Source organism: Oncorhynchus clarkii, chromosome 4, assembly GCF_045791955.1.
Source record: "Oncorhynchus clarkii lewisi isolate Uvic-CL-2024 chromosome 4, UVic_Ocla_1.0, whole genome shotgun sequence".
Lineage (NCBI taxonomy): Eukaryota > Metazoa > Chordata > Actinopteri > Salmoniformes > Salmonidae > Oncorhynchus > Oncorhynchus clarkii.
This window is the reverse complement of record NC_092150.1, coordinates 65,375,043-65,662,769: the sequence shown is the minus strand read 5'-3', so window position 1 is coordinate 65,662,769 and position 287,727 is coordinate 65,375,043. Positions and strand designations below refer to the sequence as shown.

The window sequence follows — 287,727 nt, the reverse complement described above, 5'->3', positions numbered from 1 at the left end:
AACAAGGTTTTTCATCCAATAATCAGAGCAATATTTCCTCCTTAAAATTAATAGTCCTTCAATAATAGTCTTTCTCGAAGTAGCCTACAGAGGAGTGGAATGTGAGGCCCGAAATAGCAAAGATTGGCCTTCTATGGATGAGTTGTTACGGAGAGCTAAAGAAATGCAATTATGTTTCAAGCAGAGAAGAAGGTTAAGGTTACTCTCTGGGTGCGTCAGGATGAATTGATTAAATGGTTTGCTCTTCTTTTCACCCAGCATGAAAAAGGGACTCCACTCCAACAATTTCTAGCCAAACCCATTCAAACATACTGCACCTGAAATACTTCAGCTTGTGATTGAATAGGTCCCCACACAGTCAGAGGTGTTGACATCCGAGCCAGTGGATGGATTGTTGGAGTTTGGGACTGCAGCAATTGACCACATCTCTCTCTCTTTCCCCCTCTTCCCCCCCTCAGACAATGAGCAGTCGCTTTTCCCCCCATGACGTCATCCTCACAGATGCTGTCCTCAGTCTGGACGAGGACTCCGTCTTGTCGACCAATGAGGTAGGAGGATGGCTTATTATTCCCCCTCTGTCTCCTTATTCTACCTGGGGCTTTAACGTTCAAAGACCAGATTCAATCAATCCTCATCTAGCAATGTTATTCAGTATCTTACCCATGCACTCTTCTTATTGTGGGAACTGGAAGGTAACTGTGAGGGGAATCTACCTGGTAGTACAAGTAGAATTTTATAGTACCCAAAAACATTCTCTGATTTCATTTGATAATGGGGAGAAAGCTAGGCGGGATCGAGTCCCAAGCCTGTGTGTGAAAATTAGCCAACAATTAACACTGTGTGATCAGCTTCAGCATTTCCTGTCTCTTATCTGACATTGACACCCACAACAACACCAACTGGTGAGATTGAGCAGCATCTGAAGAAGTAACAGAACTTCCAGACAGTTTCTTGGAAGTAGTCCCTCTCCCAGGGGTGTGGAGATGAACACCAACCGACTTCCTTCATCTTCAAAGGAACTCCTTGTTTTGTTTGTAGTCTGTTGTTATGCAGAGCGCCGTGTCGCTCTGCTTGTTGCTACGCTGTGCTCCGTCTCTGTGCCTGCATTTTGCTCCTGTTAATTCTCATTTCTGCTATTCAATTAGTCCCTGTATAATATTTGCACATTGCAGAATCAGCAAAGCGCTAAATCTCTTTTTAATTGCTTGTTCCCATATAATTTGATCAGGAATTAATATTACTCCGTTAGAGCATGGCCTAATGGAGTATCTCCGACTCAAAGTTGGCTCTTTCGGAGTAACTGCTCTGGCCTGATGTTCAAACTGGCACCGGGGCCTGGGCTGCACTCTACAGAGAAAGTCCACGCTGGTATCATGATACCTAGTGTAGAGGAAACAAGACAGAGGAAGGTGAAACATGGTGACAGGTTATATTAGTAGATCAAGTCTGTGGTCCAGGGTGGATGCCCACCCTTCACACTAACCATTCACGGTAAAGTGTAATTCATCCTCTCTAACTAAGACATCTCAGCCTTTTTGAGCCACGGGGATGTCTGGCCTCATAGGAGGCTGCTGAGGGGAGGACGACTCATAACAATGGCTGGAACTGAGCAAAATGGAATGGGTTCAAACACATGTGTTTGATGTATTTGATGCCGTTCCAGCCCGTCCTCCCCAATTAAGGTGCCAACAACCTGTCTCGCCTCATCTGATAAATTCCACCCTTGTGTTTCTCCGTGGAACAGTATCAGTAAAATGGTCTGGCATCTTGTCTCCGAGTGTCTCTCGCCCTATTGTTTTTTACATTGCATGTTAATATTGAGGAGGTCATTTCAACACACCTTGTCCATGAGAGAAATCCCTGTAAATGGAGTTAATTTCTCAAGCATAGCGTGATAACCAATTCATCTCTCGTGGTTGGGAAGGATTGATTGCCCCTCTAAAGGACGTTTGCTGTATTTAAGACTCCTGTTATTGAGTCACTGACTGGCAACATCTTGAACGAGGGTCTTCTTCTCCTGATGATTTCATTCTCCGGATGTAGTTAGCTAAAGGATCTTCCCATGCTGTGAAATGCAAATTCGGTGACCATGGTGCCAATTCAAAAGAACACGTATCCACCATCTGTCCTGGAATGAGAAACTAATGAAAGCCCAAGTTGTTTCAAGCAATCAGGAGGTTTGTGAAACCTATTACCTCTCCGGCATGCTAGTCTCTGCGATGATCATTAGACTGTCAAACCATGAAGTCACAGTTTGATTAAGCTTCACGTCTCTGAAAAGGAAAAAGGGGCGAGAGTGGCTCATTTTGCTGGCAAATAAAATAAAAAATTAAATCACTAAATGAACCAAAGCAGCAGTTGCCTCTCAGTGTGAAGATTATGTTCTTTTTTCTTTTTTTTATCAAAAGTGTCAAACATTTGCAGAGTTCTTTTGGCTGAGCCCTTGGAAATGTTGACGTTGTTTGTGTGTGACACAATATACAAGTTGGATTTGCGGTGTTTTTTTATTGTGTTCCAAATATTGAACTTGTTAAATCGAGCTCATTAGGAAAGCCATTGTTTTCTGCATCATATTGGAGTCTTGGTGGTTGAGTTGATAATGGTCTCCTGCACCTGCTGCTTTCCATTCTAAGCCTGTGTTGTATTGTTTCGGTGTGTTTCAATACCATTTCTGCTGTGAATCTAATTAAGAAAAGGTTCTGCTTCTGGGAAATGTACAATTTCAAAACTGACCAACATGTCGGTGTAATGATTACGTTCCACATGTATTTCCTATGTTTCTCTTTCTGGTCTATTTCACCCCATCCAATACCTGCATTAAGGAGACCATCTAGGCTTTAATGAAGATGTTTCATGCAGGTGAAAGGGAAGGGTTTTGCCAATAAACACCTTTCAGACCACATCTATCCACATTTGAAGCTCCCATAAGATTTCAGTGAGTTAAGAGCTAATCCTTAGTGAATTGTGAGTCTTATCAGCGTATAAGAGACCTGCAAAATAACATTTATCTATTTGAGATGTTATTAATTGCACCAAGTCAATCTTCACCTTCCAAGAGGATCCACTTAAATTGTATAGCGGTGCAAGATTACAGAACGGATGTTACAAAAGTTTTATGAGGTTGTTTTAGAAAAAATACAAATATTTTTTTCTGTCGAAAAAGCCAAGAACCAGTCAGATGCAAATCCCTCATCTGCTTAATAATCTGTCTCAGTAATTGCCCTTTAAACATTGAAAGCATCTTAATTGAAAATAACTGAAATGTGAGCGAGTAGAGCATTTTTAATGGGACTTTTCATATTACAATAACTACATAGAACAGTGACAGGACAGAATTCATAATTGCATTGCTTCAACTCATTAATCACATGATTATGCTTTAAGAGAGGATATGGTGTGGACTATGAATGTTCCTATCATGACACTGTCTGGCTGCCCATGGGAGAGCAGGGCACAGTTAACAGTAAAACAGTCAGCCTGTCAAATGTTCTCCAGGGATCCAGTGGAATATATCAACTGTGGATATGAATGAATGGAACATAACACAACGACATGATCTTGGTCATTTAACAAAATGTCACAAGTTTACTTTCCTTCAGATCATGAGAACTCAATACTAGTGAAAATGGTGGAAACCAAATGCTGCATGTCTTTCTTTCCTATATGACTATACACTCTTAGAAAAAAAGGTGCTATCAAGAACCTAAGGGTTATTCGGCTGTCCCCATAGGAGAACCCTTTGAAGAAACCTTTTTTTGTTCCAGGTTCCCTTTCCACAGAGGGTTCGCCATGGAACCCAAAGGGGTTCTATGTTGAACCAAAAAGGGTACTCCAATGGGGACAGCCGAAGAACCCTTTTGGAACCCTTTATTCTAAGAGTGTACTTCTCTATTATTTAATAACATATCACATCAAATGCCACAGGGAAATGTATATGCCGGTAGAGATTTGTGATGTAGACTCATAGCAACCCATATTCAGAAACCATTTTATGTATTAAATGGGATTAATGTATGTTGCCCTTGGAAAGCCTTTCTGCAAGGATAGCATTTCCCCTCTGTGTATGTCATTAATCTCCGTCCCTATTTCCAATCCATAATTAACTAAGACACATTGTGAATGTGCCAAACCAGTCTGTCACAAAGGATGCAAGGCATAATCAGGGCATTATAAGAACGTAATTCCAAAAGGCTAAATTATTTGCATGATATCATAAATCCTGCACTGAGGTAATGGCTAACTTGGCGATTAATCAAATGCTACATTAAGAAAGATGTTTCCAACCTTTTTCTCAGGTTTGTGGTCTCATTTCTTCATAATAGCGCACACATGCATCATGACACAGCTAAGAGGTGTGTGATTATTTTAAGGGACCGTCTGTTTTTTGGGCTCTGTTCTCTCTTGCGTTTTGGAAATGAAGTTGGTGCCACTCTGCCAACAGAAGTCAGTAAGTGTATTCTACAATGTGGTGTTCTTCATATTCTCTGGACTTTTGACATTTGGTGTTCCTGAGAATAAGGAATTCTTTGGAATTCAAATCTACTCTTTTGCTACATTGTACTGTAGTTGACATAGCTGATCTAATGCAGAAGTAAATCTGTCTATTAGCGATTTTGAAAGATGTTGTCTTTTCATTTGAACCCCAGGTTGACTTTGCCTTCATTGTCTGGCACAGTTTCCCAGACCGGATCGTGGGCTACCCAGCACGCAGCCATTACTGGGACAGCAGCAAATCAAGATGGGGCTATACCTCCAAGTGGACTAACCAGTACTCCATGGTACTCACAGGGGCTGCGTTCTATCACAGGTACAGTAACATGGTGCTCACAGGGGCTGCGTTCTATCACAGGTACAGTAACATGGTGCTCACAGGGGCTGCGTTCTATCACAGGTACAGTAACATGGTGCTCACAGGGGCAGATTAAATTGCTTTTTTTCCTCATCAATCTACACACAATACCCCAAAATGACAAAGCAAAAACAGGTTTTTAGATTTTTTTGCAAATGTATTACAAATTAAAAACTGAAATATCACATTTACATGTGTTTTCAGACCCAGTACTGTGTTGAAGCACCTCTGGCAGCGATTACAGCCTTGAGTCTTCTTGGGTATGACGCTACAAGCTTGGTAGACCTGTATTTGGGGAGTTTGTCACATTCTTCTCTGCAGATCCTCTCAAGCTCTGTCAGGTTGGATGGGGAGTGTCACTGCACAGCTATTTTCAGGTCTCTTCAGAGATGTTCGATCAGGTTCAATTCCGGGCTCTGGCTAGGCTACTCAAGGACATTCAGAGAGTTGTCCCGAAGCCACTCATGTGTTGTCTTGGCTGTGTTCTTAGGGTCGTTGTCCTGTTGGAAGTTGAACCTTTGCCCCAGTCTGAGGTGCTGTGCTCTCTGGAGCAGGTTTTCATCAAGGATCTCTCTGGACTTTGCTCCGTTCCTCTTTGCCTCAATCCTGACTTGTCTCCCAGCTGCTGAAAGACATCCTCACAGCATGATGCTGCCACCACCATGCATCACCGTAGGCATGGTGCCAGGTTTCCTCCAGATGTGACGCTTCATATTCAGGCCAAAGAGTTCAAACTTGGATTCATCAGACCAGTGAATCTTGTTTCTCATGGTCTGAGAGTCTTTAGGTGCCTTGTGGCAAACTCCAAGAGGGCTGTCATGTGCCTTTTACTGAGGAGTGGCTTCCGCCTGGTCACTACCATAAAGGCCTGATTGGTGGAGTGCTGCAGGTTCTCCCATCGCCACAGAGGAACTCTGGAGCTCTGTCAGTGGCCATTGGGTTCTTGGTCACCTCCATGACCAAGGCCCTTCTCCCCCGAATCCTCAGTTTGGCCCGGTGGCCAGCTCTAGGAAGAGTCTTTGTGGTTCCAAACCTCTTCCATTTAAGAATGATAGAGGCCACTGTCTTCTTGGACCTTATATAGACAGGTGTGTGCCTTTCCAAATCATGTCCAATCAAGTTGTAGAAACATCTCAATGATGATCAATGGTAACAGAATGCACCTGAGCTCAGTTTCAAGTCTCATAGCAAAGGGTCAGATTTTTTTTTTTAAACGTGTTTTCGCTTTGTCATTATGGGGTATTGTGTGTAGATTGCTGAGGATTTTGTTTTATTTGATACATTTTCGAATAAGGCTGTAACACAACAAAATGTTACTTTCCGAAGGCACTGTGCATTCAGAACCCCTGCCTGCTCTCTGTGAGGGGTGTAGGGGCCATGATAACAGCTCAAGGACGGGAATGCGGTAACACATACAGGCAGGCAGGCACGCATGGTGGTTATAAAAATCCCTAATACATATCGTATGTTAACACTGTAGAGCAGAAACTCTCCTGCACTGGTCACTTAGGATGAGCCTGCAGGAAGGGTACCACATGAGGGAGGATGATGTCTTCCCTGTAACGCACAGCGTTGTGATTGCCTGCAATGACAACAAGCTCAGTCCGATGGTGCTGTGACACACCGCCCCAGACCATGATGGACCCTCCACCTCCAAATTGATCCCGCTCTAGAGTACAGGCCTCGGTGTAACGCTCATTCCTTCTACGATGAACGCAAATCCAACCATCACCCCTGGTGAGACAACTTGTCAGTGAAGAGCACTTTTTGCCTGACTGGTCCAGCGAGGGTGGGTTTGTGCCCATAGACGACGTTGTTGCCAGAGATGTCTGAGGACCTGCCTTACAACAGGCCTAAAAGCCCTCAGTCCATCCTCTCTCAGCCTATTGCGGACAGTCTGAGCACTGATGGAGGGATTGTGCGTTCCTGGTGTAACTCGGGCAGTTGTTGCCATCCTGTACCTGTCCCGCAGGTGTGATGTTCAGATGTACCGATCCTGTGCGGGTGTTGTTACACGTGGTCTGCCACTGCGAGGACGATCAGCTGTCCGTCCTGTCTGCCTGTAGTGGCGTCTCACAGTACGGACATTGCAATTTATTGCCCTGGCCACATCTGCAGTCCTCTTGCCTCCTTGCAGCATGCCTAAGGCACGTTCACGTTCATCTTTGAAAGACAGGGTCCTGAAAAAGTGACGTTTCTTTTTTTGCTGAGTTTATATGTTTTACTCAGGAGTAGTCTATGTCTTTCAGTACAGTAAGTGCCATTTAGAAAACTAATCCGAATTCCTCACACCACTGACAGTTTTTGTATATAAGCAGCATAATAGAAAAGGAAATAACGTCTTTGTTTTTTTTCTTTTCTTTTTCCATAAAATATTTGATTGTAAATGCAATGCCTCAACACAATGAATACAAACTATTAAGCCATGCAGCAAATTGAATTGAGAAGTATTTTCCTCTCATGAGAGATTTGAAGTCATGTCTTATCGGGCAGTTGCAGATACACTACTCTCATGGAACATGTCATTGTTGTAATCTATTGTGTGGTTTCAAAATGCCTCTCTTATTCAGCTCTCAAGGGTCTGTCTACTGAGGCATTGTGATAATAGTCAAGTGGCAAGTGTTTCTACCATATTGTCACCAGTAGCAAGTGTAAAAACAATCCTATCAGATCAGCCTAATTAACAAATCTGTGTCATTAATTAGATAGCTATACTGTTAAAAAAAATCAACGCAAAATGCAACAATTTCAAAGATTTGACTGAGTTACAGTTAATAAATGTAAATCAGTCAGACAATCCCGTGGGTCGTGGTCTGTGGTTGTGAAGCCGGTTGGACATACTGCCAAATTTTCTAAAACAACGTTGGAGGCGACTTATGGTAGAAAAATGGACGTTCATTTCTCTGGCCATAGCTCTGGGGGACATTCCTGCAGTCAGCATGCCAATTGCACACTCCCTCAAAACGTGAGACATCTGTGGCATTGTGTTGTTTACAAAACTGTACATTTTAGGTTGGCCATTTATTGTCCCCAGCACAAGGTGTACCTGTGTAATGATCATCCTGTTTAATCAGCTTCTTAATATGCCACACCTGTCAGGTGGATGGATTATCTTGGCAAAGGAGAAATGCTCACTAACAGGGATGTAAACACATTTGTGCACAGAAGTTGAGAGAAATAAGCTATTTGTGCGAATTAAACATTTCTGGGATCTTTTCTTTCGGCTCATGAAACATGGGACCAACATGTTTACATGTTGCATTTATATTTTTGCTCAGTATACATTTCCCATCCAAAGATATCAACATGAACAAAGATATCAACATGAACAAAGATATCAGGCAGAGTGTGATATTCAGATCTGGAAAATGACAATGTTGACAAGATAACTGACAGCACATAGATCAATAGCTTTGCAGAGAGAAAGCCACAGAGTTTGTCTCAAAGGAAAGTCCTTGTGCTCATCTTTCCTGCACGGATGATACCGACATATGGTGCTGATGGCAGACCTTGGCTGTGACACTTCACCTTCACGAGGCTGAAAGTGATAGCTGGGCTGATGCTGTAGAGGCCAGGAGCCCAGCGGAGCTACCAAAGAGGAGGAGGAGCGATAAGGCACGAGTCCGACTGCCTCTGGATCTAAATAGAGTGGCCCACCCCGACTGACTGACGCCCATCCCTCAGCACAGACGTACAGGAAATGATGCGCCTGCCTTTGTCAGCCATACAGCCAGGGCCCTCAACATAATAAACAGACGGGAAATGAGACATGGTACAATCAGGGCTGCCAGAAAGAGAGGGGCGAAGTGTCTCACTCTGAGAAATTAAAACATCCGTCTTTGGGTGTCGTCAGGCGGGTGGATGAGGCCGCAAGGGAGGGTGGCTCTTCTCTGGGCTGGCTCCACTCATTCTGCCGGATGGCTCCACCAGACAGATTACCATCCATATTCTGTGACTCTCAGTGAATAGAAAACAACAAGGGACATTATCCAGAGAAATGGTGAACCTTCGGGAAATGGCACTGAGAATGGAATTAAGGAGATTTGATTTCCTGTGTAGTCACTGCTGTTTCCATTTGCAATATTGCACTATGCAGTATATCAATGTGGTGTCCTTTTATGAATGTATCCATCCCACTTTCTCTCTGTGTTTCTAGGTATTATCACTACTTGTACACTCACTACTTGCCATCCAGCCTTCTCACCATGGTGGACCAGATGGCTAACTGTGAGGATATCTTGATGAACTTCCTGGTATCTGCTGTCACTAAGCTCCCACCAATCAAAGTCACCCAGAAGAAGCAGTACAAGGAGACAATGATGCAGCAGGTACAGTAGATCTTCGTGGTAACAGTGTGTGTTTGCATGCGTTTGTGCGCCTGAGCGCATGCGCGTTTGACCTGACAATCCTAGCTTGTTGAAGATGCCATCCGCCGAAACCCTGTGTTTACCCGGCATAAATCACTAACCAACGGCCAATTTCAATAGACATCAGGTATCTAGTGCTTGGGTCAGGGCAAATTTCAAGCTTTGGCGGCGGTGCCGTTTGAGATTAGGGAGTAAGATTTGCGGTATCGTACCATGAGCATGGACTATTTATATTACATCAGATTGAAAGACTGTCATTCATATTCCATTTATCCAGCTCAATGTAACATCGATAGCTTTAGGCTACGACATGATGCTCGAATTTGCCCTATACACATCATGAGGTAGCCACAGCCAAGCCTACAATTGAAAGTTTAAGGCGTAGGTGCACACAGGTCATGAGACAAATTTGAGTAATCAAGGTGTCAGGCACTGACACATTTAATACCACCTTGCACGCTCTTGACTGCATGAAGTTGAGCTGGAGTGTAATTATTAGTCCAAAAAGTTGTTTTGCAACTAAAACAAGAGTTTCTATTGGACAAATTCAGATAGGTCCCTCCCTATTTTGTTCCCTTTGCTTCCGTTTAAGAAGTGTTTCGCAACATAACCAGGCGGAATGAATATAGCCATGATCACCCGCACACACAGTTCATTTTCATAGCAGCCACCTGTAGTATCATCACTTTGCGAGTTTTATAATTCCTTTTCCCATCTTTTTATTTATTTATTTTTATTTCACCTTTATTTAACCAGGTAGGCAAGTTGAGAACATGTTCTCATTTACAATTGTGACCTGGCCAAGATAAAGCAAAGCAGTTCAACACATACAACAACAAAGAGTTACACATGGAGTAAAATAAACAGACAGTTAATAATACAGTAGAAGGGTACGTCTATATACAATGTGAGCAAATGAGGTGAGATAAGGGAGGTAAAGGCAAAACAAAAAAGGCCATGGTGGAGAAGTAAATACAATATACAGTGGGGCAAAAAAGTATTTAGTCAGCCACCATTTGTGCAAGTTCTCCCACTTAAAAATATGAGAGAGGCCTGTAATTTTCCTCATAGGTACACTTAAACTATGACAGACAAAATGAGGGAAAAAAATCCAGAAAATCACATTGTAGGACTTTTAATGAATTTATTTGCAAATTATGGTGGAAAATAAGTATTTGGTCACCTACAAACAAGCAAGATTTCTGGCTCTCACAGACCTGTAACTTTTTCTTTAAGAGGCTCCTCTGTCCTCCACTCGTTACCTGTATTAATGGCACCTGTTTGAACTTGTTATCAGTATAAAAGACACCTGTCCACAACCTCAAACAGTCACACTCCAAACTCCACTATAGCCAAGACCAAAGAGCTGTCAAAGGACACCAGAAACAAAATTGTAGACCTGCACCAGGCTGGGAAGACTGGATCTGCAATAGGTAAGCAGCTTGGTTTGAAAAAATCAACTGTGGGAGCAATTATTAGGAAATGGAAGACATACAAGACCACTGATAATCTCCCTCGATCTGGGGCTCCACGCAAGATCTCACCCCGTGGGGTCAAAATGATCACAAGAACGGTGAGCAAAAATCCCAGAACCACACGGGGGGACCTAGTGAATGACCTGCAGAGAGCTGGGACCAAAGTAACAAAGCCTACCAACAGTAACACACTACGCCACCAGGGACTCAAATCCTGCAGTGCCAGACGTGTCCAGGCCCGTCTGAAGTTTGCTAGAGAGCATTTGGATGATCCAGAAGAAGATTGGGATAATGTCATATGGTCAGATGAAACCAAAATATAACTTTTTGGTAAAAACTCAACTCGTCGTGTTTGGAGGACAAAGAATGCTGAGTTGCATCCAAAGAACAGCATACCTACTGTGAAGCATGGGGGTAGAAACATCATGCTTTCGGGCTGTTTTTCTGCAAAGGGACCAGGACGACTGATCCGTGTAAAGGAAAGAATGAATGGGGCCATGTATCGTGAGATTTTGAGTGAAAACCTCCTTCCATCAGCAAGGGCATTGAAGATGAAACGTGGCTGGGTCTTTCAGCATGACAATGATCCCAAACACACCGCCCGGGCAACGAAGGAGTGGCTTCGTAAGAAGCATTTCAAGGTCCTGGAGTGGCCTAGCCAGTCTCCAGATCTCAACCCCATAGAAAATCTTTGGAGGGAGTTGAAAGTCCGTGTTGCCCAGCAACTGCCCCAAAACATCACTGCTCTAGAGGAGATCTGCATGGAGGAATGGGCCAAAATACCAGGAACAGTGTGTGAAAACCTTGTGAAGACTTGCACTGAAAACATTTGACCTCTGTCATTGCCAACAAAGGGTATATAACAAAGTATTGAGATAAACTTTTGTTATTGACCAAATACTTATTTTCCACCATAATTTGCAAATATATTCATTAAAAATCCTACAATGTGATTTTCTGGATTTTTTTTCTCATTTTGTCTGTCATAGTTGAAGTGTACCTATGATGAAAATGACAGGCCTCTCATCTTTGTAAGTGGGAGAACTTGCACAATTGGTGGCTGACTAAATACTTTTTTGCCCCACTGTAGCAAGTAAAACACTGGAATGCTTCATTTGCAGTGGAAGAATGTGCAAAGTAGAGATAGAAATAATTGGGTGCAAAGGAGCAAAATAAATAAATACAGTAGGAGAGGTAATTGTTTGGGCTAAATTAGAAATGGGCTATGTACAGGTGTTGTAATCTGTGAGCTGCTCTGACAGCTGGTGCTAAAAGCTAGTGAGAGACATAAGTGTTTCCAGTTTCAGAGATTTTTTTAGTTTGTTCCAGTCATTGGCAGCAGAGAACTGGAAGGAGAGGCGGCCAAAGGAAGAATTGGTTTTGGGGGTGACCAGAGACATATACCTGCTGGAGCGCGTGCTACAGGTGGGTGCTGCTATGGTGACCAGCGAGCTGAGATAAGGGGGGAGTTGAGTTAGCAGGGTCTTGTAGATTACCTGGAGCCAATGAGTTTGGCGACGAGTATGAAGCCAACAAGAGCGTAAAGCCAACGAGAGCGTACAGGTCGCAGTAGTGGGTAGTATATGGGTCTTTGGTGACAAAACGGATGGCACTGTGATAGACTGCATCCAATTTATTGAGTAGGGTATTGGAGGCTATTTTGTAAATTACATCGCCGAAGTCGAGGATTGGTAGGATGGTCAGTTTTACAAGGGTATGTTTGGCAGCATGAGTGAAGGATGCTTTGTTGCTAAATGGGAAAAGGTAAAGCGAAAAGCCAATTCTAGATTTAACTTTGGATTGGAGATGTTTGATGTGAGTCTGGAAGGAGCGTTTACAGTCTAACCAGACACCTAGGTATTTGTAGTTGTCCACATATTCTAAGTCAGAACCGTCCAGAGTAGTGATGTTGGACGGGCGGGCAGGTGCAGCAGCGATCGGTTGAGGAGCATGTATTTAGTTTTACTTGTATTGGAGTTGTATGGCATTGAAGCTCGTCTGGAGGGTTGTTAACACAGTGTCCAAAGAAGGGCCAGAAGTATACAGAATGGTGTCGTCTGCGTAGAGGTGGATCAGAGACTCACCAGCAGCAAGAGCGACATCATTGATGTATACAGAGAAGAGAGTCGGCCCAAGAATTGAACCCTCTGGCACCCCCATAGTGACTGCCAGAGGCCCGGACAACAGGCCCTCCGATTTGACACACTGAACTCTATCAGAGAAGTAGTTGGTGAACCAGGCGAGGCAATCATTTGAGAAACCAAGGCTATCGAGTCTGCCGATGAGGATGTGGTGATTGACAGAGTCGAAAACCTTGGCCAGGTCAATGAATACGGCTGCACAGTATTGTTTCTTATCGATGTCAGTTAAGATATCGTTTACGACCTTGAGCGTGGCTGAGGTACACCCATGACCAGCTCTGAAACCAGATTGCATAGCAGAGAAGGAATGGTGGGATTCGAAATGGTCGGTAATCTGTTTGTTGACTTGGCTTTCGAAGACCTTAGAAAGGCAGGGTAGGATAGATATAGGTCTGTAGCAGTTTGAGTCAAGAGTGTCCCCCCATTTGAAGATAGGGATGACCGCAGCTGCTTTCCAATCTTTGGGAATCTCAGACGACACGAAAGAGAGGTTGAACAGGCTAGTAATAGGGGTTGCAACAGTTTCGGCAGATCATTTTAGAAAGAAAGGGTCCAGATTGCCTAGCCCGGCTGATTTGTAGGGGTCCAGATTTTGCAGCTCTTTCAGAACATCAGCTGACTGGATTTGGGAGAAGGAGAAATGGGGAAGTCTTGGGCGAGTTGCTGTGGGGGTTGCAGTGCTGTTGATCGGGGTAGAGGTAGCCAGGTGGAAAGCATGGCCAGCCGTAGAAAAATGCTTATTGAAATTCTCAATTATAGTGAATTTACCGGTGGTGACAGTGTTTCCTATCCTCAGTGCAGTGGGCAGCTGGGAGGAGGTGTTCTTATTCTCCATGGACTTTACAGTGTCCCAAAACTTTTTTGAGTTTGTGTTGCAGGAAGCAAATTTCTGCTTGAAAAAGCTAGCCTTGGCTTTTCTAACTGCCTGTGTATATTGGTTTCTATCTTCCCTGAAAAGTTGCATATCACGGGGGCTGTTCGATGCTAATGCAGAACGCCATAGGTTGTTTTTGTGTTGGTTAAGGGCAGTCAGGTCTGGAGAGAACCAAGGGCTATATCTGTTCCTGGTTCTAAATTTCTTGAATGGGGCATGCTTATTTAAGATGGTGAGGAAGGCATTTAAAAAAAATAACCAGGCATCCTCTACTGACGGGATGAGACCAATACCGTTCCAGGATACCCCGGCCAGGTTGATTAGAAAGGCCTGCTCACTGAAGCTTCAGGGAGCAGACCGCTGACCCATTACGGATGCAGGCAATGAGGCAGTAATCGCTGAGATCTTGGTTGAAAACAGCAGAGGTGTATTTTGAGGGCAAGTTGGTGAGGATGATATCTATGAGGGTGCCCGTGTTTACGGCTTTGGGGTGGTACCTGGTAGGTTCATTGATAATTTGTGTGAGATTAAGGGCATCAAGCTTAGATTGAAGGAGGGCTGGGGTGTTAAGCATGTTCCAGTTTAGGTCGCCTAGCAGCACGAGCTCTGAAGATAGATGGGGGGCAATTGGTGTCCAGAGCACAGCTGGGGGCAGAGGGTGGTCTATAGCAGGCGGCAACGGTGAGAGACTTGTTTTTAGAGAGGTGGATTTTTAAATGTAGAAGTTCAAATTGTTTGGCTACAGACCTGAATAGTAGGACAGAACTCTGCAGGGTATCTTTGCAGTAGATTGCAACACCGCCCCCTTTGGCCGTTCTATCTTGTCTGAAAACTTGTAGTTAGGGATGGAGATTTCAGAGTTTTTGGTGGTCTTCCTAAGCCAGGATTCAGACACGGTTAGAACATGTGGGTTGGCAGAGTGTGCTAAGGCAGTGAATAAAACAAACTTAGGGAGGAGGCTTCTAATGTTAACATGCATGAAACCAAGGCTATTACGGTTACAGAAGTCCTCAAAAGAGAGCGCCTGGGGAATAGGAGTGGAGCTAGGCACTGCAGGGCCTGAATTCACCTCTACATCACCAGAGGAACAGAGGAGGAGTAGGATAAGGGTACGGCTAAAAGCTATGAGAATTGGTCGTCTAGAACGTCCGGAACAGAGAGTAAAAGGAGGTTTCTGGGGGCGAAAACATAGCTTCAAGGTATAATGTACAGACAAAAGTATGGTAGGATGTGAGTACATTGGAGGTAAACCTAGGTATTGAGTGATGATGAGAGAGATATTGTCTCTAGAAACATAATTGAAACCAGGTGATGTCATCGCATGTGTGGGTGGTGGAACTGAAAGGTTGGATAATGTATAATGAGCAGGGCTAGAGGCTCTACAGTGAAATAAGCCAATAAACACTAACCAGAATAGCAATGGACAAGGCATATTGACATTAAGGAGAGGCATGCTTAGTCGAGTGATCATAAGGGTCCAGTGAGTAGTGAGGTTGGTTGGGGTAATGGCGATTCAGACAGCTAGCCGGGCCATCGGTAGCAAGCTAGCATAGGATGGAGGTCTGTTTTTAGCCACCTCGTGCGTTTCCGTCAGTAGATTAGTGGGGTTATGTGTGGTAGAGGGGACCAGTCCAATTGGCAAAATAGATATCGTTATAGTGACCCAAGAAAAATTGTCCGATAGACCTATTCAGATAGCTAACAATTAGCGGGCCGCAGATGGGCGTTCAGGTAACGTTGCGATGGAGGGGCCAGTTGGATAACTCCCTCGGACAGATAACGTCGGTAGTCCAGTTGTGAAGGCCCGGTGGAGCTCCGCATTATCAGTAAAACGGGTCCGGATAGGTGATTGTAGCCCAGGAGTGGCTGATGGAACACTTCAGCTGGCTAGCTCCAGAATAATTTATGTTTGCTCCGGGATCGACGTAAGCCAATAGTCACACGGATAGAAGCTAGCTAGCTGCGAGATCCAGGTGTAAATGTCCAGAGCTTGCGGTTGAAATCCAGGGATATGGAGAGAAAAATAGGTCCGGTATGTTCTGGTCTGAGTCGCGTTGTACAAAACTGGCGATAGATTTTCGAGCTAAAGGTTAACTGATGACCACAAACCGTGGTTAGTTGAATACTAACGTTAGCCAGTAAACTGGCTAGCTCCTGGCTAGCTTCTGGCTAGCTTCTATTGTGGATTTCAGATTTGAGGTAAATAATACTTTTTTTTAAATTGATGAGGTGGTTTGCATGAGAGTGTTTTGAAGTTGAGTTTTTGGAAAAGAAAATATATTAAAGATACGTGAAGAAAGATGTAAATATATATATACACGGGACACGACAAGACGAGGACAAAGGACGTCTAACTGCTATGCCATCTTGGTATTGAGGAATCTTGGTATCTACACGCTTTCCTCCTCTCACCTTTTCCACCTTAGACTTCAGTGCACAACTCAACAGCTGTCTGTGACCAGGCGAAAAAAACCTCTCCATCCAAACATTCATACCATAACCGCTAACCGCTACATAGCCTACGTCGTTGTCACCATATTAACGGTCTAGTCAATCAACTAGAACTAACGCGTTAGTAAAATCACAATTCAAATCAAGTGTACATTCATGCAGTACAGTGTACAGCAAGCAGTTTAGCAGTTACTCTGGAGAAAAAAAAAACGAAAGCTTACCTTGACTTAAAAGATTTGCGCTGTTGGATAACCTTAGCCAGTTAGCTAACATAAATGGCATTCCTCTGTTTGAGTCAGGTTGTTGAGTAGAACAAATTAGTTGCATTAGCTAAGTGAAAGGTAAACTAAGAAGAATGATCCTTTGATTGGATGGACAACTTGTCAGTTCATAAAGCTCTGATAGGTTGGAGAACGTCCTCTGGAAGTCTTCATTATTACTACGTTTCTCCTAGGTTTTGTATTGTCAGTGTACCTAGATGACTGAAAATAGCTGTCCTGTGGCTACACCATGGTGCTACCCTAGAGGGTGCTGTTGAGGTTACTGTTGACCTGCATTGCAAAACCATGTGTTTTAATCAGCTATTTGGTGAAATTAATATTTTTTGTATGGTTTTATCTAAAAATGTTTAGTTATTTTATGTTTCACTACTTTTATTTTTATGAAATTTACTGAGTAGGATGGTTCTCCCATTACTCCTCTGAGGAGCCTCCACTGATCTCAATGTGCCTGCTAGTCTGAAATGAGCCTGAAATTGCAGCCAGAGGAGCAGCCAGACACAGAGCGAGCCTGTGATGCGTGCTGTGAGGTGGGATATGAGAGAGGAGCGATTGCAGTATTACACTCAGGAGCCTCCAGAGAGACATGGAGGCGGACCGAGGAGGCTGCAGCGCACCAACAGTCTCCCTGTGTGATTCCCCTTCTGGTTGGTGTGCACGGGCTGAGCCGGGGCCGGCCCACGTCAGGCCTGATTGATGGCCCAGCCCGGGGCAGCCCGATGACTCGCCTCTATCGGCTCTGTGATTAATGTCTTAATTGTGTAGGCAGCAGCGTACCAGTGGTGGATTTTCTCCCATCTCTCTCAACACATAGCATCTTCAGACCCTTTCCAGGCATGTTCTTCCACTGCAGTCAACGGTGCTGAAACATTTGTTTCCCTGCTTCAGGATCACACAGGAAAGTTAATCGGAAACAAGGGATGTTTGCTGGAGATTTTGGCCGGCACTTTATCAGTTGAATGGGAGTTAAAAGACAACAAAATATAACCTTTCTTACATGTAGTTTTATTTGTGTGTATGTATACAGTAAATATGAGCTGTTGTCCTAATACCCTGGGTTCCACTCCATTCAGCAACCTTTTTATGTATTTCCAGGCCGTCTTTGGAGGGAAAACAGTTTACGTCAGACGACACAGCTCTAATGTACCATCCTCCACACAGTACATGTGTCTGCTTTTAAACTGATGCAGAGTCAGTTCGTACCGTGACCTGTGTGGGGTTGATGTGCTGAACTGACGTATCTCCTCTGTCTGTGTGTCTGTCCACAGGGTTCTAAGACGTCTCGGTGGGCCGACCCGGACCACTTTGCCCAGAGACAGACGTGTATGAACTCGTTCAGCAGCTGGTTTGGGTTCATGCCCCTGCTGCATTCCCAGATGAGACTGGACCCTGTGCTGTTCAAGGACCAGGTCTCCATCCTGAGGAAGAAGTACAGGGACATCGAGAGGCTGTGAACCCAACACACACTCATACACACAGAAGAAACTTGAGTGGTGTGGGTTTGGGCCAAATCTCCTTCCCAGCTGCAAGTGAAAATAACTGCTTTTTTTGACCAGCCTGTTCAGTCAGTCAGACTGTCCGAACAATAAGTGAAATCTCTACAGAGTAATTTATGATGAAATATGCAACACCAGGACCGTTATCCTGAGGTAATGATCTTGGCTATTGAAGATGATTCATCTTCAATGTCAGTGAGTTGGACTGTGTCGATGTTGTCGTCATTGTTGTCAAAAAAATAATATTGTGACTTTTCACACGCTTCAACACCAGACAGATTGTCGTTGTCAATTCCTTCTCTGACAGAGAAACCAGGAAGTGAGGTCACAAAAGCCTGCAATGTGCACTCCTGTTTGGTTTCAGATATTTTCTGTGGCAGTGTGATCTTAAACAAAAATGAACACAGTGCATTGTGTTTGTCCTCCATGACATCTATAAAGTTTTTCTCTAACATTGTATATGTTGCTTTCCATTATTCATTTCTGGGGCTTATTGGGCTTTCAATTTGGAATTGTTCGATTTTTTTGCGGGGGGGTTGCTTCATTCTCCTATGCGCTTTAAATTGCCAAAAAAGCTAATCTGATAAAAGATGCTGAAATGTATACAGCCTATTGTATTTATTCTCTCTGTTTCAGCGATGATGGAGGTATACAACCTGTTTAGAAGGAATTACTACCATGTTCTTCTGCCTTGGTGAAATGTTAAATATGCAAAAGTTGAACAAACAACTCTTCCCATCAAAGACCACCTCAGGACACCATCCTGATTCTCTACATCTGTTTGCTGTTGTCCTCCAGATTGTCAGTCTAAATGCTGGAGACATGCCACTCACTGTGACCCTGCCTAGCTATAAACAGGGTGTGGGTTTCTGCATCTGCTGGTGGATTTACGAGGTAGACATTGGATACTAGGTAGATAGTGCTTAGCCACGGGGGTAGGCGTGGTGATGCTACTGACAGGCATCTTTGAATTCTGTTCGAGGTTTGAAGCATCTTTCATCATGTCCCTCCAGAGAACCAACCCCCCCCCCCTCCCCCCCACCACCACCACCACCCACAGCTCAGCTGGGTCTGAGAGGAGGAGGAGACTGGCCTCTGCATGGTACTCCCTGTACACCCCTCGTCTCCCTCTCACATCCAATAATGTTTACATGTTTACCTGATTATTGTTGTACTACAATACCTCTGAGCATCAAAGTCTCAATGCCTGCTGGAAGTTTAAAATAAGGTCGTTAATGTATGCGTCGTCGATGTTATTCACTCTTGCCTGTGTACAGCGAAGTATACATTGCCAACGTTATTTAAGTTCAATAATAGGCATTGATATTTTGACCATACCCGTTGTATCTGTGGCTCAGAGGTATTATAGTAAAAAAAACGGTAATGAAGTTAACTTGATTATGAAAAACACTGATATGAGCTTACCTTTGCAACCAGGGATTTCTTTCTGAAGGTAATGGGTTTTACACTTTGGTCTAGACACCATGCTCTGCTCAGCACATAAATAACCAATGATTTAATGAGGGGCCTAATGGCAGGCAGGCAAGAGTGTGTTTGTTTCAGTTTGGCCAAGGGGATATCTCTCTTGCCTTCTCACGATGATGCATGATAATGTCGACGCTCCCCCAGAACGTATTCAATACCGCTTCTGAGGGACCTGTCTCCTGTCTCCTCCTCTCTCTCAAGTGGGACCCAGACAAGGCTATTTTACACCAAGTCGAGTCCATTCTGAATATGAATGAACAGATTTAGAAGAGATGTATTGATCTCTATCACCCCCATAAGGGAGGGTAAGAACATTTGAGAGTATTTTTGGAAAGTGTCTTCTCTCTCCGTCTGCTCTGTTCAGAGGTAACGGCAGGAGAGATGAAGAACGAGAGGAGAGAAGAGGTGGTGGTGTAGGAAGGATACTGATACATATTACCAGTCAGTCTGTCTGTAGTGCCTGGGGGAATAGGAATGAGGACACAGAATGAGACTGCCATTGATCCACATTGATCCAAATGGAGAGCCAGCCTTTATTTGTTTTTAGAGGAAGAGCAGGGCAAAAGTCTGTGTTCATGAATCTATTTCTGTGTCTATGAAAATGTCAATGTTCTGTCGTCGAGGGGCTATTCTGAGGGTATTGGTTATAACGGCCTGAATTAGCTCTGACACATTTAGCACGTTCAACTGTCATGCAGCTTGCTTTTTATTCGATTCCGTTTTCTCATTCATTACTGTGCCAGTCGAGATGGTTTCGTATATGTCACGACATACAAGAACAGCATTTACAATTGCACACTCTTATTTGATGTCTCTGAAATGAACTTGTCCGCCCTGCAAAGCAGTTGATTCACAATGAATACAAATGTGACTGCATACTTCTAATTTAGGTGTTTGTGCAGGCTTGGTGTCATACACGCTCAGTGCTGTACATTCATATTCTACTGGCTTTATATTGAAATAGTAATAACGTTTTCATATATTCTTGTTTTAGCACTTTCTGCCAGTCGAACACCATGTGAGTCGTTCCACCAATTCGATGCCTTTTGAGAAGTGTAACTTGGTCAATTATTTTTAGGTTTCACTTAATTGTTACATTCTGTCATACAGAGCACATGTTCAACTTAATTTTAAAAAAAACACGTTTTCCCCATCTCAAGAGGCGGAATTTAAAAAACAAGTTAAGTGCCTATTAAGTTTAAAATATAGTAACAGTGTTGACTGTACCAGGGTTGAGTTCTTTTTTTAATCAGCCACAAAGTCCCTTGGGACGGAGGAATGGAAGCATGTTGTGTACAACAGGGCGTGGCAATTTTTCAAAAGGGAATCATTTCACCGTGTTCAAATGAGAGCTCAGTTCACGTAACAGGGTTGACCTTAGAATGAGGGACAGATGTAAATGAATCACATGAAATACATAATTATCTTCAGGAATGACTGTCAAAGCAACAAAATTACTAGGCCTTTACAATGATGGTAAAACGTGAAGAAATGTTGGCATTACAAGTTAGTTCATTTTCCTAGAAGTAGCGTGACATTTCCTGTCAGGTGTCTGCTATCTTCAGAGGGCTAGCTACCCTTCACTGGTCTCCCCAAAGTTGATATATAGCTGTTATCTCCAGCTTGGCTGGGTGTGAGGTCAGGGAGCTTCAAATACCACCAGGCTTGGAGCCGAGGAGTTGTCAGGAAAGGAGAAAAAAAGCCAATGACTGTAGACATCAAGCCATCCCATCTCAGGGCGATGTGGCAGCAAAGCCCTCTGTGACATATCTGCTCAGCGCATGCCACACCGAAGCACCCAGACATAAAAAAATAAAGACCCAATTCTCCGCACATCAAATGAGAGGACAAGCAGACAGCAGCTGACATTCCCCCGCCTCATAACGGGCAGTCTAAGCCCTAGATGTGTTTCGGCACATAGGTGTGCATGCAGTGACGTCTCCTTTATGGGCCCTGAAAAACCCTCTCCAGAGTCCCATTACCGTCGCAGATGGGATTTTATCAAGGTCTGTGCCTGGAGACTCATTGTGTGAACCAAAAGCTTTTCTCTCTGTGATGGTCCAAGCTCATGTTGAGGATGGCTCAGCCGTGGACCATTTCTCCAGAGAGTGTTGCATCATCATGGCCGTTGTTATATGCCTGTGCGTGTTTCCCTGGGGCTCAGCCACAGAGTAAAGTAAACTAATTGAATTGGTGTAAATGGAAAATAACTGGAAGTGCTCTGTCTTTCTCTCTCGGTCTCTATTTCTCTTTCTCTCTCCCTCTCTTTTTTTCTCTGTTTATATCTCTCTCATTTCACTTTTTCTCTCTCTGTTTCACACTCTGTCTCTCTCTCTCTCACACACACACGTACATCCATAGACAGTCCAGGAGGTGAGAGAGGAAAGGCTGTGGCATCGTTATGGTGTAAGGTATGTGAGTCTGTGTTCCTGCAGCACTGGCATCAGACAGAGACACGGGTCACAGTTATGACTCTGGACACCTATTACAGCTACACCGGGGAGAGGAGAGAATGCTGATGATCAATCCATCCATCTGTCTATAAATATTTCTATCTACAGTGAGCTCCAAAAGTATTGTTTTGTATCTGTATTCAAGCACTTTGGATTTTAATTATACAATGATTATGGAGTTAAAGTGCAGACTGATAGCTTTGTTTTTAGGGTATTTTCCTCCATATCTGGTGAACCGTTTAGAAATTACAGCACTTTTTGTACGTAGTCCCCACATTTTATGGGACCAAACGTATTGGGACAAATTCACTTACGTTTCGTATTTGGTCCCATATTCCTAGCATGATATGACTATATCAAGCTTGTAACTCTACAAACTTGTTGGATGCATTTGTTTTTTGTTTTTGTTTCTAAACACTTCTACATTAATGTGGACTCTACCATGATTGGACGCTACCTCTCACCATTACAATAACAACAGATTAGCATGTCTTAGAGGAATATCAATCAATCAAATGTATTTATAGAGTGCGCACTTTAACCTCAGTCATTGTATCATTTCTAATCCAAAGCGCTGGAGTGCAGAGCCAAAACAACACATTGGTCACTGTAACAATACTTTTGGAGCTCACTGTATCTTTATGTCAATATGGTTAGCTGGTGGCCTGTTTGTCTAGCTGCACCAAACTGTTAATCTTTACTTGCATGCAGTGCTGTAAAGTACTTAAATAGTACTTTGAAGTATTTTTACTTAAGTCATTTTTGGGGGTATCTGTACTTTACTTCACTATTTATATTTTTGAAAACTTACTTCACTACATTCCTAAAGAAAATGTCCTTCTTACCCAATACATTTTCACTGACACCCAAAAGTACTGATTTCCATTTTGAATGACAAGCAGGACAGGAACATTGTCTAATTCACACACTTTTCAAGAGACCATCCCTGGTCATCTTACTGCCTCTGATCTGGCTGACTCACTAAACACATGCTTCGTTTGTAAATTATGTCTGAGTGTTGTAGTGTGCCCATGGCTTATCCGTAAATAAAAAATAAAGAAAATTGTGCTGTCTATTTTGCCTAATATAAGGAATTTTAAATGATTTTTACTTTTACTTTTGATACTTAAATATATTTAGAACCAAATACTTTTAGACTTTAACTCAAGTAGTATTTTACTGGGTGACTTGAGTCATTTTCTATTAAGGTATCTTTACTTTTACTCAAGTGCTTGCCAGTTGATTATAATTTCAAAAAGTGTAAATATTCATCCTTTTTGAAATGGTCCTCTGGTTGTGAACCAACACTGCAAATAACTGCATAAATAATATTTAGAAAAACTGCTGAGATTCATGGAACTTGAATTATAATTCCATTTTGATAAAACTGTTTGTTTTCTGAAACGTCAACAGTTTCCATGGCGTCAAATTGATCATTTTCTTTCCCTCACTGGAGACTGAGAGGGGCTCACCAAATTGCTGTGGTGACAGGGGGGAAGGACCATGGAAATCCACACAGCCCAAATTGAGTTATGATTGCAAGTAGAGCACAAATACTTCTTCTTCCTCCCCAGATATTAGTTATGGTAAGTTTAGAGCTGATTCTGTAGCGTGGGGAGATGCGATATGGCTCCACTGCTGTAATTGTGTTATAAAAAGCCATTATACCTCTATTTCTTCTTATTGGAGTCCCACAATATTGCTCATCATGGCCTGTCTCTTTACATTTGTCAGATTGGGACTGCAGGGATGGCTGTTCTGTAATGGACATCAGGGATGGAGAGGCCACCAGCCTAATTCTACTCTCTGGTATAGCCCTGTTGTAGGCTGCAGCAGACCGGCTCCGTCCGTAGCCCAGAGAAACACCATCATCCACCAAAGCCAAGACGGATACTCCTCACATTGATTGTGACTGAGACTGAAAATAATTCTCACTTTAAGCACTTTTTCCTCATCAGTAGGTGGGTGGACAGCATCATCACTTTGAGGATTTGATAGCGCCATGTCTCTGTGAGAGATCCTAGGCGCAATCACTTTACCAGGAGGGTATTATGACTGAGAGAGAGAGTGCTGATGTGGTGATAGTCCAGGCTTTGACAGGCGATGCTGTGTCTGAAGTCTATTCCTCTGATAGTTCAGTCTAGGGTGCAGTGTTTTGTCAGCTATTCTTCCTGGTGATATGTGGATGCCCTCCTCCGATGCACCTTATACTCTGTCGGAGCTTGATATGAGTGAATTGGGTGTAGCCAAGGTCTGACATGCCAAAATGGTGATTCATAGGACAGAATTACTTCTCCAGAGATAAGTTGCCATTTGCCATCTCCAGGTCCCTCAATCGCTTAATAAAGCCCTCCTCTGGCTGGCTGTTCCCTGGGACACTGAATCAAACCTGCCTGCTGGGGCTCACAACTTTCAGTGAAAATCATGTATACAGCAATTCAATCTACACTGAACAAAAATATATACGCAATGTAAAGTGTTGGTCCCATGTTTAATGAGTTGAAATAAAAGATCCCACACCATTTTTATACATGCACAAGAAGCTTATTTCTCAACTTTTGTGGACACATTTGTAAACATCCCTGTTAGTGAGCATTTCTCCTTTGCCAAGATAATCCAGACAGATGTGGCATATCAAGAAGCTGATTAAGCAGCATGATCATTACACAGGTGCACCTTGTGCTGGGGACAATAAAAGGCTGCTCTAAAATGTGTGGTTTTGTCACAACACAGTGCCACAAGTTTTGAGGGAGCGTGCAATTGGAATTTACATGTTGCGTTTATAATTTTGTTAATTATACATTAATTGTCAAAAAGGAAAAACCCTGGAAACTTGAAAATAAAGGTTGATTCTGGTCATGTATTTCATTAACATGGGCATCAATACAGTACCATGAAGCTATAATACTAGAATTATGTTTTAAATTCAACTATATCCTCCTGTAAATAAACAACTGAATTCTCTATCCTGATTTTCTGTGATAAAAGTGTAATGTGTAGGATTCAGTCTCAACAAGATGGGTACAACAAACAAAGCACACAGATGAATACATTTCCATTGTCCCCTCTGGCCTGCTACTGCCACAGACTACTCAGTAGCAGTCCTTGCTCACTGGGTGAGCTAAGCGATTCTGCTAAGGTCAGGACTGCCAGTATCCTACCTCCTCCTTGCTTCGTCTCACTGAAATGAAAACAAGTATTCATTACAGAGCAACTGACCATGGGCTTTGTGGCAGCCTTCCTGCTATTCCCCCCAGATCTAACTTGGAGAAAATTAGATCTGGAAAGGAAATAGAATTCTCATATACAAAAAATAAACAAACAACCTGAAACAAATGTGTGTGTGTGCCTTGCGTTGCATGCAGGACCAAGAAGGAGGAGGTGGGAGTAGTGAAATGATCTACACGTTGCAATTTCTTTGCCTCTCAGTGAGGTGTGATTGTGGTAAATGAAAAAAAGACGACAGAATTACCTCTCCACTCTGACACTAATGGTCCTAAGCACACCGCATGTGAGACGAGTGTTTCCAATCAGTGCTTTCGATGGTAATGTGACATTTATTTTGTTAGAGCACACAGATACCATTGAGGAACGTATTCAGACGAACAGTCCACGACATTGTTACATTTCCATTAAGAGCATGAAAAAACAACGTTGTCAATCTATTTTGAATTCCCATTGTCAATTTTGAAATGTTCAGGGCATCTTTGTCATTTTAGCATGTGGTTCAAAAGTAAGCTATAGTTGAATGTTTTTTTTTTAAATACACTGCCATTCTAAAGTTTGGGGTCACTTAGAAATGTCCTTGTTTTTGAAAGAAAAGCACATTTTCTGGTCCATTAAGATAACATCCAATTGATCAGAAATACAGTGTAGATATTGTTAATGTTGTAAATGACTATTGTAGCTGGAAATGGCAGATTTTTTATGGAGTGTCTACATAGGCGTACAGAGGCTCATTATCAGCAACCATCACTCCTGTTTTCCAATGGCACATTGTGTTAGCTAATCCAAGTTTATCATTTTAAAAGGCTAATTGATCGTTAGAAAACCCTTTTGCAATTATGTTAGCACAGCTTAAAACTGTACTGATTAAAGAAGCAATACAACTGGCCTTCTTTAGACTAGTTGAGTATCTGGAGCATCAGCATTTGTGGGTTCGATTACAGGCTCAAAATGGCCAGAAACAAAGGACTTTCTTCTTTAACTCGTCAGTCTATTCTTGTTCTGAGAAATTAATTCTATTCCATGCAAGAAACTGGGGCACCGGGGCTTCCCACTCCTCTTTCTATTCGGATTAGAGCCAATTTGTGCTGTTCTGTGAAGGGAGTAGTACACAGCGTTGTATGAGATCTTCAGTTTCTTGGCAATTTCTCGCATGGATTAGCCTTCATTTCTCAAAACAAGAATAGACTGACGAGTTAAAGAAGAAAGTTCTTTGTTTCTGGACATTTTGAGCCTGTGATCGAATCCACAAATGCTGATGCTCTAGACACTCAACTAGTCTAATATAAACAAGGCTATAAATGCAATGTAAAAACTATTGGTCGCTAAATCTGGAGAAATGAATGACCATGTAAAAAATTGTTGGTCACTAAATCCAGCTAGAAGGACCGTGTAAAAACGGTTGGCAGGTATGCCCTTAGTCGTCTGAGCGGTCAGCTGTGAATACCCTCACCTGCTATATACTTATAACTGATTGGTTGGTCCTGCCCACTATAGTGCTGTCCAGTTAGAACATGATGTTGAGGTCCATCACAAACACACACAGCTGTTTCCATTTGAAGATGTTCATATGACTGTGGTAATCCGAATGACTTGCAATCTTATTGTTGTGGTTATTTCGATTCAACATTCAGACATTCGTGTTACTATCGAAGTTCTCAGAAACATGTCTTCTCCCTCAGACGACAACAACACTGACCTGAGTGGGCGGATTCAGTGTCCAGATGCTCATTTCCAAGCGATCTGATTGGTTGGAATGGCAGGGCTACGATGGGTGAGGGATAACTAAGGTGGTGGGCTGAGCAGCCAAACTAATGGGATTTATGGGAAACTGAAGGGACTGTGAGGGGAAGTTAGGTAGAGAGGAGAGGAGCAGGACAGCCTTTTCTTACGTGCATTGTAGACAACTTTCAACTGTCAAAGACATCAAAAGCATTCCAAGGTCAAAAGTATTAATTACATGTAAAATAGACAAGTCATGGCTTCACATCAAGAAAAATAAATGCCAGTGATTTACTGCAAATGTAATGGGAAAGACAGCCATTCCAGCATTAGCATGTATGCCCTATGTCTGCCTTTCATGCTGTGGGATGAGAATCCTCTGTTGCTCTACCTGAACCTATGAATTGGAATTGAGTCACAGACACTGAGTGCATACCTTTATCGCTCTGCAGAAATCGAAGTGCTGGAGAATATTCCAGCACACTCACTCCAGGGACCACTGTTTTTTTTCGTGCTAAATTCCAGCAAAATCTCTGCTCCCATCTCTCACCCCATACTATCTTGCCAATTTTCTGCATCTGTAGATCTGACATGTTTCATGCGTTTGCCGCCTCACTGCAGGGGCCCGAGCTGGCTGCCACCGGTCCTGTGCCTTGTGTCGGAGACGCACGAGATGCCCTCGGACATTTTCTGCTCGGCGGTGCCCAGTGTCCTCCGAGTGGTCCTGTAATTAGCTCTCCTGTGTTTACCCCCACTTTCTGCTGAGGGAGAGAGAGTGTGCAGGGCCATATTCAAAAATGTACCAGGCAAAAGGTCAACAGAGGAGCTCTCTGGACCGCAAATTAAACAGGAGGGCCGTCCTGTGATCTGAATGAGTGATGAGGGAGGCTGTTGAATTAAAACTTCATATCTTGAAGATTCCAACTAGGTTTATATCAGGCTGTATGGTGTTCTGATGTTCCTATCATTCTGTTCTATATGCTGTACAGCTCTGGCATCATGTTCCTCAGTCGTACATCTCTTAGCAATCATCCAGTCCAATAGCATCAGAGAGGACATGCTCTTCCCTCCATGTGACTGGACTCAAAGTAAAGTGAGATTTATTTATTTTTAGTTATTTTTTCACCTTTATTTAACCAGGTAGGCTAGTTGAGAGCAAGTTCTCATTTGCAACTGCAACCTGGCCAAGATAAAGCGTAGCAATTCGACACATACAACAACACAGAGTTACACATGGAATAAACAAAACATACAGTCAATAATACAGTAGAACAAAATAAAACAAAAAGTCTATATACAGTGAGTGCAAATGAGGTAAGTTAAGGAAATAAATAGGCCATGGTGGCGAAGTAATTACAATATAGCAATTAAACACTGGAATGGTAGATCAGCAGAAGATGAATGTGCAGGTAGAGATACTGGGGAGCAAAATACATAAATACAGTATGGGGATGAGGTAGTTGGATGGGCTATTTACAGATGAGCTATGTACAGGTGCAGTGATCTGTGAGCTGCTCTGACAGCTGGTGCTTAAAGCTAGAGAGGGAGATGTGAGTCTCCAGCTTCAGAGATTTTTGCAATTCGTTCCAGTCATGGGCAGCAGAGACCTGGAAGGAAAGACAACCAAAGGAGGAATTGGCTTTGGGTGTGACCAGTGAGATATACCTGCTGGAGCGCGTGCTATGAGTGGGTGCTGCTATGGTGACCAGTGAGCTGAGATAAGGCGGAGATTTACCTAGCAGAGATTTGTAGATGACCTGTAGCCAGTGGGGGTGACAAGCACCATTTACATTATGAACAAAGAAAGGTATTTAAAACTGAATACTATGTATATTAATTTATTAATTATAGTAGGACTGTTATAATTGTATTTAGTATAATATGTTACATTAAGTTACATTATGAATGGAATAGCAGTCGTATAATATCATACAAATTAGAGGATGTTATCATACGTCTTGGAGCAGAAATGGTACTATTTGTCTTTTTCTGAAACCAGGTTGCTTGTTGCATTCTATCAACAAAGAAGAATTGTGGGAATGGTTAGCAAAAATGCTACAGTTGTCCCCTAAGCGATTTGAACATAGACGATTAGGGATTACGCTGACCCATCCTCCCCAACCAACCACACAACTTTAGTTTCTGCCTAAAGTAACTAGACTATTAGTAGGTATCATACTTCTTGGAAATGCTTAGAAATAAACCCAGGACCTTGTCTTTCAAAGATAATTTGAAAAATCCAAATAACTTCACAGATCTTCATTGTAAAAGGTTTAAACACTGTTTCCCATGCTTGTTCAATGAACCATAAACAATTAATGAACATGCACCTGTGGAACAGTTGTTAACACTAAAAGCTTACAGATGATAGGCAATTAAGGTCACAGTTATGAAAACTTAGGACACTAAAGAGGTCTTTCTGCTGACTCCGAAAAACAACAAAAGAAAGATGCCCAGGGTCCCTGCTCATCTGTGTGAACATGCCTTTAGGCATGCTGCAAGGAGACAAGAGGACTGCAGATGTGGCCAGGGCAATACATTGCAATGTCCGTACTGTGAGACGCCTAAGACAGAGCTACAGGGAGACAGGACAGACAGCTTATCGTCCTCGCAGTGGCAGACCACGTGTAACAACACCTGCACAGGATCGGTACATCCGAACATCACACCTGCGGGACAGGTACAGGATGGTAACAACAACTGCCAGAGTTACAACAGGAACGCACAATCCCTCCATCAGTGCTCAGACTGTCCGCAATAGGCTGAAAGAGGCTTGACTGATGGGCACAAACCCACCGTCGCTGGACCAGACAGGATTGGCAAAAAGTGCTCTTCACTGACGAGTTGCGGTTTTGTCTCACCAGGGGTGATGGTCGGATTTGCGTTTATCATCGAAGGAATGAGTGTACCACGGAGGCCTGTACTCTGGAGCGGGATCGATTTGGAGGTGGAGGGTCTATCATGATCTGGGGCGGCGTGTCACAGCATCATCGGACTAAGCTTGTTGTCATTGCATGCAATCTCAACGCTGTGCGTTACAGGGAAGACATCCTCCTCCGTCATGTGGTACCCTTCCTGCAGGCTCATCCTGACATAACCCTCCAGCATGACAATGCCACCAGCCATACTGCTCGTTCTGTGTGTGATTTCCTGCAAGACCGGAATGTCAGTGTTCTGCCATAGCCAGCGAAGAGCCCGGATCTCAATCCCATTGAGCACGTCTGGGACCTGTTGGATCGGATGGTGAGGGCTAGGGCCAATCCCCCCAGAAATGTCCGGGAACTTGCAGGTGCCTTGGTGGAAGAGTGGGGTAACATCTCACAGGAAGAACTGGCAAATCTGGTGGAGTCCATGAGGAGGAGATGCACTGCAGTACTTAATGCAGCTGGTGGCCACACCAGATACTGACTGTTACTTTTGATTTTGACCCCCCCCCTTTGTTCTTTGACACATTATTCCATTTCTGTTAGTTACATTTCTGCAGAACTTGGTAAGTTTGTCTCAATTGTTGAATCTTGATATATTCATACAAATATTTACACAAGTTACGTTTGCTGAAAATAAACACAGTTGACAGAGAGAGGACGTTTCTTTTTTTGCTGAGTTTACATAAAGTATGTTTTGTATGGCTCTGAGGCCAAGCTAACATTTGATGTTCAGGACGATGTATGCATGTTACATCTTGAATCAAGACGTTAGCATGGGTTTCAATGAATATAGGTTCTTGTGACTCTAGTAGTATTCTTCTTGATGTAAATATTGTACATGCTATTGTTCTTTTTTTATTCAAGAAAAATCCATTGAGACCATGGTCTCAGTCCCAAGGGTGCCCTGATCACAACAATACAACAACCAATACAATGTAAAACAAAACAGTAATCAATACCAAACACAACCTTTATGAAAAACACATTTTTCCAGCAGTGAGGTGGATTTACTTAATTCGGTGGAGACCCGGGAAACCTCGAGTTACCCATTCCCAGGGTTGGTTATGGCAACTTACGTTTTTATACTTCAACAACAAGTTAGGTGATTCGGAAGCTTGTGTAGTAGAGCTTTGTAAACAATAAGGGAATAGTGAAGTGATCTACGGGACTTTAATGAGGACCAGCCAACATTTTGATACAGGATGCAGTGAGGAATATTAAAACTGTCCCCTGTAATCACGGCTGTCTTCGTCCTCCTCATCTGACGAGGAGAAGCGAGAAGGATCGGAGGACCAACACGCAGCGTGGTAAGTGTTCATTATTTTAATTGAAAAAACTGAACACTACAAAACAACAAAATGACAACCGTGAAGCTAATAAACAATAGTGCTGACGCAAAAACTACACATAGACAATCACCCACAATGACAAAACAGGCTACCTAAATATGGTTTCCAATCAGAGACAACGACCTGCCTCTGATTGAGAACCATATCAGGCCAAACACAGAAATAGACAAACTAGACATACAACATAGAATGCCCACTCAGATCACACCCTGACCAAACAAAACCTATAAACATATAAAGCAAACTATGGTCAGGGCGTGACAGTATCCCCCCCCCCCCCCCCCCCCCCCCCCCCCCCCCCCCCCCCCCAAGGTGCAGACTCCGGCCGCAAAACCTGAACCTATAGGGGAGGGTCTGGGTGGGCATCTGTCCGCGGTGGCGGCTCTGGCGCTGGACGTGGACCCCACTCCACCATAGTCTTAGTCTGCTTCTGTGACACTCGCCACCGACCTTGGACTGGCAACCCCACTGGACTGAGGGCCCCACTGGACTGAGGGGCAGCTCGGGACTGAGGGGCAGCTCGGGACTGAGGGGCAGCTCGGGACTGAGGGGCAGCTCGGGACTGAGGGGCAGCTGGGGACCGAGGGGCAGCTGGGGATCGAGGGGCAGCTGGGGACCGAGGGGCATCTGGGGACCGAGGGGCAGCTCGGGACTGAGGGGTAGCTCGGGACTGAGGGGTAGCTCAGGACTGAAAGGTAGCTCAGGGCTGGCTGGCGGCTCTGGCAGCTCCTGGCTGGCTGGCGGCTCTGGCAGCTCCTGGCTGGCTGGCGGCTCTGGCAGCTCCTGGCTGGCTGGCGGCTCTGGCAGCTCCTGGCTGGCTGGCGGCTCTGGCAGCTCCTGGCTGGCTGGCGGCTCTGGCAGCTCCTGGCTGGCTGGCGGCTCTGGCAGCTCCTGGCTGGCTGGCGGCTCTGGCAGCTCCTGGCTGGCTGGCGGCTCTGGCAGCTCCTGGCTGGCTGACGGCTCTGGCAGGTCCTGGCTGGCTGACGGCTCTGGCCGGTCCTGGCTGACTGACGGCTCTGGCAGGTCCTGGCTGACTGACTGACGGCTCTGGCAGGTCCTGGCTGACTGGCGGCTCAGGACAGACTGGCGGCTCTGGACAGACGGGCGGCTCTGGCGGCTCTGGACAGACGGGCGGCTCTGGCGGCTCTGGACAGACGGGCGGCTCTGGCGGCTCTGGACAGACGGGAGACTCTGGCAGCTCTGGACAGACGGGAGACTCTGGCAGCTCTGGACAGACGGGAGACTCTGGCAGCTCTGGACAGACGGGAGACTCGGGTGGCTCAGGACAGGAGGAGGGCTCTGGCAGCACTGGAGAGGAGGAAGGCTCTGGCAGCGCTGGACAGGCGGGAGACTCAGGCGGCTCAGGACAGGAGGAAGGCTCTGGCATCACTGGAGAGGAGGAAGCACCTGTAGGCAGAAGACGGAGAAACAGCCTGGTGCGGGGGGTAGCCACCGGAGGGCTGGTGCGTGGAGGTGGCACTGGATAGACCGGACCGTGCAGGCACACTGGAGCTCTTGAGCACCGAGCCTGCCCAACCTTACCTGGTTGCATGCTCCCGGTAGCCAGGCCTGTGCGGCAAGGTGGAATAGCCCGCACTGGGCTGTGCTGGCGAACCGGGGACACCATGCGTAAGGCTGGTGCCATGTACGCCGGCCCAAGGAGATGCACTGAAGACCAGATGCGTAGAGCCGGCTTCATGGCACCTGGCTCGATGCCCACTCTAGCCCGGCCGATACCAGGAGCTGGAATGTACCGCACCGGGCTATGCACCCACACCGGGGACACCGTGCGCTCCACAGCATAACACGGTGCCTGCCCGGTCCCTCTCGCTCTCCGGTAAGCACGGGGAGTTGTCGCAGGTCTCCTACATGGCTTCGCCACACTCCCCGTGTGCCACCCCTCATTTTGGGGCTGACTCTTGGGCTTCCAACCGCGCCGCCGTGCTGCCTCCTCATACCAGCGCCTCTCTGCCTTCGCTGCCTCCAGCTCTGCTTTGGGGCGGCGATATTCCCCTGGTTGTGCCCAGGGTCCTTTTCCGTCCAACTCATCCTCCCATGTCCATGAGTCTTGTGATGCTGGCCGCTGCTGCTGCTGCTGCTGCCCGTTACCACACCGCTTGGTCCGGTTGGGGTGGGTGATTCTGTCACGGCTGTCTTCGTCCTCCTCATCTGACGAGGAGAAGCGAGAAGGATCGGAGGATCAATACGCAGCATGGTAAGTGTTCGTCATTTTATTTGAAAAAACGGAACACTACAAAACAACAAAATTACAACCGTGAAGCTAATAAACAATAGTGCTGACACAAACACTACACATAGGCAATCACCCACAACCCACAATGACAAAACAGGCTACCTAAATATGGTTCCCAATCAGAGACAACGACTAACACCTGTCTCTGATTGGGAACCATATTTAGGTAGCCTGTTTTGTCATTGTGGGTTGTGGGTGATTGTCTATGTGTAGTGTTTGTGTCAGCACATTTCGTATATAGCGTCACGGTCGTTGTTCATTTATTGTTTTGTTCAGTTTACTTTGTGTTTTCGTCATCCATTAAAATGATGCATTCACACCACGCTGCGCTTTGGTCCGCTTCTTACGACGATCGTGACACCTGTGATAAAGCAAAGGGCTCTATGGGAGACGGTACCCAAAGGTTTAAGTGTAGTGGCTGCTGCATTCCGGTAAATTGTGCCACCATAGTCAAGACCTGGCAGGAAAGGTACAATCTGCTTCTTGCTATTATTTTAGAAGAAGCCCACTTTAAATCTTAGCTTTTTAACTAGCTTATCAGTATGTTTTTATTGGCGGGAACCCGAGCGATGATGTACACTATAACTCTGTTTTATCCCAAACTCCTAGTGATATCCAATTATCCTATTGATATCCTAGGAGTAATACCCCACTGGGCACAAATGGCAGTTCAATGTCTAGTTTTGATTTACATTTGATTTACAACTAATGTGTATTCAACGTGAAATTAACAATCAGTTTTCCACGTTGATTCAGCGTCATCACATAGATTTTGGGGGTTGAAATGACGTGGAAACAACGGGATTCAACCAGTTTTTGCCCTAGTAGGATAATGCTTCAGGGACAGAAAACCACTGACTTACCTTTTCTGTGTATCTGGTTAGGTTGATTCAGCCTCCACAAATGATGTGTAGACTGAGCTGTTACCACTGAATCCCATTCATTCACCTATTTTACAGAGTCATTGTTCCACGTTGCTCTCTCATAGGAAATGATCTCAGGGTCTCAGTCGGTAAGGGTACCTCCCTATTACACACACAACTCAGCAATTTAACAGACACTCTCCCCTGACATAAAGACTCTATCTTACAATATTTTCTCATAAACCTGAGAAAATGGCAGTATCTAGCTGGTAATAATAGCTCCTCCTGCCATCTGTCAATGAGGAGACGAATAAACTGTGTGCAGACCCATAACAGGAAATAACAGGAGGTTGGTGGCACCTTAATTGGGGAGGACGTGCGAGTGGTAATAGCTGCAGCAGAATAAATGGAATGGTTTCAGATACATCAAACGGATGGTTTCCATGTGTTTGATGCCATTCCATTATCTCCGTTCCAGCCATTATTATGAGCCGCCCTCCCCTCAGCAACCTCCACTGCAGGAAATTAATTTGAGAAAAAAACATGTGTGTTTCAATTTTGCCACACTCCTTTTCTTTCTCACCTCACCTAATTTTCTCCAGAAGGAGAACAGAGAGAGAGAAAGGGAGAGAGAGAGAGAGAGAGAGAGAGAGAGAGAGAGAGATGGCAGGGCAGTCGGAGAGGTAGGCTACAGTTAATCTGGGCTGTAAATACCCCCAGAGAAAGGACATTGGCTCTCCAGTTGGGCACAGCAGATTAGCAGAGGTCTTTTAAACAAGCCCAGAAGTATTAGTTTCATCCTAGGTTCCGTCTGATGTCCTGCCATGTTGGAGTCATGCTTGAATGATGAATGAGGAGATTACAATTAGACAGACGTCTGCTTTTACTGTATGAGAACTTTTTCCCACAAGTGGCAGCCAGTGGCGTGTATTCATGGATGCCAACGGAAGCCAGGCTTCCCAAAAAATTGACCAAAAATAATTGAAAAAAACTACATAATTTATCTTTAGTCTCTCTCTGTTTTATAATTTTCCTTCAATTCGCAATAGGCTGAATGTATTTCACAGGAGAAAGCATCCGAGCGAGTGAAACAGTTGGCCTCTGTTCCTCTACATGTAGGCCACCTATCTGATGCTGTCTGGTCCAAATGAGTATTACATCGTTGCCGCCCATAGCATTGAAGGTAAGGGAAGGTAGCAAGCATCTGGCCTCCCTTGATATAAAAATGTGCCAATCAGCATTGAGCTCAACTTTGAATGGTCCTGGCGCACCAACAAAAAAAGTGCCAAGGGAAGCCAGCTTGGATTTGGCGTCACTCCTATCAAATCCCATTGAAAGCATACGTCATTGACAGAAAAACTAGAATTGTTGCATCTCGTTGTGTTGTTGTCCTCTGGTGGCTAGCTAGCTAGCTAAAATTGTCCCTTTCCTAAATTAGCCATGGGATGGAGATGGGGATTTGGACTTGTGGTTTTACTTCATTCTTCATACTAGCCAATGATTATAACAGTGATTCTGATCCAACCATTAATTCATACATTGTTATGCCCCTGGCCTGAGAGTATGGAAGTTCAATATGTAGCTAGATGTAGAAAGCTAATGTTAACTAGTTAACGTTGACCATCAATGGAAGTTAGGCTAGCAAGCAACCATTTTAGCCATGTAGTCTAGGACAACAAAAAATGAAGTGTGTACTGCATGACAGTGATAGACTTTCGTCAACATGAAAGAGAGGATAGCATTGGCGTTTCTCTACAAGTACGGTGAGTCATGTTTTCTTCTTGCACAAATGCGTGCAACACAGACACACACATAGAAATCAGAACCATGGACAGCCACATATTTAGCTTACGTTGATTGGACTAAATCGTTTTTGTTATCTTTTAGTTGTCACTGTATTAGACTAAGAAGTTATTTAATGATGTTGAAGTTGAACTGTTGCTGGAATAATAGTATTTGTGACTTGTGGTTACTCTCTGTGGTTCTGAATCAATAGCTGTTTAGTGGTGTGAAAATGTTAGAAACATTAACTTTCTTGACCATGCTGTAGGTCATGTAAATGTCTGTTACATGCAATATGTTTTGTGGACGTTGCTGGACAGAGGTTATTATCCGTGTTTGTGATAAAACAAAGGTGTGGTTGAATTTATTCTGCCACTGTCTTCTTATTGTCTCTAATTCAGTTAGATACATGCAAGAGTGTGCAAGGCGGTAATGAATGTGTCACTGTCTGTCATTTTGAGTACTCTAATTTGTCTCTCGACCTATGCGCCTACATTATAAACTTTAATTCGTAGGCTGGGTTGTAGCAACCTCAATGACGGGTATAGGGTCAATTTGAGTATCATGTAGTAGCCTAAAACGATCGATGTTACATCGAGCTGGGTGAATGGAATATGAAAAAAGAAACAAGGCCAAAACCTTTTTTTTTTTAATTCGTCCTGACTAGTCTTAAACGGCACTGATTGCCGCTGATATATACAGTGCCAGTCAAAAGTTTGGACACACCAACTCATTCAAGGGTTTTTCTTTATTTTACTATTTTCTACATTGTACAATAATAGTGAAGACATCAAAACTATGAAATAACACATATGGAATCATGTAGTAACCAAAAAAGTGTTAAATTAATCTAAATATATTTTAGATTTCAGACTCTTCAAAGTAGCCACCCTTTGCCTTGATAACAGCTTTGCACACTCTTGGCATTCTCTCAACCAGCTTCATGAGGAATGCTTTTCCAACGGTCTTGAAGGAGGACCCACATATACTGTCCACTTGTTGGCTGCTTTTCCTTCACTCTGCGGTCCAACTCATCCCAAACAAGCTATATTGGGTTGAGGTCGGGTGATTGAGGAGGCCAGGTCATCTGATGCAGCACTCCATCACTCTTTTTCTTGGTCAAATAGCCCTTACACAGCCTGGAGGTGTGTTTTGGGTCATTGTCTTGTTGAAAAACAAATGATAGTCCCAAAAAGCACAAAGCAGATGGGATGGCGTATCGCTGCAGAATCCTGTGGTAGCCATGCTGGCTAAGTGTGCCTTGAATTCTAAATAAATCACTGACAGAGGTCACCAGCAAAGCACCCCCACACCATCACACATCCTCCTCCTTGCTTCATGGTTGGAACCACACACGCAGAGATCATCCGTTCACCTTCTCAGCAGTTAGTGCCCAAAATCTCAAATTTGTACTCTTCAGACCAAAGGACAGATTTCCACTGGTTTAATGTCCATTGCTTGTGTTTCTTGGCCCAAGCAAGTCTTTTCTTCTTATTGGTGTCCTTTAGTAGTGGTTTCTTTCCAGCAATTCGACCATCAAGGCCTGATTCACACAGTCTCCTCTGAACAGTTGATGTTGAGATGTGTCTCATAGGTGAACTCTGTGAAGCATTTATTTGGGCTGCAATCTGAGGCTGGTAACTCTAATGAACCTATCCTCTGCAGCAGAGGTAACTCTGGGTCTTTCCTGTGGCGGTCCTCATGAGAGCTAATTTCATCATAGCGCTTGATGGTTTTTGCAACTGCACTTGAAGAAACTTTCAAAGTTCTTTAAATGCTTCCACACTGACTGACCTTGTCTTTTCTTTGCGTATTTGAGCTGTTTTTGCCATAATATGGACTTGGTCTTTTACCAAATAAGGCTATCTTCTGTATACCACCACTACCTTGTCACAACACAATTGATTGGCTCAAACGCATTAAGAAGGAACAATTAAATTAATTTAAAAAAAACGTTTTATTAAGTTTTCTTGTTTTTCAACCAACACAACACATTCCACATTCACAGATGTGTCAGGCTTTAAAAAAATATATATATATATATATATACATACACACATATATATACACATATACATACATACATACATACATACATACATACATACATACATATTTTACAGTTAGGAGACATGTCTGTTTTCATTCTATGGAGTCTCAACGGAGTGTAATAAAATTTGTACAAAAATGTGTAATTAGATTCTTTCATATTTACATTAGTAGAGGTGCAGTATACCCTGTCGCAAACCTCCGCCCATAACTCATCACTGATAGTCAGAACAAGGTCCTTTTCCCAGATTATTTTCAAAGGAGTAAAGGAGGAGCCTCCTTTCTCAGAAAGGAATCTACATATATAAGATATTTTGCCTTTAATGGATTGTGCTGTAACAAGAAGGGTTTCAACTTCATTCAACTGAGTTCTAAACCTCCTCTTGGAAGTAAATGAGGAAATGACATGTCTAATTTAAAGATATAAATATTTTTAAAAAACATGGGATCTTGGCACATTGGATTCACTGCAGAGCTCTTGAAAGGATTTCAGTGTTGTGGTTTTCTGATGAAATAGGTCTGAAAAGGTCCTGATTCTTAGAGTATGCCAAAGATTAAAGTTGGCATCCCTCGGGGCTTTTGGCAAGTCTGGGTTGCCTACTATAGGCGAGTGAGAACATATTTGGGAGGAAATGCCCAGGTATTTCTTACAGTCCCTCCACGCAAGTAGGGTGCTGTAAATCACAAAGGTTTTGGCTATGTTGCCCACTTCACTGAAGTTATTAATGAATATAATTGAGCTTAGGGGCAATGAACCACAGGATTGGGCTTCTATCTGAATCCACGTTGACTCTTGTCTGTTTGTGATCCATGTTAGCATGTTGCGGATTTGGGCAGACCAGTATTACAGTTGAAGGGAGGGAAGGGCAAGACCACCCTTAGATTCAGGTTTCGATAGAGTGGAGAACTTGATCCTAGGTTTTTTATTGCCCCATATAAATTTGGCGATGCTTTGGTTAGTTGTTTTGAAAAGGGAAACTGGGAGATAGCATAGGAGCATCTGAAATAAATAGTTCAGTCTAGGGAAGATGTTCATACGGATTACATTAATTCTTCCTACTAAGCTAATTGGGAGGCAGATCCAGGTTTGGAGATCGTTCTTGATTCAATCCAGGAGTGGGAGATCATTTTCCTTGAAAAGGCTATTCAGATCTGGTGTTATGAAGATCCCAAGGTATTGAAACCACTGTGTCTTTCATGGGAAAGGACATAGTGTCTTCATAGAGCTGGTGAGTGTAATATTGAGAGGGCAGACAGTGGATTTGTTCAAATTGACCTTATAACCTGAAAACTTGCCCTACTGAGCAATTGTGTCTAAAATGGGAGGGAGGGATTTCTCAGGGTTGGATATGTAAAGCAAGACATCATCAGCATAAAGCGAAATCTTGTGCTGCAGGCCGCCTGCAGAAACACCCATAATACTTGGATTGCTCCTTATCAACTCTGCCAGAGGCTCCGCCCCCCAACAAGTAGAGCAGGGAAAACAGCGAGCACCCTTGTCTTGTGCCCCATTCCAGAGGGAATCTGTCAGAGTTCAGTCCGTTAGTAGTCACCATGGCATTTGGATGAGAGTATAGTGATTTGATCCATTTAATAAAATTTGGGCCCATATTGAACTTTTCTAAGACTGAAAACAAAAAGCTCCACTCCATCCTGTCAAACGCCTTCTCAGCATCCAGTGAAGCCAGCAGGACAGGGGTGTGGAACACCTTCTCAGCATCCAGCAGGACAGGGGTGTGGAACACCTTCTCAGCATCCAGCAGGACAGGGGTGTGGAACACCTTCTCAGCATCCAGCAGGACAGGGGTGTGGAACACCTTCTCAGCATCCAGTGAAGCCAGCAGGACAGGGGTGTGGAACACCTTCTCAGCATCCAGTGAAGCCAGCAGGACAGGGGTCTTCTGTGTGTTTACTTGATCAATAATATCAAAAAGAAGGCGAATGTTATCAGAAGAGTATCTGTCACTAATAAATCCAGTTTGGTCCACTTTTATTATTTTGGGAAGAAGAGTGTTTTGTCTTTTGGCCAGCAATTTGGTAATTATTTTGTAATCGAAATCCAACAAGCTTATGGGCCGGAAGGACGAGCAGGATAGAGGGTCCTTGTCTTTTTTGAGCAACACTGAAATGCGTGCTGTGTGCATTGAGTCTGGGGGAACTCCATTTTTGCAAAAATCCTCCAGCATTGGCATGAAGATAGGGCTGAGCTGGGGCCAAAAAGCTTTGTAGAACTCTCTGGGGAATCCATCTGGGCCTGGGGACTTATTAGGTGGCATGGAGGTAATTGCCTCCAGGATCTCCTCAGGAGTGAAGGGAGAGCTGAGATCTTCTTGGTCGGTCTCTGATAGTTTAGGTAGCGAGATTCCCTCTAGGAAAGAGTGGAGTTCTGCCTCCGTGTGTTTTCTCTCAGAGGTATATAGTTTGCAGTAAAAATCATGAAAAGTTCAATTGATATTTTTTGGGTCATATGTGACCTCGTCCTCTGCTGTTCGGATAGCCATGATTGTACGCTCTGACTGCTCTTTTTTTAATGGGTAAGCAAGCAATCTACTGGGCCTATTGCTATACTCATGGTATTTCTGTTTAGTAAAGAAAACTTTTTTTATCTCCCGAGTGTAGTCCAAATTCAGTTTGGCTTTGGCCGCTTTAAGTTGACTCAAGGAGGTGCTGTCTGGGGATTGTTTATGTACTTTTTCACAGCATTCCAGCTCCCACTCGAGATCTAGCCTGTGTGCTTCCATTGCTTTTTTCTTAGAGGAAGCATATGCAATTAGATGACCTCTTAGTGTGGCTTTAGCAGCGTCCCACATTGTGGCCGGAGAAACAGGAGAATCTTTGTTGTCTTGTGTGTAGTTGTCTATCCATGTAGTTACCAATGTATGGAACGCTTCGTTTGATGACATGGAGTTGTTGAATTTCCAGCTCTTTGACCTCGGGATGTTTCTGCAGAGGTCAAAGAGGAGGTGGACAAAGGCGTGATCTGAAAGTGCTATGGGTCCGATTGTACATGTCTGAATTTATGAAACTCTTTGGGATAAAAATGGAATCTATACGGGAGTGTTATAGACATTAGAGTAGTATGTATAGTCCATAGATGAGCTATTAGTCTCTCTCCAGATATCTATCAGTCCCATCTCTTTAGTAAGAGAGTTCAACATCTTTGCAGATCTAGGATTTGTGGTGGGGACTTGAGATGATTTGTCTAGGGTTGGGTTAAGGGTACAATTAAAATCTCCGGCCACCACGCCAAAGGAAACACAATGCTCATTGAACAGGGTTGTCATTTTTGACATGAAAGCAGGGGTATCCGTGTTAGGGGCGTATATATTTAAGATAGTAATTGTTTGACCATACAGTGACCCAGTTACCAAAATAAATATGTATGGCTGTACCTCTACTGTTTGATTTGAAAGATGAGAAATACACCTGTCCCACCCAAGCTCTGCGGAGTTTGGCATGTTCGGCATCACAGAGGTGTGTCTCTTGTAATAGAGAGATGTCTGTTTTTCCTTTTTTAGAGAACATAGTATCTTTTTCCGTTTTATTGCATGCCCTAGACCATGGCAGTTCCATGTCAATATATTTAAGGTACTAGTCATCGTCATCGAACAGTAATCAAACTTTAGTGCAAGTCATCTCTGGGTAAAGGTGGATAATAGTTACAGCTGCGTTCACATAAAAGGAAAATGAATGGTGTACATAAAATAACAATCTCTGAACACCCCAGCCGAGTTCCCCAACTCGACACAAACAGTTAGTAACGCACAACGTCTCCCCACCAAAGAAATGTCTCATCCTCTCCGCCCCGCATTGAGTAAATGACAACGTAGCCCCCGTCCAGACCACATTAAAAGAGGCAGAAAATAAAATCAATAGCCCAGCCTACATATACCTCCCCGAAGGGACATGGGGAACCCCAAGTAATAATAGATACAAAAAAACAGGGAAATAAAAGTAGGCTGAAACGTTAGTAGGCCTAGGTTAGGCTATAGAGCCTATCCCTCTCAGCTAAAGGAAAATAAATATAGATTGGACGGCTATAATAACATTTAGCGAGGCGGGTGGGTCTTTGGATATCGGCTATATGTTGTCTTACCTCCTTTAGTAATAGCATTAATTGCATTTAGTCATTGGTCCGTTTCTCATTGACCAAGATTGTCTTTCAAAAAACATTTTGCCTCTTTGTGAGTTTTGAAGTGTCGCAGGGCTCCTTGGTGAAGAATCATGAGCTCGTGTGGGTATTTAAATCTCCTGAAGATGCCTCGGTCAACGGAGTATTTCTTCACCTCGTCAAACTCTCGGAGTATCGGCGTATTCCAGCTGACAGGTCCTGGTGTAAAGTGAGTTTGGCGTTTCCCACTGTGATGGTGTTGTTTTTCGCCGCCTGTAGGACTCGTTCCTTGTCGGTGAATCTCAGGAAACGTATGGTGATTGGGCGCGGTGGTTGTCTGGCTGCTGGTGGGGGCCTCAGTGCTCGGTGAGCTCTCTCGAGTTCTATGGGCCTGTCGGTGGGCAGGTGGAGCCACTCGGGAAGTTTGTCTTGCAGGTAGCGGATCAGTGGCATGTTTCCCTCATATTTTTCACCCAGATTTAATAGAACACAATTATTCCTTCGCCCCCTGTTTTCCAGGTCTTCTGTTTTTTCTTCCAGATGCTCTATTATCTTTTTAGCATATGCTATTGTTTCCATGGCATCTGTCAATAAGTTTTCCATGGATAGGATTCGCCCCTCTGCCTCGTCCAGGCGCCCCGCGTTTATGGTTATCTTGTTGTTGATGTCAGGCAAAGCGTTTTCCAGGATTGTCACCTTGCCCCCTATCGTACTGAACTGAGAGTTAATGGTATCTAATTTAATGTTGAGTTCTGTACGTTGGGATCTCAACTCAGAAAGGATGTCTTCGACAGAGTGCGAGGTTGGCATTCTTTGGGCCTCGGGGGGGAACGGGTCCTCTTGCTCCTGGCTCATGGCGCTAGCTTTTTCTGAAGCTAGCTTCTTCTTGGAGGCGTTCTCCGTCGCTAATGCTCGAGTCCGGGTAAAAATGTCACCTGTAGTGTAGCCGCCATTACTTTTTTACTAAAGCTAAAGGAGTTTAAACTTGAAGTGGAGGTAAGAATAGGAATTGGAAACTACTTGTGCGGAGCTCTTAGTTCACGCGGCCATCTCGTTCAAGGGACACGTGATCCCCCCCACAAATGTACTTTTAACAAGGCACACCTGTTATTTGAAATGCATTCCAGGTGACTACCTCATGAAGCTAGTTGAGAGAATGCAAAGAGTGTGCAACGCTGTCATCAAGGCAAAGGGTTGCTACTTTGAAGAATCTCAAATATAAAATATATTTTTTGTTTAACACATAATTCCATATGTGTTATTTCATAGTGTTGATGTCTTCACTATTATTTTTACAATGTAGAAAATAGTCGAAATAAAGAAAAACCCTGGAATGAGTGTGTCCAAACTTTTGACTGGTACTGTATATATGAATTAATGGTTCAATTTCCAGTCAAACACTGCATATATCATGTGTATGCACAAAACACCTGGATTTATTTGCCCAAATGTTAGATCCATTGGACAAATCCATTATATCTTTGTTCCTATCTGCATTATGTTGCTTTCTCATACAGTGCATTCGGAAAGTATTCAGACCTGTCACACAACTCACGCCGAAGTCGGTCCCTCTCCTTATTCGGGCGGCATTCGGCGGTCGACGTCACCGGTCTTCTAGCAATCGCCACTCCACCTTTCATTTTCCATTTGTTTTGTCTTGTTTTCCCGCACACCTGGTTTACATCCCCTCATTACTCTACGTGTATATTATCGTCTGTTCCCCCCCCCCATGTCTGTGTGTGGTATTGTTAATTTGTTACGTGTGTGACGCTACAGGCTGGTTTTGCGCCGGGTATTGTTGTAACCCGTGGTTTTGTTATTTTGTACCTATTTGTGTGATTTGTGCGCTATCGCTTTTTCCTTGGGCCGGAGTGTTGGGGCGCAGTTGCGTCCGGCTGTTTTCCTCTGCCTGATTAAAGTGTGCCTGTTCACTCATCTCAGCTCTCCTGCACCTGACTTCCTTCGACCAGTTGGGCACACTCTGACAAGACCACTTTACTTTTTCCACATTTTGTTACATTACAGCCTTATTCTGAAATGTATTAAATAAATGTTTTTCCTCCTCAATCTACATACAATACCCCATAATGACAAAGCGAAAACAGGTTTTTAGAAATGTTTCCACATTTATTAAAACTACAAAACAGAAATACGTTATTTACATAAGTATTCAGACCCTTTGCTATGAGACTAGAAATTGAGCTCAGGTGCATCTTGTTTCCATTGATCATCGTTGAGATGTTTTTACAACTTGATTGGTAAATTAAATTCATTGGACATTTGGAAAGGCCTGTCTATATAAGGTCCCACAGTTGACAGTGCATGTCAGAGCAAAAACCAAAGAAAGAATTGTCCTTAGAGCTCCGAGACAGGATTGTGTCGAAGCACAGATCTGGGGAGGGGTACCAAAACATTTCTGCAGCACATTGAAGGTCCCCAAGAACACAGTGGCCTCTATCATTCTTAAATGGAAGAAATTTGAAACCACCAAGACTCTTTCTAGAGCTGGCCGCCCGGCCAAACTGAGCAATCAGGGGAGAAGGGCCTTGGTCAGGGAGGTGACCAAGAATCTGATTGTCACTCTGACAGAGCTCCAGAATTCCTTTGTGAAGATTGGAGAAACTTCCAGAAGGACAACAGTCTATGCAGCACTCCCCCAATCAGGCCTTAGTGATAGAGCGGCCAGACGGAACCCACTCCTCAGTAAAAGGCACATGCCATCCCGCTTGGAGTTTGCCAAAAGGCACCTAAAGACTCTATGAGAAACAAGATGCTCTGGTCTGATGAAACCAAGATTGAACTCTTTGGCCTGATTGCCAAGCATCACGTCTGAAGGAAACCTGGCACCATCCTTACGGTGAAGCATGGTGGTGGCAGCATCATGCTGTGGGGATGTTAATGTTATTTGTATAAATTTGCAAAAATGTCTAAAAACTTGTTTTTGCTTTGTCATTATGGGTTATTGTGTGGAGATTTATCAGGGAAAAAACGATTTAATCCATTTTAGAATAACACTGTAATCAGAATGTGGAAAAAGTCAAGGGGTCAGAATACTTTCCGAATGCACTGTATACTTTAAACTAGGTGCTTAATATGTCCACACCTGGAGGAGTCTTCGTGATTCACTGATGATAACCTAGTGTCATCAGACGGTTAGATCAACTGGGACAGTTCTCCCTGAAATGAACATATGATTCAGTCAACCAGGATTACTGTGAATATTAAAGTTAATAAAATGAGGACAAGTTCAGGCTCCTATAAAGTAGAATTACTTCTATACAGTAGATATATGCAGTACCTTCAGAAAGTATTCACACCCCTTGACTTTTTTTTTATGTTACAAAGTGGGATTAAAATTGATTGTATTGTCATTTCTTTGTCAACAATCTACAAAAAAAATATAGTTTTTTATAGTTTACAGTGTATTCGCCGTTAGTCAGCACCTCTACACTAAATAATGTTCTCTGGGTGTGCACCAGCTCATGTTTTGTATTAGCACATGACTCTTTTTTTTTATTCTTCAAGCTCTGTCAAGTTGTTTGTTGATCATTGCTAGACAGACATTCTTAGTCTTGCCGTAGATTTCCAAGCCGATTTAAGTCAAAGCTGTAACCAGGCCACTCAGGAACATTCAATGTCGTCTTGGTAAGTAACTCCAGTGTCTAATTGTCTTTGCGTTTTAGGTTATTGTCCTGCTGAAAGGTGGATTTGTCTCCACATTTTTTGCAGTTTTACTTTAGTGCCCTATTGGAAACAGGATGCATATTTTGGAATATTTTTATTCTCTACAGCACATATGTCAGAGTCAAGGCCCGCGGGCCACATCCGGCCCGCAAGAAGGTTTTTTACGGCCCCTGGGATGATCTTGATTTATTATTAGAACCGGCCCGCAGCAAGCCGGCAGCCCGCAGATCTTTTACACGCACCAATACTACATTTCCCACAATGCAAAGGTGACGCACCGAGCAGTAGGCTGCTTCATTTCAATATTTATTGGCACAGCAGTCGTCAGCATCACAGTAAAATTAACTTTCAGATACCCATCAAAAATGGCAAAACGGAAGGTGGATACTGAGAACCGGGGGTTTCAAACAAGGTGGGAGTCGGAGTATATGTTCACGAAGGTAGCTGGAAAACCTGTGTGTCTTCTGTGTGGAGAAAGTGTGGCGGTACTGAAAGAGTATAATCTGAGACGACATTATGAAACGAAACACGCGGACACACACGCGGACGCAACTGTCAAGGCCAGTTTTATTTTGGCAGAAGAGATCGCTAAATCAGCCCGGCCATTTACGGAGGGGGATTTCATCAAAAACTGCATGATTAAAGTTTGTGACGAAGTTTGCCCAGAAAAAAGGCAACTCTTTTTAAATGTGAGTCTGAGCAGAAACACCATTGCCGAGAGAGTAGACCAGTTGTCCATCAATCTAAAAGAGCAGCTTGTGAAAAAGGGAAAAGATTTTATTGCATATTCCTTGGCTGTGGATGAGAGCACCGACATTTCTGACATTGCCCAGTTGTCAATTTTCATCCGCGGAGTGGACTCCAACCTAAGCGTGACAGAGGAGTTTTTGGCTTTACGTCCTATGCATGGCACAACTACGGGGCATGATTTGTATGAAGAGGTGTCAAGATGTGTAAATGAGATGGAGCTGCCTTGGGAAAAACTCGTGGGTTTGACAACCGACGGAGCACCTGCGATGTGTGGACACAGGAGCGGACTGGTGGCGAAGATACGGGAAAAGATGCAAGAGGAAAACGCGACAGGTGAGCTGACAGCTTATCATTGTATCATACACCAGGAAGCGTTGTGCGGTAAAGCCTTGAAAATGGAGCATGTAATGAGCATCATCACGCGCACAGTTAACTTTATCAGAGCCAAAGGTTTGAATCACCGCCAGTTCAAGGCATTTCTGACGGAGTTAGAAACGGAGCATGGTGATTTGCCTTATCACACAGAGGTGCGATGGCTAAGCCAGGGAAAGGTGCTTCAAAGATGTTTCGAGCTTCGTGAGGAGATTTGTCTGTTCTTGGACAGCAAAGGGAAAGACACAACACAACTCCGAGACGAAATGTTTCTGTGTGAAATGGCTTTTCTGTGTGACATTACGAGTCATCTGAATGCAATAAACTTGCAGCTGCAGGGTCGGGATCGTGTCATCTCTGATATGTACAGTACAGTGAAGGCATTTAAAACCAAACTGACTCTGTGGGAGACGCAGATGCGGAAAGAAAATTTGAGCCACTTTCCCAGCTGCCAGACCATGAAAGAGAAGCTCTCTACCAGTGCGTTCCCGAGCACACAGTTGGCTGATAAAATAGGTATGCTTGCCGCTGACTTTCGACGCCGATTTGCTGACTTTGAAGCACAAAAAAGCAGGTTGGAACTGCTCGGTAACCCATTTGCTGTTGACGTGGAAAGCTCACCACCAAACCTCCAAATGGAGTTGATTGACCTCCAATGCAATGATGCACTGAGGGCAAAATATGCGGCAGTGGGTGCTGCGGAGTTCGCCCGTTTCCTCCCCGGCACAATGCCCCAGCTGCGCATCCAGGCTGCTCAAACGTTGTCTATGTTTGGCAGCACATACCTGTGTGAACAACTGTTTTCTTTGATGAACCTGAACAAAACATCACACAGAAGTCGACTTACTGCTGAACACCTCCACTCAATTCTGAGGATTTCTTCAGCTCAGAGCCTTACCCCGAACATTGATGAACTTGTGGAAAAGATGGGACACCACCAAGTATCACCCTCAACCTCAAACAAGTGAACATTACTGTGCAATCACATATTTAGAGTTTTTACTCAGTTCAAGTTTAAAAGTTAAAATTTAATATTTGTTTTCACTGCATGTTACTTCTCCTTAAACAAAGTGTTGTTTTTGATTAATAGATTTTTGCACTTTATTTTTTTGTATTTCAATCCAATTATATTTTAAAAATATTTCAGTTGAGTGGATGATAGAAAATTGCTATTATTGTTTTTTCTTTGAAGTAAATTTAGCCCACTTTTGCTAAAATAGAAAATATAGTCTACTGATGGTGCCTTGAATACCGGTTTCTTTCATTTAATGTTCATGTTATGGGGATATTTATATAAAGGAAATTTGTCTTTTGTGTCTGTTGAAAATTAAAGATTACTGACAGAGCCATAAGAAAATATTGCTTTATTTATCTGATCATATTGTAATATATTTGTTAGGTTTTCAGTAGGTTCAATTAGGTTCACTAGACTATATGCGTCATTTAAAAATTTTTCAATGAACATTCGAACAGTCCGGCCCTCGTCTTGTAGCTGATTTTTTTATTTGGCCCTCCGTCCATTTGACTTTGACACCCCTGCTCTACAGGCTTCCTACTTTTCACTCTGTCATTTAGGTTATTATTGTGGAGTAACTACAATGTTGTTGATCCATCCTCAGTTTTCTGCTATAACAGCCATTTAACTCGGTAACTGGTTTAAAATCACAATTGGCCTCATGGTGAAACCCCTGAGTGGTTTCCTTCCTCTCTGTCAACTGAGTTAGGAAGGACGCCTGTATCTTTGTAGTGACTGGTTGTATTGATACACCATCCAAAGTGTAATTAATAACATCACCATGCTCAAAGAGATATTCAATGCCTGCTTTTTCTTAACCCATCTACCAATAGGTGCCCTTCTCTGCGAGGCATTAGACAACCTCCTTGATCTTTGTGGTTGAATCTGTGCTTGAAATTCACTGTTCGACTGAGGGACCTTACAGATAATTTTATGTGTGGGGTACAGAGATGAGGTGGTCATTCAAAATAGCATTATTGCACACAGAGTTCGTCCATGCAACTTATTATCTGACTTGTTAAGCAAATGTCTACTCCTGAAGTTATTTAGATTTGCCATAACAAAGGGGTTGAATACTTATCGACTCCATTTCGTATTCATTTGTAAACATTTCAACAAAAAATAACTCCACTTTGGCATTATGGGGTTTTGTTTGTAGATCAGTGACACAAAATCTACATTTAATCCATTTTAGATGTAGTTTGTCACACAACAAAATGTGGAAAAGGTGATGGGGTGAGAATACTTTCTGATGGCACTGTAGCTGTTGCCTATCGGATTGCAAGTATGCCTACATGGGTTCCGTAAATGCAACGATGGTGTCAAAACTAATACAGAAAAAAGAAAAGAACAGCTCTGCCAATAACCAAGAGGTAAGATAAATAAAATCCATTACTCCTTGGCTAACAGGTGTTGCTTTCAGGGTGGGAATGACATGACCATTGGTTTTAGCTATGGAACACTGATGTCAGTGTTAAATGCTCTTTCAACCCACTCACCATCTCTCGGGTGATGAGATATATATTCCCAATCAACCCTCCAGCTTTAATAGCTTTAGTATTAGCAACTCCTTTTCGATTATTTACATTCAACACCAGGCCTTGAGGTTTATCATACACTAAGCAACAGAACATAGAATATCTACCATACTGTTTGTCTATGGCCGTCCACTGAGGAGAGAAGGCAACAGAAAATTAATCAGTATTCAAATTGAAAGAATCAGGTTGTCATCACAGAGAAATTTGTGTGAAGATTGTATCTGATACTATTAAGCCCAAAGGTATATGTGGCTCAGCCGTCCACTGGAGAGGGTTCATTGTTATGCCTCAACATTCCATTTAAGAGTAATTTGTTTGGATTATCTCTTTTTGACAGCCAGGCTGGTGTTGTATCTAATTCTGATTATTTATCTATGTCGCATCGCCTTTCCTCTCCTCCCTGTCCTGATAGAGGCCAAGTCAGTACGGTGCTGTGACTGTTTGTCACGAGAGCCTCACTAAATTAACTAGCCAGGACCGACATGGGACCAAGCCTTTCCATACTGAAAGGTCAAAGTTTAGCTCTACCATTTTTTCAAACTGTAATTGTTCACCACTCAGAAAGACAAAAACAAAATTGACAAACTTGATGTATCCCATTTCTGTCTCCTTTTGAAATTAATCAAGGGCTTGTATATGGGAAATGAAGTGGCATTTCCCAATAATGAGAAAAACTATTTCCTGGCCCCAAAGACCAAGATTGGCATTTTCCATTACAAACTTAAAATGTACATATGTTCGTCCATCAGTGTGTTGGGTGCGGTTGATTTTGGCACACGGTGCTGGTCAGGTCATCAATCTTCAGTATCCAGACGCAGCCTTGCAGTGGAATGGAGAGGTGTTGCGATGATTTATTAAAAGAGTGGCGGTGGAAAACTGTGGTAAGGGAGCCCTGTAAATCCTGATAAAACTTGGATAAATGCAATTTAATGCCATCAATCATGCAATAGTGGGGCTGTAACATAACGGGGGGAGGGTCACACTCACAAAAACCTGAACTGAGAAGTATCCATTTCACCTGAACACTACGCAGCTTCCCATGTAGAGACACACACTCGACTCCTTGTAACAGATTCAACAGATCCATTCACTTTGCAGGTTCCGGTTATTTTCTAGATAAATCACTTGAGTGTATGTATTTCTGTTATTCAATACATGTGGAAGTATTAAACCTTTAAATTAAAAAAGGCATTATCTTGTGATCTCTTGAGGGAATTGTTGGTATTCACATAGGTCCCAGGGTGATTTGTTGGATGACAAGATTCCATCTATCAATGGATTTCTGCTTGGTTATCCTGGAGTTGAAGGGAAAATGTAGTACTTTCCTTCTGACTACAAAGTCCAGAGACTTACATGCCTCATTTCATGCCTTAGTCAGAGCATATTCTCATACCAGGGATGAGCCACCACCTTGGCTTCTGTGTAGAATAGTATATATTCTTCCCGACAAGTTGCTCATCTGCTTCCCAAGCAGGATTTGTTTGGGGAGGACTTGCTTGGACAATGGGTCTTTTTATTGGAGAAGCCAGAGTGAGGAGGTATTGAGAAATGTTTTAATTTACTCTACCAGGCAGTAAATCAAAGTACCTGTGTTGCCTGTGCAGCTGGATCAGTGATGTGAAACATTTAGCACAATGCTACTTTCTCCTGCAATGCAAACAAGACAGATTTATACGAGGATTTAAGCAGCAGGCATTGAACTTCTGAGACCTTTAATCCTAGTGTTTAATAGGGAGGCTCTGGGCCATGCCAGGATAGAGCGGAGCCTGATGGCAATGACACATGAAGTGATTCATCCTAATAAACACACCCTGACATTAACGATACGAGTCAACCTGCTCGCTGCATGGCTGCAGATGTCTGAACCATGTGTGCACCAAATGTGTTCATTCTGCTCCTCATGTGTAGAACAATAGATATTCATATTAAGATGTCTGTCTAGTGGGCCTAGAGAGTATAGATTTCTTTGCAAAACCACTGCAGCCAGAGGGATGACTCTCAATGTGAGTCATGCTTCCCCAACGATTAGCTGATGTTTATCCTCGCCTCTCATCTGGCATCCTTCAATGTAAGGGAAGTCATGCAGAATAAACATAGTACCATCCCCTGCAGTAAGATACACACTTCCTTTGAAATGTGCCTGAACTACCGCCACCTGTTAACATTGTAAATACCGACAACCAGTGATTCACACACCAACAGCTAATCACTCTTACCATCCCCCCAGCCCCTAAAGCACAGGTATTTCTTCCCCTGTAGGGGAGACTGGGGTTGGTTGTCTCAAGGGTTGGTTTTCATAATGCTAATTACTCCCAATCTAAATGGTGCAGTGTCATATATTTAAAGTTAAAATGTGTGAATTTGGGCCTCCCGAGTGGTGCAGCAGTCTAAGGCAGTGCTTGAGGCGTCACTACAGACCCGGGTTCAATCCCAGGCTGTCACAACCGGCCGTGACCGGGAGTCGCATAGGGTGGCACACAATTGCCCCAGAGTAGTCCAGATTAGGAGAAGGTTTGGCCGGGGGGCTTTACTTGGCTAATCCAAACAAATTACTCTCTAGCGACTCCTTGTGGCAGGCCGAGCGCCTGCAGGCTGACCTCGTTGGTCAGTTATACAGTGTTTCCGCCGACACATTGGTGCAACTGGCATCCGGGCTAAGCGGCCGGGTGTTAAGAAGCGCGTTTTGGCGGGTCATGTTTCGGAGGATGCATGACTCTACCTTCAACTCTCCTGAGGCTGTTGGGTAGTTGCAGCGATGAGACAAGTTCGCAATTGGATATCACGAAATTGTGGAGAAAAAGAGTGTAAAATACACACAAAAAAATGTAATGTGTGAATTCTCTGAAAGAACTCATCCACCCGGTCAATTCATGTCAGCATCACAAAACATTGAGGTGAGGGGAATTTATGTATTTTTCATACAGTGCCTCAATACAACACATTACTGAGTACCACTCTCTATGTTTCAAAGCATAGTGGTGGCTGCATCATGTTATGGGTTTGCTTGTAATCGTTAGGGACTGGGTAGTTTTTCAGGATAAAAATTCTAGAATAAACCTGGTTCAGTCTGCTTTCCACCAGACACTGGGAGACAAGTTCACCTTTCAGGAAGACAATAACCCAAAACACAAGGCCAAATATATACCGGAGATGCTTACCAAGAAGACAGTGAATGTTACTAAGTGGCCGAGTTAAAAGTTTTGACTTAAATCTACTGGAAAATCTATACCTGAAAATAGTTGTCTAGCAATGATTAACAACCAATTTGACAGACCTTGAAGAATTTTTAAAAGAATAATGGGAAAATGTTGCACAATCCAGGTGTGGAAAGGTCTTAGAGACATACCCAGAAAGACTCTGTAATCCGATTGCTGCCAAAGGTGCTTCTTAAAAGTATTGACTCAGGGGTGTGAATATTTACAGTGCCTTGCGAAAGTATTCGGCCCCCTTGAACTTTGCGACCTTTTGCCACATTTCAGGCTTCAAACATAAAGATATAAAACTGTATTTTTTGTGAAGAATCAACAACAAGTGGGACACAATCATGAAGTGGAACGACATTTATTGGATATTTCAAACTTTTTTAACAAATCAAAAACTGAAAAATTGGGCGTGCAAAATTATTCATCCCCTTTACTTTCAGTGCAGCAAACTCTCTCCAGAAGTTCAGTGAGGATCTCTGAATGATCCAATGTTGACCTAAATGACTAATGATGATAAATACAATCCACCTGTGTGTAATCAAGTCTCCGTATAAATGCACCTGCACTGTGATAGTCTCAGAGGTCCGTCAAAAGCGCAGAGAGCATCATGAAGAACAAGGAACACACCAGGCAGGTCCGAGATACTGTTGTGAAGAAGTTTAAAGCCGGATTTGGATACAAAAAGATTTCCCAAGCTTTAAACATCCCAAGGAGCACTGTGCAAGCGATAATATTGAAATGGAAGGAGTATCAGACCACTGCAAATCTACCAAGACCTGCCGTCCCTCTAAACTTTCAGCTCATACAAGGAGAAGACTGATCAGAGATGCAGCCAAGAGGCCCATGATCACTCTGGATGAACTGCAGAGATCTACAGCTGAGGTGGGAGACTCTGTCCATAGGACAACAATCAGTCGTACATTGCACAAATCTGGCCTTTATGGAAGAGTGGCAAGAAGAAAGCCATTTCTTAAAGATATCCATAAAAAGTGTTGTTTAAAGTTTGCCACAAGCCACCTGGGAGACACACCAAACATGTGGAAGAAGGTGCTCTGGTCAGATGAAACCAAAATTGAACTTTTTGGCAACAATGCAAAACGTTATGTTTGGCGTAAAAGCAACACAGCTGAACACACCATCCCCACTGTCAAACATGGTGGTGGCAGCATCATGGTTTGGGCCTGCTTTTCTTCAGCAGGGACAGGGAAGATGGTTAAAATTGATGGGAAGATGGATGGAGCCAAATACAGGACCATTCTGGAAGAAAACCTGATGGAGTCTGCAAAAGACCTGAGACTGGGACGGAGATTTGTCTTCCAACAAGACAATGATCCAAAACATAAAGCAAAATCTACAATGGAATGGTTCAAAAATAAACATATCCAGGTGTTAGAATGGCCAAGTCAAAGTCCAGACCTGAATCCAATCGAGAATCTGTGGAAAGAACTGAAAACTGCTGTTCACAAATGCTCTCCATCCAACCTCACTGAGCTCGAGCTGTTTTGCAAGGAGGAATGGGAAAAAAATTCAGTCTCTCAATGTGCAAAACTGATAGAGACATACCCCAAGCGACTTACAGCTGTAATTGCAGCAAAAGGTGGCGCTACAAAGTATTAACTTAAGGGGGCTGAATAATTTTGCACGCCCAATTTTTCAGTTTTTGATTTGTTAAAAAAGTTTGAAATATCCAATAAATGTCGTTCCACTTCATGATTGTGTCCCACTTGTTGTTGATTCTTCACAAAAAAATACAGTTTTATATCTTTATGTTTGAAGCCTGAAATGTGGCAAAAGGTCGCAAAGTTCAAGGGGGCCGAATACTTTCACAAGGCACTGTATGTAGTAAATAAGATATTTCTGTATTTCCTTTGTTATAAATTTGCAAAATGTTTGAAAAACATGCTTTCACTTTGTCGTTATGGGGTATTGTGTGTAGATAGGTGAGAAAGAAATTATATTTAAACAATTTTGAATTCAGGTTGTAAACTAAATGTGGAATAAGCCAAAGGGTATCAATACTTTCTGAAGGCACTGTAGGTGAAATCAATGTTTTTATATATTGGTATTTTCTTTGTAAATGTTAGAATTTTTATCCATGAACAATTATGTTTGTTGATAAAGGAAAGGGAGAGCTATATTTGAAACCTATTTTTGGGTCATGTGGTAACAAAAACATGCAAGCACACACACATTTACTCAAAATGTCACATGTTATTCTCACGGCATAAAATGCTGAATTTTGTAAGGAATATCATTTGATCAAAGAAAGGCTATTTCTAAGACTGTATGCTATATTGCTTCATTTCCTGTTACAAAAGGAATAAGCTACTAGCACACAATCAACCCCACACTGTGTGACATCAAACTCCGCGATGGGGCTGGTTGTCACAAGTGGACAGAATGATTTTGACAGCTTATAATTCCATGTTGGAATAAGATATGAGGATTAAACGGGTGCCCATTTCACCCAAGACCTTGGTCTTTCTACTAATATTGAAAAGCGTCTTTTAAGATATACTGGTGCTGAAAATACACATGAGACTAAAAAGTGTGACAACCAACCCCGGTCTCCCCTATCTCCTGTAAACTACCTCTCAACCCTCCTTTGATTAATATTTCATGGTTCGTCTAACCTGGATGAACAGTGAGGAGACACACCCTGTTGGAGGGACACACTGTCAGACACAAGCCTTTTTAACTGTCACTTCTGAGCTGAGGGCGCTGACAGCGCTGACAGCTGTCGCTTTGCCCTCCCCCGGGAGCACCATTACCTGGGAACCATCACACCGCCAGACGACAGCGTTCAACAAGGCCAAAAACTTTAGTGGAGTGAGACAATGATCTTGTTTGCGTGCTGCTTTTGAGGAATTCCCTGTCGGGTGAAACTCAGAGTTTCATTCTGGGTCAGGGGTACAGATTAGGAAAGATTTTCTAGAGTGGAGAACTTCTCATACTGACAAACTTCCAAACTTGAATATTTCTGAACACCTACAAGTGTCTTTGTATTCATAGATTGATTCAAATGTGTTCTTGTGACATGTTCTTCGGTTCTTGAGTCGCGCAGCGGTCTAAGGCACTCCATCTCAGTGCTATAGGTTCGAATCCAAGCTGTATCACAACTGGCCATGATTGGTAGTCACATAGGGCGGCGCACAATTGGCACGGGTTTGGCCGGTGTAAGCCGTCGTTGTAAATAAGAATTTGTTCTTAACTGACTTTCCTAGTTAAATAAAGGGTAAATAAAATAAATCAATAAAAATGTAGTAACTGTGAATAAGCTAGTGCAAGTGTAACAGATGCCCATCTTCATAGAACCAAGTTGATTGAACTGTCAAGTTGATTGAACTGTCACTTCCTACGACACTGAGTATACATACAGGCTCATGCTGTACTATTAACCATGAAGTCATTAAACTATTGGCCTTGGAGTCATACAATAATAGCATTAATAGCATTAAGTGAAGTTTGAGGACGGGGAACGAGAGCGCAGCTGTGACCCTATAGCCATCTGCTCATGGTTTTACTACATGAGACTGAGCTCGGGGACTCGGCCCCCTCCAGTAGTGTCCCTGTACTCCCCACACCACCTCAGCAGCCTGTCTTTCTACTGCTGCCCCTCACTTCACTGATGACAGAGGCTGACCTCTTGGGGAGGTGAGGCACACAGCGCACTGCTTCCCTGCAGCATTCAGATAACCTTGCCCTGTCATTGCATTTTTAGAACAAATCTCCTCTTATCGGAATCTTGTAGCAGCAGCAAATGCAATTTCCCAAGCTCTCCTGGGTGCATGCTTCAAATCCACCACAGACAATCTGGTGGTTTGATCTGACATCTTCAAGAGGGACCTGAACCGTGCCAGTATTAACCCATTTGACAACGTCTGCTGATGCGCCGGCTCGTTCGTTTTGTTCCAGCCCACAGATCACAGGCGCACATTAGCAACTGCAGAGACCCTGTCACTGTGTGTGATGGGAACACTCTCAAAGGTAGAGGAAGAGTGTATGTGTGTGAATAGGATTTTGAATGGAAATAAATGTTAGGTCCCCACAAGGATAGTAAAAAATATACTGTGTGTGTGCGCCAAGCCTGTGTGCATGTGTCTGTGCGTGGGCAGTAGGTAGGTTGCTGGTTCGAATCCCTGAGCTGACTAGGTGAAAAATGTGTTGATGTTGCGCCTGTAAGTCGCTCTGGATAAGAGTGCCTGCTAAGTGTGTGCACGAGGAACTCTTTGTCACATTGCAGAGCAGCACTTCATCTTCTGGGCGCCCCATCCTTCCATGAGAACAGCAAATCAGTCGTGGAGGAAAGAGTGATGGTTGCATGCCCGGGGTGTTCAAATAAACTACTTGTAAAATTGACTTACTCATCATTTCTGGGTTGTTCCAATTCCTTTTTTTATGATTATTTTTTGTCATTTTTATCCACGTTTCCCTCAGATGAAGCTGATAAAGAATGGAGCCTCCTTTGTCATCAAACTACTATACACATACCCTTGTGGAATAACATTCAAATATTTACTTGTGAACAAAATGTGTGCATTGTAAATTACATTACACTAAAACAAGCATTGAATTTAACAAACATATATAGCTTCATATTCAAATGTGTGTGTAAATGTCTCTTTACATTGCAAATAAGTCATATTTACAGATGGAGATATCCAGTGGGAGCGAAAGCGATATCAATCAGGGACCTACTTTTAGCTGGCTTCCTCTCTCTCCCACATACAGTCCCAGCCATTGTCCCGGGAGGAAGAATAGAGACCGTGTGAGTCACTCCCCATCAGGCCATCTGAACATTGATGATGACAAACTCATATTCCTCAGCATACAGGATGCAACGTCAAGTTGGAATGGGAGAATAGTAGAAGGCGAATTGTCTGCAGTGAGAAGACTTCCTAGCCTAGCCTACCTCCCCTAGCCTACGAATTAAATTTTACAACGTAGGTGCACAGGTGACAGACAGTGACACATTCAATAGCGGCTTGCACATTCCTGCCTGCATCTAGCTGATCAAGGGTGTAATCATTAGTCCAACAGTTGCAAATTAGACTTTCTACTGGACAAATTCAGGGATGTTTATCCCTGTTTCGTTCCATTTGCTTCCGTTTAAGAAACGTTTTCAACAGAATTGGCAGAATAAATACAACCCTGATCACACGCAAACAGTTCAGCAGCCGCATAAAAACAGCATGATCACTTTACTCGTTGCATATATAATTCCTTCTTGCAACTATCTACGTGCTCTCCTCCTCTCACCTTTTCATTTTGCTTGTGAACTTCATTGCACAACATATCAGCTGTCTGTGACCAGTCAAAGAAAACTTTCCAAGCCAAACCCTCATATCATGACCGATAACTTCCACGGGCGCCGAGGACGTGGACGTCGATTAACTAACCCTAACCACTACACACAGCTACATCGTTGTCACGTCATAGTCAACTAGAACTACTAGAACTAACACGTTAGAAAACCCGCTACAATCACACAGTACAGTGTACAGTCAGAAAGCAGTTTAGCAGTTACACCGGTGGGCCCCGGGGACAATAAATTAATAAAGCCAAACGCTTACCTTGACTAGGAATAGTTCCAGTGTTGGATAGCCATAGCCAGCTAGCTAACATAACAACCCTCTCTGTTTGAGCCGGGTGTTTCAGTAGGCTAAACTACCTAGATGCATAGGCAGTTGGCCTACAAACTATTATGGCCCCTCTATGGAAAGATGAGACTCTCACAAACAGGATGGTTCTCTACGACCCCCACAAGCATCTTGGGACTCGTCTGAAGTTCGTACAGCCAATCTGCCAACTTCTGTATAGCCAATCTGCCAACTTAAAGCGTCTGAACAGTTTGGGCAACACACTCATGTTGGTTGTTTTTCTCTAGGACACCCACAGGCCTCACAAGACTCGTCTGAAAGTCCCCTGGTACCAGTTGAAAAAATGGAAATTGTTGATCCTATGTTTCATGGGCTGAAATGAAAGATCCCAGAAATGTTCCACACACACAAAAAGCTTCTTGGCATATCAAGAAGCTGATTTAACAGCATGATCCTTGCACAGATGATCCTTACAACTCTAAAATTTGCAGTTTTGTCACACAACACAATGCCACAGATGTCTCAAGTTTTGAGGGAGCGTACAATTGACATGCAGGAATGTCCACCAGAGCTGTTGCCAGAGAATTTAATGTTCATTTCTCTACCATAAGCCACCTCCAACATCTTTTTAGAGATTGTGGCAGTATGTCCAACAAGCTTCCACACCTAGTCAGCTCAGGGATTCGAACCAGCCACCTTTCAGTTACTGGCCCAACGCTCTTAACAGCAGACCACATGTATGGCATCGTGTGGTTGAGTGGTTTGCTGATGTCGACGTTGTGATCAGAGTGCGCCATAGTGGCGGTGGTGTCATGGTATGGGCAGGCATAAGACTATGACAATGAACACAATTGCATTTTATTGATGGCAATTAGAATACACAGAAATACGTGACGAATTCCTAAGGCCCATTATGAGGCCAAAAAAAGGGGTTAAATACATGTAAAAAAAAAAACACACACACACAAAAAAAAGGTTCCTTATCTTTCTTATTTATTTATTTTATTTTGATGTCACATTTATTTAACTAGGAAAGTCAGTTAAGAACAAAATCTTATTTACAATGACGGCCTACCAAAAGGCAAAAGGCCTCCTGCGGGGACGGGGGCTGGAATTAAAAATGAAAATATAGGACAAAACACACATCACAACAAGAGAGACACCATAACACTACATAAAGAGAGACCTATGACAACAACATAGCATGGCAGCAACACATAACAATGCAGCATGGTAGAAACAACATATGACAACAACATGGTAGCAGCACAAAACATGGTACAAACATTATTGGGCAGACAACAGCACAAAGGTAAGAAGGTAGAGACAACAATACATCAGGTGAAGCAGTCACAACCGTCAGTAATGATTGAGTCTTTGAATGAAGAGATGGAAATAAAACTGTCCAATTTGAGTGTTTTTCGCAGCTCGTTCCAGTCGCTAGCTACAGCAAAATGAAAAGAGGAGCGACCCAGGGATGGGTGTGCTTTGGGGACCTTTAACACAATGTGACTGGCAGAACAGGTGTTGTATGTGGAGGTTGAGGGCTGCAGTAGGTATCTCAGATAGGGGGGAGTGAGGCCTAAGAAGGTTTTATAAATGAGCATCAACCAGTGGGTCTTGCAACGGGTATACAGAGATAACCAGTTTATAGAGGAGTATAGAGTGCAGTGATGTGTCCTACTGTATAAGGAGCATTGGTGGCAAATCTGATGGCCAAATGGTAAAGAACATCTAACCGCTCGAGAGCACCCTTACCTGCTGATCTATAAATTATGTCTCCGTAATCTAGCATGGGTAGGATGGTCATCTGAATCAGGGTTAGTGTGGCAACTGTGGTGAAAGAGGAGCTATTACGAAAGAGGAAACCAATTCTAGATTTAACCTTAGCTTGCAGCTTTGATATGTGCTGAGAGAAGGACAGTGTACCGTCAAACCATACTCCCAAGTAGGAGATCCTGAGTGGTACAGGAGTCTAAGGCACTGCATCGCAGTGCTTGAAACATCACTACAGACCCGGGGTTGATCCTGGGATGTATCACAACCCGCTGTGATCGGGAGTCCCATAGGGCTGCAAAATTGGCCCAGCGTTGTCCGGGTTAGGAGAAAGTTTGGCCGGGGTAGTAAATCATTGTAAATAAGAATAGTTTTTTGACTGACTTGCCTAGTTAAATAAAGGTTAAATAAAAGTACTTGTATGAGGTGACTACCTCAAGCTTTAAACCCTCAAAGGTAGTAATCACACTGGTGGGGAGAGGGGCGTTCTTCTTCCTAAACCACATTACTTTTGATTTGGAGGTGTTCAGAACAAGGTTAAGGGCAGAGAAAGCTTGTTGGACACTAAGAAAGCTTTGTTGTAGAGCGTTTAAACCAAAATCCAGGGAGAGGCCAGCAGAGTATAAGACTGTATCATCTGCATATAAATGGATGAGAGAGCTTCCTACTGCCTGAGCTATGTTGCTGATGTAAATTGAGAAGAGTGTGGGGCCTAGGATCAAGCCTTTGGGTACTCCTTTGGTGACAGACAATGCCTGAGACAGCAGATGTTCTGACTTTATACATTGTACTCTTTGAGAGAGGTAGTTTGTAAACCAGGCCAAAGACCCCAATACTCCTTAGCCGGCCCACAAGAATGGAATGGTCTACCATATCAAAAGATTTGGCCAAGTCAATAAAAATAGCAGCACAACATTGCTTAGAATCAATGGCAATATGTCTCAGATTCAGGACAGACATATTTTAGATTTTATTTTGTTCCATGTAGTGAATATGTTATTCAATGCGTATGTATGGGCTAATAGCAGCAAGGTGTCCCCCCGTCCCCCCCCCCCCCCCCCCCGTCCCCTGTCCTAGAATGTTTCAAATGAGAGTTGAGCAAACCACTCGGAAGGCTTATTTCTATATTTTATATATAATCACTCCACAACTGATATTCTCCTCCTCATATACTCACGCCTCTGGAGACTGAAAAAAAGAGGATCAATGTCAATGTCATTGTAATTATGAAAACTATTTTGGCAGCTGAGTGCACTCGTAAAACGAGAGGGGAAGTTTACCTATCCACTAATTTTAATTAACTAAGGTTTGCTATTCACTTAATGAAAAGGCTCATTGAGACCCAATGGAACTCATTTCGTCATGCTAATTGAAAGGCCACAGCCAGCGAGCCTAATGCTGTGTACCCACTAATTTGAATTGTGCTGATCAACCTGCTGCTTTGTAATTTCATAATTACATTTCCAGAAATGCAGTTCTGTTGCCTGAGGGTACAGCAAGGCAATGCATCATCAACAGACTCTGATTAAATATAGTGCTGGTATACAGGAGGTGGGAGGAGGAAATCTAGCAAAAGTTAACTCCAGGAATGTGCTGCATGTAGCCTACAATCATTGAGCAGGCTAGGAGAGAGGATGTCATATATAACTAAACAATCCAGAGGCGCATTTTTGGTTTTAGAAGTGGGGGGGGGGGATATTTTAATCGGAGGCATCTGCATGGTCCTAAAGCACCCCCGTTGCCTCATTTTGTATCACATTCCAATTATAAAACTGGGGGGGACAAAAATGCTATTTCAGAATGTGGGGGGGACATGTCCCGAGTGAAAGTTGCACCCCTGAAACAATCTGAGCATTACCCACCAAATGACAATCTATGAGATAATTTCACTCTAAGAAATGGCTTCCTCTCCTCCTGAGCCATAGTGAAAAGATCATTAGATGTAATTTCCTCTCTGTGGCTTATGCACTTAACATATACAACTCCCCATTGTGCCCAGCAATCTGCATTTTCCCTTGAATAACCAAAGCAGGAAATAGTTTAATGACGTTTTTCCCCCCCTATACTGGGAGCAAATTACTCCATAGGGTAGAATGAATATAGTGTATTTATTACAATGATGTATGAGTTAAAGAGCAAAATGCAGGTGCCTTTACAATGAATAGATGTCATTCTCTCTACACATGTTGTACCTTCATTGTACCTTCAGAGCTGAACAGACTTCTGTGATCCTCATGTCTCAGTATTGGAAAGGAAATAACTAATTGAGGTGTTAGTTAAATAGTTAACCAAAACTCACCACTTCAGTTAGATTGTATTGAATTTTATTAAATTGTCTCCGGGCTCACTTCATTGCGGTCGCCATCCGAGGATTATTATTTATTTTCCTGTCAAACTGGCATCTCCAGAAATCCCTCATAGCTGAACGCTGCTCTGAGAAGAGAGAGGATTAGAGGACGGTGTAAGAAATGACTGCTAATGGATACACTCCCTGGTGTAATTTAATACAATGTGTTCGACAACGTGGGACATCCTCACTTGGAAGACATCTTGGAGTGGCTCTCTGCCAGGGGTGGACTGGCCGTCGGGAAATGCGGGTCTATTCCCGGTAGGAGGTCTGAGCCGCGTGGGCGGCGCTCCTCGACTGGCCTTTTTATTTTTTTTAACTCTCTCACACACACACGCGTGCACACACACACACAACGGCCTCTCTTGGATGGACCAATATTTAAGGGGTCCATAATTGAACTTGCAGAACGGGATTGGTCAATAGCCTAAGCAAAGTTTATTTTCGTATTCGTTCCGTCTTCCGCATGTTTTGCAAAGAACTATTCTGAGTAGCCGTAAAGTGTTGTCGTCATGGAGAGGGGGAAAAAAGGTGGTGCGGAGAAATTACGAGAGAAAGGCAACGGTCTCGGGAGGCAGATGCTGCCAGGCGCAACAAGATAACGGACCGACCAGACATGTTCCGTAGGCCTAGGCTGGCTGCTGCCAATAGGGATTGCTAGGGAGATGCTTCTTGTTCCCAAATCAGTCAGCCCAAAGAGGAGAACAGATGCAGCAGCATAGATGGGACAATAAATATCACACTTAAATATTCCTCCTCACTCTGTCTGTCTGTCACTCAAGTGGCATGTGAAAGGAGTTTGTCTACTCTGAAGTTTGTAAAGAAACACCATGTCCCAAGACCACTTGGCGGGGCTTCATGTTGATGGCTACAGAGAAAGAGATACTTCTAGCCCTAGACAGTGATGGGGTTATTGGGTTGCAGAGAAAACTGCACTGCTGCGCCGCCTGCTGACCTTGTAAGGTAGGACAGTCTTCCAAGGAATTTGGATGAAAATGCTGACTTTATTTTGAGATATGACTCTGTATAAAAGCCCCTTAGATTTTAATTTAGAATCCTCTGAATTGAATTAGATCCACAAGGACACGTTATTGATCTGCCAGTATTTTCATGTAGAGATTCTGGTAAACTCTTTGACGTTTCCTTTCATGTGACCTACCAATTATTATTGGATTATTCACCATGGCAACCACGTGTTAGTATAAAAATGACATTTTCTCAGTTCGGTTATTTTGTGGAGATTTTCATTTCCAGAGATATGTGTTTGTTTTTGAACAAATGTAAGTCAGACCATATACTTATTTCACTTTTATTATATTCCTGTTGCTATTGTTATATGTACATACAAGAAATTAGTGTGTAGTGGGTAACATTCTTCACCAGTTCTCTTACCATTTTGTACAATTATGTGATTAGCCTACCAGTTGGTGTAACTGTAATATACATTTTCTTGAAAGGAATTATGGTGTGTTATATTTCTCTTATTGTAAATTGTTTACAGATATAGCTGACATTACCGTTTAATGTCATATTGTTTATTGGATTTACATTGTAGTAATTCTCAATTTATTTGATCCTGTTTGCCTCTGTATACAGACCACGTGTATACTCTGTTTCATCATTAAACTCCTAGACTGGGTTTCTGTGCCTATCATCACTCTCTCATGACCAGAGTGAATTTAGAGAGCACCAGACTCAGTTTTAGACTCAATTGAGTGAATGGTTTCTAGCATTGACAAATATGACAGAAATTAGTCTACCTGTGATTAGAATTCAATTTACTGTCTTGTTATTAAGCCTGCTATTGACAGACCTACAGGCTAAACTAAGGGAGTACAACAGCAAACAGTGCCATGCCACTATCCGCTGGGGCTGGTACACTTTAAATTCCCGAGCCTATATCTGTTCCCAGTTTTCCCCTGCTCTCTGCCATATCAAGAACTCTCTCCTAATGCAATGCTGTCACTGACTGTTTCATGCAACAAAATTTGAGTCTTCAAACTACTCCCTGCTGCTACAACCATGGTGTGAGACAGCATAGAAAGGTTGAATCTATTCTTTCTCTCAACCGCAAAGCTTTACATCACTGTCATACATGCTCAGGTGGATATAACGGTGCAAGGTTACCTATGAAAATTTCCAAGGCTTACAGTGTTCATATTTATGCAGGAAGTACTCAAGAAAATGGAATGAAATCAGTCAGGAGACTGGCCAAGGTCAACTACAAGGCAACGACCCCTGGGGAGTGTTTCAGTGAATATCTCACATTAATGATGAGGCCACAACTCCCAGGAGCACACTACCACAAACCCAATACAGACCAAATCAAGAGGTGGGTCAGAAGAGTGGCCTAATAAGAAAAGCAAAGATTGGTGTTTAATACAATAAACACCATAGATGTAGATGGACAACACACCTGGCCTAATCTGTTCTACACAAAGCAGCAGCAACCCAGTTGAACATAATTAATCTGGTTCAAGGTCCTTAAATAAAGTATGTTGTGAGAAAGAAATAAAGTGCTGATATACTGTAGCTGTTAAAAGAGCTCAAGGGACTGGATTGAGATGGTAAAATAGTTTGTTTGAGGAGTGTGGGGACTTTAGAGAACCCAACAGTTTGTCAGAGAGAAATGGATGGAAGCTGGGGGATTGGCTGACAATATTTTCTTACTCAGCAGCATGACCACAAAACAATATGATGAAAAATACTTCCCTGATATGACACGTCCGTCCACATTACTTCCCTGGAAATCGACAACATTATTTCATAGAAAGAGGAACAAGCCTGCCATCTATGGTCAGGTCATAAATACATTTCTGCCTACAGATAACCACAACACTGGGGCAGTGGTCTAAGGCACTGCATCTCAGTGCTTGAGGCGTCACTACAGACACCCTGGTTTGATTCCAGGCTGTATCACAACCGGCCATGCTTGTGAGTCCCATAGGTAGGTGCACATTTGGCCCAGTGTTTGGCCGGGGTAGGCCGTCATTGTAAAGAAGAATTTGTTCTCAACTGACTTGCCTAGTTAAATAAAGGATACATTTTTTTAAATGATATTAAAAAGAAATTGTAAAACATTACATAGAACTGTCAGACCATCTAACATTAGATTTAGAATCTTATTTTCTAAATGTGACATTTTCGGCCTGTAGATCTACTTCAAAAGGCATCATTGATCAAGTTTTTTTTAACAGCATCATTTAGTTAAATGTTACTGTACAGAAACAGCAGTCACTAATGTTAGAACAACATTAATTCCACTTCAAAAACACACATACACATTGCACCATACTGTAACATGTACATATATACTTTGGCAGGAAACCAGGAGTCCATGTATCTGCTGGACTTGGTAACAAAGATCTTTGTAACAGAGACCATGGTAATATTCTTCATGTTTTTGTCAAATCTGCAGTTTAAACACAGTCATATCAAAACAGTTTAGAAACAGGCAGTATAGAATATGGCAAATCCTCAGTGGTCGGGTTACCTGTTTGATCTTAGGTCCTAAATTGTAATTGAGTATTACACAATATTACACAATAGTCGTCATATATCAGAGTAACAATGATGTAACAATGATGCTACAGAACCATAGCAGTTGGATATGTAACAGATGTAAACAACATATGGCTCTCATGGAACATGTTTGGATTATTTCCCCGCAGCATATCTGATGAAATTATCACAAAACTTTTGGCTTTGATCACAAGAGGGGGTGTCACTTATTCCAAATCTGTTTTTATAATATAATAAAATAGTAAATACAATTTCTTATCTAGCCAGTGTTTACTTTATCTTAATAGGCTGGTATCCTCAATTGGGTCCATAAGCAACATGATCCGACCAACTATTGGAACAACGGTTTCCCCGATAAACACATGCAAAGGCAACGATCCCAGTGGAGGAGAAAGGGAGAGGTCCACACCACCCGTAGCCACAGGAAGTAGGGGTTCTGAGGGTTCTGCAGCACCCCCTTAAAAATCATAATAAAACAAATATTTTCCCCCCCAAAAAAAGTAGTGCACTGGGCCTTTACTAGTCCTGTATTAGCGGCCCAATATAACCATCTGTATTGCAGGCAAACATTTTGGTTGGCAATTTGGTTGGCAACCTCCAGAAATTATTCAAGCGTTGTCATATACAAAATTCGAAGAGCTTGTGTGTATGAAAAGTGTCCCAGATGGTAGCCCTGTGAAGTCCCTTTTAAAAAACGATGACAAACAGCCTTTGTAGTTGGCTAAGCTGTGCTCTCCTGGAAAATGTGGCATTATGGTAATGAAGGCAGAGTTTACTCTCCAGAGTTTTCATTGGCCCACGAAGTGAATGAATTACAGTCGAGCATGGACAGCTTTCTGAGTGGGACATTTTCTCCTGAACAGAGAGAGAGAAAAAATCTACCATCAGGACTCATACACTTGTGTTGTGTAATGGAAACCCACTATAGGTTAGCTGTCATGCATGTGCCAGTGCCACATCATCCAAAGTGGGTCATAAAAATGTATGTAACAAAAAGTGTAAGTAGGCCAGCCCTCAGTATTATCATAATGTCTTCTGAGGAGAAACTTATGCAGCCATTTGAAATGAAACAGCACTTAACAAGCCTATGTGACCCAAATAGCATGAAATACTGTATACCATCATCTTATCTAACTTCCTGTCAACCCATCTCTATACATCTCTTCGACTACAGTAATAAGCAGGAGACGTGGACTGATCTGACTCTGATTGATATGACTGATAATTCCACTCTCACCCAGTGTATCTTCTAAAGAGTTCACAGCCATCTTGTTCACTTTGAGAGTGACTTGATCAGCTCTGAAGTTAAAGAACAACTTGTTAAAGAACAACTTATTCAATCAGTAGGGGAGAGTGGGGTAAGTTGAGCCGAAGAGTTAGTTGAGCCACCCCTTTTTCCTAGGGAACCATACACAAAATGAATCATGTGGCCAAATACTTAGGAAGAGGTCATCATTTCATAGAGTCTGTGAAGGAGGAAACCCTATGGAAAAAATGATAAAAGCAAGTGCGGTAAAAAAAGGATTTTCACAAAGTAAAACTAATTTGACTTAGGAGCTACAAAGATTGTTCAGCCTTTAAAACAGCCATCCCTGAGAGACAGAGAGTTACACCCAACCATTGGCATGTTTAGTTACAGAGTTACACCCAACCAATGGCATGTTTAGTTACAGAGTTACATCCAACCAATGGCATGTTTAGTTACAGAGTTACACCCAACCATTGACATGTTTAGTTACAGAGTTACACCCAACCATTGGCATGTTTAGTTACAGAGTTACACCCAACCAATGGCATGTTTAGTTACAGAGTTACACCCAACCAATGGCATGTTTAGTTACAGAGTTACACCCAACCAATGGCATGTTTAGTTACAGAGTTACATCCAACCAATGGCATGTTCCGTTACAGAGTTACATCCTACCAATGGCATGTTTAGTTACAGAGTTACACCCAACCAATGGCATGTTAAGATACAGAGTTACACCCAACCAATGGCATGTTAAGATACAGAGTTACACCCAACCAATGGCATGTTTAGTTACAGAGTTACACTCAACCAATGGCACGTTAAGTTACAGAGTAACACCCATCCAATGACATGTTTAGTTACACATCAGACCATTCCATGACATCAATCACATGTACTGCGTACAGAGTTACACCCAACCAATGGAATGTTTAGTTACAGAGTTACACCCAACCAATGGCACGTTAAGTTACAGAGTTACACCCAACCAATGGCATGTTTAGTTACAGAGTTACATCCAACCAATGGCATGTTCAGTTACAGAGTTATACCCAACCAATGACATGTTAAGTTACAGAGTTACACCCAAACAACGGCACGTTAAGTTACAGAGTTAAATCCAACCAATGGCATGTTTAGTTACAGAGTTACATCCAACCAATATCATGTTCAGTTACAGAGTTACACCCAACCAATGGCATGTTAAGTTACAGAGTTACACCCAACCAACGCCACGTTAAGTTACAGAGTTAAACCCAACCAATGGCATGTTTAGTTACAGAGTTACATCCAACCAATATCATGTTCAGTTACAGAGTTACACCCAACCAATGGCATGTTAAGTTACAGAGTTATACCCAACCAATGGCATGTTTAGTTACAGAGTTACACCCACCCAATGGCACATTAAGTTACAGAGTTAAACCCGGCATGTTTAGTTACAGAGTTACATCCAACCAATGGCATGTTCAGGTACAGAGTTACACCCAACCAATGGCATGTTTAGTTACAGAGTTACACCCAACCAATGGCACGTTAAGTTACAGAGTTACACCCAACCAATGGCATGTTCAGTTACAGATTTACACCCAACTAATGGCATGTTAAGTTACAGAGTTACACCCAACTAATGGAATGTTTAGTTACAGAGTTACACCCAACCAATAGCATGTTTAGTTACAGTGTTACACCCAACCAATGGCATGTTAAGTTGCAGAGTTACACCCAACCATTGGAATGTTTAGTTACAGAGTTACACTCAACCAATGGCATGTACAGGAGGGGACTAAGCACGCACCCCTGAGGGTACCCCGTGTTGCATTTAGGCAGGTTACCTTGGTGTTCTTGAGCACAGGGACTATGGTGGTCAGCGCGTACTCTGGGTACGCGTCCTGATAATCCATTTAGCCCTGCAGCCTTGTGAATGTTAACCTGTTTTACCCACATAAGCTACCGCGTCGTCCGGAACAGCTGGTGCTGTGTTACTTGCCTTGAAGCGAACATAGAAGGATTAACACGTTTGGTTGGCTCGCGTCACTGGGCAGTTTGCGACTGGATATCCCTTTGTAATCAGTGATAGTTTGCAAGCCCTGCCACATCCGACGAGCATCAGAGCCAGTGTAGTAGGATTGGATCTTAGTCCTGTATTGACGCTTTGCCTGTTAGATAGTTAGTCAGAGGGTTTAGCAGGGTTTCTTATAAGCTTTGTATGAGTCTCTGTGTAAAGGTGAACTAGAGATTGTTTTCCTGTAGTTGCACACTTGTAGAAATTAGATAAAATAAATTTCAGTTTTCCTGTATTAAAATCCCCAGCCACTAGGAGCATTTTCTTGTTTGCTTATGGCCCTATACAGTTGAGTGCAGTCTTAGTGCCAGCATCGGTTTGTGGTGGTAAATAGACAGCTACCAAAATGATCAATGAAAACTATCTTGGTAAATAGTGTGGTCTACAGTTTATCATGAGATACTCTATCTCAGGAGAGCAAAACCTCGAGACTTCCTTAATATTAGAGATTGCGCACCAGCTGCTGTTGACAAAGAGACACACCCCACCTCCCCTGATCTTATTATCTGTTATTCTGTCTTGCCGATGCACGGAAAAGCCCAGATAACTATATATTATCCATGTTCTTGTTCAGCCACAATTCAGTGAAACATAGGATATTACAGTTTTTAATGTCCCGTTTATAGGATAGTCTGAAATGGAGCTCATCCAGTATATTCTCCAGTGATTGCACGTTTGCCAGTAGAACGGAGGGTAAAGGCCAGTGATCCATTCGTCAGGTATCCCGCTCACCGCCCTCTTTTAACGAATGACGGGGACTTGGGCCTGGTCCAGGAAGAGCAGTATGTCATTCGCTTCCGACTCATTGAAGAAAAAATGAGTACTCGCTGTTCTAATGTCCAGAAGTATTTTCCAGTCATAGGAAATGATGGCGGAGACATTATGTAAAGGAAAATATCAAATCAATGCAAAAAAAACACTAAATATCACAATTAGTCAGGAGTCCGTAAAACGGCGGCAATCCCCTTCAGCGCCATCCAGTGTTAATATTGTTAGACATACAGTATGTCAATGTTCTAAAAAGAGTGCCCCAAAGGACACTGTTAAGGTCCTAAGTTATTTGCAAGACAACTACTGGTATTATTTAGTCACGGTACACGTGTTTCACTCAAAACCCTCTTCTCTCTCTCACTCCGTATGTCACTCTCACTCTCTCTCTTCTCTCTCTCTCTCTCACTCTGTGTGTCTCTCTCCCTCGCTCTTCTCTCTCTCTGTCTGTCAGTTTGTCTGTCTCTCTCCCTCTCTCAGAGCTCAGGGGACACAGAGAGCTTAGTGACCTGTCAAGCAGCCTGTTGAGAACCAACTGAGCTTCAGTCTCAAGCCTGAAGAGGACACTGGGTAAAAACAACTCTGTTTATACTGTTTACACTGTGCAGGCCTTGGTCAGATGCATTAAGGGAAAATGCCACCACTTACAGGCAAGACTGCCATGACGCTCCAACTTAACAGAAACTGTGCCAACACTTCTAATGCATTTCAGCTATGTAGTATGATTGGAAACATTTAGTAGGTACCCACATCCCATCATTGACCCTCCTCTCCACCACTCCACCATCTAAACCTCTCTCTGTCCCCCATCCTAACCTCTACCTCTCCCTTACTCCACGTTCACCCCCTCTCTTTCTCCTATCCCCCACCCCACTTTCTACCTCGCTCCTCAGGTTCTCTGTGAAAAAAATACTACACAGAATACTCACATCTGAGAGTTGGCAGTGGCAGTGTCATCTACAGCCACTAGACGGCAGTTTTCATTGTGTCATATAAACCAAGAGCAAGAGTGTAGACAAGAGTGTAAGGGTAATAGCTATGGCTACGGTAAGGGTTCAGTTAGGGTGCAGACATGAAGCTAGGATTAGGGTTACGTCTGACCCAGGATGTGGACATGAAGCTAAGGTCAGGGTTAGGGCTAGGGTTAATGGATAGTAAGTTGTTGTTGACAGATGAACATCTACTGAACATCTTCAAACTATTAATTTTAGACTATCCAAACGAAGTGATAACGTTCAGGTTTGTTGTAAACTAGAGTCGTCGTCCAGCTGACTGAGAGGACACACACACACAGGAATTCAACACCACAGTCAACTCACACACAGCCACTGAAAATCACAGAGTGGCACGATACAGAGGAATGTGTAAGTGGAGTGCTGATTTGTCGACACCCAGTAGCAATACTATAATATGACAATGCTCTGGTTACAGAGCTCCCTCTACTGGAGACTGAGCATGAAACAAGTTCATATTTCACAATATAGGCTAGACAGTTTGCCACTGTGAAATGCATATTGAAGCGTTTCGTACCTCTATCAATGTCCACAAAAGTGCTCAATCATCAGGTCACTGCAAGTCTCTTGAGCGCTTTGAGTGAAATGTAAGAAAAAAAAATCATAAAAGTATTAGAAAGCTATCATGAAGTATCATGCTCAGATAGAAACATTACATTAGTGCTAGTCAGAGGGCCAGTGTACCTGGTAGCATTAAAGGAATGGTTCCAGCAAGCCATTGAAGAAGGAAAGTAAGGGCTGACCTCTGTCTGTCATCACTATGCCCTGCTGCAGCATCTGAACAGCACCAGTCTTCACCAGTAGGTAACACGGCACCTCAAAGTCCTACAGGGATATTCCCATAGGCTGTTGACAACATGTAAACTATACTTGAAAAGATAATTACATTTGGGCAATGAACTAGCAAACTAGCTAGCAAATGAGCATAGACATGACATCAGTCAACACACCTCAAAACAAGACATGCGTCAATAATAACAAGATAGAACGAGCTGAAACGAGACACCTGTGATTCCCCACACGGCAGCTTCTTGTCATTGTTGCTAGCTATCTGACTGTTCAGAATCGTAACGCATGCCTTCCAGTCACCATATATTAAACAAAAATCATCACTCTGCATCTAAGTATTTCCCGGACAGTGTCCACAGGACAGAGGATGAAAGAGACCGTTTGAAAAACACACATTCAAAACCTCAGCCATGCACCCTCTTGGGACGACATAAAAGCAGGTATGTTGAGTGGACACAAACAGGGACTATACATTTATTTCGACCCTAATCAAATATTTCTAGTAAGTTTCTTCGGGTCCATGGAAAGCGCTATATAAAACCTGTGTATTATTACAAATGAGAGCAACAGCCAGGCTTTCACCTTTCCTTTTTGAAGGAGGCGTGACTAGCCAGGCCCCCTGAGACACACACCAAGCTCCTATGAAGAGCCAGGCTGGACGACACCACCTTAGTTATGGGAGCATGGTCTGGGGGAGAGAGAGAAAAGACAAAGACAGAGACAACAAGAGACAGATAGACAACAGAAAAGGGAGTCAGACAAAGTAACAAGGTGACATGAGGCCCAGCAGTGAGCTCCGTCTGGACGGGCACGCATAGGGTGTCTAACTGAGACGATCCTACAGACACAACATCTTGTCACAACACCAGTGACTCATTAAGGATGGCAGGTGACATCCCCAAAGCAATGACAAGGGACTCATCTGAGGCCTTGAAGGGCCATGAGAGCACCATCTGGCTCTGGTTAGCAAGCCGAGAGGTTCACACTGAGCTAATTATATATTTTGACATCAAAGGGAACTGGATATCAAACATCATATTGCATCTGGAGCAATGGGTGTAATAAATAATACGAGTCCAATCAAAGTCAATGAGAGAACTGAGATTCTGAACATTCAGATGGCTCCGAGAAAGTCTTCGGCAAGGAAATGAAGATTCATTCCCTGGCTAAATTCCAATACGACCATATTGCAATCAATCCCCTGATTACATATCTTGGGTTTTTGTGGGGCAGTTTAAAAAAAAAAGATAATTACATCGCCTTTGATCACATTCTAAAGCAATGTGTATGACATTCACTTGTTGCCTGGAGTGGCGCCAGATGTGCTGCATTTATATTTAGGCTAAGTTGTGCTGAGGCTACATCAATGACAAAACACTAAGCAACAGCAACAAGGAGCTTACTGTATCATTTGAGGTCAACTGGAGAGTTAAAGCCAGAAGCACAATAAACGTGGACTTCAGAGTGAGTTAGTGTTAAAAGGAAGAGTTACACTGGGATCAATGTGCATTGCCTTTGGCTGGGTGTGGATCCTACCAGGCCAGTCTAGGAAGACACCATAGGACAGGGCCAGGTTCTGCAGGAGAGAGGCCATCAGGACACAGGGCTTCAGCACCATGTTGTCCTCCTGCAGACGCACTATCCTGTAGGCCGTGTCGTTCACAAACTACTGGGTCTCCTCCAAGGGCTTCATAGGGATGTGTCTGTAACAGGATAGGAGGACCAGTGATTACTGAAGACCATGACAAACCAACTCAAATGAAACAGGGTCTCAATTCAACAACAACAAAATACAAAAACTGAGAGAAAAATACACTTAAGTGTTAGTGGAGAGAGTTATCAGTTATCGAAAGTTATGAGTGTAAGGTTTGTCCGACATAACCAGTGATATGGGTCTGCTAATACAGGACTATTAAAGGCCCAGTGCACTACTTTTGTGAAATATATATATTTTTACAAAATATACAGTCGCAGTCAATAGTTTGGACACACCTACTCATTTACAGGATTTTCTTTATTTTTACTATTTTCTACATTGTAGAATAATAATGAAGACATCAAAACTATGAAATAACACATATGGGATCATGTAGTAACCAAAAACGTGTTAAACAAATCAACATTTATTTTATATTAGAGATTCTTCAAAGTAGCCACCATTTGCCTTGATGAAGGCTTTGCACACTCTTAGCATTATCTCAATCAGATTCATGATTCAGATTCATGTCACCTGGAATGCATTTCAATTAACAGGTGTGCCTTGTTAAAAGTTCATTCGTGGAATTTCTTTCCTTCTTAATGTGTTTGAGCCAATCAGTTCTGTTGTGACAAGGTAGTGGTGGTATACAGAAGATAGCCCTATTTGGTAAAAGACTAAGTCCATATTATGACAAAAACAGCTCAAATACGCAAAGAGAAACAAAAGTCATCATTACTTTGAGACAAGAAGGTCAGTCAATAAGAACTTTCAACGTTTTTTTAAGTACAGTCGCAAAAACCATCAGGCACTATGATGAAACTGGCTCTCATGAGGACCACCACAGGAAAGGAAGACCCAGAGTTACCTCTGCTGCAGAAGATAAGTTCATTAGAGTTAACTGCACCTTAGATTGCAGCCCAAATAAATGCTTCACAGAGTTCAAGGAAAAGACACATCTCAACATCAACTCGTCAGAGACTGCGTGAGTCAGGCCTTCATAGTTAAATTGCTGCATTGAAACCACTACTAAAGGTCACCAATAAGAAGAAAAGACTTACTTTGGCCAAGAAACACAAGCAATGGACATTAAACCGGTTGAAATCTGTCCTTTGGTCTGATGAGTACAAATTTGAGATATTTGGTTTCAACCGCCATGTCTTTGTGAGATGTAGAGTAGGTGAGAGGATGATCTCTGCATGTGTGGTTCCCACCGTGAAGCATGGAGGAGGAGGTGTGATGCTGTGGGGGTGACACTGTCAGTGATTTAATTAGAATTTAAGGCACACTTTACCAGCATGGCTACCACAGCATTCTGCAGCGATACGCCATCCCGTCTGGTTTGTGCTTAGTGGGACTATAATTTGTTTTTTGTCAACAGGACAATGACCCAACACACCTCCAGGCTGTGTAAGGGCTATTTGACCAAGAAGGAGAGTGATGGAGTGCTGCATCATATGACCCGGCCTCCACAAACACCTGATCTCAACCCAATTGAGATGGTTTGAGATGAGTTGGACCGCGGAGTGAATGAAAAGCAGCCACCAAGTGCTCAGCATATGTGGGAACTCCTTCAAGACTGTTGGAAAAGCATTCCAGGTGAAGCTGGTTGAGAGAATGCCAACAGTGTGTCATCAAAGCAAAGGATGGCTACTTTGAAGAATCAAAGTTTCTTGGTTACATAGTTTTTTTGTTCTTGGTTACAAACTTTTTGGGTTACATAGTTTTGATGTAGTTTTACATAGTTTTGATTCTACACAATGTGGAAAATAGTTGAAAAAAAATAAGAACAACCCTTGAATGAGTCGGTGTATCCAAACTTTTGACTGGTACAGTAAATATTTATTTTATATTCTGATTTTTCAAGGGGTGCTGCAGCACCCTCAGCACCCATACTTCCCGCACCTATGATGACAGGCAGGGCAAGGTCATAGGTGTACAGAATGTAGGACATCAACGGGAAGTCCATGTAACTACAGTGACTGGGGAGCAGCACCACAGGATGCTCCTGGATGGCCTGTTGGAGCTGAAGAATTGAAGAATGTGTGGATATGAATGAACTTTATTAACAGGGAAAATAGTTAATATCCCACATGCCCCATAATCCTTGATGTACTACTTTGCATTTCATTCATAACAGACCTCAGACTCAGAATAGTTGCATTAATACATGTTAATACAGACATGTTGCAAAAACGTTTTGAAATCCTTGCTGAGAGTGAAGGCAAAAAAGTGGACGGTGCTGATCTGGAGCCGGTAGGCCATCTCCTCCAGAATGACACAGGACTCTTCCTGGCTGATGTCAGGGGTTTCGCCAGACTCTTGTGACACCTGGGCATGATCATCAACCAGAAGACAGAGGTTATGAATAATACATGCATTGCCTAACCCCAAAGACAGTTTCAGAGAAAGTTGTCAAGACATTAGTCATTGGTGGTCAAACTGGTTTAAACACTGAAGGGATGGAATTAACCCTTGAGTGATAAGGTCAAGTATGACCCTGCATGCAAAGCAATATAAAGTTACATTCCTGCACACTTTGATCAACACATTTTGTCATCTACACATGTTGACTAAAATTGTGGATCAGAGGGGTCGAGATGTCACTGTGGTGTGAGGCTCAATAGAAACACTGAGATTTTAACACTTCACAACCTATAACAACCATGACAACCTTTGCAAATGCGGCCGATTGAATTAATTACCTACCTGATTAATCACATAGCGTAGCTGATCAGAATAGACGATATTCTTGAGCATGTTTGCGTTGCAGGGAGTGAGTCCCTTGTAAAGAACCGGTGTGCATATTTCAAGTCGCTGGAGTTCCTCCTCTCTTCCAAAATGTCTTCATAGTCATCTCTCTTTTTTTAGCGTCGTTTCCCTTTGCTGTAACGTTAAAAACACAATGGCAGCTAAATATGTTCTTAAATCCGATCCAAGAGTTGAACGAGCACTAGATGGCGCGCGCGATCAAGATGAAACATCATGGCGCGAGAAAACACAATTCGAGAGAAGAAAATGGGCATGCGAGCAGACCCGTCCAGCGATTGCACAGGTCAGACAAGTGTGCACATTAAACTTAAGAGCTTAATTGTCACAGATCAAAAATAACACTTTCTCAATTGATCAAATGTCTCTCTCAAGTCTTGACACCTTTGGGTTTGGATTTCGGGCTGATGGAGGGTGGGTTTAACGTGGATGGGTGTCTATAAACCTTCGATTGGTCACTTTCACTGGAATGATGGATGAACTAAAAAAATGTCTAATTGTCACAGTACCCGTAAAACACCAGTCTTAACGTCAACAGTGAAGAGGCGACTCCGGGATGCTGGCCTTCTATGCAGAGTTCCTCTGTCCAGTGTCTGTGTTATTTTGCCCATCTTAATCTTTTCTTTTTATTGGCCAGTCTGAGGTATGGCTTTTTCTTTGCAACTCTGCCTAGAAGGTCACCATCCCAGAGTCGCCTCTTCGCTTTTGACGTTGAGACTGGTGTTTTGCTCTGATAGGTTGGATAAATAAAATGTGAAGAATTGAAAACAGTGATGAAGAGTTGCATTTTTGCTGCATTTCTAGGAGTTTTGCAGAGTTCATATGAAGATACAGATTGGACAATTGATGTCCAAGCCTCAATCAACATAACCCCAGGAAGACTACAGAAAAAGATCGAGCCCATTCATATTCCATCACAGTTACTCATTTATTAATTTTAAAAAAGGAAAAAAAATACATTGCTTTTTGCTTTTCTTTTACACTGTATAATATGAAAACAATGCCAAGTACAACGCATTGCATATACAAACCACTTAGAAGTACAAAACGTTTACATTGTAGGAGAGATGAGAACTAAAGAACATACATACACATGAACAGAATTCTAGAAAAAGAAGCACAGCTTTTTGTGGACGCATACTGTGGACATAGATACAGTGTCCTAAAGGACCAGTTGACATTCCCCATGAGGTTTGGTGGTGCACCCAGCCTAGTTCTCTGGTGGTGTGGCAGGGAGGGCAACAGGCACCCCAGGGCATGAGATACGTGCCTGCCTTTAGAAGAGAGATGCCCCACAGACACTGCAACATCTCCTCCCCCCACATGCCATAGTCAGGGTGGGAACAGTAAATATGGGAAAAATAAAAAGATTCAAATGCAAACGTAATCTGACAGTAGTGACTTTCTAGCACTATTTTTTTGTTATTTTTGGGGGGGTTCACATTCAGAAGCAGGCTACCATGTTGGGGAGGGGAAATCCATGCCAAACACACAAATAGACAACACTTAGAGAGGATAAACTACTATCTGCATTTACTACTAAGGTTCTTTTGATATTATGGTCTGCACCTGCAGTGTTTTTTTGTTGTGCCGTTTCCATGATTGCTGAGAGGCTACATGGACACCATTTTGTTTGCCTTTTGTGGTTTCGTTACACCTCACACTTCCCTATACTGTAGTTGCCGTCACAAGCACTAATTCAGTTTTATACGAATGTCTTCATAAAAGGGACGGTTCTGTAATTGACAACATTCACTTGGAGCCACTTAATAACTCAATACATGCTGGAACCTGATGCATTGGCTTGTCTCTATACAAAATGGCTCTAGCCAATTATCAGTCCAGCCTAACAGCTGTCAACTTTTCATGTACATTTCCCATCCATTTTATTTACCCCGGGAATGGTCCTCTCCACGTTTTAGCTTTGGACATACTTTAGTTCCATCAGACAGGCTGCTCTACATCATATCAACATGTTTAATGTACAAGGCAATGGTTATGTTCAGAAAACACCATTAACACAGCTAAATAACCCCCATATTAGATTTAAAGACTATTTAAAAAATGCCAGTACTATATTTGGTGTTTTTACAAAGATACATATTACAAGAGCAGTACAAATCACTTTCACCAATAGTGTACCACAGTGCTTCAACACAGACTCTGAGCAGAATGTTCCTCTAATGGCAATAGCTTTGGTATCCTTAATCGAAAAACATATTACCATTTTGGATTAAGGGCACATTACTTTGAAGCAACACTTTTAGTAGCAGAAAGAGATCAAGATGTTCACAAAATGATAATTAAATAATATAATACAAAACTCCTAACTGCATCGAATGCAGATGAATGATATACCAGTGTGTGAACGCAAACATAATGAAGACATGGTCAAATGTAAATGTGGGATAATAAGCCTGCCTAGTATCTACAATTCCATAAAGATTTCCTCTGACAAATCACAAATGCACTGCTTAACCCTCTTCATTCATTTTGTCATCTGACATGGCATATTAATATGCTTTATCCCCATAAAATGATTTAACTTGTCACATAAAGGTAAAATACATACTGGGGTGAAATGAATGTGACGCTGTAATCCTAACTCAAACTCTAGGGGGCAAACTGTTATTATACTGTAATAGGTCGTTTGAAAGGCTTCCGCATAGCACTGTTGTGCATTGTTTTACTATATACAGATAGAGTTTTAAGTAAACTAGTTAGCTTAGAATACATGCTTGGGAGACAGTCGTATTTACAGTTTCCTTACATATCATGCAAACTTGACCCTCTGGTGGTCTGTCAATACAATACTTTTAACTGATTTAAAATACCTTTAACAATACCTGTTCATTCAAACATCACATGAGCATACACCCTCTTAATAAATATTTCAATAGTGTAGTAAAAGTCAATGCATTAAACAATAAATACTTTGAAAGAAGATACTATCTACTGTATGTAGATAGTTTGACAAAATATACATGGCAATGTTACATCTCAATGTCACAGTGGTTTGGCTTCACTTCGAACCAAGATTTGTCCTCTAGCGACAGAATTTTGTGTTTGATAAGATACAGTTTGTCTTCTGATTTGTCCCTTATACTGATTTGTCCTTTATACTGATCTGACCACCTTTACTCTCTTATTGAAAGCGAGGCTGCGGTGAAATCCATTTCAATTTCATGAAATTGAATTTATAGGATATAAAATCCCCAATACGTAATTTTCAATTGAGCAGAATTGAAACTGAATTTACTCCAACTCTGGCAAGGCTTTGTAAAGTTGAAAAGATAGTACAGTATATCACCAATAATATGTCTGAGGAAAGCTCTATTAATCTCTACTTATGAGTTAGATAGGCAGACGTTCAGTTTCCTCTAAAGAAATAGGAGTATACAAACTCTCTATGAACTAACCTGAGAGAAGAAGATGAATACAGTAGAGACATTGTACTGTAGGGCATCTCATAACTCTACCCTAGTATGGGATTTTGTTTCAGAGATGCACTTCATTAAAGCACCCGGTGGCATTTTGACTGTAAACACAGAATCTGATTGTACGGATTGAGATGAAATTAAGACTTGGAAAATTATTTAAAAAACAATATAATTGATGTACAAAAGTCCCTTGTATATAAGATTCCCTCTAAGGGTGATATTTGATCATAGGCATTGAACAGTAGTAGTACTAAGGGGGGGGGGGGTGGAGCAGGAGGAATCCATGTTGACATTGGTGGGACTGTGCCTAGACACCTTGGGAGGCTACTGCTGCTTAATATTCTTTGGCACCTCCATTCCTGTTAGTAGGGTCACCTGCGAAGGACAAACAATTCCAAATGAGTTCATGACAGATTAAACTGCTGACTCGAGCTCCAGGATTTGAACCACAGTGCTCAATAACTCAGCATGATGTATATTTGCTGGTTAGTAACAATTCAAAAATACAGTGGGGCAAAAAAGTATTTAGTCAGCCACCAATTGTGCAAGTTCTCCCACTTAAAAATATGAGAGAACTGTAATTTTCATCATAGGTACACTTAAACTATGACAGACAAAATGAGAAGAAAAAAATCCAGAAAATCACATTGTAGTATTTTTAATGAATTTATTTGCAAATGATGGTGGAAAATAAATATTTGGACAATAACAAAAGTTTCTCAATACTGTTATATACCCTTTGTTGGCAATGACAGAGGTCAAACGTTTTCTGTAAGTCTTCACAAGGTTTTCACACACTGTTGCTGGTATTTTGGCCCATTCCTCCATGCAGATCTCCTCTAGAGCAGTGATGTTTTGGGGCTGTTGCTAGGCAACACAGACTTTCAACTCCCTCCAAAGATTTTCTATGGGGTTGAGATCTGGAGACTGGCTAGGCCACTCCAGGACCTTGAAATGCTTCTTACGAAGCCACTCCTTCGTTGCCCGGGCGGTGTGTTTGGGGTCATTGTCATGCTGAATGACCCAGCCACGTTTCATCTTCAATGCCCTTGCTGATGGTAGGCTTTGTTACTTTGGTCCCAGCTCTCTGCAGGTCATTGTGTGGTTCTGGGATTTTTGCTCACCGTTCTTGTGATAATTTTGACCCCACGGGGTGAGATCTTGCGTGGAGCCCCAGATCGAGGGAGATTATCAGTGGTCTTGTATGTCTTCAATTTCCTAATAATTGCTCCCACAGTTGATTTTTTCAAACCAAGCTGCTTACCTATTGCAGATTCAGTCTTCCCAGCCTGGTGCAGGTCTACAATTTTGTTTCTGGTGTCCTTTGACAGCTCTTTGGTCTTGGTCATAGTGAAGTTTGGAGTGTGACTGTTTTAGGTTGTGGACAGGTGTCTTTTGTACTGATAACAAGTTCAAACAGGTGCCATTAACACAGGTAACGAGTGGAGGACAGAGGAGCCTCTTAAAGAAGAAGTTACAGGTCTGTGAGAGCCAGAAATCTTGCTTGTTTGTAGGTGACCAAATACTTATTTTCCACCATAAATAGCAAATAAATTCATTAAAAATCCTACAATGTGATTTTCTGGATTTTTTTCTAATTTTGTCTGTCATAGTTGAAGTGTACCTATGAGTGTACCTATGATGAAAATTACAGGCTTCTCACATATTTTTAAGTGGGAGAACTTGCACAATTGGTGGCTGACTAAATACTTTTTTGCCCCACTGTATATATATATGTGTACAGCCTATGCAGTTTAGCACATACTTAATCTGGAGATTCATTTCATTTCTAAATTAATCCGATAATCCTTGAATTTAGAGACAAAACTATCTGAATGAATTTCTGAAACCTAATCAGCTCTGTCTGACTATCAGTGCTCACCTGGACATTTCTGTTGATGCTGACAGCAGGCATGAAGACTCCCTCCAGGTTCTCAAAGGCCACGGGGCCATGCTGCTCTTTGTTGATGAAGAATGTTAGAGTGTACTTGTTCAGGTCTAGCAGGATGCCCACAGTGGCACCCTTGGAGATGCCCCCCTCGGCCCTGCAGAACACACACACAGAGTCTAGGCCTAATGTACTACATCAAAACAGCTCACACAGGCCCTTTGAGAGTGGTCTGGGATCTCTGATGGGTAGAGGGATCCCAATGAGTCCAAAAACAGTATGGAGCAAATGGCTTTCAGCGGAAAATCGTTTTCTCTATTCATGACATTAGATTTGACCTAATTGCTAAATCTTTCATGTTTGTATGTGGGCTATGTGTGATTTGATGTACAGTAAATCCCTAATATATTTGGAATACTTGTTGTCCAACAAATATATGAAAACATTTCCAAGCTTCTCCTTCAGAGTGTATATATTTTCTCCCTTCCAATGGAATAAAGAAAACAACCTGAGACACTAAGTCCATAAACGCATCCGTATCCAAACATCTGAAACACTTTGGCAGTGCAAAGCCACATGTAAATAGTTACACTCAAACCAGTCAACTCATTGGAAACCCCAAAAGCCAGCAGTGTTTTAGTTTTTGAGAGTGAGCAGCTCAAACAACAAAATGTTGGACGTGTGAAAGTGTGCCCCCAGTCAAACAGCTATGTCACAAAGCTAACTGGGCTCTACAAGGGGTTCCAGAGAAATCCGCTAGGCTAAAGAAACAAACAAGCAGGATTGCGGCACGATCAGCCTTTGGTGATTACCTGACATACAGTACATGTATCGTTGGCAGTTTAATGAGGGAAATGAGTGAGTCATTGTGGTTGATAGGCTCCAATGTAACAGCTGACAGGAAGATACATAAATGAGGTTGGTGAAACCAAAAGATGGTGTGCTATGAAAGACAAAAACAGGGAAACTCTTTAATCAGCGACTGAAAATAGTTAACTACTACTGTATTATTGGTTTAACGAGGAAGGAGGATTCTGCTCTGGATATTCATGTCCCTGGGGCTACTGTAGGTTGCTAAGCCAGTGGCCTCTTTGTCTTTGAATCTACGTGTAATATTACTCTGTGTTACCCTGTGTAAAAGTAAATCAAAACGGATATTCACAAAACATAAGAGCACTGCCCGAGAATAATCGCTTCCATTTACAACTAACTGCCTGTCACACCCTGATCTGTTTCACCTGTCTTTGTGCTTGTCTCCACCCCCCTCCAGGTGTCGCCCATTTGCCCCATTATCCCCTGTGTATGTATACCTGTGTTCTCTGTTTGTCTGTTGCCAGTTTGTCTTGTCTCATCAAGCCTAATCAGCGGTTTTTCCTGTACTACTGTTTTCGCTCTAGTCCCTGTTTTCTAGTTTTCCTGGTTTTGACCATTCTGCCTGCCCTGAACCTGCCTGCTGTTCTGTACCTTGTGACACTGCCCTGGATTACTGACCTCTGCCTACCCTGAGCCTGCCTATAGTTCTGTACCTTTCGGACTCTGGATTACTGACCTCTGCCTGTCCTTGACCTGTCATTTGCCTGCCCCCCTGTTTTTGTAATAAACTTTTGTTACTTCAAACTGTCTGCAACTGGGTCTTATCCTGAGGTCTGATACTGCCTGCCAAGTATTGCAAGTGCGTACGTGTTTTAGTCCTAACAGTATGACACACAAAGCATATGATGGCTATTTCTAAACTCTGAAGCTGTGGAGGAGCAGGAGTCAGCCTTCCTCCCCAGAGATGTGTCACCTACCTGTTGGTGTGGGAGTTGTTGTGCATGAACCAGCTGCGGTTGTTGTCCACGTACATGGCCCAGGCCTTATCATCCTTCCCCAGCATCATGTCCTTCATCGTATTGATCCTCGCCACCCCGAACGCAGGGTCCGGGTGGTTGTCATAGCGATCCACCCTGAGCTCCCAGTAATGGACCCCTTTGGAGAAGGCGGCTGTCCCCAGGACCACACGGTCATCGTAGCTGTTGCAGCTCACTGTCCGGTTCTCATTGGTCAACATGATGTCCCTGTGAGCCGAGGTGGGGTCGAATGTGAACCAGGCCACTGCAGGAGAGACAAAGTAGAGCAGTAGGAGGAGTCAGAGAAAGATAAGAGCATTTCCAGGTCTCTAGGGCATGGCTGTCTGAGTGAACCTCATTGGAGGATGGAGCCCCATGAGAGCATGAAACATGATGCCATTATAGAACGGCACGGTCAGCTAGGACCCCATGCTGGGCAGCATACTGTGAGATGACACATGAAATATTCACAAAGCAGCACAATGAAAAATTCTACTTCTCATTTAAAAGTCAAGCACAGGATTCATTTTCATTCAGCAGCTCCTTGCCCATAAGGCACTGCTGTGTCAAACCATTGCAGTGTATTGCCTTAATTAGCCCCATTCCTCAAAGAGGCACTGCTATGTTAGAATAAACAGTTAACTGGCACACGATAGGCACTCACTAAGGCCTCCACATGCAGAGATCCATTGTTATTGCAGCTGGCAGAGCCAGAGCTGGAGCCGCCTGTACTCTGCTCAGTCTAAACTCTCTCCTTGTCCCGCTGCTCTGTCAGCTCAATCAATGGCATCAACAACCTATCCTCTCTCCCTCTCCCTGTCCCTCCCTCCACTCCCCATCCCAGTAATGGGAGGACAGGGAGAGGGAGGAGAGGGAGAGAGGATAGGCAGTTGATGCCATTGATTGAGTGCAAGGCATGGAGGGATGGACGGGGAAAGCACGGCAATGCGCTGACAGCTGGCAGGCTAGAGTAATCACAGTCTGGCACGCTCTCGCTGTGATACTTTGCTAAACTGCGAGACCACTTCCACTGTCTGTCAGCCCTATATCAGGACTGGACACCTCTTTAGTGGAGCTCCTTCAGCTCTGGCTCTGCCATGGTGTTTACTGCTCTAAACCTGGAGGTTTCTGGGGACCCAGAGCTGACTAGTACCACCACACCCAGCCAGGACAGTGACAGATTGCACCAGTCGCCTTCCATTAAAGTGGGATCTGGGATACCATTGCTGTGGATTAGAACTCCGTAGTTGAGGACACAAACAAGAGCGTTGATGGGAGGGCGAGGCTTTGTCGGCAAACAGCAGGCCTGGATGTCCCAGAGGACGAGCTCGGCTCAGGAGCGGTGAATAAAGAGTATCATTCTGTACCCCGCACACTAATTAAGCCTGGTGTCCCCTGGTCCCCAGTTGGGTGGGGCTCTTCCTTCCCTTTCATGTCTACAGTTAGGTCAACACAAAGTGAGAGAACACAGAACACCCACCATCAGATGTCTTCAGCACCACAGTCTTGCTATAGGGCCCCACTCCGGTGGAGTTGTAGGCCTTGACTCTGGCGTTGTAGGAGCTGTTGAAGTGGAGGCCGTCAACAGTGCACACAGTCTCCTTCCCTACATACACCTCCTGGGACACAGAGACATACAGTACAGCACAGGACCATCTGGCGTTAGTTAGAGCTCTGACTGCAGCATGTGCACTATGAATAATAAAATATGTGGCAGAGGCGACAACTGTTATCTATAGGAAACGGGTATGACACCCTACTGCACATAGAATTACAGTGCACCTGCATTACAGAAATGAGCCTGGCTAAATAAAACACAGCTCATGCAAACCTTTCATTGCATAATGAGCATCAAACGTTTACATTCTTTGACTTAATCTACTGTTAAAACACCCGCCCGTGAAGTGCTCCACCCTAGTGCCAGACTACATGGAGCGTCGGACATGATGACACGTTCTCTAATGTGTGAAGTGAAGGATTATCTGACCCTGTATTGACCCCCGTTGCCGTCATCCAGCTCCAGGATGTAGCCTTCGATGGGGTTGCTAGGGTGCACAGTGACCCTCCAGGCCAGGGTGGCACTGTTGTTGCGGGTGCAGCACTTCTCCAGCTGCAGCAGGGGGGCCGGGGGCACCGTGGCAGACTCCACTTGAATAGAAACGGATGGCAGGAACACCACAGAGGAGTTAACATCTATCTCTGCATGGATAGGTTGTGGTTGATAGTTGTTGTTGTCAGGCAGGTAGGAATATTGTCAGGGAAGAGTGCGGTAAAACATGCATGGGAGGAGAGCACTCTATCCCCTTAACGTGGTGGGCTGGTGTGGGCTGGCAGGTCTCAAGGAGGAAAAGGGGATTTGGATGATCATATAGCAACTCTGAAATACCTCCTGCGCTCTCCGTCTCTTTCAATCCACCTGCATGCATTTGTTTCAATAATGGAGTCTCCTGTATATCTGAAACATGATATTGGACATGGGTTGATGTGTGGTGCTTGACTTAGTTTGCAACATAGTGGAACTGATCAACTACTGTGCTTTCTCAGGGGAATGCTGGTTACATTTCCCCTGGTTTCAAATCTCATTTGGTTTTACATGACGTTGTATTTGGAGCAGACTAAGATGGTAACTGTGTACGGGAAAATCTTGTCTGCTTCAGTAGACAGATGTGGAAAAGTGTTGGAGCGAAATGAAATACATCGTATTTATATGACAAATATATCCTGGTATTCTAGGACATTGTCAGGGGATACTACAAATCTTCCTCAGGTTTAGTCAAGCACAATATTTAAATAGACGAATGAAAAAATTGCTCTGGACACGTAGTATGTTTTAATCAGATACTCAGAATATTGAACATGTGTGAAACATGGAGACCTTTTTGGTCAGTTTTGCAAAAGCATTTTTTTCCACTTCACCAAGCTATAAAGCACAGAATGAGTGCAGGTTATGCATAAAGCAAGAGACAAGTGCGTCTACTTAACTGCTGAACAGCCATACAAAAATACATCACAGGCACACTTGAAAGAGGAGTCCACTGCAAGACTATCTAACAATGTAACAATATACTGTATGAAAATGTGTACGAATAGACTCAACACTACGCAAACAGTAGCAAGTATATGAATATGACTTAGAAATGAACACATATAGGTTACCTTTGCTCTGGACAAAGTCCAGCTGTAGTATGGTCTGCAGCAGGGGGTCTGTGTTCAGGGTCAGGTCAAACTCAGGACCCACCTTGGGCTCCAAAGCCCCTTTGACCCACTGGTCCTGAGACGACGTCACACGTTTGATCAGCGCATCTGAGATCTACATAGAGACACACAGCAGGGGAGAACCGCTTCAAACCAGCTACAACTCCACTAAAAGGTTCAGCTACAGTGTAATATACTATTACAAAGTGCAACATGGTTTTAATGGACTTTTTATGGTTTCTCTGAGGCTTTGTGCTTCTGGAAAAATGCCACCTGGAAATGTGCTGCATTAAGGAATAGCCAACCCTGTAGGTTACCAGCTTTTGTCAGGATTTATATAAGCTTTTATGATACAAAGCACAGATTTTGTTCAGGGGTTATAAGAAACTGTACAATCAATATCACCATAAACATTTCAAGGGGGGAGAGAAGCACACATTTACAGAAGAGAGTCTTTCATCTCTATTTCGCCCTATTCAGACTGTTCTTTAAAAAAAAGAGGAGAATCAATGGCTTCCAGCTAATGGTGAGGGGAACTAAATACGACAAGTCAACGTTTAACTCAATGAAGGTGTCACATATCAATGTTAACCATTATCAGGTTAACCTTTATCAGCGCAAGTCAACGAGTATTGGTTTGGGATGACCTATTTATTACCTATTAAGTATCAATATCTTCATTCACATTTGGCCAACAACACATTTTAATCAACATCTTGCTACAAGCTTATCATATGCACTCTGAATCAATATTAATATTTATTAGTATAGTAAAATATATAAGCAGTTCTTTCAAAGGTCTTGATGTTAAGAATTTTTATGGCAAGAGTTTTCTAATGATCTTTAAATTATTTGTTATCAACCCGTTTTAGGAAATATATTTGGGAAAAATAGTTGTTGGCCTTAGCATTTAGCAGTAGGAAACAAGGACATCTGAGGGGAATGTGAGGGAAGTCAAGCAGGCTAGCCTCATCCACAGCCTGTCACGCATTGATCTGTTTCACCTCTCTTTGTGATTGTCTCCACCCTCCTCTAGGTGTCGCCCGTTTTGTTCCTCTAATCTACCAGCGGTTTTCCCCTTGCCCCTGCCCTGTCTATATTCAAGTTTTCCCAGTTTTGTCCTTTCTGCCTAACCTGACCCTGAGCCTGCCTGCCCTCCTGTACCTTTGCCCCACTACTCTGGATTACCGACCTCTGCCTGACCTGACCCTGAACCTGGCTGCCATCCTGTACCTTTGCCCCACTACTCTGGATTACCGACCTCTACCTGACCCCGAGCCTGCCTGCCATCCTGTAACTTTGCCTGCCCGTGTTCGAATTAATAAACTTTTGTTACTTCGACATGCCTTCGACATGATACAGCCTACTAGCAGAGCTCTAGCCCCAGTCACCCATACATCACTACTGTACCTGCAGGAAGCCACTGGGGTCGTTCTCTTTGATCACCTCCAGACAGTACTCCATCATGCCCGTGGTCTGACGCAGCTTCATAGTGCAGTGTGTGATCTGGTCACGCACCACCTGAACACAAGAGAAGCCAGGAGGACACAGACGGGCACCCTTTAATGTAATATTAATACTGGGCAGGCATTTCACACACATACAGACACAGACACACACACATGCACACGTACACACACATACACACACACGCGCGTTTTTCCTTTTGGCTAAACACAAAGCACTGGGGAGAATGGATTTGGGCGGGTGTCAAAGCCATTCATTCACAGCTAATTGAAATTCAGTGGACTGTCAACATTTTATGAGCCTTTGTTTGGGTAGACCACTTATACTAGCTCATGTGTTTAACTTATCTTTGCATTTTTTGTGAAAAAGTATGGATTTTTGTGTTTATAAGATTATAAATTAAAAGGTCAGAAAAGGTTGATTAATTGGAAGGTATTTAATCACTCTATCAAATCAAGCCTTAGAATTCAAAACTAATGTAAGAAATCATTAGATTAAGCCACTGACACATTCAGGCCATTAGCCTATCATTAATTAAATGTTCATAAATTATTCACCTGTCAACCGGTTTCATTATTTAAATAAATCTATTAAAATATTAAAAATTAAATAAGCATATAATGAACATTCTTGAATGGTAGACAGAATAAAATAACCCCAAAACATAAACAAACCAGAGGACAGTCATGTCTATCAAATCATAATTAATATACATTTAGGTAAATCAGATGATATATAAAAACTCAGATTGAATTTACTATATAATCCTTACATCATGCAACATTCAAACAATGCCACTCCAGCGGTCTATGGATTATGCCTGGACTAGTCTGTCACGAGTCACAAAAATGACTCTCTCCCTGGGAATGTGTAGTGTGGCGAAAGAGACCACTGATAAAAATACTGCTGACAGATTAATGGCTCGGATGAATTTAATTAGAGTAGAAAATGACGTTCCCCGGCACACAAACACAACACTCCAGACTATTGAACAGGGGAAACAAATGCCCTCCAGCTGGGATTGCAGGGTAAAAAAAAAACATTGTCCTGTAGATGACATAAAGTAGTTATTCTCAACAGATTACCGTCACAACTGTTCCTAAAAAAGGATTTCATCAAACAAAGCTCACAATCCAGGCTCTCTTGGCTGAGAGTTGAGGAAAGACTGACTGCATCGCTTCTTGTTTTTATAACAAACAATCATGTGTTGGAAATTCCAAATTATTTGCATAGTCAATTTACACACAGCACTGACACACATGCCACCAGACATGCCACCAAATGTCTTTTCACAGTCCCCAGGTCCAGAACAAATTCCAAGGAAACGTACAGTATTATACAGAGCTGTGATCGCATGTAACTCCCTTCTAGTGAACAGCAAACCTGGTTTAAAAAAACAAATATAGCAACACCTCACAACGCCTTTCCCCATGTGACCTACTTGTTGTGCGTACAGTATGTACTGACATGTATGTGTAACTGATAGATACACACACTACATGTTCATGTACTTAAATGTATGTGAGTTGGATTTTGTCTGTAATGTATTTTTCTTTTGTGTGACTATTTTTCTTTTGTGTGACGGTATGACTAGCTGTCGCCATTGGCATTGGCTAATGGTGATCCTAAAGAATGTCATAAATCCAAGTTAATCACCAACCATCTATCTCCACCATACTGTGGGAGAAGAGATGTTATTGATACCGAATGCTGTCAAGACAATTGCTCTTTACTGGCGTTACCATATGGTTGTGTACTAAACTCCATAAAGCTCTTATTTTCCCATTGTAATCTTCTGAAAAGGACACATCAGTTTGACAGCCTTCATCATAGTGAAATGAAGAGACCTTTTTTTCTGCTGTGTGATGCTGCAACAGTCCTAGCTGCTCTTTAGCTTTAGCCCTGCTAAACACAACAGCTGTCCTCTGGAGCCCCAATCCCCCAGCCTGCACATTGAGCCTGGGCTTGGATCCATGTGACCCACTAAGAACTTAACACCAGCCAGCCTGCAGGCCCAGGCCCTCAGCTGAGGCTTCAGGGGGAGAAGAGAGGACAGAAATCTGCATCCAGATGCACCTCGACCTGGGCCAAGACAAGTTCACAACCTTGGATGCCCTTTGTGTCATGAAAGAGCTGCTAGCTGAGGTAAAAGAGGCAGTCTATCACTACTTAGGGTTGTAATATGAATAATATGTAACTATTGATCATCTGTGTTAAGTGTGCAAAGTATGGTTAACATGTCTGATGCAGAGAGAGTACTGTGATTATTGTTATCAATAAACCATGGCCCTGCTGTGTTTGTCCGCCCATCTGAATCCTGCCACCTGTATGTTACAGTCAACATGACCTTGTCCCCAGGATAATGGTGCACATACAATCTGAGCTTGGGAAGAAGTGTCTGGGGCAGTCAACATGACGTTGTTATCCAACAGCCGTCGCAGCGTCCATCCTTCTAACCCACCTTGAGCTTGTACTCCCTCTCCTTGGTGACCTTGGTGAGGAGCTTGGCTTTCTGCCTCGTCAGAGCCTCAATCAGGGCGTCACACTGAGCCACCAAGCAGGCCTCGAACTCCACCCCGTTCTCCTGCGAGGGACACAACACATCACATCGCTCAATAAAAGAACAGGGAGGTACAGGAAGGTACAGGGTGCTAGGGCCAGGCACAGAGGGGACGGGGGGCAAGGACACTAGCGGACTACATATGATAACACCACAGTGATTGCAGCTAAATCTTCCATCATCACCACTGCATATCAATAATTTACCTAAGCGCAGGTGAGATAGTGAATTCTATTCGAGCTACACTCTGCACCTCGGTTCAAGGATGAAGAAAATGGTTAGAGACTAACTCTACTGAGCTGAGCAGAGCTGGGATTTTACTCAAATACAATCCCCTCAACCCCAGAATAAGAGTCTTAATGCACAGACTGATAAGACATGGCAGTGCAGTAAGTCTATAAAAGCTGTGACAGGCTGGGGCAGTCTGTGTGGACAGCAGCCCTTTCCTACTTTAGCTCTTAGCGTGGTCACAAACAGAAACCTTTGTTCCCACCGGGCGAGAAGAAGTGCTTTGGATGTAGTGCCGGTGTTCGTTGCAGAATGAAAAGAGTCCAGAAAGTGACATTGTATGATTCCAGAGCATCCTTCCTCTTTCTTTTTAGTGTTTCGTTAAAGCCGACAGGCACAGGTAAGTAGGTTATGGGGAATGCAGGTTACATTGACATTTCTATACATGTTGACGTTCTCATTTGATCTACCAGACACATAATCAAAAAGAGAATGTTACCTGTATCTGCTGAAGCATGTTCTTCAACTGCATTAGGAATTCCTTGGCATCCTTGGCTTTATCTGACACACCGTTCAAAGCTTGGGAGAGTTGACACTGTGAATGAAAAACGGGCAATTATTAATCCAAAACTAATCAAAACACTCTCCGTGTCACTTCTCTAATATGTTATGATTAAAGCCAATTGTCCCAGAAATATATAGTATGGGCAGTAATTTATACTAATTAACACCATACTTAAGCCCAACCACACAGCAACGACCTCTGAGGTCATAGTAATCAAGGAGATTACAAATTCAAACGAGGGCCTCAAAACCATGTTTAGAGGTCAAACCTTCCAGCAGATCTGCTCTGAGCTGAGGCTCATGGACCATGAGTGAAGGGTAATCATGGTGTACACCAACCCTGCTGTGATCAATCTGGCCCGGATCCACACCTCCCTCCTCCCACCTCCCTCCCGCTCCTCCCACCTGCCCCTATTCCTCTGGGCTTCTCTATCAGTCTCAGTCAGGGCTTCTCTGGGGCTGGGCCTCTGTGGGCTGCGTGCGTCGGGTTCAGGAGGGACACAAATCAAGCCAGCCCTACACGGTTCATTAATGTGCCATCTGGCCCAGCAAGCTGTCTGTCCGCGCCGCTAACAAGGGGATGAGTGATTCCGCTCCCCTGTGTGGTTTCTTTCCACCAGGGCCCCAGCCACAGCTCCTGACAAGACAAGGGGGCAGTGTCAGCCCAGTGTTTATCGGCTCAGACCTTTTTCTCTCTGTGACACTTTGTCAGGGTGACCTCCAGGGGTCAGGGGGAGGGGGCTGGTAACCCTCCTATGGGGAGAGAGCCTGTTACTTGACAACCTCCTGCATATCACCAATTAATGTCCTTTCACTGGGTTGTCCTCGTTTATCCTAACAATGTATAATGTGAGAGTTTGATTCGATATGGACCAGAAGGATGCCACTGCTTCACATGAAAACATTATCAAGGGACCCATATCGTCAAGGTTTTATCAGTCTTGTCATGAGCCCCCCTTGTAAGATGTAGTTATTCTTTATGAGCTAATATTAAACTTCAGTGTAATTAGGATCGGGATGCTGCCCTCGTGTGGCTCAGAACTGGCAGTGACCTCATTAGTGTTGGTGGAATACAGCACCAGCCCCTTCACTGTCACTAAGGATGACAGGTCAGTTATAGCAGGAGAAACCTGTTAGAGTCATTTCCACTAGGCAGAGTCGTCAATTCAACGTCTATTCCACGTTGGTTCAACGCAACTTCGTTGAAATGACGTTAAAAAAAGCGTTGATTCAAACAGTGTGTGATCAGTGGGAAGGGTCATAAGATGAAAGGTGAGGCTCTATTTAAACGCCTCGTTTTAAAAAGTACCCCTCATTTTAAAATGTACCCTTTATTGTAAATGTATTTCCTCCAGACAAATAGGAAGAGGCATCCTTTTTCCTGACAGCAGCATTCTTCCTCTGAAAGAGCCCCAGTAATGTCATCAGAGAGAGAGAACACTTGAGTAATGTGCGTGACATTCAAGAGCAGAAGGTTTCAAGTAGGGGAGAAGGTGTGTTATCAATTTCTAACCCAGTGTTAAGGGATCGGAGTAAGACAATACATACAGTAGCTGCAGTGTTGATCTGCGGTGTTGACCTTGATTCCAAATGGGTCCTCAGGGACATGCCAGGAGGACTGGGTCAGATTCAGGAAGCCCCACCGCCTCCACCCCTTTCTTTTCCCCCTCTTTTTCCTCCATCTCCTCCATCTTCTCCTCCCTCACTCAGCAGCTGTGTCATTAGCGTTCCACATCTGGATGAGAGCAGAACCAATCTCCCTCCCCTGCTCAGCCTCACACAAATCCTCTGGCCGTGTGGCACACTGCTCCACCACTGATATTTTACAACATGGCCACAACAGCCATCACAGCCCAGCATGGCCAGCACAGCCCCCCAGGCAAATTAAGAACAACCCAAATAAAGCATGAAATCAGAGCACACACAATATTTACCAGTTTAGGAAAATCTCCAGAGGATGATTCAATTGAAAACAATTTATCAAATATTTATAGGATTTGCTACAATATATTGTGTGTATGAATATGCATAATATGGACACATTTTATGATATTAAAAACCAGCACAAATGACATTTGCAAGGAATAATTCATTCTTTCTTTTTTCATACTGTGACAGTGTTACAATCATTGACACACGCAAAGTATAACATCTATTTGACATATCGCATATTGTGAAGCTCGTTACATACATTTCAAAAGGTAGAGTCGTGATATCCATTAGGCCTCATTTTCAGCAACAGTCTGGTAACTTGCCTCCATGTATCCATGGTAACCCTTGAGGTATGCGCACACAGCACTACACTAAGGTCTTGTCCAAGCACTCATTCTTGCCTCTAAAAATAGCTCAAAATGATTCTCCTGTTCCTATGCCTTTTGTTACAGTAGTTGCACACATACAGTACACTCATCCTTTATGCCTGGCTACCCCATCACCAAACGCTTATTCAACACAACATGAACCAAGTCTAGTGTACTGGGTACTATGCAGCTAGAGTATGGCACAGCACAGATATTCAATGGGATGGGAGATACCGCACTGTACTTAACCTACATTCTGGAGCCAATGCCGTTGCAGGGTCTGGGAGAGGGGCTCTGTATGCCTGAGGCAGCAGAACAACCTGTCATTAGCTACAGTACCATCTGAATCTAGGCTAGCCGGCCAGCCAGCTGACCCGGCCAGACTCTGTGCTCTTACTTGGCTAGCCCCTTCCCGTACTGTACAAGCTGGGGGCATCCTCTCCTATATGAATCTCTTTCAATGGTCAAAACCACAGACTTCTGTATCTATTCTTATCCACATAACCGCACTGGAATGTAGCCCCATCCTCCATTATCCAATAGTACTCTACAAATGTGTTGATCAGATTCTATCCATGACTATGACATTGGTCCATAAATAGGTTGATGTAGTTCAAATGTAGGCCTTCCCAATATGTCATCCTTTCTCTTAATGACAGGATAACAACCCCATTTAACAAAATGTGGAATTGAAAAGAGAGGAACCATGGTTTCTTTCATCTCCTAAAAGGTTCTTTGTGGTCATGTATAATGTGCGGTATTTGGGAATTCAGGACAAAACTAAAGGACCTGAGTCAGTTGTACTGCTGAGTGGTTAGTGCTTTTTGAGGTCCGTTCGGTTTCGGTTTTATAATAAAAATAATAACGTTTTTTTCAATTTCGGATTCAAAATATTTTTGGGCACATTAAATGCACTATGCATTATGTGGGTTGAATGCTGTAACAACACAGAATAAAACAATTAATCCAATCCCGCGATGGTTGTGACTGCCCATTACTGCTTATCACTTATTAACCATCATTTATTCACATGACTTTATTTCTGTTGTTGTGTACATTACATTTGTTTTATTTGATGACTTTATCATTTCATTCCAAGTCATCATCTCATCTCTATAGAGCTGCTGCCTGTGCCGTCTGACAAAGTCACTATTTTAGTAGTTCTTCAAAGGAAATAAGGCATACTTTTATGACTGCTGAATACCAACTATCAAATCACTTTATGTATTTTCAGGTAGAGATACAGTACGTAGCTCGCGAAGCAACTGCTCTCTATCACTCTCAATCGTCTTCCGTCTCTTTACTGATGTCGGGTCAATAAGTTGTTAACACATATTTTTAAACACTGACATTTCGGTTAATTGCTCAGTACTAGTCGGTTGGGCCCTGCACTGGACTTGGCGGGGCCCAAATGCTCATGCCTGCTGCAGCCTGGTGAGCAATGCCCTGGCCTAGTGTACGCATGTGCAGAGTTTGGTACCAGTGTGTAGTGTGTGTGCGGGGGCATTAAATATACTATACACTGAATCTGGGTGTTTCTGCTTGGCTGCCCATAGGACATCCATAGGAAACTTCACTACCGTGACTTTTCATCCAAACGCTTATCTGAGGCTTATCGGCTAGTAAATACATATTCATGAGGTATTCCCAGCAAGCATTTTTGTCACTCACTCACACTGTCACTGTTAAAGGGGAGACAAATGCCATTGATACCCTAAGGCAGTCCCTTGTTTTCCGTTTGTTCCATTTGACATACTGTAAATAACATCAACACAACTTGACATTACTTTCAAATCATGTTTGTAAAAGCATCCCCCGAGGAGGAATATAAGATTGACTACTGAAGGTCCAGCAAAAAACGAATGGGGGCTCTCATTCACAGTGGACGTGGGTCAGCACACACAGGCGTCTCCATTATCAGTATCTCTGCAGTATGGAGGATGACAATTGCCTCTGAGACACAATCTATCTGTGGACATAAAACAATCCTCGGAGGAGTAGCCGTTCTCTCTCTCTCTCTCTCGCCTTTCAACACTGCAATCTCCAAGCCCTCCTACCCCAACTAACAGACTGGTTGTTGAATCTGTTCAACTGAGTTTTCTGTCAGATCCTAGAAGAGGACAGTCGATAGGAAAGCATGTCAGAGCTCGAGGGCGGATCTGGAGCTGTGGATGGGAAGGATTGTGAGTAATAGGTTTGTATTAGTCCCCAGTGTCACAACAAAATCCCATCCAAGTGACAGTGACATAGATAGCTGCCTGGTGCAGTGGAATCATTCAAGGGGAGGCATGCAGAGTAGACCCAAGCCAATATCTACAGTGAAGAGGGATAGTGTAGCTTCAAGAGGGCTCCGAGATAATTTGCCATAATAGTAGGCCAATACATTCGTGTCCTTTTCATCACCTAATGTCTCCCTCCCTCTCTCCCTCCCTCTCTCTCTCTCTCTCTCTCCCTCTCCCTCCCTCTCTCCCTCTCTCACACACACACACACACACTCCCTCCAACCTGAGCAGAGCTCACTTGACCATCCCATTCTTGCCAATACAGATCGTTGGCCATAAAACACTGCACAAAATGGACAGCATGCTGGAGTGTATTCGATCTCACTCGACCAGGAAATATATTAACGAAGCACTTCTGCATCTTGTATTTATAGGGCTCATCACTTATAAACACCGCTTCACACTTACAGTATGCGATTTTCATGGTCCATTCATGGTCCATTTGTGGGACAGTAGGCTAGTGTGATAAAGGTCAACTGTACTCATAACAACCCTTATCAGTGAGTGGGAAGGAGGCATGCTGTTTGATGGGAAGAATACCCCAGGACTCAACAAACTTCTACAGATGCACAATCGAGAGCATCCTGGCGGGCTGTATCACCGCCTGGTATGGCAACTGCACCGCCCTCAACCGTAAGGCTCTCCAGAGGGTAGTGAGGTCTGCACAACGCATCACCGGGGGCAAACTACCTGCCCTCCAGGACACCTACACCACCCGATGTCACAGGAAGGCCATAAAGATCATCAAGGACATCAACCACCCGAGCCACTGCCTGTTCACCCCGCTATCATCCAGAAGGCGAGGTCAGTACAGGTGCATCAAAGCTGGGACCGAGAGACTGAAAAACAGCTTCTATCTCAAGGCCATCAGACTGTTAAACAGCCACCACTAACACTGAGTGGCTGCTGCCAACACACTGACACTGACTCAACTCCAGCCACTTTAATAATGGGAATTGATGGGAAATGATGTAAATATATCACTAGCCACTTTAAACAATGCTACCTTATATAAATGTTACTTACCCTACATTATTCATCTCATATGCATACGTATATACTGTACTCTATATCATCGACGGTATCCTTATGTAATACATGTATCACTAGCCACTTTATACTATACTATGCCACTTTGTTTACATACTCATCTCATTTGTACATACTGTACCCGATACCATCTACTGTATCTTGCCTATGCTGCTCTGTACCATCACTCATTCATATATCCTTATGTACATATTCTTTATCCCCTTACACTGTGTACAAGACAGTAGTTTTGGAATTGTTAGTTAGATTACTTGTTATTACTGCATTGTCGGAACTAGAAGCACAAGCATTTCGCTACACTCGCATTAACATCTGCTAACCATGTGTATGTGACAAATAAAATTTGATTTGATTTGATTTGATTTGGACTCTCCAAATCACACAACATGTACGATTAGTGGCCCAGTTTGGCTTTTAATTTAATTGGTGAATTTGGGTGTGATAGCTCAATGTGCTTCTCTACTATCTATCAAAGTGTCAGTCTGCTTATAGGCATCCTATGCCTCTTCACCATGTAGTGGGCGCTGAGGAAACCATGGGGCACTGTTACACAGCGCCGGTGACCTATTCGCAAATTCAAATGGCAAACCCAGAGGTGTTGGCAGGAACAATCTGGGATAGAAACAGGAGAACAGTGACCTGACACTGGTGAGTCAGGCTATTGGGTTGCTTTTTTTTCTTTCTCTGTGATTAGGCTATACAGTGTTGCTGCCTGATTACTGTCAGTAAAGGCTACCACTGATGCACTCAGTTGGAGTGATTTAAAGGGCACTGATGACATGTGACGATGTGATGCTGCAGAGCAGCTTATTATGATGCTGGCCAAGGCCATCCCCACCAGCCTTCATCCTTACCTTGTGCTGTTTCCACATGGCAGCTAAAGGTTTTAAATCATGACTCCCGTGCTTGCCACCCTCAAGACACTTCATACACACTGGAGTCTTGCAGTTGACGCAGTACATGCTAAAGTTCTCCATGTCATGGTCTGCACACGTTCCCTGTTTGCGTATGGTGCCGGCGGGCATCTGCTGGCTTCCAGCCGCGGGCGATTGGGTCGGTGGCAGTAATCGATGTTTGGCCAGCGGTCCACGGGAAGGGTGGCATCGCTGCTGGCATGGTGTGCAGTAAAACACGTCGCACTGTTCGCACATCACAGTAGCATCGACAGGGTTGCGGTCACACAGCTGACATTTCACGTTGGCAGAGCGGTTCTGCTGATAACGAGACACGATCGCCTCCAGTAGCCGGTTACGTGGGAAGCCCCTCAGTCCCCGCTCATCCAGAGAGACACTACGGTGACAGAGAGGACACGTTATGGAGCAGTGGCGGTGCACCAGAGTCGGAGGAAACACCCGTATCCCATTTGGAGACTTGAGGCACGGCGTGTATGATCCATAGCCGCTGTCCGTTTCACTATACATGCTCATTTTGTCCATATCCAAATAATCGTAGTCCGAGTTCCCGGAGGCACGGTTTTGCGGAGGTGTTTCGCCTTCTGGGGTCTGTACAATGATATTTCGGGCGCACGCCAAACACACATTGTGTGAGCAGGGTAAAAGAATAGGATCCTTGAAAAGAGAGCCGCAAACGGGGCATTTTAATTCTTCATCCATCGTGTCTTCTATAAAACGCTCCTCACACAGTGCACAAGAGCAGCGATCAATGAAAACAGACCAGCACTATATGACACGAACAGCTCCCTCGACTGGTTTACGCAGGCGCGGGCGAGGGGGGGTTGTAGTCAGAGCGGATGGGTTCTGAAAACGCATCTTCACAATACCAAGTTCACTTTGAACAAAAAACTACAAGACCCGTAATCCAAGTGAGCAGCCGTGAAAAGTATTGTGGAGGCAAGTCACACCTTGGTGATAAAACTGTTATTAACCAGTATCTAACCCAAAGGGTAGCAGCGGGACCTGCCCTGCACATTTCCGAGGCTATTGAATGTGCAAGGCATATGTTGGTGGTGATGTTATTTTATTTAGAGTTTCAACCTAATCTTTTAATGAAATTCAAGATGCATGTTCTGAATTAAACGTTTCCCTTTTCTCACTGACATACATATAGACAGAACTACACTATGTATGCAAAAGTATGAGGACACCACTTCAAATGAGTGGATTCGGCTATTTCAACCACACCCGTTGCTGATAGGTGTATAAAATCGAGCACATATCATGCAATCTCCATAGACAAAATTTGGCAGTAGAATGGAGCTCAGTGACTTTCAATGTGGCACCATCATAAGATGTCACCTTTCCAACAAGACAGTCAAATTTTGGCCCTGCTAGAGTTACCCCGGTCAACTGTAAGTGCTGTTATTGTGAAGTGGAAACATCTAGGAGAGACAACGGCTCAGCCGCAAGGTGGTAGGACACACAAGCTCACAGAATGGGACCACTGAGTGCTGAAGCGCGTAGCACATAAAAATAGTCTGTTCTCCATTGCAACACTCACTCCCGAGTTCCAAACTGCCTCTGGAAGCAACGTCAGCACAAGAACTGGCCGAGCAGCAGCACACAAGCATTGGAAACACGTTCTCTGGTGTGATGAATTAGGCTTCACCATCTGGCAGTCCAATGGACGAATATGGGTTTGGCAGATGCCAGGAGAACGCTACCTGCCCCAATGCATAGTGCCAACTGTAAAGTTTGGTGGATGAGGAATAATGGTCTGGGGCTGTTTTTTATGGTTAAGGTCCCTTAGTTCCAGTGAAGGGAAATCTTAATGCTACAGCATACAATTACATTCTATACTATTCTGTGCAAGTGTTTGGTGAAGGACCCTTTCCTGTTTCAGCATGACAATGCCCCCATGCTCAAAGCAAAGTCCATACAGAAATGGTTTGTCGAGATTGGTGTGGAAGAACTTGACTGGCCTGCACAGAGTCCTGAACTCAACCCCATCGAACACCTTTGGGATGAATTGGAACTCCGACTGCAAGCCAGGCCTAATCGTCCAACATCAGTAGCCGAACTCACTAGTACTCTTGTGTCTGAGTGGAAGCAAGTCCCGGCAACAATGTTCCAACATCTAGTGGAAAGCCTTCCCAGAAGAGTGGAGGCTGTTATGGCAGCAAGGGGTGACCAACTCCATATTAATGTCCATGATATGGGAATGAGATGTTCAACAAGTAGGTGTCCACATACTTCATGTACTGTATATCTATCCATGATTCACATGCTTTGCACACGCACCGGTTGTTCTTGCCAAATTGTTTGGCATTACTGTGTCACTGTCATTGAAATGTGCAACTGTCAGGCATAATTAACCAGTCAGGACAATATAATGTGTCCCCTGGCCCTAACATGTGCATTGGAGCAGTTACATCCATTGTGGCAGTTTATAAATCAATTGGTCTCAGATTACCTGAGATCTAATCAAAGGGGTGTCATATTAGGATTCTAATTGCTTCATGCAATGGGAAAAACATCACAACATGAACAATTCATCATTAATGCTTTGTATGACGCAATCCCAAATTAGACCATCAAAAAAAGACTAGGCTATCTTTAATTTAATGATTTCAAGAGTAATATTTGATTCCAATTATGCAGGAAATATGGTAGCTGTCACAACTCTCCCCCCAAAAATGTCAATCATATCCATAGCAGTTATTTCAAATGGAAAATAATTGTCTCTCGAAAAGCTTCATCACACAGAATATGATTTATCACCTAGCCTACTATGTGAATTTGTTACAATAAGTTTCACTGGTTCATTTGGTTTGCTCTAAATTAACCACTCAGCAAGTGGCTGAAGAGCATCCTTGAAAACTCTGCACTCTTCGTGTCCTTTCCCCAAAACACATGTAAATATTGGACGATAAATTGTGCCTTCCTGTATTATACCTACAGTTGAAGTCGGAAGTTTACATACACTTAGGTTAGAGTCATTAAAACTCATTTTTCAACCACTCCACAAATTCTTGTTAACAAACTATCGTTTTGGCAAGTCAGTTAGGACATCTACTTTGTGCATGACAAGTCATTTTTCCAACAATTGTTTTCAGACAGATTATTTCACTTATAATACACTCTATTACAATTCCAGTGGGTCAGAAGTTTACATACATTAAGTTGACTGTGCCTTTAAACAGCTTGGAAAATTCCAGAAAATTATGTCATGGCTTTAGAAGCTTCTGATTGGCTAATTGACATCATTTGAGTCAATTGGAGGTGTACCTGTGGATGTATTTCAAGGCCTACCTTCAAACTCAGTACCTCTTTGCTTGACATCATGGGAAAACCAAAAGAAATCAGCCAAGACTTCAGAAAATAAATTGTAGACCTCCACAAGTCTGGTTCTTCCTTGGGAGCAATTTTCAAATGCCTGAAGGGACCACGTTCATCTGTACAATGTCTCTTAGAGATGAATGTACTTTGGTGCGAAAAGTGCAAATCAATCCCAGAACAGCAAAGGACCTTGTGAAGATGCTGAAGGAAACAGATACAAAAGTATGTATATCCACAGTAGAACGAGTCCTATATCGACATAACCTGAAAGGGCGCTCAGCAAGGTAGCAGCCACTGCTCCAAAACCGCCATAAAAAAGCCAGACTACGGTTTGCAACTGCAAATGGGGACAAAGATCGCACTTTTTGGAGAAATGTCCTCTGGTCTGATAAAACAAAAATAGAACTGTTTGGCCATAATCACCATCGTTATGTTTGGAGGAAAAAGGGGGATGCTTGCAGGCCCGAAGAACACCATTACATCTGTGAAGCACGGGGGTGGCAGCATCATGTTGTGGGGGTGCTTTGCTGCAGGAGGGTCTGGTGCATTTCACAAAATAGTGTGGATATGTGGATATATTGAAGCAACATCTCAAGACATCAGTTAAAGCTTGGTCGCAAATGGGTCTTCCAAATGGACAATGACCCCAAGCAGACTTCCAAAGTTGTGGCAAAATGGCTTAAGGACAACAAAGTCAAGGTATTGGAGTGGCCATCACAAAGCCCTGACCTCAATCCTACAGAAACTTTGTGGGCGGAACTGAAAAAGCATGTGTGAGCAAGGAGGCTTACAAATCTGACTCTGAATCTGAGTTACACCAGCTGTCAGGAGGAATGGGCCAAAATTCAATCAACTTATTTTGGGAAGCTTGTGGAAGGCTACCAGAAACGTTTGACCCAAGTTAAACAATTTAACGGCAATGCTACCAAATACTAATTGAGTGTATGTAAACTTCTGACCCACTGGGAATGAAATCAATAAAAGCTGAAATAAATCATTCTCTCAACTATTATTCTGACATTTCACATTCTTAAAATAAAGTGGTAGTCCTAACTGACAACTAACTGATAAGACAGATAATTTTTACTAGGATTAAATGTCAGGATTTGTGAAAAACTGAGTTTAAATGTATTTGGCTAAGGTGTATGTCAACTTCTGACTTCAACTGTATATGTTCGTATTCTTATATTTGATTATTTCTTATTGTTGTTGCATTGTCGAGTAGGAACCTGGAAGTAAGCATTTTGTTGGACGATGAATACCATGCGTATCCCATACATACGACTGATAAAACTTGAAACCTTTCTCAGAACTGCAGTTAGAAGATTTTAATGGGTGGGGTGAGGTTATCCCCAAAAGCAAGCTTCACTCCCATAGCCTAATCCCAGCATATAGTTCAAGGCAGGGCACAAATTTCAACCAATTTAAATATTTTAAATATCCAATCCATTACCTATTTGAAAATCATGAGATTTTGCAAAGCCTAGGTCCAAAGCTATATTATAAAGTCTAAATCCTTTTTCACCATTTGGTTCAAAAATCCTTACAATTTCAATTGTTTTGCAGAACTCAAACAGTATATATAAACAAATGTGTTTTTCAATAAACTGGACAAAATTGTTATAATGCATTCCCTTTTTATTTTGTGAGAGAATTTGTGTGATACCAGTGTCAGAGGCGTATTTGTACAAATCAATAACATTGTCAATGCATTAGGATAAAACAATCAGTCATCCTATTGCAGTTAGCCTACTATTCATAATGCTATATCATCAAGCATAGAAAAAATAAGGGAAATTCAAAATTACAAACTATCTCGATGTAATTCTCTTCAACATCATATTAAACAGAAAGAATCATCACTGAATAGCCTATACGACAGAAATAATAGATTTCATAAATTCTGGCCAAAGATTTGAAGTTCAACAGTGTCATCAAAGTGCTGTTCACACCAGGTAATAATCCACCCACTAGACCTGAGACATAGTACTATCAGGATTGACACGAATGGTCCGTGCACTCTTTCTCAAGTCTTGTAACTGCTTAGCAGGTTTCCCCACTCCTTCCTCAAACCTCTTCTCCACCACAGGGAGTACAGTATCGTGTAGGAAGGACGCATTTTGTAGAATGAAAGCTTTCTTCTCTGCCTCCTGTTCACACCGCAGGCTGTAATCGACGTGCTGTACAGCCACAAGAATGATCTCCCTCAGGCTCTCCAGCAGCACCATGTGCAGCTCTGGGAAGTAGAGCTTCAGCCCCTCCTCTAGGAAAGCCATCATCTGTTTGGTGAAGGCCACGAGGGTGTAGCTGAGGTTGACCCAGCAGTCGTCTCCTGTATACTGATTGAAGCTGCTCATGCCGCAGCTGCACATTTCCTCCTTCAGCTTTGTGAGAGCCTCTGGAGTCATCAGGTTCATCTTCCTCCACATCTCCTCAGAGTTGCGGTGCTTGGTGGCCTCAATGATGATCTCCTTGTAGCTTTGCAGTGCTGACTTGATGTCTTTAACCAAGAGGGACTGCAGTGTGAAGGTGAGGTCCAGGCCAATCTCACTGAGCTGCTTGCAGTGCTCCTTGGCCACCTTGACACACTCAGCTGCAGTGGAGAGGCTCTCTTTGCTGTCAAACACCTGCCCACTGAATGCATTCACAAACATCTTCATGGATGACCGGGACCAGACCACAAATGCAGAGTAGCAGCCTGTGTTACCGGCAAAGTCCATCTCAAATTCTTTGGCTGTCTCCAGCAAGCTAGTGAAGAAGATGTTGCAAAGCTTGTGTATGTAGAGCAGAGTAGCCCCCTCAATGCGCAGCTGGCGGATGGCGGTCTGCACAGCAGCGGCTCGGTTCTTAAGGAAGAGCTCACAGGCTTTGGTGGGCTGCCCCAGCCGGATTAACTGAGACACGGCCCGACGGGTCGCTTTGGGCCCTCCGCGGAGGGAACGGTCAGGAGAAAGCTCAAACACCAGCACCTCTGTCAGCTGTCGGACACGCTCATCCACCTTCACCCTGAGGTTTTTCACCCTCAGATTGACAGGCTGGTCCTTCAGGTAGTCATTCAGCTTGTCCAGGAGGTCCACGCCACCTTCAAAGTCCCGCTGGGCAATGCACACGTCCAGGTCCTCGGGAAGCTCCTGGATCCACTCCAAGCTCAGATCCACTGCCTCCTCTGAGTCAAAAGGGTTGGTCTCTTTGTCATCAAAAGGGTTGGTTGAAACCGAGGCTTCTGGTCTCACTGGTGAGTTGGGAACCTCTACCTCTTCCTTCTTGTGTTTTTCTTTTGTCACTTTGTTTTTCTTGGTCTCATCAAGGATCTCCAGCCACTCCTTTTTAATCTTGCTGTTTTCTGCCTGAAATATGCGGCTTTCGGGGAACATCAGGATTTTGAACATGTCCTTCATTGGGGGGTGGTCCTTCACGTTGACAATGGCAAAGCTCTCCAGATCATACAGTGCATTGTATTTGTACTTCACTGTACCACGGCGATTTGCTAACCAGGTGGCAATAAGAAGGCAGTCATTCATCAGGAAGGCATGCACTTTTTGAAGTTGTGCCATGTTGTCCACATCATATTCAACCAGGTCGCCATTGTACACTAAATACCTGCCTGGGGTGTCCATAATGTTTTTGCACCCCTCCACTTTCTCAAGCAGTGTAGTCAGTGTTCTCTGTTTCACTTCCTCTGTGTCTTTAGGGAATGCTGCCAGCATCTCCTTCGCAGTCTCATCCTTATCTGTTGAGAGCAAAGACTGGGTAATGCTCTCCATTATACTTTTCTGCTCTGTCAAAATATGACTTAGTTGGTACATCTCACTCTCCAAGTATGAAATCTCTTTGGCAGTTTCAATGAACTGTCTGTAATTCTTGTATACATTTTTCTTCAGGTTTTGAGCCGTTTCATCTGCCAGGGTCTGTATTTTTTGACGATGTTCCTGCAAATCTCTGTCGCCATCAGATTGTTGTGAGAGATTCTTGACATAATTCTGCGGGTCGAAATTAGCTGATTCTAATTGCTTGCGCAGTCTGTTCGCCTGCTCTGCCATCTCCCAGGTTACTGTGTGTCTTCTTCTGATTAAAAAAAGGTGTCTTCTTCTGATTAATATACATGAATACGTGATGTTTTTTTAGCTGCTGCGATAACAGGAAATATGTTAACACCCAAAACACAGACAGAACAACATCTTTGCCCAAAACGTCACGAGACGGAAATTAGGAGGCCAATAGAACGTCTATGGGTTAAAAATTGAATGTAAAATAAAATAAATAATAAATAAATTGTGCGCATAGTTATTTAAGTTATAGTCATATTGAAAGATCAAAATTACAGTCAACATTTGTATTTTATAAATGTTCTTTCATTTCAACGTATTTATATAAAATCCCGAGTAACTATTTAGTTGGACAACATTTATTCGCGAGTGCCACTGTGGCGGAATAACGTATCCCAGAGTTCCCAACAGTACCATAGAATGAAGGATATCACCGTAAACTAGGAAAGCACGTAAACAGGAAGTATTTTGAAAAAGAGCGAAAACATTTTTTTCTGTAGTATTGCCCGTTAACTATCTAAATAATTACAGAAATGAATCTACATTTAACTTAAGCTGAATATTGAGATACTCTTACGTAGATATAGCTATATGACAATCAAATTGATTAGACCGCGATGACAGTCATCTGATGGTTGCTAAAGTTAGAGCTATCCAGCGCCAAATCATATGATTGGGTTTTGGTGCGTTCATTCGCCTACTGGCTAACGTTAGCTATTTAGCTAGTCAACGTTACATCACAAGCTATCTAATTTAGCTATCTTATATCCATCTAACTTGAATTATATGTTCATCCATCAATAGTTGAACATGGACAACGATTTCCTGCTTGCCATTCAGCTGCAACAGCAATTTAATTCCGAGGCATCCACAAATTCAACAAATGATGACAACAGCTATGGCCAAACCACCAAAAAACGGAAAGTTGAGTCTAGCAGCGATGTCATCCCCTATTCACGTCCATCTATTGCTCCAGAGAAACCAATGTCAATCGTGGATGAGTCGTGGGAGACGCTTGACCCAAGCCCAGATGTGAGGGCGATGTTCCTTGAGTTCAATGACACATTCTTCTGGGGAAAGCTCAGTGGTATTGAAGTCAAATGGAGCCCCCGAATGACACTGTAAGTCATTGTTGTATCCATCATCAGATATGATTCACGTGTTTCTTATTGGAGCTCTTACATTAGAACATGTTGCCTATTCACTATCCATGTATAACTCAAACTGTGATTGTTTTCTTGTGGTTAGAGTATTCCCTTATCTTATATTGTTCAATGCCTGTCCCCTCATACAATCTTAAATTGTAGGTGTGCAGGTGTGTGTTCTTATGAAGGACGAGGTGGACTGTGTTCTATTCGACTCAGTGAACCTTTACTGAAACTCAGACCCCGTCGGGATCTTGTACAGGTACTTTGACTAACCAACCTGAACCTTCTCAGATTTATTACAATTGTATAAGATTTAACACATGCAAAGTGGCTGTGGTGGAATTTCTTCAGTATAGCATGACATGAAAAATACTCTGTTAATTATTCCAGACACTTCTCCATGAGATGATCCATGCACTGCTCTTCGTGACTCTAAACAACAGGGATCGTGATGGGCATGGACCTGAGTTCTGCAAGCACATGGACAGAATCAATCAAGCTACTGGCACTAAAATCACAGTAGGTTCTTCTCTGTGTCCAGTCAAAGTGTACTTTGTGTTGATATGCATCTGACTTCTGAATCAACGGTGTTCCACCAGGTCTATCACACGTTCCACGATGAAGTGGATCTCTACCGTCAGCACTGGTGGCGCTGTGATGGGCCCTGTCGAACTCGCAAGCCTTACTTTGGATACGTGAAGAGGGCAATGAACCGTGCCCCCTCAGCCCAAGACACATGGTGGGGGGACCACCTGCGCTCCTGTGGGGGCACTTATACCAAGGTCAAGGAGCCGGAGGGTTATGGAAAGAAAGGCAAGAAGACAGACACCAGCCAAGGCAAGACAGACACCAGCAAAGACAAGAAGCCTACAGACAAGCCCACAAGCAACAGCAAGCCTTCCAGTACAGCTATTGCAGGTAATACAAGTCTCTTTCTCGTTTGATGAATGCTGAGAGCAGTAATATCATTTATAATTCAAAATATGGCTTAGTGAATGTGTTTTGGTGAATCTACATTTTATTTCCAATGTTTTTGTCTCAGGCTCTGGTTTACAGGACATAAGGAATATCATCCCATTCAGTGGCAAAGGCTTTCTGCTTGGAGGGAGTTCGCAGCCATCGTCATTTCAACTCAAGAAACCTATTGTCAACAGTCCCACAACACCCTTCACTACTTCTGTGTCCCCCAGGCTTGTGCTGTCACCTCCAGCTCAGGCGACGGCAAAAGGAATTGACTTGCCTGGACGGCCAGGTATGAGCTACCCACAGAAGAAGGGGAGCACAAGCACCACAACCTCCATAGCAGGGGGAGCACACGGCCCATTCAGAGGACCGAAACCCCCTGTTAAAAAATCTGTCAGCAACACCAAGGCATTTGTCAACATCGGTGGCTCACCTGTTAGGATTTACAAATCCAACACCACTGTGTCCAAGCCAGATAGTAACTCCTCAGACACTTTCAAGACCAAAACAGAGCAAAGGTCTGTCCAAGACCTCTTTAACGCCAGTGGCTGGAAGTCTGGAAGTGCAGCTAGTTCTAGTACCTCCACTGTCTCAAAACCTCCAGATGAGACTAAAAGTGCATTTTCATCTGTGGGTGGTTTGAACTTTGGACAACCAGCCAAAGCTGGCAGTTCCTCAGACACCAGACAACTGGACAGCCATCATTCTGGTGTTCCGGCCACATCAAAACCTGCCGTGTCCATCGAGCCTCACCCTTCCAAATATTTCAAAGGCCCTAAAAAGCCTAATGGAGTCAACATTCCAGTTTCTAGGAAGAGGCCTTGGGAAGACTGCACCTCTGCTCACATCTTTGACTTCTTTCAGGAGACAATTGATGAGTCACCACCATCAACGTCAAGGAGTACAAGGCAGGACATTGACATGCCGACTACCCCAACAGCCCATCCTGCAGTTCAGAACAACTCTGCCAGCTCTGCAAGCCTTACTGTGAACGTCAGCTGCCCTGTATGCCAAGCCATGGTGCAAGAGTCAAAAATCAATCAACATTTAGATTCCTGTCTCTTGTGAGAGAACTGAAATGTGAGGAGAATGCCCTGCAGCTGTTTTATATTGCACAACCTCTAACAGGTCTAAGCGTAGGTTAAGTTGTATAGAGTTTGTTTCCCTGAAAGGCGGTTTTGCTAATAAGTCTAAATTTAATTTGTATCTCATGTAGTACTGCTGTAATTAGAGATACAGTTTTGAGGTTTTCCAGTTTGCATCTCCTACATCATGTAAAACCCTCTGGAAAAAGCCTGTTGGTTTAAGTCTTAAAGAACAACATCTGGACTGCACCGGGTTGTTACGTTTATGGTAGTTTGCAGAGAGACTTGTGCCTTAGTAGATCCATGTAAATATTTCCAAAAACATTGATCAATTGTGACATGCTGCCTCAGATAACCATGTTTAAGAAAATGTTCCAAATGTTTTAGCATTGGTCTTCACTCATGTATAATTGATTTCATTGGTGCCACTTTGACTTGATGGGTCAAGGAAATGTTGCCATTACATAGGCAATTTGCTGCGGTCTTGAATTTGGAAAGTGTCTTCCTCGTATGCTGATCGGGCAGTATTGAATTTCACACGTGCTTGCTATTCCTCTAGGCCTTAGAATTCGTCACATTCGACAGGGTCAAGTGTTTTACACGGGCATGTGCTGACTCATGTCATCAATAATAGTTAAATGCCTTGTTCAATGGAAAGCACTAATGTGAATTTATCTTAAGCCTCTGTAAATTATCCGTAGTAGAAGTGTGTAGCCAACGAGTAACAAGGCTGTTATTGAATATATTTAGTGTTTTAGTTGTCTTTTTTTATTGTCATTAGTAATACCATCATTGAATAGTATTAATGTATTTGCAGATTATTTTCTGCATGTTTGCTTCTGGTATAAATGTTAAGTTGGATTTGTTTTGTTTCTGATGAAATAAGACCAACATTCATGTTTTAATAGGAATGTTTATAAAGGGAAAATAAAATGTTCTTTCATACCTTTTATGTGTCTTTTGACTGAATGTGACTTCATAGTCCTCCTTCCTCAATGGCAGACTAATACAAATCAATAAGATGGTCTCAAATACCATTTCATCATATAACTATACTAATTCAATTAACTGAAAAATGACATAATTCTCAAACACATACTTCAATACCCTTACATGCTTAGACACATTTGAATAGATTTCCTGCCCTCCCAAGGGCATAGAGCATTATTGAGAATCTTCTTTTGATTCACATTCAAAGAGTATAGGAAGGTTTTATGGGGACGTAACTAGACCGGGCCAAGAGAGCAATGACAGTTTCCGAAAAGAAAAACTGCTTGTGCAATATAATACCAATAGTACTATACACTGCTCAAAAAAATAAAGGGAACACTAAAATAACACATCCTAGATCTGAATTAATGAAATATTCTTATTAAATACTTTTTTCTTTACATAGTTGAATGTGCTGACAACAAAATCACACAAAAATTATCAATGGAAATCAAATTTATCAACCCATGGAGGTCCGGATTTGGAGTCACACTCAAAATTATAGTGGAAAACCACACTACAGGCTGATCCAACTTTGATGTAAAGTCCTTAAAACAAGTCAAAATGAGGCTCAGTAGTGTGTGTGGCCTCCACGTGCCTGTATGACCTCCCTACAACGCCTGGGAATGTTCCTGATGAGGTGGCGGATGGTCTCCTGAGGGATCTCCTCCCAGACCTGGACTAAAGCATCCGCCAACTCCTGGACAGTCTCTGGTGCAACGTGACGTTGGTGGATGGAGCGAGACATGATGTCCCAGATGTGCTCAATTGGATTCAGGTCTGGGGAACGGGCGGGCCAGTCCATAGCATCAATGCCTTCCTCTTGTAGGAACTGCTGACACACTCCAGCCACATGAGGTCTAGCATTGTCTCGCATTAGGAGGAACCCAGGGCCAACCGCACCAGCATATGGTCTCACAAGGGGTCTGGGGATCTCATCTCGGTACCTAATGGCAGTCAGGCTACCTCTAGGGAGCACATGGAGGGCTGTGCGGGCCCCCAAAGAAATGCCACTCCACACCATGACTGACCCACCGCCAAACCGGTCATGCTGGAGGATGTTGCAGGCAGCAGAACGTTCTCCACGGCGTCTCCAGACTCTGTCACGTCTGTCACATGTGCTCAGTGTGAACCTGCTTTCATCTGTGAAGAGCACAGGGCGCCAGTGGCGAATTTGCCAATCTTGGTGTTCTCTGGCAAATGCCAAACGTCCTGCACGGTGTTGGGCTGTAAGCACAACCCCCACCTGTGGACGTCGGGCCCTCATACCACCCTCATGGAGTCTGTTTCTGACCGTTTGAGCAGACACATGCACATTTGTGGCCTGCAGGAGGTCATTTTTCAGGGCTCTGGCAGTGCTCCTCCTGCTCCTCCTTGCACAAAAGCGGAGGTAGCGGTCCTGCTGCTGGGTTGTTGCCCTCCTACGGCCTCCCCCACGTCTCCTGATGTACTGGCCTGTCTCCTAGTAGCGCCTCCATGCTCTGGACACTACGCTGACAGACACAGCAAACCTTCTTGCCACAGCTCTCATTAATGTGCCATCCTGGATGAGCTGCACTACCTGAGCCACTTGTGTGGGTTGTAGACTCAGTCTCATGCTACCACTAGAGTGAAAGCACCGCCAGCATTCAAAAGTGACCTAAACATCAGCCAGGAAGCATAGGAACTGAGAAGTGGTCTGTGGTCACCACCTGCAGAACCACTCCTTTATTGGGGGTGTCTTGCTAATTGCCTAAAATGTCCACCTGTTGTCTATTACATTTGCACAACATCATGTGAAATTTATTGTCAATCAGTGTTGTTTCCTAAGTGGACAGTTTGATTTCACAGAAGTGTGATTGACTTGGAGTTACATTGTGTTGTTTAAGTGTTCCCTTTATTTTTTTGAGCAGTGTATTTGTCTGTGATCTTACATGTACAAAGGAAGGTTTTCCCTGAATGGTTTCTGGTTCATTCTGGAATAAAATCAAGGCATATGTTATTTAGGGAAGGATGATGCAGGGGCAGTGGGGTGAGATATGTCATGGCAGAGGGGCAGAGAGGGAGGGCAGTAGAGTTCAAGGCACAATGAGGCTCATCCTGACCTGCTAGATTCTGAGGACATCCCAGATGATTAGCACAGTGAAAAATAGCATGCAATGCAATTTAGTGAGAAGACACACAAATGAGAAGCTCTAAGATAAGTTACCTGTTTCCTCTAGCCTGTATTTAAAGCACATGTCCACAGGGGTAAATTCATAATCTGTTCATCTTGAGTGCACTGCAGTCAAAAGGCACCAACACTTAGGAAGGCCTAATGGGGTGTCCTTGTCTTAACTGTGCAGTGTATCATCAAAAACACATTGTGAGTACATTTAAACTCGTATTGACGCACTGCCAATTCATAGAGTATAAAATAATGTTTTTTAAGGGAATACATTGATTTATTTCATTTTTCACATTTACAATTACACAATTTGTTGAGACCTTGATTCTTCAATGACATCTGCCCTTGTATAGGCCACATGTGCCTCTTTTGGGTGGGCTTTGTCTCTTTGTTGAGGGGCTGTTAATAAAACAGGACCATGGTTGGAAATCCCACCATCTGTCCTTCATACTGAAAACCTTTGTTCTGCAGACACATGTCATGAAGACCTCAGCCTAAGTAATGCCTTTTGAACTATTCTCAGCCGTATTCATGTAGCATATGTCATGTTTGTTTCTTTGCGAAGTGTGCCATTATACTAAACAACATTATATCATTGCACTTGTATCCCACAATTGGAGAATTGCAAGAAAATAAGCTTGATAACTTTAATTTGATAAAATATTAAATTATGGCTATTTGGATGGTTCCTCATCATTATTGGTTGCGTTTACACATTTTTTCACAAATTGGCCTTTTGCCCAATCACATCAGATATTTTCACAGCAGCTGTTTTTCAGAGCTGATCTGATTGGTCAAAATACCAATTAGTGAAAACAAATATCAGAATTGGACTGTCTGTGTGAATCCAGCCAATTGTCTTAGAAGTAAATCAAATCCTCACACTGTAGAGCTGTGACTCCCTTTAGCAATAAACAGAATGAATTAGATAGGAGCGTCTAACCCCCCCCCCCAACAACAAAAAAATTACTGTCGAAGGTTGTAAATATTCAACCACACTTTCCTGTCCGTCACCGTGGGTGACGCCCAATCCAACTCGAACTGTGTTAAAGGGACAGGAAGTGCGAGCCAGAGTCATAAAGGAGATTACCGCTGTTGGCGTCAACGAATAATTCTACTGTTGCATGGTGCTCGTCGGAGAGGCGAATTTCTTTACCGAATGTGGTTATTCATAACCACTAAAACTTCTTCCCACTAAAGTATTGCATTTAAGGTAAAGGTATAACGATGAACGGTAAATCGGCGAACGGCACAGCGGGTGGAACACTGGCCTTCATTGAGGGGCTACCACCACTGCCGAAGAGCCTAAGCGGCTTGCTGAATTCAAGCGGCGGGTCTTGGAGAGAGATGGAAAGGATGTATGCAAAGAAAACCATGATCCAAGACGACCTTAGTCGTGGGCGAAACAATTCCGACAATCTGCTTGCGAATAAACCGGCCAACCTTGATGCGGCTTTAGCACTCCTCCGAAAAGAAATGGTAAGTGGAGGGGATGTGATTTGTGATGGGTTGTTTTCCTTCTCATTTTACAAGGCAGAATGTCAGAACAGCTGTTCTCATGATTTCACCAATCACGAAATTACTCCAAATGACTTAATTCATTCATGGTCTAATTAGTACCGTAGCTCTTATAGTCAGCTGAAACATGTAAACAGAAATTTGACACTGGCAGTTGCCAATTTCTGTGATAAGATTTGCTACACTGTAGCCAATACTCAACAGTGGCAAGACCACGATGAAACACGATACGTTGTTGCTTGTAGGATTTGATGCCAGTTTTGCTATCTTTGATAGCCTACAGTCTATACTAAATTTGTGACTTTGATTTGTGAACAGAGGTTTCTTTATGAGTAGCTATTTGAAGGTTTACAAATCGAACGTTCAGCCTCACTGTAGGCCTATCTTATGATTAATATTGTATCCCATCAAATATTGATTGAATGGATAGAAACAACTATTTCTAGCTGAAGGCAGGAAGTAGCCCTTGATCATGACTGTTCCATTACACTACACAACTCACTGGATGAAGCAATCTTCTGTAGGGTGGGAGCCGCGACGCTCGGTCTGAACATTAACAGGCATCACTTGCAGTACGGTTTTGGAAGCATAAGGACATTCTCATTTATAATATGAAGGAGCTATTATCGGCGAAACATAATGCAACATGTTTTGTATTGAGATACAACTTTATAGGGGTAGGGTTCCCACACGGCCATATTTTATGCTACAGCACTTGTTTACGAAAACAGATGGAATAGAGTTAACTACCTGTTCTAATTAGCTATCTGCGTCTAATTGGCTGTCTGCAGAAGACAGAAGCCATACACATGTTGTCACTGAAATACTGTCTGCTGCAACTGTTAAAATCGGTTAAGTGAGCAGTAAGTGTTTGTGTTTTGAACTTGGGAAATTATTTAGATGTATTATAGAAGTAGAGGGATTTATGTTTCAAGAACAAATCTACAATTGGCAACTGATTCACCTTTTTGATGGAGTTGTTGGCTTCCTGAGCCAATTCACCCTTTAAACAGAACATTTAGATGCATAGACTGCACTCCTTAGTTGTTGGGTAGAGAAGAGGCAATGTTAGGCTCTTTTTAGTCCAATATTGGGCTAGGCATTAAGCACCATCTGCTCTTTTGTCTAATCTCTAAAGTTTTAGGTATAGTATAAAACACCCTTTTGAGCGCTTAAAATAATTCTGGTTTAATTTTGTATTTTCCAGGTGGGGTTGCGTCAGCAGGATATGTCTTTGCTGTGTCAGCTCTGGTCCCTTCACGAGTCAATCCAGGAGTACAAGGGCAGCTGCCATGACCTCAGCGCCGGGCACGGGATAGAAAATGGCTACTTTGATGAAGATGATGAATACTACCAGGAGACGAGCACAACACCAACTGACCAACCGGAGGGAAGTGAGGCGACATCTCCCAAAAACGGGACTAGCAAGGACTCCTGGTTAGGAGACTCTTTCCACATCACCATCTGAGACTCAAGAGCTGAGCTTGCTTGACTCCACACATTTGAGGCACTATGCTTTTTTTAATAAAGAGCTGTGCCATGCATTGTTTTGCTGGCTTATAGTACTTTTTCAGCAGACCTTTTCATACAAATATATAAACAAAGGTTCATTATTTATTATAAATTATGTTTTTTTTTCCTATAACTATGGACATTTTTAGTTGAGTTTTTAATGATTTGTTGTGAGTACTTCCAAGCTCTGTCAACACAATGTTTACAGGGTTGAAATCTGGAGACTGGGAAGGTCTTAATAAACAAAAGGGATGGGATTCCTGTCCCTGCAATCAGTGAGGGAGGAAATTAAATTTTAGATGGCATGTAGTGGCAATGTTGACTGTTACGGATTTGTGATCTGGGTGGAGTAGGCTGGAGAAAAGTATAGAACTGTGAAAAAGTATTAAAGTGCTGGAAACGCTTACTTCTGGAATGGTTTTATACCAGGGTAAGTAAGCATGTGCTTCTTTGAAGCCCAATGGTATGCTTAATTTCATATTGTGCTGTGGCGCTCCATACCTTTTCAGTTAACAGTTCTTCAATGAAACTAGATTGTTGACTTAAGTACAGTTATAACCATTGTTTTCATTTAACAAATCAATACAGGGTACTCATGAATTCATATAGACCCCACTAGGACATGCATGTATGGCAGTTGTGTCCATTACGGTGTTCCACAGCCAACTGACACCAAGTCTGCACTCTCAACATTTAGCTGCATAGACTGCTCATCAAAATAATATAGGCTAGGAAGTCTAGTCGAGAAGTAAAATTTTGCTTTTGTATCCAGACTTTTTGTTGTGTTAACTGGTCCACAATTCATGTGTTTGTGGTACGCAAACCAAAGAGTATAATTGACACACCTGGGTTGACTTGTAATGGGTTTTAGGAATGATACTGTGCAATGTTCTTCTAGATGCTCCTAGTCGGTTTTATTTTTCTCCGATGTTACACAATATAATGAATGTGTTGTAGTACAGGAGGTTGATCTGTTTAGACATGTGTTTTCTTGACTATGATTCATGCCATTTGACAATATACACACCAGCGGCTGACTGGAGGTCAGCTACAGAAAGCTTTCAAAATGGGGAGCTAAAAGAAAATGTCCTCGGTAACTCCTATGCCTCAATGTGCTATGTACTGAATTTTCTACCTCCAGCTTCACCGTAAAATGTATATATTGCTGCCACCAGCCCCACATTGAAAGTCAGTATTACAGGATAGCAGTCTCTTATTTTTCTGCATCACACTAAACAGAAATCGCCACAATTAGTGCCTTTTGTGCCCCTTAGGTCTCCAACCTAGGCTATTGCTGTTATCTGTCCCTTCATCTCACAGCACTTTTCTCAATCTGGTCATGTCTTTCGGATGGTCTGATGGCACACGTGGTGCATAGTATGCTGTAACTACAGCGGAGTTACTTGTTCAATTCCTACCTTAAAAGGAAAAAATAGGTTTCTTCACCAGCGTCAATAATCCAGAGTAATACAGATGTGAAATGTATACAACTGCATCCCGATGAGATTTGGTTTCATGTGGTGATATTCAGATGAACAATGTCTTTGTGCATCTACATTGCTTGCTGTTTGGGGTTTTAGGCTGGGCTTCTGTATAGCCCTTAGTGACATCTACTGATGTAAAAAGGGCTTTATAAATACATTTGATTGGTCTTGATTTCATCCAATCAGAAAGCTGTTCTTTTACCACAGTCATTTCAAGGAGTTGGTGCTGTATCAGAATCTACAGAGCCAATATAGGCCTCAAGCCAAGGAAATTAAACTTCAATCTTAGCAAACATTTTACGATCAAAGTGTGAAGAACATTGATGTTTTAAGTTTAGATTTGGTTCTCTGCCCAATGATTTCAGTCCATATTTTGAATGAAAAAGGTCAAGATGAATGAATCTGTTATCTATGTAATATGATTTTCATCTATGATGTACATTTGATTGTTCCCTCTGACAGAACTCAAAGACAATATTTGAAGGGTTTGTTTAGTTTCAATCCATTCCTCATATGTGTTATTTTTAGTGAATGACCATACTACTGTTTTTGGAAAATTGGTTTTATGCTCTTTTATGTAATAGTTATACTTATGGATTTAATAAAATTACTTTACTCAAATTTGTCTGTTATTCCTGCATGAAACTGTCATTCACAGGCAACCGAACATAACTGTCTCTACTTTGTAGCTCTAAAATTAGCTTTGGCTCTACAGGTCAGCATGCACCACTTGATAGGGTATTGATCAAATGCAACCTTTAGCACCAACAGAACATTGCATCATTGCACTTTAGAGTGACTTTGGATAATTTATTATAGCTGCCATAGAGACATTCTTCTTTGACTCTGTTTGGAGAATTGTAATGATTGTCTTGTTCAAAATAAGCACCAATTAATGTATATGAAGTGTGACATGTAACTAGACATCTACTGTATATGTACTGCTGAAGATAACATTGTTTCTATCTCATAGTGAAAACTGAGAAGCAAAGATTCTGGAATGTCCCGCTCAGATAAAGTAGCGAGCTAAATGCACAATCTGGCTCTGCAAGTGTTTTCTTCTTAGGTCAAGGCTCCGTAGACAAATCATGTGAACAACACTGGTGGACCCTCGGATAGTTTCCCTGTTACTGTATCTTCTCACAGGCGGTGAGCGTCAACCGTCGTTGTCATATACCAAGCAACCCAGCTGGTCAGTTAAAATCAGGGTAGAACTAATCCCCTCTCCACACACTCAGACTTACGCTTGTTCCTCAGAGTACAGTATGGGCTGCATGTATTCAAATGAGAAGTGACCTTTTGGAATGCAGCCTGTACTGAACACGCCTCTGTGCTGTGCTGGGCTGGGCTGAGCATTTGTTTAGGAGATTGTGGTGGATTAACATAATCTTGATTGAAAGCAAATCCAAGGTACAGTATGCGTGACTCTGCCACACAAGCACTGGGCTATGTACAACCGGGCTGTGCCAACACTCAGACCACAAACACACTACTCACCTCAAAGCTTAATCAATGAATGGGAAAAAAACAATTAAATTCCCGTGGTTTTACTAACGCCATTAAACACTTTGAAGTATAAACCATGTAACTAGTACAGTTTAGGAGTTTTCAGATGAAGTAGTATACACCATTCATTTTTCCCATAGGGTATTTTACAAACACTTCAAATAAGGGCTGTGTTTTGTGTAGGATCACAATAATGGAGCACACAACCTATTGCTTATTTCACATTTCTAGCATTGGGCTTCATTAGATTTAAGAATGGAGTGGCATCAAACACATGGAAGCTATGTGTTTGATATATTTGATACCATTCCACTTAAGCCATTACCACGAGCCGTCCTCCTTTTGTTTCTGCCTTTAGTAACCTTCTGTTTTATGTTACCATATCATACTAATTTGAGTGTCCCGGATTTAGATTTACTATGTTATGTCTAGTCTATGATACCAAGTTGATTAAGCATAGCAATTAGGGTTAAGGGCCTTGCTCAAGGGCACATCGGCAGAGTTTTCACTGAGTCAGCTCAGGCATTTAAACCAGCGACATTTCGGTTACTGGCCCAACACTCTTAATCGCTAGGCTACCTGCCACCCACTCGGCTACCTACCGTCCTTGGTTAACTTGTCTAGAGCTCACAGCTTGGCTTTGGCACAGAACAGTCAGCTCTGCTTCAGTGATCCTGTCTGACCTTTACTCTCTGAGCCCTGGACCTGGCTGGAATTATGATCATGAGCTTACACTGAGCACTTGTTGACATAGAGAATTATAAATCATACATTATCTATTCTTCGTGAAATCTTTTGTCCCTATGAATCAAATGTTATTTCCCTTTAAGGGCACATTTATACACTGGTCTCAAAATTCTAATGCCTCTGATGTGATTCTTGTTATACTAATCTGATTATCCAGACTCATGATCAATCACTTCACCAAAGGGGTATACTGAAAAGCAGGATCAATATGCTAGCTAACGTTGACAAGAAACCAGAAATTACTATTGATTTTCTGATTCATTAACAAAGCTAAACTTAGATACACTATATAACAAAAAGTATGTGGACAGCTGCTAAGTATGTGGACAGCTGCTTGTTGAATATCTCATTCCAATTGGCATTAATATGGAGTTGGTCCCCCTGCTATAACAGCCTACACTCCACGCTTTCCACTAGCTGTTGAAACATTGCTGCGGGAATTGCTTCCATTCCGCCACAAGAGTGTTAGTGAGGTCGGGCACTGATGTTGGGCAGTTAGGCCTGGCTCGCAGTCGGCGTTCCAATTCATCCCAAAGGTGTTTGATGGGGTTGAGGTCAGGACTCTGTGTAGGCCAGTCAAGTTCTTTCACACTGATCTTGACAAACCATTTTTGTATGGACCTAGCTTTGAGCATGGGGGCATTGTCATGCTGAAACAGGAAAGGGTGTTCTCCAAACTGTTGCCACAAAGTTAGAAGCATCTAGAATGTAATTGTATGCTGTAGCATTAAGATTTCCCTTCACTGGAACTAAGGAGCCTAGCCCGAACCATGAAAAACAGCCCCAGACCATTATTCCTCCTCCACCAAACTTTACAATTGGCACTATGCATTGGGGCAGGTAGAGTTCCCCTTGCATCCACCAAATCCAGATTCGTCCGTCGGACTGCCAGATTGTGAAGCGCGATTCATCACTCCGGAGAACGCTTTTCCACTGCTCCAGAGTCCAATGGCGGCGAGCTTTACACCACTCCAGCCGACACTTGGCTTTGCTCATGGTGATCTTAGGCTTGTATGCGTGCGGCTGCTCGGCCATGGAAACCCATTCCATGAAGCTCTCGACGACCAGTTATTGTGCTGACGTTGCATCCAGAGGCAGTTTGGAACTCAGTAGTGAGTGTTGCAACCAAGGACAGACAATTTTTACTCGTTACGCACTTCAGCCCTCGGCGGTCCCATTCTGTGAGCTTGTGTGGCCTACCACTTCAAAGCTGAGCCGTTGTTGCTCCTAGATGTTTTCACTTCACAATAACAGCACTTACAGTTGAACAGGGCAGCTCTAGCAGGGCCAAAATTAGACAAACTGACTTGTTGGAAAGGTGTCATCCTATGATGGTGCCACGTTGAAAGTCACTGAGCTCATCAGTAAGGCCATTCTCCAGCCAATGTCTGAAGATTGTCTATGGAGATTACATGGCTGTATGGTAGATGTTATACACCTGTCAGGAACGGGTGTGACTGAAATAGCAAAATCTACTAATTTTAAAGGGTGTCCACATACTTTTGTATATATAGTGTACATGTTTCTTTTTTTTTTATCAATTAGACCATACCCATTTTAATCTTATCTTAAAAAATATACAGTACCAGTCAAAAGTTTGGACACACCTACTCATTCAAGGGTTTTTCTTTATTTTACAATTTTTTATACATTGTAGAATAACAGTGAAGACATCAAAACGATGGAATAACACATACGGTATCATGTAGTAACCAAAAAAGTGTTGAACAAATCTAAATATATTTTATATTAGAGATTCTTCAAATTAGCCACCCTTTTATGGAATTTCTTTCCTTCTTAATGTGTTTGAGCCAATCAGTTGTGTTGTGACAAGGTAAGGGTGGTATACAGAAGATAGCCCTATTTGGTAAAAGACCAAGTCCATATTATGGCAAGAACAGCTCAAGTAGACAAAGAGAAACAACAGTCCATTATTACGTTAAGACATGAAGGTCAATCAATCCGGAAAATTTGAAGAACTTTGAAAGTTTCTTCAAGTGCAGATGCAAAAACCATCAAGCACTATGATGAAACTGGCTCTCATGAGGACTGCCACAGGAAAGGAAGACCCAGAGTTACCTCTGCTGCAAAGGATAAGTTCATTAGAGTTATCTGCACCTCAGATTTCATCCCAAATAAATGCTTCACAGAGCTCAAGCAACAGACACACCTCAACATGAACTGTTCAGATGAGGCTGCATGAATCAGGCCTTCATGGTCGAATTGCTGCAAAGACACCACTACTAAAGGACACCAATAATAAGAAGAGACTTGCTTGGGCCAAGAAACACAAGCAATGGACATTAGACCGGTGGAAATCTGTCCTTTGGTCTGATGATTCCAAATTTGAGACTGTTGGTTCTAACTGCCGTGTCTTTGTGAGACGCAAAGTAGGTGAACAGATCATCTCCGCATGCATGGTTCCCACCATGAAGCATGGAGGAGGAAGGGAGATGGTGCGGGGGTGCTTTGCTAGTGAAATTGTCAGTGACTTATTTATAATTCAAGGCACACTTAACCAGCATGGCTACCACAGCATTCTGAAGCGATACGCCATCCCATCTGGTTTGCGCTTATTGGGACTATCATTTGTTTTTCAACAGGACAATGTCCCAACACACCTGCAGGCTATGTAAGGGCTATTTGTCCAAGAAGGAGAGTGATGGAATGCTACATCAGATGACCTGGCCTCCACAATCACCTGACCTCAAACCAATTAAGATGGTTTGGGATGAGTTGGACTGCAGAGTGAATGAAAAGCAGCCAACAAGTGCTCAGTATATGTGGGAACTCCTTCAAGACTGTAGGGAAAGCATTTCAGATTAAGCTGGTTGAGAGAATACCAAGAGTGTGCAAAGCTGTCATCAAGGCAAAGTGTGGCTACTTTGAAGAATTTGTTTAAAACTTTTTTGGGTTACTACATGATTCCATATGTGTTATTTCATAGTTTTTGTGTGTTCACAATTATTATTCTACAATAGGTGTGTTAAAACTTTTGACTGCTACTGTATACTGTATATGCCACCACCAAGCTGCCACCACCAAACTTCACTGTAGGGATGGTGCCAGGTTTCCGCCACACGTGATGCTTGGCATTCAGGTCAAGATTCAGAGAATTTTATTTCTCATGGTCTGAGAGTCTTTAGGAGCCTTTTGGCAAACTCCAAGAGGGCTGTTACGTGCCTTTTACTGAGGAGTGGCTTCCATCTTGCCAATCTACCATAAAGGCCTGATTGGTGGAGTGCTGCATAAATGGTTGTCCTTCTGGAAGGTTCACCCATCTCTAGAGGAACTATAGAGCTATGTCAGAGTGACCAACGGGTTCTTGGTCACCTCCCTGACCACCCTTCTCCCCCGATTGCTCAGTTTGGCCGGGCAACCAGCTCCAGAAAGAGTCTTGGTGGTTCCACACTCCATCCATTTAAGAATGATGGGGGCGATTGTGTTCTTGGGGACCTTCAATGCTGCAGATATTTTTTGTTACCCTTCCCCAGATATGTGCATCGACAGAATATTGTCTTGGAGCTCAACAAACAATTCCTTCGACCTCATGGCTTGGTTTTTGCTCTGACATGCACTGTCAATTGTGGAACCATATATAGACAGATGTATGCCTTTCCAAATCATGTCCAATCAATTGAATGTACCACAAGTGGACACCAATCAAGTTGTCGACACATTTCAAAGATATTCAATGGAAACAGGATTCACCTGAGCTCAGTTTCGAGTCTCATAGCAAAGGGCCTGAATACTTACAGTTGAAGTCGGAAGCTTACATACACCTTAGCCAAATACATTTAAACTCAGTTTTTCACAATTCCTGATATTTAATCCTAATAAAAATTCCCTGTCTTAGGTCACTTTATTTTAAGAATGTGAAATGTTCGAATAATAGTAGAAATAATTATTTATTTCAGCTTTTATTTATTTCATCACAGTGGGTTTACTTACACTCAATTAGTATTTGGTAGCATTGCCTTTACATTTTTTTTAAACTTGGGTCAAACATTTAGGGTAGCCTTCCAAAAGCTTCCCACAATAAGTTGGGTGAATTTTGGCCCATTCCTCCTGACAGAGCTGGTGTAAAACTGACTCAGGTTTGTAGGCCTCCTTGCTTGCACACGCTTTTTCAGTTCTGCCCACACATTTTCTATAGTTTTGAGGTCAGGGCTTTGTGATGGCCACTCCAATACCTTGACTTTGTTGTCCTTAAGCCATTTTGCCACAACTTTGGAAGTATGCTTGGGGTCATTGTCTATTTGGAAGACCCATTTGTGACCAAGCTTTAACTTCCTGACTGATGTCTTGAGATGTTGCTTCAATATATCCACATAATGTTCTATCCTCATGATGCCATCTAGTTTGTGAAGTGCACCAGTCCCTCCTGCAGCAAAGCAACCCCACAACATGATTCTGCAACCCCCGTGCTTCACGGTTGGGATGGTGTTCTTCGGCTTGCAAGCATCCCCCTTTTTCCTCCAAACATAACAATGGTCATTATGGCCAAACAGTTCTATTTTTGTTTCATCAGACCAGAGGACAGTTCTCCAAAAAGTACAATCTTTGTCCCCATTTGCAGTTGCAAACTGTAGTCTGGTATTTTTATGGTGGTTTTGGAGCAGTGGCTTCTTCCTTGCAGAGCGGTCTTTCAGGTTATGACGATGTTGGACTCGTTTTACTGTGGATATAGATACTTTTGTATCGGTTTCCTCCAGCATCTTCACAAGGTCCTTTGCTGTTGTTCTGGGATTGATTTGCACTTCTCGCACCAAGGTAGGTTCATCTCTAGGAGACAGAACACGTCTCCTTCCTGAGCGGTATGACAGCTGTGTTGATCCATAGTGTTTAAACTTGCGTACTATTGTTTGTACAGATGAACGTGGTACCTTCAGGCGTTTGGAAATTGCTCCCAAGGATGAACCAGACTTGTCGAGGTCTACAATTTATTTTCTGAGGTCTTGGCTGATTTCTTTTGAATTTCCCATGATGCCAAGCAAAGAGGCACTGAGTTTGAAGGTAGGCCTTGAAATACACCCAAAGGTACACCTCCAATTGACTCAAATGATGGCAATTAGCCTATCAGAAGCTTCTAAAGCCATGACATAATTTTCTAGAATTTTCCAAGCTGTTTAAAGGCATAGTAGTGTATATAAACTTCTGAACCACTGGAATTGTGATAGAGTGAATTATAAGTGAAATAATCTGACTCTAAAACAATTGTTGGAAAAATGACTTGTGTCATGCACAAAGTAGATGTCCTAACAGATTTGACAAAACAATAGTTTGTTAACAAGAAACTAGTGGAGTGGTTGAAAAATGAGTTTTAATGACTCAAACCTAAGTGTATGTAAACGTCCGACTTCAACTGTATGTAAATGTATTTCTCTTTTTATTTGTAGTAAATTCGCAAAATGTCTAAAAACCTGATTTCTCTTTGTCATTATGGGGTTTTGTGTGTACATTTATGAGGATAAAAAATCAATTTTAGAATAAGGCTGTAACATAACAAAATGTGGAAAAAGTCAAGGGGTCTGAATACAGTGCCTTGCGAAAGTATTCGGCCCCCTTGAACTTTGCGACTTTTTGCCACATTTCAGGCTTCAAACATAAAGATATAAAACTGTATTTTTTTGTGAAGAATCAACAACAAGTGGGACACAATCATGAAGTGGAACGACATTTATTGGATATTTCAAACTTTTTTAACAAATCAAAAACTGAAAAATTGGGCGTGCAAAATTATTCAGCCCCCTTAAGTTAATACTTTGTAGCGCCACCTTTTGCTGCGATTACAGCTGTAAGTCGCTTGGGGTATGTCTCTATCAGTTTTGCACATCGAGAGACTGAAATGTTTTCCCATTCCTCCTTGCAAAACAGCTCGAGCTCAGTGAGGTTGGATGGAGAGCATTTGTGAACATCAGTTTTCAGTTCTTTCCACAGATTCTCAATTGGATTCAGGTCTGGCCATTCTAACACCTGGATATGTTTATTTTTGAACCATTCCATTGTAGATTTTGCTTTATGTTTTGGATCATTGTCTTGTTGGAAGACAAATCTCCGTCCCAGTCTCAGGTCTTTTGTATTTGGCTCCATCCATCTTCCCATCAATTTGAACCATCTTCCCTGTCCCTGCTGAAGAAAAGCAGGCCCTAACCATGATGCTGCCACCACCATGTTTGACAGTGGGGATGGTGTGTTCAGCTGTGTTGCTTTTACGCCAAACATAACGTTTTGCATTGTTGCCAAAAAGTTCAATTTTGGTTTCATCTGACCAGAGTACCTTCTTCCACATGTTTGGTGTGTCTCCTAGGTGGCTTGTGGCAAACTTTAAACAACACTTTTTATGGATATCTTTAAGAAATGGCTTTCTTCTTGCCACTCTTCCATAAAGGCCAGATTTGTGCAATATACGACTGATTGTTGTCCTATGGACAGAGTCTCCCACCTCAGCTGTAGATCTCTGCAGTTCATCCAGAGTGATCATGGGCCTCTTGGCTGCATCTCTGATCAGTCTTCTCCTTGTATGAGCTGAAAGTTTAGAGGGACGGCCAGGTCTTGGTAGATTTGCAGTGGTCTGATACTCCTTCCATTTCAATATTATCGCTTGCACAGTGCTCCTTGGGATGTTTAAAGCTTGGGAAATCTTTTTGTATCCAAATCCGGCTTTAAACTTCTTTACAGCAGTATCTCGGACCTGCCGGGTGTGTTCCTTGTTCTTCATGACGCTCTCTGCGCTTTTAACGGACCTCTGATACTATCACAGTGCAGGTGCATTTATACGGAGACTTGATTACACACAGGTGGATTGTATTTATCCTCATTAGTCATTTAGGTCAACATTGGATCATTCAGAGATCCTCACTGAACTTCTGGAGAGTTTGCTGCACTGAAAGTAAAGGGGCTGAATAATTTTGCAAGGCCAATTTTTCAGTTTTTGATTTGTTAAAAAAGTTTGAAATATCCAATAAATGTCGTTCCACTTCATGATTGTGTCCCACTTGTTGTTGATTCTTCACAAAAAAATACAGTTTTATATCTTTATGTTTGAAGCCTGAAATGTGGCAAAAGGTCGCAAAGTTCAAGGGGGCCGAATACTTTCGCAAGGCACTGTATTTTCCGAATACACTCTATATATATCAGAATATTTAGGCAAGATAGCTGGCTAACTCGATGCTGCTTGATGCTGCTTTGTAGTATACCCCTCAGGTTGAATAATGCTAGTAGAACACTCACTACAAGCTTGCTAATCTCACCCACCAGCTTTCTGGAACACTTTGACTTTCTCAATTACCAACACTGAGCCAGGTATGTGTATTTTATTTGGAAGGATTATTACAGGGGTTTAAAACCAGTTTTGACATGTCCTTAAGGCACATCGGTCAATTTCACAAGCAGTGGAATCTTTCCAAGCATGGATCTACAATTACCCGCGGCCACCTGAGGCCTTTCAAAACACGTTCCCACTGTTTGAAAGCACTGGGCTGGGTCAGCACGCAAGGCTTTAGGAGATCTCTGTTTATTGGTTTTAACAGTATGTGTCCTGAGAACATGTGGGGATGAGTCTCTGTTCTAGCACTGCAGGCTACAGGTTGTTAGCTTCTACTTGACATGCCTTCTTGATTGGATACCGATACCTTGATACCGATACTCAGTATTTATTCAGGATACACTTTTTAAATCTTCTCTCCTCTCATTCCACATTTGCTTGCAAGGCGTGCGGTCTAAAAACAAGGACTGTTTGTCATCCTGGACCATTCAGACTGACAGATGCTCAGATCCAGTTGAGGTATCCGGGTAAAGATACCAAACAAAACATTCCAAGGCAAAGTTCACTCAACAATGTAAAGTCCTGTTACAACTTGTGAGCACACCATGCATCTTGGCATTACATTTGAACCAGAGTTATGGCAGGAATGAGAAACATGTATTTTTGTATACTTTTTTATCACTGTAAAAAAAGGAAGAGAGAAAAAACAAATGAGACCTGCTGGAAAAAAATCTGTGAGTCATCAAAAATGTACTTTTATTCACACTGACTTTAGGCTCTGTCTGCATACAACAACAGCATTTCCAGTGGACAGATTTATGTGCTTTATACAGTTAAGAAATACCAACAAAGCAGCTGGCTTTGGTCAGGAAATATGCAGACTGATATCTGGCTATGCACTACATAACCGATTAGATGGTCTCAAGGGGCCTTAGCACATAAAGCCAGCCTCTGTGAGCATGTGTGTCAAATGCTTATCATTCCACGGTTCCTAGTCTTAATCATACAGGCTTGATCACCAAGAGAGTATTGCTCTTTTTTTTACATCTTAAATTCAAAACAATTTAAGACAATAAATGTGATTACTGTAAAGCCCATCAATGCAAATTCTTTCTGTAACACACACACACACACACCTGTTCCATATCAAAGTAGGTTTTGCTTATACACAGCTTGTGGTTTTTGGCATTGCATGGAATTAAGAATACATTCACTATGTGCTACCTCACTTTCTATAGTGGTAGATATTTTCACAAATAGCCTCAGGAATGTCCCGTGGCCTCAGTAACTCCAATCCCAACAGAGAGGTTGTTGTTAGGTCCATAGTGTCAGTATTTGCCTAGAAGTGTTTGGACAGTGACACATGTTTTGTTGTTTTGGCTCTGTACTCCAGCACTTTGGATTATAAATGATACAATGACTATGAGGTTAAATTGCAGTTAATGTAGACTATCAGCTTTTTTATTTGATTATTATAAATGTTTTTGGTGAACCGTTTCAAAATTACAGCACTTTTTGTACATCCCTTGTAGGGAACCAATGTATTTGGAGAAATTCACTTATTTGTGTATCAGCAGTTTAGTGTTTGGTACAATATTCCTAGCACTCAATGACTAACTACATCAAGCTTGTGACTCTACAAACTTTTTGGATGCATTTGCAGTTTGTTTTGGTTGTACTTCAATAGAAATGAAGGGTAAATAATGTATTGTGTCATTTTGGAGTCTCTTTTATTGCAAATAAGAATAGAATATGTTTCTAAACACTTCTACATTAATGTGGATGCTACCATGATTACAGATAATCTCCCCCCCCCCCCCCCCCCCCCTCCAAAAAACTGTCACTGTCCAAATACTTTTGGAAATCACTGTATATCACTAGGCACACTCCACACAGCACTGCCAGTCTCTCCTCACCACTTTGGTCCAGGGTGTAATAGGTGCCATTGTAACAGTGTGTTCTTCAGGACTGGCCTGAAACAGGTCACTGGAACGGCAGGATGTCCTGTATGCTCCATGGAAGCGTCTGCAACGCCTGGGCTACGCACGTTTCTAACAGCAGACCCACACACACAGCCATCAGGGAGAGCCTTCTGCTGCAGTTTAGAATGACTGGAAAAGAGAGGAGAGAAAATGATCACGTCTTGCAAGGACACAAACACGACAATATGCAGGAAAAGTACTTCTTCTGAACATCTTTGGAATCATGTTAAACTCCTACTTGGTGTAGAATAGAAAAACATTTATACGAATGAGATTAATGCCCTATTCGCACGGGACTAGTATTACTAGAGAACGTTGATTATATAATTATTACCCCAGAATGTCCGTTATTCGATAAGATGATTCGGACAGGATTCGTTTTTTTCCAAACTGCAGCCTGTAATTCTTAATTATTTTCAATATATTGACAGTTATGATGGAAACCTGGAGTTTTTTTTTCTAGGTGTGAAGATATTTCAATAGGTCCAGGCCATAACAGGGCTACACTGATAACTTGAGCTTGGTTCCCGAGTTTCTAAACCATACCAGCCATCATTGGTATAGTGTTGCCATAATATTTGAATTGAGGCAGTGTGAACATAATCATTCGGATATTTTAGCGATCTGCAGTAGATGTCCTAAATGCCCCCCAGGCTTCAGGCATGAGCTAAACAGTGCACATGCACTTGAGATGCGTTTTATGGATTTGCATTTGGTAGTATTCAATTCATACGCCCAAAACATCGGAAAGTATTCAGACCCGTTGACTTTTTCCACATTTTGTTGTTACAGTCTTAAATCTAAAATGGATTTTTTTTTTAAAGTCCTCAGCAATCTACACACAATACCCTATAATGACAAAGCAAAAACAGGTTTATATAAATTTTTGCAAATTTATTACAAATAAAAACCGGAAATACCTTATTTACATAAATATTCAGACCCTTTGCTATGATTTTATTTTTAATTGTATTTTTGTTTATTTATTTAACTAGGCAGCCGGCCAAACCCTAACGACGCTGGGACAACTGTGTGCCGCCCTATGGGACTCCCAATCACGGCCGGTTGTGATACAGCCTGCAATCGAACCAGGGTCTGCAGTGATTCCTCTAGCACGGAGATGCAGTGCCTTAGACCGCTGCGCCACTCGGGAGCTATGAGACTCGAAATTGAGCATCCTATTTCCATTGATCATCCTTGAGATGTTTCTGCAACTTGATTGGAGTCCACCTGTGGTAAATTGAATAGATTGGACATGACTTGGAAAGGCAGACACATGTCTATATAAAAAGGTCCCACAGTTGTCAGAGCAAAAACCAAGCCATGAGGTCGAAGGAATTGTCCGTAGAGCTCAGACAGGATTGTGTCGAGGCACAGATCATTCTTAAATGGAAGAAGTTCGGAACCACCAAAACTCTTTCTGGAGCTGGCCGCTCAGCCAAACTGAGCAATCGGGGGAGAAGGGCCTTGGTCAGGGAGGTGACCAAGAACCTGATGGTCACTCTGACAGAGCTCTAGAGTTTCTCAACCATTTCTACAGCACTCCACCAGGCCAGACGGAAGACACTCCTCAGTAAAACGCATGACAGCCTGCTTGGAGTTTGCCAAAAGGCATCTAAAGACTTTCAGACCTTGAGAAACAAGATTCTCTGGTCTGATGAAACCAAGATTGAACTCTTTGGCCTGAATACCAAGCATCGCGTCTGGAGGAAACCTGGCACCATCCCTACGGTGAAGCATGGGTGGCAGCATCATGCTGCAGGAATGTTTTTCTGCAGCAGGGACTGGGAGACTAGTCAGGATCGAGGGAAAGATGAACGGAGCAAAGGACAGAGAGATCCTTTATGAAGAGAACTCTGGGGCACTCAGGTCCTCAGACTGGGGCGAAGGTTCACCTTCCAACAGGACAACAACCCTAAGCACACATCCAAGACAACACAGGAGTGGCTTCGGGACAAGTCTCTGAATGTCCTTGAATGGCCCAGCCAAAGTCCGGACTTGAACACAATCGAACATCTCTGGAGAGACCTGAAAATAGATGTGCCGCAATGCTCCCTATCCAAACTGATAGAGCTTGAGAGAATCTGCAGAGAAGAATGAGAGAAACTCCCCAAATACAGGTGTGCCAAGCTTGTAGCGTCATACCCAAGAAGTCAAAGCTGTAATCGTTGCCAAAGGTGCTTCAACAAAGTACTGAGTTAAGAGTCTGAATAGTTATTTAAATGTGATATTTCAGTTTATTTTTTATAAATGAGCAAAAATGTCTAAAAACCTGTTTTTGCTTATCATTGGGGTATTGTGTGTAGATTGATGAGGGGAAAAAACAATTTAATCAATTTGAGGAAAAGGCTGTAACCTAACAAAATGTGGAAAAAGTCAAGGGGTCTGAATACTTTCTGAAGGCATCGTACATAAAAGCATTCGCTGTAAAAGTTGATACATGTAAGCCGTTCATATATAAACTATGTGCAGCACTTTGTTCAATTTATCAAATCAGTTATTGTTTTCTTGCTCAAACTGTGAGCAACACCTGTCAAACTCAGACATTACTCTCAAAACACAGGGATGTCTATTCACAAGGGACTAGTATTATCAGAGGACTTAGGTTATTAGGTTAACAGTAGGTTATTCTGTCTGGAATTGTTACTCTCCTGCCATCCAAAAATGACTGACATGGCAGATTTGGACGGGACTAAAATGACATACGTGGTGTTTTGTGCTCGTGCACACAGTTACATTACCCAACGTCCCCCCAGTAAAACGAATCCCATACAAATAGGGTCTAATGATTAAATCACCTTATCCAATCCATTGCAGAAATAGTTCCATTTAATCATTATCGTCAGGAAACTGAATAACCCATCAGTGCAATAAACAGATACAAAAATCCAATAGGCCATTATCCTGTGAAATGTGACAAATCACAGCGGCACACAGAGACAAATGCTTGCCTTGCACGGCTGATTGTTTAACAAAAAAAATAGCATAATGCAAGAGTAAGCCAGTTAATTAATGGATTAGCTTTGGACAGTTTAGGGACAATTTATAAACTGCCTATTTTAGTAACTCTAGGGAACAACTGAATTAATGTTCTAACAGATTCAAGCTAGGAGTAAGAGCTGCCACCTGCTGGTGCACACTAGTGCTCCTAGCCTCCCAATCAATACCCTGTGAGCCGTCCATTTACCCTTTAATTGAAAATGTAATATCTATGGTGATTTATGTACACTATATATACAAAAGTATGTGGACACCCCTTCAAATTAGGGGTATCACCATGCAGAATGCCAAGTGTTGGCTGGAGTGGTATAAAGCTTGCTGCCATTGGATAATGGAGCAGTGGAAATGCGTTCTCTGGAGTGATGAATCACGCTTCACCATCTGGCAGTCCGACGGATGAATCTGGGTTTGTCGGACACCAGGGGAATGCTACCTGCCCCAATGCATAGTGCCAATTGTACAGTTTGGTGGAGGTGAAATAATGGTCTGGGGCTGTTTTTCATGGTTTGGGCTAAGGCCCTTTAGTTCCAGTGAAGGGAAATCTTAACGCCACAGCATATAATGACATTCTAGACGATTCTGTGCTTCCAACTTTGTGGCAACAGTTTGGGTAAGGCCCTTTCCTGTTACAGCATGATAATGCCCCCGTGTACAAAGTGAGGTCCATAGAGAAATGGTTTGATGAGATCGGTGTGGAAGAACTTGACTGAGTCCTGACCTCAACACCATCGAACACCTTTGGGATGAATTGGAATGCCGACTGCGAGCCAGGCCTAATCACCCAACATCAGTGGCCAACTCACTAATGCTCTTGTGGCTGAATGGAAGAAAGTCCCGCAGACAATGTTCACACATCTAGTGGAAAGCATTCCCAGAAGAGAGGAGGCTGTTATAGCAGCAAAAGGGGGGACCAACTCCATATTAATAACCATGATTTTAGAATGAGATGTTCAACGAGCAGGTGTCCATATACTTTTGGTCATGTCGCGTATGAAATAGGTTATATTCTAGTATCAATAATGAGAAATTAGAACTTTTCAATCAGTTTCCCCTCCAAAGCCCTCGCTGAATTGTCAAGAACAGAGATGGAGCTAGATGTGAGTGACTAATGGGAGCATTGCAACACTGATGGAGGAATTGTTTAATGTACCTCTTATGGCTTGAGAGTTGGACGTGAGCACAAACAGCTTGATGAGGCTGAAGCAGAGCGGGGAGTAGTCATGCTCCCATATGACTGCAGGGATGAGCAGGACTTTGCCATAGCTGGACAGCAGGAGGGCTTTCAGCAGTAAGCTCAGTTCAAAGTCAAAGCCAAGCAACCACTGAACCAGCCACAGGAAGGACAGCACTCCGACAGAAAACGCACCCAATTCTGTGGACAAATGAACATGAAATCAGTACAAACCATCAGAAGGCTGTCATTTGTATGGAATCAATGTGTAAAGAAAGCTAAATTTGTCACTTCCACTACACTTGGAAACATTGTTATAACATTGCTATTAACATTGTCATATGCATGTTTACTAATGAAATGCATGAGTTGTAGTAATAATAATAATAATAATAATGTGACTGTCCTTTTTCCATGCTTTATATACCCACCAAGAGCTGCCACCCCAAACATGCCATAGAAATCCCATTCCTTGGTGTATCTAATGATGTCTGCAGGGTCATTGCTCTGCTCAGATCCCTGAAGTTGTGACCACCTCAGGTAGGCCTCACACAGCAGGCAAAACACACACAGCTTCCAGTGAATCTGTGGAAGAAACAATCAACAAGACATGGCATCATTTCTTGAGTCCTCTGTCTGCAGAGTAAATGCAATGCAATGTAGATGAAGCTGCATACATTGTCTAAAGCGAGCACTGTACTCTGACTCTAGTGAATAGTTTTTCAGTGTCTTACTGTACTTACGTTCAATGTAGTGTTGAACAGAATGTGTCTGAATGCTTGAGTTTTGCATAAAATGGCATCAATCAGAATAATGACAGGATCATATTCAATGTACTTGTCTACAGGCTTTTGGCAGGATCCCTGAAATAAATAGAGACAAACCACAAGCACTGACTTGCCTAGTTAAATAAAGGTTAAAAAACATTTTTAAAGAAAAAAAAACATTTATCCAGCTTTTATGGCTAAACTAAATAGCTAGCTTACTGTTTACTCTGTTATAAGGGTAGAGACCCAACCACTAACCACTTAGTCTATATACATTTCAGCTAGCAATCCATCATCAGGCATCATAACTTGAATATAAACAGCAGAGAAACCCAGCTAGCTAAGTTACACAGCTGGCAGTCACAGGTCCCTTTGGCTTCATTTCTAGCTAAGCCTAGCATCACCAGTTAGCTAGCTAATATCTTAACCAATAAATCAACATGAGCCAGCTAGTCAACTCACACATATGGTTATCTTCAAGATCCCATTACTGTAATCTCTGTGAAGCTCGTGGGCGTCCTTATTGCATTCAACACATCTAAACCGCTTTGCCATTCTGTTTTAGGTTGGCAGCGATGGAGAAACCGGCTTGAAAAACCTGACTTCCTGGATTTGTGCGTGATAGGTTGGGAGTTGTAGTCGTTTACAGTTTGACTGGTAGTTCAGTTCACGATGTGGAGTAGGAACACGGGAACTACATTACCAAAGCTCCAGCGCTCCTCACCTACACATCAAACACAACATGGCACCTGCTGGCAGTGTTGTTGTGGTAGCTCTCTCACTTCTGTACTTATCCCGTGCTATATTTTCCACGGAATACCTCTCTACACTCACTTTCTTCAATAGCGAACTGCACAAACATGGTTGCAGCTCTCCGTCAGAGTGGGAGGAATACACAACGGATTGCGGTAAGCGGTCTTTTAACACAGTTTTGCCACGTCCTCGTAACTCGCTGTGTAAGCAGCTAGCTAAACTAACCAAACCTATTCTTCCGCACCCGTTAACAGGAAGTTACATAGCAAGCGAGAGAGAACTCGTAGAGGTTAGGATTTGATTGTAAAGGTCAGGGTGGAATCAGAGATAATCTTTCAAGACTAACAGAAAGTACTTCGACAAGGTCCCCAGTTTCCCCGAATAATGCAGTGCTATGATATCCTTATGTATCTAAGTTTTTAACACGATGTCAGCAAGTACACGCCTTTCCTGAGCGTGAACGTAACCCAGAGCGCACCTCAACTCCCGCTGACTCATTCATTGTCTTGTTGGAACAGGTTATGTATTGGAATGTGCATTGTAGCGAAAGAAAATCAAATTACTTTGCAAATGAATAAAAAATATCCAGCTGAATGAATGAATGAGATCATCCTATGGGTTTCCCACTGAAGTGTCACAACTTGTTGAGGCTTTTATGACTCAATCAACAATAAAGGATTAGTATTTGATGAGCAGTCCCTTCATTGCAGGTAGAAAGAAGCCTTGAAGCCTGCCAATGTTTGATCCTTATACACTCAGGGCCAGTTTATTGGGTACACCACCTTGTTCACGAAAATGGTTCGCTTCTACAGTGTCACGTGGCCATGGCTTGCTATATAAAGCAGGCATTGAGTTACTGTTTGATTCAATGTTAGACTGGACAAAACGAGTGACTTAAGCGACTTATGATCGTCGGTGCCAGGTGCCCTGGTTCCAGTATCTCAGAAACAGATGACACGCATGACAGTGTCTAGAGTTTACCACGAATGGTGCGACAAACAAAAAACATCCAGTCGGCGGCAGTCCTGTGGGTGAAAACGGCCCGTTGAAGGAGAATGGCCAAGAATGGAGCAAGCTAACATGCTGGCCACAAACAGGCAAATAACAGTACGACAGTGGTGTGAAAATTGTCATCTCGGAACGCACAACTCGTCTGCCCTTGTCACGTATGGGCTATTGCAGTAGACGACCACACCGGGTTTCACTCCTATCAGCTAAAAACAAGAAGAAGCAGGTCCTGGGCACGCAATCACCAAAACTGGACAGATGAGGAATGGAAAAACATATGCCCTGGTCCGACGAATCCCGGTTCTTGTTGCGACATGCTGATGGAGTCAGGATTTGGCCTAAGCAGCATGAGTCCATGGTTCCATTCTGCCTGGTGTCAACAGTACAGGCTAGTGCTGGTGGTGTAATTGTGTGGGGAATGTTTCCTGGCACGCGTTAGGTCGCTTGATACCAATTGAGCAACATTTCCATGCCCTGAAAAATTCAGTCTGTTTTGGAGGCAAAAGGGGATCCAACCCACTAATAGATGGCTGTACCTAATAAACTAGTGTGTGTGGTTTTTTATATATACACACACACACACACACACACACACAAAGTCAGCAAAAAAAAGATTTGTCCCTTTTTCAGGACCCTGTCCTTCAAAGATAATTTGTAAAAATCCAAATAACTTCACAGATCTTCATTGTAAAGGGTTTAAACACTGTTTCCCATGCTTGTTCAATGAACCATAAACAATTAATGAACATGCACCTGTGGAACGATCGTTAAGACACTAACATCTTACAGACGGTAGGCAATTAAGGTCAAAGTTATGAAAACTTAGGACACTAAAGAGGCCTTTCTACTGACTCTGAAAAACACCAAAAGAAAGATGCCCAAGGTCCCTGCTCATCTTTGTGAATGTGCCTTAGGCATGCTGCAAGGAGGCATGAGGACTGCAGATGTGGCCAGGGCAATAAATTGCAATGTCCGTACTGTGAGACATCTAAGACAGTGCTAAAGGGAGACAGGACAGACAGCTGATCGTCCTCGCAGTGGCAGACCACGTGTAACAACACTTGCACAGGATCGGTACATCCGAACATCACACCTGAGTTTATGTGTGTGTGTCACCATAATGACCAAGTTGGCAGCAGTCTGGGTGCTTTGTTGTCTGATGCTGTATATTTCCCTACAGAGTCCTTTATTCTACAGTTGGAGGACCCAGACTGTGAGGAAGGAAGCAACCCACCATGCGAGTCTGTCTTCTCTCTCAACGCAGAAAAAATCCTGGTGAGATGCAGCAAATTCACTGAGATCTCAGTGCTTTTGCCTGGGCATTTCTGTTTGACTGACTCATTGTAATGGAATAACTACCGTTGTCTTCGTTCAAACAGAGACAAGCCAAGTTGTTCATAGAGCAGAAGCGATTCCCTTTTGCAGTGGACAACCACAACACAAATGAGGAGCTTGGTAAGAAGTTATTCCTGAAAGAGTTTGGTTTGTGGAGTGTTAGCTATACATTGCTTGACTCTCATTATTCATTTCATTGCAGCTATAGGATATGTTCTTATTGGCAATGGCCTGTACGATGAAGCCATCAAACACTTCTCCTTGTTACTACAGGTGGGTTAACATTCATAGATGCATGAATTACAACACTCATCTTTGTACATGTCTTGGTCTGGCCTTCTTGACAGTTTTGAATAATGCATTTTTTTTTGTTTAGACAAATATATTAATAGTAGAGAGACAGACGTACAGACTTCATCAGCCCCCGAACTGTCGATCTGTCTCCATTCGTCTCACTCAATCTCTCAGAGAGCACTGGTGCGATTTTGACTAAACTTGGGTGAATGATGCGTCTTGCCGTAGAGATCCTGCATTTAATAAATGACACTGATTGGCCATATGGTGGCGCTATAACAAGCGATTGAAAATGCAAACTTTGAAAGGTCACGCCCCTCACCCCGTTTGAGATAAAATCATGAAATTCAGTACGTAGGTCCCTCTCCTCACAAGGAACAAATGTTCCCCAGGGACCTCTATAGCCCGCCATGATGGCTTTTCCACCATTTTTAATTTTTTAAACACTTAAAGCGGTACTCTTCTAGCAAAGAATGACCAATCCGCATGAAACTTGTCATGTGGCATCTAAGGACAAAGGTCTCTCAATGTAATATTTTCCAGACTAGTACCTAAAATAACATGGCCGCTATTGACCAATGAACATTCACGTGGGCGTGGTCTGGCACATAAATGCATATAAATCAGTCACAGATAATCATACTGCAACAACATTTGGTACACATGTTGCAAACACTGTCAAGACACAACATATGCAAGAACATTCATATCGACGAGAACATTCATGGCGCTATAACGGGCACATATTTTGTTACTGTCAGTGTAGTCTGCTTTGAATTGTTGTCACTAATTGCATCATTCGTGGGGGACGACATGTTTACTGTTGCCTTGTTTACGTTACAGTACTTCCCTGCTTTGAATATGTTGTGCGGTTTGCAATGGAGGACATATCAGTGTGTGTTGTCCTCTACTAGGGGGATCCAGAGGTAGTCAGTGCCATCTACGGGAGAGGGATAGCATACGGGAAAAAGAGTCTGCAGGTAAGTGATCACAGCGGCATGATACTAGTTCACAGAATGTTGATACCAGCAGTTTTATTCACAGCAAATGTTTTCAGTATGACACATCATAAATAAAAATCTAATCTGCAATGCTCAGCAGTTAGCATATGTGCTTGTCAGTGGACGTGATTGATGAAGGCTGAGAGTGGCCTTCTTTTTTTCCTGGTGTGTCCAATAGGGGTCACACTGACTCTCTTCTTTTCTCCTTCTATGGAAGGACATCAAGAATGCAGACTTGGCGCTGTTCGAGTTGAGCCGAGTCATCACTCTGGAGCCCAACCGCCCTGAGGTATACGAACAGCGGGCAGAGGTGAGGATAATGCTAGGCCTGTTAATGCTTCATGGGTTAACCCGCTGTTTGTGTTATACCTTGTGTTAGGGTATTGGTTTTCATTGGTGTTTACTATCATGTTTGAATTGCATGTCTGTTTTTAAATGGAGCAAGTTTCTGTCACCCCATGCAAAATGGTTACAAATGAGTGAGGGCAGTGTTATTCTATCAAGCAGGCTTTAAAAAAAAATCTTACACAATAGGCAACTGCTGTTGTATTAACGCTATGCCTTGAAGTAGTCTAGTTACTAGACCATTAGACCTTTTGGATTTCATGTGTGTCAAGTTTTACTTGAATAATATACTTGCAGATCCTTTCTCCGCTTGGGAGGATCAGTGAGGCTCTGAGTGATCTCTCCAAAGCCATCCAGCTCCAGCCCTCCGCCCGCCTCTACAGACACAGAGGAACTCTGCTCTTTATCGCCGAGGTCAGACTGACAAACCATGATCTGTATATGGGGTCTCTGATTGGTGGTGTTGATATATAAAGTTCTCATAGTTGGTTTTCTGATTTTGTTTTTCCCCAAATAGGATTATGTGGCAGCTATGGAGGATTTTCAACAGTCTTTGGATCTGAAGAAAAATCAGCCCATTGCCATGCTATACAAAGGTCTAACATTCTTCCACAGAGGAATGCTAAAGGTATAGACATTTTTGTAGAAAATCATAGTTGCTCAACTTTGAGTACTGCCAGTGTAGCCTGTTTTTTTTTGGTTAAATCACTGCATGTTTACGACACAATCTTGTCCCCCATTCAGGAAGCCATCGAAACATTCAAGGAGGCCCTGAAATTAAAATCTGACTTCATAGATGCGTACAAAAGTCTCGGACAGGCCTACAGGTACAGTGGGGAGGCTCTATGACCTGCTTTGGTTTCAACCTGGTCAGTTCACATCGTTGGTCAGGAAAAAGTCAGGGCCTTAGTACTCATGGGGCCAATGCAGTGAGTGATCCCTGTGTCCTGTCTGTAGGGAGCTTGGAGACTTTGAGGCAGCTATGGAGAGCTTCCAGAAAGCCCTGATGCTCAACCAGAACCACATCCAGTCTCTGCAGTTGAGAGGCATGATGCTGTACCACCATGGCAGTCTCCAGGAGGCAGTCGGCAACTTCAAGGTAATGGCCGCGTCGCACAGCTTCTTTCTCCGGACACGATATCAGTCTACCAATTACAGTACAGCTGAATTAGTTATTCTGCATCTCCCCTCATGATAACAGACTGCTTTACTGTGGGCTGTATGTGCAATAGTACTGGCTAGGGTGGGGCTGGCCTGCCATTCAAATGATTCTCAATTGCATCAGTTTTTCTAAGCATGCTGCCTAGAGAGAACCCCCTCGGATCAATACTTGTCCCACTCCCTTTATAATATCAATCCAGCCGTTACAAGCGATACTGCTGATGCTTTGTTTTCACTGTGGCATCAGGCGGTTGATGGCATCGCAGTCTAACGAACAGACTCGTGCCCCTGATGCCCCTGATCAGACTTGTAGGCCACACTTTGACTGTCGTCATCATTCCATATCCTCTCTCTGTCCCCATGATAGCATTTGGCAGTGTAAACGCCCTGCCTATTTGCCTACTGTCCCATCAGTAGCCCCGCTGTGGCGACTCAGTAGGCCTCACGCGTTACTATGACGGTTACTGTTACATCACCTTGCATGACTTTGTCATATGCTTCCCAGGCTGCCTGTGGAGAATGTGTTTTGGTGGGGTCATGACTCACTAGGCTAGAGCTGTTAGCCTCAGGCTGTTCACACAGTCAACACCGAAAGGTTAAGTGACTGCAGTGACATCCACTTTGAGTCAGAGTTAATTTGAGATTCCCTCCCTCCGTTTTTTTATTCTTACACCTACAGTGCCTTGCGAAAGTATTCGGCCCCCTTGAACTTTGCGACCTTTTGCCACATTTCAGGCTTCAAACATAAAGATATATAACTGTATTTTTTTGTGAAGAATCAACAACAAGTGGGACACAATCATGAAGTGGAACAACATTTATTGGATATTTCAAACTTTTTTAACAAATCAAAAACTGAAAAATTGGGTGTGCAAAATTATTCATCCCCCTTAAGTTAATACTTTGTAGCGCCACCTTTTGCTGCGATTACAGCTGTAAGTCGCTTGGGGTATGTCTCTATCAGTTTTGCACCTCGAGAGACTGAAATTTTTTCCCATTCCTCCTTGCAAAACAGCTCGAGCTCAGTGAGGTTGGATGGAGAGCATTTGTGAACAGCAGTTTTCAGTTCTTTCCACAGATTCTCGATTGGATTCAGGTCTGGACTTTGACTTGGCCATTCTAACACCTGGATATGTTTATTTTTGAACCATTCCATTGTAGATTTTGCTTTATGTTTTGGATCATTGTCTTGTTGGAAGACAAATCTCCGTCCCAGTCTCAGGTCTTTTGCAGACTCCATCAGGTTTTCTTCCAGAATGGTCCTGTATTTGGCTCCATCCATCTTCCCATCAATTTTAACCATCTTCCCTGTCCCTGCTGAAGAAAAGCAGGCCCAAACCATGATTCTGCCACCACCATGTTTGACAGTGGGGATGGTGTGTTCAACTGTGTTGCTTTTACGCCAAACATAACATTTTGCATTGTTGCCAAAAAGTTCAATTTTGGTTTCATCTGACCAGAGCACCTTCTTCCACATGTTTGGTGTGTCTCCCAGGTGGCTTGTGGCAAACTTTAAACAACACTTTTTATGGATATCTTTAAGAAATGGCTTTCTTGCCACTCTTCCATAAAGGCCAGATTTGTGCAATATACGACTGATTGTTGTCCTATGGACAGAGTCTCCCACCTCAGCTGTAGATCTCTGCAGTTCATCCAGAGTGATCATGGGCCTCTTGGCTGCATCTCTGATCAGTCTTCTCCTTGTATGAGCTGAAAGTTTAGAGGGACGGCCAGGTCTTGGTAGATTTGCAGTGGTCTGATACTCCTTCCATTTCAATATTATCGCTTGCACAGTGCTCCTTGGGATGTTTAAAGCTTGGGAAATCTTTTTGTATCCAAATCCGGCTTTAAACTTCTTCACAACAGTATCTCGGACCTGCCTGGTGTGTTCCTTGTTCTTCATGATGCTCTCTGCGCTTTTAACGGACCTCTGAGACTATCACAGTGCAGGTGCATTTATACGGAGACTTGATTACACACAGGTGGATTGTATTTATCATCATTAGTCATTTAGGTCAACATTGGATCATTCAGAGATCCTCACTGAACTTCTGGAGAGTTTGCTGCACTGAAAGTAAAGGGGCTGAATAATTTTGCACGCCCAATTTTTCAGTTTTTGATTTGTTAAAAAAGTTTGAAATATCCAATAAATGTCGTTCCACTTCATGATTGTGTCCCACTTGTTGTTGATTCTTCACAAAAAAATACAGTTTTATATATTTATGTTTGAAGCCTGAAATGTGGCAAAAGGTCGCAAAGTTCAAGGGGGCCGAATACTTTCGCAAGGCACTGTATGTGTGTCATTGGACTTGATGTGTAACACCTCCGTGTTGTGTTTTTCAGAGGTGTCTACAGTTGGAGCCCTACAATGAGGTATGTCAGTACATGAAGGGTCTGAGCCACGTGTCCATGGGTCAGTTCTATGAAGGCATCAAGGCTCAGACTAAAGTCATGTTGAATGACCCTCTGCTGGGCCAGAAGGCAAGCTCGGAATATCTCAAAGTGAAATACCTCCGAGGTGAGCGTAGCATTAGGGACCTTAGCTGACTAAACTCCACAGTGAAGGAAGTTTCTGATGAACTTCACCAACGGAGTGGAGAAGAGACCAGGCTTTCTGGAATTCAGCTCAGCTAAAATCGATTCACCCAAGGTCAATTCTTTAAAAAAAGAAATATATATTAAAAAAAAATATGAAATTCTTACTATGTACTATCTATGTTTGTCCTCTGTAGTTGCATGCCTTTCTTTGCTGAAATTCATGCTTTTTCTGTAAACGTTAATCAAATACAGCCACCGACTGTTTCCTTGTTGAGATTCAATTGCCGCATTTGCGCTGAGTTGCCATTTTAGAGCAACAGCAGTGAGCAAACAGTCGGCGGTTGTATTTGATTGTTTATTGAAACAGTGGATTTCAGCAAACTAAGAAAGGCACGCAACTACGGAGGACAAACATGGGTACAAGGTAAGCATTTCATAATTGAAATGTAAGTATTGACCTTGAGCGAGTCGATGTAGCCTAAGTTGAATTCCACAAAGCCTGGTCTCAGCTCCACTCCTTTGGTGGAGTTCATCAGAAACTTCCTTCACCGAGGAGTTTAGCCAGCTATAGTGACCTCTGAACTAACATTTCAACCTGGAGCGGAATGTTGTGTCTTTGATCATTTCTTGCCTATGGAGATATGGTTAGAATTTTCCTCATGTAATTTCCCCCCCACAGAATACTCTCGCTACTTGCACTCACATCTCGACAAACCTGTGGCAGAATACAATGTTGATCAGGATCTTCCAGGGAACTTCAAAAACCACTGGGCAAAACACCTTCCTTTCCTTATAGAGGACTATGAGGAGCAGCCAGGACTGCAGCCTCATATTAAGTGAGTTTAAAAGGATAGCACCTGCTGCTGACTGAACATAGTTCAGTATTTTCTGCCAGGTATAGGTAGTATAATAGGCTAATAGTATAGGCTAACTGATGGGTAATGGAGCAGGCTCATTTACAGTAGATGAATTTGACCTACTGAGTGTTTGTGCTATTCAACCCATTTGTAACCTGCCCAACTGATCTTTTTTCGTGCCTTGCCGTTGTAGGGATGTTCTACCTCAGAACTTTGAAAGCTACAACATTGAAGTTCAGAAGCTCATTTGCGCTGCTGATCACCTTGGTGCCCTTATGCAATACGACACACCAGGATTTCTTCCCAATCGCAGAATACACAGAGGTGGGTGAGATCCTGAGCACATTTGAGTTCAGCCTCAAATTTGTTGTACATTCTTGGCTGAAATCAGATTAAGTAATTCTGTCAGTTTCAATATGACTATCAGCCCTGAACAACATGTCCTTTGTTAAAAACAATGTGCATGCTGGAACTCATTTCAACATAACAAACTATTGTACATGTTGGTCTTTCTAGAATACATATTGTCTCACCCCATCCTATGGCTTTAATCCAGTAGCTCCATAACAGTATATTTCCAAGTTCTGAAATTGAATATGTGCTGTGTTTCACCTCAATAGCCATGGGCCTAGCGACCCTGGAGGTCATGCAGGCTATGCAGCGCACCTGGAGCAATTCAAAGGTGCGAGTCAACGGCAAAACCAGGCAGATGCAGTGGAGAGACATGTTCGATATTGCCGTCAAATGGAGGAGGTGAGGCTTGGGTGTGAGATTGTTTTATAGTAACTTTTTTTTAAACAAAATGTTATTACCACAATGGGCCATCTGCAGTGTCAATCACCACCCTGTCTGTTTCTGTATTGTCAGTCTGAGGTTTGGTACATGTTTCAAGTCATTGTGGTATTCTGTCCCTCTGAAGGATCGCTGATCCAGACCAGCCTGTTCTGTGGCTGGACCAGATGCCTGCCAGAAGTCTCAGCCGAGGGTTCAATAACCACATTAACCTCATCAGGTAACCTAAAGGAAAATGACATCAAATCGTCTCAAAGATAGTCGCTGTGTAAATCTGACACACAACTGTTGAGTCAACTTGTATTTTTAGATATTCCTTTTCATTATGTGGTTTTCCTGTTTTGTTTGTTTCCACAGAGGACAAATCATCAACATAAGATACTTGGCCTACTTTGACAACATACTCAATTTCATTAAAGACAGAATATTGGTTTACCACAGGTGTGCCTTTTAAAGAAAATACAGATTGTTTATTAGAGAAATATTTTCGACACGGTGATATACAGTGCATTCAGAAAGTATTCAGACCCCTTGACTTTTTCCACATTTAGTTACGTTACAGCCTTATTCTGAAATGGATTCAATTGTTTTCCTCATCAATCTACACACAAAACCCCATAATGACAAAGCAAATGTATACAAAGTAAACGTATACAAGACCCTTTACCCAGTACTTTATTGAAGCACCTTTGCCAGCGATTACAGCCGCAAGTCTTCTTGGATATGACACTACAAGCTTGGCACACCTGTATTTGGGGAGTTTCTCCCATTATTCTCTGCAGCTCTTTCTCAAGCTCTGTCAGGTTGGATGGGGAGTGCTGCTGCACACCGGGGTATTGTGTGTAGATTTATGGGGGGGGGGATAAGGCTGTAACTTAACAAAATGTGGAAAAAGGGAAAGGGTCTGAATACTTTCAGAATGCACTGTATGTTGTCTTACTGATGCATTGTCCTCAGGGCATACAACCCAAGAGGCCTACTGGAAGTCAGACAAGCACTGGAAAATGTCAACACGGTGGAAGACCTTCTCCCCATAATGAAGGTAATAAGAACACAGGGTTAGACATACAAGGGGGGTTTAGGAAACCCTCCGGGCCAGTCGATAACACCCGTCAGTGGCCCGCATGGGCTAGTGATTTTTTGTTGTTGTAATAATGCTATTTTTAATTTAGGCTATATAATTGATTCAAAAAACTAAATTCCCGAAGCTGTTAGTTTGTTGATTATTTATCACATGCGCGTTGCACAGCCTAGATAATTTGTCAGGCAGAGAGGGTGCGCAGCTCTCAAACAGCTGGTTGTTTGGTGGAGCAGCTCATCAAAGACCGACAGTGATACAGTAGGGGTAGGAAAGATGTTCCAAGTTATGATATCTAGCTCACCAGTAAACGCTAAGGCAAGGCTTTTGAAGTTTAAAGTCTTGGTTGAATATTTGCGATGCACAATGAAGGCATCATTGAATATACTTCCAGACACTTGTAGCAATATACTTATTCCGGGATTTAAATTCTGATCGGTTTTTAAGAGATGTTGCCGCTTTTGTTTGTTTCAATTGACGGGTGTTGCGCTAGTCTGTTTGCTTTCGTTAATAAGGTAAAGCCGAGCATTATGAGCAAGAGAGACAATGTCAAATGTTGGCCATACAAAGCGTTCAATTACAAAGGGTACTCATTTTTATTTTGCTTTCTCGTTTTAAAACATGATGCAATAACCCCTCAATAACTCTTCTCAAATGGCAAGACCGAGTAAAGCTACCACATGGACAGACTTCATTAGTGTGTTTGTGTCAGGATAATCTATTGCTGTATTTAGTCAGTCAATGCCCACATTATTCTGACATATTTTAGAATGTAAACATAATGTGAATGTCAATGCATAATTACATTGTGTAGGGATATTAAAAATGCAATATTCATCAAGTGGTAATGATACTTTTTTTGTATAATGTGTTTTTTGTTGTGGGTGGGGCGGGGATCTATATACTAACAACAATGAAATGTAAAATGTAGGTCCTTGAATTTGGCTTGCCAGTATGAACTGTGTATACGGCTACTTGCTCAGCCTGCAAATGAAATATAAAATCACTTGCTATTGAAATTATGGGAGCATCATTCACTTTCCTGTCAGATCTTGACTCTGGACAGTATTTTTTTCATTTGCGTCAGTAGTTTTCAGTTGGCGCTGTCCTGGTGAGCCACTGGCAAATTTACCTGAATGTCAAGCCCTGGAACAACACCCTGATAAGAAAATATTGACTCGGTTTGAGGCCTGACTTATTCATGGGAATAGCATCTAGGAACTACTGAGTTGTGTGTGTGTGTGTGTGTGTGTGTGTGTGATATCATGTAGATCAGAGTTGAGATCTAGGTCAATTTGGCTTGTGTTTCAACGCTGATAGAATGTCTGATTTGCTGCTGTTTTGCATTTCTATCCTGAAGCAGTTTAACAGTAAAACGAGAGATGGCTTCACAGTTAACTCCAAGGTGCCCAGTCTAAAAGACCCTGGCAAAGAATATGACGGCTTCACAATCACCATAACAGGAGACAGGTCAGTTTATTTGGTTCTAATACATGAATAAAGAACTGAGCTCTTGACATTATAGTCTACCTCCATCAGTGGTTTACCAAAGATTTTCCAATCAAATGGAAATTTGAGAATTTTTCCCATCATGGAACATCATTTATTGTGTGAAAATGTCAGGGTTTGGTATGTCAACTTGGGTTAGTTGAAAGCAGTTAAATACATGCAACTGCCAACATAATGGAAACACTTGAGTAAATGAGGGATACAAAGTATATTGAAAGCCGGTGGTTCCACACAGCTGTGGTTCCTGAGTTAATTAAGCAATTAACATGATTAAGGTCATGTATAAAAATGCTTGTCAGGTCATTATTTTGGCTACCATGACTATGGATGACAATGCCCCCATCCACAGGGCACGAGTGGTCGCTGAATGGTTAGACAAGCATGTAAATGATGTAAACCATAATCCATGGCCGTTTCAGTCACCAGATCTCAACCCAATTGAACATTAATGGGAGATTCTGGAGTGGAGCCCGAGACAGCGTTTTCCACCACCATCAACAAAACACCAAATGATGGAATTCCTTGTCGAAGAATGGTGTCGCGTCCCTCCAATAGAGTTCCAGACACTTGTAGAATCTATGCCGAGGTGCTGTGAAGCTGTTCACCGGCTCGTGGTGGCCCAACGCTCTATGTAGACGCTTTATGTTGGTGTTTCCTTTATTTTGGCAGTTACCTGTGCTTCAATGAATAACATTTTTGTTCATTTGAATTCACAGCTCAGATGTTTCTGTCTGGGAACTTTTTAACAAATGTTCTAGGTCTGTTTGTTGACATTGCATTCCAGTTACATTATGTAGTAGAAACAACTAATCCTTTCCTTGCTAAAACCATGTTGAACAGGGAAATGAAATCTACCTTTCCCAAAAAGCCCCGTGATGGGAAAGAACCAGACAATCAGTCCATTTGGGGTTGCAGAACAAAAACACAAACTGCAAGAGGCAAGAGCTGCAGTGAGAAACATATTGTATAGGATTCCTCAAGTGTGGAACATCATCAAAAAAATAAATGGTTGCGCTTGAGAAATGAAATACACTGCAAAAAAAATAAAGGGAACACTAAAATAACACATCCTAGATCTTTACATAGTTGAATGTGCTGACAACAAAATCACACACAAATTATCAATGGAAATCAAATTTATCAACCCATGGAGGTCTGGATTTGGAGTCACACTCAAAATTAAAGTGGAAAACCACACTACAGGTTGATCCAACTTTGATGTAATGTCCTTAAAACAAGTCAAAATGAGGCTCAGTAGTGTGTGTGGCCTCCACGTGCCTGTATGACCTCACTACAATGCCTGGGCATGCTTCTGATGAGGTGGCGGATGGTCTCCTGAGGGATCTACTCCCAGAAATGGACTAAAGCATCCGCCAACTCCTGGACAGTCTCTGGTGCAACGTGGCGTTGGTGGATGGAGCCAGACATGATGTCCAAGATGTGCTCAATTGGATTCAGGTCTGGGGAACGGGCAGGCCAGTCCATAGCATCAATGCCTTCCTCTTGCAGGAACTGCTGGCACACTCCAGCCACATGAGGTCTAGCGTTGTCTTGCATTAGGAGGAAACCAGGGCCAACCGCACCAGCATATGGTCTCACAAGGGGTCTGAGGATCTCATCTCGGTACCTAATGGCAGTCAGGCAACCTCTGGCGAGCACATGGAGGGCTGTGTGGCCCCCCAAAGAAATGCCACCCCACACCATGACTGACCCACCGCCAAACCGGTCATGCTGGAAGATGTTGCAGGCAGCAGAACGTTCTCTACGGCGTCTCCAGACTCTGTCACGTCTGTCACATGTGCTCAGTGTGAACCTGCTTTCATCTGTGAAGAGCACAGGGCGCCAGTGGCGAATTTGCAAATCTTGGTGTTCTCTGGCAAATGCCAAACGTCCTGCACGGTGTTGGGCTGTAAGCACAACCCCCACCTGTGGACGTCGGGCCCTCATACCACCCTCATGGAGTCTGTTTCTGACCGTTTGAGCAGACACATGCACATTTGTGGCCTGCAGGAAGTCATTTTGCAAGGCTCTGGCAGTGCTCCTCCTGCTCCTCCTTGCACAAAGGCGGAGGTAGCGGTCCTGCTGCTGGGTTGTTGCCCTCCTACGGCCTCCTCCATGTCTCCTGATGTACTGGCCTGTCTCCTGGTAGCGCCTCCATGCTCTGGACACTACGCTGACAGACACAGCAAACCTTCTTGCCACAGCTCGCATTGATGTGCCATCCTGGATGAGCTGCACTACCTGAGCCACTTGTGTGGGTTGTAGACTCCGTCTCATGCTACCACTAGAGTGAAAGCACCGCCAGCATTCAAAAGTGACCAAAACATCAGCCAGGAAGCATAGGAACTGAGAAGTGGTCTGTGGTCACCACCTGCAGAACCACTCCTTTATTGGGGGTGTCTTGCTAATTGCCTATCATTTCCACCTGTTGTCGATTCCATTTGCACAACAGCATGTGAAAATGATTGTCAATCAGTGTTGCTTCCTAAGTAGACAGTTTGATTTCACAGAAGTGTGATTGACTTGGAGTTACAATGTGTTGTTTAAGTGTTCCCTTTATTTTTTTGAGCAGTGTATAAACAGCCTAGCCCCTATGGTGTAGGCCATCATTGTAACTGACTTGCCTAGTTAAATCATTTGAACCGATATGAATTCTTTGCCATTCAGCTCAAGCTTTCTAAGACACCTTGGAATGCAAGGCTTGAAATACTATGATTCAGCTTCTTCTCAGCTCTAACCCTGTAGCTTTCACTAAAGTGCACCTTGTTGTCTGTCCCTTGATGAATGTTGATGTACAGCACCACGGCGGTTGTATGGACCATGTTACAGACCACAGTGTTTGTTCAGACGGTGTGTATTTGTGTGGCCTTAGAGTGGGCAACATGCTGTTCTCAGTGGAGACCCAGACCACAGAGGAACGCACTCAGCAGTACCAGTCTGAGATTGAGTCCATCTATAAAGACCTGACTGCCAAGGGCAAGGCTCTCATGCTGTCCACTGAACTTGGGGTATGCTCTCTCTCTGTCACTTGTTTTCCATTGCCTCTGTTTTCTTTTGTCTGACTGTCAGTGTTGACTTCCAGTTGTGAAATGAATTGCCATCTCAACAATCCGATCCATAATGTTACTCTACTATCTAATGTAAATCCAAAACTGTCCTTTTGTCGTGTTGATAGATTCACTCTCTACCCCTGAAAAATTGGGAGCGGACAGTTTTGCACGAGGCTACCTAACCTTGTCCATTATTCCGTTCCTTATTGGACTTAGTAGATCCCTCCCAAGTTAAAATTCAGTTAACAAACTTCAGACATTACTTAATCATGACGGCCCACATGCAGTATCAGTTTCCCATTGTTGTATACTGATATTACCTCTACGTGGACCCTGTAGTATGAATTGGTTTTGTTTTCTCTCTTTCAGGATGCAGATGCAGTGTGTAATTTAATTCTCTCCCTGGTTTACTACTTCTGTAATCTCATGCCCCTCTCCAGAGGTTCTAGGTAAGGTGTTATCCAAGTCATTTTTTTCTGCTGTGACCATCAAGACATGATGTAACGACACAGTTTTCAGTTTGGTTCGGTCTGAATTGTGATTTTACTTTGTGAATGTTTTTTTAGTTATGAAATCTGTCTAATTTCTCTATATTTTGTCCCCGTTTCCCTTTACAGTGTTGTGGCATACTCTGTTGTCATGGGAGCACTGATGGCCAGTGGAAAGGAGGTGATAGGCAGAATCCCCAAAGGGAAGGTAATATTGCTGAATAGTTTTGCTCTACTTTACACCACGTCAATATAATACATTACATTTTCCAGTGGTGGAAAATGTGTTATTCATAATCATGTATACTATATGTAGTTATCAATGAGCCTGTTTTTAAGCATTTTCCTTGTTTTTATTTTATTTTTTAAAAATGTATTCCTCCAGTTGGTTGATTTTGAAGCCATGACAACACACAGTCCTGACAGCTTTAGTAAAACAGCAAAAAACTGGATGAATTTAAAGAGGTGAGTAGCTCAGCATGTCCACTTGCATCACCTTTAAACACATAAGTTGGCCAATTATTTATTTCTATGTGTATTGATAACCATATACAGTACCAGTCAAAGGTTTGGAGACACCTACTCATTTTCTTTATTTTGACTATTTTCCACTTTGTAGAATAATAGTGAAGATATCAAAACTATGAAATAACATATATGGAATCATGTAGTCACTAAAAAAGTGTTAAACAAATCAAAATATATGTTATGTTTTAGATTCTTCAAAGTAGCCACCCTTTGCCTTGATGACAGCTTTGCACTCTCTTGGCATTCTCTCAACCAGCTTCATAATGAATGCTTTTCCAACAGTCTTGAAGGAGTTCCCACATATACTGAGCACTTGTTTGGTGCTTTTCCTTCACTCTGCGGTCCAACTCATCCCAAACCATCTCAATTGGGTTGAGGTTGGGGGATTGTGGAGGACAGGTCATCTGGGGGCGGCAGGTAGCCTAGTGGTTAGAGCATTGGGCCAGTAACCGAAAGGTTGCTGGATAAAATCCCCGAACTGCCAAAGTAAAAAAATCTGTTGTTCTGCCCCTGAACAGTTAAGGCAGTTAACCCATTGTTCCCCGGTAGGCCGTCATTGTAAATAGGGATTTGTTCTTAACTGACTTGCCTAGTTAAATAAATAAAAATCTGATGCAGCACTCTATCACTCTTCTTCTTGGTCAAATAGCCCTTACACAGCCTGGAGGTGTGTTGGGTCATTGTCCCACTGATAGTCCCACTAAGCTCAAACCAGATGGGATGTCGTATCACTGCAGAATGCTGTGGTTGCCATGCTGGAATTCTAAATAAATCAGACTGTGTCACCAGCAAAGCACCATCGCACCACCACCATGCTTCACGGTGGGAACCACACATGCGGAAATCATCCATTCACCTACTCTCCATTTCACAAAGACACAGGGGTTTGAACCAAAAATCTCAAATTTGGACTCGTTTGGACTCAAAGGACAGATTTCCACCGGTCTACTGTCCATTGCTCATGTTTCTTGGCCCAAGCAATTCTTATTATTGGTATCCTTTTGTAGTGTTTTTTTTGCAGCAATTCAATCATGAAGGCCTGATTCCCACAGTCTCCTCTGAACAGTTGATGTTGAGATGTGTCTGTTACTTGAACTCTGAAGCATTTATTTGGGCTGCAATTTGAGGTGCAGTTAACTCTAATGAACTTATCCTCTGCAGCAAAGATAACTCTGAGTCTTCCTTTCCTGTGGCGGTCCTCGTGAGAGTCAGTTTCATCATAGCGCTTGATGGTTTTTGCATCTGCACTTGAAGAAACTTTCAAAGTTCTTGAAATGTTCCAGATTGACTGACCTTCATGTCTTAACGCAATGGTGGACTGTTCTCTTTGCTTATTTGAGCTGTTCTTGCCATAATGTGGACTTGGTATTTTACCAAATAGGGCTATCTTCTGTATACCACCCCTACCTTGTCACAACACAACTGATTGGCTCAAACACATGACACACTTTTAACCAGGCACACCTGTTAATTGAAACAAATTCCTGCTAACTGCCTCATGAAGCTGGTTGAGAGAATGCAAAGCTGTCAAGGCAAAGGATGGCTACTTTGAAGAATCTGAAATATATTTTGATTTATTAACTTTTTTTGCTTACTACATGATTCCATATGTGTTATTTCATAGTCTTCACTATTATTCTGCAATGTAGAAAATAAGAAAAAATAAGAAAAACCCTTGAATGTCCAAACCTTTGACTGGTACTGTGTATATGTTTATTTTTTAATATTTATTATCTTAGCCTACCAGTGTGGTACCAGAGTCTTCCGTCAGTAGCAGGAACCTTCCCAACGACTAGAACCATGATTGAGGTCCTCAACACGGACTCCACATCGCACTGTCCAAAGAAGTCCTAACACCATTTCTTCTGATGAGAACAAGGGCCTGTCTGTCTGCTCATAGTCTCTGGCCAAGCTCAACCCACAAAGCACAATGTCTGTCTAAAAATGATTCAGAGCAACTACATGTTGTTCATGTATGGCCCTATGTATGCAATACCAGCAAAACCCTAGTGTCTAGTATGTAAAAGCTACGAAATGTAACTAATTACATTCATTTGAATGATAGGTAATCTCTCGATTGTGATTGCCACAATTCTGTCTAAGCAGAGAAAGTGTGGGATGAGATTCTAAGATGTAAACTTAACTTCAGGGCTATGCAGTTCCACTTGGGATACTTGAACATTTAGAAAAGTGAAGCAATCCTTTTATTTAGTCTTGTTGATATTGGACAGTGTTGCTCTGTGCCATTGCCATTTTCTGGAATTGTTTTTATCTTGACCCAAAAAGGGCACGAGGAAGGGTTGGTTTCAGGTTGTGTCCAACTTGTTTTGGGAAAAGAACACATTGTGCCATGATATCATTCCTCTGGGTTTATTTTGAGACCTCTGTGATTTTCATTGTTGCTTTTCTTTTTTTTGGTAAATGTTTGAATAATTTGACCATGGTCTTATAGACACAACATTAGAACAAACGTTCAGGGATTCATTTTGGGGATTTTGTTCAATTGCTCTGAAGAACCTCATTTCAGGACAAGCTTTGGTTTTCAGTTTATGTTCCCCACTTACCCTTTTACTGTTAATGACAGGATAGAATATGCATTGCCTGCATGGGTCCTTATTGAATGAGCTCCAGAGGATCACAACAACAACAGGGATCACTGCTTAATTGTCTTTTTTTGGCAGAACTACTGTTTAAAAATGTTTCCATATCAATGATTGTGCTGAATTGCTGGGATTTTTTTATTTTATTTTAGCACTGGGTGAATTAGCTATGTTTATTAAAGCTCAAATGTGGATTTTTAAGTGAGCAATATGTCCCATCTTGAAGTTTTACACTTGAAGGAATGAAATCTGGAGATTTTGGGGAATTGGTATGTTCAATACAATTGGTTGACAAATGAGTGGTTTGTTTCTTATTTCAAATTCAACCAGAGGTGATAATTACATGTTTATTTACAGTTGTGCCACATCACCCACAAAGATGTTTAATTTAATGATCTTGCTTGCTTAACCTTTCCAACACACCTTACTTGTACTTCATGATTCACGCCAGCAGATGTCGCACAAGTGCTGCTAAATACTGTAAACCACCTTCCTTTAGCCAAGTCATGTGATGTTCGATAAGCAAGGATATGGTTAGCTTGCTTGCTGCACAGTAGCAGTTCAACACTAGTGATTCTGCTCTGCTGGAGGAGGCTGACCGGGTCCATACATGGCTGAAGATATCAGTGAGGCAGAGGATACTCTTATTTATGGTTTAACAGGCTTGAATACTATGGGAAGAATCCTACTTGAAAATGGCAAGCAAGAAGCAGCAGGTACAGTATATAACGTTACTACCAGTATTTCTGTACCTATCTTGTTACATTATCTAGCTAACTCGCATGTAACCTACGCAAAATTGTAAAGTAAGGCAAAAGCAGTAGACTATAAATAGCTATTAATATTGACAGTGTGGTGTCTGTAAGCACTAGAGTGAATTTTGCTACCATCATTTTTTTTTTTTAATTCCCCTGAAATCTACTGCAACATTACATGTAGCCTACAGGGCATGTTCTTTAAGTAGGAAAGTGTGTTAGGGATTAATAATTGAACAATGGGGAACTAAGCCCTGTCATGCGTTTGCCAACACTGACGTTTGCACAATCGGCTGGCTGCATTGTTCCTTTGTCATTCCTCAGGTTCCATTGAAGATTTTGTCCCAAATAAAATTACAACTTTATTTGGACTAATGACTTGTGCTGCCAACTTCTACAACAGGTGGGTGCATTTTAGAGACACGTTGCCAACCTATACAACAGGTGGGTGCATTTTAGAGAGGTTGTGGTACCAACTTCTACAACAGGTGGGTGCATTTTAGAGATGTGATGCCAACTTCTACAACAGGTGGGTGCATTTTAGAGAAGTTTGGCCTAATTGTATTTTCCTCATTTGTTTTGCTGACATACTGAGGGTTGGGGTCATTTTGGTTCAATTCTGCTGAATAATTTTGTTAACATTTGTTAGTATTGGTGTGAAGAAAAGGATCGACGCTGAAGATGTGTGGAAGAAGTCTTATCAGTGAGTTTGAAGATCAAGTATCAAAGAACTGTGTGACTCAAATCTACAAACAAATGTTATTTTAGAAGAAACTGACACCTCTTTGACAGACCTCTCTTTCCCAATATTTCACCAGCCATGCCAAGGTGCAAGAGCAAGTAGAGGAGCTCCTGCAGTTGGAGGTTAGTCTTCCAGTCTGCACAATGGTCCATTGTTATGTGGTTGAGGTGTACCCTTGGAAAGACTTGAGACATGAGGATGTGTGTGTGTGCTTTTACTCCTAAAGGAGGAATGGGATGCCTTTCTGGACCGCATAGACACTGAGCTGAAGACAAGTGACAAACGGCTCACAGGAGGCCCAACTTCACAGAATCTGAGTGCTGATACACCCCTCACAGATGCCAGGAGTGGAGAGTGAGTCACCATAGATAGATACTGAACAAATATATAAATGCAACATGCAATAATTTCAAAGGTTTTACTGAATTACAGTTCATATAAGGAAATCAGTCAATTTAAATAATTAAAATAGGCCTTAATCTATGGATTTCACATGAATGGGAGTACAGGTATGCATCTACTGGTCACAGATACCTTTCAAAAAGGATAGGGGCATGGATCAGAACCAGTCAGTATCTGGTGTGACCACCATTTGCTTCATGCAGCATGACAAATCTCCTTCGCATGGAGTTGATCAGGCTGTTGATTGTGGCCTGTGGAATGTTGTCACACTCCTCTTAAATGCCTGGCTGTGCGAAGTTGCTGGATGTTGGCGGGAACTGGGACACGCTGTTGTACACGTCGATCCAGAGCATCCCGAACGTGCTCAATTGGTGTCTGGTGAGTATGCAGACCATGGAAGAACTGGGACATTTTCAGATTCCAGGAATTGTGTACAGATCCTTACGACATGGGGCCGTGCATTTTACTGAAACATGAGGTGGTGGCGGCGGATAAATGGCCCGACAATGGGCCTCAGGATCTCGTTACGGTATCTCTGTATCTTCACATTGCCATCGATAAAATGCAATTGTGTTCATTGTCCATAGCTTATGCCTGCCCATACCATAACCCCACCAACACCATGGGGCACTCTGTTCACAACGTGACATCAGCAAACTGCTCGCCCACACGACACCATACACATGGTCTGCGGTTGTGAGGTTGGTTAGACGTACTGCCAAATTCTCTAAAACGACATTGGTGGTCACTTATGGTAGAGAAATTAACATTCAATTCTCTGGCAACAGTTCTGGTGGACATTCCTGTATTCAGCATGCCAATTGCACGCTCCCTCAAAACATGAGACTATGGCATTGTGTTGTGTGACAAAACTGCACATTTTTAGAGGGGCCTTTTATTGTCCTCAGCACAATGTGTAATGATCATGCTGTTTAATACGCTGCTTGATATGCCACATCTGTCAGGTGGATGGATTATCTTGGCAAAGGAGAAATGCCCACTAACAGGGATGTAAACAAGAAATAAGCTTTTTGTGCGTATGACATTTTTTGGGGATATTTTATTTCTGCTCATGTAGCATGGGGACAACACTTTACATGTTGCGTTTATATTTTTGTTAAATATATTTGTATTTTTTTTTTAAATAACCTCTCCGAAGAACTAGGAGAAAGTTACAGAGAAAATCGTGTCTGCTATTTAGACAGAAATTACCCAAACAAACCCTCTGTTGTGTTGTGCAGGAATGTGACTCTGGGAATGTACTTTGGGAAAGGGGAGAATCTGCTGCTGGTCCTGATCCGACACTTTGGATGACTACCGTGACGCGAGCACGTGGCTGAGCTTGCGACCCAACAGGTCAGTCAACCTGAGAGGAGCGTGTCTCCTATCATCTCTCAGTGCTTCTGACTTCATGTAACATCACCTATCCTCTTTCAGTGCCCTTAACTTGTAACGTCCTCTAGCAGCCTAGTGTCAGTGCCCTTATTGTACTATTTATCTTCAGTAGGGATGGGCGCGAGTACTAAAATATTTTTGAGTACTCGATTCAAGATTTGTATTCGATTGCTAATGATCAAGTACAAGTACTCAATGTACAAATGCAACTATTTAGCAGGTTGAATTAATAAGCAATGACAGAATGTCAATCTCTAAGATGTTTATTGTTTGTGGAGTATGTAAAATGCAGTGAAAACATTTTACATTTCGTTTTCATGTGTGTATCGGAACAACCAGTAGACCTAATTGGAACAACCGATAGCATAAACTTATTTTGTATTTCAAACCCATTTTATACGCTAACAAGCGAGTACTTGAGTACATAAAATGATTTGCACAAGAGCACTCGAAACACAGACATTCTTACAAATGCCCATCCTTCATTTTCAGGGACTTCTAGATTCTCAGTCAGCTCGGGTACTGGTGGTCTCCTTTGGCTGTCGGGAAGGTGCTCAGATTTGGCTAGATCAGACGGGCTGCAAGTACGACATGCTGCTTGACCCAGAGAGGAAGGTAAGAGCTGTGCCGCCACTATAGAGGGTCACTCAGGGTTGATCATGACCTATTGACCTCTGGTAGCTGAATGTAAAGCTTTTATGTACTCAGTGCTATGCCAATGTTTAGACAACTGGATACATATTCTCTGTTTCAGATTTACAAGGCATTTGGCTTGGGATCTTCCTATTCAAATGTGATGAATTTCGACTCCTTGCTTCAATATGCAGAGTATGTTGTGTTAGGCCAAGAGTTTCCTGACATCCCACCACGTTTCCTGGAAGACTTCTATCAGGTATTCAGATATATAATTGAACATATTTAAACCTACTTAAGATACGACCTACAGTAGCTATACATTAAACACATAAAATATTTCCTCTTTCCATGAAGAATATCCATACAATGCCCAATTATTTTGGGATAGGTTTGTATAATCCATGTCCTCATTCTAACTGCGTTTTTTATATGATTTCAGATGGGTGGGGACTTTGTCCTGGATGAAGGCGGGACAGTGATCCTCTCTCATCCCTGCAAGAATCCAATGGACAGGCCTGAAGTAGCACAGATGGTGGCTACCATCTCATCTGTTGGCCGTCCTACCAGCTTCTAATGTAGTAGTGACTCACTCCATCTGAGTAGACATGGCACTGACCCCTCAGAGGAAGCGCACCACCTTGGCTTATGTGGATGAAGACACTGATCACACTCATGACCTCATGAAGAGCAGTGTCTGATGGGAACTCACAAGCCAATGACAACCACCCTTCCTTCTGAGGGATCAGTGCTGTGCTACTGCTATTATTCCTGACTGAATTCTAAGATTGTAGATTCTAATGTTTACTGACATTTAATTTAAATGAATTCCGAACTTAATTATGATTTTTAAGGATAATCATTAACTGAGTAAAAATAATCCAGATCTTGATCATGTGAAAAAAATGAGCCTTTTCAAATATTTTATTGCACAATATTTGTACTGGAAATATGCTGTTCTTGGGTTTACACTAACTGTGAAAAAGTACAGTAGTAAATGGTATACTTTTAATCATGATACCTTTTAATAAATATATTGATAATAAAAACAATTGTGTGAGTCTTGTATCCAAAGTATTCAGCCAAAGAGACTGGCTTAGTTTACTGTGAGTAATGAGTTCTGTGTGTTTCTTTTTTCAGTGTGGATTAATATGAGCACCATCTGTCTAACTTGTGTACAGTATGTTAAATATGTTGTGAATTATTATTCAACAAGAGCACCATCAGCTAGTAAACATTTTCTTTGTCGATCAGCTTCATACCCTATTGCTTTAAAAAAATATTTTACATGAAATATATAAGACTCATGACTACCCATGATAGACTATCCACTCAAAGTTGTCGTCAAGCTTGGCTGGATTTGTTTTTCTGAAATTTCTGATACTTTTGAAGAAAGGATCAGGCATCAAACTCACAGAGGTAAAACATGTTCCTGTCACAATAGTTGTCCCACCAGTCCCCATCATCTGACGCCATGGCCACACAGTTCTCCCGCTTGCCTCCGTCCGGCTGGCTGGAGAGGAAGTGCTTGCGCCACTGGAAGTAGGTGACTCGTGTGTTGTCCTCAAACAGGTAGAGTCCCTCAGAGCGCAGGTCATTGATGCCCAGCCACACAGGCCAGTTCCCTGGCTGGAAGAAAGCCTTGACGTAGTCTGCCAGGGCTTCCTGTTCCTTCCTGTCCTGAGGCATGGCCATCCTGCCGCCCCGCTCCATGCACTTCTGAGCTGCACCTGGGTACGTCTCATATGTGCGGTAGATCAGATAGCACTTATACCCCACCCGCCGGCCCTTCTGACATCCTAGGAAGTGGAGGAAACATTTCACCTTTCCTTTTTCATGATTTTGTCATTGTTTCTCAGTATTCCATTGTAAAACATTTCAACTAAACAGAGGAAAAGGGAGGTAAATGAAGACATACCCTCCAAGCGGCCAATCTCTTTGCGGTTCTCCTTGGTGAGGAGGGATATCTGTTGCATGGTGTCCTGTACCTCCCCAATGGTGCCGTCCAACTGGGACACTCTGTCCACCAGCTGGGTCACCTTCACGTCCAGTGTATAGTGGCCCACATTCAGCCTGTGGATGGCCTGATCCATCGCTGACAGCCTGGACACTGTGCAAGAGAAGACCTCGCAAGGCGTTAATGTCTGACAACTCAGCAATCATTTGTACCGTGTGTAGCACATACTTTTGATGAGTCTGTGCAGACGTACAAATATAGTTGTATGTGTTGTCAAAATCTGAGACAGGACTGGTTGGCTCTGGCTCCTCCGGTACATCTCCTCTTGCCTGTTTCCCCTGAGTCTCTGGGATCTGAACAAAACAGTTAAGAGTAAACCGTGGAACCGATACTCCTGCTCCTTTGATGATTGTCTTTATAATGGTGAGATTGTTATACTTATTCCACAAAAAGACACGAGTTAAAAACACAAAACCAGTCTAGGGGTTTCCATGTAATTATGACAATATCACGAAGATGTTACAGTACTCTATTTGTGTTTATGTGCAGGGTGCTGCTGTACCTCAACTGATTTGATGTCTTAGCTCAAGCGAGTACTCACCTCAGTTGGTGTTGCATCGTCAGGATCTCCAACTTTGGTGTCGCCGTCTGAAGCACTCAAATTGAGTGAACACATACACAAGACAGTGACTAGGATGGCTGCTATTCCCATTTTCCTCTGTAATAATGTTGTTTTTCCTCAGTATCCCTCCTCTGTCCTGCCCTCTCTTTTTCAATCTCACTCCCTCCACACTCTGTCGTTCTGACTTGTCCTGAGCGCACCACCCCAACAACAGGAAATCTCTTTGTTTTTCCTATCACCTCCCACTTCCACGCTTTGTATTAAGTGTACTTTTACAGAGAAGGACCTTTGGTGGCACACATGTTCCTACAGGCAACTTTTAATGGTCTTATTAGGGCTAACCTTTGAGGCTTTGCCAATGGAAATAAATCAGAGGCAGGGTTGTGGTGGGGAAATGAGAGTCAATGTATGTGCTGAAGCCATGGCAGACATGAGGAACGCCAGTTAAAATGCCACACAAATCAGTTTACATTCCACAGGCCCCGGGACTTGGATATGAACTAGCTAGGTCTGCTAGGATGTGGCTACAGCCAGACACTGAAATGGCTGGGTGTGTGGCTTAACTGAAATGTTCAGGTTGCTGTGAGAGAATAACTTGAAAAGGGATTTGCAGTATCCTCCGTCTGCATGTCTTTGACAGTATATACTTCTGATTGGAGGAACTTGACCAATAGAGATATAAAGTACCTATAGGTCTGATGCTTTGCTGGTTTTACATCTCGATTTCATCAGGGCAAGGGAAGTTCTGTTGAAACGTTTGCCCTTTGCAATAATTGATAGTTCACAGTTGATTCTCTATTTGTGGATTTAGAGATTCTCTCAACTGAACCCACAAGTTTTCTGCTGCCACATGGTGGACTGATATTGTCTAAAAATAACTTCATCCCTGAACAATGGCCTGGTTCCATTTAATTTATTTGCTTTGAATCTGTGTTTTCAAAATGCATGAGTGCAATATAGCATATTATGATACAATGAATATAGTTTACATACAAAATTCTGTAAAATAGTACTCTCTAGTATTGTAAAATGGTTGTAGATCTACATTGCAAGTGGTATAAATCACTTAACATGCTGGCTTACCTAAACATACCAATTTGAGTGCTTCTCATTAATGTACACTACTGTAATGCTTAGCACTAATACAAGGTCTGAGTAATAAAGGTAGAGAAACAGTTGAAAGGTGGGGGATCTGGCAGTGGGGAAACAAAAGCACGCATGTAGTGAGATATGCCATAACAAGCCATTTTAAGATAAATAGACATGGTCAGTTCAATAGTTGGCTTTTCATAAAATGGTGATCACAAGGGTCCTTCTAGTGTTGAGTTGATCCAGTCACTCAAGTTGTGTTGCTTGAAGCTGCTGTTACCAGTTGTCAAGAAAGTCAAATCCGGTCTTCAGGAGGTTACTGCTGGTATTAAACTGGTAAGAGAAAATAGGAAATCTCAATTAGAACTGCGCACACAACTAGTAAATGTACTATGTAACATGTTATTTCAATGTTGTTAGTAGAGTAATTAGACTGCTAATACACAGGTAAGTGCTGTTGCCAATTTTTCTGGATCAAAATATCTTTGATCAGTTTTAACATTTATATTTTAGTCATTCAGTGGACGCTCACAATAGGTTGTTCCAGAAACTCACCTGAGCGAAGGTGGGACTGGTTGCCAGTTGCGACTCAGTCTGAGCAGCAGCCTTTTCCTCTCGGTCTCTGGCAGTGTTGCCTGAGCGGGCAGGGGACTTGGTGGGCAGCCCCGGGGATTTGTTGGCCAGCCCTGAAGTGAAGACTTCCTCCACTGTGTTGCTGACTGAGGGGAGGGTGCTCTGAGCACGCTCCCAGCCAGCCACTGTGGATGACACACTGATAGGAGCAGGGGTAGGGGTCACGCTCATAGGGGTCACACTTATGGCTGTTAGGGGGGGCACACTGATGGGTACAGGGGGAGGAGGCGCAGGCGGCCTGGTGGCTCGCTGCTTGGTTACTCGTGGTGGAGGTGGAGTCTCCTCTGTCTCCTTGGGGGTGGGCTCCTGACGGAGATAAGAGGGCAGTGGCTTCTCCCCCTTCTCCAGGGACTTGATTTGGCTGGGGGTTAGGGAGTGGAAGTCTGCCTGTTCACCCTCCAGCCTGGATCTTTCAGCACTGATCTTCCAGAAGGAGGAGGACTCCTCTTTCCTGCCCAGGCCGAGGCTCTCGCCATTGGACACCTTGCTGCTCTGGGTCATCTTGCCCACCTGGCTGCACTGGGTGACTTTGCTTGGCTTGTAATCAGCTGTCGAAGAGGAGATGCCCTGCACCGATTCACCTGTTGTCAGGTTGAAGTCCAACTGGCTCTGTAAAATGAGGGGAGATGATGTGTTGACAGAAAATAAAATGTGTAGTCCTACATCAATTTAAGGTCATCTTGTGAATGATAGAAGAAAACACAGTCATACGCACCTTGGTCTCCCAGGAGAATGGGGAAGAGTGCTCATCTTGCCAAGTTATGTCCTGAAATTGAACACAAAAACAGATGTTATCGTAAAAGTGTGATGATTCGTGATAAACCACTACTCTTCACACGCAGAAACAGTCTGCCAGTCAAATTACTGGATTATAGGACTGTACTATCTGGCTGTCTGAATATTTTGATAATCCAGCGAATTGAGTGCAAAACATAAATGTCTATTTCCCCAGCTTTGTCAAAATCAGACAGCGCATGGTATCGTATAAATAATTATTCCCATGGGGAAGGCAAAGACCATGATGAAAATTGCCATCTGATCCAACTCGCTCTCTTGCACTGTGTTGTTGGTGTGACGTTTACTACCAGCCCAAATATTCGTCGTGGCTAGCTAGCATGCTACTTTAGAGCACGCCTGACACGAATGTTGAATACAATTATATTTGAACTTTGTCTACGGTGATGGTCTTTCAGCTAGTCGAAATTAGACACATATCCACAGGAAATGGTTATTAAACCAACTTCAAAACGCGGGTACATTTATGTGGCAATCAAGATGTCTGCTCATGACCGAAGGTAGATAGATGCGCAAGATGTACATGCACGCGATGCATGCATACTAACAGGTGTTTAACATTGGTTTGTGCATGTGCCAGGTGATATAATATCCAAATGAAAATATTGTTTTACCCGACTTTTTAGAGCGCCAGAAGGCCTACTGAACTTGGCATTTCTGTCTCAAATGTCGAGCAGTTTACCACCAGCCCAAATATTCGTCGTGGCTAGCTAGCATGCTACCTTAGCCATTTTAACTAGCTAGAATCGTGCAAGAAAACGTAGCTAATTCTCTCAAATTAATATATGTGGCTACCAATGCAAATGGGGTAAAAGTCCATACCTCGTCACCAAAATGGACTATTTTCTGTCCTGTCTGAATGAGTAACTTAGGATAACAAATGACTTCTTCTCGGTCAACCCTATGCATAGCATATCGAGCACTAATATGGGGGTCCATCATTCCATTGTCGATTGCGCTGTCTTGTTCATTCGGTGTCATTTTCTCCCAATCGGATCCATGTCTCTCCTTGATGTTCTCCCTTTCTTGCATTATTTTCCTGGCCATGGAGTTGATGGATGAGAAATACTCCAACTTTTTCTGCTCCATCCTATGGACATCGGCCCCTTCCATCGACGGCGCAGTCATTTCTCTACCAGCTGTACAGTACTCTCCGTGGGCGTTGAAATGGAGCAGTCATTGATGACGTTTGCATGTAAACATAAATCATTTCACGGATGTGCAAGCGCCATCTGGCGCCAGAAATAAACGATGCCCTATGTGCATTTTAGGATAGGAAGTAGTTTCTCAAAATCATTCATCGCAACAAACAGTGGATCATTTACAGCTACACCAAAGACAGATTTAGAAACTCTGCGGCTGAATTGCAGTTCAGAAATCTCGCTCTGTAGAAATGTTTGTTCTACGGTAGTCCATAAGGAGTAATAGCGACATCTAGTGTCCAGTTGGGCTAGTTCTACGGTAGGAATAAATAACACAATGGAAAAAGTGTAACAGCGCAACATCAAAGGCTGATGATGGACTGTCTAGTATTCATTTTGTTGCACTTTGAGAATACAAACAGAGCATAGATGACTTGTGATTTTAACCCCATTTCATATGGCTGTCTTTTGGTTCCTCCAGACATTTGTTGTGCTCTAAATTCAAATATATGTTTTCACGATGACTCATGGAAGGTCATACCACGTGACGTCTTCTTTCGTGTGTTGAGTTTATCATGTGATTCACCTAGTTCCTGTACGACGACCCGAGGACTTCTGCTGAATGATGTCGGACATTGTGCTCTAGAGTCTAGTTTCTAATACTGAATACAAAGCATGGACTCGCCGTACAATTGGAACAAGGCTGCGCCTTGGAAAATCGTTGTAGCGTTACTTGTGTCGATCATAACGGTCCTGGTGACATTTCCCTCGGATACAACGGGCTCTGATGTCAGCCAGTGGTACCAAGACCTCTGCAGGTAAGGCGCTGCTCGCTCTCATGGGAATAAACAAGGGCGTATAAAGCTTCTTAGCATATGGAAAGTGTATTTAGCAACAAACGCAGCTTATACAGTGCATTTGGAGTGATACAGTACAATGTTTCTCTCTCTCTCTCTCTGTCTGTCTGTCTGTCTGTCTGTCTGTGTGTGTGTGTGTGTGTGTCTGTCCTATTCTATTGTCAGCAGCTCATCATGTGTTGTAACCCTAGTCACGAAACGTGGCGATGTCTTCAATTGTGTAGGCAACACCACGCACGTCTGACACGAATGTTGAATACAATTATATTTGAACTTTGTCTATTGTCTGTGGTGATGGTCTTTCAGCTAGTCGAAATTAGACACATATTCACAGGAAATGGTTATTAAACCAACTTCAAAACGCGGGTATATTTATGTGGAAATCAAGATGCTTGCTCATGACCGGAGGTAGACGCGCAAGATGTACATGCACGCGATGCATGCATACTAACAGGTGTTTAACATTGGTTTGTGCATGTGCCAGGTGATATAATATCCAAATGAAAATATTGTTTACCCGACCTTTTAGAGCAGGGGTGTCAAAGTCAAATGGACGGAGGGCCAAATAAAAAAATCAGCTACAAGACGAGGGCCGGACTGTTCGAATGTTCATTGAAAAATTTTTAAATGACGCATATAGTCTAGTGAACCTAATTGAACCTACTGAAAACCTAACAAATATATTACAATATGATCAGATAAATAAAGCAATATTTTCTTATGGCTCTGTCAGTAATCTTTAATTTTCAACAGACACAAAAGACAAATTTCCTTTATATAAATATCCCCATAACATGAACATTAAATGAAAGAAACCGTTATTCAAGGCACCATCAGTAGACTATATTTTCTATTTTAGCAAAAGTGGGCTAAATTTACTTCAAAGAAAAAACAATAATAGCAATTTTCTATCATCCACTCAACTGAAATATTTTTAAAATATAATTGGATTGAAATACAAAAAAATAAAGTGCAAAAATCTATTAATCAAAAACAACACTTTGTTTAAGGAGAAGTAACATGCAGTGAAAACAAATATTAAATTTTAACTTTTAAACTTGAACTGAGTAAAAACTCTAAATATGTGATTGCACAGTAATGTTCACTTGTTTGAGGTTGAGGGTGATACTTGGTGGTGTCCCATCTTTTCCACAAGTTCATCAATGTTCGGGGTAAGGCTCTGAGCTGAAGAAATCCTCAGAATTGAGTGGAGGTGTTCAGCAGTAAGTCGACTTCTGTGTGATGTTTTGTTCAGGTTCATCAAAGAAAACAGTTGTTCACACAGGTATGTGCTGCCAAACATAGACAACGTTTGAGCAGCCTGGATGCGCAGCTGGGGCATTGTGCCGGGGAGGAAACGGGCGAACTCCGCAGCACCCACTGCCGCATATTTTGCCCTCAGTGCATCATTGCATTGGAGGTCAATCAACTCCATTTGGAGGTTTGGTGGTGAGCTTTCTAAGGCAACAGCAAATGGGTTACCGAGCAGTTCCAACCTGCTTTTTTGTGCTTCAAAGTCAGCAAATCGGCGTCGAAAGTCAGCGGCAAGCATACCTATTTTATCAGCCAACTGTGTGCTCGGGAACGCACTGGTAGAGAGCTTCTCTTTCATGGTCTGGCAGCTGGGAAAGTGGCTCAAATTTTCTTTCCGCATCTGCGTCTCCCACAGAGTCAGTTTGGTTTTAAATGCCTTCACTGTACTGTACATATCAGAGATGACACGATCCCGACCCTGCAGCTGCAAGTTTATTGCATTCAGATGACTCGTAATGTCACACAGAAAAGCCATTTCACACAGAAACATTTCGTCTCGGAGTTGTGTTGTGTCTTTCCCTTTGCTGTCCAAGAACAGACAAATCTCCTCACGAAGCTCGAAACATCTTTGAAGCACCTTTCCCTGGCTTAGCCATCGCACCTCTGTGTGATAAGGCAAATCACCATGCTCCGTTTCTAACTCCGTCAGAAATGCCTTGAACTGGCGGTGATTCAAACCTTTGGCTCTGATAAAGTTAACTGTGCGCGTGATGATGCTCATTACATGCTCCATTTTCAAGGCTTTACCGCACAACGCTTCCTGGTGTATGATACAATGATAAGCTGTCAGCTCACCTGTCGCGTTTTCCTCTTGCATCTTTTCCCGTATCTTCGCCACCAGTCCGCTCCTGTGTCCACACATCGCAGGTGCTCCGTCGGTTGTCAAACCCACAAGTTTTTCCCAAGGCAGCTCCATCTCATTTACACATCTTGACACCTCTTCATACAAATCATGCCCCGTAGTTGTGCCATGCATAGGACGTAAAGCCAAAAACTCCTCTGTCACGCTTAGGTTGGAGTCCACTCCGCGGATGAAAATTGACAACTGGGCAATGTCAGAAATGTCGGTGCTCTCATCCACAGCCAAGGAATATGCAATAAAATCTTTTCCCTTTTTCACAAGCTGCTCTTTTAGATTGATGGACAACTGGTCTACTCTCTCGGCAATGGTGTTTCTGCTCAGACTCACATTTAAAAAGAGTTGCCTTTTTTCTGGGCAAACTTCGTCACAAACTTTAATCATGCAGTTTTTGATGAAATCCCCCTCCGTAAATGGCCGGGCTGATTTAGCGATCTCTTCTGCCAAAATAAAACTGGCCTTGACAGCAGCCTGGCCTTGTGATTTGGCTTTTTTGAACAGAGCCTGTCGAGATTTGAGGCCTCGTTTTAATTCCTCTGCCTTTTGTAGCCTTTGTTCCATGTCCATATTCTTGTTTTTGTCCGCGTGTTTCGTTTCATAATGTCGTCTCAGATTATACTCTTTCAGTACCGCCACACTTTCTCCACACAGAAGACACACAGGTTTTCCAGCTACCTTCGTGAACATATACTCCGACTCCCACCTTGTTTGAAACCCCCGGTTCTCAGTATCCACCTTCCGTTTTGCCATTTTTGATGGGTATCTGAAAGTTAATTTTACTGTGATGCTGACGACTGCTGTGCCAATAAATATTGAAATGAAGCAGCCTACTGCTCGGTGCGTCACCTTTGCATTGTGGGAAATGTAGTATTGGTGCGTGTAAAAGATCTGCGGGCTGCCGGCTTGCTGCGGGCCGGTTCTAATAATAAATCAAGATCATCCCAGGGGCCGTAAAAAACCTTCTTGCGGGCCGGATGTGGCCCGCGGGCCTTGACTCTGACATATGTGTTTTAGAGCGTCAGTAGGCCTACCGAACTTGACATTTCTGTCTCAAATGTCTAGCAGCTGAAGGACAACGGGTAGAGTAAGTTCAAATGTAATTGTATTCAACATTCTATCTTGTAAGGCACATTCCCACGATTTTGCAGTGTATTGTTTGACTGTATCCAAGATCCAATTGGTATTAAAAGTCTGATTTATTAGGCAAGCGTAGTTCCTGGTCCAGTTTTGACAAGGCAGTTTGGATAGAAAGGTGGTGTCTCTAGTCAGTTGGCTGATCAGGGTATTATGAGACACGTTTATGTATTCTGTATTGTGTAGTGAGTGATAGGTGGTTGTCTAGCCTGGCTATCTTGAAATGAATGCACTAGCTGTGGGTCCCTCTGGATGGGAGCATCTGCTAAATGACTAAATTGTGATGTAAATGTAGTGCTATGTATTTTATTTGTTGTGTTTGGACCCCAAGAAGAGTTTTTTTTTTTCTTTTTTTTTTCTCCATATTTTGAGGACACATAGACAACTAAACAGTAAAATGTGTGCTTTGTGTAAGCTTTGAGATTGTGTGAATGTTTACAAAGGAATTCTACATCTGATTTATTTTTTTATTTTTTTTCTCCACTTTTGCTCAAGTTACAAATGGGAGGCTATAGACCGGGACAGCAAAGTGAAATACACACTGAAGCTCTGTGATTCCTCACCTAACACAGAATGTGGAGCCGGTAGTGCTGTCTGTGCCCGCAACCTCACCAGTCAAAAGAATCAGTCAGTGGGTGAGTATATTTAGGGACAGGAGTTTTCCCTGATAAGGTGATTTGGTCAGGACCAACTGAGAACAGGCCCTTGTCACTCCTTAGAAGGCTCCAGAGTTTTTCCTGGTCTGGTATAATAATAACGTTTTCTTTTACTGCAAATGACTGTCCTATCATTCTTAATTGTCATCAGTTGTTACCTTGATGATATAGAATGCATCACTATAGATTGAGCAAGATTTCAAAAGTAACTTTATTTATATAGGTGATTAAAACAACCTTTATTGTATTTAAAAGTGCAACTGTAAACTGTTATCCATTACTGCATTCAGCTAGTATAACTAATAATCATAAAACTAACAATACAAAACAGTGTAATAATATTAATGTTGTAACAAGGAAACATGCTGACAGAACTTATACTTGGATAATTAAATAAATGTTTAATCTCCTCTCAGAATAACTAATCAACTTGCTTTTAGGGTTAGGGTTTAGAGTAGGGATGTCCCAAGGACCCCAGATAGCACTAACCCTCTTCCCGTATAGTGTCCGCGATGGTACCAATTAATGTTTTTGCAGGACACTTTCCATATGTCGGGTTGATTTGTAATCCATAATTTTTCTGGGTGGGTAACATGGGCCTGAATGTCGTAAAAGCCATCTCCTTTTTGGCAATGCAGTAAGCTGTGTTAATTTCAATTTCTATCTCAATTAGCTCTGCCTGTTGACCAGCTTGGGCTGCTACCTGTTTCATGTCAAATACGGCCTGGTAGTGTAGTTGCTCCCGCCAAAATTGGTCGCACTTTAAAGGACTGGCCCAAAGTCTAGTACAGGGCTCTGGCTCTGTCAGGAGGATGTGCTGATGGTTCATTAAGTGAGGTTGGCATCTGACGAGCTGCCCCGCTGACAAGGCAGAACGTTTTTCTGATGGAAAATAGATCACTGTAGGAGATGCTGCTGTCAGGACGCAGTAAGGGACAGCAGTAGCAACATGAGCACCTTGTCAGGATGGGCCTTAAAGGCTTCCAGTCAGATGCCAGTCAAGTCATAATGTCCTTTGATTCAGTTTGTTTGTTTCAGTGATGTGTCGGTTTAGTGCTGTTCCATGAAGACGCAATTTGTGATAAAGGACAAAGTATGCTTTAATGATTATATGTCAAGAGTAAGGTCTGGTCAGTGAAACAACTTAAAAGGCAGGCTACCTTTTAATGGGAGTTTATCTGATCAGACTGTTCCTCAATGATGACAGAAGCTTGGCTTTTCCTGTACTATTTGTAATGAATGTCATAAAATCCTCAAACTGAAAACACCTTATCCTCAGCTTTTGCTGTGAACAGAGGAAGCACTGAAATCAAACTAATTGAATCACACGGATTGGTACTTAGCTTTGCTTCACTTTAGTGCTGATGTTGCTAAGCATTTCAGAGAAGTGGTTTTGCTCTTTCAGCTATAAATCTTTGGTGGTTTACATGGACTCATACACTTCTTTAAAGCTCAAATGAACCTGTATGAATGAATGTACATTTGTAAGAAGACCATGTCAGAGAACAGGGCTACTGGGCTAGACTATTCCAAAACATGATGACTATACGTCCCGGCCCGGGGCACTTGGTCATGACCTTCGCTCAGTGACAAATCAGTGGTAGAAACAGGAAGAAACAGTTGGGTTGTGTGACCTCATGATTAAAGTCTACATGCGATAAATGCCTGCAGCTGGTATGACACCATGGTCTCAACTCGACAATCTCTCAGTGTGAGAGTAGGACAGGAAGGGGATCTAATGCGGATAACTACTGTAGCGACTAACCTGTCTTTGTAGGAATAATCAGAGGTTAAAGGTGAACCCAAGCAGCTGCCTGTTCACATGATTGTGACTTCATGCTATGGAACACAGAAGCACTGATAAGCATGGAACATAGAAATCCTCTCGCACAGCTTTGCTCTGAATTCCACCAGGTTGCTTCCATGCAGGCAATTGACCTTGCATAATATGTGTTGGAGTGGAGTGGCCTTTTTCATTCATTATTTGGAAGCATTAAACTTTCCGGCTAAAATAATACATGTCATAAAAATCTTTGTTAAATATCCTGAATCAAAATGTATGCAAATAATACATTATCTGATGAAGTTGCTTAAGAAAGGGGTATGAGACAGGGATGTCCTCTCTCTCCCTTCTTGCACTGGCAATTGAACCGCTTGCAGAAAGAATTAGACAGGACCCAAGCTTAACAGGTATCAGTATTGGTAAGCATGAATATAAACTAAACTTATTTGCTGACAATCTCCTGATATACGTGACTAATATTGTCAAGTCAATGCCTCCCCTTGTTAAATCATTTTCGAAATAGTCTAAAATATCAGGATATAAAATGTACGTGATTAAAAAATATATATTATAAGAAAAATAATTACTCATGACCTACAGCAATACTTTAAGTGGATCACAAAAAATATGAAATACATAGGATGCTTAATAAGGGACAACAAACAACCAAATATATAACAATGACTTTATCCCATTACTCAACAACACAAAAGCAGATTTAAATAAATTGAATAACCTCCAGATAAATCTTACAAGTAGGACAAATCTCTTTTAGAATGGAATGGCTCACAAAGTTTTATATTTATTACCCCATGAAGACATTCTTTTAAAAAGTATACTCGTCCATAACAAACTTCAAATGGGCAAATAAAACTCATACAATAAATAGGAAAGTTTTGCAAGCGGCTAAATCTGAGGGTGGTTTTAACCTTGCAGATTTCGAATTGTATCAAACTGCCACCCAAGGCTTTTACTTGTGATTTATTGTTAAATGCACTAAAGATTAACAATGGGTATGTATTGATGATGCGCATGCTCATCCCCAGAATCTTTTCGCGTGTAGATTTTCAAAGAATGGAGCTAAGATAATTAACAACTTCACAGTTAACAACATGGAAGATAATGAAACGGATTTTACAAGAACCAATATCACTCCCTAAAAACACACCCCTATGGAACAATCATTGGATAGCTTTTATGAATGTACCGATAAATTGGCCCACATGGAAAACTAAAGGCATAGAAACCGTTAATGACATGGTAATAGGAAAAACAATTTAAAGCTTCAATATTCAACTTTTTTGGCAGCTTGACCAAATTCACACAGAAATGTGAGTTATTGATCTGTCACTGTAATTGTAGCAACTCTAAAAAGCAGTATATATGTTCTATGTGCGCTATTTCTATGCTTCCCGTTCTTATGTTTCGTTTTTTGCGTCTTTTACTTTAGGTTTTGAACACAAGCTATATTTCACAGCAGTTTAGAGCGTACAATGATTCTCTACACTATACATGCTGGTTTTGTGGCAAATTGTTATAATTTTAGCAACCAGGAAATGGTGGAGCAATTTCTGCATAGTGCACCTATAAATGTTGTAAATCATGATTTCGGCCTGAAAGCTTTTGGACATCAGAGCAATGTTGAGGGAATCCTATTTGGCTCCGATAAAGCTCCTCGTATCATACGTAAGATAAACAAAACCTTTCAGAGAGCCTATCCAACTGACAATCTCTTATTAAAAAATATATATAAACTATTGGAATCAAGACTTAAAAATAACTGATATAGGCACAAAATGGAGGGAGTGTTGGAACATAACTAACGAAATTACAGTCAACGAAAATGTACTCTTAATCCAGTATAAACGAATGTATAGAATGTTTTATACAAATTCTACAGCACAACGGCAGAGTCATGTCTTAAGTGTAAAACTAACAATGACTCAATATTTCATGCCTTCTGGGAGTGCTATAAAGTCCAAAAGTTCTGGGTGGAGTTACAACGTTGGCTGTCAGAAGTTTTACAATGCAAGTTGACTTTTAATCCCTCTAACTGCGTATTTTAAGACATGGCATATGAGGGTGCAGTGAGATACCCAATGGGGTAGACCATACTTTTCTCGTCAAGGATTTTGAAAAAAATTCTACTTCAAAAAACTGGAAATCAAATGATCACTACAACAGTGGATTAATCAAATTTAGTTGTATTTAAATATTGAAAATTGTGGGCTACGGAATAAACTAGAACAATGCAATTTAAAGGAGAGAGAGTGCTACAACTACTGGAAAGTTCCAGGGGAAGGATGAGATGGAGTGTGGTTGTGAGATATGTGATGTGTATGCTTGCGGAGGGAACATGTGGGTTTGAGCAGGTGTGATGTCATTGAATTTAGTTGAAATTTGTGTGCGTCTGTTCATTGTCTTTTGTTGATGTATGGTTGTTATGGTTTGAGAAAAAAAATATAAATAAAATTGAACAAAAAAATAATCTAGGTCACCTCTAGTAATTTATGTTACTGGGTCAGCTGAGTAGCAAATTGTCAGCTCCAGGCTCTGCTGAGTAGCTTTCGTTTATGACACGGCAGATATCTGATGATATATGAGCGATAAAGTATGGTGCAGCGAGCAGTAAGGGATTACAATGGAACCTGTGAGTGTGACCGTGTTCAATAACACAGAGGTGGATACAGTCACTGCTATCAAATTAGAGTACAATCAAATAAAAGCTAATAGCGGCGTCTGTTTATTCAGTACTATCTGGGACAAGCGGTAGAACATGTTTAAATAGACTAGCGATGGTTACCTACAGCTTTGCAGTTGGTGCTGCACCCTAAACCTCATCACCTATCCCTGAGAAGGAGTTTTCTGCTGTGAAAAGCAGTTAGTCCTTGCTGTATTCTGCCCCTAGGAAACAGAAAGTCCAGCCAATGTGGTTAGAGGGGAATAACTGGTTAGAACTGGTCATAAAGTTTGTTCTCTCTGCTCGGTTCTCTCTCCAGTTGGAGTTTAACTGTATGTATGGAGCCTGCCCAGGGGCCGGGCTGTTGGCAGACCAGACAGAGATAGGCAGTGTTGTCCAATGGGTCATATTCCCATGCTGTTTATCTCTCTGGGCTGTACACAGCCAGACAGCTCGGCAGCAAAAATGTCCTCAACTACTTAACCTCCCTGACCCTGTGCCGTAATGCTTTGACCCCACCACTGTAGGGACTGTGGGAGTTGGTGGAGGCTTCAGATTCAGTTGAAATCTGTATTAATCATCTGCTAGAAACCACTGGGAAAGTTCTGGGTTTTGGTGAACTGTTTGTTTTGTAGGTAGTGCAGTGTTCAGTATAGCCTACTGAAATAAATCCTTAAACAATTATATTACATCTTTTAGCGTTTGCATGTTTAAAGAGGCATGCGTTTCTCACTCATCCACTTCTATTTCCAGGTGATCTGTCCTTGAAGAAGGCGACTGAGAGCAGCGTGATAGACTTCAACAGCACTGAGAAGTGCCCAGGCAGTAGTGGGACTAATGTCCAGAGCAGCATCAGTTTCCAGTGTGGGAAGACAATGGTAAAGTCACCCAGTCACACCTGTCATTACAAATGAAGAGTAGTCGTGGAAATGATACGTATTGAAGGCTGCTTATGAATTTCCTGTCAGATCACAGGTGTGGGTTTAGGTTGAGAAGGATTTTACCGCAAAGCATGTCTGTTCTTTGTCAGTCTGGTGGTGAAATGAAACTACACATACTGTGGTGGTCTCTTTTATTGAACATTTTTAAGTTCTCTCTAGAAACAGAAGCGTGAATGAAACATGATATTAAATAGCATACAGTGATGTAATATCTTTAGAATGAATACCTGGCCTGCCTATTGATAAGCAGTGGTGTGTAACCATGTGATTGCAGTATTGACAGTGATCATAGCTGGAATGGTAGCTTTGCAGCAGAACAAAAACAGTTATCATGGTACCCCAGTTCTTCTAGTAGTGACTTCCTTGTATGTCATCACATGTATTGTAGCAGAGAGGAGATGAAACGAACTGTCATGTCATATGTCAACTAAAACTATGTTTTTGCTCTTACCCCCCCACCCCCCACCCCACAGGGAACACCAGAGTTTGTAACTGTGGCCCAGTGTGTTCATTACTTTGAATGGAGAACATATGCAGCCTGCAAAAATAATAAATACAAGCCCGATAAAGAGGTATGTCTGAATAGTGAAGTGCAGCGGACACAACAGGATGTGTGTGTGTCACCTCTTAGTGGTTTGTATGCAGGCACGCGCGGCAGTGTGTGAGGCCACAGTGGTCTCCATGTGTGGGGGGAGGTGAGTCTGTGACAGGCACATTCTCCACTGTGGAAAAGTCCCTCGCTGTCTCTTGTGTATTTTTATTTATTATTGAACCTTGATTTAACTAGGCAAGTCAGTTAAGAACACATTCTTATTTACAATGACAGCCAGGGTTGACAGTGGGTTAACAGCCTTGTTCAGGGGAAGAACGACATATTTTTACTTTGTCAGTTCGGGGATTCAACCTAGCAACCTTTCGGTTACTGCCCCAACGCTCTAACCACTAGGCTACCTGTAGACAGAGAAAAAAAGAATAAAGAAATGTGTTTTCATTTAAATATCAACTCATTCCACTATTATATTGGACTTCAGTTACAGTATGTGCCAAAACACACTGAAACTCTTCCTGTCATGTTGTAATTCTACCTTTTTAACTCTGTCTAGGTCCCCTGCTATGTCTTTGACACGGATGGGAAAAAGCATGACCTGAACCCACTCATCAAACTCACAGATGGTTACCTGGTGGATGACTCCGATGATGAAGTTCACTTTTATATTAACATATGCAGAAGCCTAAGTAGGTTTCTTTAATAGTAGTAATTATCTTATGATTAATTGAAGCTGTTAGTGCCAGTGGTTTTTCTTATTGCTTCGTATTGTGGCAAAAATGGCTCTGCTTCCTCCCCAGACCGTCCAGGGAGCCTCTGCCCCGCGGGCTCTGCTGCCTGCCTGACCACCAGCAAGGGCTCCTTTAGCATGGGCCTACCCACCACCCAGCTAGAGCTGGAATCCAGTGACAGGTATAGCCATACTAATGCTAACCTGTCCACGCACAAAGACCATGCTAACCGCTAGCTAGCATCCTCTGTCTCTAGCGTACCTCAAGCTTGATAATTGCTGTGCGACCTTCATGCTGACCGGTTATCGACCGGCCCCAGAGCTGCGTTGCCTTTCTGAATGGCTGATTTCTCTCTTTTTCTCACCGTGCCAGATTGAGGCTGCGATACGAGGAAGCCCCGGACAGCACGCCGGACTTCTGCAGCGGCCACACCCCTGCTGTCACCATCACATTCATCTGCCCCTCACGCAGGCAGGAGGTAAGAGAGACCTGGGTGTCTGACCCGTGGGATCATCCATTGATAAAACCATACTATTCATCATACTACAGAATTAACACATAGAATAGTGGTAATTCATCAAATAGAAATATGCTCCACATGTCAACCTACATGTATTAAAGTACAATATCTCCTTAATTTTTGTTGTGTGTGTGACCTTTGACCTTGTCATTACAGGGTACTGACCCCAAGATGACAGCCAAGTCCAACTGCAGGTATGAGGTAGAGTGGGTGACGGAGTATGCTTGCCACAGAGACTACCTAGAGAGTCACAACTGCACCCTGACCAGCAAGCAGCACGACATCAACATAGACCTCACCCACCTCACCCTTGGCTGTGAGTCCGCCCAGCCCCACACACAGGCTTTGCGAAACATTTGACAACGCAATGCTATGCATAATCATGTGACCTTTCTAATTCTCACTGACTCTGGCTAATTCAATTCACAGTTGAAGCCAGTTCCTCTAACAGTGAATGATAACGTGTTGAGATACACATAACTAATATCAGTGTGTCACGTTCTGTGTGTGTAGCTACAGACGCCCCCTATATGGCTGAGGCCAAGAGCAGCGATGGGAAGGACAACTATTTCTACTACCTGAATGTGTGCGGGGAAATCAAGGCAGGAGAGTGCGGTGGCGACCCGCACTATGTGTCCGCTTGCCAAGTCAAAGCAACGGGAGATCAAAGCAAAAAGATAGCTGGGAGATACCACAATCAAACACTAAGGTTGTTTTAATAGGAATACATATTTCCTCTTCATCTCTCGCCATCTCAGCTTGTCTCTCCTTCTCTTTGTAATTTGGAACATTACTCAACGTTTTGTTTCGCTCTATCCCAGGTACTCCGATGGCGACCTGACACTGATCTATCCAGATGGGAGCAGGTGCAGCTCTGGCTTTCAGCGCATGACCATCATCAACTTTGAGTGCAACAAAACAGCGGGTGAGCATAACCCATAGCATGCCGAAGGAGAAAACAAGGCCCTTTTTTAAATGAACAATACTTTCTTCCGTAGAGGTCACTCGCCTAAGTCTTACCCATCACATTCTCATTATTCCTCTTCCTCATTTCCTCATTTGTGTGATTCACAGGAAACGACGGCAGAGGCTCGCCTGTGTTTGCTGGTGAAACAGACTGCACCTATTACTTTGACTGGCAGACGGCTTCCGCCTGTGTCAAGGAGGAGGAGGAGGATCTACTCTGCAGGGTCAGCCAGTATAAACACTATGACCTGTCCCCCTTAACACGCTACCCTGGTAAGATGGAGTCCTGGTTAATCTCTATTCACAGAGAGATGTTGCATGGGCTGTAGCAGACATGGTACTAAAACGTTGAGTTGAACATCATTATTTATGAATGTAAATGTCCAGGACCTGACTTCCAATTTTACACTTGAAGTGAAAGTGATCCGAGCCCTAACACATTTAAATATGGAGGTTAAACCACGTAACATCCTGTTCGTGGTGTTATCTGTCTTTCAGAGTCTGAGTCGGCCCAGAACTGGGAGGCTGTGGACGCCAACGCCTCCAAGTCAGACAAAATGCGCTTCTACGTCAACGTGTGTCACAAAGTCCTCCAGCAGGGGGCCACCACTACATGCCCTGAGGACGCTGCCATCTGCGCCGTGGGTAAGTCTGGAGAAGATCTGGGTCTGTTTTCATAAAGCATCTCAGAGTTGGAGTGCTGATCTAGGATCAGTTTAGCCATTTAAATGATGAAAGAACAGGGGGACCCGATCAGTTCTCCTACTCTGAGACGCTAATCTATACACAGCGTTCTATCAAATCTGAGAAACAAAGATATGTGTTGTCCTTAACATGTATTCAATCCTCTCTTTTAGGAAAAGAAAAAGTTGTCAGCTTGGGAAAATTCCTCACCTCCCCGACAAAAAGAAATGACAGCAACGACATACGCCTGGTCTACACAGAGGGAGATGAATGTAGGAAGGACATGAAAGTGAAGAGCATCATGATTCTGAAATGCAAGCCAGGTGAGTGTTAGATAGACTTGTAAGTTAGCTGCAGAGTTGAAGGTGAACAAGGAAGTGCCTGAAAGTGGAGCTAGCTAGCGTTCAGTCTACTTGTTCAACTCCTCCTAACTTTCTTTGTGTGCCCCCCCCCAACCCTCCTGTCCTCCTATCCAGGTGATCTAGAGAGTGCTCCCATCATGCGGCACATGTCCAGTGATGGCTGTGTGTATGAGTTTGAGTGGTACACGGCTGCAGCCTGTGTTATGTCCAGGACAGTCGGGGACAACTGCAAGGTGGAAGACCCCCAAGCTGGTAGGTCACACGGACCCACTGGACCCAGATGCCTACCAGCGATGGTGATATGATACACTATTGGCTGTTTAATGCAATAATACTACTCACTCTCTTTTGTCTTTTCTCTACAGGATTCTCATTTGACCTGTCCCCATTGTCTAAACCTGTAGGAGGCTTTTACAATCTGTCCAACGGAGATTATGACTACTTCCTTAATGTCTGTGGCTCTGTCACTGCAGCCAAATGCCCTCTGAAAGCCGGGGCCTGTCAGGTGGACCAGAGGCATGTTTTATCATACTAAATAAATCCTTATGAATATAGAGGAGGTGGACATGCCCACTAACAGTAGTAGGAAAAGCTTGTATCTGGGCTTTGTAAATGTGCTTTAGAGTTCTGACGAATGTTTGAGGTGGACTGACTGTTTTAGCTTCTGTTCTTCTGTTTGGTGTGTCTGTCTCCTACAGTGGCTCTAACTCATGGAGCCTGGGGGAGTTTAACTCTCAGCTGTCCTACTATGACGGGATGATCAAGCTGTCCTACAGCAACGGCTCTCGGTACAACAACGTGCAGCACACACTGCGCTCCACCATGATCTCATTCCTCTGTGACCGAGAGGCCGGCGCCGGCAAGCCTGAGTTCCAGGTACTGATTGGGTCCTGTCATGTGCTGCTGACAGAGCTCATCCAATCTCTAATAAGTAGCTCCTCGTATGGTTCATTTATGCGGTGATTAAACTGTAAAATCATTTACCATGAATATACCACTTTCATAACCATATTGATCCTCACAGGTTGAGGACAAGTACACCTATAACTTCAGGTGGTATACATCCTATGCCTGCCCAGAGAGGCCACATGAGTGTGTGGTGACAGACCCCAACACACTGGACCAGTATGACCTCTCCAGGTGAGACCCCTGCACAAGGATATGTTATGACTAGAGCCGGGAATCTTCCCGAACCATAAAGCTTGATCTGGAAAAACTCCAGGTATAGACAGTAACCACGTTTACATGCACACTAATATCCCGTTATTATTCGGGTTACTCAAGTATTCTGTTTTTGAGTTGATGCATATAATCATCATATCCCATTTACAGTAACCTGAAAAAGCTTGTATCCTGGTTATGAGAAACCTGGATAAGATGCCTGGGATATGCTATCTTAAACGGGATACTGTGGCATGTAAACATCTTGTTTTTTGCCGTCTGAACAGGCTCTGTTTTGCATAGTGTGGGTGTTGTGTGATGTTTTAATCTGATTGTCAAACAAATAACTTAAAGTAGGCTACTTGCGCAGTTACTGCATATCCACCATAATAATATACTTTTCTCATACTCCGTACTGGACCGTATAGCCTACTGGCTACTTTCCCCCTGGATTTAGGAACGTTTCTGCTTATAATTTCCGACATTTGGTAGGCCATATTATGTTTTCCTACTTTTGGTAGGCCATTTGTTTGTCAACTATACTGCCCTACCAAGCAAAAAGGCAGTAACTGCTCATTTGGTCGAAAATTAGTTAGTAATTTTTGCTACATTAAATACATGCTTAATCACGTGGACAAGTATCCTGCCTCGTGTTGTGTTTTGGAGAAAATTGGGGTTATGCTAACAGTAACTGCATAAAGTGAATGTGAAACCAAGGTAAATAAAAGCCATTTTTCTCAGTTCCCCACTATGAGCAGTTACTGCCTTTTTGCTTGGTAGGGCAGTATAGTTAGATATATGCAGCTTCTCTTCTGTCATAACTTTTTCCCCCAGAAGACTAAATAAAGATGTGTTCACCAGAATAACGTCTTACATTGAAAAAATTAATAGATTCGTGATCTAGTTGACACTGGTCTGTTTCATTTAGGGAATGCAACAACTCCAAAACAGATTGTTTTGTTGTGCAAAAGATTGTTCCTGTGCAAAATGTCCAAATGTCAACAGTTTGACCGGTTTTATGGAAATGAAAAGCTGAGAAAACGAATCACTTTACTGATAACCTGAAGTCTTATCTTGGCTGCATATTTTATGTGTTTTGAAATACTGTCTGCTTGCATAAGTGTCAAAGATAACATGTTCTCCACTCCTGTTCCCTGAAATATTTCAGTTACTGTTCCATTTAATCCATATGAACTTAAATGAGGAACATTCTGTTTATTCATGAATACAGAGATACTCGTGAGTGGGATATCAAAGGTGCATGTAAACCGCTTATCCCGAATAAGACCTTAAGCGGGATATGAGTTACTATTCGGAATACTGTGTGCATGTAAACGTGGTCAATGACTACGGCTTAGAATTTGTACTGGTCAGGTCATGAAAAACTCCCAGTCCTAGTTAAGTCCGAAGAAGGCAGACATAAAGCAATATTTGAGAAATAATGTGTGTAACCCTCCTCTCTGTCCTCTTTCCCAGTCTCTCCCGGTCTAGTGGAGGGAGGAACTGGCAGGCCATGGACCTGTCTGACCCTAACAACCTGAGGAAGTACTACATCAACGTGTGTCGTCCTCTGAACGCCGTGCAGGGCTGTGACCGCCAAGCCTCTGTCTGCCAGATGAAATACCAGCCTCAGCAGGTTAGTGTCAGAGCTGTGGGATATCCTGTAGGATGAGTTTCACACACTAGGATGTGTGCTAAACACTGTTTGGGTCATGGAACGTCAGTTTCACAATTTCTGACAATAGCTCATTAATAAACAGTATTTAAAAAGTTCAGAGACTATTCCTAAAAAATTATTACGATTTTAGTTGTTGATATAAATTGAAGGTAAGGTTGGTAGTATCCCTCTTCTGGTTCTGGTAGCCATCCACTGTGGGTCTGTCTTAGTACTGGACTGTAGCTCGATCTGACTGGACTTTCTCTGTATTGTTGTCATCAGGGCATTCTGTCTGAAACAGTGTCTGTCAGTAATATGGGCCTGGCTAAGAGAGGTCCAGCGATCGAGGAGAAGGATCGCCTGCTGCTGGAGTACTCAGACGGCTCCGAGTGCATCTCAGACGGCCTGAAACTCACCTACACCACACGTATCCACCTGGTCTGCTCCAGAGGATTTGTGGTAAGTGGAATGGCATATTTGTTTTAGGGCCCTGTGTCAAAAAGAAATTAGATTTAGTTGAATCTTTTATGTCATTATGTCTGCCTAGGATTGTAACACTGCGATGTGCCTGTCTTTTTCTGTATTTGCAGTCGTCCGGCCCTCGTTTCCTCAATTATGGGAACTGTACTGCCAACTTCATGTGGGAGACCGGGGCAGCTTGTGCCATCAGTACTGCTGATGACCAGAACATGGTGAGCTGTTACATTCCACATCAACTGGATGCATTATAGTGTTTTTCATGATGTCTAACCTAACATAGCAGGTGTAAAAGAAATGCCTGAGTGCGGTTTCTTTCTAGTAACTGTCAGAGGAGGTTCTCTTCACTGTTCAACCAATCCAGTAAATGTGGAGGAGTTAAGATGGAGTTTCGCTTTGTTAAGGCCAAAAGCGGAAGTTGCGTCACAGGCTCTCTTTCCATTTCCCCTAAATGGGCGCATGATGTCTGTAAGGACCTGTTAGATTGGCCGAGGTCTCATCAATAATTTTTCTTGACCGTTCTATTGTATGGCAGACCTGCTCTGTGAGGGATCCCAATACTGGCTTTGAGTTCAATCTGCTTCCTCTGGCCTCCAAGACTGGCTACAAGGCTGAAGGCAATGGGAAAACCTTTGTGGTAAGTCACAGTCAAGCACTCTCAGTGTTGTGGCCTCAGGTAATAGCAGAAATTGTGAATAATGTGCATTTTCCAATCCATTTCCCCGGGCTTTCCCCCCAGGTGAATATCTGTGGCGAGGTGGCAGAGTGTGGGAAGGACCAGGGGAAGCCTGTAGCTGGGTGTGAGCTGGACAATGGCCTGGTTGTTGGTCCTGTGGGAGTGGAGAGATCTCTACAGTACTCTACTGATGGTCTGCTCACACTCACATACAAAGGAGACATGAACAAGCCTACAGGTACATTCAATGGATCCAACCATCATCACTCACTAAGGGCTAACCCTGGGGCTCCATTAGCATTGTTGGAATATGGAAGTCTGAACAAAATGCATGTTGTGACACTAAAGTCAGGTTATGAATGTTTTAGTCTGAGCACTAACTTGTTTCCTCCCTCTCCCCCCCCCCAGGCACCAGGGACACCTTCACCATTAGTTTTGTTTGTGACCAGGACGCCCACCTCGGCACTCTGAAACTGGTCCGAGAGGAGCTCAGCTCGTCCACACTCGTCACACACGATGTCTTATTTGAGTTTTCCACAGCCCTGGCATGCATCCCTGCCCCTGTGGACTGTCGTGTCACTGGTAGGAACAAAACTGTTACGGCAGCAGTTCCCAAACTAGGGGTCGCAAACCCATGTGGGGTCCAAAAAACATATTTTGTATACATTTTTTTTATCTCAAAATCATTGTAATGTGGTTAACCTTCAAAATCTAAGATTTGTTTTTGTATTGAAATCTAAAATATACAATTCCACCATAGAGAGACCTTAAATGGTGGGAAAAGGCCGCACTTGACCGATTAATCATTCCGATTCAAGCGCAAAGTCAAGTGGGGCCTCTCAAGCTGTCATGTGACCGAATGCTGCAGACAATGGTTTCACGGGTCACTACAGAGGACTTTTGGTTCCTGACTCAAAGGGAATAATACCCTGCCTCCTCCCACAGAGCGTTAAAACCCCATGGTACCCTTCGCCAGCTCATATCTGTGTGAAGCTGGATTCAGATCTAAGGTCTGCATTAAAACCAAGTATCAAACCAGTTTGGATGTGACAGCAGAGATGCGGTGCGCACTGTTGACCACGCCCCCTGACTTTGAGAAGCTCTGACGCGACATGCATCAAGCCACACCCATCTCATTAGTGGTGGTAAGATAGTGGTGTTTTCAAGACATCTAGGTCAAATCGTGACATCAGTGATCTTCAGGTCAGAACTTTAGAAAAAGACACGAGTTCCCGAGTTGGAATTCCGAGTTCGATGACCGTTCAAAACGATATTTCCCAGCGGGAGCTTGTTTTTTACGAGTTGTCTTGAATGCTCGGAAGTCTGAGATTTCCTAGTTCCCAGTTGTTTTGAACGCGGCATTAGAGACATGTTAGACTAATTTGCAATTGACTGTCATAGCCCCACATTAAATGTACTGTATGTGATAGTGAGGTGAGAAGACAATCAGAAATACTGTTATAATTTTTAGCATTTGACTACCCAAATAAAAAAGTGAACACTGGCTGTTAGTGACATGTTTCTTTCACGTGGTTGGGATCGCTTGAATTTTGAGAACCCCTGTATTAATCTCTTCAAAACGGTATCGATGTCTTCAGTATGGCTCTAACGTGGCATATCATTTTATTCACTTTAGAAAACTCTGGTCATACAAATGGGTCTTCATATTCATTGAAAGATATTGTTCAGCTTCTCATCCTGGATTCACAGAGTGGTTGTTCTACTCTTTCAGATTCCCACGGTAACGTGTATGACCTGAGTCACCTGAGCAGGGACAGTGACGACAGTCCCTGGGTGGCCATCGACACGTCTGAGCAGGCCAAGAAACGCCGCTTCTTCATCAACGTGTGTAAACCTCTGCCTCCAGTCCAGGGATGCCCCGGTGAGCCGCATGCAATTAGCCTATGTGAAGGCCAGGCAATGAGTCATCGCTTGGCCTTTACGAGGATAAAAAGGGTGCTGTTCCATCCGTCAATCAGTATTCATTGATGTTCAGCTTTTGCGTTTGACTACATGCATGTGTACAGTATAGAAGAGTGTTTAAGTGTTTCAGTCAGACTGTATACTAACAGATGAGTGTCTTGTCTTTTTATACGTTTGTACCACGAAGGAGTCGATTAGTTTGTCTCTCCATGTGTGAGGTACTGTCCGTGTTAATGCCGTCCTTTGCTAACTGTCCTCCTCCGTCTGCAGATGTTCTCCTGGGTGCATGTGGTACCTTGGAGGGTAAAGGTGTAAACCTGGGTTACATCCAGTCCAGCCCCCAGGTGGCCTCTGACGGCTCCATCAGCATCGTCTACCTCAACGGGGACCGCTGTGACAAAGGCCACCACTCCACACGTATCATCTTCCAGTGTGACGACAACCCTGTGAGTGACCTACACTTGCTCTCTATGGGAATGCTCTTCCATGTTATGGCCGTAGAGTGGCAAGAATCTGTTTGAAATGTTACTTATCGATGTTGCTGATCCCATTTACCATATATGTTCCTTCCTAATCCCTACAGTACCAGTCAAACGTTTGGACACTGTTAGAGGAATTAAATTCCTATATGTTTAATACCCAATTAAATTAATACACTCAGCCCATTTCTAAGGATTTGTAAGAAACTAATTTGCATAAAATGGACGGAGACCAGTCTCAAAATCGAGCACTAGCGTTTATTCTCGAGAGTACTGAACATGATACATGATACCACAGGTTATAAACTGAAAATGACGTCATTAGGTTTCGAACTGTCCCGTCTCTCCTCCACTCCGGTACAATGGCAGTATAGTTCTCAAGCCACCCTACATCGTCTCCCACCAATTTAGATAATTTATGACCAAGCCAAGGTCTTCCTGTGTAGATAAGCATTCTAGCCAGTCTGACGATACGTTAATTCGTTTCTACCAAGGAACAGACAGTCATTGTTCTAATTCTTGATTATAATTACACACATTATATTAAAATAAAATTCATACATCTATACTGTAACATAATAGTATTCTGATTAGTCAGTCCTGATTGAAATGTATACATAATTAGTCATTATTGATAAAAAAAATCCCTTAACACACCTACTCATTCTAGGGTTTTTCTTTATTTTTTACTATTTTCTACATTGTAGAATAATAGTGAAGAAATAAACTATGAATTAACACATGGAATCATGTAGTAACCAAATAAGTGTTAAACAAATCCAAATATATTTGCCTTGATGACAGCCATTCTTTGCCTTGATGACAGCTTTGCACACTCTTGGCATTCTCTCAACCAGCTTCACCTGGAATGCTTTTCCAACAGTCTTGAAGGAGTTCCCATTATGCTGAGCACTTGTCTGCTTTTCCTTCACTCTGCAGTCCAACTCATCCCAAACCATCTCAATTGGGTTGAGGTCGGGTGAATGTGGAGACCAGGTTGTCTGATGCAGCACTCCATCATTCTCCTTGGTCAAATAGCCCTTACACAGCCTGAAGGTGTGTTGGGTCATTGTCCTGGTGAAAAGCAAATGATAGTCCCACTAAGCGCAAAGCAGATGGGATGGCGTACCACTGCAGAATGCTATGGTAGCCATGCTGGTTAAGTGCCTTGAATTATAAATATATCACTGACAGTGTCACCAGCAAAGCACTCCCACACCATCACACCACTTCCTACATGCTTCACGGTAGGGAACCACACAAGCGGAGATCATCCATTCACCTACAGTACTCTGCGTCTCACAAAGACACAGAGGTTGGAACCAAAATTCTCAAATTTGGACTCATCAGACCAAAAGACAGATTTCTACCGGTCTAATGTCCATTGCTCGTGCTTCTTGGCCCAAGTAAGTCTCTTATTCTCATTGGTGTTCTTTAGTAGTGGTTTCTTTGCAGCAATTTGACCACAAAGGCCTGATTTCACGCAGACTCCTCAGAACAGTTGATGTTGAGATATGTCTGTTACTTGAACTCTGTGAAGCATTTATTTGGGCTGCATTTTCTGAAGCTGGTAACTCTAATGAACTTATCCTCTGCAGCAGAGATAACTCTGGGTCTTCCTTTCCTGTGGAGGTCCTCATGAGAGCCAGTTTCATCATAGTGCCTAATGGTTTTTGCGACTGCACTTGAAGAAACTTTCAAAGTTCTTGAAATGTTCTGGATTGACTGACCTTCATGTCTTAAAGTAATGATGGACTGTTGTTTCTCTTTGCTTATTTTAGCTGTTCTTGCCATAATATGGGCGTGGTCTTTTTTCCAAATAGGGCTATCTTCTGTATACCACCCCTACCTTGTCACAACACAACTGATTGGCTCAAACGCATTAAGAAGGAAAGAAATTCCACGGTTACTACATGATTCCATATGTGTTATTTCATAGTGTTGATGTCTTCACTATTATTCTACAATGTCGAAAATAGTAAAAATAAAGAAAAACCCTTAAATGAGTAGGTGTGTCCAAACTTTTATCTGGTACGGTATATTTTTCATGTTTGGTTCATTTACCAACAGGGCTCTCCTGTATTTGACCGTCAAGACGGCTGTGAGTATGTGTTCATCTGGAGAACCTCCGAGGCGTGTCCTCTCACCAGTGCTCAGGGTAGGTTTTGGAGGAGGAGGCTGCCATGTTTTGTGTCCTGGCTCTGGCTAAGACTGGTACTTTTCTCCACCAGTGTCATCATCGTGCTTAAGGTAACTCTCCTCTCCCTGACTCCTGCAGGTGAAAACTGTAAAGTCAAGGACCCCAGAAGTGGCTACATGTTTGACATGAGTTCCCTGTCAGGGAAGGACTACATGGTGAAGAGTGGCCAGTACCAATACCACTTCTCTGTCTGCGGGGGGCTTAAGAGAGGGATCTGCACACACAAAGACACAGGAAGTGACCAGGTGTCAGCCTGTCAGGTGAAAGACAGCACCCACAGAATTGCTGGTATGTAAATCTGTCCAGAAATATCTTGTGTTGGTTCAACTTCTTTATAAAGCTTTGATGTTCTTTTGGTAGTAAATTGATAAAACCTCTGAGAAACGGCTGGTTGATTATTCATCACAGGGATGGCCTCACAGACTCTGAGCTATGTTGGAGATCAGATTGTCCTCAACTACACTGGTGGGGAGACATGCCACAAGATCTACCAGAGATCCACAGAGATCTACTTCTCCTGTCATCCTAAAATGAACCCTGTGAGTCGAAGTGAAGCTACAGAGCAAACGTGTAATATGACATCTATGCTCGTCCCAAAGTGTTTGTGAATGTGGGAGTTACTGGCTTGTTGTGGTGTTACTGCCTGTAGGGGGTGCCAGAGTTCATCAAGGAGACTGCGGAGTGCACCTACCTGTTTACCTGGCGTACTGCTCTCGCCTGTATCCCAGTCAAGACTACCAGCTGCTCCCACCAGTATGGATAGTCCTATTCCATTCTGGGAGCTCTCTTCCCAACACAACCTCCTCTTCCTCCCAGACAATGACTAGTTCCCCCTTTGTCAGTTATTTCCGACTGACTGTTTGGTATTTTTCCCCACACAGAGATTCTAATGGGAACTCGTACGACCTCTCCTCTCTGGCACTGGACTCCAGAAACTGGGTGGTGGAGCCCAGCACTGGGAAGCAGGAGCGCTACTACATCAACGTCTGCAAGTCTCTGGTGCAACAGGGGGGTAAGTGCCTATCCTCAACACCAGCATCCGTTATATGAAGGACACTGGTGGTTCCTGTGTAGTTTTAATTTCCCCATTTGTGTGAACAAACATCAACCTTCTCGTAAAGTCTTCAGTTTGAATGTGGTGCAATTATGCTCGCCTTCTGAACCACGGGATACATATTTCTTTCCTCATGTTGTAGGCTCCTGGAAGTGTCCGTCCAACGCAGCGTCCTGTCTGAAGAGCGGGGAACACTATGTGAGTCTGGGAGAGGCCGAGTCGGCGCCACAGTGGGACCAGAACATCCTGGTACTCAAGTACACCAACGGAGAGATGTGTCCCGGTGGACAGAGGAATAAGAGTACCATTGTACGCTTCAAATGTGACCGGGACAAAGTGGTAAGGGATCATAGACATCACACACACACACACGTAACACAGGCTGAGTAGACTGAACATGTTTCTCCCGTCCCTGCCCCAGGACTCGAGGCCTACACTGATAACGGCCATAGAGGAGTGTGTCTACACCTTTGTGTGGTTCACTGCAGCCGCCTGCCCCCTCAACAGCACCCAGCACGGAGACTGCAGAGTCACCAATCCAGTCACCGGTTAGTCACACTGCCTGTACTAGGCCATGTTACCATTCTGAAAAGGTATTTGCATTAAGTATGATTAACATGGGGAAATACCAGCCTTCTCGTAGGATCTCAGTGCAGTCAGGCAGGCCACTGCAAAGAGTTAGTGAGCAACTTCTCCATGTGCTATTGTTTTGTTTTGACACCTGTCTGTACTGTGCTACCCTCCTGACCCCAGGCCACCTCTTTGACCTGAACGGACTAAGCCAGGAGGGAGGCTACACTGTGTACGACAACCTGGACCATTGGAAGATGTTCCGGCTCAACGTGTGTGGGGAAATAGCCAACGCAGGCTGTGGACCAGACACCGGTACAACAATGTTATATCTCACAGGCTCTGGTTTGGCTGGGAAATCTCTGCCCCTTACTGGTAAAATCCTGATTCCCACAGCAATCATTTAACAGTCGTGCCAATGTCAGCTGGCCAGCAATGATGAGGTCACTGAGCCATGGACCAGACACGGGTCCCAAGACAGCTGTTTAAAGATTAAACCCACTTTTAAAGAAGATGGTGGTTCATGCAGCTGGGTTATGTAATGGGCTTTGGCTCTGCATAAAATGTAGTCCCTATTGTCTTGAAATGTATCAACGAATGGTTGTTTTGATGTGTGTGCAGGTGTGTGTATCAAGGAGACCAAGAGTGCTCTGAGTGGTGGGCGGGCCAGCAGGGAGCTGTCATACCTGGACCAGGTGGTGGAGCTAACCTATGAGGGCGGGGCTGTGTGTGCCGCCAACCCCGCCCTCACACACAAGAGCATCATCAGCTTTGTGTGCAAGGCCCACGGTGAGGCCAGCACTGGGCCGGTACTGGTGGACTCGGACAAGAACACGTGCACACACTTCTTCTCCTGGCACACGCCCTTGGTGTGTGAACACCAGGTAATGACCGGTGGCGCTTCCCAATTCCAAAACAACCCGTAGCCTCCTACCCCTTAAACTTAGTAGATCTGAAAGAATTGGATAGATGTAGCCATTATGGCAATTTGCCTTTTGATACGCTAGCTGGAATTTCTTCAACCGTGCTTACCAGTCATGCCATACAGATCAGGCAACCAGTGAGTCCTTGATGTAGAGTCATTTCAAACAAGTCAGTGTGCTGCTTGATAAAGTAGCAGTGTGGTAGACATCAGATAGAGGCCCCATCTACTGTAACTGATCACTGAGGCTCACTGTCTGTGTTGACTAACTAAACTAAGTAGTTCATGTGCTATTTACGTAAATGACTCTACTGTTAGTTACCACTATGAGGTGGAAGAGAAAAGGCTATGTGAATACATCATGTTTAGTCTGCTGAATGGTAGACCATTAGAGATTACTTGTATGTTGAGTTTAACCTGACATATAGAGGTGTACAAATCTTAACAGCTGTCAATTTTGCATTAGAATTGGTTTACTGTGATAGGTGTATTATATCTGTACATTTTTGTAATAGCGACTTTAATATTTAAACATCAACTTTGCTGCCTGAGGTATGCCTTTTGTCCTTGCTAGCCCCCTCGTCTGTCTCACAATCGTGATGTGTTCCGTAGGTCAAGTGTTCAGTCCTGAACGGCTCTACCCTAATCGACCTGACCCCTCTGATCCACGTGACGGGCTACTACAAAGCCACCAACGAGGACCTGGTGGACAAGGGCCAGTCCCCTGACTTCTACATCAACATCTGCCAGCCCCTAAACCCCATCCCTGGGGTCACCTGTCCCCCAGGGGCCGCTGTCTGCATGGACCCCTACCAAGGGCCCCCCATAGTGAGTCGACAAACACAGAAACATGCGCGCACACACACACACACACACACAGCAGAAATTAACACTCATCAATAGTATTCCGTCTTTGTTTACAAACCAACATGTTCAATTATATATTTCCCTGTGTCTCTCTCTCTCTCTTGCTAACAGGACATTGGTCGAATCACCTCCGGTCCGGAGTTCAACAGCGTGACCAATGAGGTGTCAATCACCTTCAACAGCACCACCGCCTGCCCCTCTGACCCCACCCAGAACTACACCTCCACCATCATGTTCACCTGCCAGAGGGGCCTGGAGCTGGTCAGTACCACATCAGTGGCACAGATGACGTGTCTGTATATTAGAGACTTCTCATTGTCTTGTTTTCTCTCTTGTGTTGAAATAGTTTTCCTCTAAAATTAGGTTTGGCGTCTTGGAAAGCTTGTGCATGTTTAGTCTTTGTGGTATTAAAGCCACTCTCCTGTCCTGTCCCCCCCCCCCACCCCCCAGGGCTCACCCCAGATGATCAGGAAGCACAAGTGTATGTATGTGTTTGAGTGGGCCACTCCCGTGGTCTGTTCTGACGCCACGCAGACCAAAGGCTGCACCCTGACAGACTCACAGCTGCAGTTCACCTTTGACCTCTCACCCCTCTCTGGGGAGATTCAGGTGCGTAGACCTTTTTATATATGCGACCTCTTACCCTCAACATATCTACATGTTCTGTTCTACTTAGCTATACGTGGAAAGTATTACTTTTTCATGATGCCTTTTCATCCATTGTCTTTCTCCTCCAGGTGCCTGTCGGCTCAGAGACCTATAAGATCAATGTGTGTGGGGAGGTGGCAGACCCCCGCTGTAAGAACAGTGCAGTGTGTGTGCAGTCGCCGGGCGGATCAGCGTTCTCCTACGGCATCAGCCAGGCCATGACTATGGACTACAAACACGAGGAGCAGGCTGTCATCATGCAGTACGGAGGAGGAGACGTCTGCCCTCCAGGTTAGACAGGCTATCCTCAGTACCACACCCTGGTGTCTATGGGCAAGTCAAATGACAACCTTCATGCCATATATATTGCACAATGTTTGTCCAGTGTAGCAGTGGTTTATAGGGAATAGGGTGTCACATAAGAGTGCAGCCTGTAATGCTTTGATGTTTATCAGCCTGTTGTTGTGCTGTATCTCATAGGGAAGCTCGTTTGGGCCTTATATGGTTTCCATTTCTCCATTTCAGTGACTGAGAATGAGGAGGTTTGCGTTTTTCCCTTCAACTTCCTGAAGAAGTCGTATACGGTGTGTACAACCAAGGGCAGGATGGACGGGAGACTATGGTGTGCCACCACCAGTGACTTTGACAAGGACAAGAAATGGGGATTCTGCGTTCACGGTAATGACTGTTGAAATGTGTGTAAAAAAAGAAACTATTTTGAGTGTGTGTCTCCTAGGGGCTCTGGGCGTAGCTGTGCTCAACTCTACTGTGTGTGTTGTGTCTCAGTGACAGGGAAGAGGCAGTCGTCCATCCTGTTCACCTGTGACCAGTCAGCCGGCCATGGCACCCCACAGCTGCTGAGTGAGACTGGGGGCTGCGCTGCCACCTTCCAGTGGAAAACCATGGCTGTGTGCCCACCGAAGAAGATGGAGTGTAAGCTGGTGAACCAGCACCAGACCTTCAACCTGCGCACCCTCTCCTCTCTCACCGAGCCGTGGAAGTTCAGCCACAACAAAGCAGCGTATGTTTAGCTTTTCCCTACTGCTTCTCTTTCTCTCTCCTCCTCTCCCTTTCTTCCTCTCCCTCTGTACCACTTGACGAGGATTGAAAATGCACAGTAGTGGTTAGGCGCTAGAAAACATTTTGCTATCTCCAGGTATTACATCAACCTGTGCCAGGGAATCCATGGGGGCCTGCCAGACTGCCCCGAGGGCGCCACGGTGTGCCGGAAGACCAGCGATGGGAAGACCCAGACCCTGGGCCTCGTCTACACCCAGAAGATGGCAGTCTCTGGTGGGTTTTACAGACTTACTTACTGACACTTACTTCAAGATGTCATGTTTGTGTAATGAACTGAAACGTCTTACGTTCTTCTTAGGTTTGTGTGTTTTGCTAGGAACCCAGTAATATCAGTCCTGATACTTATCCCCTTTAAGGAACCCAGTAATATTGGTCCTGGTAGACTTATCCCCTTTAAGGAACCCAGTAATATTAGTCCTGGTAGACTTATCCCCTTTAAGGAACCCAGTAATATCAGTCCTGGTAGACTTATCCCCTTTAACCAACCCTCCTTTTCCCAGATAAGAAGATCCTAGTGAGCTACGCTATGGGAGACACTGTGTGTGGGAACGGCCTCCAGGCCAAGACAGTGGTCCAGCTGACATGTGGTCCTAATATAGGCCAGCCCAAGCTGCTGAGGTGAGTGAGCTGTGAGTAGCTAGCATGGGAGAGCTTCCTCTTCTGTAATCTCTTTGTGACTTATATAACCAACTTTTATTGTTGTTGGCTATTCAGCACAAACAGATCTGGGACCAGGTTACCTCTCCTACAGAGGAAAGCCAACTGGCCTCGAGCCAGCAAAATGATGTAGCCATGTGAGCAAAATAAACCTGTATCCAACTGAATAACAATAGGAAAAGTTACTGAATGTTCAAGTTGAAAATTGACCACTTAAAGGTCATATTTAATTATCTAGTTAAACTTTTCCATCTCTCATGGTTTCATTTGTCACTCTTTGAAGGATGTTTGTTAACTCTCACTGTACCACACACATACTGTACACACACACACACACACACACACACACTCTGTGTCTCTGTCTCTTTGTGCCTAGCGTGGATGATGCCTCGTGTGAATTCGTGCTGGGCTGGGAGACGCGTGCAGCATGCGCTGTTCAACAACATGAGGTGGTGATGGTCAATGGAACCATCAAAGTCCCCGATACAGGGGCCAACTTCAGCCTGGGGGCCCTCTACCACAGGTGAAACCTCTCATCACCAACACAGTTCAATCAACTCACTTTGTCACAACAATCCAGGCCAATTATCACATTCACGCTTCAGATCCACTAATGAGGATATTGACATACAGGAACCATCATTCAGCCAGAATTAAACGATCTTATGTTGAAACCTGTTATGAGTCAAGTTCATGTGCTGGGCCAAAAACCTGTTTTTCTTCAGGTCATTGAGGTTATATATTGCAAAACAAGCTTCTTAGCATCCAATCGGTATCACATAACGACCTCACTTGCTAAATTAATGCAAACTCAAGTCGGGAGTGCCTGTGAATGGATTCACATCAGGATTTCCTGAACCCAGACAGAGCGAGATCACAGGTCAAAGCCTCTTATATCAGATAGACAGAACTGCATGAACGTCTATCACAACAACAGTGGGCCTCCTCGGACACAGTTGAACCTCTCTATGGTTGGAACAGGGAACAGAAAACATTTATCAATGTACTAGAGGAAAGATGAAATAAGCCTTTTATAAACGTACTCAGACCAGGTTTTTTGTCCCCCTGTCCACTCTGTAGGCTCTACCAGGCCTCTGGGGACATCCGCGCCAACGGGGACAAGTACATCTATGATATCCAGCTGTCAGGCATCACCAACAGCTCCTCCTCCAAGTGTCTGGGGGCCAACATTTGCCAGGTGAAGATCAATGGAGACCACAGGAGGAAGATCGGCTTCTCCAGCAAGGCCAAGTACTACATCAAAGGTAAAATACATACGTGCCAGACACAGGTTTACTCCAAAGTGGTCTGGGCTTTTGGGTAATACAGTGTGAGTGGTTTGGGGAATAGTTTTGATTGTCCTCAGTGTCTCACCTTGCGTTTTATTAAAGATTAAACGGATTTCAACATCACTCACAAGATACAGTACTTGGCAATCAAGTAATGCAACAAGCGCACTCCATTAAGCTGCTTGTGATTGACAGATGGACTCTCTCTCTCTCTACTCAGATGGTAATCTGGACGTGCTGGTCCCATCTGAGTCTGTGTGTGGGCGGGACAAGTCCACGATGGTGTCGTCGGCCATCTTGTTCCACTGTAACCCCTCAGCAGGAGAGGGCATCCCAGAGTTCCTGTTGGAGACGGATGGATGCCAGTACCTCTTTACCTGGCACACCGCCACTGTTTGTGGTCTAGTGTGAGTCGACAACTCTTTACACACGGACATCAGGGTAGTGTTCAGTTGTCTCGATACAGGGGAAAGGGCTTTGAAACAGAGGAAGTACTACCTAAAGTTGTCCTATAAAAATGCTACGATTTTCATCTTACACTTTAAAGCTCTTTCTTCCATTCATTGAATTGGACTTTGAATTTGAATGAATGATGCTGTATAAAGTAAAAAAATTTTCTGGTGTGCCATACAGAACCTCCGTGTCCAAGAAGACTACTGACGATGGAGGGCAGGACAGTACAGGCTTGTCTGGAAGGAGACGGGCAGTCCTGAGCATGCTATTGGTTGTGGTGGCCATCTGTCTGCTGGTTCTGCTACTGCACAAACGAGAGCGGAGGTAAGAGATACCTACCATTCTTTTCCTCCCCGCAGCTTTGTACTGTTATTACAAAATCTATATGTTTGAAAACAAAATATAGAAAAAGCTCCTCTATAATCTTTTCCTAAATCTCAAATGTTCTGTTTCCAGGGAGCTGGTGATGCAGAAAATCACTGGATGTTGTAGGAGAGGAAATCCTGTCTCTTATAAATACTCAAAGGTATGCATGCTAATAAATACTATAGTACACCAATCAAATCAACATAGCTATGTACTTCCATAGATGTCAAATCCTGATGTATGGCCTATGGGAGCTACACTAGGGTGTCGGGGTGGGGAGTTGTTTTACGACCTGCTGCACTAGAAGCTAGCATGAGCCACTTTATCCTATTGTTCTCAGGCGTGAGCTGCACTTTGAAATCTTGAAAATGGAACCCGAAGCATAAGTTAGAGCAGTACGAGTCTCTTGATAAGCCGGCGCATGCTCTGCAAACGTTACACATCCGGTGTAGCTCCTACGTTAAATCACAGTATGCTATAGTTTCTCAGCCATTGATTCTATGTCAATGTACAGTCGTGGCCAAAAGTTTTGAGAATGACACACATATTAATTTCCACGAAGTTTGCTGCTTCAGTGTCTTTAGATATTTTTGTCAGATGTTACTATGGAAAAAAAAACTGACGTATAATTACAAGCATTTCATACGTGTCAAATGCTTTTATTGACAATTACATGAAGTTGATGCAAAGAGTCAATATTTTCAGAGTTGACCCTTCTTTTTAAAGACCTCTGCAATCCGCCCTGGCATGCTGTCAATTAACTTATGGGCCACATCCTGACTGATGGCAGCCCATTCTTGCATAATCAATGCTTGGAGTTTGTCAGAATTTGTGAGGTTTTGTTTGTCCACACACCTCTTGAGGATTGACCAACAGTTCTCAATGGGATTAAGGTCTGGGGAGTTTCCTGGCCATAGACCCAAAATATCAATGTTTTGTTCCCCGAGCCACTTAGTTATCACTTCTGCTTAATGGCGAGGTGCTCAATCATGATGGAAAGGGCATTGTTCGTCACCAAACTGTTCCTGGATGGTTGGAAGTTGCTCTCGGAGGATGTGTTGGTACCATTCTTTATTCATGGCTGTGTTCTTAGACAAAATTGTGAGTGAGCACACTCCCTTGGCTGAGAAGCAACCCCACACATGAATGGTCTCAGGATGCTTTACTGTTGGCATGACACAGGACTGATGGTAGCGCTCACCTTGTCTTCTCCGGACAAGCTTGTTTCCGGATGCCCCAAACAATCGGAAAGGGGATTCATCTGAGAAAATGACTTTACCCCAGTCCTCAGCAGGCCAATCCCTGTACCTTTTGCAGAATATCAGTCATTCCCTGATGTTTTTCCTGGAGAGAACTGGCTTCTTTGCTGCCCATCTGGACACCAGGCCATCCTCCAAAAGTCTTTGCCTCACTGTGCAGCCTGCCTGCTGTCATTCCTGAGCAAGCTCTGTACTGGTGGTGCCCCGATCCCGCAGCTGAATCAACTTTAGGAGACGGTCCTGGCGCTTGCTGGACATTCTTAGGAGCCCTGAAGCCGCCTTCACAACATTTGAACCACTCTCCTTGAAGTTCTTGATAATCTGATCAAATCAAATTTATTTATATAGCCCTTCTTACATCAGCTGATATCTCAGTGCTGTACAGAAACCCAGCCTAAAACCCCAAACAGCAAGCAATGCAGGTGTAGAAGCACGGTGCCTAGTAAAAACTCCCTAGAAAGGTCAAAACACAGCCTGGTTCCTCTCTAGGTTTCTTCCTATGAGGGGTGGCCAGTCCTCTTCTGGCTGTGCTGGGTGGAGATTATAACAGAACATGGCCAAGATGTTCAAATGTTCATAAATGACCAGCATGGTCAAATAATAATAATCACAGTAGTTGTCGAGGGTGCAACAGGTCAACACCTCAGGAGTAAATGTCAGAAGGCTTTTCATACCCGATCATTGAGAGTATCTCAACCGCTCCTGCTGTTTCTAGAGAGTTGAAAACAGCAGGTCTGGGACAGGTAGCACGTCCGGTGAACATGGTTCCATAGCCGCAGGCAGAACAGTTGAAACTGCAGCAGCAGCACGGCCAGGTGGACTGGGGACAGCAAGGAGTCATCATGCCAGGTAGTCCTGGGGCATGGTCCTAGGGCTCAGGTCCTCCGAGAGAGAGAGAGAAAGAGAGAATTAGAGAGAGCATACTTAAATTCACACAGGACACCGGATAAGACTGGAGAAATACTCCAGATATAACAAACTGACCCTAGCCCCCCGACACAAACTACTGCAGCACCACTGAGACAGGAGGAGACACTGTGGCCCCATCCGATGATACCCCCGGACAGGGCCAAACAGGAAGGATATAACCCCACCCACTTTGCCAAAGCACAGCCCCCACACCACTAGAGGGATATCTTCAACCACCAACTTACCATCCTGAGACAAGGCTGAGTATAGCTCACAAAGATCTCTGCCATGGCACAACCCAAGGGGGGGGGGTGCCAAACCAGACAGGAAGACCACATCAGTGACTCAACCCCCCCAAGTGACGCACCCCTCCTAGAGACGGCATGGAAGAGCACCAGTAAGCCAGTGACTCAGACCCTGTAATAGGGTTAGAGGCAGAGAATCCCAGTGGAGCGAGGGGAACCGGCCAGGCAGAGACAGCAAGGGCGGTTCGTTGCTCCAGTTTCAGTTCACCTTCACACTCCTGGGCCAGACTACACTCAATCATAGGACCTACTGAAGAGATGAGTCTTCAGTAAAGACTTAAAGGTTGAGATGGGTAGGCAGACCATTCCATAACAATGGAGCTCTATAGGAGAAAGCCCTGCCTCCAGCTTTTTGCTTAGAAATTCTAGGGACAATAGGAGGCCTGCGTCTTGTGAATGTAGCGTACGTGTAGGTATGTACGGCAGGACCAAATCGGAAAGATGGGTAGGAACAAGCCCATGTAATGCTTTGTAGGTTAGTAGTACAACCTTGAAATCAGCCCTTGCCTTAACAGGAAGCCAGTGTAGGGAGGCTAGCACTGGAGTAATATGATTTTTAAAAATGGTTCTAGTCAGGATTCTAGTAGCCGTATTTAGCACTATTTAAGTTTATTTAGTGTTTTATCCGGGTAGCCGGATAACCTAGAAGTGACAAAATAATGGATTCATTTTTCTGCATCATTTTTGGACAGAAACTTTCTGATTTTTGCAATGTTACGTAGATGGAAAAAAGCTGTCCTTGAAACAGTCTTGATATGTTCGTCAAAGAGAGATCAGGGTCCAGAGTAACGCCGAGGTCCTTCACCGTTTTATTAGAGACGACTGTACAACCATCAAGATTAATTGTCAGATTCAACAGAAGATCTCTTTGTTTCTTGGGACCTAGAACAAGCATATCTGTTTTGTCCGAGTTTAAAAGTAGAACATTTACAGCCATCCACTTCCTTACGTCTGAAACACAGGCTTCCAGCGAGGGCAATTTTGGGGCTTCACCATGTTTCATCGAAATGTACTCCTGTGTGTCATCCGCATAGCAGTGAAAGTTAACATTATGTTTTCGAATAACATCCCCAAGAGGCAACATATGTAGTGAAAACAATAGTGGTCCTAAAACGGAACCTTGTGAGGAACACCGAAATTTACAGTTGATTTGTCAGAGAACAAACCATCCACAGAGACAAACTGATATCTTTCCGACAGATAAGATCTAAACCAGGCCAGAACTTGTCCGTGTAGACCAATTTAGGTTTCCAATCTCTCCAAAATAATGTGGTGATTGATGGTATCAAAAGCAGCACTAAGGTCTCGATAAATAGTTGATTTAGGTGCAATCTTACTGGCAGCAATATCCTTGCCTGTGAAGCCCTTTTTGTGCAAAGCAATGATGACGGCACGTGTTTCCTTGCAGGTAACCATGGTTGTCAGAGGAAGAACAATGATTCCAAGCACCACCCTCCTTTTGAAGCTTCCAGTCTGTTATTCGAACTCAATCAGCATGAGAGAGTGATCTCCAGCCTTGTCCTTGTCAACACTCACACCTGTGTTAACAAGAGAATCACTGACATGATGTCAGCTGGTCCTTTTTGTGGCAGGGCTGAAATGCAGTGGAAATGTATTTTTGGGATTCAGTTCATTTGCATGGCAAAGAGGGACTTTGCAATTATTTGCAGTTCATCTGATCACTCTTCATAACATTCTGGAGTACATGCAAATTGCCATCATACAAACTGAGTCAGCAGACTTGGTGAAAATGAATATTTGTGTCATTCTCAAAACTTTTGGCCACGACTGTTGGTGTGGTGAGTTCCCAGTGCTAAATCTCACCCCTGTCTGTCTTGTCTGTCCCTGCAGGTGAACATGGATGATGAGGGAGGGGAGGATGAGATGGAGTGGCTAATGGAGGAGATTGAGGCCCCAGCCATGTCCTCCCGCCTGGGGAAGGAGCACCAGGAAAACGGCCACATCACCACCAAGCCCGTCAATGCCGACGCCCTACGCTCCTTTTCCCTGGAAGAGCAGGAGGACAGCGAGGAGGAGGTCTTGTCCGTCCCCGGGGTTTGCGTCCTCGGTGGCCGGACCACCCTGCGGCCCTCAGGATCCAGGACCCGCTCCTCGGGGCCCCTCCGCAGTGCCCTGTTGGAGGAGGAGATTGACGAGGACCTGGTGGGGCTCCTGGGGGACGGGGGCAGGAGGGGTAGGGCCAAGCCTTGCCGTAACAACAGACCCACCCAGAGGAAACAACAAAACCCCCAGGATGACAGCGATGAGGACCTGCTGACAGTGTGAGGGACTCTCCATCCTCCCCCTGTCCACCTAAACTATTATCTCTCTCCTCTTCTCTCCTCTCTCTTTGAATGTCTCCACACAACGATGACAACGCAAGAAAGCAGAAACCCTTAGAGGCTTGTTGTTTTTTCTAAAGAAAACGATGCATAATGTCTGTTGGCTGTTTTACAGTTTTAAAGAGCAGATTTGTTTTTGTCCCCTCTTCAAAAGAAAGTTGATTCCTTCCTGATGACAAATGGTGTTTTCATCAAATAATTGTATTTGGACTATTTGATTTAGTTGATGTACATAGGTAATGTTATAAAGTGCCTTCAGAAAGTATTCATGCCCCTTGACTTATTCCACATTTTGTTGTTACAGCCTCAATTCAAAATGGATTATAAACACACAATAATGATCAAGTGAAAACATGTTTTTAGAAATTTTAGCACATTTTTGGAAAATGAAATACATACTGTAATTGGACAGGGAAATGTGCGATACAGAGTTTTATTGGACAAGTTTAAAAAGATTGACGTTTCGGACTTCAATGGCCTTCTTCAGAAGAATCACAAAGGGAATGTAATATGGAAAATGAAAACTTATTGACTCAAAACATTTCCGCTTGTTATGTTTAATTAATCGTAAACATTTCTAAAAACATAATTCCACTTTGACATAATTGTGTATTGTATGTAGGCCAGTGACACAAAGTCTCAATTTAATCAATTTAAAATTCAGGCTGTAACACAACAGAATGTGGAAGAAGTCAAGGGTTATGAATACCTTCTGAAGACACTGTGCATATATGGATTTAAAATTTGTCACTTGCATTTTCCAGAGAATCACTTATTCACATTTTAAATTAATTTTGTGGACTGATTTTCACGTTGAATCTCTATACTGCTAACCTTGCAAGGTTTGGGCATGAAAAACCTCTTAAGTTATTGGGGGAAAAAAGGGACTGGAAACTGTGGTGCTCATTTCATGAATCATAGCAATGGTTAATAGGATTGTTGGGCTGTATTATTCAGAGATCCTCAAATCATTATGGGGTTTTGTACTTGCGCACCAAATATGCATCACAGGCACAGCTAGTTGCTGTATCTGTTAAGTGCTAAACATTAACTCTGCTTCTAGAGCAGGGCTATTCAACTCTTACCCTATGAAGTTCAGAGCCTGGGTTTTCTCTTCAACCCACTTGGTCTAAATTAGTCCCTGATTTAGAGGGGAACAATGAAAGAATTCAGTGGATCTAGCTTCAAGGTCCAGAGATGAGTTTGAGGGTTCTAGATGTTGCCTTGTCAAAGTCATGACCTAAGTTTATTTGAAAAGGGAAGTTTTCTGTCGAGCTACAACTCCCCTTTTTGTCAAACTGCATGTGCTATCCCTCATAAATGGAAGTAAGGAAAGCTGTAGTGCCATGATGAAATGTATTTGTGAGCTTGAGATCCCCTTTCAGTCTTGCTCAGCAGTATCGATCCCATGCAGTCTCTACTGCAGGGGTGTCAAACTCATTCCATGGAAGGCATCGTGTCTGGGTTTTTCCTTTCAATAAAGACCTAGACAACCAGGCGAGGGGAGTTCTTTACTAATTAGTGACCTTAATTATCAAGTACAAGGGAGACAGCGAAAGTCCGTAGGCACCCGGCCCTCCATGGAATGGGGTTACAGCGGCAATCGCAGTGTGAGTATTTTTCTTGGAAAGTACAGTGAGTTACGAAGTATTGGGACACATTTTTGTTGTTGTTTTAGCTAAGTACTCCAGCACGTTTAGAAGTTACCGCACTTTTTTGTACATAGTCCCCCCATTTTAGGGGACCAAAAATATTGTGACATATTCACTTGTGTGTATTAAAGTATTCAAAAGTTTAGTGTTTAGTCCCATATTCCTAGCACACGATGGCTCTACAAACTTGTTGGATGCGTTTGCGGTTTGTTTTGGTTGTGTTTCAGATTATTTTTTGCCCAATAGAAATGAATGGTAATAATGTATTTTGGAGTCACTTTTATTGTAAGTAAGAATAGAATATGTTTCTCAACACTTCTACATTTAATGTGGATACTACCATGATTATTGAGAGTCTTGACGGGATCGTGAATAAAGACAAATTACACCCCCCAAAAAATGCTAACCTTCCCTGTTATTGTAATGGTGAGAGGTTAGCATGTCTTGGGGGTATGGTATTTGGGAAAATACCCTCAAATTAAAGCTGACAGTCTGCACTTTAACCTCATAGTCATTGTATAATTTCAAATTCAAAGTTTACAGAGACAAAACAACAAAGTGTAACACTGTCCCAATACTTTTGGAGCTCACTGTATGGATTATTTGAAATTAATTTAGCATTTGTCAGTTGGCATATATATACACACACACACACACACACACACACCAGTACACAAACCACATGTACACAGGCAGTCACTAATTCTACTCTCATGTATCTTTAGTTGGGACAATGTCTCATAAATGTCATTGGTACAGAACAGTAATGAGAAAATGCTTTTGAAGTGGAACTCACCTCACTAACAAGTCTGACTATATGATTCTTTGACAAAGTTCTCTCTCTTAGACTGGACTTCAAGTCAGACTTCAAGATGGAGAGTTTATTTGTAATGCCAGTGTTTTATCACTAGTGTTGAAGCTAATATTCACACCGTAGCAAGCGGCCGGCCACATAGCGACCTTATCCAAAAAATGATGGTTCACCTTTCAGGGTATTAAGGTTTGTACACGTTATTAATAGGAGAAAAGTTTTGCCGAGGTGGTCCTCCCCGCAGCAGAAGAAAAAGCTTCACAATATTTTCCATGTTTTTTTTAAATCACATTTTGTATTTATTTTCATGTTTCCACACCTCCAAGATCATGATTTGAATTTGTGACATAACTGCACAAGGGTACTTTGATATGGGGAAAGAGCACTTACTACTGTACCTTCTCTGGAGCGATAGAAAGTCATCCTGTGTGGTAATGATGCAACGAGTAATGCTTGTTGCATCATGTCTAGCTCTGCTGTAAGCACCAAAGCACGTCTGCTTGGTTAATTTATTTGGGTACGAAACATGGGGAAGGGGCTCCTTGAGCTCCATTCTGATGAGGTGATTTTGTTCTTGTATGTTATGTTCTCAAATGTGTTTTAATGCATTTTTCTGTTTTTCATATTTCAAATGTAAAAAAAAATATTGCATTATTTTAATAAATAAAGAGATCAGCTGTCTGACAGTTTAAAGAGTAACATAATTTATCACTTCCAGGATTGTGGAGATTTTTTGAAGGTCAACCGTTTGACCTCAACACATTGATGCATGTATTAAACAGAACCTCAGAAGTCTGTACTGTACACCAGTACTGTTTGTTTCTAAGTCACTACACGTTTCCCTATTGTAATAAATCACTGAGGCCTCACATGGCAAACTTGAGGTGGGCCTACATTGCTGTAAGACCAATCATTATTTTGACCCTGTTGCTTCTAAAACTCCCCAAGACCAGGTAATCAAGCAAGTAAACAAAGAGAAGTATAAAAACTAATGGATATCCTTTGTGGTTTGTGATGGACCATCAGTGAATATGTAATTGGATTGGAAACTTTACCAAAAACCAATAGCTAATCATTCTAAAATGATGTTCAAAGTTCCCCTTGTCTGCAGCCTGCTCTAGTGAATATGTCAAAACGCGTTGTTGGTCACTGGTAGGTCGAAGGTCAACTTCTCTGTTGGACCCTTGATGTCTTCACACAGTTAAAAACCCTGCACAGGTCCCTCTGCAGTCACAAATGTCTTTGAGACCGAAATAACTGCTACCATGTACTCATACACTTTTGATGACATCCTAGAGGAGGCGGGCAAGTTCGGCCGATCGCAGAAGCGTATCTTTGCCCTGCTATGCATGGTCTCCATGCCATGGGCCGGTGTCTACGTAGGTATTGTATTCCAAGGGTTCACCCCAGAGCACTGGTGCAGAGACTCAGGGGTGAGTCAGATCCGGAAGAGCTGTGGCTGGAACCTGATGGACACTAGAAAGATCACGGTCCCGGTGGTCAACACCTCAGGAGTGTTGGTCCACAGCCAGTGTGAGCAGTATGAACTGGACTGGAATGCTACGGGTCTGACATGTGACAACCCAGAGTCTGACCTCACTGACGCCCTCCGCAGCAAAGCTCCCATGACCTCCTGCAAGGAAGGATGGGAGTATGACTACAAGGGGAGACAGTCCTTTGTGACAGAGGTGAGAACTCCATGAAATATTCCTGAAAATGTTCAAGACATTTAATTTAAATTGGATGTCAGAACAAAGAACAGATTAAGATGGCAGTAAATGACAAGGTATTTGTTCATTTCAGTTTGACCTGGTGTGTGCTGATGCCTGGGTGGTGGACATGTACCAGGCTACACTCAACGTGGGCTTCTTCATAGGGAGCATAGCCATTGGATACCTAGCTGACAGGTAAGGAAGTCTATGTGGATGGTCAGACAGAAGATCCCACCAGTGCAGATGTCTTACTGACTTTTAGAAGGACTTAAAAACAGCAAAGTGAAGGGAAATGGACTTGCTAAAAGAGTGAACCCTGAATCAAAGAAGTAAACTTCTGAAATACTGTATGTGCGGAGATGGAAACATGAAATTTGAATTTACATCCCCGTATTTACCTTCTTCTCTTTCATTTTAGATTTGGCAGAAAGGCGAGCTTCTTGGTGTCCAACCTCTTGAATGGGATTTTTGGAATTCTTGTGGCATGGTCTCCAAATTGGGTATCCATGCTGGTCTTCCGAGCATTATATGGCTTCGGTGTCAAGGGAGGCTGGGTGGCTGGATATGTTCTGAGTAAGACAACATTACTTACTTAAACAATGTCTAAAATTGTAATTTTACATTTCAAGTTGTAGTTTTACATATTTTAGGTGTAATATTTACATTTCAAGTTGTAGTTTTGCTCTTGTGGAGATAATATTTCAGCTTCATGTCAGAAGCGACCTCACTTTCCCTATGTATTCTCGGGGTCCTGTCCTCATGCCCTGCTTCTCTCCCCTCTCCTCAGTCACTGAGCTGGTAGGAGTAGAGTACAGGAGGACTGTGGGAGTCGTCTACCAGATGTTCTTCAGTGTTTCTCATCCTGCCCCTCATCTCCTACTTCATCACAGACTGGCGCTGGTTGCAGGTGGTCATCACTGCACCTTATATCCTCTTCCTGTCCTACTACTGGTAAGACCTGGAACTGCCTCATACTGTAGATATTCAGGTATATTTAAGTTTATGTTTCATGTCTTCAAGCTTTTTATAATGAGTTTTTTGTTCTGGCTTCCAGGTTTATCCCGGAGTCTCCAAGATGGCTTCTCTCTCAGCACAATGCAAAGAAAGCTGTGGAGATCACTGAGGCAATAGCGAAAGAAAACAAGAAAACCCTCTCCAAGAACATTGAGGTGAGAAATTACGGCTGAAATTAGTAACTGAAATGTAGTTTAAAATGGCTCACATTTGGCCATTGTATCTTACAGATACTCAAAGATGCCATTTCATGGTAAAGTAGGTTGTATTGTAACTTACATAATACTACTGTACTTACAGACGATGAGAGACGACAATGCCGATACCTCAACCGCCTCGTTCATGGACCTAATCAGAACTCCAAAAATGAGAAAACACACCTTCATTCTTAGTTTCAACTGGTAAAATCTATTCGACAAACAGCAAGAACATTACTGGAACTTTAATAGCCTTATTAGTCACAGCTCACAACTATAATATTGCCTTTACAGCCACCGTAGACCCCTCAGTAAATAACTGGTGTCTTTCTTCCAGGTTCACTAGTGCTGTCGTCTACCAGGGTCTTATCATGCGTCTAGGAATCCTGGGAGGAAATGTCTACATTGACTTTCTCATCTCTGGTCTGGTGGAATTCCCTGCTGCCTTCCTCATCCTCTTTACCATCGATCGTATCGGACGGCGTCTTCCCTTTGCCACAGCCAACATTGTAGCTGGAGCAGCCTGCTTCATTACTGCCATGATCCCTGAGAGTGAGTCTACGATAACGTCGATGTCAAATGGCAATGACCTGCCTGGTTTAATTTGTGTTACGCTTTTCTCTCATTGTTCTTTCTCGCACATACAGCCATGTTCTGGTTCAAAACAGCGGTGGCCTGCATAGGCCGGTTGGGCATCACCATGGCTTTTGAGATGGTGGTGTTTGTGAACACTGAATTGTACCCTACGTTTGTCAGGTAAGAGTAACCCGCAGGGCTTTTGAAGACAGTCAATTCAGGAAGTAAACTGAAGTAACAATTCAAAATTTGAAAAAAAAAACGGCTTCCAATGACTTGTCAATGACCTGAGGAATAGAAGCTATTTATTTTTTCTATTAAAATCCTTCCCTGAATACTGACATTACGCATAACAGAAAGTTTAGTTTAAAGCTGAAATTCCAGACAGCGACAGTTGTTTCCATCCTCAGGAACCTGGATGTGTCTGTGTGCTCCACTCTGTGTGACATCGGAGGCATCGTGGCCCCGTTCCTTCTCTACAGACTGGCTGCCATCTGGCTGGAGCTGCCACTCATCGTCGTTGGTACCTAATTACAATGTTAGAAGATGATTATACACATGCGTCAGTAATATTTTAACACAGCAACGCTGTTGAATCATGTACTGTGCCAGTATCTTAATATCTTGAGCTTGAAACTAATACTTTTGGCTAATGTAGCCTCAAGCACAGCTGTTTAGGGAATGTTTTCTAGATACAAGCAGGCACTCATATGCTGATGGTGATTTCTTTGTGTTGTACAACACAGGGGCCCTTGCGTTTCTGGCTGGAGCTTTGGTCTTGCTATTGCCTGAGACCAGAGGTGTGCCACTTCCTGACACCATCGATGACATTGAGTTTCCAGAAAAGTGAGATTTCTAACCATCAGTTTCTATTATTTCTACAAGTGACTGTGTTGAAACATCATGCTTTCAAACAGTAAGGTTAATATTTCAATAAAATGTCAGCGGTGAGCAGTCTATTCATTGTGTATGTATGTGTTCCTCTTACCGTCTCAGATGCGAAGAAAAAGCTCTGAGGAGTAAAGAGCTGAGGAGGAAAGAGATGATAATGCTCTTACCCACCGCCACGATGACCAACAAAGAACCCGAGACTGTCTGATTCCTTCCTGGGAACTTCACGTTTTTGTGATGAAAGTATGAGAAAGTAGTGATGAGCAGTATTTTATTATTTTATGTTAAAATGACCTGTTTGTTTCATTTGTTGTCTCTAATACGAATTAAGGATTTCCTTCACCTTTACCATGTCTCCTGGTTTTACTTATCCGTTAGTTACAGTATGATTTTCCTCTCAGATCATGCGCTTTGTTTTTTTTATCGTGTGTTTAAAGCAATTTACAGATTTTTTTTATCGTGTGTTTAAAGCAATTTACATCTTTTTTTTGGTCCTCGTTTTTGCCCAAGCTTTTTTATAAATGTTGGTAATATTGTCGTCATATACAGGTCATTCAGAAAGTATTTAGACCCCTTCCCTTTTCCCACATTTTGTTACATTACAGCCTTATTCTAAAATGGATTAAATACACATTTTTCCTTATCAATCTACACACAATACCCATGATGCCAAAGCGGAAAAATAACAGAAATACCTTATTTTCATAAGTATTCAGACCCTTTGCTATGAGACTCGAAAGGTGCATCCTGTTTCCATAGATCATCCTTGAGATGATTCTACAACTTGATTGGAGTCCACCTGTTGTAAATTGAATTGATTGGACATGATTTGGAAAGGCACACACCTGTCTATCTATATAAGGTCCCACAGTTGACAGTGCATGTCAGAGCAAAATCCAAAAGAGCAGCACCCTACCGACAAAAAAACTCTTAAATGACGCACAGATGATTTCTGTGAGCGCTGGTGTGCCATCCTGAACAAATGCTCTATTGATTTAATGACATTAATTGTTGACCAGTTGAAGAAGGATTTTATTGAAATGGATAACATGATTAAAGACAAACGCACAACTCTACAATTAGCTGTTAATGATGATGGCATATTCAATGAACTGATGAAAACTAACCAAGCGCTCCAGGACAAGTTGTCAACAGAAATAAAGGAACTTAAAAGCAAAAAATTAAACCAAGACAAAAAAGACAAGGCCGATGATAAAGTCTACTTCTGGAGAAACCCTGACAAGGGAGGTCCTGCTCCCCCTCTCCATGGCAGACGCAGGAGGGGTGCCGCTTACTTCGATCCACCCCAGTCTGATCAACGCTCTACAACCAGCGCCTCATCCGCTTCCAGTTTTTTATTCAACGAGAGACTGGACGGACGGACGGAAGGGCGGAGTTGGCCGCAGTCACGCGCATCGACGAGATGCCGCACCCGAAGGGGTAAGAAGAAACGACTATCAGAGGCAGAGGAGACAGTTCACACGGTCCCAGAACCCACGGGGCTGAGTGTCTTTAATTTATCAAGCAAGATATTGAGCCCTGCCCATGTCTCTTTGCTTAAATAAAGGGTTATATTTTGTGCCTACAACCCAGTGCAACGATTTTGATGTTACATGTTTAAATTTAAGGGAATATTTTAGCTCCCCTAATTCTGACACTTCTATTGAACCAGTAGGTTGCTCTCCTGCACATACTCCGATACCTCCAGCAAATCGCAATCACTCTATTGAGACAAATTGCAGGCTTGTGGAAAAATATGTTGGACATCTCCTTGAGAATAAACAGGGGTCCAAATCTTTCCATAATTTACCTAAGGGTGAAAAACAAGCTTTGCTTGATTTACAATCCGATACGTCAGTCCTTATTCGTCCTGCTGATAAGGGGAGGGTCGGTTGTGCTCATGGATAGGACAGTTTATGTACATGAGTGTCATAGACAGCTGCTTGACAACACCTTTTACAAGAAACTCAGAAGTGACCCTACTTCCCAATTTCAGAATACTATCTTTACTGTCCTAGATGGGTATTTAAGTTCTGGTCAGATAACCAAAAAAGAACATGACTTTTTGGCTATGCCACTTTCTATACTTTGCCGAAATTACACAAGAATGTTACAAAACCTCCAGGGCACCATATTGTAGCGGGCATTGATGCAGTAACGGCCCCTCTATCTACTTTTGTTGACTTTTTTATTAGACCACTGGCAGATCAGCTCCCCTCCGTTGTAAAGGACACCAGCAACATGATCTCTATCATTGAATCTCTTGATCCTCTCCCTGAGAATACCTTGTTAGTTACTTTTAATGTTGAGTCGTTATACACATATTCCACACGAGGGCGGTATTGAAGCTATGGAACATTTTATTCTGCAACGTGACCCTAATGAACTACTTCCAGTGCATGCATTATAACATTGGCTGAAATAGTACTCACACAACTATTTCATGTTTCTAAATTATTTCTTTATTCAGATGAAGGGTACTGCTATGGGATCACCCATGGCTCCCAACTATGCTAATTTGTATGTGGGTTACATGGAGAAACAGTTTATTTTCAATCCTCTCAAAAAAAATGTTTTCTTACCTAACATCATTATTTGGAAACGGTATATTGATGATATTTTTGTTCTATGGAGGGGTGATGCAAAACAGCTTCAGGCGTTCCATGCTTTTCTTAACTCCTGTTCTGAGCATCTGAGATTTACTATGCAATCTGACACACATCAAATCAGTTTCCTTGATCTTCTGATCTTGTGTGAAGATAATGTTCTATACACTGATCTTTACAGGAAACCTACTGATCGTAACAGTTTGTTTAGGGCTGATAGTTGTCACCCACTTCCCTTAAAAAATAGTTTGCCCTACAGCCAATTCTGTCGAATCAAAAGAATTTGCAAAAAACAATCAGATTTCGACAGAAATATGGCTGAGACACAAAGAAAGTTCAAGGAGAGGGGCTACAAAAATGATCAGATTAATATTGCCATTGAGAAAATTCAAAACAAAATGAGACATGACCTTTTTCAAAGTCAGTCTTGCAAAAAGACGCATTCTTGTGTTCTAACTACCCCGCTATTCAAAGCGTTCTGAACAAATTAAGGGGATTGTTCACAAACATTGGCACATTCTAAAATCCGATGATAGTCTCGGTAATGTGTTTTCGGACCTTCCCTTGGTCGTATTCTCGCGGGGCAGAAATCTCAGAGACCAATTGGTACACTCTGATTTATCACCCCAAGATATTCCTGAACAACGTCTATTTGCGCCCCTACTGGATGGAAATTACAAATGTAATGGCTGTGCTCAATGCAATGGCACTTACAAATGTAGATCCTTCAAACACCCACAAACAGGGAAATCGATCCCAATAAAAGGTGTTATTACTTGCTCCACTAAGGCAGTTATTTATCTTATAACTTGTTCTTGTGGTAAAAATTAAGTGGGTAAAACAAAGCGCGAATTAAAAGTACGTATCTCAGAGCATTGTAGCACCATTAGGTGTAAAAACTTTACTTATCCAGTTGCGGCCCACTTCTTGAAGGCAGGCCACTCGATTTCGTCTCTGCGTTATATTGGCATCGAACATGTCACCCTCCCTAGGAGAGGGGGTGACCTTGATAATTTATTGTTAAAACGAGAGGCTGTCTGGATCTTTAACTTAAAGACCCTTGTTCCCTTCGGTCTCAAGGTAGACTGATCTGAAGCCATTCTTGTGATTATTGTGACTTTGCCATTGTAATTGTTTGGAAGCTTGTGTAGTCTCAAAGGTATTTATGATCGTATGCTATCCATTTGTTGTTTGTATGCTGTTCGTTGTATGCCATTTTAATATTTAATAATTAACCAATGATATTAGGCCACTCTTGGCCATGATTACAAACACCTGTGTCTTTTGACACTACATAAACGAGTCATCCTGCAGTGTTTGTGATTATACCCTGATGAAGACAGCTTGGCTGTCGAAACATTGGTTTTTGCATCTGAGCTCCTAGAGTGTTCGGCTCTCTTTTATTTTCAAGAGCAAAATCCAAGCCATGAGGTCGAAGGAATTGTCTGTTGTGCTCCGAGACAGGATTGTGTCGAGGCATAGATCTGGGGAATGGTACCAAAAACTTTCTGCAGCACTGAAGGTCCTTAAGAACACATGGCCTCCATCATTTTTAAATGGAAGAAGTTTGGAACCACCAAGACTCTTCCAAGAGCTGGCCGCCTCGCCAAACTGAGCAATCGGGGGAGAAGGGCCTTGGTGAGGGAGGTGACCAAGAACCCGATGGTCACTCTGACAGAGCTCCAGAGTTCCTCTGTGGAGATGGGAGAACCTTCCAGAAGAACAACAGTCTCTGCAGCACCACCAATCAGGCCTTTATGGTTTAGTGGCTAGACGGAAGCCACACCTCAGTAAAAGGCACATGACAGCCAGCTTGGAGTTTGCCAAAAGGCACCTAAAACAAGATTCTCTGGTCTGATGAAACCAACAACTCTTTGGCCTGAATGCCACGTGTCATGTCTGTAGGAAACCTGGCACCATCCCTACAGTAAAGCATGGTGGTGGCAGTATCATGTTGTGGGGATGTTTTTTATTTTATTTATTTTTTTACCCCTTTTTCTCCCCAATTTCGTGATATCCAATTGTTGTAGTAGCTACTATCTTGTCTCATCGCTACAACTCCCGTACGGGCTCGGGAGAGACGAAGGTTGAATGTCATGCGTCCTCCGATACACAACCCAACCAAGCCGCACTGCTTCTTAACACAGCGCACATCCAACCCGGAAGCCAGCCGCACCAATGTGTTGGAGGCTACACCGTGCACATGGCAACCTTGGTTAGCACGCACTGCGCCCGGCCCGCCACAGGAGTCGCTGGTGCGCGATGAGACAAGGACATCCCTACCGACCAAGCCCTCCCTAACCCGGACGACGCTAGGCCAATTGTGCGTCGCCCCACGGACCCCCCGGTCGCGGCCGGTTACGACAGTGCCTGGGCGCGAACCCAGGGACTCTGATGGCACAGCTGGCGCTGCAGTACAGCGCCCTTAACCACTGCGCCACCCGGGAGGCTCGTGGGGATGTTTTTCAGCGGCAGGGACTGAGAGACTAGTCAGCATCGAGGCAAAGATGAACGGAGAAAAGTACAGAAAGATCCTTGATGAAAACCTGCTCCAGAGCACTCAGAACCTCAGACTGGGGCGAAGGTTCACCTTCCAACAGGTCAACGACAATAAGCACATAGCCAAGACAACGCAAGAGTGACTTCGGGTCAAGTCTCTGAATGTCCTTGAGTGGCCCAGCCAGAGCCTGGATGTGAACCCGATCGAACATCTCTGGAGAGACCTGAAGACAGCTGTCTAGCGACGCTCCCCATCCAGCCTGGCAAAGAGAGAAGATCTGCGGAGAAGAATACGAGAAACTCCCCAATACCTATTTAGAATAAGGCTGTAGTGTATCAAAATGTGAAAAGAGGGAAGGGGTCTGATACATTCCTGAATGCACTGTAACAGTGAGTGTATTTTTGACAGTTACTTGCATGCCATTCTATAGAAGTGAATGGATTGTGTTGTTTCTGTGAATTTACATTATGCTGTGTGAGCAGAGAATATTAAAGATGTGTATCTTTACTGATGGTAACTCTAATACTATTTAAAAGGTTACACCCCCCCCCCCACACACACACACACACACACAAGTGACAATTATTTTATTTTGTTATCTTGCAGGAGTATACCCAGAATTCCACAGTGTCCAATTTGCACTATAAACACCCAACTTAGAATAAACTATGCTCCAAGTTCACTTTTTGAGAGTAAAGTATTTGCATAATAAAAGTACTCTCAGTGACAGAGCATACTATAAATATGTCAAACTATTTTTTATTGCGGAAATTAATCTAAGAGTTTTCAAGGGCTCTCTTTCTTAGTGAAACAGTAAGAACGTGTGTTATAATACAGACATGCTACACAGTGGAATTGCATAACTTCAGCCATCTCTAGCTCTTCAGCCAGACAACGGCAGCCAGCTCTTTAAAGGGTGACATGCTGAGTCAGTTGGCGATTCAGTGCATCGTTGGTCAACCTCTCGATTGGAATCTGTGATTTTAAAACCCCGGCACAGATCCCACTGCAGTCTCACATGTAGTGTCTCTGCTTCTGACACCTAACTGTGTAACCATGACCACTTTCAATGAAATTCTGGAGCAGGCACTGAACTTTGGTCAAAAGTGCGTATTTTCTCTGGTGTGTACTGTCTTTTCCTTTTTCTGGGGTCTATGTGAGCATTGTGTTCTAGGGGTTCACCCCAGAGCATTGGTGCTGGGACTCAGGGGTGAGTCAGATTCAGCAGAGTTGTGGCTGGAACCTGATGGACACTAGAAAGATCACAGTCCCAGTGGTTAACACCTCAGGAGTGTTGGTCCACAGCCAGTGTGAGCAGTATGAACTGGACTGGAAGGATACGGGTCTGACCTGTGACAACTCAGAGTCTGACGCCCTCCGCAGCAAAGCTCCCATGAACTCCTGCAAGGAAGGATGGGAGTATGACTACAAGGGGAGACAGTCCTTTGTGACTGAGGTGAGAACTTTACTCACTCAGTGAGATTACAATTTTCTGATTAGACAATAACTTGTATTGTTATGCAACTCTGAACAATTGAATGTATTAGGACATTCAAATGGCAGTAAATTATAAGGTATTTGTTCATTTCAGTTTGACCTGGTGTGTAATGATGCCTGGGTGAAGTATCAAGCTACATTCAGCTTCTTGATGTTCAACCTCTTGAATGGGGTTGCTTGAATACTTGTAGCAGTGGCTCCAAACTATACTGACCAAAAATGTAAACAGAGCAATTTCAAAGTTTTTCTTGAATTACAGTTCATATAAAGAAATCCGTCAATTGAAATAAATTAATTAGGCCCTAATCTATGGATTTCACATGACTGGGCAGGGGCACAGCCATGGGGTGGGGCCCACTTGGAAGCGAGACCCACCCACTGGAGAGGCATGTCCAGCCAATCAAAATGAGTTTCTCCCCACAAAAGGGCTTTATTACAGACATAAATACTCCTCAGCACCCTCGTACTGCCAAATTCTCTAAGATTACAGTGGAGACAGCTTATGGTAGAGAAATGAATGTTAAATTCTCTGGAAACAGCTCCCAGTGGACATTTCTGCAGTCAGCATGCCAATTGCACACTCCCTCAAAACTTAAGACATCTGTGGTATTGTGTTGCGTGTCAAAACTGCACATTTTAGAGTGGCTTTTTATTGTCCCCAGCACAAGGTGCATCTGTGTAATTATCATGCTGTTTAATCAGCTTCTTGACATGCCACACCTGTCAGGTGAACGGATTATCTTGGCAAAGGAGAAATGCTCACTAACAGGGATGTAAACAAATTTGTGCACAAAATTTGAGAGAAATAAGCTTTTTGTGCGTATGGAACATTTCTGGGATCTTTTATTTCAGCTCATGAAACATGGGACCTGCAATTTACATGTTGCATTTATATTTTTGTTCAGTGTATGCTTGTATTTTGCACAATCTTTGGCTTTGCTGTCAAGGGAGGCTGGATGTCTGGATATGTGCTTAGTATGAAAAACACAATTTGTCCCACAAAAGTTAATGCACACAGGCATAACGTTAAGTCGCTTTGGATAAAAGTGTCTGCTAAATGGCATATATTGTAAAAGTTAATAGATTAACTACAGAGTATATGATTTTGATAAATAATTAACAGCAAATTAGTCTGTTTTAGCAAATATGAAGTTATATTTGATTTCTTATACAACATTCAACTGAGGAGGATGGTGAAATTACAGTATGTTTTAGTAATAACTCTTGCTTGATTAAAGTTACTTGCTTTACTATAAAGTAAGTGTCTTTTCTGTCTCCTCAGTCACTGAGCTGGTGGGAGTTGAGTAGATGAGGATGGTGGATGTGCTTTTACAGATGTTCTTCAGTGTGGGCATTTTCATCCTGACCCTCATTGCCTACCTCATCACTGACTGCCACTGGCTACAGATGGCCTTCACTGTGTCATACTTAATTTTTTCTGTCCTACTTCTAGTAAGGATATATATCGTTAAGGCCTGCTGTCCATGGGCAATGCCCTACTTTACTGCATGATTCTAAAATACTAATGTTGAGCATCCTGCTTCATCCCAGCTATGATCAAATATAGTAAGTGTGCAATATCTGAGAGAAAGCCTGATATAAAATGGTAATACCGCCCCGTAGCACTCCCATCTGTTGGCATGAAATGCTTTGAAAGGCTGGTCATGGCTCACATCAACACTACCATCCCAGAAATCATAGACCCACTCCAATGCACATACCGCCACAACAGGTCCACAGATGGCTCAATCTCTATTGCACTTCACACTACCATTTCCCACCTGGACAAAAGGAATACTGTTACGACTTCTATAAATGGTGCGGTGGAGGAGTCAAACGCAGAGAGCAGGTAATATCGTACGTGAATCTATTTATTCCAACGACAGCGGAGACATGAACATGGCAACACTAGGGCGTATGAAACCACCCGTCCAAAATACACTGGACTAAAAATGTCCGGAAAATAATGAGATAACACTTATACACCAACACCAAAATAACAGAGAACAAGCCCGCACAAATACCCAGCGGGCCTAGTGCCCTTAAATAGCCTCCAAACAACACTAACTCAAAACAGGTGTACCCAATTGAACCCAATAAACAGAAACAAACGGAAAGGGAATCGATGGCAGCTAATAGGCCGGCGAAGACGACCGCTAAGCGTCGCCTGAACAGGAAGAGGCACCATCTTCAGGGAGATTCGTGACAAATACCTACGTGAGATTGCTCTTCATTGACTACAGCTCAGCGTTAAACTCCATAGTGCCCTCCAAGCTCATCACTAAGCTAAGGACCCTGGGACTGAACACCTCTCTCTGCAACTGGATCCTGGACTTCCTAACGGGCCACCCCTAGGTGGTAAGGTTAGGCAATAGCACATCCGCCACGCTGATCCTCAACATGGGTGCCCCTCAGGTGTGTGTGCTCAGTCCCCTCCTGTACTCCCTCTTCACCCACGACTGCATGGCCATGCACCATCATTAAGTTTGCCGACGACTTAACGGTGGTTGGACTGATCACCGACGATGATGAGACAGCAAATAGGGAAGAGGTCAGAGACCTGGCAGTGTTGTGCCAGAACAACAACCTTTCCCTCAACGTCAGCAAGACAAAGGAGCTGATCGTGGACTACAGGAAACAGAGGGCTGAGCACGCCCCCCATTCACATCAACAGGGCTGTAGTGCAGCAGGTTGAGAGCTTCAAGTTCCTCGGTGTCCACATCACTAAAGACCTATCATGGTCCAAACACACACACACAGTCGTGAAGAGTGCACGACAATGCCTCTTTCCTCAAAAGGCTGAAAAGATTTTGCATGGGCCCTCAGGTGTGCGTGCTCAGTCCGGTCCTGCACTCCTCTGTTCACCCACAACTGCGTGGCTGCTCACCACTCTAACACCATCACTCTCGTGAAGAAAATATAGAAATACAGGGGGCGGAGATCGTGGTGCTTTGTGATAATTTGTCCGCGAGTGGGTTACCCACCTCTACTATCTGTTCTATTGGCCAACATGCAATCACTGGAAAATAAAGTGGATGATCTCCGTTCGAGACTATCCTACCAACGGATTAATCTAGAGGCGAAAGAAACGCAGACCTATTTAGGCGAGGTGCTGGCTAGCTGAGCAGAACACTTGAAAAATTAAAGGAGAGCTGCACACTAGGAGCTCAGATGCAATAATTTAATAACCAACGTTTCGACAGACAAGCTGCCTTCATTATACCCTGATGAAGACAGCTTGTCTGTCGAAACGTTGGTTATTAATTTATTGCATCTGAGCACCTACAGTGTGCGGCTGTCTCTCCTTTAATTTTTCAAGTATCCTACCAACATGACATTAAAAACTGTAATTTCTTATATTTCACAGAGTCGTGGCTGAACAACGACATGGATAATATATAGTTGACTGGGTATTCCGTGTATCGGCAGGACAGAACAGCTAAGTCTGGTAAAACGAGGGGTTGGGGTATCTATTTGTCTATATCAGCTGGTACACAATGTCTAATATTAAGGAAGTCTCGAGGTATTGCTCACCTGAGGTAGAGTACCTCATGATAAGCTATAGGCCACACTATCTACCAAGAGAGTTTTCATCTATATTTTTCATAGCCGTCTATTTACAACCACAAACCGATGCTGGCACAAAGACAACACTCAACGAGCTGTATAAGGCCATAAGCAAGCAAGAAAATGCTCAACCAGAAGCGGCGCTCCTAGTGGAAGGGGACTTTAATGCAGGCAAACTTAAATTTACCTCATTTCTACCAGCATGTCATGTGCAACCAGAGGAAAAAAAAACTCTAGACCGCCTTTACTCCACACAGAGATGCATACAAAGCTCTCCCTCACCTTCAATTTGGCAAATCTGACCATAATTCTGTCCTCCTGATTCCTGCTTACAAGCAAAAACTAAAGCAGGAAGTACCAATGACTCGCTTAATACGGAAGTGGTCAGATGGCGCGGATGCTACGCTACAGGACTGTTTTGCTAGCACATACTGGAATATGTTCCAGGATTCATCCAATGGCTTTGAGGAGTATACCACCTCAGTCACCTGTTTCATCAATAAGTGCATTGATGATGTTGTCCCCACAGTGACCGTACGTACATATTCCAACCATAAGCCGTGGATTACAGGCAACATCCGCACCAAGCTAAAGGCTAGATCCTGGACTTCCTGACGGGCCGCCCCCAGTTGGTAAGGGTAGGCAACAACACATCTGCCATGCTGCTCCTCAACACAGGGGCCCCTCAAGGGTGCGTGCTTAGTCCTCTCCTGTACTTCTTGTTCACCCACGACTGTGCACGACTCCAACACTATCATTAAGTTTGCTGACGACACGACAGTGGTAGGCCTGATCACCAAAAACGATGAGACAACCTATAAGGAGGAGGTCAGAGACCTGGCAGTGTGGTGCCAGGACAACAACATCTCCCTCAACATCAGCAAGACAAAGGAGCTGATCATGGACTACAGGAAAAGGAGGGCCGAACCACGCCCCCATTCACATAGACAGGGCTGTAGTGGAGCAGGTCGAGAGTTTCAAGGTGTCCACATCACCAAAAAAACTATCATGGTCCAAACGCACTAAGACAGTCGTGAAGAGGACACAACACCTTTTCCCTCTCAGGAGACTGAAAAGATTTGGTATGGGTCCCCAGATCCTCAAAAAAGTTATACAGCTGCACCATCGAGAGCATCCTGACCGGTTGCATCACCACCTGGTATGGCAACTGATCGACGTCCGACCGTAAGGCGCCACAGAGGGTAGTGCGTATGGCCCAGTACATCACTACTTCCGAACTCCCTGCAAACCAGGACCTCTATACCAAGCGTGTCAGAGGAAGGCCCTAAAAATGTCAAAGACTCCAGACACCCAAGTCACAGACTGTTCTTTCTGCTACCGCATGGCAAGCATTATCGGAGCGCCAAGTCTGGGACCAAAAGGCACCTGAACAGCTTTTACCCCCTAGCAGTACGACTACTGAACAATTAATCAAATGACAACCCAGACAATTTACATTGACCCCCTTTTATTATTTCTTTCTTTATCGTAGCCCTTTCCTGCAGCCAAATGACCTAGTGGCCTTATGGGTGGAATGTTATTAATATTTTTCATAATTGTATAATTAATAAACATAATTGTATTCATGTCGCAAATCTGGTGTCTCTATGTTAAACGGTTTTGTTATATCTCAGTGTTCTGTGATGTACAGTATATAAAGTGTAATATTGGGATGCAAACTCAAAATGTAATACATTTTTATTCTATATCTGACATGCTACAGGTGTCTTCTTGTCACATCTGCTCCTGCCAAGCCCTCTAGTGCTCATCCAGGGTCTCCTTGACCTGCAGCCACTCCTCCAGTGCTCTCTCCCTCTCCCTCTCTCTGTGTGTGTGTGTGATTGTGTGGGCAGAGACAGGTATGCTGGAGTCAGAGCAGATCCCCACCAGCTGCAACCTGTTCCATAATCAAGACCTCTACAAATACTCAATCCTGCCACTTCCACACTGCCAGATCGTAATTTCTGCTCAGTCAGTCCATGTTTCTAGCCATTTGTTCCTGTTGTCCCTGTTTTCCCTTTCCTTATGTTGTTTTCCTTTCCGCTACAGTTCTGCCTGCTCTGACTCTGGTCCCTGTCTCCAGTCCGACTTCTCGTCAGTCCTGCAACTCTGTCCTGGATTCCCCACTCTACTACCTTCTTGGATTCCCCTCCGGACCTGCTTACCCTGTCCCAACCCCTCTCGCTCCAGCCTCAGCCTCCGCACCCGTTTCCAGCAACCCGCCCGAGCTTCCCCTGGCCTGCACTCTGTCTTCCCTGGTGTTTCAATAAATACCTTGGTTACCTCATCCCAGTCTCCTCGTCTGAGTTTGCTCTTGGGTTCACCTGTTCCGCGTGACACTTATTTTTTTAAGCCGATAACCATGTGTGTGAGGTGTAATACTTTTGTTTCAAAGTAGATTTGTTTAAGACTACCAAGAAACACTCTGTGTGACCCTGATTTATCCCACTACAGTACAAGGTTAATTGTTTTGCACTGACTCCCTTGCACTGGCTCTATGCACACTCTCACACACTACACTAACACTCTAATACACACACACACACATGCATATTGACACTTCACACACTCACACATGCTACACACACTCACTTTCACACTTCACACTCAGTGCTGCAACTCTGTTTATTATCTGTTAAGGGAATTTTTATCAATAATGACTAATTATGTATACATTTCAATCAGGACTGACTAATCAGAATACTATTATGTTACTGTATATGTACTAATCAGAATACTATTATGTTACTGTATATGTATGAATTTTATTTCTTAATCCTAGTACTGAATCTATTGTGTGTAAATATAATCAAGAATTAGAACAATGACTGTCTGTTCCTTGGTAGAAATGAATGAACGATATCTTCAGACTGGCTAGAATGCTTATCTACACAAGAAGACCTTGGCTCATAAATTATATTAAATTGGTAGGGAGACGATGTGGGAAGGCTTGGGATACTGCCTTTGTACCAGGGTGGGAGAAGAGACAGGTTGGTACTGGAACTAATGACGTCATTTTCAGTTTATAACCTGTGGTAACCTGTATCGTGTTCAGTACTCTCGTGAATAAACTCTGCTGATTGACTTTAAGACTGGGCTCTGTCCATTATTATAGAATAAGGGTCTTACAAATCCTCATGAATTGACAGAGTGTTTCATTTTAATTGGGTGTTAAAACATAGAGCAATTTAATTCCTGTAACTATTATCTATCTTGATTGCCAAGTCACTTTCACCCCTACCCTCCTATACATACTGTATTACCTCAACTACCTCTTACCCCTGCACATTGACTCGGTACTGGTACTCCTTGTATATAGCCTCGTTGTTTTTATTGTGTAACAATTTCCTTTTTATTTGACAAATATTTGTCTTACTTTTTAACTCTGCATTGTTGGGAATGGGCTCGTAAGCATTTTACTGTAAAGTCTACACCTGTGGTATTCAGCGATTGTGACCAATAAAATTAGATTTGATTTAATACAGTACCCCATCTTATTTAATGTGCAGAGTGCATACGGTACATAATGTCTCTCTCTAACAGGTTACTTCAGGGTCATGGGTCAAGACAGTTCTGGCCCGCATAGGCCGGTTGAGCATCACCATGGCTTTTGATATGGTGATGTTTGTGAACAGTGAATTATACCACACTGTTGTCAGGTAAGTGTAACCAGGGGGACATACAAAACGAAGAGGTAGCATTTCAAAATGGAGAACTAATAACTAAGAGAGGACAAAATGTATGGGAATTGCTTGGAAATACGACAATTGTTTCTTTCTTCAGGAACCTCGTTGTGTCAGTGTGCTCCACTCTGTGTGACATCGGAGGCATCGTGGCCCCGTTCCTGCTCTACAGACTGGCTGCCATCTGGTTGGAGCTGCCACTCATCATCTTCGGTACCTGTTTAAAACACTAATTAACCTGTTATAAGATGCTTATACACCTGAGTCCATTGCTGGGTAAAACTCAATGTGTTCATATGTTGTGTTGTACATACCACATAGGGGCAATAGCGTTCGTAGCTGGAGGCCAGAGGTGTTCCACTTCCTGAGACCATTGATGACATTGAGTTCCCAAACAGGTGAGATTACTTCAACATTGTTCAAACTAAACTAAGTTGTATTTTAGAAAGTTATATGGGGAATATGAATGAATTTACATATTCCATTGGTGATCAGAAACAAAGAAAACCACCTGAAGAGTCAACAGCTGACAAATCTCTTGCCCACTAACATGGCAACCAACACAGAATCCACAATCATCTGATTGGTCTTCCTCCTATACCATATTTATGAATCTATGTAGCATAGCCTACATCCTACAATATGTTTGTTGCATTTGTTGTTTCCAAAAACATGATGTGAATCCTATTTTGTTGTTATTTTGGTATTTAAATATATGTTTCACTATACATCCCGGGTGTCACTTTCTGTTCCTTTGTTTTGTCTTTTGTTTTAGTATAGTCAGGGCATGAGTTGGGTGGGTTGTCTATGTTAGTTTGTCTATGATTTGCTATTTCTGTGTTTGGCCTGGTATGGTTCTCAATCAGAGGCAGCTGTCAATCGTTGTCCCTGATTGAGAACCATATTTTGGTAGCCTGTTTACCATTGTGTTTTGTGGGTGGTTATTCTGTTTGGTGTTGTGTTGCACCTTACAGGACTGTTCGTTGGTCCTCCTCTCTATCTCCAGACGACAAGCGTTACACCCGGCCATCTCCTCATTAAAGTAAGTGTTTTGAGCGAAAATGTTCTCATTCTTAAATTTCAACTATCTCAAGTTATCCCAAATGTTAATATAACCCCAGTTATGTTAATGTTATACTTTTATTTTTGACTGACCTGACAGGACTTAATAAAGAGGTTTCCCATTCAAGATCCCAATTGCACACAATCTGCTACACAATGTCAGTTGTTTAATTTTATTTTTTTAACATTCCTTCCAGGCTAGCACATAATTGCATTGCTAAACAATTGAATTATTTAGTTTTCTTAACAAAAATAATGAACCTTGCAATTTCTGACACTTACCACAAGTATTTAATTTGTACTTTCAATTCTTAACAAAGCTAGATTTGTGGTTCAAATGACACATTTCTCCAGATTATGGAGAGTAGGGAGTTAAGAATGAATCTTCATCTGACTGTTAATCCAATCCGTAAACTTTGATACTCTGGCGTACACTCCTGGCTTCAAGGCGTTGGCACAGCCCAGACCCCAGGATGTCACTCCCTGGAGGACAAAGCTGTTCTGGGCATGACACACCAGAGGGCCACCACTGTCACCCTGGAAGAGGGCAAAAACATCATCACCACCATTATCATCATCACTCTAAAACAGTTATGTTTAAAATCACTGTGGAAACTGCAGTTTACAACCAACCACACAGTCCTCACTGATATTGAATGACTACTAGTTGTTGCTGAGCATGTATACCTGACAGCTGTCTGTTCCCCCTTCAATGTTCCCAGCACACATCTCATGGTCCTTGACTCTGTTGTTCAGGTAGGCAGGACGATTACACACTTTATTTTCTATAACAGGGAAGCCCGTCTCCTTGAGGAGCCCATCTCCACCAGTTCCTACCAACACAAAGATCAATGTTTCATGTCAGAAAATATAGAAAATAATTGCTACATTTGCAACAACAAAAGTAATGGAGTCCTGAACAGAAGAATGACTTAATTCTGTCTAATGTTATGAGAGAAATCACAAGGGTAAAAAAACATGCATGACTCTTGAACCTTGTGTCTCTCCCCATCCTGTCACATAGCACTCTGTTCCAGGTGGTACCACGTAATCCTTCTCGGGTAAGCATGCTGGTAAAACCTTGTCATTTATGAGTGCAGGGCTGCAACCAATCACACAAGTGTTTTTACAGCCTCTGACTTCCAAACAGCAAGACAAATGTGACACATTTTATTGAGTTTTTCTGGCCTCACTCACGTTTCTAGCTTCAGCAGTGCAATGTCTGTCCTGTCAGGTCCCAGGATCAGTTTCTCCAGGTTACGCTCCTGCTTGGTCACTTCATTTGCTCTCTCTGTTTGGGTTCCCATGAACACCTTGTAGGCAGATGGCCTCTTTGATCTGATACGCACAAACATAGAAAGACAAACTTTTATTTAATCCATAATTAGGGCCTCACAGTAAACATTACTAAAAAGTAATGCTCTTCCTCTGTTGTGTAAGAGGCTATCACTCAGCCACTACTACACAGTATATGTACAGCTGCTCTTCTTGTTGGTATACATTTATTGAGTAATAAACCTCAAGACAACTGAGTTAATGCGGACTGCTCTCTCACCTCTCCAGGCAGTGGGCAGCAGTGAGGACCCATTGAGGGGCGATCAGAGTTCCCCCACAGAAATGAACACCAGTGCTTTAGGAGGACAGACAGAAGAGTGAAGAAGTTAGTTATCCAAGAGATATATTGTTTTATCTGTCTGGATGGAAATATCAATACATTAATACAATTTGTGAAAGGGAATGGGATGCTATCCTCCATACTTGGTCCTCAGGCTAATCTGCCAGGGCCATGAGTGGGGTTTGGACACACAGCCTCCAACGATGCGACCAAAACACCTCTTGGGTTTTGTAACCGGCTGCCCACATTTCAAGCCAGCTGAAGAGCAAAAAGACAGTCTTATTTGTGCATTCTACCATGTACACAGTAACCAAATTTATCTGGATGTAACACGTTTGTTTCAGCACAGCCATATGTATAATGATTAACAGAAACTGTATCTCAATGTAGGCCACATACCGCAATCTGGGATTTGGCAGTAGTCCCATTTTTTGCTTCTGTCTGTGGTGTAGCACCATGGTCCATTCACGTCATTGTCAGGGTTTCTGCAATTCTAACAGTGAAAAAAGACGCTGAATTAATTGAAGTACATCCTCCCAAATGTCACCTCTATCATATGCAGTACTTCCACAGTATTGTTTGACATTATTTAAAGGCCCAATGCAGCTCAATATCAAATAACGTCTGGGTAACAATTAAGTAGCTTACTGTGATTGTTTTCAATTAAAATGTTCAAAAAGAGCCTTTAAATACAGTACATCTAAATTCCATGGACTTACGTTGGACTCCAGGCCTTTGTCAGGGTGGGATTCAGGGTTGAAACTGGCATGCTGATGGGGGCTTTGGGAGCTCCACCTCTGACATGTGACACCCAACATAGTCATAGAAGTAGGACCCCTGTATGTCCCCCCATTGCCCACCTTGCAATCTGAACGTCAACAGAAAACGATATCAGTATATAATATAATAAATTGCTCCCCTGAACATTGACAATGTAGATTGAATGAATGGATTAAAGGATTAAAAAGGATGACCAGCTGAGGGTGTCTGATCGGGTGTTGGTTTGGGCTGATCAGGTTTGTCAGGCTTGTCAGGTTTGTCAGGCTTGTCAGGTTTGTCAGGCTTAGAAGTAGGCTTGGGAGGCGTTGGGCATTTCTCCACAGCGCAGAACTCCCAACGAACAGAGGGGTCAGTGGTGTAGCACCATGGAGCACGGTCTCCATCAGGGTTCCTACACAGGTTTCTTCTCAAATCGCTGTGAAACATAGGTAAAAGACATGTCATCTAATGTCCTCAGACACTGAATAATGACACATTACCTTGTTTGGCTTAAAATTGGGGTTGGGAATTGCCAGGGATCTCACGATACGATATTATCATCATACTTACACTACCGGTCTAACGTTTTAGAACACCTGTTCATTCAAGGATTTTTCTTTAATTTGACTATTTTCTACATTGTAGAATAATAGTGAAGACATCAAAACTATGAAATAACACATATGGAATCATGTAGTAACCAAAGAAATGTTCAAAAAAATCCAAATATATTTGAGATTCTTGAAATAGCCACCCTTTACCTTGATGACAGCTTTGCACACTCTTGGCATTCTCTCAACCAGCTTCATGAGGTAGTCACCTGGAATGCATTTCTATTAGCAGGTGTGCCTTGTTAAAAGTTCATTTGTGGAATTTCTTTCCTTAATGTGTTTGGTCTTTTACCAAATAGAGCTATCTTCTGTATAACAACCCTACCTTGTCACAACACAAGGTAGGGATGGTATACAGAAGATAGCCCTATTTGGTAAAAGACCAAGTCCATATTATGGCAAGAACAGCTCAAATAAGCAAACGATAGTCCATCATTACTTTAAGACATGAAGGTTAGTCAATGTGGACCATTTCAAGAAACTGAAAGTTTCTTCAAGCGCAGTCGCAAAAACCATCAAGCGCTATGATGAAACTGGCTCTCATGAGGACCGCCACAGGAATGGAAGACCTAGAGTTACCTCTGCTGCAGAGGGTAAGTTCGTTAGAGTTACCAGCCCAGTTAAATGCTTCACAGAGTTCAAGTAACAGACACATCTCAATAACACCTGTTCAGAGGAGACTGTGTGAATCAGGCCTTTATGGTCAAATTGCTGGACACCAATAAGAAGAAGAGACTTGCTTGGGCCAAGAAACACGAGCAATGGACATTAGACCGGTGGAAATTTGTCCTTTGGTCTAGAGTCCAAATTGAAGATTTTTGGTTCCAACCGCCGTGTCCTTGTGAGACGCTGTGTGGGTGAACGGATGATCTCCGCATGTCTATTTCCCACTGTAAAGCATGGAGGAGGAGATGTTATGGTGTGTGGGTGCTTTAATGGTAACACTGCCTGTGATTTATTTAAAATCACAAGCAGTGTTATCCGCAGTGTTAACTACTTTATTTAGAACCACAGGCACACTTAACCAGCATGGCTACCACAGCATTCTGCAGGGATATGCCATCCCATCTGGTTTGGGCTTAGTGGGACTATCATTTGTTTTTCAACAAGAAAATGATCCAACACACCTCCAGGCTGTGTAAGGGCTATTTTACCAAGAAGGAAAGTGATGGAGTGCTGCATCAGATGACCTGGCCTCCACAATCCCCCAAACTCAATCCAATTGACATGGTTTGGGATGAGTCAGACCACAGAGTGAAGGAAAAGCATCCAACAAGTTCTCACGATATGTGGGAACTCCTTCAAGACTGTAGGAAAAGCATTCCAGATTAAGCTGGTTAAGAGAATGCCAAGAGTGTTCAAATCAGTCATCAAGGCAAAGGGTGGCTATTTGAAGAAACTCAAATCTCAAATATATTTTGTTTAACACTTTTTTGGTTACTACATGATTCCATATGTGTTATTTCATAGTTTTGATGTCTTCACTATTATTCCACAATGCAGAAAAGAGTAAAAATAAAGAAAAACCCTTGAATGAGTAGGTGTTCTAAAACTTTTGACCGGTAGTGTAGGTGCCAATACAATATGTAATACGATTCTTGCGATTCTCACGATTCTGTATGTACTGCGATTCAATACTGCAATTCTATTGCGATTCGATGTTCCAAACATATTGCTCACCATGTCTGCTGCAGAGGGACAAGAGAGAGCCATTACAAAATGATCAGTCATGGTAATAAAAGTGCTGAAAACATGTTGGCTCACCAGTTAAAAAGAAGATCAATCTAGAGAAGGAGAAATACCTGAGGTTTTGAGCAGGTACAGCCAACTACCACTAGTTAAGTTAATGGGATACTTTAGGATTTTGGCAATGAGGTCCTTTATCTTCTTCCCCGAAGTCAGATGAACGCTTTTATGTATCTGCTTGCAGTTGCCCCCCAAAATATGCAGTTGAAGTCGGAAGTTTACATACATTTAGGTTGGAGTCATTAAAACTTGTTTTTCAACCACTCCACAAATTTCTTGTTAACAAACTATAGTTTTCGCAAGTCGGTTAGGACATCTACTTTGTGCATGACACAAGTACATTTTCCAACAATTTCACTTATAATTCACTATATCACAATTCCAATGGGTCAGAAGTTAACATACACTAAGAAGACAGTGCCTTTAAACAGCTTGGAAAATTCTAGAAAATTATGTCATGGCTTTAGAAGCTTCTGATAGGCTAATTGACATCATTTGAGTCAATTGGAGGTGTACCTGTGGATGTATTTCAAGGCCTACCTTCAAACTCAGTGCCTCTTTGCTTGACATCAGCCTCAGAAAAAAAAATGTAGACCTCCACAAGTCTGGTTCATCCTTGGGAGCAATTTCCAAACGCCTGAAGGTACCACGTTCAACTGTACAAACAATAGTACGCAAGTATAAACACCATGGGACCACGCAGCCGTCATACCGCTCAGGATGGAGGCACGTTCTGTCTTCTAGAGATGAGTGTAATTTGGGCGAAAAGTGCAAATCAATTCCAGAACAACAGCAATGGACCTTGTGAAGATGCTGGAGGAAACAGGTACAAAAGTATCTATATCCACAGCAATATACTGTATATAGTCCTATGTCGACATAGCCTGAAAGGCCGCTCAGCAAGGAAGAAGCTACTGCTCCAAAACCACAATAAAAATCTGCACATCGGGACAAAGATCATACTTTTTGGAGAAATGTCCTCTGGTCTGATAAAACAAAAATAGAACTGTTTGGCCATAATGACCTTTGTTATGTTTGGAGGAAAAAGGGGGAGGCTTGCAAGCCAAAGAACACCATCCCAACCGTGAAGCTCAAGGGTGGCAGCATCTTGTTGTGGGGGTGCTTTGCTGCAGGAGGGACTGGTGCACTGCACAAAATCGATGGCATCATGAGGTAGGAAAATGATGTGGATATATATTGAAGCAACATCTCAAGACATCAGTCAGGAACTTAAAGCTTGGTCGCAAATGGGTCTTCCAAATAGACCATGACCCCAAGCATACTTCCAAGGTTATGGCTTAAGGATAGCAAAGTCAAGGTATTGGAGTGGCCATCACAAAGCCCTGACCTCAACTCTACAGAAAATGTGTGGACAGAGCTGAAAAAGTGTGTGCGAGCAAGGAGGCCTACAAACCTGACTCAGTTACACCAGCTCTGTCAGGAGGAATGGGCCAAAATTGACCCAACTTATTGTGGGAAGCTTGTGGAAGGCTACCTGAAACGTTTGACCCAAGTTAAACAATTTAAAGGCAATGCTACCAAATACTAATTGAGTGTATGTAAACTTCTGACCCACTGGGAATGTGATGAAAGAAATCAAATCTGAAATAAATCATTCTCTACTATTATTCTGACATTTCACATTCTTAAAATAAATTGATGATCCTAAGACAGGGAACTTTTAACAGGATTAAATGTCAGGAATTGTGAAAAACTGAGTTTAAATGTATTTGGCTAAGGTGTATGTAAACTTCCGACTTCAACTGTATGTACTGTGTATATATAAAACACACTTGATACTTGGAGTCATAGAATCAATTTCATTGATCCCCCCCATTTCTACTTTAAATGACCAGATAGTAGAATACAGAAATAAAGTTACAGATGATCTAGATAGAGATTATATTTGACCATGCTCTAGGCCTCACGCTTTAGGGAAGTCCTGAGGTGTCTTCTTGTGACTGTGAGGTGTCATCGAGCTCCAGGACTGGCATTTCTTCCCACTGATGGTCTCTGTCACCATGCCACGATATTCACTCCCGCTGCCCACATAACAGTCTTCCTCAGCTGGAGTGGGAGCTGCGTCATCTGAACATCAAAAATAATATGAACCCTGTTAACCAAATATGAATTTTGGTGGAAAATGTAGGATGTATGGATTGATAGTGGATGATATGAGTTTCATTATGTAGTTAGTGTATAGCAATTTTAGCACCCTATATAAATCCAATGCATTATCATCATCATCACACGACAGTGTAAAGTGACCTGGTCCAGGAACGTCTCCACAGCTAGGCACCTTGCAGTACTCCCAACGTGTCTCTGGGTCTGTAGTGTAGCACCAGGGCATCCTCTCATTGTCTGGGTTCCTGCAGTAGTTCAGGTCCAGGCCTCTGACAGGAACACAAACAACCACTCATATTGGTTAAGTCACAGTCAGTCTGCATCTTCAAGACATTAAAACACTGACAAATGCAATGCTCTGCTCTTGTTTAAGTAAAAACAAGTTGCCCAATCCCGTGGGTTGATCTTACTTGCATGGGTAGTTGTCTGGAGTTCTGTTGTGCTTTTGGGGCGTCTGAGCTGCCCAGACCTGACAGGCTTTCCCAGACGTTGTCACGGCAACAGTTCCCCTGTAGGCACCGCCGTCGCCTGTGCTACAGGTGAGCTCCTCCACCACTGTGGGAGGCTCAGAAGCTAGGGGAGAGGGAGAGAGAAGGGAGATAGAAGGGAGAGTGAGTAAACACGTTTCAATTATTTTTATGTGAAAGAGCAGGGGTCATGGGGAGGGTCCTGCTTTTTGCTCCATAAATGAGGCACTGTGCTTTTACTGGTATTTCCAGCATTATCCTGCAAGTGTTGCTGCAGGTAGATAATCCTAGGAAATATTCTGTAATTGACACAAGTTGTCTTCAAACAATCAATCAACGTCTGGTTGTGATCGTGTGTTTGGGCGAGGTATCACCTGAGCCAGGAAAAACATAGCTTTGCGAATCTTGATCGCACAAAATCTTGATCGCACAAAACCTATTATTTGGCAAGGGAATACTATTTGTAGATCAGTCGTTCTACACCTCACTTTGCTCAAGCTGATCTTCTCCAACAGACTCGGAAGTTGTAACTACAAATTGGTCAATTAGGGGGAGTTAAAGGGGAGAGTCAATGAAACCAAACATGAAAGTGCAGTCTATATAAAAGTACAGTAAATGGAAAGACCAGAATATAGTGTGTAAAAATTCTGCTGGGACATTTGCTGCATATGACAATAATATACACTGAGTATAACAAACATTAGGAACACCTTCCTAATATTGAGTCAGGGCATGGACTCTACAAGGTGTCAAAAGTATTCCACAGGGATGTTGGCCCATGTTGACTCCAATACTTCCCACAGTTGTGTCAAGTTGGCTGGATGTCCTTTGGGTGGTGGAACATTCTTGATACACACGGGAAACTGTTGAGCGTGAAAAACACAGCTAATACCCTGTTCAAAGACCCTCTGAATGGCACATATACACAATTCATGTCTCAAAAAGTCTACTTTACGACAAACGAAAATGTGCAAAAGACCGTGTTTGAAATCAAGAAATAGAAAAGCCTCTCGATAATAACGGAGAAATTCACTGACACAAACAACCAATATGTGAACAAGTATGGTCAAAATGAAATAGTGAATTTTGCTTTAAAATATTTTGGACTAATCGGATAATTAAGTTAAATGATTATGGTACACATACAACAATTGATTTACACGTGGTGTGAGAAGGTGCTATATTGGCCTCTTGTGGTGAGACGATGACAATGCGGAGTAGAAAAACAACTTGACCAAAAGGTAGATGGGAGACCAATGAGGGAAAAGACTAAAATACATTAATTGGATGGCAGTCACTAGTAGGGTCATGGTGGGCAGAGGGGACAGGGGAGAGATAGAAAAGATAGGGTGAAAGCTCACTGCAGCGAGGGATGGAGCAGAAGTCCCAGCGTTTGGAGGGGCTGGTGGTGAAGCACCAGGGTTTGGGGTCCCCATCTGGGTTCCTACAGTAGTCCTCCTCCAGGTACTTCTCAGGAAGACTAGAGAGACAGGGAAATGGACACAGGAAGAGGTCAAGAGGGGCAGATGAAGGAGCACATGGGTAAACATATAAACTGTAGGTAGCCTAGTGGTTAAAGCATTGGGCCAGTAACTGAAATGTTGCTGGATCGAATCCTCAAGTTGACCAGGTAAAAATCTGTCATTCTGCATCTGAGCAAGGCCGTTAACCCACTGTTCCCCAGGTGCCGAAGACTGGATGTCAATTATGGCAGCCCACCTGTACCTCTCTGATTCAGAGGGGTTGGGTTAAATGCAGAAGACACATTTCAGTGGAAGGCATTCAGTAGTACAACTGACTAGGTATCCCCCTTTTCCTATTTATCCAATATTACATAGAGAGAGAGAGACAGTAAAGTCTCTTACGCGCTGGGACTGTAGCCGTGGTTGTGAGGTTTCTGGGCGTCCCAGCGCTGGCAGGTGTAACCATTCTCAGTGGTAGAGATCTTTCCCCTGTAGTCCTCACCACTGCAGTGCATACATTCCTCTGTGGGACAAACAACAGCACTTTAGAAGTAAAACACTTCCAAATTACACCTACTGTATTAACAAAGTGATGTTATGATGAGGAAAAGTGACTAAGAAAGCGAGTCAACTATTTGTTTAAAGATGTATACACTGAATTGTCTCTATAGCAGAGCCCTTTTTGTTTCTTGATAGGACTCTTTTGGGTTCCATGTATAACCCTCTGTGGAAAGGGTTCTACATGGAACCTAAAAGGGATCTACCTGGAACCAAAAAAAAGGGGTTCTTCAAAGGGTTCTCCTATGGGGACAGCCGAAGAACCCTTTTAGGTTCTAGATAGCACTTTTGTTTCTAAGAGTGTAATCTGCTTTTGGGATTTTAACTTTTTATACCAACATGACATCAGCTATTTGATCATCTTATTGGCAGTGGGGAAATAACAAGATATTAAGGGTACCGCTGCAGTCCTGGACGTTGCAGGTCTCCCACCTGGTCTCAGGGTCTCTGGTGTAGCACCAAGGTCCTTTGCTGTCGCCATCTGGGTTTCTACAGAAGTTGGACTCCAGGTCGGCATTGGGGTGTGTTGAAGGGGTCATGCTGTGGGAATGATTCTGTGAATTTACTTCTGCTGCAAAGAAATCTAACCACACAAGTTGCTTGTAGTCAATAATATGTAAATAAAATACTTTATAGGAATACGAGAAATATTGTAGGTGTGTGTGAGCATACTTGGGGTTATGGGGGTATTTTGAAGCCCATCTCTGGCATTTCTTCCCTGATTTTGTTTTGGACTTCGTTCCTCTGTAGTCCATACCGATTCCATTCACACACTCCATCAAGTACACTATAAAGACATAGAATAGCATGTCTCAACAGTAGTAGGTGGGTGGATTGGTTAATAATCTTTGAGATTTAATTAGGCAAGTTCAGCAATATACTAAACACCCCTCTTGGGTAATCAAAAAGCCTCATTAGTCCTTTACTATCTGAGACGTTGTCATATATGGTCAGTATGTATTTGATATACCGTATGTACCTCCCACTGAAGGACTGATTGGACTGGGTTGTTTAGATAATCTGCATCACCTCTTCTGTTTGCTTACAGACACAGTCCAAACCTCTTACTGGACTCTCCACAGAGGTTAGCTAAATATTAACCGAAAATAATGTGGACTAATACAATCACATGAAACTCACAGTCCTACATTTAGCTCATTATGCATTCATGATGATAGGAAGCCCTTTCAGGCCTAGCTACTTAACGAGAGAATCTGAAAGGCTTTTAGGACTTGCCTTTCTTTTCGTAGAGAGCTGTGCTGGTTCTTCTCAGAACCTGCTCTGTTTTGGTGTTTGCAGGTATTGTCATACATTCTTGATCCTTTTCAATGTATATAAAGGACCTGCCAAGAAACATTCAGAATGAAATCTGACTATGTAACTCATGTGTAAATCATTATTGCTGTTCATGTAATGGCCATAAGCCTTAAGTTACCTGCAAGTGAAAGCTGTTTCAGCATTACACTTGATGGCACATTCTAGGACCGTGCCTACTGAGTACTCCCTCTTCAATATAGACATAATCCGGGCGCCCTCTGTTTTTGCATATTCATCCAGGATACCCGCACTGACTGAATAGACAAACAGATAAGAAATAATTAGTAAGACTGAATTTGCTTACAATTGCTCTGTGATGCAAAGCTAAAACTCAATGGTTTCAGGGCTAAACTGCTGTTAAAGACCACTATAGGATAGAGGTTGCAACATGAAGGTATATTGACAGATTAGCCATTTGTGGAGTGGACATACACCACAGACAAAAAAAACAAGTTATTTCAAAACCATGTACAACTAAGAGAAATACATAGAAATGTTTGTGTAATGAACAGTGTTTTAACACAACACTGTTCCTTTTACTCTTAAATACAGTGCAAAACGTATTGTATTTACTCATTCTTCCACAGTAGCCTACTTATTATACAGCAGTAAATCTAGCCCAATAAGGCACGAGGGGTTGTGGTATATGGCCAATATGCCACAGCTAAGGGCTGTTCTTAGGCACGACACATCGCGGAGTGCCTGGACACAGCCCTTAGCCGTGGTATATTTGCCATAACCCACAAACCCCAGAGGTGCCTTACTGCTATTATGAACTGGTTACCAACGTAATTAGAGCAGTAAAAATAAATGTTTTATCATACCCGTGGTATACGTCTGATATACCACGGCTGTCAGCCAATCAGCATTCAGGGGTCGAACCACCTAGTTTATGAATAGTAATTAAACTGGTTGTGGTAGAATATGGACACATAGGATATACAGTATAAATGATGAGGGTGGCAGGTAGCCTAGCGTTCAAGAGGGTTGGACCAGTAACTGAAAAGCTGCTGGTTCGAATCCCTGAGCGGACGAGGTGAAAACTCTGTCGATGGGCACTTGAGCAAGGCACTTAACCTTAATTGCTCCTGTAAATCGCCCCGTATAGCCAATCAGTATTCAGAACCTCCCAGTTTATAAAGGCTATTAATGAGTTACAATACTCTGTACAGTAGGCCTATCTGCAAGATTAATTACACAGTAAGAAGAATAATACAGTTTTAAGGTTTGACAGGAGATAATCTTACCAAATTATTAGATTAAAGAACTAAGCACACCTGAAGTAAATTCATAAACACAGGAACCTAGCAAAAAACTTCAGTGTACAGATAGGACTCATTTGTGAATAAATGCTCAATTTGCAAGTATAAACACTGTGTGGGAGTCCTTCAGTTCACTTCAACTTAAAATGTGTAAAATGCTGCCAGCTGTGTCTTACCTGCAGAGAAAAGGAAGCCTAGCAACACTGCTTTGTACAGGTCCATGATGCAGCACTGTCAAGCAGTGCGTACAAACTCACCAGTGGGATACGTTTTGTGTCGTTTAAACCATGTCAGTGAGACAAATAGATAGATTTCAGTCATCAGTCAATCATTGGCCTAACAAGGACATGGAGCAGAGGTCAGGCTCTGTTTGTCAATTGGCTTTTATTCCATTCAGATACATAGTACTGTCATGATGTACAGTAGGCTACAGCTCCTTTCAGCCTAACTGATTGTGAAATCTTTCATCCATAACTCATTTTTATACTGTATGAGGGATTTGTATTCTAATCAATAATGTTGTGTCACTGTATGTACAGCCACACCTCAAAACCCCTAATAGAAATCAAAGACAGAGGTAGTGACATGTTTTAGTGCAAAAATCAATAGGTTAATGCAATAAATTAAAGTAGATTTAAATGTTTCAGATGTTTTGTTTCAGAGCATTTCATTTTGATAACAAATTATCTGTGTACACTAGTTTTGTCTAAAATCGATATTGGTGGTTAATTATCAGCTAATAGAGACCAATGTCCTCTTTTACAAACAGAACTTTACCAAACAACCTACTTATGTAATTGAGTAATTCACTGAATCGCCTCATTTCAGGTACTTGATATTCTTTTTGCAAGAATTACTGAAACGGCTTCCCTCATTCATTCATTTTGCCTCAGATATGAAAGACAGGGAAGGTGAACCGAGAGGGGTAATTATAGGTATATAATGATACCATACTATTAGTTGTAGGAATTGTATTTCACATTCGGCCTATTCTCCCTCTCTCTCTCTGGCAAACCTGTTCTTCCTCGATGAGGCTTCATTCTCACGTCACCTCGGCGGGAAGTGGGAACGACATTACATGGCTGGATGACAGATAGATACATCAATATTTTTGACTGCATCTGCATGTTAAAAAAAAACTATTGTTGTTGGCCAATAGCCAATGTCAGATAGCCTACCTTATTTGGCCATCTTAGAAGAATTCATATCAGAAAAAAACTTCTGAAACTTTTACCGCCGAAAGTGCCATTGTTTGGCGCCATACTACACGATTCATTCAACCGTTACTCCTTAAATGTGCAATACAGTTCTTGACTATATGCTTCTAGAGACAATGTATGCCTAGCCCTCCATAGCCATTAGCCTACAATCACTCTACATTACTATTGTATACGACCTTTTCAACGAATGAGTAATTCGTTCATTTAATGGTAGGCTAAACAAAACAACTCATATTTTCTCTCCTTGGAGGTTGATGTTTACAGTAACAGTAACCACTGGCGACGGATAAAACATGAGTGTAGCTTACTCTTGGGAGAGACACGCCAAAGCGAAGGGAACTATGTATTTTTATTTGATTTAAAGAAAAAGGTACGTTTTTACCCTACTATAATAAAATTGAATTGGACAACTCAACATTTTTTTTTTAAAGTTAGAAACGAACTTTGCTTTTTTGTTGTTGATAAAGGTCTATCTATAATGCACATATAATGTAAGATATTGTGCAAAACCTCACATGTGAGCTATTCAAGTAAAACATTTCGGGTAATGTGGGGTAAATATCCCCCCTGGATTCACCTGGTCAGTCTGGGTCATGGAAAGAGCAGGTTTTCCTAATATTTAGTTCACTCCGTGTATAAAAAGTTTGTAGCTGTAACTTAATTCGATTTATATCACGTTTTCTAAATGAAAAAAAAAAACATTAGCTCAACTTAAATAAGAATCCTTTTGTTAGAATGACTTAAAAAATGTAGAGTAAGTTATCCCATATTACCCTATTACAACCTTCCCTACATTTCTTTTTCCAACTTGCAGAGACCAGACATTACTCAAAAACATGCCATTGTTAACAGAAGGTGATAATCAAGAGTATTTCATGAAGCATCTCTGAATGTAATAATGTCAGCTGAAATCCCCATGGACAACAATAGCCTGAGAACATGGTCATCAGGTGGATCGTTTGAGCCAGAGGCAGACCTGGGCCAGGTACAACAACAGGAGCCACATAACACTGGAACACATGACATGGATAACCAGAGGACCCACCTGAACCCTCATGCAGCTGAGCTAGGCTCTAGTCCCCTGTCTCCATCCCATTCACTGAGCCATAATGCTGTTCTTATAGAAAACCCACAGGAGGATGCCTCATCATTACAAACTACACGACAACTAATGCTACAGAGAGCTCTCCAGCAGGTCAGTAGTGTATTCACACCATACAGCGTAGCCTACTATTGTAGACATATTTGTTTCAAGTTTCGGTCTGAATTGCTTTTACTCACTGATTTGATGCATGCACTCTTGCTTACCAGTAGGTGGCAGTAACATACCAATTTGCAGTTGTGTTCAAAACTACTTGAATTGAGGGTATTTTACCCACTTAAACCCATTTTACTTGCTGCACTCTAGATGAAGCAGCATTATTGATCAATGTGTACATGTAGCACAGCAACCTTCATTCACATTGGCACTCTCATGTGAACTGCTTCCCTGTGCTGTTGGCTATCATTTTAATATACAGTGCCTTGCGAAAGTATTCGGCCCCCTTGAACTTTGCGACCTTTTGCCACATTTCAGGCTTCAAACATAAAGATATAAAACTGTATTTTTTTGTGAAGAATCAACAACAAGTGGGACACAATCATGAAGTGGAACGACATTTATTGGATATTTCAAACTTTTTTAACAAATCAAAAACTGAAAAATTGGGCGTGCAAAATTATTCAGCCCCTTTACTTTCAGTGCAGCAAACTCTCTCCAGAAGTTCAGTGAGGATCTCTGAATGATCCAATATTGACCTAAATGACTAATGATGATAAATACAATCCACCTGTGTGTAATCAAGTCTCCGTATAAATGCACCTGCACTGTGATAGTCTCAGAGGTCCGTTAAAAGCGCAGAGAGCATCATGAAGAACAAGGAACACACCAGGCAGGTCCGAGATACTGTTGTGAAGAAGTTTAAAGCCGGATTTGGATACAAAAAGATTTCCCAAGCTTTAAACATCCCAAGGAGCACTGTGCAAGCGATAATATTGAAATGGAAGGAGTATCAGACCACTGCAAATCTACCAAAACCTGGCCGTCCCTCTAAACTTTCAGCTCATACAAGGAGAAGACTGATCAGAGATGCAGCCAATAGGCCCATGATCACTCTGGATGAACTGCAGAGATCTACAGCTGAGGTGGGAGACTCTGTCCATAGGACAACAATCAGTCGTATATTGCACAAATCTGGCCTTTATGGATGAGTGGCAAGAAGAAAGCCATTTCTTAAAGATATCAATAAGTGTAGTTTAAAGTTTGCCACAAGCCACCTGGGAGACACACCAAACATGTGGAAGAAGGTGCTCTGGTCAGATGAAACCAAAATTGAACTTTTTGTCAACAATGCAAAACGTTATGTTTGGCGTAAAAGCAACACAGCTGAACACACCATCCCCACTGTCAAACATGGTGGTGGCAGCATCATGGTTTGGGCCTGCTTTTCTTCAGCAGGGACAGGGAAGATGGTTAAAATTGATGGGAAGATGGATGAAGCCAAATACAGGACCATTCTGGAAGAAAACCTGATGGAGTCTGCAAAAGACCTGCGACTGGGACGGAGATTTGTCTTCCAACAAGACAATGATCCAAAACATAAAGCAAAATCTACAATGGAATGGTTCAAAAATAAACATATCCAGGTGTTAGAATGGCCAAGTCAAAGTCCAGACCTGAATCCAATCAAGAATCTGTGGAAAGAACTGAAAACTGCTGTTCACAAATGCTCTCCATCCAACCTCACTGAGCTCGAGGTGTTTTGCAAGGAGGAATGGGAAAAAATGTCAGTCTCTCGATGTGCAAAACTGATAGAGACATACCCCAAGCGACTTACAGCTGTAATCGCAGCAAAAGGTGGCACTACAAAGTATTAACTTAAGGGGGCTGAATAATTTTGCACGCCCAATTTTTCAGTTTTTGATTTGTTAAAAAAGTTTGAAATATCCAATAAATGTCGTTCCACTTCATGATTGTGTCCCACTTGTTGTTGATTCTTCACAAAAAAATACAGTTTTATATCTTTATGTTTGAAGCCTGAAATGTGGCAAAAGGTCACAAAGTTCAAGGGGGCCGAATACTTTTGCAAGGCACTGTAGCACTAATCATACAAATAATCACACCCATACACTGTCAATGCTGCTGTACTATTCAACTGTTCAACCAAGATCACTATTTACTTTATGAACCTACTTATAAATAACAGTCATATTTGACAGCACATTAATTTACATTTTAGTCATTTAGCAGACTCTCTTATACAGAGCGACTTACAGGAGCAATTAAGGTTAAGTGCCTTGCTCAAGTGCACATCGACAGAGTTTTCACCTCTTCGGCTCAGGGATTCGAACCAGCAACTTTTCAGTTACTGGTCCAACCCTCTTAAACGCTAGGCTACCTGACACCCTCATCATTTATACTGTATATCCTATGTGTACATATTCTACCACAACCAGTTGTATTACTATTTATAAACTGGGTGGTTCGAGCCCTGAATGCTGATTGGCTGACAGCCGCGGTATATCAGACGTATACCACGGGTATGACAAAACATTTATTTTTACTGCTCTAATTACGTTGGTAACCAGTTTATAATAGCAATAAGGCACCTCGGAGGTTTGTGGTAGGCTTCCTGACACCCTCATCATTTATACTGTATATCCTATGTGTACATATTCTACCACAACCAGTTGTATTACCATTTATAAACTGGGTGGTTCGAGCCCTGAATGCTGATTGGCTGACAGCCACGGTATATCAGACGTATACCACGGGTATTTTTACTGCTCTAATTACATTGGTAATGAGTTTTTAACAGCAATAAGGCACCTCGTGCTGTATCCTGTGCATGTGATGATTAAACGTTAATTTATGTTGTGGTATAACATAGTGATGGTGAAGCTGTCAACAGACCCTGCTGTGTGTTGAGTGTTGTCTATGTCTGCATCGGTGCAGGGCCCAGGGCAACAGGAGCAGCTAATTCAACAGCAGGTGGAGCAGCTACACAGAATTGTACAGGAGCAGAGCAGACTCCTCTCCCTCATGGGGCCAGGTGGGTACTGACTGACTGAGCTCAACGTAAAACAACCACCATCAAATAGCAAATAAAAATTCATTCAGTGGAAAGGCATGAAATATGTTTACAAAGTAGTATTTTGTTAGAAAGTGCAAAGTTAATTTAGTCCATTTAACTGTATTTGATGATCTTGAAAATAGATTTAGTCCAAAGGGACTTTCCAAAGTGTTGATAGTTTAGAGATTATCATTTGTTTTTGAGGTTACTAAGAAGATAATGTCAGCTCCAATGCAGTGATTGCTTAAGATTTGTCCAGTACACAGAGGCAATAATAAAATGAATGCTCTGTTGGGTAATTTAAGAAACTACATGGAATTTCATCTTGTAGCAGCACTAATCTTTTCAGGCTAAACAGGTTTTTCTGAACTAATGAACAGCCACAGGTGTGTATAAGGAGCATAATCTCCAGTGATAAATCAGAGACATGTATAAAGCACATAAAGCTGCTATCCATTCATGTCCACTTACATTTACTTTCTTCAAAAAACTCTTTACACAAAAGACCCAATGAGGTTAAAGTGCAATGTACCATGACATTTAGCTGCGTTTTCACTTTACCTTTGTTTTCACCCTGAAAAAGCCAGTGGGAAATTACTTATACGCCTAGTGCAGTCAAAAACAGGATTTTCCTGTGTTTTATATATATTTCCACACTATGAGGTTGGAATAGTACTGTGAAATTGTGCAAATTATGATATAATGCCCTTTTAGTGTAAGAGTTGTTTGAAAATCATTTCAGCCTGTTTTGGTGTGATGGAGTTTTGGCCTGCCTGGTAACAAACCTCTCTACCAATAACAGCTAGTTTTCAATTTTCCACTCCCCACTCTATACGCTTCAATACGAGGTCCTAAACCTAGCATGAAAGTGCATCCTTGTAGCTGTGTGGGCTAATATTGTCAGAATGTTTGTCTTGGGGTAAGTTGAGTGTGTTTTCATCCCAGGCGTAATGTAAGGCATTATCACTGGGATATGAGGTAACAACAGGGCCTGGCCTATGTTAAAAGTGTCATTAAAGGTACAAAGTGTTGAGGGCATAGAGTTAGTTGTTAAGCCTGTGTTAAAACATTCTTAAAATATTTAAAAGACAAAAAAAGCGATTGTGATTGTGTTAAATTGTGTTTGGGGAAATAAAGATAGACATGGTTTTAAAAAGGTAGTGGTAACATTTCATTCAGTACAGAAGTTTGTAGTTGGCTTAACTTATCCCAAAATACCACTTTTTTTTGGACAAGCAATTTTTTCAAAACTAATGTTTACATGAAATCTGATTATTTTCAGGGATACACAACATCCTGAAATATACAGTGGGGCAAAAAAGTATTTAGTCAGCCACCAATTGTGCAAGTTCTCCCGCTTAAAAAGATGAGAGAGGCCTGTAATTTTCATCATAGGTACACTTCAACTATGACAGGCAAATTTAGAAAAAAAATCCAGAAAATCACATTGTAGGATTTTTAATGAATTTATTTGCAAATTATGGTGGAAAATAAGTATTTGGTCAATAACAAAAGTTTATCTCAATACTTTGTTATATACCCTTTGTTGGCAATGACAGAGGTCAAACGTTTTCTGTAAGTCTTCACAAGGTTTTCACACACTGTTGCTGGTATTTTGGCCCATTCCTCCATGCAGATCTCCTCTAGAGCAGTGATGTTTTGGGGCTGTTGCTGGGCAACACGGACTTTCAACTCCCTCCAAAGCCAGAAATCTTGCTTGTTTGTAGGTGACCAAATACTTATTTTCCACCATAATTTGCAAATAAATTCATAAAAAATCCTACAATGTGATTTTCTGGATTTTTTTTCTCATTTTGTCTGTCATAGTTGAAGTGTACCTATGATGAAACAGGCCTCTCATCTTTTTAAGTGGGAGAACTTGCACAATTGGTGGCTGACTAAATACTTTTTTACCCCACTGTATTTATAAAACCCTGTTCTAACTGTGTGTGCAATTTGGTGACTATCAACGATCGATGGAGAGCACAGTCAAGAAGGCGATGCTGGCCCTTCGGTTCAAAATCAACATGAAGAGCATGGCCTTACAGACCAGCTTGTTCTCACTTAGGCTTAGTCCATGCTGGAAGTGATAGGCTTTGGCTGGCAAGCATATCACCAGCAGAAGATCTGCCACCACAATATTGAAGAGGAAGATGTAGAGCACTGACAGGTTGAGAGGCAAGGCCAGAGTGAAAAGACAAATGTCTAAGACAAATGTCTCTTCCACACAGTCAGGAAACACACCTTGTTAAGAAAATACAGGAGCTGTTTACACGTTGAAGGCTGCTGTGCTGATAAGCCCCTCCCACCAAATTAGGCAATACAATGAGCAATGCACTACAACAGGACATGTTTGGAGATGATTAGAAGTGCAGGTTATGGATTAAATAAATCAATGCAGAAAAAAAACACTGCATCACAATAATTTATAGTTTAAAATGGCAATAAATACTTTGAATCCATATATTTAACAATAGTAATTTAGTCCATAGTGAAGGCTCTCCTTCACACATAGTTTCTAAGGAAACGTGATTATCCGATGAAATGACCAATGTAGATATTAAATAAAAATAGCAGATGTCAATGCCCTGCCTTAAACTGTCAAGGAACGTAACCTAAAGATTTCATTTAAGTGCATTTACTTAGAGTTAAAGGCACCGGGCCAAGTTACTAAAAATTTAATTTTGTGAGATGTTGTGAGATAAGTTACCTATTTCATTCCAAAGTCAAAAGCAATACAAGCAATAATCTATTTTTATTCATAATTGTTTATTAAATGATCTTTATTTACATTATTGAAGTATTGTTTTATAACATGCAATGTTTTCCAGTTATATTTAGTGAAAGGCCTTGACAATGAATGTTTTTAATTATTTTTTACATAAAGAAAAATTGCTGTGTTGACTAGAGGAGCTCTTGGGCGATGCTTCCTTGTAACAACAAGACCTAGTATTTTCCTCTGTCTCTTAGGAATTTAACCTTTTAAATCCTCCACCTAAAGTTCCTCTCTGTTTCTCATCGGCAGGACTGCTGTTATCCCCCTCTCTCTCTGCCCAGTGGCTGGGCCTGATGCCTGCTCTGGCTGCTGGAGTGGATACCTCTGGTCTCTCTGCCAATCCACAGAGGTCCAATCCGAGATCAAACGTTTACGCTTCACCTCCCTCAGGAGATGGATGGCTGCCTAAGACGGGTCCTGTTCTGACACATTCCCTCCATGGTAAGAAGTATGGATGACCATGTCGTGGTCTGTTTTTGTTGTAACTACTGCAGTATATGGTATGATAACAGAAGCTCATAAAATATTTTGATCAACTTCCAATAATAAAATCATAAAGGAGGGAAGAAATAATACTCTCCACTATATAAAAAAGTATAAGCATTGGCCTCATCAAGAGTAGTAGTAGTACTGTAGTAACAAATAAATAAACATAACTTAAGAGGAATATTTATTTGATCCAGACAATTAGCAACAACAGAGTCATTATGAGTGGTTTAACTTGATGACATCACTGGTTAAAGAAACCAGATGACGACATATGACGATAACAGAAGCAAGTAGTGAATCATAGTCTGGTTTAGCAAACTAACATAAATGTTTCAGGATGAGAACAAACAGTCTTAATGCAGTCATAAAACAGTAATTCATTTCCTATTTTTTTATAGGTATTTAACCTACTATGCTGCGTTACATTGTTGCTGCGTTTTGAATTTGAGTTGTTTCCTGACGAGTTTGTGCTTTCACCTATTTTTAGACAGGGGCAATAAGTTGTCAGGTCGAGGCTTTTGAACTTAGTGCTGCTTAAGCAGTACACAATTGGGTCCACTAGACAATCCATGTAGGATAAAACCATGAGACCGTCAAAGACAGCTATATCTTCTGCTCTGGGTAAATTCTCAACTCTCACAATCAACAGAACCATTGTAGCTATGGTACAAGGCAGGAAATAGAAAGAGAAGACCAGGACAACTGAGGTGACCAGAAACACTGCTCGACACAGCTTGGTCCTATCCCCTGCTTCTTTTTGAGTGTGTTGACATTGTGGACCGTGCATTAGACCAACACAAAGAAAGGGAGGAGAATCTGGGCGAAAAACACAACCTCTCTCAAAGTGTCAGTAACGTCCTCGACCAGAGTGTCATTTTTACACACATAACTGTTACAGCACTCAAAGGTCTTCAGCATGGCTAGGATATTCAGGGGGAACAGCAGTAGCCAGACGATGACAGAGATATGAGGAGACTTTTTAAAGACCTTAAGGAAGTAATTTTTCCCAGGATGAACTACATTAAAGTAAGGATCAACTGAAATCCCAGTCAGGAAGGCGATACTGGCACCTCAGTTCAGAAACAGTAAGTTCCACCCTCTGTACTCCGCCACTCCCCTTTATGTTGTTGCTGTTAGATTTCCAGAACTTAATTTTGAATATAAAAGATAAAGCACTGAGAGGTTGAGCTGTAGAGCCAGGAAGAATTTCACAATCATCACAGAGGGGTAGAAATAACACAGTGGTAGGTTCTCTGCTGTGCAGTTCTTACTCGGCTGATTGTCATCCACAGTACGCATTGTCAAAAGCAGTCCTCTTTACAGTCAGACTGTCAGAAGAAGGAACAGTCCTCCTGTCACGTTCGTTTAGAGATGGATTGGACCGAGGTGCAGCGTGGTAAGCGTACATTTTACTTTTATTTAAATGACACCGAAAACACCAACAAAATACAAAAACGAACGTAAAGCTACATGCAGTGCAGAAAGCAACTATACATAGACAAGATCCCACAAACTAAAGGTGGAAAAAAGGCTGCCTAAGTATGATCCCCAATCAGAGACAACGATAGACAGCTGATTGGGAACCATACCCGGCCAACAAAGGCCGCTGGAGGCTCCGGACTGCCGACCGTCGCTGGAGGCTCAGGACTGCAGACCGTCGCTGGAGACTCCGGGCCATGGGTCGTCACTGGAGGCTCCGGCCATGGATCATCACTGGATGCTCCGGCCATGGATCATCACTGGAGGCTTCGGGCCATGGATCATCACTGGAAGCTTCGTGCGTGGAGCAGGCACAGGACGTACCAGGCTGGAGACACGCACTGGAGACCGGGTGCATGGAGCTGGCACAGGATATACTGGACCGTGGAGACGCAATGGAGGTCTGGAGCGTAGTACTGGCACAACCCGTCCTGGCTGGATGCTCACTTTAGCCAGGCAAGTGCGGGGCGCTGGCACAGGACGCACTGGGCTGTGAAGGCGCACTGGAGACAGAACCGGCACACATTGTACTGGAACGGTGACCAGATGCGTAAAAATGGTGCATATGACACCGGACTGGTGTCACACTCCTCAGCACGCCTGCTCTGCAGCGCTCTCAACACCAACACCTCTCTCCGGAATCTTTCGTCGAGTTCCCAACTCGACTCCCTGACTGGCTCTGGTTCACCCCTCGATTCTGCTGACCACTCCGTGCCCCCCCCCCCCCCCCCCCCCCAAAAAAACATTTTTGGGGACTGCCTCTCGGGCTTCTGTCGTGGTTGCGAACCCCGGAGTCATCGTTGATGCTCCTTCGCTGCCTCCGCCTGCTTCCATGGCAGGATCTTGTCCCTTGTCATAACCTTCTCCCATGTCCATGATGTCCACCACTCCCTTTAAAGATTTCTTTACATGAAAGCAGGTCTGTTTGACGGTAGCCAAGCTAGCTCCTAATTAATGTGTAGACTTGGATGAAACTGAAGGACTGTACTTCAGTCTGGAAGTAATTCACCCCAGCAGAGCATGTGTATAGATAGACGAATAGATAAGCAGCTGTTCCCATGAGAGATTGAGGACATATTGCAAAACATTGCATAAACTCACAAATTTAAAAAACTAACATACAGTTGAAGTCGGAAGTTAACATACACGTACGTAGGTTGTAGTCATTAAAACTTGTTTTTCAACCACTCTGTAACGGCCGTTGTTGGTGGAAGAAGGTGAGGACCAAGGTGCAGCGTGGGATGTGTCCATATTTATTAAATGAACACGGAAATAACAAAAATAACAAAGAAAACGACCGAAAACAGTTCTGGCTGGTGCAGACACACAACAGAAAACAGAAAATAATTACCCACGAAACACAATAGAAAACAGGCTCCCTAAATATGGTTCTCAATCAGGGACAACGATTGACAGCTGCCTCTGATTGAGAACCATACCAGGCCAAACACAGAAATAGCAAATCATAGAAAAACGAACATAGACAACCCACCCAACTCACGCCCTGACCATACTAAAACAAAGACATAACAAAAGAACTAAGGTCAGAACGTGACACACTCCACAAATTTCTTGTCGGTTAGGGCATTTGCTTTGTGCATGACTCAAGTAATGTTTCCAACAATTGTTTACAGACAGATTATTTCACTTATAGTTCACTGTATCACAATTTCATGGTGTCAGAAGTTTACATACACTAAATTGACTGTGCCTTTAAACAGCTTGGAAAATTACGGGAAAATTATGTCATGGCTTTAGAAGCTTCTGATAGGCTAATAGACATAATTTGAGTCAATTGGAGGTGTACCTCCGATGTATTTCAAGGCCTACCTTCAAACTCAGTGCCTCTTTACCTGACATCATGGGAAAATCAAACGAAATCAGCCAAGACCTCAGAAAAAATATTGTAGACCTCCACAAGTTTGGTTCTTCCTTGGGAGCAATTTCCAAACGCCTGAAGGTGCCACGTTCATCTGTACAAACAATCGTGCGCAAGTAAAACACCATGGGACCACGCAGCCGTCATACTGCTCGGTAGGGAGACGCGTTCTGTCTCCTAGCGATGAACGTACTTTGGTGCGAATAGTGCAAATCAATGACAGAACAACAGCAAAGGACGTTGTTAAGATGTTGGAGGAACAGTATCTATATCCACAGTAAAATGAGTCCTACATCGACATAACCTGAAAGGCCGCTCAGCAAGGAAGAAGCCACTGCTCCAAAACCGCCATAAAACAATGCCAGACTACGGTTTGCAACTGCACATGGGGACAAAGATTGTACTTTTTGGAGAAATGTTTTCTGGTCTGATGAAACAAAAATATAATTATTTGTCCATAATGACCATCGTTATATTTGGAGGAAAAATGGGGAGGCTTGCAAGCTGAAGAACACCATCCCAACTGTGAAGCACGGGGGTGGCAGCATCATGTTGTGGGGGTGCTTTGCTGCAGGAGGGACTGGTGCACTTCACAAAATAGATGGCATCATGAAGAGGAACATTATGTGGGTATATTGATGGGTCTTCCAGTGGACAATGACCCCAAGCATACTTCCAAAGTTGTGGGAAAATGGCTTAAAGTTAAACAATTTAACGGCAATGCTACCAAATACTAATTGATGTATGTAAACTTCTGACCCACTGTGAATGTGATGAAAGAAATAAAAGCTGAAATAATTCTCTGTCACAACTTCCGCCGAAGCCGGCTCCTCTCCTTGTTCGGGCGGCGTTCGGCGTCACCAGCTTTCTAGCAATCGCCGCTCCATTTTTCATGTATCCATTTGTTTTGTCTTGTTCCCTTCACACCTGGTTTTCATTCCCCAATCAATCCATATGTATTTATTCCTCTGTTCCCCATCATGTCTTTGTGTAAGATTGTTTGTGTTACGTGTATTTTGGAATTGTGGATATTGTTACGTGCATTACTTTTTGTCTATGTTCCGTGTTTGGGCACATTTTATGTTACTTTGTGCTGTCATTTTGGACCGGAATAAAAAGTGCGCCTGTTCATTACACTCTGCATGCACCTGACTTCGCCTCCAATACACACTCCTAACATTCTCTCTACCATTATTCTGACATTTCACATTGTTAAAATAAAGTGGTGATCCTAATTGACCTAAGACAGGGAAATTTTACTAGGATTAAATGTCAGGAATTGTGAAAAACTGAGTTTAAATGTATTTGGCTAAGGTGTATGTAAACTTCCGACTTTAACTGTATCTGTGTATGAGAAGTGGCCTTTTTTCTATGCTACATACTGTATATCCTTCTAACTCCCTGTGGAATTCCTATATGGAGTAAGTACATTAAGTGCAGGGACATGCTTCTAGTTGCACAACACCTCCAATGTAGTTGAGGTTGTCATAAATAACATGTTTGATTGATTAAACACACAGAGAGCTGAAATGTAAAGCTACAGGCGAGTTTTAGCTGGAAGTCGTAGAATATCTCAGAGGAGCTGGGAATGAGGCCAGCATCCCGGAGGCGCCTCTTCACTGTTGATGTTGAGACTGGGGTTTTGCGGGTACTATTTAATGAAGCTGCCAATTGAGAACTTGTGAGGCATATTAATTTAATGGACAAAAATGTGCTTTTATTTCAAAAACAAGGACATTTCTAACTGACCCATAACTTTTGAGCTGTGAGCTGGAGTTTGGCATGCTATTTTTGGCGTGTTATTTTTTTGGTGTGCAACCCACAAACCTTAAACTCTTTCTGCAGTTTAGTATTAGGTTCTAATTACCAGACTAAGAACTCGATGGACACTATGAAAGCTTAAACCAAGTTTAGTCTTCCCAAAGGATCGAACATCTGAATTGACAAAAATATATTCACACAAGCACTGATATTTAACCCTTTCTCCTATGCTGAGTCTCCTCCTACACATCTGAACAGCCATTACATCTCTGTTGCTAGACAGAACCTTAGTGATATCTGTTCTTCCTCACTTGATTTGACCCGACCTCTACCCCAAAGTGCTCACTATTCCCCAACTCACGGCTGTCATGGTGACTGGTACCAGACTGTGTCTGTCCTCCTCCCATAGGATCCCTGATGGCTAATGATAACATATCCTGACAGAATGTAAATGTTATACATTCCCCTCTCTCCCTCAGTGACATGAATAAGTGCATTTCAAGAAATCAGAACCCAACAGTATCCAGTTTAGATAAGTCTGAGATGACAGACTGATTTTCCAGGGTATTTTTTTCAAAGCCAAATGAAGGACATTACCTATTTCAACCTATTCTAAGTGTTTCCGATCATATTGCAAATACATTATCAGTTGCTTTTCGATAGATCGTCATGATTATAGAAAAACAGGAGTAAATGATTAACTTATTTAAATATCCAGGAGGGTTTTTGTCAAAACTGGATCCAGAGCTGGTTAACAGCAACTAGTCACAGAACTCCAGTATAATTATCACAACCCTTTAAAGTACGGAGGCATTTAGAATTGTTGCTTGGTTCTGTTTCTCTTCATTTTACACCGTAAAAAGTATTCTGTTGAGTACATGAATCCTCATTTACATAACAATTTTACCCAGAAGTCAGTACTGAACTTTGTCCATCTTTTCTTTTTTATTAATACAGAATTTAAATTTTTGTTGATATGTGATTCATCTTATCATGTGAATTATAGAGAGCATTCTTCCAAATAAAGATGGAAGAGAGCAGAGGAACCTCTCTCCTATCAAAGAGGAAGCTGCAGAGCAGGGGGAAGACAAAGAAGTCTGTACTGTCAGCCCATTTGGGACACGTAGACAGCCACCCAGAAGCCCGGAGGACAGGTACTGTAATGATATTTCTATTCAACATGTATCACCTTTCAAATCAAAAATCACATTTTATTGGTCACATACACATATTTTACTGTCAGCTAATGATAGTGAAGAATCCACAAGTGAGTTGTGGTCATTTGATATTCCATACCATTTGTTCTATACGTTAACTGACCTGTCACACTATTAAAGACCCATTAGGCCTGCTGTCAAAGAGAGAGAGAAAACATTTCAGGAATTTGTGGAGGAACAGCTGAAAGTTGATGAATATGCACAGCAAAACAACGAGCAGGTATGGAGTGCATAGAGGATTTGCATATGGCCTACTTTCAGAGTAGTTCGTGCCCTGACCATTATACATTATCTATTCATTACACTTTGTAATCATGTCATCTAAAATAAGTTATCTACTGTATCTAAGCAGCTGGTCCCTTTTCAGGACAGCAGGGAGGCCAGGAGAGTCACAGAGAGAAGATACTTCCTAAAGAAAGGGAAGGGCGTGTCCAGGATAGAGAGGGGTAAGGACAGTGTGCAGCAGAAGACCTGGCGCAGGGCCTCCCTCTCACTCAGCCAGCAGCCCAGGAAGGTGAGTTATGGCAGCCAGCAGAGACGCTCATCAGCCCCCTCCCTGCAGCTCAGTGACAGGACCAGACTCAGGGTCAAGCCTTTACTGATCTCCCAGAGGAGCTGCCCTGCTCTTTCTAAGTCCTGGGAAAAGACAACAGGACCTGCCACACGAGAGAGAGACAACAGAGTTAATCAAACGGCCAGACAGGATAAGACACCAAAGCCCACAGAAAATACTCAAAGCAAGGCCTCTGAAAACACTGCATCTAGTGTTGATACTAGAGACAGGAGAGATCTGTTGGGCGTTACAACATCCCGTAAACGGCTTGTGAGATCGCCGAGTTTGACCTCCGTGGAGCTAAGTGATGAGGTGGTGTCACAGAATCATGTGCATGCTGCTATGAGGGACCTTGTCCATGAACAACTTGAGGTGAAGGAGCCACATTTGGCATTGCAGCCTTTTGATAGTACTGCACAACCAAACAACATGGGCCAACCTAAGGTCAAAGCTCAGGCAGTAAATGTTGGCTTCAAGACAGTCAACGACCACATAGTTAGAGTCACTGAAAATGGGCCGGTCTCATCAGAGAATGCAGATGGGAAAAAGGTCACACACTCCAATTTCACCAATATTTCAAAATCTCAAAGCGGGTCTACAGCAGTGATGTCTCTCCTATCTCTGAGTAGTTCTAACAGTGACGAGGACAACCCTAACTCTCAGTGCCACCAGCAGCCCACCCTCCCGTCTCCCCCACGGCTCGGACACAAGGACCAGAACCTGGACCTGTCCGATGGTGACTACGCCAGCGATGCCCCCAGCGAGGCTGGGGATAGCCTGCCCTCCAGACCTTTTCCCACCCACGGACCCACTCTCCACCACCATCACCCATCTAGCTCCTGCTCCAGCAGTGACAGTGAAACAGAGCTCCGGAACATAAACTGGCACAAGACAGAACCACGTCCATTATACCCACAGTCTGCAAGGAAAACAAGCACAGAGAGAGCCCTGCCACTGGGGAGCAGCAGCAGCAGGGGAACAGACATAAAGTCAAAACGTCCCTCCTCTGCAGAGCTCAAACCCAGCATGGTCCCTAAAGTAACATCTAGAACTAAAGAGACCGTAAAGAGCAGACATCACCAGGGGTTCAAGCTGGGTGAGTGCACTGTTTATTTTGGCTAGACTCACCTATGTAATTGAACTGCTATAATGAAGAACACAGACATGAATCATGTAATAATGTGTACCAGTTTACATGCTACATGACATGTTATTCTTTGAAGAGGTCTTCTCTCTACTAACAGTTACTTTAACCTCCTTCAAGCAAATCAGACCGTGTCAAAGCCACACAGCGGAATAAAAGCAGAAGAGAATCATGATTTGTTGGACAAGATGAAAACGGAACAAGAGAGAGCAATGGAACTCCTCAGGTAAAATGTACAGGGACAGTTTGGTTAGTTTTCATAATGTGATGCCCCGGAAAATGTGTCTGTGCCGTATCTGATTGTGATGACGTGCTAGAGACATGAAACACAAACTATGTCAAAAACCACTGAGGATATATGATCCACGAGATTATAAAGAATTTGAGCACTTCTGGAATTGCAATATCAGAAACCTATCATGTTCTTCATCAGAAATGTTGTTTTTTCTTTCATTTCCACTGAAATGTGGGTTTTACACAGAAAGAGAATGGACCAAATAGAGTGCTGTGACAGAGATGGCCACCACAGCAGTTATGGATCCCCATTCACCCATACAGAAGGCCAGGTGTTGAAGAATCAACCGTTTTCTGCTAAACTAGACGTTGGTGATGGTCAGGTAAAGTCATTATGTGACTGATCTTAATAGACCTTAGTAAAACAAATTTGTCCATCAGAATCTCATAAAGGCTTGAAGCCTAAAACAACCTACCGTATGTGGTATCGATATAACGTCATTTGTGAGTGAGTAATGAATGTCCGTGAGTTGCACATAAGTCGTGGAGCGTCATAGGAGTCAGGTGCATTCTGTCTCAGCGCCTATCACTTTCCTACTGACCAACATTAACATGGAACAGAGCGATGCATTTCCTGTCTCATAAGGTGTGAATAAGTCAGTGTTACCTTTTTATGACAGAATCAAACGCATCCCCTTTGCTTGTCCTGACCTGATGATACCGTTGAAGGATCTTCATTTGATCACTCTTTCGTTGCTGCGAATTTTCCTGCGCCGCAGGAAATGCAGATGAGCTTTGTGATTTCCATAAATTCACTGAAAACCCTCTCCAACGCACTGTTATATTGACAGTATTGCACTTTCATGTAGCCTACTTTTGTCCAGCTAATAGCCTAACTACTGATCAAGCAACATTATGGACTAAACGTACAAAAAAACATGTAGGATTATTTTGCTACAACAATACTGGTCAAATTAAGATCCCACATCTGTAACAGTTTATAACGTACATAAACAAACACGCAACAAATACCCAACATCCAAACTGTGAACATGAGTCCAATATCCACCACATTGGTTGGTTTGTCTCACTCTCATCCAGGGTGTGTGTTCATGCGTGGGTGTCTTCATGTCTGTGTGTGTCCGTGTGTGCGTGCCTGTGTGTGAACTCAGGATCTCAGGCAGCATATTCTAGCTCTTCAGGAGCAGTTCTCTAGTCGGGAGTCCCACTGGTCCCAGGCTCATCATCTGCTGCAGAACCAAGTGGAAGCCCTGACCAGAGAGAATGTGGAGCTGCGTGACAAGCTCAGTGCTCCTGAACACAGCCACCAAGTGGCAGGGAGTAGTCCTGACACAGCCACTGCATCTCACATAGGGGCAGAGAGCGCTGTAAGAAGATATACTGTACCTAAGTAATAACCCATGAGTAACCCATGAACCCTGAGTAATAACCCATTACTAACCCATTCCATACTTTAAGTCAGTTTATACAATAACTTGTAACACTTCTCTTATCTACTAATGACGTCAATACTTTCTGACCTCATCAGTGTTCTGTGTCCAAAAAGGATCAGTCATCAGTGGTATCAAGGTGTCAGTAGAGCTCATTATCTATCAGTATATAATCCATATGTCCAGGTGTCTGAGGATATTCATAGAGCTACTAGTCAGAGGATAAGGGAGAGGAGATCTTCAAGTTGTTCCAGTCACAGTGGAAACCCAGCCAGAAGGTCAACAGTTGGCAGTTTTCCAGCTGCAAAGTCCAAAGTGCAGGTACTGTATACAGTATAGCTACAGACCATATGAAAGCCATGAGGCTCGCCATTTTATCCTAACAGGAAATAGCTTTGGGGCTGTATTTCTAAGAGATCTAACTGTATATTTGGGCAGAAATCATTTGAGTTTACAGAAACCAACCGACAGCTCCCCTCTGTGCTCATAATTTTTCATTGATCAAACAGAGCTGGTTTACTTCCTGCTCAACTGATCTAAGATCAGCCCTTTCTACCTCACTCAGATCTAACTAGGGTTGCAAAATTCTGGGAACTTTCAATAAATGGCCTAGTTTTCCAGAAATCCTGGTTGGATGATTCCTGATTTCATCCAACCGGGATTTCAGGGAAAACCATGGAATTTATTGAAAGTTCACAGAATTTTGCAACACTTGTCCTAACCTTTTCAATTATGAAAGAACAGCTCACAACATTCCCTGAAGTAACTACACTAATACAGTAGATAGAGGGGCATCAACCAGAATAGAGGATGTTATAATATGTCTATAATATGGATATTTGTTCCTCAGATTCCTGATCAAAGAAAATTGTCACATATGGTTTCTGAACCAGCTCCTTCAGTCGTCCACAGCAGAAGTGCTACTCCTGCATTCAACAAACCACCTGTCCAGAAGAGTGCAGCTTACAGTAAAATGGACACAGTCAGTATGAATCTTATAATCAGTCTGGCAAACAATCAAGTAATGTATTCTGTTTAAAACATAGAAACCTGAAGGCAATTTTATTTGTTATTTTTTTACAGTACTATAAATTCCATGTGATTCAGATCAACTTGACATTGTATTTTCAGCTCATTTACCATTTTAGAGGTATATGTTGTATTTTATCTCAAGTTTTTTCAGAGATAGACTGCAGTCTGACTGCAGTCAACTTGTTAGGCTAAATGTAATAAGTATCAAGTATAAAATGTGTTCTGAAGTGGTCTTTAAGCACCCCACTAATAATTTATAGCGATTTACAATGGGCCGTGTCAGATTAGTGACTCTGCCCATTATTAATTATTTATACTGTGTAATGAATATACTCATTGCCAATTCTAAGAAACTTAAGTGTTAAAACCTGATTTTACTTTTCAATAGTTTTTCCTTCTTCATAATGTATGAACACTTTTGAACCAAGGTTCAATAATAGATGGAACAAGCACAGTTAAAATGCAATTTAATCCAAACTGGACAAAAGGTTGTCTTTAAAACTGCGTGTGACACGTTCATAGGTCATCAAGGCCAGCTAAACATATTGTATATTGCAAATGAATATGTACAGTAGCCTAATGTTCCTTATTAACAATTTAGACTAACGGATGTTCTTTGTATCTTCCTCATAAGAAGCATGAAATGAGAAGGCAAGTGTTTATAATTATCATGTGACTTGATTCTTTCTTTAGCCTTATCACAACTATCCTACCAATGCTCAAAGCACAAGGGATTGGGGACCTGCCTCCTTAAGTAAGTACTCTAGTCTGTTCTGTGTTTACTATACATTCAATCAATTGATTTGGCAATGATGTTAATTTCATTCACAACAGGCCTTTCATCAAATTCAGTCAGTTTTGAGGACACCCATCACACAAATGACTGTCTCTTAAAGCAGCGTGAGAGCAACAGAGATCAGGTACATATGTCTGTAACATGGTACTCAGACAGCATCAGTCGATTGTAACACACTGCTACATGTAACAAACAACCACTATGAAATAGCCCACTAATTCTCGCTGTCCTCAGGGTTTGGGTCGGTCAGTGGAAAAGGAGACGGAGGCGAAAGGTCGACAGAGCAGGAGCGCCACACCATCGGTCAGCAAATACTCCAGCTCAGAGTCAGAACACAGGGTAATGAAGCCTAGCAGAGGTTCTGATGTGTATAGTAATCAACTAAAGTTACTGAAATAACCAGTTCTACATAGGTAGATTGTTATTTTGCTCACTTTAAACATTTTAGTAATTTAGCAGACGCTTTTATCCAGAGCGACTTACAGGAGCAATTGGGGTTAAGCGCCTTGCTCAAGGGCACTCTACTACATTTGCACACACTGTACAGTACATAGATTTTTCTGCTGTGTTATTGACTGTACGTTTGTTTATCCCATGTGTAACTCTGTGTTGTAGTTTTTGTCGCACTGCTTTGCTTTATCTTGGCCAGGTAGCAGTTGTACATGAGAACTTGTTCTCAACTGGCCTTCCTGGTTAAATAAAGGTGACATAAAAAATATACAAATCGTAAGATTTTTCACCTATTGTAGCCGGCTCGGGATTCGAACCAGCAACCTTTCGGTTCCTATCCCAAAACTCTTAACTGCTGAGCTACCTTTTTGGATGGCTGTGTTTCTGAGATACTATAGTTCCTTGCCAAGGTCTTGGACCATCTTGGACAGCTTTAACAATCCCTCATTTGTTATTACAGGAACCACGTCTGAATCCAGGAGCGATGAGTGGTAACTCCACCCACACAACACATAAGGGCATAAACAATGACGTGTGTGAAGAAATACACTATCCAGATGGTAAGGTAGGAAAATTCCCCTATGTTGTTATTTCTTTGAACAAGTACTTGTATGAAGTATATAATTTTCTGCCCTTTCATTGAAGTTTCATTTCAGCAATTCCAAAGTATCCCACTAACAGAGTTGCCACTCATAGTGAAACAATAATAATGCGCCCTACATGCCATGATATTGCTCTGATACACAGATAGAACAACTTCTCACCAATGGCTGGCGTGTATTTACATTCCGCAATGGAACTAGAAAAGAGATCACTGCTGACCAGAAGTCCGTAACTGTCACATTCTTCAACGGAGATGTCAAACACATACTGGCAGATGGGAAAGTGGTGAGTAATATGTCGTAATGGGGACTATGCTAGTATTTAAACTGTAACTAATGCCTTAAAGCTGGAATCCTTAATTGGTGAAACTGCCATGTGCATTTGGGATATTACAACAAAAAAGAAATGACTGCAAACAACAACAAAATCCCCTGGGACATCGCTGCACACGTAATAGAACAGCAGAATATGTCATGCATTGTTTTTTACTGCTTTGCCGGACGCGCGTCTTCTTCATTTCAGTAACAACATTTTAAAAATAACAATGGGGGGGGTTTATTTTGTATAACTCCATTGTTTCTCTTTGATAGGTGTACTACTATGCTGATGCACAGACAACTCACACCACATACCCAACTGGTTTGGAGGTCCTGCAGTTTCCAAACAAGCAGATGGGTAATATTGTTATCAAAGCTCTAATCTGATATACACTACATGGCCAAAGGTATGTGGACAACGCTTCAAATTAGTGTATTCGGCTATTTCAGCCACACCCGTTGCTGACAGGTGTATAAAATCGAGCACGCAACCATGCAATCTCCACAGACAAACATTGACAGTAGAATGGCCCCTACTGAAGACCTCATTGATTTTCAATGTGGCACCATCATAGAATGCCACCTTTCCAACAAGTCAGTTCGTCAAATTTCTGCCCTGTTAGAGCTGCCCAATTGGCTCAGCGGTGAAGCTGTAGGTCACACAAGCTCACAGTCTAGGAGAAAAAGAAATGCACACCTATTTAGACGAGGTGCTGGCTAGCGGAATAGAAACTTGAAAATAAAAGAGAGCCGCACACAGAACAGGACCGCCGAATGTTGAGGCAAGTACCGCGCAAAAATCATCTGCCTCTGAGAGCAACATCAGCACGAGAACTGTTCATTGGGAGCTTCATGAAATGGGTTTCCATGGCCAAGCAGCTGCACACAAGCCTAAGTTAACCGTGCGCAATGCCAAGTGTGGGCTGGAATGGTGTAAAGCTTGCCGCCATTGGACTCTGGAGGAGTGGAAACACTTTCTCTGGAGTGATGAATCACGCTTCACCATCGGGCAGTCCGACGGACGAATCTGGGTTTGGCGCATGCTAGGAGAACATTACCAGCCAGAATGCATAGTGCCAACTGTAAAGTTTGGTGGAGGAGGAATAATGGTGGGGCTGTAGGAAAATCTTAACGCTACACCATACAATGACATTCTAGACCAGGTATTCCCGATGCCGTCGGGGCTACGCCACATATAAATGTGATTCACATATTATTTATTTTAATGTTTTTATTTTTAAAAATCTTTTTTTTCCTTCAGATTTTCAAACAGTATTTATATTTTCCAACGGGGCTATACATTTGGGTGAGTTTTTCCTCTCGTCTGAGTAGTCTCGTTTCACTGCCAAAAATAAAATGAAACCATCTAGTGTTCAGCGAAATAACAACACAATGTCAAATACAGGTATTCTAGTCAAATAATTAACATCCAATCACATTAACCGTTAATCTCTCGCGGGAATTCCACTAACGGTCCAAATGGTAGCCAAATGTAGCTACTGCTCATGTTGGTATCTGTACTGATGGCGCAAAAGCCATGACAGGGAGACATAGTGGAGTGGTAACGCACGTGCAAGCAGTTGCTCCCGATGCCACTTGGGTACACTGCAGCTTCAACCGAGAGGGTCTTGCTGCAAAGGGAATGCCTGACAGCTTGAACGACGTTTTGGACACTACAGTGAAAATGGTTAACTTTGTTAAAGCAAGGCCCCTGAACTCTCGTGTATTTTCTGCACTATGCAATGATATGGGCAGCGACCATGTAACGCTTTTACAACATACAGAAGTGCTGTGGTTATCAAGGGGCAAAGTATTAACACGTTTTTTTAAATTGAGAGACGACCTTAAAGTTTTCTTTACTGCCTGGATTGGGCTGCGCTCAAAGTATCCTGCCTTGGCAAATCGCGCTGTTAAGACACTGATGCCCTTTGCAACCACATACCTATGTGAGAGTGGATTCTCGGCCCTAGCTAGCATGAAAACTAAATACAGGCACAGACTGTGTGTAGAAAAGTATTTAAGACTGAGACTCTCCAATACAACCCAACATTGCAGAGTTATGTGCAAGCACACCCTTCTCATTAACCTGTGGTGAGTTATTCACAATCTTCGATGAACAAATAAGGTTTTATATGTAAGATGGTTAAATAAAGAGCAATATTATTGATTATCATTATATTATTATTTGTGCCCTGGTCCTATAAGAGCTCTTTGTCACTTCCCAGGAGCCAAGTTGTGACAAAACCTCACACTCATTCTTATGTTTAATAAATATATTGTATGGTGTGTGTGTGGCAGGCTTACAATGATAGCAAAAAACAACATTTGAGAGTGTGCTGACCCCTGGTGCTAGAGGGGGTACGCAGCTGGAGGTTGAATGTTTAAAGGGGTATGGGACTATAAAAGGTTTGGGAACCACTTTTCTAGACGATTCTGTGCTTCCAACTTTGTGGCAACCGTTTGAGGAAGGCCCTTTCCTGTTTCAGCATGACATTGCCCCCCGTGCACAAAGTGAGGTCCATACAGAAATGGTTTGCCAAGATCGGTGTGGAAGAACTTGACTTGCCTGCACAGAGCCCTGACCTCAACCCCATCAAACACCTTTGGGATTAATTGGAACACCGACTGCCAGCCAGGCCTAATAGCCCAACATCAGTGTCAGACCTCACTAATGCGTGTGTGGCTGAATGGAAGCAAGTCCGTGCAACAATTTTTTTATATATATATATATATATTTTTTTTTAAACCTTTATTTAACCAGGTAGGCAAGTTGAGAACAAGTTATCATTTACAATTGTGACCTGGCCAAGATAAAGCAAAGCAGTTTGACACATACAACGACACAGAGTTACACATGGAGTAAAACAAACATACAGTCAAAAATACAGTAGAAACAAATCTATATACGATGTGAGCAAATGAGGTGAGATAAGGGAGGTAAAGGCAACAAAAAAAAGGCCATGGTGGCAAAGTAAATACAATATAGCAAGTAAAACACTGGAATGGTAGATTTGCAGTGGAAGAATGTGCAAAGTAGAAATAAAAATAATGGGGTGCAGAGGAGCAAAATAAATAAATAAAATAAATACAGTAGGGAAAGAGGTAGTTGTTTGGGCTAAATTATAGGTGGTCTATGTACAGGTGCAGTAATCTGTGAGCTGCTCCAACATCTAGTGGAAAGCCTTCCCAGAAGAGTGGAGGCTGTTATAGGAGCAAAGGGGGGACCAACTCCATATTAATGCCCATGATTTTGGAATGAGATGTTCAACAAGCAGGTGTCCACATACATTTGACCATGTAGTGTATATTTTCAGAGTGACCAGGCATAGACACAAATAACAAAAAATGTATTAATGTTGTCTGTAGAGAAACACCACCCTGATGGAAGGAGGGAGATCGTTTTCCCAGATCAGACGATAAAGTACCTCTATCCTGACGGCAGAGAGGAGAGCATCTTCCCAGATGGAACAGTGGTCAAGCTCTCAGAGTAAGATACACATACAGTACTTGGCTCTATTTTATGTAGGGTAAAAGTCTTAACAACTGCTGCATTCTTATATTGTGTGTGTGTGTGTGTGTGTGTGTGTGTGTGTTCTGAAACTGTAGAAGTGGGGAGAAAACAGTGGAGTTCAACAATGGCCAAAGAGAGATCCATACGTCCCAGTACAAGCGGAGGGAATACCCTGATGGAACATTGAAGACGGTGTATTCTAATGGAAGGCAAGAGACCAAGTTCCCCTCGGGCAGAGTACGCATTAAAAACAAGGATGGCATTATCATAATAGACAAGAAATGAAGAACATATGTTTTATGTTTTTCAAGCCTTTATACCAAATTAGCAAAGCTCCATTGTGTTTGACTGTAGCTATTTTCCAATGGCATATTTTATCATTTTTTAGTGCTTGTGTGTAAACAGACATTTTGAAATTGTGTATGTTTATTATTCATAAATCATTGTACACTAAATAAGTAATACTAATCAATACAATTTGTGTTGAAACTATTTTGTAGAGATCTTTGAATGTCTATACTGCTCTCTTGAAGGAATATATTTCTTATTTTTGCATGGCAATGTCATAACCTTCTTGACCTCTTCATTTGTGTCAGCAGGATTCTTATGTTGCACAGAATTACAGATTATTCATGAGGTCCCCACATATCCCTTGCCTCTCAAACAACAAGACTGACATGTAGGGTAGGGCATGTAACTTACTGACATGTAACTTACTGACCTGGGCCCGGTTTCCTGCTGAGGAGTATTTCTGTCTCTAATAAAGCCCTTTTGTCGGGAAAAACTCATTCTGATTGGCGACTGGCTCTTCAGTGGGTGGAACCCCTGCCCAGGCATGTGAAATCCATAGATTAGGGCCTAATGAATTTATTTAAACTGACTGATTTCCTTATATGTATGTAACTCAGTAAAATCTTTGAAATTGTTGCATGTTGCTTTTCTATTTTTGTTCAGTATAGATACAACATAGGTTATTTTGAAATTGTGGACAAATTAGTTGCTTTTCCATATAATGTGTGTTTGTACTGTATACTTTCGTGTTTTCACACATTAATATTTAGGCTGTGCTAATAATAAATTATTCCAAAAGCTTAATTCCAAAAATGTTCAGTTGCTCAGTTAGTTTGACAAGTGGCACTCACTAAGTAGAGGAGGGTTAGTAGGTCCCCAAAACAAAGACCCAAAATCCTTTTTCTCTTTGCATTTATCCAACTCATCTTCCGTCCCTCTCTTCTGTTTGTGGCTACATCCTGATGCTAGCTGGCTGATGAGCTTGTGAACCTCGTGGACTGCAGTCTTAACGTTGAGCTTGTCCCACGACGCCTTCAGTGTGACCTCATTAAAAGGAAACGTCAGTATGAAGTCTCCCACACGGAGTGGTGGGGTGCTCTTATCTTGGCTTTTAGGGTCCCATGGGAATTTAGGAGTCTTGTACTTTTGAATGTGAATGGCAGGTAGCTTACAGCAGCCCCCGGCTGGTTGCCTTGAGGCCTGCCATGGGCTAACACGTGTGGACAGGTTTCTGTCATCAAACTCTGACTCTATGTCTGAAACCTCAGACCACTGGATGGCCTCTGTCATCTGTGAGAGCACTGGATGTGTCTTTCTGTTTCCAGTTACAGCTGCAGTCTTTGAATGTGGGATGAGTATTGGATTCAGAGCCGAGCCCTTGGTGTTGCTTATGGAATTCCTTGCAGTGCGGATCCGGTTCATCTCAACTGATGGAAAGTATCTCATACTGTCAGAAAACGTAGAATGGATGCTGTGACTTTTCTTGTTTCCTGGGTGGTGCTTACACGTAGACTTGGGGAGCACTGGGGACCGCAGAGACTGGCTGCCTAGATAGCAGGGGCGTTTGTACTTCTGTTTGAGATATCCTCTCTGTCTAACGCTGTCCATGGACTTGTAGTTCATCAGATCAACCAGATCATTGAGAAGTACTTTCTTGACTGTCACGTCTACTTGGCAGTCGATGGTGAGAGCAGGGCTGTAGTTAACCTCTAGTAGCCATGGCTTATATTTGGCATCAATTAGGATGTCAAACCCAAAGAGCTCAACACTGTTGGGACTGGAAGGTACGGAAGGGGCTATGGTGAGCAAAGTTAGTGTGACAATGTTGTTGATCTTTTGCCAGAGGAACAGTTCATTGATACCTTGGCTATGAAGAAAGCAGCGGAATTTACTCATAGTCCACTTACATCCTTGTCCCACTCTCTCTTTGTCTGTTGTGTAGAAGGGGCCAAACTTATTAATGCTCGTGTTGGTCAGGTGAGAATAAAGGTTGTCCAAAGATGTCAAATTGTATTTCTCAGTCGCAAAGCGTACCATTCCCTCCTGATGCATGTAGATGATGAGGGGCTGAAAACTTTTCACACAAACATAGATCCGAAGGTCAAATTTGTACCCTGAGATGAGGAGAGGATTGCTGATGTATCTCTGAACGATCACTGAGGAGTCATACACCAAGTCTCTGATGTCCTCAAAGATAAAGATGCCCCTGCCTCTTGATAGATCCACTGGCTTGCAGATCCAATACCCCGACCTGCCTCCATTCTTCAAACGATGCTTGGTGTACTCTGCCAGAAACCTGGTGTAATCATTGGGGAGGATGAAAGTTGTCGGGCTGAAGTTGTAAAGACCCGAGCCGAACGTCCCTCTCATTCTCTTCAGGTTTCTGGCCAGGCAATCCTTGCGGGTGATGCCCACAGTCTTGGGGTGATGGTTGAGTCTCTGCCATGGCAGTATGTTCTCATAGTCTGAGTTGTGGAAGGCTGAGGTGCGCCAGTAGAGGTTCCAGCCTCCCTCCTCCTGCCCCTGCTCATCATACTCCTCCCAGCCTCTCTCCAGCAGCACCTCTCTCACCAGCTCTGGGGCTCCCTCGTGTAGCCGGAACACCAGGGGTGTGGGGCCACACACACTTGCGTTGGCCATACCAGAAAAACAACCGTCTGATCCTTCAATAAAAAACAACAGTACCATTATATTGACGAGGGTACAAAATGAGTCACAGTTTATTCCTAACTTGGAAGGTAAACTGTTGTTATCAAACCACTCCGTTACAGTCCTAGCAAAATTATTTATTAGAAATTTCTCTTTGCTTATAAAATTTTAATTGAAAACAATCATTGCAATTCAAATCATTTTGTTCCTATGCAATCAAACCTAGGCTGTAGGCTTCTAGTCTGGGGGCCAGTGTCTGTAACATCCAACTCTTTGTAATCTGTGCTAAATACCAGTCTCTGTAACATTACACTCCTTGTACTCCGTGCTGGGTACCAGTCTCTGTAACATTACACTCCTTGTACCCCGTGCTGGGTACCAGTCTCTGTAACATTACACTCCTTGTACTCCGTGCTGGGTACCAGTCTCTGTAACATTACACTCCTTGTACTCCGTGCTGGGTACCAGTCTCTGTAACATTACACTCCTTGTACTCCGTGCTGGGTACCAGTCTCTGTAACATTACACTCCTTGTACTCCGTGCGTACTGGGTACCAGTCTCTATAACATTCCACTCTTACTCCGTATCATGCGCCAATAGCTAAACAGAGACTGGCAGGGGCAACCAACCAGGCTAGCAGGCTTCACACATGGGCTTTAGAATTCAACATATGATTAATGAACGTCGAGTACCGTCACACATCTCACTGAAGTTGTCCAATATCGTATTTACATTCTACCTACCTTGATGAGAGAGCTCTTCTTTTTAAACACAGGCACCTCTCGCCCGGTCCCGAGCTTTCTTCAGTTCTGCGAGTGTTATTAAGACCTCCACACGGCTGCTGGTCATCCGTGTTGCTAGGAGAACCCACTGCCGCGCGAAAGATAGTGTAGCCTAGTCATGTGGTTCGAGCAGGACAGGTGGAGGTCAGTTTATTTTTATGTTTAAACCATGTAAAAATAACCATGTTGACCCCGCTAGCAACATAAGGGACCGCTATACATATAACCTATACTTGATATACTAAAAATTGCATGTATATTTCTTATAATATTCACAGCGTACATATCTATTTACATGAGAGTTGTATTCCACATGGTCTATTTAATACGGTCAAGATTTGTAGACTTCTACTACAGTCTTGTAGTTTCTGTGGTCAGGTCAATGTTATATCCCTCTACGGTTTGGACTTAATTTCCCCCTCTGTGTAGAATTTTTTCCTCTGTTTGAATTCCACCCCATCATGGAGTACAACTGCCACAAGTAGAACTCCAGACAGGATGAAGAGCTACAAATCCAACTGACTCCCATAGTCGATAGTTAGCAAATGCTACCTCCTTCTGGTCATAAAAAATAACTCCATAGAATGCTGAAAAATTGAAAGAAATCTTACATTTTTTGTTCCATCTGAACAGCCGGTAAAGGTTATAACATCGGTGGCTCAGTGAACTATTGACAGGTCAGGAACCTTGTCTGAAAACTGTTAGCTTCCAGAATAAATGCACAGCACAGGTTGTTTTTTTTTTTTAGCTCAGAGGGCTAACAGTCTTGAGGCATGTGGGTGACCTGGATTCAATACCTAGTTGGTCACACACTAAAGGTCAGGCAATCATGACTACAGGAAAAGGGTAACTCACCCTTGATTTGTGTCTGCCATACAGCATCGGCATTGCCCCAGAGAGCAGGAAACACAAATAACACAGGCAGCTGGTCTGGGTGAGGCCTCCAGAACAACAGACCCAGGATAAGGGCTGCTTGTCACTGAAGCTGGAAGAGAGTTACACAAATACGTAAGTAGATGTGGATCATCAAAGTGATTGTTGATATGTTAAAATGTATCATCTGGTGTTTACATTGTCCCCCCTTACCAAATGAAATAATGCTTCTCTTCCAATGTATTGTGACAGCTTCACAAAAAGTATAGAGAATAGGGAAGCTGTGGCACCAAAGCAAATCATTACATAGCCAACAAAACGTATCCCCAAAGCACATGTGGCATAACTCAAAAAAATAAAAGTACATAATGTGGTCAGATACAGGGTTTTTCTGAACAAAACAAATGTCTTAGTTTTAGTGATTTTAAAATATGTTTTAATTACTATTGTCAGCGTTAAGGAATGTGTTTCAGAAATGTGCGTAGTAACTTACACTGGTGTAGTCCCCAGTAAGGAAACCCACCTACAGATCAATGTATGAGGTCAAAAGGAGGAGAAGAACTTGTCTCTTATCTCAAAGTTGTTTGAATGTGTCAAGAAAAACAGTACATAAGGGCGCTTTGTTGCCCTTAGAGTCCAGTTTGTGTTTGCTGTTTATGTTATCCAGGAATGCAGCCACCAGAATAACTGCCAGAGGATTAACACCAGCAGAATATACAGTAGATATTTCTGCTGTGATGTTTGTATAGCGCGAGAGGAGGGGATTGTTTCAGTGATTGACATATGATTGATACGGTTACAGTGGGGTGAACATAAGGTATGTCCTCCTATGATGTTGGTGGTTGCTCAGAGATAGCCTATTGGCATGGTCTGTGTTGGTTGTTGCTCAGAGATAGCCTATTGGCATGGTCTGTGTTGGTTGTTGCTCAGACAGGTTTTGTTAAGTAATTTGTAGCCGCTGCTTCTGAGGTATGTGTGTGCCAATAGGACACAGTCTTTTTGATTATTGGAATTGTCTACTTATGTTTGTATTATTCTGTTTAATTTGTTCCCAGGGGGGAAGGGGATGGCACCTTGGGAGTGCATAGGCAAGAGGCATGCAGGCATACATATACCCATAGTATGTACTCTGTCTTTGCACACTAGGTAAGACCTGGGTGGACCATCCCCCTGTATTTTGGTAAGTGCGCCAGCTGGTGCTAGTTAGGTAAGTTGTGGGTGGGGAAGGTAGAAGGGTCTCTTTAACTGTAACTTTTTTTTCTTTGGTTCCGTCCAAACCCTTTTTCCCAACATTACCGTGTGAAGGAATAAATTCCCTGTTAATGGTAAAATTCTGTCATCCTTACCCACACCTACAGTCACACACTTCTTTCACTCCACGGGGAGTTGAGTGTAACAGGGTGTTGCGTTCCCCCCTCCAAGAGGCGTGCGTAACAATCTCGTTATGGGAAGTTGATCACTTATCTATTTGTCGGCCGTTTTTATGGTAAGCCGTATAACATGTATGAACACTGCACAGGTAGTTAAAATGTTTAGATATCTGTGCTTGTATCTTGCCCAAATATAAGGGATGACATCAGATTTCCCCATACAGAAGACAACTGGTACAAGAGGAAAAATATCCCAAAGTAGTGATTGACTACATCCTGACTTTATGTTTTGTCTTCTTCTGCCTACAGGTTGCCTGTAGTGGTGAGATATCTACTGGCTGCAGACCACAGTGGAGATCCTCCCAAACAAATTATCACAGACTGGGATCAGGCTCGCCCTGAAAGAAAACGGCTCAGTAAGCAGCTGCTCTTTGCAAAACAAAGCTCTTTACAGTCTTTATTAGATTGAATTGACATACTGTATGCCTGGGCTCACTGAGGGCAAGATCATCATACCATTCTGGAAAGAAGCTTCCAACTGTGTAGATCACATAGCTGCCAAAATAGACCATTTGCAGCCCAAGGATCGTATAAGGCTTGGTGTGAGAAACCTAGAGGACAGGATAATGCACGAATAGGCAATGCTGACTGATGCAACTCCCATTCCCTCAGAGTTCAAACTATTCTGAAAAATATAACATCATTTGGAATTTACTAACAACAGAATATCTTTACTTTAAATGCAATCCTATGAACAAAAAAACAACCTATTTAGCTTAGGTTTGTCTCAGTAGTTCCAGATGTACTACTGACTGACCACCTTCAAAGACTCTGACATATGATATAATTGGTTATGGGATATTTACCTGCAGGCTCTAGAGACTTCCAGTTGTTGTGAACATCAGCAGTAATCCACAAGAAACACACACATTTTTCATATTTCTTCCCATTTTCCTCAAACGGTGGATCAGTTAATGACAAAAACACTAGGAATCTATGAAATCCTCTATATCCAGACACATTTGCAGACTTTTACAGATTGATCCTTTGGACTGGAACAGACATATACTTAAATATCTGCTCAGTAATAAATAATGAATTTAATGAGTTACCTCAGTACAGTAAGTTCCTTATTAAACTTCATGGATATTATGAATGGGGTTTCACATCATTTTTATTGTAAAAGGAATCTCACACATGCTGATAGCCATAGTGTGGCTAAGTACATTTGACAATGTTTACAACACTTTATCACATTCTGTATCATTATCCTCATTGAGTTCTGTGCTCTTTATCTCCAGTTTTGTATCGCTAGTGTTGTCCTCACTTGGTGTAGGGCTAATGTATTCACCATATTCCACTGAAAAACAAAGTGTCACTGAGAGCAGAAGAACTCCCATAAGGATGTATAGCTTGGTATTCACACAGAGAAAGCGGCTACAAGCAAATGCTATTACATATCCCACAGCCTCCCATAGGCGATAGTTGGCAAATGCTGCCTCTTTCTGGCCATGGAAGAGAACACCATAGAGTGCTGAAAAATATATAAAGAGAATTTAATCAAGCTCAAATATTTAATTGTGCTTTGCTTGTAATGTATTATGTTTCTATGGAAGGATCTGAATGCAAAAATATAGTAGCTAACTCACCATTGGTTTGTGTCTGCCACACAGCGTCTGCCAGGCCCCAGAGGGCAGGAAACACAAAAAACACTGGCAGCTGGTCTGGGTGAGGCCTCCAGAACAACAGACCCAGGATACAGGTAAACTGGGTGGTTGTGGCTGCCAGAGGAAAATTACAGTATTTATATGGCCAGTGATGAGTCTTATCGTATTGATATTGTTCGAGAGCTCTCACTAAAATATATAGCTTGAGTCTTACCCAAAGCGAAAAGAGCTACCCGTCCAGAATATTGTGACAGACGCCCAAACGCGTAGGAAAACAGGGAACTTGTGGCACCAAAGCAAATCATTACATATCCAACAAAATGTAGTCCCAAAGCGCAGGTCACATATTCCTACGAGAAGTCAACAGAATCACTTCAGTACCTTACAGTATCTATAAGGAATATCGGATTGTTATTAGACGTACTGTACCTTGGTGTACTCCCCATTGAGAAAACCCAACTCCAGACCAATGTAGGCAGTGACTGGGATCAAAAACACCTGACGCCTATCGTTTAGCTGTTTAAACGTGGCCAAGAAAGTGCTGCAGAATGGCTCCTTGTTGCTTCTAAACTCCAGTGTCATATCTCGGTCAATGTTATCCAGAAACACAGCCACTAAGAGCATGGCCAGCACACCTACACCTGCAAAAACCAAGACACAACTTCATTAAAACTGCATTATGAAACACTGTATGTTGGCTTGGCTATCGTAAGTTGTTTAGCTGATGTACTGCTGTCATTGGGAAGTAGGCTCACCAACATAGCAGCCCATCAGAGTGTGCACTAATCTCTCCGGTGGTCTGGTGGAGTTGCTTGGGGCCTCGCTGATGTTGCCACAGCTACCCACTCCACAGAACTGTAGATCACTCTCACTGATGTTGACTGGAGAGAAATACAGTAGTAAACACAATGAAACACAATTTGTAGCGAGAAAAGGCACAACTCACTGACACAGACTCATTTACACAGAGTCAATAGTGTAAATGATTCAATATTGTGAATTACACACAAGATGTAGCTTTGTAGATAAGGTATACCATGCCACGTTTTGCCTCTTTACAGTGGAAATCCATTATTGTCACACTGACCTGAGGTTGAGTCTTGCCCGAAGACAATGGAGGACATTAGATTTCCCCAGACTGCTGAAGACTGGTACAACAGAAACAAGATCCCAAAGTACTGGTTTATCACATCTTGGTTCTTCTTTTTGTCCTTCTCTGCTTGTTTTCTACCATTTATGGTAAGATAGGTGCTTGTAGCTGACCATAAAGGAGATTCCCCAAATCCAAGGATTATTGAAGTAGGGAGCAGGGTTTCCCTAAGAGAGACAAGGCAGCGCAGTATAATACAGTACAGTGAGCAATCAGTAGACTAGATAGAGGGGTTGTGTGTCCTATTGGGGTGCATGGGAATTTCAGTTTAGGGTCACGCAAAGGACACTAAGGCATTTCAGATGAACCTTTACATGATTTACTATGTTAGTGATATTTATTTGTAAGTACAGTACCAGTTAAAAGTTTGGACACACCTACTCATTCAAGGGTTTTTCTTTATTTTTACTATTTTCTACATTGTAGAATAATAGTGAATACATCAAAACTATGAAATAACACACATGGATCATGTAGTAACCAAAAAAGTGATAAACAAATCAAAATGTATTTTAGATTCTTCAAAGTAATCACCCTTTGCCTTGATGACAGTTTTGCACACTGTTGGCATTCTCTCAACCAGCTTCATGAGGTAGTCACCTGGAATGCATTTCAATTAACAAGTGTGCCTTGTTAATTTGTGAAATTTATTTCCTTAATGCGTTTGAGTCAATCAGTTGTGTTGTAACAAGGTAGGGGTGGTATACAGAAAATAGCCCTATTTGGTAAAAGACCAAGTCCATATTATGGCAAAAACAGCTCAAATAAGCAAAGAGAAACAACAGTTCATCATTACTTTAGGACATGAAGGCCAGTCAATCCAGAAAATGTCAAGAAGTTTGAAAGTTTCTTCAAGTGCAGATGCAAAAACCATCCAGCGCTATGATGAAACTGGCTCTCATGAGGACCTCCACAGGAAAGGAAGACCCAGAGTTACCGCTGCTGCAGAGGATAAGTTCATTAGAGTTACCAGCCTCAGAAATTGCAGCCCAAATAAAGGCTTCACAGAGTTCAAGTAACAGACACATCTCAATAACAACTGTTCAGAGGAGACTGTGAATCAGGCTTTTATGGTCGAATTGCTGCAAAGAAACCACTACTAAAGGACCCCAATAATAAGAGACTTGCTTGGGCCAAGAAACAAAAGCAATGGACATTAGACTGGTGGAAATCTGTTGTTTGGTCTGATGAGTCCAAATTTGAGATTTTTGGTTCCAACCGGTGTGTCTTTGTGAGGCACAGTAGGTGAACGGATGATCTCCGCATGTGTGATTCCCACCTTGAAGCATGGAGGAGAAGGTGTAATGGTGTGGGGGTGCTCTCCTGGTGACACTGTCTGTGATTTATTTAGAATTCAAGGCACACTGAACCAGCATGGCTACCACAGCATTCTGCAGCGATATATATCCATCTGGTTTGCGCTTAGTGGGACTATCATTTGTTTTTCAACAGGACAATGACCCAACACACCTCCAGGCTGTGTAAGCGCTATTTGACCAAAAAGGAGAGTGATGGAGTGCTGCATCAGATGACTGGCCTCCACAATCACCTGACCTCAACCCAATTGAGATGGTTTAGGGTGAGTTGGACCGCAAAGTGAAGGAAAAGCACCCAACAAGTGCTCAGCATAGGTGGCAACTCCTTCAAGACTGTTGGAAAAGCATTCCAGATGAAGCTGGTTGAGAGAATGCCAAGAGTGTGCAAAGCTGTCAACCACGCAAAGGGTGGCTACTTTGAAGAATCTCATATATTTTGATTTGTTTAACACTTTTTGCTTACTACATGATTTCAAATGTGTTTTATATTTTTGATGTATTCACTTTTATTCTACAATGTAGAAAATAGTAAAAAATAAAGAAAAGCCTTTGAATGAGTAGGTGTTCTAAAACTTCTGACAATGTACTATATGTTTTGTCTGTCACGGCCGTGGAATGAAGTAGACCAAAGCGCAGCGTGGTGAGCGTACATATTCCTTTTTATTAGGATGACACCGACAAAAACAATAAACAATACAAAAACAACCGTGAAACTTAAGGGCTAAGTGCCACAATCAAAGTTAACTTCCCACACAGAAAGGAGGGAAAAGGGCCTCCCGGGTGGTACAGTGGTCTAAGGCACTGCATCGCTGTGCTAGCATCACAGAGTCTCTGGTGGCACCACTAGCACTGCGATGCAGTGCCTTAGACCACTGTGCCACCAGAGACTCTGGGTTCGCGCCCAGGCTCTGTCGCAGTCGGCCGCGACTGGGAGGTCCGTGGGGCAACACACAATTGGCATAGCGTCGTCCGGGTTAGGGAGGGCTTGGCCGGTAGGGATACCCTTGCCTCATCGCGCACTGGCAACTCCTGTGGCGGGCCAGCAAGCTAGCGACTCCTGTGGCGGGCCAGCACTTCCGGGTTGGATGCGCTCTGTGTTAAGAAGCAGTGCGGCTTGGTTGGGTTGTGTTTCGGGGGACGCGTGGCTTTCGACCTTCATCTCTCCCTAGCCCGTACGGGAGTTGTAGCGATGAGACAAGATAGTGACTACTAACAATTGGGGAGAAAAGGGGGTAAAATTCAAAAAATATAAAAATGTAAAAACATTTTTAAAAGGAGGGAATGGTTCGGGTATGGTTCTCAATCAGGGACAGCACACCCTGACCAAACCAAATAGAGGGTTAGGGCGTGACATTGTCAGTAACCATTTCTCTGTTCAATAAATCTCAGCACTGTCTTTCTAAAGAGCTCAGTTGTGTTGTTGTGTTGTCATGTAACTCTAGTAACATATCTTGTTATCAGTTTTTATTATAAGCCGAGAGCCTATAATTTTGTAACAAGCTAGGAATGTGTAGGTGTGGACATTTTGTCACAAAGCAAAGCCACATCATACATAACATAGTATTACATATCTTTCAGTAATAGCTTTACCATCCTGGATAGAAGTTGCCAACTGTGTACACAACATTGCATCCCATCGCAGCAACAATGGTCCACTTGCAGCCCAGGTATTTTATAACCAAGGGGGCAACAAACATGGAAGACAGAATGATGGAGGCAAACTGCACACTTGCTGAGGCCACACCTACTCCTTCTTCAGTGTTCAAACTGCTCTGTAACGTAGTAGTAAAAGACGAGGAACAAAGTCTATTCAGACAGCTTTTATGAACAACAGTCCTGGAAACACCAGTAATAGTTATGACATTGACTGGGATAGACCTATTTGTTTAAACGTATAAAGTATTACGATGCATTTGAAGACCTTGTCTACATAAGTGAATGTCATAAGCAAGAACAAATTAGAGATTCCAACCATTACTAATAAAATAACAGATGTTGCTCAAATAATGATCTGGTTTAGCGTATATGCATGCCTCAGTGTAATTCTACCAATACTTACCTGTAGATTCAGAAGGCTTCCAGTCGCAGTAAACAACAGCAAGAATCCAAAGGACACAACCAGGACATTTTTCATACTTCGGCCCACTTTCTCCGTGGTTATGCTTGTCGATATTCAACAGTGGTTGTGAGTCAGGGGGCAATACAGCAGTTCATGGTGTGCAATCTAATATAAGCTCAGAGTAGCTACACTTTGGCCCCGAAGTACGTCAATTAGTCATTTATGAACTTAATTCTTCTGTAATGCGCAACTAATTGAATCGTGTAGTTGATGCAATGTTTTAATTGGGTGGTTTTGTAAAACCACTTTTAAATCAGCTCTATGCCCTAATAAAGCAATGTGGTAAGTCAGGCATATGATTAAAATGAGTGCCTTGTCACAGTTTGATGTTCCAAGTGGGGCTTTTCATTGGAGTTGTATTAAAAAAATACCCCTACAATGAATACAGTAATAAATACAGGAGCATGTATCACTGTAAAAATAGCAGTAGTGAGAGATTCGAGAAGTAATTGTACATTCATTCTCTTTTTGTATTTCCAGACACCATCATAAGCAAAGCACACCATAAGTCTTTCACTGAAAGGTGTTGTTTTTATTGAACATTTGCTTGTGGTTGAAGAAGCACAGAGCCACCCTGAGTAGTTTCATCGTAAGCCAAAAACAATTATGTAAGGGGAAGTTTTATTATTAGTGATGACCCTGCTGTGCTTTACCACTCGTATTGTTGGCACAAAGACTTGGGACTACAGAACAATTCGCTATTAAATAGTTTTAACTCCATGGTAGATTAACGTTTGTTATCTGCTTTATTAGTGACTCACTACTGTATTCCACTCTCAGTTACAGTTTAGCATAACACAATGAATTTAAATTCAACATAGCAGCCATGACATAAAAATAACATTCAAATGTTGAAGTTTAAATCTGAATTGTACAGGAATTCTGCATAAAAAGTGCAACCAGAGAAAATGAATACACATAATTCAGGGTCAAGATGGTGTGAGAATAATACATTTTATAGAGATCCACAAAACCTCTCATTTTGTCACACTATAAAAGTCTCCCATTGGGGTTGGCAATGACAGTGGCAGAATGGTGATCTCCAGATCTCTCTCACTGGGTATCATTCCCTCACATACTGTACATAACAAATCCACGTCTTGTCTACAAGCTGGTCTGATTGAGGATGTGATTTTCCTTTGAGAAGTCTGTGTCGTATACTCCCTCCTCCACTGGAAGAGTAGGATTCTTGCGTTCTTGGTACTCCACCCACAAATAGGTTACCATGGAGAGGATCAGAACTCCCAGGAGGATGTAGAGCTTGATGTCCAAACAGATGAAGGTACTGTAGGCGAAGGCTATAACGAATCCCAGTGATTCCCACATACGGTAGTTAGCGAATGCTGCCTCTTTTTGTCTGGGGAAGAGAACCCCGTACAGTGCTGCAAACAAGAACAAAACCCTTGTTACCTCAGTTGTGGACAAATTGTACCTAACATGTAATACATAAATGATAGCTCAACTCACAGTTGGTTTGTGTCTGCCACACAGCATCTGCCAGGCCCCAGAGGGCAGGAAACACAAAGAACACTGGCAGCTGGTCTGGGTGAGGCTTCCAGAACAACAGAGCCAGGATACAGGAAAAGTTGGTCACCGCAGCTGTAAGAGAGGTGAGTAGTGAGTGAATCTGACTTTACATATGTGTGCTGCGGATGTAGGATCAAAATTTGAATCCACATGTCCTGTTGCTGCAGGATTATGTTCCTGCTGTAGCAAACTGGCAGACAAATTAAGATCCACATCTGTATACCAATGAAAATGTTAATGTCTTTATTGGAAAGCTCTTCTTACCCAAGCAAAACAGTGGGGCTCTTCCAGTGTATTCTGCCAACCTCCCAAACATAAAGGAACATAACGAATTTGCGGCTCCAAAACATATCATTGCATATCCAACAAAATGGATTCCTAATGCACAGGTCACATAGTTCTGCAATGGAAACACACCAAAGGAAGGTCACACGCATTACTCTTAGCCACTCTTACGTTGATTAAGAATTCTTCCATGTTGGATTCCTAGCGGCAGAGTATGAACCATATGTCTTGTCGTCACCTCACCTTTGTGTATTCACCAGAGAGGAAACTCTGTTCAAAGCCACTGTACATGGTCAAAGGGATGAGAATGACGAGTCTCTTGTCCTTCAGGAGTGTAAACGTGGCCAGGAAGGTGCTCCAGAATGGTTCCCTCTTTTCCCTGAACTCCCGAGCCTGATCTCTGTCTATGTTATCCAGAAATACTGCCACTATGATCATGGCCAGCACACCCACCCCTGAAACACAACAGTTACACACACTGAACATAGTCTCAGCAGAACATTCCACTAGCATCAACCTACAACACTGAGAAACAATAATACGTTCTTACCAATATAGCAGCCGACTAGCGTCCAAACCAATTGTTGTGCTGGTTTTTTGGTCGTGGAGTTTGAATTGATATCAGCACACACACCTGCACCACAATATTGTAGATCTTCCATGGTGATGTTAGCTAGGAGGACATAAAGATATTATGACAGATGGTACCATAGAGGATGGTCGGTCGGTCGGGCAAGAACAAGTGTCATAAATGTAGACTACACATGATTGACTTTAGCCTACAGTTAGCCTTTAACTTCTAAATGTTACTTCTTTCACAAACAAGTTGCATTTGTTCTGTGTGCGCATGTGTACGTAAGTGTGTGTATGTGTGCACTTCCTTCTTACTTCCATTTGTATCTGAACCGAATATCAACGACGACATGAGGTTTCCCCATACAGCCGAAGACTGGAATATCAGGAAGAATATGCCAAAGTACTTATTGATAACATCCGCTGCCGCCTTGTTTTCGTTAGGGGCCTGCAGGTTGCCGCTGATGGTGAGAAGGGTACACTTGGCAGACCAGAGTGGAGACCCTCCCATACCCAGGATCACAGAGGTGGGGATCAGAGTATACCTGGACGAGGACAGATTGATATGGTTAGCATCAGACTGTTTGTAAGCTTAAGTCTCTACTGACAGGCCAGGCCAGGAAGCATAGCAGACCAGGGTAGGATTCATACAATGTGTGTAAACAACTTTGTCAATGGACACCACTCTCATATGATTTGTTTTATTAACTCGCATTAGAGTAATAATCCCAACTCTACTTGGTAATAACAAGTTAATACACAGTCACATTCACCCTCACTCACACACTCATTACTGACGCCACACACTTATACCCACATGCACACACACCCTCACTCCTACGCTGCTTCTAAAATCAATATATTACGACCATTATGCTGCTGTTCATTGATTATTCATTGTCATTACTCATTACCATTAGTATATATCTATTTATCTTACTACTGGTCACTATTACTCCCGTTTACATGTATATATTACCATTAGTATACTACCATAAGTATATAAATACTGAACAAAAATATAAACGCAACATGTAAAGTGTTAGTCCTATGTTTAATGAGTTGAAATAAAAGATTCCATGTGAAATTCATAGATTAGGGCCTAATTTATTTATTTCAATTGACTGATTTGCTTATATGAACTGTAACTCAGTAAAAATCATTGGAAATGTTGCTTTTAAGTTTTTGCTCAGTACTAAGAGAAAATGATAAAACAGCTTCTATCTTAAGGCCATCAGACTGTTAAATAGCTATCACTAACCGGCCTCCACCCATTACCCTGCCCATAACATAGTCAATGTCACTAGCCAGCTACCACCCATTACCCTGCCCATAACATAGTCAATGTCACTAGCCAGCTACCACCCAGTTACTCATCCCTGCATCTTAGAGGCTGCTGCCCTATGTACATGCAGTTGAAGTCGGAAGTTTACATACACTTAGGTTGGAGTCATTAAAACTAGTTTTTAAACCACTCCACAAGTTTCTTGTTAGCAAACTATAGTTCTGGCAAGTCGGTTAGGACATGACACAAGTCATTTTTCCAACAATTGTTTACAGACAGATTATTTCACATATAATTCACTCTATCACAATTCCAGTGGGTCAGCAGTTTACATACACTAAGTTGACTGTGACTTTAAACAGCTTGGAAAATTCCAGAAAATGATGTCATGGCTTTAGAAGCTTCTGATAGGCTAATTGACATAATTTGAGTCAATTGGAGGTGTACCTATGGATGTATTTCAAGGCCTACCTTCAAACTCAGTGCCTCTTTGCTTGACATCATGGGAAAATCAAAAGAAATCAGCCAAGAAAATTGTAGACCTCCACAAGTCTGGTTCATCCTTGGGAGCAATTTCCAAATGCCTGAAGGTACCACGTTCATCTGTACAAATAATAGTACACAAGAATGAACACCATGGGACTACGCAGCCGGCATACCTCTCAGGAGGGAGACGCGTTCTGTCTCCTAGAGATGAATGTACTTTGGTGTAAAAAGTGCAAATCAATCCCAGAACAACAGCAAAGGACCTTGTGAAGATGCTGGAGGAAACCGGTACAAAGTATCTATATCCACAGTAAAACGAGGCCTAAATCGACATAACCTGAAAGGCCGCTCAGCAAGGAAGAAGCCACTGCCCCAAAACCGCCATAAAAAAGCCAGACTACGTTTTGCAACTGCACATGGGGACAAAGATCGTACTTTTTGGAGAAATGTCCTCTGGTCTGATGAAAATAGTTATGTTTGGCCATAATGACCATCGTTATGTTTGGAGGAAAAAGGGGGAGGCTTGCAAGCCGAAGAACACCATCCCAACCATGAAGCACGGGGGTGGCAGCATCATGTTGTGGGGGTGCTTTGCTGCAGGAGGGACTGGTGCACTTCACAAAATAGATGGCATCATGAGGATGGAAAATTATGTGGATGGAAAATTATGTGGATATATATATTGAACTAACATCTCAAGACATCAGTCAGGAAGTTAAAGCTTGGTCGCAAATGGGTCTTCTAAATGGACAATGACCCCAAGCATACTTCCAAAGTTATAGCTTAAGAACAACAAAGTCAAGGTATTGGAGTGGCCATCCCAAAGCCCTGACCTCAATCCCATAGAACATTTGTGGGCAGAACTGAAAAATCGTGTGCGAGCTAGGAGGCCTACAAACCTGACTCGGTTACACCAGCTCTGTCAGGAGGAATGGGCCAAAATTCACCCAATTTATTGTGGGAAGCTTGTGGACGGCTGAAAAAAAGAAAAAGCTGAAATAAATCATTCTCTCTACTATTATTCTGACATTTCACATTCTTGAAATATAGTGGTGATCCTAACTGACCTAAAAGAGGGAATTTTTATGAGGATTAAATGTCAGGAATTGTGAAACTGAGTTTTTAAATGTATTTGGCTATAGTGTATGTAAACGTCCGACTTCAACTGTAGACATGGAACACTGGTCACTTTAATAATGTTTACATACTGTTCCACTTCATATGTATATACTGTATTCTAGTCAAGGCTCATCCTATTTAACTATTGCTGTACATATACTATTATATCCACCTATTCTTCAGTTATACTACATATTCTATCCACATACTGTCAATGTCTATACAAACCATCACGTATATATGTATATATATTGTATATACATATACAGTATATCACAAAGGTGAGTACACCCCTCACATTTTTGTAAATATTTTGGGCCCAATTTGGACATTTTCACTTAGGGGTGTACTCACTTTTGTTGCCTGCGGTTTAGACTTTAATGGCTGTGTGTTGAGTTATTTTGAGGGGACAGCAAATTGGTAATGCCCGTGCAAGCAGTTGCTCCCGACACCACTTCGGTACACTGCCAGATTTCTGGATTGGGCTGCGCTCAAAGTATCCTGCCTTGGCAAATCACGCTGTTAAGACACTGTTACTCTTTGCAACCACGTACCTATGTGAGAGTGGATTCTTGGCGCTCACTAGCATGAAAACTACATATAGGCGTGTGTGTGGAGAATTCTTTTAAGACTGAGACTCTCCAATACAACCCAACATTGCAGAGTTATGTGCAAGCACACCCTTCTCATTAACCTGTGGGGAGTTATTCACAATTTTCGATGAACAAATAAGGTTTTATATGTAAGATGGTTAAATAAAGAGTAAAATTATTGATTATTATTATATTATTATTTGTGTCTTGGTCCTATAAGAGCTCTTTGTCACTTCCCAGGAGCCGAGTTGTGACGACAACCTCACACACATTCTTATGTTTAATAAATGTATTGTATAGTATGTGTGTGGTAGGCTTACAATGATAGCAAAAAACAACATTTGAGAGTGCGCTGACCCTGGTGCTAGAGGTGGTACGCAGCTGGAGGTTGAATGTTTAAAGGGGTATGGGACTATAGTAAGATTGGGAACCACTGATCGACACTGATTGAAGTGGATTTAACAAGTGACATCAATAAGGAATCATAGCTTTCACCTGGATTCACCTGGTAAGTCCTAATGTTTTGTACACTCAGTGTACATCTTACTACCAATCACTTTTTCTGTATAAACGTACCCCTGCATATTGAATAAGGTACTGGCACAGTACTTGCATTCTCGTTCTTCTTCAAATTATATTGTACTTCTTGTGTGTTTTTAATTTTATTTTCTATTATCTCTATTATTATTATTATTATAAGCGTATTGTTGGGAAAGAGCTCTCAAGTAAGAATTTCACTATACTGTTTTACACCTGCTGTACCCTGTGCATGAGGCTAATACACTTTTAAACGTGAAACCAACTTTACTCATTGGGGTACTAGGGAGGTACATGCTTCAATCATGAAGAAGAAAGCTGTAACAGTAAAGGTCTGAAGAGGATTTAGACAGTTTTGCGTTACCATCCTGGATAGAGGTTTCCAATTGAATAGGTCACATAGCAGCCCATGCCGGCAACAATAGTCCATTTGCAGCCCAGGTTTTTGATGAGAATGGGTGGCAGGAACATGGAGGACAGGATGATGGAGGCATAGATAACACTGAGAGATGTCACCCCCATCCCGTCCTCTGCATTCAGACTGCTCTGTAACACAGGAAAGAGATGGTGCCATCAATTTTCCAGAGCCAGAAATTCAAGTGTTGAATTTCATTGAAGCAATTCGATAGGACCAATCATCCAAGATCTATAGTATGTTGAGTTTCCTACCTGTAAACTCTGAAGTCCTCCGTATGCTGTGAACAGAGATAAAAATCCAATGGATACAACCAGAACATTTTTCATATTTCGGTCTATCATGTCTGAAACTTGGAAAACCTTAAGGTTTAGGCTCTAAGTATACTCCAGATTACTGCTTCACCAGATGGTTGTCAGGGATTGTCAAGGCAAGGTGTCATGCTAACCACTGTGGCTGATATAGTTAAGCCGGCTGAGTAAAGGACAAAGTTCATCCCAGTCTATAAAATGTTCAATATGTGGAGTGCTTTGATGACGAGCTCTTATCAATAGGCATTCTTATCAATCATTAAAGGACAATATGGGACGTTTCCTTAACTCCTCTCTATTTTCACTATTTCCTACACCACTTTATCAGTATCAGTAGTTTAGACCTGTTGGATCAGATATGGCAGACATGAGTAAAGCTAATGACCACTGCCTCTTTGTCCTAGCATATTAGCAACTGTGTTTTATTGGTAACAGGTTTGGGGTCAGTTGAAAATTGAACTTCAATGTTTCAATTTAAATCCCAATGTTTGTGATTGAGCCCAACTCCTGGATTTAGGGAGCCCATTATATCTTAATTATTAATTTGTCAACATGTTTTGTTTACTTTGTTCTGTTTCACTCTCAAGCACCCAGTTTAGTTCAGCTGTGTGTGAGGAATGTATTCCACTCAGAAGAGATACCAGGGTGCAAAGGTTTACTGCCTGTTATGAGAAAGGCTTTTTATGGTAAATGACACAGACATTGAATCCTCTTCCTTATAGTTTTTATAACACTATAGCACGGAATCAAAAGTGTTCTACCTGGAACCAAAAATAGTTATTCAAAGGGTTCTCCTATGGGGACAGTTATCCTATGGGATAACCCTTTTAGGTTCTAGATAGCACGTTTTTTTTCTAAGAGTGTAGATTCAGCTGCGGGACGATTATTTATTGAGCTGATGGGTGGCCAGGACATAATTACAAATCATTTGTAGACAGGAAATTGACAGCAAGAAGCCCAAACAGATATAATATTTGAATAAAGCATAATCATTTCAAACCTTGATTACATTTGTATACAATCACGTCTCTCTATTATGCGTGGGAATACTTGGGTACAGATTTCCAAAATTAAAATCACTTGGAGCTGATTTCCTCGTGTTTTTACAGTTTTTTTTTTTTTAATTTACCCCTTTTTCTCCCCAATTTCGTGGTATCCAATTGTTTTAGTAGCTACTATCTTGTCTCATTGCTACAACTCCCGTACGGGCTCGGGAGAGACGAAGGCTGAATGTCATGCGTCCTCCGATACACAACCCAACCAGCCGTACTGCTTCTTAACACAGCGCGCATCCAACCCGGGAGCCAGCCGCACCAATGTGTCGGAGGCTACACCGTGCACCTGGCAACCTTGGCTAGCGCGCACTGCGCCCGGCCCGCCACAGGAGTCGCTGGTGCGCGATGAGACAAGGAGATCCCTACCGACCAATCCCTCCCTAACCCGGACGACGCTAGGCCAATTGTGCGTCGCCCCACGGACCTCCCGGTCGCGGCCGGTTACGACAGAGCCTGGGCGCGAACCCAGGGACTCTGATGGCACAGCTGCTGCGCCACCCGGGAGGCCCCTAGGTCTAGTCTTTTATGAGGAGGTGCAACTCAATATTAGGAAGGTGTTGCTAATGTTTGTAATACACAGGTGATTACATCTCATTCTCGGACAATTGACTTCTTCTGTTTCATCTCCCCAAAGAAAATCTGTTTTCCCTATCAAATTAGATTGAAGGGTGTTACCTTTTCCCAATGTTAGTGATAAAGTTATCTGTTTGGAGAAAATACAAAATGATGTATTTATGTATTATGTAAGATGATGTATGGCCACATTATTTATCAGGATTTCAATCTGATCAGACATGGTGAGGTTATCACTGTGTGAAAGTACTGTCTTTTCAACACGTATACTTACTATTGTGATATTGTGTCATTCACATGATCGGACTTCTGCACAATAATATTCAGCCTGAGGCTTGGGCATATCATCATGGATCCATCTTCTGTGAAATCAGCTTATCACTTTGATGATATAATCAGATAAGGTTTATGGTTTTATACTGAGGAAAAACATTAGTTGGCCGCTCCACCCTACAATAAAGAGATCATTGACCTTTTCTCAGCAACAAAGGAGTGATCTAATTAAGATCCTACATCTGTAGCCCTCCCATAACCCAGAGATAGCGAAATAATTCACTGGAAAATCCTTTGAGACTCATGCCCACTGAGAGAGTTCATTTTAGCCCAGTCTCATTCCAGGTTGGGGCAGTCCGACACCATAACAGGCTGTGTTGAATCTAGGTGCTTTTTGAAATACTGTAGTGAAACTCGCTATACAAACCACGTTACAATTCCCACCAAATGGGCTAACCCTATTGGCCTATTTTTCCTCTGCAATCTACACACAATACCCCATAATGACAAAGCGAAAACAGGTTTTTAGAAATGTTGGCAAATTTATACAAAATTAAAAACAAATACCTTATTTACGCATGTATTCAGACCCTTTGCTATGAGACTTGAAATTGAGCTCCGGTGTATCCTGTTTCCATTGATCATCCTTGAGATGTTTCTACAACTTGACTGGAGTCCACCTGTGGTAAATTCAATTGATTGGACATGATTTTGAAATGCACACACCTGTCTATATAAGGTCCAAGAGTTGACAGTGCGTGTCAGAGCAAAAACCAAGCCATGAGGTTGAAGGAATTGTCTGTAGAGCTCCGAGACAGGATTATGTCGAGGCACAGATCTGGGGAAGGGTATCAAAACATTTCTGCAACATTGAAGGTCCCCCTTGGTCAGGGAGGTGACCAAGAACCCGATGGTCACTCTGTCAGAGCTCTAGATTTCCTCTGTGGAGATGGGAGAACCTCCCAGAAGGACAACCATCTCTGCAGCACTCCACCAATCAGACTGTTATGGTAGAGTAGCCAGACGGAACCCACTCCTCAGTAAAAGGAACATAATAGCCCACTTGGAGTTTCCCAAAAGGCACCTAAAGGACTCTCAGACCATGAGAAACAAGATTATCTGGTCTGATGAAACCCTGATTGAACTCTTTGGGCTGAATGCCAAGCATCACGTCTGGAGGAAACCTGGTACCATCCCTTCGGTGAAGCATGGTGGTGGCAGCATCATGCTGTCGTGGTGTTTTTCAGCGGGAGGGACTGGGAGACTGGTCGGGATAGAGGCAAAGATGAACGGAAGTACAAGAGAGATCCTTGATGAAACCTGCTCCAGAGCGCTTAGGACCTCAGACTGGGGCAAAGGTTCACCTTCCAATAGGACTATGACCTTAAGCACACAGCCAAGGCAACGCATTAGTGGCTTCGGGACAAGTCTCTGAATGTCCATAAGTGGCCCAGCTAGAGCCCGGACTTGAAACCGATCAAACATCTCTGGAGAGATCTGAAAATAGCTGTCCAGCAACAATCCCCATCCAACCTGACAGAGCTTGAGAGGATCTGCAGAGTATTGGGAGAAACTCTCCAAATACAGGTGTGCCAAGCTTGCAGCGTCATACCCAAGAAGACTCCAGGCTGTAATCGCTGCCAAAGGTGCTTCAACAAAGTACTGAGTAAAGGGTCTGAATACTGTGTAAATTAGATTTTTTTTTATTTTTATGCATTTGCAAACATTTCTAAAAACCTGTTTTTACTTAGTCATTATGGGGTGTTGTGTGTAGATTGATGAGGGGAAAACATTTTTTTTATATATTTAGAATGAGGCTATAACGTAAGAGTGTGGAAAAAGTCAAGGGGTCTGAACTTTCCGAAGCCACTGTGTACAGGGAGTATCAGTGTCAGATAAATGTGAAGTGTGCTGTATGCCAGTCTAGAATAATGTCTGATGACAATCACAATGGCCAAGATATTATAGTTTATTGACTCCTCTCAGGATACTTTCCAGAGTCATCCATTGTCAGTGGTTGTTGGCATCTGATTGGCTATAGAGTTCATTGCTGCATCTTGTCAAAAGCTATTCTCAGTCAGCAGCCACATGAACTATCATTGGAATGCCAGGAGGATTTAGTTAATGTGCCTCTCTCATACACAGTGTAGTATATCTCCCAGACCAGAAGTGCTGTTAAATTCTGCATTCTCAGAATCCCCAAAAGGCTTTGGTGGAATCCTAAATATCTCTCGCTCGCTCTCGCTTTCACTCTCATATTCCTATCCAGCAGGTACAGAACTGAAATCACATTAAGAAGTCTATTCAGACTGAGTTTAGTCTATAGGTGCTACCTTAAGGTGCTACCTTAAGCATGGATTTACCACAGACTTCTGTCATCATACTAGAATGAAGTCTGTCCTGTTTGAGTCAAAAGTAGAGATGAGAAGAGGGGAGAGGAGATGAGAAGGGAGGAGAAGAGAGCAGAGGAGAAGAGAGGAGCCAGACAGGTCTGCTTTAGAAGTATACCTGACCCAGGCCTCTCCCAGGAGTGGCAGCATGGATCATGGAGCTCAGGCTCTGACTCAGTCTGCTCTGCTGCTCTCTGGCCAGATGTTTTCTGCTCTGCAGTGCAGCCGGCATCCTCTATCTCCTCTCTTCTCCTCCGTCCTCAGTGGGGGACACATTCTGCGGCACACGCCAGGGGACCCAGGCTCTCCCAGCACAGCCCAAACAGCCCAGCTAACATAGCCTCAACCCAAGCAGAGGACCCCCTGACGTAGAGTTACAGAGGTCATCGCCTCTTAGCACTGTTGTTTCGCCCCCCCTCAGAGAGACAGACAGTCTGGAAGGCCGTGTTTATCCACTTCACCACGTGTTTATTGGCTGTCTGAGAGTACCCTGGGGCCTGTCTGTCTTTTCACTGGGTGTTTCATTAAAGTGGCCTAAAACGAATCTGCTACGGAGCTTCCAGCTCATTCCAGTGGAACTCCAGACCAGACACATACATACCTGTCTGCAATGTAAATGCATTACCTCAGGGGCAGGACGTGTGCTACTCATGGCCACCACCAGGGGGCTCGGTTGGGCGGTAAAACTTGAGCCAGCAGTGCTGTGCACTGTGTGTCGCTCATAAACACCTGTTCCCACAGTCAGTGTCTGTAGAAAAATATATTTTCCAGGAATCTTTATCCATGTTGCATGTGATTACTTTTGGTTGAGCTATAACTCAGTCCAGGCCTGATATACACCATATGATAAAGTATTAAGGCTTCTTAGGGAGTTTTCCAAACTCTGTCCTCAGGACCCCAAGGGGTGCACTGCAGGATAAGCCTCAGCTTTACCTCCTGGTTTACAGTAGGTGGTCATAGCAGCCTACAGGCTACAGGCTGGAGACACATGGGATGGATAAGGAACACTGGTTCAGTGAAGCTAGCTTATCTTCAAGCAGCTACCTGTCTGTGGGTTATTCTCACTAGTTATGAAATTTGAGTTTTTAGTAGTCTATGACTGAACGGAACACCCCCTCTTACTGTGACCTCATGTCTCAGGGCTTTGTATTTTCATTCAAACACTTCAGATCTGGTATGAGTCAGTCTATCAATGCACTACTTATTGACTCTCTGTCTGAGTGTTACAAATGCTTGAGCCAAAATAGAAATGTTAGCCTACTGGGATTTCTCTGAATTTTGCTTCACTTATTGGGGTTTTGTAACATCTTATGAGTTATTGGCGATTTCCCCTGGATTACATGGTTAATATGTCATTTCATAAGGATGAGAAGCAACTAACAATGACCATTGTAGTCACTGTCCTTGTTGTGGTTATGGCATGGTTACTTATGAGTCATTCTAGTATTGTCTTGACATGTTTACATACTGTGGGCCTATATCACTAGGATGTAGGTCACATCCTATCTGGCTAAGACTGACATACTATTGGGGTCTTTCCTGAAGCTCAGCACTATGAATGGAGTAGACTGAGATCACCTATTTTACACTGACTTAAGGGACATGTCTGAGCTACCAGCGTGTATCAGAGAGGGTGGTCATCCCTGCAGTGCAGTGTGACATGCAACCGGTTGACATACTAACAGACATTAGTGGATTTAAAAACCTGCATGCCTAGCTCCCCCAGCCACCACATGGCCCTACATTAGGTGTGTGTGTGTGTGTGTGTGTGTGTGTGTGTGTGTTTGTGCGTGTTTTGCCTGCTGTTGACTGTGACAGGAGTGAGTCACTCTCAGACTTCCCATTGTTAACTGTTTGCTGATGTCAATGCAGGATCTATGGGGCATTTTATGTTGCTGCCCTAGCACAATGCAGAATGGCAGATAGATGCTGACACCGCCTCAAAATGGCTTTATTTAGCAAAAGCGACATAGAGCCTCTGACATGTGTGTGTGCCACACGACAACAGAAATTAGGGAAATCGATAATAAAAGAGAGGGAGGGAGGGAGCACAAAAAACTTAAACAAATAGTCTGTAGAATAGTCTAGCATCACTGGCTTTCAGTTAGTTTGTATGCTTCTATATTTGACCCTGGTACCCCTGATGCAGGTCTCCGTAGACTGTGTTTACACTGACCTGCAGCCTACTGATCTTTTTTCCACTTTGGACCAATCACATCAGATCTTTTCACATTTTTTCAGAGCTGATCTGATTGGTCAAAGACCAAATGATGAAAAACTCAGCATAATTGGGCTGCCTGTTTAAACGCAGACATGGAGACATACCTCTGCATGTATTTCCACTATCTTGGGACATCACTAAAGGCTTGGGCTATGAAAGATCTGCAACACTCTAACACATGCAAATGGGGTTGTGAAATCGCATCACCCTGCTCACCCTTGAGCGTATAAAACAGTCTTGGCCACCCAACCACTGCCTTTTCCCCCCTCAGTCAAATTGTGCCAAGAGAGATACAGTGCCATCTTGCAAATCTGTAGACCACCAGCAAACAGATGAGACACCAACAACTAGGTCTGGTGGAAACTCTCCTAAGCTTTGGCCAATGGACAATCTCGGTCTGAATGCTTGCGGATTCTTGTGCAATCCAGCACTTGAACCCCCCGGGTGGAACCGTTCATCACTGGTTGTAGTGGAGATGAGGAGAGGCTTGAGACAGCAGTTTGAAGAGAGGGGGAGCATGAGAGGAATGAGGGGGAAAATATGGGCGCCCAAGTAGGGGGTGTCAATGACAGGATTGCCAGGCTAATGCAGGGAAGAATAAGGGACGTCAAGGTCGGCCGTAAAGAGAGAGAGCGAGAGTTCCCTTCTGCAAAACTACCATGAATTATTCAGCTTCTCTTTTGTCTCCTACTCCTCTCCTCAGCGCTCTACTGGAGCGGCCCTGACAAGTTTATTCCAGCTCTGCCTCAGTCTGTGGAGTGGGTTGTGTTGCCTGCCTGCATGCCTGCCTGCCTGCCCTCCTTCCCAGCTAACAATTGTTTGGAAATAAAATGTTTTTGTAATGTTCCCCTAATGTTTGAGTGTCCAATTTTCCGTTAGTTAAGGAAACATTCTATCTATGTTAGCAGAAATATTATGAGGACCTTTTTAGCATGTTTTGGTGTTAAAGTGAGGAGATTCCCTTAATGTCAAGCAGAACTAATCTAGAACGTGGTTACAATGTTCTCAGATTATACAACATTATGTTCTAGATGTGTTTTATGGAACATTGCAAGAACATTGATGTGTAGTCTTTTTAGCGTTTAGGAGACTATTCCATCAACCAAACATAGACACCATGTTCTCAGAATAGAAGATATTAATGTTCTAGACACATTCCATGAGACCACTCCCATGTCAAGGTTTCTGATGGTTAGATCTTTTTGTCTGTTGGCAAGGTTGGGGACACTCACAATGTTTTCAACTTACATATTTGACATACATGATTACATTGCGCATGTTCATTTATACAGTGATTATTATTTGAAATGCCCATACCTGGGATATGAACTCGCAACCTCTCGGTTCAAGGCAATCAGATCTTCAGAAAACAATACACAACACAGATTTCCATCTCCAAGTTTTTATGTGGAAAATAGACAAATTACAACAGAATCACTTGGGATCAATGTTATTACTTACAGCAATATAGTATAGTAATAAATTACATTTATGAGTAATTAAGTAATATAACGAGTTATTGTCTTCAAATATTGTAATATTATTACAGTTACTTTTTCAAGTAACTCGCATTACTTTCAGGAGCAAATCTCTACGGGCCTGTGATATACATGTATACATTTTTTAAGTCTTGTCTCATACTTACGGGAATTTATGCCGTAGGCTAACCCGTTTTCCAATAGGCTATCGTAAAGCCTAAAATCGAAGCAAGATGGCAGCTGTGTTACCCCTCTTAACCTTTTCCTTGGGGAAATGCTCGAACCCAGACCACCAGCACCAATAATAACCACTGTCTCAATAAGGGATATCTCTAGGGCATGTGCTTATTAGGCCAGTATAGTTAGGCCCCGTCCGGAAGAAACCCTAAACCCTCCTCCCATAGACAACCACATTCTGTCTATGTTTGGTGGGACATTGATAGAATATTCTCCTAACTCACAGAAAACTGGACACATTAATGTTCTTGCAACGTTCCCATGAAATGTGTCTAGACTATTAACTTCTGCGAACATGATAACCACATTCTGGGTAAGTTCTATTTGATGTTAAGGGAATGGTGCAAGGAATGCTTCTGAGAGACATCACAGGAGCATTATTATGAAAATGTTAGTTAATGACCTAATGAGACTCTTAATGGAATGTTCTCTAAAGTTGTGAGAACATTTGTTGTTAGCTTGGTTCACACCACTTCACACTGCTCAAAATGGCCAGTTACTTAGATTGGCAAATTACAAACCCTGACGCTTCCTTGCAGCAGAAGGAATTGCATGTTCTTCAAAAGCTCTTTTATTCCAAGGACCTGGAGAAGAATCTCTGTAGCAGCTTCGGAGACTGAGGTATTGTTGTTAAATGGCCCAATGCAGTAAATATCCTATTGTACAAGAACTGATGAAACAAATTTAATCAGTGTTATTTCCTGATAGTTGATGGTTGAAAATACAATCTACACAGGACCTTCTAAATCAGCAGGTTTACATGGGTAGGAGTTTCGGCTTTCCATGGTGACATCATCATGCGGTAAATTGGCTAACAGACCAATAAAGAGACTTCAAAACCTATCTGCCAATAACAGCTAGTTTTCAGTTTTCTCCTCCTAACAAAATTCGTGCTTGAGAAATAGTTGTTTGCTAATTTGAATGAAAATCTATTACAGTAAGGTACTGTTACCCAGAAATTATATATATATATTTATATAAAAATGGCTGCATTTGGCTTTTAAGATGCATTCCTTGAAAAGGGGGCCTTGGATATGATTAGGGGCATTAATTCTGGCCATGTGACCTGACCAGGAACAACACTGGGCTATAGTTATATCCTATGAGAGACGACTCCCAAATATCTACCAATACAACTGTGACTTAGCCCAAAGTCAATATTTTGCCCATGCCAAATGTTACCTGAACGACAGGTCTTACCTGTATCAGGTTCACAAAGTCAATAAGGACAGATTTAAGGTGTGTGCATTTCCTATCCACATGAGGTCATTCAGTAGTTGCATTGTGCAAATAATCATTCTCAACATTCTATCATCACCACAAAGGAATGTGCAAGTATCAATGTAAGAATAGTGTTGTGATGAATCAATGAATGAATGAATTGGATTAATCTGCTTCCTCTGTCATTTCTATAGGAGGATGAGACACACAATTTTTTGACACATTGTCTAGCCTTCTAATTTCTTTCTGCGTTGCAAATTAATTTGTAGCTTGGCATTGCAATGAGACAGCAGATAATGAATTACGCCCACACAACCCTCAGGCCTGTTTGTCAGACAGTATCAGACTGATCTCTTGTCTCTCTCTGTATAGGTAAACATCTGAAATCTGCCGCTCGCTGCAGAGTGCAAGGGGGGGTCCCGTGCTGGATCTAAAAGGCTGGGATGGTTCATTCCTTGGCTGCCGGACAATGCCAGAGAGGAATGCCAGCATTCCCCCTGTACCTAAGGCCTAGATGGGCAGCGCTTTGTGAAGCATGGCATGGTAGGCTGCTGTGTGGGAATCCATCACCAGGCAGTCTACAGCTGTCATTATGAGACTACAAAGCTGTATACCTCTATACTATAATATTTACCTCTGATGTTTAGCTTTCCTCTCTTCACAGTTTGTCTCCTGCATCCTGAAATAAAGGTATTTCTGTATGTACAGTGGCTTGCGAAGGTATTCACCCCCCTTGGCATTTTTCCTATTTTGTTGCCTTACAACCTGGAATTAAAATAGATTTTTTGAGGGTTTGTATCATTTGATTTACACAACATGCCAATCACTTGGAAGATGCAAAATATGTTTCATTGTGAAACAAACAAGAAATAAGAAAAAAAAAACGGAAAACTTGAGCGTGTATAACTCTTGGGGTATGTGTCTATAAGCTTGGTACATCTAGCCACTGGGATTTTTGCCCATTCTTCAAGGCAAAACTGCTCCAGCTCCTTCAAGTTGGATGAGTTTCGCTGGTGTACAGCAATCTTTTAAGTCATACCACAGATACTAGCACCATCCATCATTCCTTCAATTCTGACCAGTTTCCCAGTCCCTGCCAATGAAAAACATCCCCACAGCATGATGCTGCCACCACCATGCATGGATGGTGTTCTCTGGGCGATGAGAGGTGTTGGGTTTGCCCCAGACATAGTGTTTTCCTTGATGGCCAAAAAGCTCAATTTTAGTCTCATCTGACCAGAGTACCTTCTTCCATATGTTTGGGGAGTCTCCCATATGCCTTTTGGCGAACACCAAACATGTTTGCTTATTTTTTTATTTAAGCAATGGCTTTTTTCTTCTTTTTTTTTATAAAAAAATGTAAACAAGCAATTTTTTTTTCATTTCACTTCACCAATCTGGACTATTTTGTGTTTGTCCATTACATGAAATTGTAACGTTTGTCGTCGGAAGGAGACCAATGTTCCACCAAGAAATAAACAATACAACGAACGAAAAGTTTCGTTGTGCAAACTACATGCACTCAAACAAAGATCCCACACTGAAGGAGGGCGAAAGGGCTGCCTAAGTATGATCCCCAATCAGAGACAATGAAAGACAGCTGCCTCTGATTGGGAACCACACACAGCCAAACACAAAGAAATAGAGAACATAGAATGCCCACCCCAAATCACACCTTGACCTAACCAAATAGAGAAATAAAATGGCTCTTTAAGGTCAGGGCCTGACAGAAATCCAAATAAAAATTCATTTAAATTACAGGTTGTAATGCAACAAAATAGGAAAAACGCCAAGGGGGATGAATACTTTTGCAAGACACTGCATATGGAAATATCTCTCTGCCCTCCTCCTGCCTCCTCTGCTCTGCCAACCAACCCTGAACAATCAGACATACTGTTGCTCCCAGCAAAATATGTAATTTTTGTTTGAAACATGAGACACGACTCCTGATACACTGTCAGGGAACTGGGAAAGCTGGGATACAGCAACTGAAGAACTGGGAAAGCTGGGATACAGCAATTGAAGAACTGGGAAAGCTGGAATACAGTAACTGAAGAACTGGGAAAGCTGGGATACAGCAACTGAAGAACTGGGAAAGCTGGGATACAGCAAGTAAAGACCTGGGAAACACAGAGGGTGTTATTTAATGGAAGCCTCTCAGATATAATCCAGTTAGAATCAGGAATTCCCTAGGGTAGCTGTTTAGGCCCCTTGCTTTTTTCAATTTTTACTAAAGACATCAGTGGCATACTGACTTTGAGTAAAGCCAGAGTGTCTATGTATGCGGATGACTCAACACTATACACGTCAGCTACAACAGCGACTGAAATGACTGCAACACTCAACAAAAAGCTGCAGTTAGTTTCAGAGTGGGTGGCAAGGACTAAATATTTCTAAAACTAAAAGCGTTGTATTTGGAACAAAACACTCACTAAACCCTACACCTCAACTAAATCTTGTAATAAATAATGTGGCAATTGAGCAATTTGAGATGACTAAACTGCTTGGAGTAACCCTAGTCTGTAAACTGTCATGGTCAAAATATATTGATGCAGTAGTAGCTATGATGGGGAGAAGTCTGTCTATAATAAAGCGATGCTCTGCCTTCTTAACAACACTATCAACAAGGCAGGTCCTACAGGCCCTAGTTTTGTCGCACCTTGACTACTGTTCAGTCGTGTGGTCAGGTGCCACTAAAAAAGGACTTTT

The 287,727-nt window shown here is 42.7% G+C and overlaps 17 protein-coding genes and 4 pseudogenes across 28 annotated transcripts in view; 9 read left to right on the top strand and 12 right to left on the bottom strand.

Annotated features, from left to right (window-relative positions):
* Nucleotides 1–18,534, top strand: part of LOC139407785 (exostosin-1-like) — a 249,541-nt gene extending 231,007 nt beyond the window's left edge. Inside the window, exons 9-12 of the mRNA XM_071151650.1 lie at nt 459–548; nt 4,647–4,807; nt 9,006–9,177; nt 17,704–18,534. Coding sequence (XP_071007751.1) covers nt 459–548; nt 4,647–4,807; nt 9,006–9,177; nt 17,704–17,889 — 609 coding nt within the window. The 3' untranslated portion in view covers nt 17,890–18,534. The remainder of the gene's footprint in view (nt 1–458; nt 549–4,646; nt 4,808–9,005; nt 9,178–17,703) is intronic.
* A 61,481-nt stretch (nt 18,535–80,015) lies between these two features.
* Nucleotides 80,016–98,798, bottom strand: LOC139407116 (E3 ubiquitin-protein ligase TRIM9-like). Of its 2 annotated transcripts, XM_071150514.1 has the most exons (11): nt 97,965–98,798; nt 91,414–91,509; nt 90,588–90,710; nt 88,070–88,180; nt 86,621–86,774; nt 85,851–85,919; nt 85,452–85,612; nt 84,945–85,083; nt 83,426–83,729; nt 81,630–81,792; nt 80,016–80,122 (listed from the first exon to the last, which is right to left on the bottom strand). In XM_071150514.1, the coding sequence occupies exons 1-11, from the start codon at nt 98,721–98,723 to the stop codon at nt 80,072–80,074; spliced, it is 2,130 nt and encodes a 709-aa protein (XP_071006615.1). In that variant the 5' UTR covers nt 98,724–98,798; the 3' UTR covers nt 80,016–80,071. The 2 variants fall into 2 exon arrangements, with proteins under 2 accessions (XP_071006615.1, XP_071006616.1); XM_071150515.1 differs by lacking the exon at nt 85,851–85,919.
* A 4,167-nt stretch (nt 98,799–102,965) lies between these two features.
* LOC139407115 (exocyst complex component 8-like) lies at nt 102,966–105,772 on the bottom strand. The gene has a single exon (XM_071150513.1). The coding sequence runs from the start codon at nt 105,383–105,385 to the stop codon at nt 103,316–103,318; it is 2,070 nt and encodes a 689-aa protein (XP_071006614.1). The 5' UTR covers nt 105,386–105,772; the 3' UTR covers nt 102,966–103,315.
* A 19-nt stretch (nt 105,773–105,791) lies between these two features.
* Nucleotides 105,792–109,537, top strand: LOC139407114 (DNA-dependent metalloprotease SPRTN-like). Its single transcript, XM_071150512.1, has 5 exons — nt 105,792–106,512; nt 106,699–106,798; nt 106,930–107,058; nt 107,139–107,457; nt 107,582–109,537. The coding sequence occupies exons 1-5, from the start codon at nt 106,202–106,204 to the stop codon at nt 108,568–108,570; spliced, it is 1,848 nt and encodes a 615-aa protein (XP_071006613.1). The 5' UTR covers nt 105,792–106,201; the 3' UTR covers nt 108,571–109,537.
* A 3,229-nt stretch (nt 109,538–112,766) lies between these two features.
* LOC139407113 (protein FAM89A-like) lies at nt 112,767–116,858 on the top strand. Its single transcript, XM_071150511.1, has 2 exons — nt 112,767–113,202; nt 114,449–116,858. The coding sequence occupies exons 1-2, from the start codon at nt 112,951–112,953 to the stop codon at nt 114,707–114,709; spliced, it is 513 nt and encodes a 170-aa protein (XP_071006612.1). The 5' UTR covers nt 112,767–112,950; the 3' UTR covers nt 114,710–116,858.
* A 9,632-nt stretch (nt 116,859–126,490) lies between these two features.
* Nucleotides 126,491–133,367, bottom strand: LOC139407111 (protein ARV1-like). Its single transcript, XM_071150510.1, has 5 exons — nt 133,140–133,367; nt 132,654–132,773; nt 132,342–132,495; nt 131,890–132,111; nt 126,491–127,868 (listed from the first exon to the last, which is right to left on the bottom strand). The coding sequence occupies exons 1-5, from the start codon at nt 133,230–133,232 to the stop codon at nt 127,741–127,743; spliced, it is 717 nt and encodes a 238-aa protein (XP_071006611.1). The 5' UTR covers nt 133,233–133,367; the 3' UTR covers nt 126,491–127,740.
* Nucleotides 133,368–133,409: 42 nt separating this feature from the next.
* LOC139407110 (tetratricopeptide repeat protein 13-like) lies at nt 133,410–152,313 on the top strand. 4 transcript variants are annotated; one of them, XM_071150507.1, is made up of 23 exons: nt 133,410–133,585; nt 135,619–135,713; nt 135,818–135,893; nt 135,976–136,046; nt 136,982–137,047; nt 137,286–137,378; nt 137,711–137,827; nt 137,931–138,041; nt 138,158–138,240; nt 138,371–138,512; nt 140,918–141,092; nt 141,792–141,948; nt 142,163–142,293; nt 142,590–142,722; nt 142,889–142,981; nt 143,119–143,202; nt 143,719–143,803; nt 145,200–145,309; nt 148,221–148,356; nt 148,768–148,847; nt 149,016–149,094; nt 149,272–149,351; nt 151,154–152,313. In XM_071150507.1, the coding sequence occupies exons 1-23, from the start codon at nt 133,420–133,422 to the stop codon at nt 151,266–151,268; spliced, it is 2,478 nt and encodes an 825-aa protein (XP_071006608.1). In that variant the 5' UTR covers nt 133,410–133,419; the 3' UTR covers nt 151,269–152,313. The 4 variants fall into 4 exon arrangements, 3 of the variants coding, with proteins under 3 accessions (XP_071006608.1, XP_071006609.1, XP_071006610.1); XR_011634062.1 differs by having other exon boundaries at nt 133,420–133,585; nt 148,147–148,356; XM_071150508.1 differs by having other exon boundaries at nt 133,420–133,585; nt 145,203–145,309.
* A 202-nt stretch (nt 152,314–152,515) lies between these two features.
* LOC139407107 (selenoprotein L) lies at nt 152,516–156,990 on the top strand. 2 transcript variants are annotated; one of them, XM_071150504.1, is made up of 9 exons: nt 152,516–152,730; nt 153,094–153,172; nt 153,419–153,472; nt 153,588–153,633; nt 153,738–153,865; nt 155,155–155,269; nt 155,801–155,923; nt 156,063–156,200; nt 156,384–156,990. In XM_071150504.1, the coding sequence occupies exons 1-9, from the start codon at nt 152,625–152,627 to the stop codon at nt 156,516–156,518; spliced, it is 924 nt and encodes a 307-aa protein (XP_071006605.1). In that variant the 5' UTR covers nt 152,516–152,624; the 3' UTR covers nt 156,519–156,990. The 2 variants fall into 2 exon arrangements, with proteins under 2 accessions (XP_071006605.1, XP_071006606.1); XM_071150505.1 differs by having other exon boundaries at nt 152,539–152,730; nt 153,741–153,865.
* LOC139407108 (C-type lectin domain family 11 member A-like) lies at nt 156,839–158,734 on the bottom strand. The gene is made up of 4 exons (XM_071150506.1): nt 158,500–158,734; nt 158,152–158,251; nt 157,860–158,051; nt 156,839–157,740 (listed from the first exon to the last, which is right to left on the bottom strand). Exons 1-4 carry the CDS (start codon nt 158,608–158,610, stop codon nt 157,340–157,342), a joined length of 804 nt encoding a protein of 267 aa, XP_071006607.1. The 5' UTR covers nt 158,611–158,734; the 3' UTR covers nt 156,839–157,339.
* Nucleotides 158,735–159,419: 685 nt separating this feature from the next.
* LOC139407106 (uncharacterized protein C1orf198 homolog) lies at nt 159,420–162,424 on the bottom strand. Its single transcript, XM_071150503.1, has 4 exons — nt 161,860–162,424; nt 160,958–161,008; nt 160,165–160,851; nt 159,420–159,942 (listed from the first exon to the last, which is right to left on the bottom strand). Exons 1-4 carry the CDS (start codon nt 162,163–162,165, stop codon nt 159,886–159,888), a joined length of 1,101 nt encoding a protein of 366 aa, XP_071006604.1. The 5' UTR covers nt 162,166–162,424; the 3' UTR covers nt 159,420–159,885.
* Nucleotides 162,425–162,764: 340 nt separating this feature from the next.
* LOC139407105 (cation-independent mannose-6-phosphate receptor-like) lies at nt 162,765–200,657 on the top strand. The gene is made up of 48 exons (XM_071150502.1): nt 162,765–162,997; nt 166,839–166,978; nt 172,216–172,340; nt 172,877–172,975; nt 173,507–173,639; nt 173,751–173,862; nt 174,054–174,159; nt 174,358–174,517; nt 174,715–174,910; nt 175,023–175,126; nt 175,276–175,440; nt 175,666–175,812; nt 176,025–176,174; nt 176,328–176,465; nt 176,579–176,729; nt 176,912–177,089; nt 177,238–177,353; nt 178,851–179,010; nt 179,314–179,490; nt 179,622–179,723; nt 180,044–180,145; nt 180,248–180,422; nt 180,593–180,766; nt 181,917–182,066; nt 182,378–182,553; nt 184,657–184,744; nt 184,865–185,074; nt 185,195–185,325; nt 185,436–185,539; nt 185,668–185,798; nt 185,983–186,179; nt 186,262–186,388; nt 186,594–186,725; nt 187,032–187,294; nt 187,945–188,160; nt 188,311–188,460; nt 188,650–188,808; nt 188,937–189,138; nt 189,373–189,525; nt 189,634–189,868; nt 190,004–190,140; nt 190,428–190,545; nt 190,961–191,107; nt 191,665–191,849; nt 192,094–192,280; nt 192,507–192,650; nt 192,783–192,852; nt 197,017–200,657. Exons 1-48 carry the CDS (start codon nt 162,855–162,857, stop codon nt 197,449–197,451), a joined length of 7,500 nt encoding a protein of 2,499 aa, XP_071006603.1. The 5' UTR covers nt 162,765–162,854; the 3' UTR covers nt 197,452–200,657.
* Nucleotides 200,658–201,235: 578 nt separating this feature from the next.
* On the top strand, nt 201,236–204,568 carry LOC139407104 (solute carrier family 22 member 2-like). Its single transcript, XM_071150501.1, is given in 12 exon segments — nt 201,236–201,658; nt 201,774–201,877; nt 202,101–202,255; nt 202,470–202,536; nt 202,538–202,633; nt 202,737–202,851; nt 202,997–203,097; nt 203,231–203,445; nt 203,541–203,649; nt 203,880–203,992; nt 204,216–204,315; nt 204,466–204,568. Coding segments are annotated over 12 exon segments (1,701 nt in total).
* A 5,954-nt stretch (nt 204,569–210,522) lies between these two features.
* LOC139408035 (solute carrier family 22 member 2-like) lies at nt 210,523–218,907 on the top strand (annotated as a pseudogene).
* Nucleotides 218,908–219,432: 525 nt separating this feature from the next.
* Nucleotides 219,433–231,557, bottom strand: LOC139407103 (plasminogen). Its single transcript, XM_071150500.1, has 19 exons — nt 231,374–231,557; nt 230,054–230,189; nt 229,855–229,961; nt 229,291–229,405; nt 229,019–229,158; nt 228,463–228,583; nt 227,959–228,077; nt 226,541–226,703; nt 226,275–226,399; nt 225,935–226,094; nt 221,865–222,085; nt 221,610–221,758; nt 221,290–221,383; nt 221,034–221,148; nt 220,831–220,905; nt 220,473–220,613; nt 220,271–220,377; nt 219,963–220,108; nt 219,433–219,812 (listed from the first exon to the last, which is right to left on the bottom strand). The coding sequence occupies exons 1-19, from the start codon at nt 231,417–231,419 to the stop codon at nt 219,648–219,650; spliced, it is 2,445 nt and encodes an 814-aa protein (XP_071006601.1). The 5' UTR covers nt 231,420–231,557; the 3' UTR covers nt 219,433–219,647.
* A 435-nt stretch (nt 231,558–231,992) lies between these two features.
* On the top strand, nt 231,993–259,552 carry LOC139407784 (centromere protein J). Of its 7 annotated transcripts, none has more exons than XR_011634124.1 (20): nt 231,993–232,025; nt 233,232–233,612; nt 236,412–236,508; nt 239,555–239,746; nt 245,920–246,067; nt 246,251–246,350; nt 246,498–247,779; nt 247,948–248,053; nt 248,309–248,444; nt 249,234–249,449; nt 249,699–249,833; nt 250,363–250,494; nt 251,238–251,298; nt 251,379–251,464; nt 251,575–251,679; nt 252,251–252,350; nt 252,538–252,678; nt 252,984–253,068; nt 256,077–256,197; nt 256,317–257,325. XR_011634124.1 is itself a non-coding variant. In XM_071151649.1 (20 exons), the coding sequence occupies exons 2-20, from the start codon at nt 233,316–233,318 to the stop codon at nt 256,504–256,506; spliced, it is 3,735 nt and encodes a 1,244-aa protein (XP_071007750.1). In that variant the 5' UTR covers nt 232,009–232,025; nt 233,232–233,315; the 3' UTR covers nt 256,507–259,552. The 7 variants fall into 7 exon arrangements, 5 of the variants coding, with proteins under 5 accessions (XP_071007750.1, XP_071007749.1, XP_071007746.1 ...); XM_071151649.1 differs by having other exon boundaries at nt 232,009–232,025; nt 252,251–252,355; nt 256,317–259,552; XM_071151648.1 differs by lacking the exon at nt 231,993–232,025 and adding an exon at nt 232,038–232,132 and having other exon boundaries at nt 252,251–252,355; nt 256,317–259,552.
* Nucleotides 240,105–241,214, bottom strand: LOC139407454 (12-(S)-hydroxy-5,8,10,14-eicosatetraenoic acid receptor-like; annotated as a pseudogene).
* On the bottom strand, nt 257,341–259,200 carry LOC139407102 (tubulin tyrosine ligase-like family, member 2). Its single transcript, XM_071150498.1, has one exon. It carries the CDS (start codon nt 259,198–259,200, stop codon nt 257,341–257,343), a length of 1,860 nt encoding a protein of 619 aa, XP_071006599.1.
* Nucleotides 259,553–260,403: 851 nt separating the features above from the next.
* Nucleotides 260,404–261,903, bottom strand: LOC139408034 (protein unc-93 homolog A-like; annotated as a pseudogene).
* A 446-nt stretch (nt 261,904–262,349) lies between these two features.
* Nucleotides 262,350–263,140, bottom strand: LOC139408033 (protein unc-93 homolog A-like; annotated as a pseudogene).
* Nucleotides 263,141–263,425: 285 nt separating this feature from the next.
* Nucleotides 263,426–269,027, bottom strand: LOC139408032 (protein unc-93 homolog A-like). The gene is made up of 9 exons (XM_071151863.1): nt 268,957–269,027; nt 268,380–268,482; nt 267,911–268,092; nt 264,942–265,171; nt 264,610–264,735; nt 264,284–264,495; nt 264,069–264,204; nt 263,837–263,968; nt 263,426–263,721 (listed from the first exon to the last, which is right to left on the bottom strand). The coding sequence occupies exons 1-9, from the start codon at nt 269,025–269,027 to the stop codon at nt 263,426–263,428; spliced, it is 1,488 nt and encodes a 495-aa protein (XP_071007964.1).
* LOC139407143 (protein unc-93 homolog A-like) lies at nt 268,951–275,781 on the bottom strand. Its single transcript, XM_071150610.1, has 8 exons — nt 275,514–275,781; nt 275,209–275,390; nt 271,140–271,369; nt 270,802–270,924; nt 270,495–270,706; nt 270,231–270,366; nt 269,907–270,038; nt 268,951–269,821 (listed from the first exon to the last, which is right to left on the bottom strand). Exons 1-8 carry the CDS (start codon nt 275,601–275,603, stop codon nt 269,544–269,546), a joined length of 1,383 nt encoding a protein of 460 aa, XP_071006711.1. The 5' UTR covers nt 275,604–275,781; the 3' UTR covers nt 268,951–269,543.
* Between the last annotated feature and the right edge of the window lie 11,946 nt (nt 275,782–287,727).

Coding starts and splice junctions, on each gene's coding strand:
- LOC139407102 (XM_071150498.1), bottom strand. CDS start 259,200: ATGGTACTGTTGTTTTTTATTGAAGGATCAGACGGTTGTTTTTCTGGT.
- LOC139407113 (XM_071150511.1), top strand. CDS start 112,951: ATGAACGGTAAATCGGCGAACGGCACAGCGGGTGGAACACTGGCCTTC. Junction 113,203..114,448: donor CACTCCTCCGAAAAGAAATG/GTAAGTGGAGGG, acceptor TGTATTTTCCAG/GTGGGGTTGCGTCAGCAGGA.
- LOC139407784 (XM_071151645.1), top strand. CDS start 233,316: ATGTCAGCTGAAATCCCCATGGACAACAATAGCCTGAGAACATGGTCA. Junction 249,834..250,362: donor CTGCAAAGTCCAAAGTGCAG/GTACTGTATACA, acceptor TTTGTTCCTCAG/ATTCCTGATCAAAGAAAATT. Junction 250,495..251,237: donor CTTACAGTAAAATGGACACA/GTCAGTATGAAT, acceptor TTCTTTCTTTAG/CCTTATCACAACTATCCTAC.
- LOC139407143 (XM_071150610.1), bottom strand. CDS start 275,603: ATGATAGACCGAAATATGAAAAATGTTCTGGTTGTATCCATTGGATTT. Junction 271,370..275,208: donor GGAAACCTCTATCCAGGATG/GTAACGCAAAAC, acceptor GTCCTCGTCCAG/GTATACTCTGATCCCCACCT. Junction 270,707..270,801: donor GCTAGTCGGCTGCTATATTG/GTAAGAACGTAT, acceptor GTTGTGTTTCAG/GGGTGGGTGTGCTGGCCATG.
- LOC139407106 (XM_071150503.1), bottom strand. CDS start 162,165: ATGACTGCGCCGTCGATGGAAGGGGCCGATGTCCATAGGATGGAGCAG. Junction 160,852..160,957: donor CATTCTCCTGGGAGACCAAG/GTGCGTATGACT, acceptor CTCATTTTACAG/AGCCAGTTGGACTTCAACCT. Junction 159,943..160,164: donor CCAGTCCCACCTTCGCTCAG/GTGAGTTTCTGG, acceptor TTCTCTTACCAG/TTTAATACCAGCAGTAACCT.
- LOC139407108 (XM_071150506.1), bottom strand. CDS start 158,610: ATGGGAATAGCAGCCATCCTAGTCACTGTCTTGTGTATGTGTTCACTC. Junction 158,252..158,499: donor ACGATGCAACACCAACTGAG/GTGAGTACTCGC, acceptor TGTTTTGTTCAG/ATCCCAGAGACTCAGGGGAA. Junction 157,741..157,859: donor AGAGATTGGCCGCTTGGAGG/GTATGTCTTCAT, acceptor TCCACTTCCTAG/GATGTCAGAAGGGCCGGCGG.
- LOC139407105 (XM_071150502.1), top strand. CDS start 162,855: ATGGACTCGCCGTACAATTGGAACAAGGCTGCGCCTTGGAAAATCGTT. Junction 173,863..174,053: donor GAGCTGGAATCCAGTGACAG/GTATAGCCATAC, acceptor TCACCGTGCCAG/ATTGAGGCTGCGATACGAGG. Junction 186,180..186,261: donor AATGTGACCGGGACAAAGTG/GTAAGGGATCAT, acceptor TCCCTGCCCCAG/GACTCGAGGCCTACACTGAT.
- LOC139407114 (XM_071150512.1), top strand. CDS start 106,202: ATGGACAACGATTTCCTGCTTGCCATTCAGCTGCAACAGCAATTTAAT. Junction 106,799..106,929: donor CCCGTCGGGATCTTGTACAG/GTACTTTGACTA, acceptor TAATTATTCCAG/ACACTTCTCCATGAGATGAT. Junction 107,059..107,138: donor CTACTGGCACTAAAATCACA/GTAGGTTCTTCT, acceptor GTGTTCCACCAG/GTCTATCACACGTTCCACGA.
- LOC139407115 (XM_071150513.1), bottom strand. CDS start 105,385: ATGGCAGAGCAGGCGAACAGACTGCGCAAGCAATTAGAATCAGCTAAT.
- LOC139407103 (XM_071150500.1), bottom strand. CDS start 231,419: ATGGACCTGTACAAAGCAGTGTTGCTAGGCTTCCTTTTCTCTGCAG. Junction 228,078..228,462: donor CACGGCTACAGTCCCAGCGC/GTAAGAGACTTT, acceptor CTGTCTCTCTAG/TCTTCCTGAGAAGTACCTGG. Junction 222,086..225,934: donor CCTCAGGACTTCCCTAAAGC/GTGAGGCCTAGA, acceptor TATGTTTCACAG/CGATTTGAGAAGAAACCTGT.
- LOC139408032 (XM_071151863.1), bottom strand. CDS start 269,027: ATGAAACTACTCAGGGTGGCTCTGTGCTTCTTCAACCACAAGCAAATG. Junction 264,736..264,941: donor CGGGCAAGACTCAACCTCAG/GTCAGTGTGACA, acceptor ATTTCTCTCCAG/TCAACATCAGTGAGAGTGAT. Junction 264,496..264,609: donor TCTGATGGGCTGCTATGTTG/GTGAGCCTACTT, acceptor TGGTTTTTGCAG/GTGTAGGTGTGCTGGCCATG.
- LOC139407116 (XM_071150514.1), bottom strand. CDS start 98,723: ATGGATGAAGAATTAAAATGCCCCGTTTGCGGCTCTCTTTTCAAGGAT. Junction 91,510..97,964: donor CCATGTGGAAACAGCACAAG/GTAAGGATGAAG, acceptor TTTCATTCACAG/TGTCAACTCTCCCAAGCTTT. Junction 85,613..85,850: donor AGAGACGGAGAGCGCAGGAG/GTATTTCAGAGT, acceptor TTTCTATTCAAG/TGGAGTCTGCCACGGTGCCC.
- LOC139407111 (XM_071150510.1), bottom strand. CDS start 133,232: ATGGCAAAGCGGTTTAGATGTGTTGAATGCAATAAGGACGCCCACGAG. Junction 132,774..133,139: donor TCTTGAAGATAACCATATGT/GTGAGTTGACTA, acceptor TATTTATTTCAG/GGATCCTGCCAAAAGCCTGT. Junction 132,496..132,653: donor TGTTCAACACTACATTGAAC/GTAAGTACAGTA, acceptor TTTCTTCCACAG/ATTCACTGGAAGCTGTGTGT.
- LOC139407110 (XM_071150507.1), top strand. CDS start 133,420: ATGGCACCTGCTGGCAGTGTTGTTGTGGTAGCTCTCTCACTTCTGTAC. Junction 141,949..142,162: donor GGACTGCAGCCTCATATTAA/GTGAGTTTAAAA, acceptor TTGCCGTTGTAG/GGATGTTCTACCTCAGAACT. Junction 149,095..149,271: donor GCAGAATCCCCAAAGGGAAG/GTAATATTGCTG, acceptor GTATTCCTCCAG/TTGGTTGATTTTGAAGCCAT.